General features: G+C 45.7%; 4 protein-coding genes across 17 annotated transcripts; 1 reads left to right on the top strand and 3 right to left on the bottom strand.

The window, feature by feature from the left end:
- Window positions 1-24806: 24806 nt before the first annotated feature.
- RALGDS (ral guanine nucleotide dissociation stimulator) lies at window positions 24807-128683 on the top strand. Of its 14 annotated transcripts, XM_069747593.1 has the most exons (20): window positions 101553-102664; window positions 103375-103548; window positions 103647-104174; window positions 117966-118142; window positions 119004-119197; window positions 119306-119380; window positions 119808-120001; window positions 120089-120210; window positions 121098-121313; window positions 121391-121494; window positions 121579-121663; window positions 122190-122267; window positions 122459-122545; window positions 122619-122651; window positions 122735-122856; window positions 123015-123110; window positions 123242-123503; window positions 123887-124132; window positions 124279-124393; window positions 125325-128683. In XM_069747593.1, exons 3-20 carry the CDS (start codon window positions 104043-104045, stop codon window positions 125498-125500), a joined length of 2514 nt encoding a protein of 837 aa, XP_069603694.1. In that variant the 5' UTR covers window positions 101553-102664; window positions 103375-103548; window positions 103647-104042; the 3' UTR covers window positions 125501-128683. The 14 variants fall into 14 exon arrangements, with proteins under 14 accessions (XP_069603707.1, XP_069603705.1, XP_069603704.1 ...); XM_069747606.1 differs by lacking the exons at window positions 101553-102664; window positions 103375-103548; window positions 103647-104174 and adding an exon at window positions 24807-25538 and having other exon boundaries at window positions 117966-118076; window positions 123242-123440; XM_069747604.1 differs by lacking the exons at window positions 101553-102664; window positions 103375-103548; window positions 103647-104174 and adding an exon at window positions 24807-25538 and having other exon boundaries at window positions 117966-118076.
- Window positions 128684-128725: 42 nt separating this feature from the next.
- LOC138662236 (bile salt-activated lipase-like) lies at window positions 128726-140870 on the bottom strand. Its single transcript, XM_069747609.1, has 11 exons — window positions 140636-140870; window positions 140254-140407; window positions 139733-139855; window positions 133691-133888; window positions 133242-133372; window positions 132606-132713; window positions 132415-132532; window positions 132107-132293; window positions 129615-129818; window positions 129015-129212; window positions 128726-128930 (listed from the first exon to the last, which is right to left on the bottom strand). The coding sequence occupies exons 1-11, from the start codon at window positions 140738-140740 to the stop codon at window positions 128756-128758; spliced, it is 1701 nt and encodes a 566-aa protein (XP_069603710.1). The 5' UTR covers window positions 140741-140870; the 3' UTR covers window positions 128726-128755.
- A 607-nt stretch (window positions 140871-141477) lies between these two features.
- LOC138662237 (bile salt-activated lipase-like) lies at window positions 141478-153320 on the bottom strand. Its single transcript, XM_069747610.1, has 11 exons — window positions 153046-153320; window positions 152798-152951; window positions 152413-152535; window positions 151860-152057; window positions 151446-151576; window positions 150988-151095; window positions 150768-150885; window positions 149157-149343; window positions 148843-149046; window positions 143297-143494; window positions 141478-143208 (listed from the first exon to the last, which is right to left on the bottom strand). The coding sequence occupies exons 1-11, from the start codon at window positions 153106-153108 to the stop codon at window positions 143034-143036; spliced, it is 1659 nt and encodes a 552-aa protein (XP_069603711.1). The 5' UTR covers window positions 153109-153320; the 3' UTR covers window positions 141478-143033.
- Window positions 153321-175472: 22152 nt separating this feature from the next.
- GTF3C5 (general transcription factor IIIC subunit 5) lies at window positions 175473-200255 on the bottom strand. Its single transcript, XM_069747592.1, has 11 exons — window positions 200089-200255; window positions 199678-199897; window positions 198574-198772; window positions 195698-195893; window positions 194303-194407; window positions 193925-194039; window positions 193475-193555; window positions 189098-189195; window positions 188424-188506; window positions 188070-188212; window positions 175473-176305 (listed from the first exon to the last, which is right to left on the bottom strand). The coding sequence occupies exons 1-11, from the start codon at window positions 200215-200217 to the stop codon at window positions 176157-176159; spliced, it is 1518 nt and encodes a 505-aa protein (XP_069603693.1). The 5' UTR covers window positions 200218-200255; the 3' UTR covers window positions 175473-176156.
- Window positions 200256-223240: the final 22985 nt, after the last annotated feature.

Here is a 223240-nt window from a genome sequence, read left to right as displayed (position 1 = left end):
GCAGGTCTCACAGTGGGAAATCAATCACTGCTCATATTACATTTATAGAACTCAAGCAGCGGGAGGTTTGCTGTATATATCACATAGGAGACACTGAGACTGCTGTGTATACATCACATAGAGGATACTGAGACTATTGTATATTGTATATGCATCGCATTTGAGACACCGAGACTGCTGTATACACATCACATAGGAGACATCGAGACTGCTGTGTACACATCACATAGGAGACATCGAGACTGCTGTGTACACATCACATAGGAGACAGAGACTGCTGTGTACACATCACATAGGAGACATTGAGACTGCTGTGTACACATCACATAGGAGACATCGAGACTGCTGTGTACACATCAAATAGGAGACATCGAGACTGCTGTGTACACATCACATAGAAGACACCGAGACTGCTGTATACACATCATCATTGGGGGCTCCGCTGGATCTCTTGTGCCATCCACCCTATCTTGTGTCAGTTGCTGGTAAGCTCCATTTTGTAGCTATTGGTTTAGACGACTACATGGTCGCAGTGGGTAAACATTTTATTACATAGCGCTACCTACCTCATTTGGTGCTATCTGCAGGGAAGTGCTGCCTTATAGGTATCTACTGTACTTGATAGGTTTACATTGTTGCACTATATTTGCACTTTAACTGTGGTATGCCTTATTTGACTTATGTAATACTGGCAGTGATGTGGGGTGTATGACACTCATGATCCTTCATGTCATCCTTTTGTATTTTTTACTATGTGTTACACTTTAATACACTTTATATTTTCACAATAAAATACTCTTTTAAACCTAAGTACTCCTTTTTTCTACCGATTTTTCTGTATACACATCACGTAAGAGACACTGAGACTGCTGTATACACATCACATAGGAGACACCAAGACTGCTATATATACTGTATATCATATAGGAGACACCGAGACTGCTGTATACGCATCATATAGGAGACACTAAGACTGCTGTATACATATCAGATAGATGACACCGAGACTGGTGTATGTACATCACAAAGGAGACACCGAGACTGCCATGTACACCGACAAGCAAAAGAATAACAACGTTTTGAATTTTTGACTTTCAGGCTCCATATCTCACCATCCACTATTGCTTCGAACGTGAGACTACTATCATTTTATAGACAATCATCTTGGCTATCTCATACATAAATATGACTTGCCACTATCTTGTATATGATTATGTATGTAGATTCTTGTCGTGTCAAGCATTGTTACTGTTTCTCTAGTCACCTTCCACAACAGCACAGGAGGATGTCTCCATTCTCTAATGGGGGACAGGAAGCACGAGAGATTAAAAGCCCCTCCTCCCTCCAAATCCCCAGTGTCTTTCCTGTCCCCCATGGGGCATGGAGAGGTTCTGGTATGCTGCGTGGCCGGCGACTGCGGTGTACCTGTATTTATTCTCTGCCGGGCAGTTGTGGTTGGGGCTCTGCCTTCCTCCTCATTTACTGCTCCCGTCTCCCCTGGACTCGGAACCTTCCTGGCCCACCTGCGCCTCTGCGGAGGTAAAGCGGGCCAGTGATCCCCGGCGGTGGCCTCCATGAGCTCACCGCTTCATCCTTCTCTCCTGTGCGGCGTTCGGCGTCCCGGAAGTGACGTCATTGTTGTGCGCACGCGTCACTTCCGGTCCTGCGCTCTCTGCTGGAATGCATGCTGGAGCGCATCGACTTCCTGGTTTGGCCTCCTAGCTCCCCCAGGGCTACCGACGCCGCACAGAGCATGCCTTTTCTCATGGAGGCCTGCTCCAGGACCCGGGGAGGAGGAGGGGAACATGTTTCACCTGCGCTGGGGGCTGGATTTATTTCTATATAAACCAGCCTGAAGACACCTCCAGGTAAGACTGATCCCTGTCAAAATGGAAGGTGCTTCCTGCCCTGCATCTGCAGAGCCCAGCGCTACCCCTGCTCCAGTAAGTCCGTTGCGGGGTGGGTCCAAGGCTAGGATTAGTGGGGCTCTTCTGATCCTTACACCACTCTCCCTCTCTTTGCAGGGAGACAAGTCTGCCCAGAAAATCCTGGCCAAAAAGACGCCTAAATGTGCGATCTCCAATGCAAAGCTTCACTCTCTATGGGAGAAGAAGCTGTGTCAGGGGTGCACAGATAAAGTTGTCAGAGCCGAACAGCCTTCCCTCCTTGACGAAATCCGGGCCCTAGTCAAGCATGAAGTCCAAACTTCTCTAGCTGCCTTCAATCCTCCTCCTCCTCGACAGCCGCAGGGTCCTTCTCCTTCTAAAAAAAGAAAAATACAATTTGAGGATTCGGCCTCCGAATCCGATCACTCTTTTTCATCCTCTTCTGAAAAATGGGGTGAATCTTCGTCTCGTAAATTTACGGAAGAAAGAAAATATTTTTTCTCCTCTGATTATACTGAAGAGTTGGTTATGGCTGTACGTAACACGATGAAATGTTTGGAGGATTGAGGTCAGAGAGACAAATAGGGTTTCCGGTACATAAAAATGTCTTAGATTTAATTTCTCAGGAGTGGGAGCTTCCCGAGAAACGCTTATCCACACCCTCTGAAATGAAACACAGGTTTCCCTTAGAGGCAGCTTCCCCTTCATGGGACATACTTAAAGTGGACATTCAGGTGGCGAGGGGAGCAAAGAAAACCTCTCCCCTTTGAGGACTCCTCACAATTGAGAGATCCGCTAGACAGAAAGATGGAAAGCCTGTTAAAATAGTCATGGGAAACATCTACCTCGGAGTTAAAATCTAATATTGCTGCCACCTGTGTTGCCAGAGCCCTGTCTCGTTGGATGGACGAGCTAGAAAAGCACATTGCTCAGGGTACCTCCAGAGGGGAACAATTCGACTCTCTTACCATGCTCCAAAAATCCTCAGCTTTTTTAGCAGACTCATATGGAGTCGATCAGAATTGCGGCAAGATCCTTAGTTCAGTCTCCGCCCGCAGAGCCCTCTGGCTTAAAATGTGGAGAGGTGACGTTACCTCCAAGATTAAACCCTTTAAAGGTGATTATCTTTTCGGGCCTGCCCTGGATGAAATCCTGGAAAAGGCCACAGATAGAAAAAAGGCCCTTCCAGAACAGAAGGCGGTCAGAAGACTTTTTTTTCGTGCCCCCCAGTCTAATACCCCTCAAACAAGAGGTAAAGGGAAAACTGGGCAATGGAGTTATGCTAAAGGCAAAGGGAAGAATATCCTCATTCCCCAGCAGGATAAATGACTCTGTTCCGGTGGGGGGGAGGCTAGCAAATTTCATCCATCATTGGCGGGCCATTACCAACTGTCAGTGGGTTCTCAATGTTATTCAGGAGGGCTTTCTCATAGAATTCATCTTCCCCTCCTCGGAATCTGCAGATTACTTCTCCGAACCCTGAGGGAGCACATTCAGTGATGATGACAGGCCTTGTGGATCTCCTAAAATCAAATGTGATCTCCCCAGTACCCCCCGAAGAATGGGGTTCAGGCCACTACTCTTGTCTCTTCCTGGTAAAAAAAACCATCAGGCGAGGCGCGAGTCATAATAAACCTAAAAGATCTCAACCGTCATATCCTATACCGCCGTTTCAAGATGGAATCAGTGAAGTCTGCTATTCCCCTGATAGGTGAAAATTATTTCATGGCAACCATCGACCTAAAGGATGCCTACTTTAATGTGCCGATCCATCCCCGGCACAGAAAGTACCTCAGGTTTGCAATACAGTTCAACCAACAAGTGAATCATTTTCAGTTCAACGTACTCCCTTTCGGCATTTCTTCAGCGCCGAGAGTATTCTCCAGGATAATGGCGGAGGCTGTATCTCACATCCGGAGTCAGGGAGTCCGTATTGTCCCATACCTGGACAATCTGCTGCTTATAGCCCCCTCGGCTCAGATCCTCAACAGTCATGTCTTAAAGACCCTCGACATTCTCAAAACCTTGGGGTGGCTCCCAAACCTGAGGAAGTCCCAGCTACAACCTTCCCAATCAAGGAGGTTTCTGGGGGCTCTGTTGCACTCGGTATACAGAAATCGTTTCTCCTGGAAGATCATCGTCGAGTGTTAATAGAGAAGATCGTGGATCTCAGAGAGGACAGGTCTCCGACTCTACGGAAAAGTATGTCGGTCCTAGGCTCTATGACAGCATCTATTCAGTCGGTTGCCTGGGCTCAGGCCCATTCCAGAACCCTTCAAGCTCACATCCTCAAAAACTGGGACGGAAATCCGGGTTCCCTGAACAAGAGTACATACTCCAGGGCGCGTAAAAGCATTTCTAGTGTGGTTGAACCCAAAAACATCCGCAGGGGTGTGAACTGGTCACAATCCCCCCTTGTAATGATTACAACCGACGCCAGCAAGCAGGGCTGGGGGGCAGTAATCTCACACACTCCCTTCCAGGGATGCTGGAATCAAGCAACAAGTGCCAGATCCTCCAATTTCAGGGAGTTGAAAGCAGTGGAGGAAGCCCTTCTAGCCGCAAGCGGCCTAATATCGGGGAGTCACGTAAAAATTTACTCGGACAACACGACAGCTGTTGCCCACCTCCGACATCAGGGGAGCTCAAAGTTCAACAGTTTAAAAAACATCTCCAACCGAATATTCTGTTGGGCAGAAAAACACCTCTCTCACAGCAGTCCACTTGAAGGGGTCTTCCAACCTGCAAGAGGATTTCCTGAGTCGCCAGGACATTCAGCCAGGAGAATGGAGCCTGAACAGAAGAATCTTCAGGATGTTGGTAGACAGATGGGGTCTACCAGAGGTAGATTTATTTGCCTCAGACCAAAATTCACAGGTCAGAGCCTTTTTTTCCCTAAACCCCAGGGACAATTCCATAGGAGTGGACACTCTAGTCCAGGCAAGGAACTTCCGATTGGCCTACGCCTTCCCGCCAATCACAATACTGGCAAAAACCCTATGAAAGATCCGAGAGGAACAGGTGCCAACCATCCTAGTTGCTCCGGTATGGCCAAAGAGGAGCTGGTACAATCTCATTATCGAACTGCAGATAGACGGTCCGGTTCACCTGCCGGTAGTTGCCGATCTTCTCCTCCAGGGACCCTTCCAGCACCAGAATCCCCAAAGATTGAACTTAGCGTCCTTGTTACTGAGGCCCAGGTCCTAAGTGCTAGAGGGCTGTCAGATGCTGTAATCTCTACTTTGCAAAAATCCAGGAAGCCTGTCACTAATGCAATTTATGCTAAAGTATGGAAAACTTTCTCGACTTTCTGTCTACCTAATAAACCAGATCCACTCCATCCGAACATATCTCAAATATGGGACTTCCTTCAGCGTGGGTTAGATTTGGGCCTTAGACCCAGCACTCTAAAGGTTTAAGTTTCCGCTGTTAGTGCTGTTTGTGACCAGGATCTGCCAATCACCGTTGGATCAGAAGATTTATGGTATCAGCTGTAAGATTGCAGCCTAGGAACCAACCCATGATACCCTCATGGGACTTGAATCTAGTCCTCAGGGGGCTCAAACAAGCACCGTTTGAGCCTTTAACTTCCTGTTCTCCTCAACACCTGTCATACAAGGCCGCCTTCCTGGTAGCACAGCAAGACGTGTGGGAGAGCTGCAAGCCTTATCGGTTAGAGAACCCTACTTGATAATAACAGATGACTCTATAATTCTCCAGCTTGATCCATCGTTTCTGCCGAAGGTGGTGTCTGATTTTCATCGTTCTGAGAACATTATTCTTCCTTCTGCCAGAACCCGGCAAACCCAAAGAAGACGAGTTCCATTCTCTCGATGTTAGAAGGACTATTCTATACTATCTTGAACAAACTAGTTCTTTCAGAATTGATCAAAACCTGTTTGTCCATCTGTCGGGTCAGAATAAAGGAAGGAAAGTGGCAAAAAGTACTATTTCCAGTTGGATCAAAAGAGCCATACATGAAACCTATCTGTCCCAGAACTTGACTCCTCTAATTAAGGTCAAGGCCCATTCTACAAGGTCTACTTCAGTGTCATGGGCAGAAAGATCAGGCGCTTCCATCGAGCAGATCTGCAAGGCTGCAACTTGGTCTTCACTACATACCTTTACCAACCACTACAGATTGGACTTAATGTCCAATAGGGATCTAGTCTTTGGCCGGCAAGGTCTCCAGGCTATTGTCCCCCCCCCCCCCCAGTGCAGAATTGGTTGGTACTCCTCCTGTGCTGTCGTGGAAGGTGACTAGAGCAAATAGAATTAGACTTACCGGTAATTCGGTTTCTAGGTACCTTCTACGACAGCACTAATTCCCTCCCTTTCCTTGGATTTATGCTGGCATTATTAAGGTAGCTAGTGCTATGGTATCCGTTGTAAGTCACTGGCGATTTGGAGGGAGGAGGGGCTTTTAACCTCTCGTGCTTCCTGTCCCCCTTTAGGGAATGGAGACATCCTCCTATGCTGTCGTGGAAGGTTCCTAGAAACCGAATTACCGGTAAGTCCAATTCTATTTTTGCTCCTAAAAAATGTAAATTGTATTATTTTGTAAATCCACCTTTGGGAACGCTTAGAAGAAACCAGGGGTCAGATTTCGGTTGAGACATGCTTGAATCTGATAGAGAACATGCCCAGAAGGATTCAGGCAGTGTTGAAAGCCAAAGTTGGTGCATACTGGTCGCCTCACTTGGGTATGTATACAGTTTTTTCTTCAACTCTACCCACAAGTGTTTGATTGGGTTGATGTCTGTGGGGGCCAATCCAAACACTCTACTTCATTGTCATTGAGCCATTTATTTGCCAATCTCGATGTATGCTTCTAATCGTTGTCCTGCTGGAACATATGTGGTCCATTTCATACCCATAGTACTCTAGTGTACAAAGTAACTTGTCTTGTAGGACACTCACATATAGCTCAGCATTGAGACAACAATCAATGCTGGTCAAGTATCCAACGCCTTTGCTATGAAACACCCCATATCATCTGCCTTTCTCCATCAAATTTCACAGTTCCTTTAATTTCTCAATCCGATAGCCCCTTTTTACCTTGTTTCTCTGATACTCATTTGCACCCATCAGAGCCTAGTATCTGGACTTAAGTCTCATCGCTCCCAATCACCCATTTCCATTCTTCTATTGTCCACTTTTTGTACTTTTTTGCAAGCTTGAGCCAACGTTTCTTATTATGATATTGAAGTCAAGGTTTCTTCACTTTTTTTGGGGCCACCATTCCAGACTTGGGAAATGTGCGTCGCACGGCACGCCAGAACTGATAGACCTTGGGATGAGCCGACTTGTAGACTCCGATATTTTGCCTGGATGTCCACCTCTTGGCTTCTAAATGGATGGACGGACTTCATTAAATATTCTTCCAACTGTCATGGCGCTCACATGATTCAGTTTGGCAATTTTCTTGGCCGAGAGACCCCTATCGATGTTTTTTTTTTCTTGGGAAATCATCTTCATGTCTGCTCCTCAATTCGGACCAGTGACTTTTCACTTGGGAATCAACCTAATAACGCACTGAGCAATTCGGGAATGTGAGAACAGGGTGTAACTTGAAGTATACAGGAAAAAAAATATGTTTCCACCACTAGGAGCAAAACAGTAACAATGCAGTGACATGACAAGAATCTGCATAACTAATCATATGCTAAATAGTTGCAAGTCAAATTTATGTATGAGATAGCCAAGATGATTGTCTATAAAATGAGGGTACTCTCATGTTCAAAATAGTAGTGGATGGTGAGATTTAGAGCCTGAAGGTCAAAAGTTCAAAAATATTGTTACCCTTTTGCTTTTCAGTGTACATCACATAGGAGACAACGAGACTGCTGTATATTCATCACATAGGAGACCCCAAGACTACCATATACATCAAAGAGGAGACACAGAGACTGCGGCATATACATCACAGGAGACATGGGGCTGTGGCATAGACATCACAGGAGGTACTTTGGGGCTGCTGTATATACATGACAGGAGACATGGTGCTGCGGCATAGACATCACAGAGGGCACTTTGGGGCTGTGGCATAGACCTCACAGGAGACATGGAGCAGCAGCATAGAACTAACAAGAGAAATGGGGCAGTGGTATAGACACCACAGGAGACACTTTGGAGCTGTGGTATATATATCACAGGAGACACTTTGGGGCTGCGGCATAGACCTCACGGGAGACACTTTGGGACTGTGACATATACATCACAGGAGACGTGGCTGTGGCATAGACATCACAGGAGACATGGTGCTACGGCATACGCCTCACAAGAGAGTTGGGCTGCGGTATGTATATCACAGGAGACGCTTTTGGTCTGCGGCATAGACCTTGCAGGAGATACTTTGGGGCTGCGGCATAGACCTCACAGGATGCATGGGGCTGCAGCATAGACCTCACAGGATGCATGGGGTTGCTGTATACAGGGTGGGCCATGCATATGGATACACCTAAATAAAATGGGAATGGTTGGTGATATCAACTTCCTATTTGTAGCACATTAGTATATGGGAGGGGGAAACTTCTCAAGATGGGTGGTGACCATGGTGGCCATTTTGAAGTTGTCCATTTTGGATCCAACTTTATTTTTTTCAATGGAAAGAGGGTCATGTGACATATCAAACTTATTGAGAATTTTTATTTACAAGCTTCTCTTTGTTTACAGCCATTGACATGTCGCAGAAGTTAACACGTGAGGAGCGGATAGAAATTGTGTTGATGTCTGGTGAACGCAGCACCCGCGTCCTTGCAGCAGATTTCAATGCAAGACACCCTACGCAAGAAAACTGTCACCATTCCCATGTTATTTAGGTGTATCCATATAAATGGCCCACCCTGTATACATCACAGGAGACACTGTGGTCCTTAAGAATCTATCCGAGACTGGAGAAAAGGTAACCGGCTCTTGGGTCTGAGGTTCCCCACCTATTTCTTAAAGGGAACCTGTCTGGTCTCCCATGCCCTCCAATCCAGCAACATTCAGCTGTAGGTGATTAATCTCCCTCCCTAACCAGCCCTGTATAACATAATTAAGTTAAATAAATGCTTTAAAAATGCAGTTATAACCTCCGCTTTTCTTATGCTAATGAGGGCTTTGACTGGTCGATGAGGCATTCGTTCCCCAGACTAGTCAGCTTCTTTCCACATTATCACTCCCCTGTGGGTGTGATAACATAATTCGCATGAGTGGCGTCCTTGCCAGCTCATTCAAATCTGCGCACGTGTACCGCTCATTCCGGCAGCATCACTCCGTCTCTGCGTACACCTGGCTTCAGAGGGACCTGACAGCTTCCCTTTAAAGTAATGCTGAACTGCTGTTTCTCATTACTTGGTGTTTTTTATTTTTGTGGATTTGCTGCCTTCAGTCTGAATCTACAATGTGCACATTCCAATAAGACCAAGATAAACCACTGCATGAACAGGAGTGACTAAATATTTGACAGTTAGAGTTTGTGATGTATGTACAGGGTGGATACCCTGTTTATGGTGTTAGTATATGTTTTATAGTGTGTATACACTGTGTGTAGGATGTGCATGTGGTGTGTACATTGTATGAGGTGTATATAGGGTACCTAAGTTGCATTGTAAACGCATTGATTGATGTCCCTCATCTGATGGAATTTTCCTCTTGTATTCTTCCCCCCACCTGATGGAACTCTTTGTTACATGAAATCGTATTTTTTTATTTTTTAATATGAATAAATGAAATGTTTTTATTGGAGCTGGAATTTCCTCTCTTCTATTAGCTACAGTATATATTATGTAGGTTGTATATATTGTATGGGGTGTATATAGAATGATAGAATGTATATATTTCATGGGGTATATATTGTATTGGGTGTATATAGGATATATATATATATATATATATATATATATATATACACACACACACACATATACAGTGTATATATATATATATATATATATATATATTATATGGGGTGTATATAGGATTTACATATTGTATAGGGTGTATATATTGTATATGGTGTATATTGGGTGTATATATTGTATGAGGTGTATATATTGTATGGTGTATATGTATTATATAGGGTGTATATATTGTATTGTGTGTATGTATTGTATGGGGTGTATATAGGATGTATATATTTTATATGGTGTATATTGGGTGTATATATTTTATGGGGTGTATATATTGTATGGGGTTTATGTATTGTATGGGGTGTATATAGGATGTATATATTGTATAGGGTGTATATATTGTATGGTGTGTATGTATTGTATGGGGTGCATATAGGGTGTATATATTGTATGGTGTGTATATATTGTATAGGGTGTATATATTTTATGGGTTGGGTATATTGTATGGGATGTATGTATTGTATGGGGTGCATATAGGGTGTATATATTGTATGGTGTGTATATATTGTATAGGGTGTATATATTTTATGGGTTGGGTATATTGTATGGGATGTATGTATTGTATGGGGTGTATATATTGTATGGCATGTATGTATTGTATGGGGTGTATATAGGGTGTATGTATTGTATGGGGTGTATATTGGGTGTATATATTTTATTGGGTGTATATATTGTATGGCTTGTATGGGGTGTATATAGGATGTATATATTGTATGGTGTGTATATAGGATGTATATATTTTATGGGGTTTATATATTGTATGGGGTGTATATATTGTATAGGGTGTATATATTTTATGGGTTGTACATATTGTATGGGGTGTATATATTGGATGGGGTGTATATAGTGTGTATATATATATTGTACTAGATGGTGGCCCGATTCTAACGCATCAGGTATTCTAGAATATGCATGTCCACGTAGTATATTGCCCAGCGACGTAGTATATTGCCCAGTGACGTAGTATATTGCCCAGTGACGTAGTATATTGCCCAGCCACGTAGTATATTGCCCAGTCACGTAGTGTATTGCCCTGTCACGTAGTATATTGCCCAGCCACATAGTATATAGCAGAGCCACGTAGTATATTGCCCAGCCACGTAGTATATTGCCCAGTCATGTAGTATATTGCCCAGCCACGTAGTATATTGTCCAGCCACATAGTATATAGCAGAGCCACGTAGTATATTGCCCAGTCACGCAGTATATTGCCCAGTCACGCAGTATATTGCCCAGTCACGTAGTATATTGCCCAGCCACGTAGTACATAGCAGAGCCACGTAGTATATTGCCCAGCCACATAGTATATTGCCCAGCCACATAGTATATTGCCCAGCCACATAGTATATAGCAGAGCCACGTAGTATATTGCCCAGCACAGAGCCATGTAGTATAGAGACTTAAAAAAAAAAAAAACATATACTCACCTTCCGAAGGCCCGTCGAAGTCCTGCTATACTCACCCTCCGCCGCCTTTCTCGCTCCTCGCGACGCTCCCGGGACTGCTCCATTGCAAGCGGCAGCTTCCGGTGGTCCCAGGGCTGGTGTGAGCAGGACCTATGATGACGTCGCGGTCACATGACCGTGACGTCACGGCAGGTCCTTGTCGCACACCAGCCCTGGGACTGGAAGCTGCCGCTTGCAATGGAGCAGTCCCGGGAGCGTCGCGAGGAGCGAGAAAGGCGGCGGAGGGTGAGTATAGCAGGTTTTTTTTATTATTATTATTTTTAACATGACATATTTTTACTATTGATGCTGCATAGGCAGCATCAATAGTGAATAGTTGGGGACACACAGGGTTAATAGCAGGGGTAACGGAGTGCGTTACACCGCGGGCTGTTACAGCTGCCATTAACCCTGTGTGAGTGGAGGGGATTACGGAGCGGGCTCCGGGCAGTGAGTGCAGGGGAGTAGGGGAGGGACTAATCGGACTGTGCCCGACGCTGATTGGTCGCGGCAGCCATGACAGGCAGCTGCCGAGACCAATCAGCGAACGAATAACCGTGACAGAAGGACAGACAGACAGACGGAAGTGACCCTTAGACAATTATATATATAGATGGGGTGTATATAGGGTGTATATGTTGTATGGCGTGTATGTATTGTATGGAGTGTATATTGAATATATATATTGGATGGGGTGTATATAGGGTGTATATATTGGATGGGGTGTATATATTATATGGGGTATATATTGTATGGAGTGTATATAGGGTGTATATATTGTATGGTGTGTGTATATAGGATGTACAGGTGCTTCTTAAAAAAATTAGAATATTGTCAAAAAGTTAATTTATTTCAGTTCTTCAATAGAGAAAGTATAACTCATATATTATATAGAGTCATTACAAACAGAGTGATCTATTTCAAGTGTTTCTTTAATGTTGATGATTATGGCTTACAGCAAATGAAAACCCAAACGTTATTATCTCAGTAAATTAGAATTAGCTTCCTAAGTGTTTTAAAAGGTCCTTTAGTCTGTTTCAGTAGCTCCGCGATCATGGGGAAGACTGCTGACCTGACAAATATCCAGAAGGCAGTCACTGCCACACTCCACAAGGAGGGTAAGCCACAAAAGGTCATTGCTAAAGAAGCTGGCTGCTCACAAAGTGCTGTATCCAAGCATATTAATAGGAAGGTGAGTGCAAGAAAAAAGTGTGGTAGAAAAAGGTGCACAACCAACCAGGGTAAAAAATTTGGGGGAGATTCACAAGGAGTGGACTGCTGCTGGAGTCATTGCCCCAAGAGCCGCCACACACAGACGTATCCAGGGCATGGGCTACAAGTGTCACATTCCTTGTGTCAAGCCACTCATGACCAATAGACAACGCCAGAAGCGTCTTACCTGGGCCAAGGAGAAAAAGAACTGGACTGAAGAGTGGAGAGGCCACAATCCAAGCTGCTGGAGGTCTAGTGTGAAGTTTCCACAATCAGTGATGGTTTGGGGAGCCATGTCATCTGCTGGTGTAGGTCCACTGTGTTTTAGTATTAAAACATAGAAGTACCACACGATGTCAGGAGATGTATTATATATCTAGTTAGATCCGAAATAAATTATATATCAATCCCAGGTACTCTGTGCAATTGTGTGATTACCATCACCACGTGGAGTGAAACATCCCAAACACCCTGATCATAGACACACCAGAGATTAGCACCACACCAGGAATAATATTAAAAAATCTGCTTTTATTACACAATTCAAGTAGCAACAATTAATTCATTAAAATATGTATCATATAAAATCAAATATTAGTACGCACCACAGGACATATAGGAATGGTACAATAACAGCACACCCAATATTGCATCAATAGATCCCAACCAAAGTAAAAACTGTGCAATATAACGAAAAAAATATATATTTCATAATTCACACAATATAAAGTGCAACATATTAAAAGGATTAGATTGCATATATATAAAAAGTGCATGCATGTAACCAGCAATCATAAGTCCTACTGAAAAGTGCTATGTGCCAAAAATAAAGTACATATGCTCCTAAAGGTGCTAACATGCTCCAACAGTCCTGAGCCTAAAAAGTGCTAGGTGCTATGTATATGACCAGCAATCATAAGCCCGGCTAAAAAGTGCTATGTGCAAAGAATAAATAACATATGCTCCTAAAAGTGCTTATATGCTCCAACAGTCCTGAGCCCAAAAAAAGCTAAGTGTACAAAAGTGCACGGAGGGGACCTAAAATTATATTAATGTCGGTAAATACCTTGGGTAGCTGTGTCCTGTGGTAGCGCACCCCGACGCGCGTTTCGGACAAATTCCTTTGTCAGGGTGAATTTGTCCGAAACGCGCGTCGGGGTGCGTTACCACAGGACACAGCTACCCAAGGTATTTACCGACATTAATATACGGTAATTTTAGGTCCCCTCCGTGCACTTTTGTACACTTAGCTTTTTTTGGGCTCAGGACTGTTGGAGCATATAAGCACTTTTAGGAGCATATGTTATTTATTCTTTGCACATAGCACTCTTTAGCCGGGCTTATGATTGCTGGTCATATGCATAGCACCTAGCACTTTTTAGGCTCAGGACTGTTGGAGCATGTTAGCACCTTTAGGAGCATATGTACTTTATTTTTGGCACATAGCACTTTTCAGTAGGGCTTATGATTCCTGGTTACATGCATGCACTTTTTATATATATGCAATCTAATCCTTTTAATATGTTGCACTTTATATTGTGTGAATTATGAAATATATATTTTTTCGTTATATTGCACAGTTTTTACTTTGGTTGGGATCTATTAATGCAATATTGGGTGTGCTGTTATTATACCATTCCTATATGTCCTGTGGTGCGTACTAATATTTGATTTTATATGATACATATTTTAATGAATTGTTGCTATTTGAATTGTGTAATAAAAGCAGATTTTTTAATATTCCTGGTGTGGTGCTAATCTCTGGTGTGTCTATGATCAGGGTGTTTGGGATGTTTCACTCCACTGTGTTTTATCAAGACCAAAGTCGGCACAGCCGTCTACCAGGAAATTTTAGAGCACTTCATGTTTCCCTCTGCCGACAAGATTTTTGGAGATTGAAATGTCATTCTCCAGCAGGACTTGGCACCTGTCCACACTGCCAAAAGTACCAATACCTGGTTTACAAACAACAGTATCACTGTGCTTGATTGTCCAGCAAACTCACCTGACCTTATCCCCATAGAGAATCTATAGGATATTGTCAAGAGGAAGATGAGACACCAGACCCAACAATGCAGACGAGCTGAAGGCTGCTACCAAAGCAACCTGGGCTTCCATAACCCCTCAGCAGTGCCACAGGCTGATGCAGTAATTGATGCAGAAGGAGCCCCGACCAAGTATTGAGTGCATTTACTGAACATACATTTCAGTAGGCCAACATTTCAGATTTTAAAATCATTTTTCAAGCTGGTGTTATAAAGTATTCTGATTTACTGAGATAATGACTTTTGGGTTTTCATTGGCTGTAAGCCATAATCATCAACATTAACAGAAATAAACACGTGAAATAGATCACTCTGTAATGACTCTATATAATATGAGTTTCACTTTTTGTATTGAGGAAATGAAATAAAGTAACTTTTTGATGATATTCTAATTTTGTGAGAAGCACCTGTATATGTTGCATATCGGCTGTGTGGCGGCGGCCCGTTCATGATGACGTTGTGCCGGCAGCCACTCGTCTCCTCAGATCCATCATTTCCCGGCCTCTGCCTGGACAGAAATAGATCTTCCTGCCGTCCAGTAGATCACATTACCCCAGATCGCCTGTATACACATGTGGGTATATATATATTTAGAGCCTCGCCTTCCCAATATTACACATCGATATTCTGCGACCTTCAGTGTGATTTAACTCATTCCCTTCCTGACCACTTTACTTATCCAGGGACTGTGTCACATCATCCGATGCTGTCCATACTAAATTGTAATGAAGCGCCCGGCGAGGTCATGGGGAATCTAGAGGTATTTGCGGCTGTCGTGTGAATACTAATCTTCACCCCCATCTCCTCTCCTCCAGGACTCTGCAGAGACCGCACAATAGCTGCTCGGAAAGGAACACAGACATCCATAGTTAATCCATCCGTCGCCATGGGAACGGCAGCTGAGAGCGTGTGCGAACCCGCAGCCGCGGACCCCTAGAATTTTTATTCAGCATTTTAATCAGTCCGTGCTGGTTATCAAGTGCCCGGGTCCTCCGTCCGTCTCCCATTACAGGACTCCCTGCCGGGCGATGTCACATCTGCTCAATTATACGGAAGTATGAAATCCAACCGCACGTGGACCCCCCGGGGGGTAGTATATATATATCTACATACACAGTGGTGCACAGGGAAAGGGGGTCACAGGAATGGACCCATTTCCACATCCGGGTCATATCCTTGTGCCTCCTGTTGACCAAACGATGTGTTATGTATCATATTATAGATACATGTATAATTTAGGAAAGGGCCCATTGTAAAAGCTTTGCTTGCTGCCAGCGAAATGAAACATGCTTCATTACTGCTGGAAACCCATCCAGCGGACAGAGTTTCACAGACCAGTCCCAGCGAAATCACTCCGACATACTGTAACAAGTCGTGTCTCAGGACTAGGGCAGGAAAGGTTCCTAGTCTCTTTTTGCTGTCAGTGTACGGAAACATCCAAAGACTGAAGGCTCGTCTTGACCAAGTCCGGCTAAGTTCACATTGCGTTAGTGCAGTCCGTTCAACGCATACGTTAAACGGACTGCGCTAACGCAAGTGCCGACGTTGGCACAGCGCTAGCGCAGATGGAGCATCTGCTAGCTCCATCTGCGCTAGCAGTGACGGACCCGGAAACACTGCAACCCGCGTATCGGGTCCGTCACTCAATGACGGCACGTCGTAGCGCACACCCATTGTGGGCGTGCGCTAGCGATGCATCCGCCATAGAAAGTAATGGCGGCATTAACGGACTCCTTTGTAGCTGTGAGCAGAACAGGTTTTTCATTCAATGACAGCAAACGGAGCTCTTGAAAATGGCGGTAAGAAGTTGGAACCTGAGTCACATAAAAGGGCAAAAATGTTTTCTTAGAAAATGCGTAACAATCCGTATAATGTATCCTGTATTCAGTTAGGATGTCAGCGCGCAAATGAGATGCTACATTCCCCCAAAATTTGGCTACTGGAGGGGTAATTCTGGCACCCCCCATACACAGAAGCTATAAGTAGAAAACTCCACTCAAATGTCACCATGTTGCGATGTCCTCATTTCGTGTCAATCCGATTTCTGAATCCTAAACAAATAAATGTAATTATGTAATATGCACATAAAATAGGTAAGAGGCGATACAGTGATTTAAAGAGAGGGGCCCATCGGCTCATTACTGTACCCCACCCCAATATAAGCGCATACGTACACAGATGAACTATTCGAGTGCACTACACCAACAGCAATAGTTTGACTCACTATATTTAGCCTTGTGTATTAACAGTCTGAGTTATGTAATATTCATGCTTTATTTTTCTTCATTCCAGCCTCATAGGAATAGACTCACATATCCGTGCAAGGGCAGGTTCTCGTTATCTATTCCATTTGTTACTATGGAGACCAGGAAAGTCCTTCAATGTCTCAGTTTACAACGTATCCCATGTTTGTGTCACCCGATGTACAGTGATCCTCATATAATTAAGGTACAATAATAATTAAAGGGTTAAACTGTAGAAACATTTAATAATAAGTTTGGGTTTAGGTTTAAGCTATTGGCAAGAATACAGTGGGTATGGAAAGTATTCAGACCCCTTTAAATGTTTTCGCTTTTTGTTTCATTGCAGCCATTTGGTAAATTCAAAAAAGTTCATTTTTTTCTCATTAATGTAAACTCTGCACCCCATCTTGACTGAAAAAAACAGAAATGTAGAATTTTTAGGAAATTTTCATATTTAAGTCCCATGCTGTCCATTTCCTTGTGATCCTCCTTGAGATGGTTCTACTCCTTCATTGGAGTCCAGCTGTGTTTAATTAAACTGATAGAACTTGATTTGGAAAGGCGCACACCTGTCTATATAAGACCTCACAGCTCACAGTGCATGTCAGACCAAATGAGAATCATGAGGCCAAAGGAACTGGCCAAGGAGCTCAGAGACAGAACTGTGGCAAGGCACAGATCCGGCCAAGGTTACAACAGAATTTCTGCAGTACTCAAGGTTCCTAAGAGCACAGTGGCCTCCATAATCCTTAAATGGAAGAAGTTTGGGACCACCAGAAGTCTTCCTAGACCTGGCCGTCCAGCCAAACTGAGCAATCGTGGGAGAAGAGCCTCGGTGAGAGAGGGAAAGAAGAACCCCAAGATCACTGTGGCTGAGCTCCAGAGATGCAGTAGGGAGATGGGAGAAAGTTACACAAAGTCAACTATCACTGCAGCCCTCCTCCAGTCGGGCCTTTATGGCAGAGTGGCCCAACGGAAGCCTCTCCTCAGCGCAAGACATATGAAAGCCAGCATAAAGTTTGTTAAAAAAAAAAAAAAACACGAAGGACTCCCAGACTGTTAGAAATAAGATTCTCTGGTCTGATGAGATAAAGATCTTTTTGGTGATAATTCTAAGTGGTATGTGTGGAGAAGACCAGGCACTGCTCATCACCTGCCCAATACAATCCCAACAGTGAAACATGGTGGTGGCAGTATCATGTTATGGGGGTGTTTTTCAGCTGCAGGGACAGGACGACTGGTTGCCATTTCCGGAAACATGAATGAGGCCAAGTACAGAGATATCCTGGATGAAAACCTCTTCCAGAGTGCTCTGGACCTCAGATTTGGCCGAAGGTTCACCTTACAACAAGACAATGACCCTAAGCACACAGCTAAAATAACAAAGGAGCGGCTTCAGAACAACTCTGTGACCATTCTTGACTGGCCCAGCCAGAGCCCTGACCTAAACCCAATTGAGCATCTCCGGAGAGACCTGAAAATGGCTGTCCACCAACGTTCACCATCCAACCTGACGGAACTGGAGAGGATCTGCAAGGAAGAATGGCAGAGGATCCCCAATTCCAGGTGTGAAAAACTTGTTGCATCATTCCCAAGAAGAGTCATGGCTGTACTAGCTCCAAAGGTGCTTCTCCTCAATACTGAGCAAAGGGTCTGAATACTTCAGTTTTTCTTTTTCAATAAATTTGCAAAAATTACTACATTTCTGTTTTTTTTTTCAGTCAAGATGGGGTGCAGAGTGTACATTGAGAAAAAATGAACTTTTTTTTAATTTACCTAATGGCTGCAATGATACAAAGAGTGGACAATTTAAAGGGGTCTGAATACTGTAGATCTACTATAATACTGTCCCTATGTAGAAGTATATAACTACTGTAATTTTGCCCCCTATGTTCAAGAATATAACTACTATAATACTACTGCTATATACAAGAATATAACTACTATAATACTGCCCCTATGTACAAGAATATAACTACTATAATGTATGGTATGTGCACACGTTGCGGATTCTCTGCGGATCCGCAGCATTTTTTGAGGTGTAGAAATGCTGCAGATCCACAATTGATTTACAGTACAATGTAAATCAATGAGAAAAAAAATGTTGTGCACACTTTGCGGAAAATCCGCTGCGGAAACGCTGCGGTTTAAAAGAAGTAGCATGTCACTTCTTTTTTGTGAATCTGCAGCGTTTTTGTACCCATTCCATTATAGAAAACCGCAGGGGTAAAAACCGCAGCAAATCCGCAAGAAAAACGCAGCAAAAACGCACAAAAAACGCTGCGGAACCATGGTGCGTTTTCTGCCAGGAGAGGCAGAATCCGCACCAGAAATTCCTAAGCCTAATCCGCAACGTGTGCACATAGCCTAATACTGCTCCTAGGTACAATAATATTACTAATAATAATAATTTTTATTTTTATATAGCGCTAACATATTCCGCAGCGCTTTACAGTTTGCACACATTATCATCACTGTCCCCGTTGAGACTACCAATCTAAATTCCCTATCAGAATGTCTTTGAAAATGTGGGAGGAAACCAGAGTACCCGGAGGAAACCCATGCAAACACGGAGAGAACATACAAACTCTTTGCAGATGTTGTCCTTGGTGGGGTTTGAACCCAGGACTCCACGTAGTATATAACAGAGCCACGTAGTATATTGCACAGTCGACGTAGTATATAACAGAACCGACACAGCCACATAGTATATTGCACAGCCACGTAGTATAATGGACAGTCACATTGTATATTGCAAAGTCACGTTGTATATTGCCCAGCTACATCGTATATAGCACAGAGATGTAATATATAACACAGCTCACGTAGTATATAGCAATGTGGGCACTATATGCGTGGTTAAAAAAGACTTAAAATAAAATATAAACATATACTCACCTTCCGAAGGCCCCTTGAAGTCCTTGCGCCTGTGTGCGGTGCACGCGGCAGCTTCCGGTCCCAGGGTTGGTATGAGCGCAGGACCTGTGATGACGTCGCGGTCACATGACCGTGACGTCATGGCAGGTCCTTCTCGCATAGCATCCTTGGCACCGGAACCTGCCGCTTGCACTGCCGAGGACAGCAGGCGACGGGTGAGAATAACCTTTTTTATTATTATTATTATTATTATTATTTGTAACATTAGATCGTTTTACTATTGATGCTGCATACGCAGCATCAATAGTAAAAAGTTGGTCACACAGGGTTAATTGCTGAGTTAACGGAGTGCATTACACCGCAGTCCTTTAACTCTGGCATTAACCCTGTGTGAGGGCTCAGCGCTGACTGCAGGGCAGTAAAGCAGCGGCCATTTCGCTGCCAGACTATGGCCGTCGCTGATTGGTCGTGGCAGTGGTCGTGGGCGTTTTGCCACGATCAATCAGCGACTTGGATTTCCATGACAGACAGAGGCAGCGACCAATGGATATCCGTGACAGACAGACAGACGGAAGTGACCCTTAAACAATTATATAGTAGATAATACTGCTCCTATGTACAAGAATATAACTCTTATAATACTGCCCCTATGTACAAGAATATAACTACTATAATACTGCCCCTATGTACAATAATATAACTCTTATAATACTGCCCCTATGTACAAGAATATAACTACTATAATACTGCCCCTATGTACAATAATATAACTACTATAATACTGCTCCTATGTACAAGAATGTAACAACTATAATACTGTCCCTATGTACAAGAATATAACTACTATAATACTGCCCCTACGTGCAAGAATAGATCTACTATAATACTGCTCCTATGTACAAGAATATAACTACTATAATACTGCTCCCTATGTACAATAATATAACTACTATAATACTGCTCCTATGTACAAGAATGTAACAACTATAATACTGGCCCTATGTACAAGAATATAACTACTATAATACTGCCCCTATGTGCAAGAATATAACTACTATAATACTGCTCCTATGTACAAGAATATAACTACTATAATACTGCTCCCTATGTACAAGAATATAACTACTATAATACTGCTCCCTATGTACAAGAATATAACTACTATAATACTGCTCCTATGTACAAGAATATAACTACTATAATACTGCTCCTATGTACAAGAATATAACTACTATAATACTGGCCCTATATAGAAGAATATAACTACTATAATACTGCTCCTATGTACAAGAATATAACTACTATAATACTGCTCCTATGTACAAGAATATAACTACTATAATACTGCCCCTATATACAAGAATATAACTACTATATACTGCTCCCTATGTACAAGAATATAACTACTATATACTGCTCCCTATGTACAAGAATATAACTACTATAATACTGCCTCTATGTACAAGAATATAACTACTATAATACTGCCCCTATGTACAAGAATATAACTACTATAATACTGCCCCTATGTACAAGAATATAACTACTATAATACTGCTCCTATGTACAAGAATGTAACAACTATAATACTGTCCCTATGTACAAGAATATAACTACTATAATACTGCCCCTACGTGCAAGAATATATCTACTATAATACTGCTCCTATGTACAAGAATATAACTACTATAATACTGCTCCCTATGTACAATAATATAACTATTATAATACTGCTCCTATGTACAAGAATATAACTACTATAATACTGCTCCTATGTACAAGAATATAACTACTATAATACTGCTCCTATGTACAAGAATATAACTAATATAATACTGGCCCTATATAGAAGAATATAACTACTATAATACTGCTCCTATGTACAAGAATATAACTACTATAATACTGCTCCTATGTACAAGAATATAACTACTATAATACTGCCCCCTATGTACAAGAATATATAACTACTATAATACTGCCCCTATGTAGAAGAATATAACTACTATAATACTGCTCCCTATGTACAAGAATATAACTACTATAATACTGCTCCCTATGTATAAGAATATAACTACTATAATACTGCTCCTATGTACAAGAATATAACTACTATAATACTGCTCCCTATATAGAAGAATATAACTACTATAATACTGCTCCTATGTACAAGAATATAACTACTATAATACTGCCCCTATGTACAAGAATATAACTACTATAATACTGCTCCCTATGTATAAGAATATAACTACTATAATACTGCTACCTATGTACAAGAATATAACTACTATAATACTGCTCCCTATGTATAAGAATATAACTACTATAATACTGCTCCTATGTACAAGAATATAACTACTATAATACTGCTCCCTATGTACAAGAATATAACTACTATAATACTGCTCCTATGTACAAGAATATAACTACTATAATACTGGCCCTATATAGAAGAATATAACTACTATAATACTGCTCCTATGTACAAGAATATAACTACTATAATACTGCTCCTATGTACAAGAATATAACTACTATAATACTGCCCCTATATACAAGAATATAACTACTATATACTGCTCCCTATGTACAAGAATATAACTACTATATACTGCTCCCTATGTACAAGAATATAACTACTTCAATACTGCTCCTATGTACAAGAATATAACTACTATAATACTGCCTCTATGTACAAGAATATAACTACTATAATACTGCCCCTATGTACAAGAATATAACTACTATAATACTGCCCCTATGTACAAGAATATAACTACTATAATACTGCCCCTATGTACAATAATATAACTACTATAATACTGCTCCTATGTACAAGAATGTAACAACTATAATACTGTCCCTATGTACAAGAATATAACTACTATAATACTGCCCCTACGTGCAAGAATATATCTACTATAATACTGCTCCTATGTACAAGAATATAACTACTATAATACTGCTCCCTATGTACAATAATATAACTATTATAATACTGCTCCTATGTACAAGAATATAACTACTATAATACTGCTCCTATGTACAAGAATATAACTACTATAATACTGCTCCTATGTACAAGAATATAACTAATATAATACTGGCCCTATATAGAAGAATATAACTACTATAATACTGCTCCTATGTACAAGAATATAACTACTATAATACTGCTCCTATGTACAAGAATATAACTACTATAATACTGCCCCCTATGTACAAGAATATATAACTACTATAATACTGCCCCTATGTAGAAGAATATAACTACTATAATACTGCTCCCTATGTACAAGAATATAACTACTATAATACTGCTCCCTATGTATAAGAATATAACTACTATAATACTGCTCCTATGTACAAGAATATAACTACTATAATACTGCTCCCTATGTATAAGAATATAACTACTATAATACTGCTACCTATGTACAAGAATATAACTACTATAATACTGCTCCCTATGTATAAGAATATAACTACTATAATACTGCTCCTATGTACAAGAATATAACTACTATAATACTGCTCCCTATATAGAAGAATATAACTACTATAATACTGCTCCTATGTACAAGAATATAACTACTATAATACTGCCCCTATGTACAAGAATATAACTACTATAATACTGCCTCCTATGTACAAGAATATAACTACTATAATACTGCCCCTACGTGCAAGAATATAATTACTATAATACTGCTCCTATGTACAAGAATATAACTACTATAATACTGCTCCCTATGTACAAGAATATAACTACTACAATACTGCTCCTATGTACAAGAATATAACTACTATAATACTGCTCCTATGTACAAGAATATAACTACTATAATACTGCCCCTATGTACAAGAATATAACTACTATAATACTGCCTCCTATGTACAAGAATATAACTACTATAATACTGCCCCTACGTGCAAGAATATAATTACTATAATACTGCTCCTATGTACAAGAATATAACTACTATAATACTGCTCCCTATGTACAAGAATATAACTACTACAATACTGCTCCTATGTACAAGAATATAACTACTATAATGCTGCTCCTATGTACAAGAATATAACTACTATAATACTGGCCCTATATAGAAGAATAAAACTCCTATAATACTGCTGCTATAAATCTCAACATTTGCGAGATACTTTTACTAACATGATTTGTTTTTTACAGTAATTCTTTTGCAGATAGTTATTTTTTCTGTGGTCACTTGATCTGCTGGACATTAGGTCAGTAGTACATAGCCGTGATGTGATGCCGCAGTCACATATATGGCGGGTTTAGGATTTGAGTGTTACTCAGCAGTACCAGGGGCAGCAAACGATGTAATCTGAGCCCCTGACAGACTGGCACTTTCCCCTGAGGCTGGTTAATGTCTATGGGTTGTTGCTGCTTTCCCCATGTATTTTGGGAATAGATATCCCTTTCTATAGCTTCTGTCCTAGTCCTAATTTCCTTGTGCACCTATATTATCGCTTTCACTCTTTCTACAGGCTTCAAATGCACAAATCTAAACAAAATGTAAATATGATTTTTAGGACCAGTGCTGATTGATGTATCTGTTGCTTGACACCTGTATGTAATGAGAAGGGCGAGGAGCGGAGTGTTGTTCCAGGCACAAAGGTCAGTAGCCATTTTTTAGGTCTCCACAAGGCACCCAGTATCTTATACCTCGTTGTTGTCATCAGCACATCTTATTGCTTCTTATTAATATTTTTAAAGGTGACTCAGTGGTAGATCTCAGGGGACTCGGGGCAAGATCCCCCCCTTGTATTGTACATATGGGAGGTAGGGTTAATACCTTAAATGGCTGGTTTATTGAAGAGGCAGGAGGGGGAGAAGGGACATTTAATACCGGCAGTTAAATGGGGCACTCCCTTGTGCCTGCCCTTCCCATACCGTCACACCAGCTGCCCTGCTATAAACCATTATTTCCTCTTATGAGTTCCCACTTGCTCAGGATTGATACATTGTATCCAGGGATGTAAATCTGAATTTGTGAATCGTTACATTGTATCCAGGAATGTAAATGGGAATATTTCTCCCCGAAAATCTGCTTGTGTCTCTCAGCATTTGCAGTGTGTGGTTGTTCTGCCATCATTGGTTGCTAGAAGACGCTCTCTTTCTCCCTTCCCTCCTCCCTTTTCTCTCTTTCTCTCTCTCTCTTCTCCTCTCCTCCCTGCTTCCATGGCCTTTGTAGCTGCCGAGCAATGTGCTTCTATATGACCAGGGGATCGGCATTCCTTCCCTGTCACAAGTGGAGAGCAGGTCATCTTCAGGAAGACCCTCTGTCTGGTCAGCACCTCCTTCTCTTCTGCTCCTTGAGAAGATCGCACAGGTCATTCTTCCTCAATAAGAAACATTGATTGCATGGAACTACCCCCTCTCTCTTCTGTCAAGACCCCTCCTAACTCCCTAAGGTGAGGCAAGGACAGCAATCTCAGACCACTAACCTCTTCCCTTTCTAGAAGCAAAATGGATTTCAAGACCAGAATGAAGATGCTGAGTAGCCCCTGATGTTTCACCGTACCAGCGGCGCCGGATTCAGGATGCAATCTCCTGTACCTTTACATTTCTGCTCTCTCCCACAAGAGTCTTCTTTTTCTTTTTTTGTTTTACCCCCATTGGTTGGTTGATGATATGGTTCCCGAGACCAGGAGTACTACAGACACCTGCTCCACTCCAAGACGTGGAGGCCTCCAATGCTTGCAGGATTGATTGACTCTCCAGCACAGCATGGGTCTTTGGTTGACAGGACAGTAATCCGTGCAGCCTATCTTGGGACCGTGACCTTCCTGGGGTGGGGGGCAGCTTACCCTGAGGAGCCCTCTGACCACCTCAGATCTTGTAAGGATTTCATGACCACGGAGGGAGGATGACCGACCACATGTAATGATGATGCTGGATCTTCAGGTAGGTGCATTGTATTATATGCTGTATTTTATGCATTTATTTTGCAGACATTATTTTTGTGGCTTATGTGAAAACATAGGAGTAGAGCGCTCAGCCTGGAAGTTTTCTATCGTTTGGAAATGTGAATGTTCGTTCCTAATTCTCCCGATATAGGAATAGGATTTATGGGTGGAAATTAACAACTTATTGCAATATGTGGTATGTTTTTATAAACCGTGGCTGGTGATGTCATCACTGGTGAGTAATATCTTCATCCTTAAAGGGAACCTGTCACCCCGAAAATCCCGGGTGAGGTAAGCCCACCGGCATCAGGGGCTTATCTACAGCATTCTGTAATGCTGTAGATAAGCCCCCGATGTAACCTGAAAAGGGAGAAAAAGACGTTAGATTATACTCACCAAGGGGCGGTCCCGCTGCTGGTCAGGTCGGATGGGCGTCTCCGGTCCGCTGCGGCGCCTCCTATCTTCTTTCCATGACGTCCTCTTCTGATCTTCAGCCACGGCTCCGGCGCAGGCGTACTTTGCTCTGCCCTCTTGAGGGCAGAGGCTAGTACTGCAGTGCGCAGGCGCCGGAAAGGTCAGAGGCTCGGCGCCTGCGCACTGCAGTACTTTGTCTGCCCTCAACAGGGCAGAGCAAAGTACGCCTGCGCCGGAGCCGTGGCTGAAGATCAGAAGAGTACGTCATGGAAAGAAGATGGGAGGCGCCGCAGTGGACCGGAGACGCCCATCCGACCTGACCAGCAGCGGGACCGCCCCTGGGTGAGTATAATCTAACGTCTTTTTCTCCTCTTTCAGGTTACATCGGGGGCTTATCTACAGCATTACAGAATGCTGTAGATAAGCCCCTGATGCCGGTGGGCTTACCTCACCCGGGATTTTCGGGGTGACAGGTTCCCTTTAAAGGGGAGCTCCATAGAAAACATTTCTTTTTTTTTAATAGTTCTTTTGCTTGTTTAAAAGCAGCTATTTTTTTTACTGAAGATGTGACTTATTGGTCTTGTGGGAGTTCCAGGGTGGTCATCCATTATTATTGGTGTTGACTTGCGTACCTCCGCTGCAAAAACGTCAGTCATTGCTGGATCATGGATTTCCAGAATGGACTTTTCCTTTTTAATGTGCAAACTGCATTAAATAATAAAAATGTACTTATTTAATTAGAGACTAATATTAAAGGGATTCTCCAGGATTTTTGGATTTTTTTCTAATTGGCACCACAGGTTGTGCTGCAGCTCGGCCTCAATCACTTTATTGAAGCTGGGCTGTATTACTGGATGTTTTCTAATTATGGCTTTTAACACGGGTCATATGTAGAAATGGTAAGTTTCGATGTCAGCTCTGGATGGCATCCTTATAGTCAGGGTATTGGAGGTGTCTATTATCATCTGATTGAAGCCTTGGTCTTCTCCGTCCTGATGGGGGCGCAATGCTCCAGTGCCTGGCTGTATAATTTATAAGATCTTTGTAATATATATTTGATGGGGGGAGGGGGGGGTGACACAAGGAATAATGGATGTCAAGGATAAATCAGGATTCCCTGGCAGGAGTCGGAGGTTCTTCAGATAATTTGGGCTGGGACTAGCTGCCAACCCCAGCTGTGTGCAGTGTTACCGGCAGACATGGCAAGTCTGGAGCCGCTGGCCTGGATGAAATGCCCGCTGGTCAGCCCTGGCGTTACTCTGCCAGGTTGTAGCTTTATTGGCAGAATAGAAATGAACGGTCTGTGAAGGGCTATTCCTATCTCACGCCGGGCCTGGCTCTGCTCATTAATAATAAATTACGGCCAGCTGGACAGTATGGCCGCATTGTGTGCGGAGAGCCGGAGGCCACTGCTGAGGATAAATGAAACCACACTGAAGGCCATAAGGAGATATCCAGGTAGTGATGTCACCAGACAGATACTCCATGTATGAGGCCACCATATGCAGGGAAGCCGATGATGATTGATGATGTCACTGCAATCAGTAAAGGCAATTGATTTCGCTTTCATACTTACAGTGACACCATCAATCTCCTCCGCTTTTAGTGATATCCTCAGTATGCTTCTCCACTTAGTATGACCTCCTCACACTGCCTCTAAGCTTATAATCATGTCATCACACTTCATTCCTGCTCAAAATTATACCATTAAACTGTTTACATGCTTCTGATGATGTCATCAATCCGTTCCATGCTTGGAATGATGTCACCTCACTGCTTATGTTATCAAACTGTTTTCCTGTAAGTGACATCATTGCACTGCCTAAAGTAGCATCTTCACACTCCTGCCTTGCTGGTAATGATGTCATCAGACTCCTGCCCTGCTGGTAATGATGTCATCAGACTCCTGCCCTGCTGGTAATGATGTCATCAGACTCCTGCCCTGCTGGTAATGATGTCATCAGACTCCTGCCCTGCTGGTAATGATGTCATCAGACTCCTGCCCTGCTGGTAATGATGTCATCAGACTCCTGCCCTGCTGGTAATGATGTCATCAGACTCCTGCCCTGCTGGTAATGATGTCATCAGACTCCTGCCCTGCTGGTAATGATGTCATCAGACTCCTGCCCTGCTGGTAATGATGTCATCAGACTCATGCCCCGCTGGTAATTTATATCATCAGACTCATGCCCCGCTGGTAATTTATATCATCAGACTCCTGCCCCGCTGGTAATGATATCATCAGACTCCTGCCCAGCTGGTAATTATGTCATCAGACTCCTGCCCTGCTGGTAATGATATCATCAGACTCCTGCCCAGCTGGTAATTATGTCATCAGACTCCTGCCCTGCTGGTAATGATGTCATCAGACTCCTGCCCAGCTGGTAATTTATATCATCAGACTCATGCCCCGCTGGTAATGATATCATCAGACTCCTGCCCAGCTGGTAATTATGTCATCAGACTCCTGTCCCTCTGGTAATGATGTCATCAGACTCCTGCCCTGCTGGTAATGATGTCATCAGACTCATGCCCCGCTGGTAATTTATATCATCAGAATCATGCCCCGCTGGTAATTTATATCATCAGACTCCTGCCCCGCTGGTAATGATGTCATCAGACTCCTGCCCAGCTGGTAATGATGTCATCAGACTCCTGCCCAGCTGGTAATTTATATCATCAGACTCCTGCTCGCTGGTAATTATGTCATCAGACCCCTGCCCTGCTGGTAATGATATCATCAGACTCCTGCCCAGCTGGTAATTATGTCATCAGACCCCTGTCCCTCTGGTAATGATGTCATCAGACTCCTGCCCCGCTGGTAATGATGTCATCAGACTCCTGCCCAGCTGGTAATGATGTCATCAGACTCCTGCCCAGCTGGTAATGATGTCATCAGACTCCTGCTCCGCTGGTAATTATGTCATCAGACCCCTGCCCTGCTGGTAATGATGTCATCAGACCCCTGTCCCTCTGGTAATGATGTCATCAGACTCCTGCTCCGCTGGTAATGATGTCCTCAGACTCATGCCCTGCTGGTAATGATATCATCAGACTCCTGCCCAGCTGGTAATGATGTCATCAGACCCCTGTCCCTCTGGTAATGATGTCATCAGACTCCTGCCCCGCTGGTAATGATGTCATCAGACTCCTGCTCCGCTGGTAATGATGTCATCAGACTCCTGCTCCGCTGGTAGTGATGTCATCTGACTCCTGCCTTGCATGTGATGATATAATTTTTTTTTTGCATTTGCCTGGGCCTGGGATGCAATTCTCTAGAAATGGTCAGAGAGCTGATGGGGCCTGGTGTCTACAGAGGGTTTGCTGCAGTGTGTCCTGTATTGGCAATCCTCTGTGAGCTGTATTCCTTCATTATAGCAATTAGAACAGCAGTGATTTGATGTATTCGGCCCATAGGGATCTTCCACCTAGCAACTGACCCCCATGATGTGTTTTAGGCTCTTTCAGGGATGAGAACCCTATTTTGTGTGTCCTGCTCCGGATGCGACTCCTGGTGTCCCCCACAGGGGGCGGTGGAGGCCTGCGTGCGCTGACACTGGAGTTGTATTTGGCAGCAGAGGACAATTAGTGCTGGGTTTTCTTGCTTCCGTTAATTACCGATGAGATCAGCTCCGCTCAATGCTGGAGCTGGCGTCTGGGCTTTATGTTCTGCTAGTAACAAGCTTAATGGCACCTGCCAGTGTGATAATGTGCCATGACTCAGGGGCATTATGGGAACAACATGAGGAATTCCTGAAAGTACCAAACGCATCCCATATACAGGAAGATCACGTCTGGGCACCGTCAGCGCACCCTGCCCCAGTTATACATCCGTGGAGTCCATTACTCCTCTACATGGTCATGTGGGGCTCTCCAGCACTGTGGAACTATAACTCCCAGCATGGCTGTACTGCACAAGACACATTCCACATCATGAAGTATTACTGACTTCATTATAAGATAATCCACGGGGCTGAGTCCTGCTGAGCTGTGTACCTAATCCTATCCTGTGTGATACTGCCTGCTGAGCCATGTATCTAATCATATCCTATGTAATACTGTCTGCTGAGCTGTGTACCTAATCCTATCCTGTGTGATACTGCCTGCTGAGCCATGTATCTAATCATATCCTATGTAATACTGTCTGCTGAGCTGTGTATCTAATCCTATCCTGTGTGATACTGAGCTGTGTATCTAATCATATCCTGTGTGGTACTGTCTGCTGAGCTGTGTATCTAATCCTGTCCTGTGTGATACTGTCTGCTGAGCCATGTATCTAATCATATCCTATGTAATACTGTCTGCTGAGCAGTGTATCTAATCCTGTCCTGTGTGATACTGACTGCTGAGCTGTGTATCTAATCCTGTCCTGTGTGATACTGTCTGCTGAGCCATGTATCTAATCATATCCTATGTAATACTGTCTGCTGAGCTGTGTACCTAATCCTATCCTGTGTGATACTGCCTGCTGAGCCATGTATCTAATCATATCCTATGTAATACTGTCTGCTGAGCTGTGTACCTAATCCTATCCTGTGTGATACTGCCTGCTGAGCCATGTATCTAATCATATCCTATGTAATACTGTCTGCTGAGCTGTGTATCTAATCCTATCCTGTGTGATACTGAGCTGTGTATCTAATCATATCCTGTGTGGTACTGTCTGCTGAGCTGTGTATCTAATCCTGTCCTGTGTGATACTGTCTGCTGAGCCATGTATCTAATCATATCCTATGTAATACTGTCTGCTGAGCTGTGTATCTAATCCTATCCTGTGTGATACTGAGCTGTGTATCTAATCATATCCTGTGTGGTACTGTCTGCTGAGCTGTGTATCTAATCCTGTCCTGTGTGATACTGTCTGCTGAGCCATGTATCTAATCATATCCTATGTAATACTGTCTGCTGAGCAGTGTATCTAATCCTGTCCTGTGTGATACTGACTGCTGAGCTGTGTATCTAATCCTATCCTGTGTGATACTGAGCTGTGTATCTAATCATATCCTGTGTGGTACTGTCTGCTGAGCTGTGTATCTAATCCTGTCCTGTGTGATACTGTCTGCTGAGCCATGTATCTAATCATATCCTATGTAATACTGTCTGCTGAGCTGTGTATCTAATCCTATCCTGTGTGATACTGAGCTGTGTATCTAATCATATCCTGTGTGGTACTGTCTGCTGAGCTGTGTATCTAATCCTGTCCTGTGTGATACTGTCTGCTGAGCCATGTATCTAATCATATCCTATGTAATACTGTCTGCTGAGCAGTGTATCTAATCCTGTCCTGTGTGATACTGACTGCTGAGCTGTGTATCTAATCCTATCCTGTGTGATACTGTCTGCTGAGCCTTGTATCTAATCCTATCCTGTGTGATACTGTCTGCTGAGCCGTGTATCTAATCCTATCCTGTGTGATACTGTCTGCAGAGCTGTGTATCTAATCCTATCATGTGTGATACTGCCTGCTGAGCTGTATATCTAATCCTCTCCTGTGATCATGTCTGCTAAGCCGTGTATCTAAACCTATCCTGTCTGCTGAGCCGTGTTTTTAACCTATCCTGTGTGATACTAATTGCTGAGCCATGTATCTAATCCTATCCTGTGTGATACTGCCTGCTGAGCCGTGTATCTAATCCTATCCTGTGTGATACTGTCTGCTGAGCGAACGTACCTATGTCTCCAGTGTGTGAGTTTGAATGTTTTTCCCCTTTTATACTAATGTGTCCACAAGGTGGCGCTGTGGTCTCATGAGTCCTCTAGTCAGTATCTGTATACACTGCTGGTGTTGGTCCCTGTGTGTGAGGCACAAGACCCCTCAGGACACTGATCACATACTGCACTCTGACAGTAGCACAGGTTTTATAATAATAATCTATATTCCGCAGCGCTTTACAGGTTACACACATTATCGTCTCTGTCCCCGTTGGGGCTCACAATCTAAATGCCCTATCAGTATGTCTTTGGAATGTGGGAGGAAACCGGAGTACCCGGAGGAAATCCACGCAAACTCGGAGAGAACATACAAACTCTTTGCAGATATTGTCCTTAGTGGGGCTTGAACCCAGGACTCCAGCGCTGCAAGGCTGCTGTGCTATCCACTGCGCCACCGTGCTACCCCATAATAATAGTCTTACTGGTCCACAGCACTTTGCTGTCCTTACATGTGGCCACGTTGTCTGATGACCGAGCCGCTACGTCCATAGGCGAGATGCAGAACCAGGCGACTAAGAAAAGACGGAATATAAGGCTATGTGCACACGTTGCAAATTTAATGCATTTTTGTTGCATTTTTTTCTGCACGGCTTTGTGACAAAACCTGATGCCGCAAAGTGATTTGATGCAGAAAATAATCTGCAGGATGTCAGTTCTCTGCATTTTTGCACTGAGTTTTTCACCATTCACTTCACTCAAATCAATCAAAAATGTGGCAAAAACGCACGATTTTGCAGCTGCATTTTTCCTGCCAATAGATGCTGAAATTTTACTCAGCGTGTGCACATAGCCTAATGATTAACAAGTCGACGGATGAGGGCGATGCTGACAATCTTGTGTCTTTGTGTCAGCGATGCAACATCGTTTGCATTTCTTATAAGTCCTTCTGCAGAAATTGAACTTTGCTGATTACTGTTCTGTATTGTGACTAATTTGTCAGTAAAAGTTGTGAAAGTTTCCATTGTTATACCGCTCAAGGAGCTCATGGTGCTAAATTTATACTGAGGCGCCCACTCATCCTGCCGCCTCCTGGATAATCCAATAACTATGTCCCCACGGAAGCCTCTTAGCTGAATATTGGGTCAGAACGTGCAGTGAATGTGCTTTATCACTGCAGGCTTGTGATTACATTGCACCTGTACATTAGAAGGAGAAAGATTGTGTGCTTGAGGAAGGGACTCGTGGTCCAGACTTGTTGAGGAAGGAACCTCAGCAACACAAAAGAAAATGAGACTGTAGGTCTTGCTCCAGTGATAGTTTATTTTGATCTGGCAAGGAGTCAAGAACAGACCTGGTCCAACGTTTCGATCGGGAGCGGTCTTTGTCAAGGACATCTGTTGCGGGAAATCAGGAAATGCAGCAGGAAAGTCAGGAATCAGGAAACGTGACAGGCAGGGTATTAAGCCCCCGTCACACATAGCGAGATCGCTAGCGAGATCGCTGCTGAGTCACAAGTTTTGTGACGCAACAGCGACCTCAGTAGCGATCTCGCTATGTGTGACACGTACCAGCGATCAGGCCCCTGCTGTGAGATCGCTGGTCGTGTTGGAATGGCCTGGGCCATTTTTTGATCGTTGAGGTCCCGCTGGGTAGCACACATCGCTGTGTTTGACACCTTACCAACGACCTCGTTGACAGGACGTCCCATTGAATCGTCATGAAATAGCATCGTTCTACAGGTCGCTACAGGTCGCCGCATCGCTGCTGCGTCGTTGGGGAGATCTCACTGTTTGACATCTCACCAGCGACCACATAGCGACGCAGCAACGATCCCTGACAGGTCGTATCGTTGTCAGGATCGCTTTAGCGTCGCTATGTGTGACGGGGCCTTAAGTCCTGCTTGCCCACTTTCCTGATTCCCGGCTCCAGCTCCACACAAGTCCTCCTTGACATGAAAGACCTCTTACGATTTACGTTATTGCTTTACTAGATTTCTGCCTACCTGCACCCGCAACAGATGTCCTTGACAATGACAGCTCCCAGTCAAAACATTAGACCATGTCTGTTTTTGACTCCTTGCCAGAGCAAAATAAACCATCACTTTAACAAGACCTACAGTCTAATTTTCTTTTGTGGTGCTAAGGTTCCTTCCTCTACATTGTACCTGTAGTTATGCTGAGACTTTTTTTTTGATCAGACACATTTTTTTATTAGGCAATCGAAATAATACAAATAATATTCATTACAATTTGCATACAACTCCAATAACATTTTTCTTATAACAACTTAACCCCATTCCCTCCCCCCTTCCCCCTTAGAGACCCGCCAAAAGCCGACCGATCTTCATCATCCTATAGATTGTAAACCATGCTCCCAAAACCCACCCAAGATACCCTAGAGCTCACAAGTTCGGGCCCACCCCCTTAGCTCAAGTAAAGCCAAGGTTGTCCAGTTTCTGCCTTTTAGTGTATATACTTCTCTCCAAAGAAAGAATGTGGTCCACCTGCGCCAGAAAATCTCCCCTCGTCGGAGGCTCTTTCCTAATCCAAAACTTGGCGATCAATTTCCTGGCAATAAATAACAACCTAGCAGTAACAATTTTAAGTGTATTGTCAATTGCTATCTCCTCCACATACCCCAAAATACAAACCAGGGGATGTCTGGGAACAGTGCAATTATATACCACCTCAATTCTATTTAATACTACTATCCAAAAGGAGGACAGTCTAGGGCATAACCACATCATATGAAGAATACCTGCCTCAGATTATGGGCACCTAGGACACTGCGAGTCAGGCCTCATCCCAGCCTTGAATAATAAATTGGGCGTTCTATAGGCCCTATGAATCTACTATATAATTGTCTAAGGGTCATTTCCGTCTTTCTGTCTGTCCTTCTTTCTGTCACGGACATTCATTGGTCGCGGCCTCTGTCTGTCCCGGAAATCCAAGTCGCTGATTGGTCGCGGCAAAACAGCCACGACCAATCAGCGATGGGCACAGTCCGGAAGAAAATGGCCGCTCCTAACTCCCCGCAGTCAGTGCCCGGCGCCCGCATGCTCCCCTCCACTCACCGCTAACACAGGGTTAATGCCGGCGGTAACGGACCGCGTTATGCCGTGGGTAACGCACTCCGTTACCGCCGCTATTAACCCTGTGTGTCCCCAACCTTTTACTATTGATGCTGCCTATGCGGCATCAATAGTAAAAAAAATAAAAATGTAATGTTAAAAATAATAAAAAAACAAAAAACCTGCTATACTCACCCTCCGTTGTCCGCTGAGCCGCTCGCGCCTGCCGCCATCTTCCGTTCCCAGCGATGCATTGCAAAATTACCCAGAGGACTTAGTGGTCTCGCAAGACCGCTAAGTCACCTGGGTAATTTTGCAATGCATCCTGGGAATGGAAGATGGAGGCAGCCGCGTTCCTGTCACTGGAGCTCCGCTGGATCCCAGGAGGTGAGTATATAACTATTTTTTATTTTAATTATTTTTTTAACAGGGATATGGTGCCCACATTGCTATATACTACGTGGGCTGTGTTACATACCGCGTGACTCTGTGCTGTATACTACATAGGCAGTGTTATATACTCCATGGGCTGTGCTATATACTACGTGGCTCTGTGCTGTATACTACGTGGCTCTGTGCTGTATACTACGTGACTGGGCAATATACTACGTAACTGGGCAATATACTACGTGACTGGGCAATATACTACGTGACTGGGCAATATACTATGTGGCTGGGCAATATACTACGTGGCTGGGCAATATACTACGTGACTGGGCAATATACTACGTGACTGGGCAATATACTACGTGACTGGGCAATATACTACGTGACTGGGCAATATACTACGTGGCTGAGCAATATACTACATGGCTGGGCAATATACTACGTGGCTGGGCAATATACTACATGGCTCTGTGCTGTATACTCCGTCGCTGGGCAATATACTACATGACTGGGCAATATACTACGTGGCTGGGCAATATACTACGTGACTGGGCAATATACTACGTGACTGGGCAATATACTACGTGACTGGGCAATATACTACGTGACTGGGCAATATAGTACGTGGCTGAGCAATATACTACGTGGCTGGGCAATATACTACGTGGCTGGGCAATATACTACATGGCCCTGTGCTGTATACTCCGTCGCTGGGCAATATACTACATGACTGGGCAATATACTACGTGACTGGGCAATATACTATGTAACTGAGCAATATACTATGTAACTGGGCAATATACTACGTGACTGGGCAATATACTGCGTGGCTGGGCAATATACTACGTGGCTGGGCAATATACTACGTGACTGGGCAATATACTACGTGACTGGGCAATATACTACATAACTGGGCAATATACTACGTAACTGGGCAATATACTACGTAACTGGACAATATACTACGTGGCTGGGCAATATACTACGTGGCTGGGCAATATACTACGTAGCTGGGCAATATACTACGTGTCTGTGCTGTGTACTACGTGGCTGGGCAATATACTACGTGGCTGGGCAATATACTACGTGACTAGGCAATATACTACGTGACTGGGCAATATACTACGTGACTGGGCAATATACTATGTAGCTGGGCAATATACTACGTGGCCGCGCAATATACTACGTGGCCGGGCAATATACTACGTGACTGGGCAATATACTACGTGACTGGGCAATATACTACGTGACTGGGCAATATACTATGTGGCTGGGCAATATACTACGTGGCCGGGCAATATACTACGTGACCGGGCAATATACTATGTAGCTGGGCAATATACTACGTGACTGGGCAATATACTACGTGCCTGTGCTATATACTACGTCGCTGGCCAATATACTACGTTGCTGGGCAATATACTACGTGGCCGGGCAATATACTACGTGACTGGGCACTATACTACGTGACTGGGCAATATACTATGTAGCTGGGCAATATACTACGTGACTGGGCAATATACTACGTGCCTGTGCTATATACTACGTCGCTGGCCAATATACTACGTTGCTGGGCAATATACTACGTGGCCGGGCAATATACTACGTGACTGGGCACTATACTACGTGACTGGGCAATATACTATGTAGCTGGGCACTATACTACGTGGCTGGGCAATATACTACGTGGCTGGGCAATATACTACGTGACTGGGCAATATACTATGTAGCTGGGCAATATACTACGTGACTGGGCAATATACTACGTGGCTGGGCAATATACTACGTGACCGGGCAATATACTACGTGACCGGGCAATATACTACGTCACTGGGCAATATACTACGTGACTGGGCAATATACTACGTGTCTGTGCTATATACTACGTCGCTGGCCAATATACTATGTTGCTGGGCAATATACTACGTGGCTGGGCAATATACTACGTGGCTGGGCAATATAATACGTGACTTGGCAAAATACTACGTGGGCTGTGCAATATACTATGTGGCTGGGCAATATACTACGTGGCTGGGCAATATACTACGTGACTGGGCAATATACTACGTGGCTGGGCAATATACTACGTGGCTGGGCAATATACTACGTGACCGGGCAATATACTACGTCACTGGGCAATATACTACGTGACTGGGCAATATAGTAACATAGTAACATAGTTAGTAAGGCCGAAAAAAGACATTTGTCCATCCAGTTCAGCCTATATTCCATCATAATAAATACCCAGATCTACGTCCTTCTACAGAACCTAATAATTGTATGATACAATATTGTTCTGCTCCAGGAAGACATCCAGGCCTCTCTTGAACCCCTCGACTGAGTTCGCCATCACCACCTCCTCAGGCAAGCAATTCCAGATTCTCACTGCCCTAACAGTAAAGAATCCTCTTCTATGTTGGTGGAAAAACCTTCTCTCCTCCAGACGCAAAGAATGCCCCCTTGTGCCCGTCACCTTCCTTGGTAATATACTACGTGTCTGTGCTATATACTACGTCGCTGGCTAATGTACTACGTTGCTGGGCAATATACTACGTGGCTGGGCAATATACTACGTGGCTGGGCAATATAATACGTGGCTTGGCAAAATACTACGTGGGCTGTGCAATATACTACGTGGCTGGGCAATATACTACGTGGCTGGGCAATATACTACGTGACTGGGCAATATACTACGTGGCTGGGCAATATACTATGTGGACATGCATATTCTAGAATACCCGATGCGTTAGAATTGGGCCACCATCTAGTTACAAATAATTGCGACAGCCTCCCCGGTTCACTCATAGAAATCCTAGGCACGTACTCTAAAATTGATTCCCATTTATCTTGATCAATTTCTCCCAATTCCGCTTCCCATATGCTGAGACTTTTAGTTCAACAGAATTCATTGCCCACTTCTTACAAGCTGCTTCTCCACCCTCTCCATGTATACTGAACCATTTAGCTGCTTCTTAAAGTTTATGGAGAGGGGAGTTGAGGAGGATAGAAGAGCAGATTGAGAAGCAGAAAGACTGACTATGCTGCTGCTTTCTAGTGGGTGTTTTATCTCGCCCCAATGCTGAATTCTTACATCATTGCTGTCAAAAGCTGTCCTGGCTTATTTGGCACCTAAAGGGTGCTGCTTGAATGTTCTATATATGGAATTTCTGATTCCTAAACCTGAGATTTCCTTCAGATTAGCACATTCCGTCCATTGTCTGAGACAAGGATCTCTTGGCACCCACTGCTCTCGAGGACCGGAAGAGGGGAAGAGTTTACGGCCTATAATGTCTGCTGTTATATGGTGATTGTGACATCACTCCCCTGTGATGATGAGGGCATTAGATTGTCAGCTCTGTGGGTGCAGTGGTGACTGCACAGTATAGTAGTATTCAAGAAAAAAGAGAACAAACAAACCGAACTGATGCCCAAATAATAAATTTAAATAGAATTTATTTGTGACGGAATATATATATATATATTTACACCAAATGGTAGGGGGAAAAGAAACCAAAAAAGGGGGCGCTATACCAAGGAGACAGAGCAATATTGTAAACACAGTCCTGGAGTGGTCACATAATAATGTGGTACAAAAACGGTAAATAAATAAATATATGCCACCAAACACAGAACTTAAGGCAGAAATAATGAAATATAAAATGTATATACACCCAAAAAATGGATGGATATGATGATAAACCAATAGAGTGTACAGGAATACACCCGTACAAATTGCCTGAAGTATGCTTAAAGGCTAAAGTGCATATAATAACTGCCAGATGCAGTGAAGGATATGTGTATATATGTATATACCAAGGAAAGTGCAAAAGTGCGGCCAGTATATCAACATAAGGTGCAAAAAAAGTTTTTTGGTTTCTTTTCCCCCTACCATTTGGTGTAAATATATATATATATATATATATATATATATATATATATATATATATATTCCTTCACAAATAAATTCTATTTAACTTTATTATTTGGGCATCAGTTCGGTTTGTTTCTCTTTTTTCTTGTGTATGATTTCCGATTTGTCCGTTACAACGTCCATATTGGGTTACATATGATATTTAGATTTTGAACAAAATATTTCATTTCTGTTGATAGTGTTTTACAAAGTGACTGAATTATCTATGTATACCTTGCCTTGAGTTTTTCATTTAGTATAGTAATATTGCGGCTCTGGTCAGCGGGCAGTTAAAGGGATCTAAACGAGTAAATTTCTCACTTTGCAGTTTCCGATTACCAGAGCGGCACAGAATCCTGCTCGCTCCAGAGAAACTAGGTCAGATGTTGGCATCATAGCCGGTCTGCCGCCGGATCTGTCAGCTGGGTGTCTGACATAGGGGGCTCGTTAGTGAGAGAAGGGGGTGGCAATCTGACACTTTGGAGGCAAGCTGATGTTTTACAGGATATAATGAGAAATTGCTTATAGGGAAACTCCATCCTCCCCAATTTCACTGAGAGGTGATAACATCAGATTCCGAGCCTGAGCGTCCTCAGATGTTTCCCTCTCTCATGGCACCTGCAGTGAGGACCCTTGACAGTCAATGACACTTAAGATGAGTGGGCTCAGAGGTGGGGTGTGGATGCCCGGAGTGGTAGGGATGTTTTTGACCTGTGGGAGTAGGGTTAGCCGATGTTCCTCTTATAGTGTTTGGCTTTAGTCATCAGATTCTGCATGGATTTCTGCAGATTTGATGATGACGTGTGAGCTAAGCTTCAGGCGGGATATTCAGGCCTACTGTACGTATAGTATCACAGCGGCATAGTGTAAGAATAGATGGGTGGGAGTCCTGTTGGGACTGGACTTGTCCTCTTCCCTGGTCACGGAGTCCTGTTGGGACTGGACTTGTCCTCTTCCCTGGAAACGGAGTCCTGCTGGGACTGGACTTGTCCTCTGCCCTGGTCACGGAGTCCTCCTGGGACTGGACTTGTCCTCTTCCTTGGTCACAGAGTCTTGCTGGGACTGGACTTGTCCTCTTCCCTGGTCACGAAGTCCTGTTGGGACTGGACTTGTCCTCTGCCCTGGTCACGGAGTCCTGTTGGGACTGGACTTGTCCTCTTCCCTGGTCACGGAGTCCTGCTGGGACTGGACTTAAATAAATAATATTTTTATATAGCGCTAACATATTCCGCAGCACTTTACAGTTTGCACACATTATCATCGCTGTCCCCGATGGGGCTCACAATCTAAATTCCCTATCAGTATGTCTTTGGAATGTGGGAGGAAACCGGAGTACCCGGAGGAAACCCACGCAAACACGGAGAGAACATACAAACTCCTTGCAGATGTTGTCCAGGGTGGGATTAGAACCCAGGACCCCAGCGCTGCAAGGCTGCAGTGCTAACCTTTGAGCCACCCTGCTGCCCATACTTCTCCTCTTCCCTGGTCACGGAGTCCTGCTGGGACTGGACTTGTCCTCTTCCCTGGTCACGGAGTCCTGCTGGGACTGGACTTGTCCTCTTCCCTGGTCACGGAGTCCTGCTGGGACTAGACTTGTCCTCTGCCCTGGTCACGGAGTCCTGCCGGGACTGGACTTGTCCTCTTCCCTGGTCACGGATTCCTGCTGGAACTGGACTTGTCCTCTTCCCTGGTCACAGAGTCTTGCTGGGACTGGACTTGTCATCTGCCCTGGTCACGGAGTCCTGCTGGGACTGGACTTGTCCTCTTCCGTGGTCACGGATTCCTGCTGGGACTGGACTTGTCCTCTTCCCTGGTCACGGAGTCCTGCTGGGACTGGACTTGTCCTCTTCCCTGGTCACGGAGTCCTGCTGGGACTGGACTTGTCCTCTTCCCTGGTCACGGAGTCCTGCTGGGACTGGACTTGTCCTCTTCCCTGGTCACAAGACCATGACCAGGAGGACCCTTATGCTAGAGATAAGTGAGCGTATTAAATTCGATCTGATTCTCATCCAGAAAAGTGGGATTGTTTTTTCTCACTTGCTGTACGTGTAAAATCATGTGTTTTATTCTGCAGCTATTACTCTTTTACAGTTTCCTGTGTTACAGAATTGTAATGTATCCGTAGATCTGATGCCATACTGATGGTCTGTCTAGCAACTAATTTTTTTTTCTCGCACCCATCTGATTTCGTAGTGAAATCGTAGCATGCTGTGATTTTTTTTTCTTATGCCGACTACAGCAGAGAAAATAAATGCAGATCTGCACTGCCGCACTGAGTAAGGCTACTTTCACACTTCTGTCAGTGCGGGCCCGTCACAATGCGTCGGGCCGACGTACCGACGGACGATGTGAAAATAACTGCACGACGTGGGAAGCGGATGCAGTTTTTCAACGCATCCGCTGCCCATTCTGCAGTCCGCATGCGCTGTTGAAAATGGCGGACGCGACACACAAGAAAAACGTTACATGTAACGTTTTCTTGTGCCGGCGGACCGCCAAAACACGACGGATCCGTCGCATGCGACGTGTGGCTATACGTCACAATGCGTCGCTAATGCAAGTCTGTGGAGAAAAAAAACGCATCCTGCAGGCAACTTTGCAGGATGCGTTTTTTTCTCCAAAATGACGCATTGCGACGGAGGCCAAACGATGGAAGTGTGAAAGTAGCCTATGATTGTTCAGTGCACTTGTCCGAGTTATCCACTTGTGTGAGCGAGCTCTTATAGAGCGTCTGTTTGTGCACGTGCTCTGCCGTACTAGTGAAAGTCTGTGGCCTGGGCCAGGGGAGCTGCTCCCCGCACTGCCAGAGACTAGCCGCTCATTGCTTGGACCCCTGGAGACGGGCGCCCCCTTTATTTACTGACTGCAAGACCTGGGCAGTCAGAAGTTTAATGGATGGACAGAATGCACAAGTATACGTGTGCGGCACTGAGCTGCATCCAACTCCTTGTAGCTAAGGTCTTGCAGGCATCGCGGTAAAAAGCGCAGCATGTTCATTAATTTTGCGGATTTTTTGCGGCTTTCCCACTATATTATTGCATTGGGAACCTCCGGAAAAATTCGCAAAAAAAAAGCACCAAAAACGCGAGAAAAACGCATGCGGATTTCTTGCCGAAAATGTCCGGTTTTACTCAGGAAATTTCAGCAAGAAATCCTGAATGTGTGCACATAGCCTGATGAGAGTTGTAGTTTAGCAACAGGGTGGAGCAGCTCCTCTCCACAGGGCCCCGGTCACATGACAGGTGCACTTTAATGATTGCAAAGAGGAATTACCCCTTTAAGTCATTGTCTAGTTTTCTCATTGGGGAGGAGAGAGAGAGAAGGGTTAAATTATCTGTAGCTCAGAGTAAAAATGTATGAGGTCAGACATCCATAAAGCTGCAGCTGACACAATGTATCCCAGCCCTGAGATAACTGCTTCCTCTAGTCCCTGTGGATGGCAGTAATGCACCATTCCTTCACAGTCAGTCTATCTGTTGTCCTCCTTCCCTCCATCTGTAAAGAGTAAAAAAGGGGAGAAAACAGCAGAATTCACAGTTCACACCTCTCTCCATGTTGTATGCTCAGGAACTCCCCCCTTTCTGATCCCTCTGGATGGGACCTTCCTGTTATTGTCAGGCAGGAAGTATAGCAAATAGGTCAGAGCCAAGTGTGTGGGGGGGGGGAGGAAGGGATGTGCCGTCCATTCCTTTCTGGAGACAAGATAAGGGTGGTTTATGTGTAGGAACCAGACAAAATAATCCGTGTCCTTAGTATACAGAAAGAAGGACTCTGCCAGCAGAATTTCTTTTTGGGAACTGGTTCTGACCCTGCACCAACTTCCTGCAGTGCCGACCCCAGCGGGCGGTCAACGTCTCCATAGGATGATGTGGGGGCCCCGGGCCCCAGCTAAGTACAGATCAGGAGTCATTAAGACACTTTTACAGGGGAAGTCAGACTAGAGTCTGTGATGACACCACTATGGCCCCGATCCATGTGGACTGGAGTGATGTAATAAATGTGTCACATCGCTGCCGTGAGACTGTCGCTGGGAACATTTCTGGTCTGATCTGGGCCACTATTGTGGCACAAGCTATAATGAATTTGTTGAGGAGCTTTCGTCAGGCCGGTCCTGCCCCAGCACCAATCACTTGGCAAAGCTGGAAGAGATTGCCATAATAATACAGAAGGCATTTTTCTTTTTCTTTTTAAAAAAAAAAAAACAAACATTTAAAGTAGCTTTATGCCAGAATTCTGACAAAGTTCTCCATGAATCGGGGCCAATATACCCCATTGTGTTAGGCTATGTGCACACGTTGCGGATTCGTGTGCAGATTTTTCCGCACAGTTTTTGAAAAATCCGCACTGTGTTTTACCTGCGGATTACCCGCAGATTTACCGCTGATTTTGTGCGTTTTCTGTGGGGATTTCACCTGTGGTTTTACACCTGCGGATTCCTATTGAGGAGCAGGTGTAAAACGCTACGGAATCCGCACAAAGAATTGACATGCTGCGGAAAATGCAACATAGCGTTTCCACACAGTATTTTCTGCACCATGGGCACAGCGGATTTGGTTTTCCATAGGTTTGCAGGTTAACATGATGGAAAACTGGCAGGCAAATCCGCAACGTGTGCACATAGCCTCAGGCTACGATCATACTGCAGAGCCTCTGATTAGCCTGTGGATTCTTCTGGTGCCAATTGTGTGTGGGCCTCTTCTTGCACAAGTGACATTTTTTTTCTACTCCCAGGCTGCGTGCCCACAATCAGTAATACTGGCCGTTCTGGGCGCAGTGTATTTTCGCTGCGTCCAAGATGCAGCGTTGTGCAGTACAAGCACAGTGGATGGGATTAATAGAACTCCCGTGCCCACTGTGCTTTTCTACGCTGCGTAAGATCATCTGTGGTGCGAGTTTCCGAGCTGCAGCATGTCAATGTCTCTTATGGGAACACTAAGTCTTCTGTAAATGTGCAGTTAAAAAACCAAGCTCATGCATTGTAAGTGCGTTTATGCAGGTGTTTTTAGCCTGGTTTAACCTAATAAATAAATAATAATAATTATTATTATTTATTTATATAGCACCATTAATTCCATGGTGCTGCACATGAGAAAGGGGTTACGTAATAAATAAATAATTTTAAAAGATGACCCTATTTTTGATAACCAGCCAAGGTAAAGCAGACAGCTTCAGGTTTTTATTATCAGTCTGAGATGGTCCCTGGTTATTGAGCTTTTCCCAGCCTAAAAATACAAGCCCACAGCCATCCCAGAATTGGCACATCACATTAGGTGCACCAATTCTGGCGCATCGCTTTAAGTGCACCAATTCTGGTGCTTTGCCTGGCTCCTCATGAGTGCCCTGGTGCGGTGGCAATCGGGGTAATAGTATTTGTCAGAAATCACAGCTGCCATCAAGCACTGAGGTAAGTAATGGACAGGTATCTATCAGACACCCCCATTACTAACCCGGTAATAAAAAATAAAACACACACACTGAAAAAAAAACCACTTTATTTGAGTACAGACTCCCCCACACTATCCCTCGTGCACCAATTTATTGATAAAATTAAAAAAAATTCCATGCAGGTCCACCGTAATCCGACCAATTTTTTATAGTAATCCAGGAAAGGATACCTGAAAAACAGAGAAATAAAAACAGATAGTCACTCCTTCACCAATTTATTACCCACAATGTTCCCACGTAGCTCCACCATGGTCCACGTTCCCCAAATCCTTCCCCAGCGACTGTGACTAGCAGTAAAGTGACCGCTATTCACAGGTCCCGGGTACTGGCGACAACACCCATCTGAGGCAGCGGGAGCCAGCGACGATGATGAGCGTGGTCAGTACCCGGGACCTGTGAATAGCGGTCACTTTACTGCTAGTCACAGTCGCCCGAGCAGGATTTGGGTCACGAGGACTATGGGGGAGCTTTGTGGGAACATTTTGGGTAATAAATTGGTGAACGATGGACTGTCTATTGTTGTTTTTTTCTGCTTTTCAGGTATCCTTTTTTGGGTGACTTCAGATTCGGTGGTTTACTTAAGACATGCTTGTTTTTTTTTTATCAATGAATTGGTAAACGAGGGATAATGTGGGAGAGTCTATATTCAAACAAAGTGTTTTGGTTTTTTTGTGTGGTGGTGGGTGGTGTCTGAGAGATACCTGTCCATTACTAACCTCAGGACTTGATGCCAGTTGTGATTTTTGACAAATCACCACTCTTGTCGACCCCAACTGCCATTACCCCGATTGCCACTAGGGCAATTGGGAATAGCCGAGCACAACGCCAAAATTGGCGCATCTAATACGATGCCCCAATTCTGGGGCGGCTGAGGGCTGCTATTTTTAGTATGGGAAGGACCCAATAACCAAGGACCTTCCCAGCCTGATAATATAAGCCCGCAGCGGTCTGCTTTACCTTCTCTGGTTATCGAAACTAGGGGGGAACCCAACATAATTTTTTTGGTTTATTTATTAGGATCATTCATGTATTTTAAATTACACGCACATGGCACTAATTATATATCTCACAGATATCTATTTATTTTTCTATCGAATCTATCTACCTCATATCCATCTTTTTTTGCACATCTAATCTAACATACCAGAGAGAGACAAAAAACATATACTGCAAAAATGCTAGGAAAAATGCTAGTGAGCTGAGTCGTCATGTGGAAATTCAACTGCGCCAAAGCCTGAGATAATATTGATCGTGGGAACGTACCGTTATTTTTCTTATGTTGTGTATTGAATCCTATCATGTGCAATACCATCAGATAAGCTGTGTATCTCCCCTGCTGTGTCATACTGACTGCTGAGCTGTGTATCTAATCCTATCCTGTGTGATACTGCCTGCTGAGCCGTGTATCTAATCCTATCCTGTGTGATGCTGTCTGCTGAGCCGTGTATCTAATCCTATCCTGTGTGATACTGCCTGCTGAGCCGTGTATCTAATCCTATCCTGTGTGATACTGTCTGCTGAGCCGTGTATCTAATCCTATCCTGTGTGATACTGTCTGCTGAGCCGTGTATCTAATCCTGTCCTGTGTGATACTGACTGCTGAGCTGTGTATCTAATCCTATCCTGTGTGATACTGTCTGCTGAGCTGTGTATCTAATCTTATACTGTGTGATACTGTCTGCTGAGCCGTGTATCTAATCCTATCCTGTGTGATACTGTCTGCTGAGCTGTGTATCTAATCCTATCCTGTGTGATACTGACTGCTGAGCTGTGTATCTAATCCTATCCTGTGTGATACTGTCTGCTGAGCTGTGTATCTAATCCTATCCTGTGTGATACTGTCTGCTGAGCTGTGTATCTAATCCTATCCTGTGTGATACTGGCTGCTGAGCTGTGTATCTAATCCTATACTGTGTGATACTGGCTGCTGAGCTGTGTATATAATCCTATCCTGTGTGATACTGACTGCTGAGCTGTGTATCTAATCCTATACTGTGTGATACTGGCTGCTGAGCTGTGTATATAATCCTATCCTGTGTGATACTGACTGCTGAGCTGTGTATCTAATCCTATCCTGTGTGATACTCTCTAATGCCTCTGTTACACAAAGATTTGATATTGTCACGTGCCCACCCTGGATGCCATGTTGTGGAAGTGACAGACTTGCCAGGTAATGACCCTGCAGTTGGGACTCTGACCTGTGAGTTTTTCTGCCCCCTCGCTCCATTGTTTCTAGCCCTCTGTCACTTTCACATCCTCAGAGGAACATGTCCAGGGTCTTCTTGATCCACTGATGTTGGTGATTGTTTATTTTAGTATCTGCTATGACCTCTTGCCCACACTGAGTGCGTTTTGCGTGTTTCTCTGTCTCCATGTTTTTCCGTGTGTTGAAGAACGGAAATGAGGGTTTCCTGTGAGGAGTTGAGGTAAAGATCTGCTTACAAGTTATCAGTTCACTACTCTTCCTGTATTTTTTGTACGTGAAATCATAAACTGATAAGAACCAAAATTATGACAAAATACTTCGTATTGTTGTCAGACACGATAAGATTATCAGCCTGAGAGAAAACACAATAGTAAAAAATAATTTCCTGGTTAGAGAAAATACCGTAATAATATATTGTGATACTAATGACCGCAATTCTGTATCTCCAATGCCCAGCAAATAGATTATTGGTCATAGCATGAAAAAAATGTATATATGTATGTACAAGAATATAACTTACTATAATACTGCCTCTATGTACAAAAATATAACTACTATAATACTGCCCCTATATACAAGAATGTAACTACTATAATACTGCTCCTATGTACAAGAATATAACTACTATAATAATGCCCCCTATACACAAGAATATAACTACTATAATACTGCCCCCTATGAACAAGAATATAACTACTATAATACTGCCCCTATATACAAGAATATAACTACTATAATACTGCCCCCTATGAACAAGAATATAACTACTATAATACTGCCCCTATGTACAAGAATATAACTACTATAATACTGCCTCCTATGTACAAGAATATAACTACTATAATACTGACCCTTATGTACAAGAATATAACTACTATAATACTGCCCCCTATGTACAAGAATATAACTACTATAATACTGCCTCCTATGTACAAGAATATAACTACTATAATACTGACCCTTATGTACAAGAATATAACTACTATAATACTGCCCCTATGTACAAGAATATAACTACAATAATGCTGCCTCTATGTACAAGAATATAACTACTATAATACTGCCCCTATATACAAGAATATAACTACTATAATACTGCCCCCTATGAACAAGAATACAACTACTATAATACTGCCCCTATATACAAGAATATAACTACTATAATACTGCTCCTATGTACAAGAATATAACTACTATAATAATGCCCCCTATATACAAGAATATAACTACTATAATAATGCCCCCTATATACAAGAATATAACTACTATAATACTGCCCCCTATGTACAAGAATATAACTACTATACTGCCCCCTATGTACAAGAATATAACTACTATAATACTGCCTCCTATGTACAAGAATATAACTACTATAATACTGACCCTTATGTACAAGAATATAACTACTATAATACTGCTGCTATGTACAAGAATATAATTACTATAATACTGCTCCTATGTACTAGAATATAACTACTATAATAATGCCCCCTATATACAAAAATATAACTACTATAATACTGCCCCTATGTACAAGAATATAACTACTATACTGCCCCCTATGTACAAGAATATAACTACTATAATACTGCCTCCTATGTACAAGAATATAACTACTATAATACTGACCCTTATGTACAAGAATATAACTACTATAATACTGCTCCTATGTACAAGAATATAACTACTATAATACTGCCTCCTATGTACAAGAATATAACTACTATAATACTGCCCCTATTTACAAGAATATAACTACTATAATACTGCCTCCTATGTACAAGAATATAACTACCATAATACTGACCCTTATGTACAAGAATATAACTACTATAATACTGCTCCTATGTACAAGAATATAACTACTATAATACTGCCCCTATCTGTACAAGAATATAACTACTATAATACTGACCCTTATGTACAAGAATATAACTACTATAATACTGCTCTTATGTACAAGAATATAACTACTATAATACTGCCCCTATGTACAAGAATATAACTACTATAATACTGCCTCCTATTTACAAAAATATAACTACTTTTATACTGCCTCCTATGTACAAGAATATAACTACTATAATACTGCCCCTATGTACAAGAATATAACTACTATAATACTGCTCCCTGTGTACAAGAATATAACTACTATAATACTGCCCCCTATGTACAAGTGTATAACTAATATAATACTGCCCCTATGTACAAGTGTACAACTAATATAATACTGCCCCTATGTACAAGAATATAACTACTATAATACTTCCCCCTGTGTTTTTTTTCTGATTCAATTGGATACATCCAGGACCCGAAATCTACTATATAAAGCTGAATGTGTGTATGTGTGTGTGTGTGTGTGTGTGTGTGTGTGTATGTCCGGGATTGGCATCTGCACCGTCGCAGCTACAGCCACAAAATTTTGCACAGTCACACGTCTGGACCCCGAGAGCGTCATAGGCTATGTTGTGAGGCGAAATTTTAACCCCGCGCGTTCCAATTCACCAAACAATTTTGCCCCTATCTACATAATGGGGAAAAAAGTGAAAGGAAAAGTGTTGGAAGCGTCGCAGCTACAGCAACAAAATTTTGCACAGTCACACGACTGGACCCTGAGAGCGTCATAGGCTACGTTGTGAGGTGAAATTTTAACCCCGTGCTTTCCAATTCACCAAACAATTTTGCCCCTATCTACATAATGGGGAAAAAAGTGAAAGGAAAAGTGTTGGAGGCAAATTGACAGCTGCCAGATGTGAACAAGGGGGACTTAAAGAGTGAGAGCGATGGCGCCAAAGAGTATATACCATACAGTTGCTAAGGTGGGACCCCGACATGGGATACTCACCACACACGGGGATATGAACACACACACAAAATGCGCCACACACTACCACGTGCTTGAACACATATACCACCCTCAGCACACATTTCACCACACATACACCAACCTCGCCACATAAAAGTCAAAACACAAAAGTCGCCGCTCAAAACTCACCACGCGCAAAACTCGCCACATGCAAAAAATAGGCTCACGCAAAACTCGCCACAAGTGCAAAACTCACCTCATGGAAAACTCGCCACACGCAAAACTTGCACATGCGGAAAAATTGCCACATGCACAAAATTTGCAACACATGCAAAAGTTGCCTCACACAACTTGCACATACTCAAAAGGCACCAGACATAAAACTCACCACGCGCAAAACTCGCCATGCGCAAAACTTGCTGCACACAACTTGCTACACTAACCTGTCACATGCAACTCGACACACAAAAAGTTGCTACACACATGTTGCCACACAAAACTCATCTCACAAAAGTCGCTACATGCATGTCGCCACACACAACTCAACACACACAACTTGACAAACGAAACTCGCCCTAAAACACACACAAGTCTGGTATTAGCCTTCAAAAATAAAAATCTGATTAATAAGCAGACAAACTACAAGAGCAACAAATGTACCATATAGGAAATACGGCAGCTGTCAGTCACATGACCTGTCTATTATGTGTATGTGTGAGCTAATATATACTGCCAGGGGGAGGGCTTCCTGTTGGCTGGGGATTTATCAGGCTGCCAATTTATCTTACAAATACTGAGGTAAAAATACTGAGCAAATAACGTGTTAACGAGGTCTAATACAGGAGATCACACAGGTATATACTATATACAGGGGAGATGACACAGATATATACTATATACAGGAGAGATGACACAGGTATATACTATATAAAGGAGGAGATGACATACAGGTATATACTATATACAGGAGAAGATTACCTACAGGTATATACTATATACAGGAGGAGATGACATACAGGTATATGCTATATATAGAAGATGACATACAGGTATATACTATATACAGGAGGAGATGACACACAGATATATACTATATACAGGGGAGATGACACACAGGTATATACTATATACAGGAGGAGATGACATACAGGTATATACTATATATAGGAGGAGATGACATACAGGTATATACTATATATAGGAGGAGATGACATACAGGTATATACTATATATAGGAGGAGATGACATACAGGTATATACTATATACAGGGGAGATGACACACAGCAGGTATATACTATATACAGGAGGAGATGACATACAGGTATATACTATATACAGGAGATGACACACAGGTATATACTATATACAGGAGGAGATGACATGCCAAAGACATACTGATAGGAATTCTAGATTGTGAGCCCAATCGGGGACAGTGATGATAATGTGTGCAAACTGTAAAGCGCTGCGGAATATGTTAGCGCTATATAAAAATAAAGATTATTATTATTACAGGTATATACTATATACAGGAAGAGATGACATACAGGTATATGCTATATATAGAAGATGACATACAGGTATATACTATATACAGGAGGAGATGACACACAGATATATACTATATACAGGGGAGATGACACACAGGTATATACTATATACAGGAGGAGATGACATACAGGTATATGCTATATATAGAAGGAGATGACATACAGGTATATTCTATATATAGGAGGAGATGACATACAGGTATATACTATATATAGGAGGAGATGACATACAGGTATATACTATATACAGGGGAGATGACACACAGCAGGTATATACTATATACAGGGGAGATGACATACAGGTATATACTATATACAGGGGAGATGACACACAGCAGGTATATACTATATACAGGGGAGATGACATACAGGTATATACTATATACAGGAGATGACATACAGGTGTATACTATATATAAGGGAGATGACAAACATGTATATACTGAGGTGAAAATGAGAGGTGTGAGGTGAAAATGAAAAGGTGTGAGTGCAAAATGAGAGGAGTGAGGGAAAATAGTGTAGTGATCGGAAAATGACAGATGTGAGGTCGAACTGACAAGTGTTAGGCGGGAATGAGAGGAGTGAGGGAGAAAATGAGAGGTGTGAGGAAGAAAATGAGAGATGTGAGGGGGAAAATTAAAGATGTGATTGGGAAAATGAGAGGCGTGATGGGAAAATAAGAGAAGCGACGTGCTATAACTAACCACAGATATTTACTATGCCCAGGCAACGCCGGGCTCTTAAGCTAGTTAAAAATAAAATAAAAAGTAGCATATCACTAGCCTTTGTGATACTCATCTCATGTTTAGTGCTTTCGTACACACTGGGTAGCTGGAGCATTCACAATGAGGACTGAAAGAATGAACATTTTCAAGATTCTTGTGTGTCCACGTGTCCAGATGACTCAGCCAATGTCCACAGGGTGTGAACAGACACATGGAAACACTCAGCCTGACAACAAAATAAATATCTCAGAGCCTGAAGCTCAAGAAAGTTACTGACATTGAAAATACCTATAGATCTATCACCAGGGCAACTGGGGCAACACTGGGAACAAACCAGTGATCACAGATGTTTTAATATAGAGTAATACAGATGTCTGTCTATTTATCATAGGGGGCTGTATTATAGTAGTTACAGTATGTTCTTCTACATAGGGGGAAGTATAGTAGTTAGGGGGAAGTATTATATTAGTTATATACTTGTACATAGGGGGCAGTATTATAGTAGTTATATTCTTGTACATAGGGGCAGTATTATAGTAGTTATATTCTTGTACATAGGGGGCAGTATTATAGTAGTTATATTCTTGTACATAGGGCGCAGTATTATAGTATTATTATTATTATTATTATTATTATTATTTATTGTTATAGCGCCATTTATTCCATGGCACTTTACATGTGAGGAGGGGTATACATAATAAAAACAAGTACAATAATCTTAAACAATACAAGTCATAACTGGTACAGGAGGAATGAGGACCCTGCCCGCGAAGGCTCACAATCTACAAGGGATGGGTGAGGATACAGTAGGTGAGGGTAGAGATGGTCATGCAGCGGTAGTAGTAGTTATATTCTTGTATATAGGGGCAGTATTATAGTAGTTATATTCTTGTATATAGGGGCAGTATTATAGTAGTTATATTCTTGTACATAGGAGCAGTATTATAGTAGTAATATTCTTGTACATAGAAGGCAGTATTATAGTAGTTATATTCTTGTACATAGGAGCAGTATTATAGTAGTTATATTCTTGTACATAGGTGGCAGTATTATAATAGTTATATTCTTGTACATAGGGAGCAGTATTATAGTAGTTATATACTTGTATATAGGGGGCAGTATTATAGTAGTCATATTCTTGTACATAGAAGGCAGTATTATAGTAGTCATATTCTTGTACATAGAAGGCAGTATTATATATTGTCTAAGGGTCACTTCCGTCTTTCTGTCTGTCCTTCTGTCTGTCACGGATATTCATTGGTCGCGGCCTCTGTCTGTCATGGAATCCAAGTCGCTGATTGGTCACGCCAGCTGCCTGTCATGGCTGCCGCGACCAATCAGCGACGGCCACCGTCCGATTAGTCCCTCCCTACTCCCCTGCAGTCGGCACCCGCTCCATACTCCCCGCAGTCACCGCTCACACAGGGTAAATGCCAGCGGTAACGGACCGCGTTATGCCGCGTGTAACTCACTCCATTACCGCCGCTTTTAACCGTGTGACCAAGTTTTTACTATTGATGCTGCCTATGCAGCGTCAATAGTAAAAAGATCTAATGTTAAAAATAAATTAAAAAATACAAAATCATCATATTCTCACCCTCTGGCGCCTTTCCCGCTCCTCCGGTGCTAAAGATGGTATGCGACAAGGACCTTTCATGACGTCACGGTCATGTGTCCGCGATGTCATCACAGGTCCTGCGCGAGAAGGACCTTCCATGACGTCACGGTCATGTGACCGCGACATCATCACACCCTGGGACTGGAAGCTGGCGAACAGGCGACAGAATTACAAGGGGCCCTCGGATCGGAAGGTGAGTATGTTTATTTTTTATTTTTTAACCTGTGACATACGTGGCTGGGCAATATACTACGTCGCTGTGCAATATACTACGTGGCTCTGTGCTGTATACTATGTCACTGGGCAATATACTACGTCGCTGGGCAATATACTCCGTGGCTGGCAAATATACTACGTGGCTCTGTGCTGTATACTACGTCACTGGGCAATATACTACGTGGCTGGGTAATATACTACGTGGCTCTGTGCTGTATACTACGTCGCTGGGCAATATACTACGTGGCTCTGTGCTGTATACTACGTGGCTGGGCAATATACTACGTGGCTGGTCAATATACTACGTGGCTCTGTGCTGTGTACTACGTCGCTGGGCAATATACTACATGGCTTGGCGATATACTACGTGGACATGCATATTCTAGAATACCCGATGCGTTAGAATCGGGCCACCATCTAGTAGTAGTTATATTCTTGTACATCGGGGCAGTATTATAGTAGTTATATTCTTGTACATCGTGGCAGTATTATAGTAGTTATATTCTTGTACACAGGGAGCAGTATTATAGTAGTTATATTTTTGTACATAGGGGGCAGTATTATAGTAGTTATATTCTTGTACATAGGGAGCGGTATTATAGTAGTTATATTTTTGTACATAGGGGTAGTATTGTAGTAGTTATATTCCTGTACATAGAGGCAGTATTATAGTAGTTATATTCTTGTACATAGGGGGCAGTATTATAGTAGTTATATTTTTGTACATAGGGGTAGTATTGTAGTAGTTATATTCCTGTACATAGAGGCAGTATTATAGTAGTTATATTCTTGTACATAGGGGTAGTATTATAGTAGTTATATTCTTGTACATAGGGGGCAGTATTATAGTAGTTATATTCTTGTACATAGGGAGCGGTATTATAGTAGTTATATTTTTGTACATAGGGGTAGTATTGTAGTAGTTATATTCCTGTACATAGAGGCAGTATTATAGTAGTTATATTCTTGTACATAGGGGGCAGTATTATAGTAGTTATATTTTTGTACATAGGGGTAGTATTGTAGTAGTTATATTCCTGTACATAGAGGCAGTATTATAGTAGTTATATTCTTGTACATAGGGGTAGTATTATAGTAGTTATATTCTTGTACATAGGGGTAGTATTATAGTAGTTATATTCTTGTACATAGGGGGCAGTATTATAGTAGTTATATTCTTGTACATAAGGGGCAGTATTATAGTAGTTATATTCTTGTACATAGGAGCAGTATTATAGTAGTTATATTCTTGTACATAGGGGGTAGTATTATAGTAGTTGTATTCTTGTACATAAGGGGCAGTATTATAGTAGTTATATTCTTGTACATAGGGCAGTATTACAGTAGTTATAGTTATTTTTCTTGTACATAGGGGTCAGTATTATAGTAGTTATATTCTTGGACATAGGGGGCAGTATTATAGTAGTTATATCCTTGTGCACAGGAATAGTATTATAGTATGTATATTTTCTAGTAATATTCATAGACTAGTTCTTATCCTTTATCTTCCTTGTATGATGACTTTTGTAGTGTGTCAGTCACTTGTCCTCAGTGCGTCACTGTCTTTGGCTCTGACATTTGGGGACGCCCTTAGATGGTGACAGTCGTAGTTACTGAGGACATCCTCAGATTCTCCACATACCGCATAAAACGTGAGCTGTGGCTACATACGAGCAGCTGGCGGCTTTCTATGGGAGCAGCAACCACAGGGCACATAGTGAACATTGCAGACACAGATATTTTAGGTGCTGTGCTCATACGATGTCTTCCGGTGCAGCATTATAACCCGGTGATGGCCGCTCCTGGGCCTTTCTCTAGGATTATTGATCCCTGGCTCTCTAGCACCTCTGTGCGTTTTTCTATTACACCTCTTTTTCCTGCTCTCCTCAGTGGCTTTTTATCTTTTTTCGTCTCCTGTGCTGGCCTGTTCCTGTAGCTCCTAGTGGTGACTTTTCACCATATTGGCGTTTCTTGTTATGTGCGGAGCTTTTCTCCTCTAGACGCATAACCCAATGTGGTATTATTTGCATTTGTTACTCGCAGTGATAGCTGATTTCTAATAGGTTTGCTATAGTAACACCACTGTCCCTATTTGCTCTCATTTCATAGACAATCCATTGTTGTTGTTTTTTTCATCTGAATCCACGATCAGGGATTGTGTCGCGTTTAGGTCTCACCCCGTTCACTGACGAGATGCAGGGAGTGAACAAAACTTGGCAGAAATTCTGGTTTGGGCACAAAGAAAACGCAGCAAAACACGATACCTGTGTTTTTTTTTCAGCATTTTTTCACCACCCATACATTTCAATGGGTGGAATACTTTGAAAGAAGTGACACGTGCCATTGTGCAAAAAACATGCAAAACACAAAATCCTGATGACAATAAAGCCAATGTGTGTGCATGAGATTTCTAAAATCTCATTGACATAGCTGGTACTGTAAAACACAGCTGAAAATTCATTGAACCGTGCAGAATCACTGCATCCTATTCATTGTACAGGGACATTTATCTTGCGGTGACTGAGCGTCTTTGCAAGATAAATTGACATGCTGCGGTCTGGAAAGACGAGCCACAGGTCCGTCTCCGCGGTTGATCCACAGGCGTCTGTGCACGCATAGTGGGCATGGGATTTCTTCAACTACCATCCACTATGCTGTAACATCTGGCTGCTGCGGATGTGCGCGGCGTCCAACCCTCAGCATTTACTGACCGTGGGAATGTATCCTCACAGAATCACTTTCAATTCACATAAAATGGATGTTATTTTCAATAGGTTTCTTTTCTCGGCTTCAATTCATAATTTGCAGTTTTTTTTGTCACCTTTTATTCTTTTTCGCTTTTGATATGTGTTGGTGTATTTTGTTCCAGACACTTTAAAATGGCGCATTCTGTTGATAAATTTTGCACCAAGTCAAAAATAGTCTTTGTTTGTCTTTTGAAGTGTTTTGCAACTTTTTAGCCCAAGAAGTCACCGTATTTGTTAAAAAAAAAAAAAAAAAGTGCAAATACCTCCCCCCCCCCCCAAAAAAAAAAAAATTAAAGAATAAGGTGCAAATGAAAAACAGTGAAAACACACCAAAAACTAAAACAAAAAAACAGGCACAAAGGCAACAATGAATTGAACCCGAAGAGCAGACACTTTTGGAGGAGTTTGTCTTTGAGCTGTTCTTCTCACAAAACCTCTTCTAAAACGCCAGGAAAACTCCTCTTAGAGGAAACCCTCTTTGTTTGTACAAGGATTTTTTTTGTTGTAGTTTTTTGAGTTTGGAGAAGTTTTGAAAAACGCCTTGTGAAGAAAAAAAGAAAAGACAGTGAATGTCACTTGTCCAAAATATATACACTGTCCAATCAAAAGGCTGCAGAGAGAATACATCAGGAAATAAAAAAATAACATATTTCTATAGAGTCCCTGAATAGAGGAGCGTATCCTTCAGCTGTTTCTGCTTGAAAAACTTTGAAGACCTGAAAAACCTGTGTGAACATGCGCTTAGGATGCCTGTAGGACTAAACCTATAGATTCCTCCCTGATAACCCAGGTGGTTGCAATGTGTCAGTCCCACGTGCCACTTGTCTCCAGCCTCCAATCCTTACTGCGGCTGCCCTTCTACCTGTGGGCCTTATTTTGGCACCAGACACTATCAGTTGCTGGCATCCGTGGGCAAACAGAGGTGGTAACCTGCTGCCTCAGTAGTCAGAGCTGCAGTGCAGCCAGGCAGCGGGTGAGGCGAGTGCTCCTCTGCACCGGCAATATACAGCATGGCTGAGCAGAATACAGATGAGCTGGGGGAGATGCATCCTCCTGGCTTGTTGTAGCACGTTCGCAGGGTGGGGTGAGGGAATCACAGCTTTCCATGTCTTGGAGGGAGAAGGAAACATTTACGTGAAGCCTCACACCTCTGTGCTCCCTGCAAAACAGGAGGATAACCTGTTCCCTGAGGCAGAATCTACAGGCCGAGGATGGGCGATGACTGAGGTGGGCTGCTAGGGACAGAGGACCTGAGGCTACGATGGAGCAGAAGCTGGCCTTCACCCTACAGAAAGCCTTGCTACAGCCGGTGAAGATGTGCATGTTGGATATGCCCCTGCTGGTGGACCCAGAAGTGAGTACACCCCTTGTATGTCAGGCGCCATCGGGTAAGGTGGATCAATCAGTGTGCATCCTTCTTGACATCCCTATAATAAAGGCCCCAAGGCCATTGCATGGTGGGGTGTTTGGTATTTGGGCTATGCACCCTTTTTCTCATGGCTCGTGGCTTTTAGTTCTTCGACTATGGAAAGCAAGGTCGTATATCTTGTGTATGTGCACGTAAAATGGTGTAACCTGATTATGGGTGCTAGTGACCCATGTGGCCTTGAGGTCTGCGCCGTTTTATTAATTAAAATGGTATCACGATCAATTCAACTGGCATTGATTCATGCCAGAGAAAACTAGAAAGATCCCTCAGTAGAACGTTATTAGAAAGCGGTGCATTATGTTTTTGCATGTGTGTAGATCACAGCTTGCTGTCAGTGAATGGAAACTGCAATCCCATCCTGATACAGCTCACAGGGGAGGGTTTGTTACAGTCACAGTCCAGAAAATCCACCTGTGCCGACTAGCTTGTCGCGGTGACAGGACCTTCTCCGATCACAATGGCCTATGGCAGTCGCCATCCCCGTTGCTTGGGGAAGTAAAGGGTCTTTGGCGCAGAACATAACGCGGAGAATTCAGCGCCAAGTCGTCCTGACGCCTCTCGGGGCTTTTACGCTTCGCAACTTTTCAGTTTCATTCAGTCCTGCGTCATCCCGAAACGTCTGGTGATTCACGAGAAGCGAAGGCTCCACATTCCGAGTGATCAACTTTCATTTCTGCTTTGTTTGTAAACATGAAAATTCTGGGGAAATCCACGACATGACAATTATGTGTGCTGGTCACCATCCACCTGGAGCACGGAGAGCAATACGGGTACGGTTAGACGGTATTATTCATTATAAGGTTGAATAAATGAACTGGAGTATGAGTTGGTATGCATGCAGAATAGGAGCATGTTCACATTGGCCTTTAACCAGACAAAACCCAAGACAGAAACAAAATGAACATATACCGTGCTGTAAGTAATAAAGTAATAGCAATAATGTATATAAATAAGTTAAGGTACTTGATAAACACCATTTTTGATATTTTAAAAAACCATTCTGTCAACATCAAGGTATACCACAATCGGGATGGGCCTAACCTCTAGTATTATAACTTTACCATGTTTCAATGTGATGCCTCCTTTTCTTTGAGCTTCACGTAACATATATATATATATATATATATATATATATATATATATATGTATATGTATCTCTTCCCATTTACCGGGTATCCATTCAGGACCCGTTCCTGTGCCCTTATTCATATTGATGCCACTAGTAAGGTTTTAATGCTAGAGGTTAGGACCATCCTGATTTGTGATACACCTTGACTTATCACCATGGGTATTTTTCATTACTTGTACTCGCCTCAGTATTAAGTCCAAAAATAAGTGAGCTCAGCTCTGCAGTATAATACACGGTGTGTCTCAGGATCAGTAATGTAATGTATGTACACAGTGACTGCACCAGCAGAATAGTGAGTGCAGCTCTGGAGTATAATACAGGATGTAACTCAGGATCAGTAATGTAATGTATGTACACAGTGACTGCACCAGCAGAATTGTGAGTGCAGCTCTGGGGTATAATACAGGATGTAACACAGGATAAGTAATGTATGTACACAGTGACTGCACCAGCAGAATAGTGAGTGCAACTCTGGAGTATAATACAGGATGCAACTAAGGATCAGTACAGGATAAGTAATGTAATGTATGTACACAGTGACTGCACCAGCAGAATAGTGAGTGCAACTCTGGAGTATAATACAGGATGTAACTCAGGATCAGTACAGGATCAGTAATGTATGTACACAGTGACTGCACCAGCAGAATAGTGAGTGCAACTCTGGGTTATACTACTGGATATAACATGGTATACATGCGTGAATACACAAGAATTGCATGGATTATATTACCATTTGACCCTGATATCGCACCCAGGTGGCAAGCTCTGGTCACAATACCTTGGTGGTCTGTGGAGGGTCTGGTGGTCTTCTGGCCGGGTGTGAGATACTTCTGTGTAATGTACGTGTTGGGTGGTCTTTACCCAGTGGACAGCCAGTGTCCTGTGCTCTCCAGTTACAGATCTGGAACATGAGCACATTACATCCCAGCTGGTGGATGACGCCCCTTGGCATCAGCGCTGGGCATTTAATGAAGGAGTTTCCTTCTTGGCAGAGAGCTATGGTCGTCCAGCTTCATGTGATGCAAGAATATGCTGCCGTTCAGACTTGTCTGCAGTAACGCTTCCTATCTATGTAGGTTAATGTTTCCTCCATGTCACCTAATACTTCTCACATTTGAATGCTTGTTACAGTCGTATCTGGTCTAGACTCAAGACTGATCTGTGAGAATCACTGCAATCCTACATTGTGACAAATCATCAGCAGTGAGAGGTATCAGATCTGTGCAGGTTTTCTGCCTTACACCTTACTAATAATACATCTATTCACTGGCAGCAAGCAGAGATCTTGGAAATTGATGAGGAATTGAAACACACAGTATATTGGAAAGTTGAATCTTATCCGCCCGACTCCTTCCGGTTCACTAGTGTTTGCTAACAACTTTTAATTAACCCTTTATAAAACATATTTCAAGAAATCCCCCCATCCCTTACTACTTGAGTCAGACCTTCTTTGACTCATTGGTCCTGGAGTACAGTGTGGCAGTGCCAGCAGCTAACCTGGCATTATGTAGGCGTTCCTAACAGTAAGTAAATAACCCCAAGGAAGAAGATGACGGAGGAATTCCGAGTCCTGACAATCACAGCATTTATTCTGTAGTGGAGCAGGTAGAAAGCAGCGCCCAGGTATGAACGCGCGACCTGCTCCTCCGGAGAAGCCCACGTCTCTGAGGAAAGACAACCTATACCTTAGCTACCTGGCCAAAATCTTGGAGACCTTTTGCCTTCATGTCCCGGTACCAAGCATGGTAAGTTATGGCTGATTCCCACATGTTATAGAGGATAGTGCCGACCTGCAGCATGGAGCTGTGTTACACAAAGTGGAGCAGGGGGATCCACTAAGAAGCCAATCCTCAGTGGAAGTGTCAGAGATGTGCCTCATACCCAGGGACCAAGAATGGTCGGAGATGTTTCCCCTGTGCAGCCTGAAGGGTCCGGAGACAACCAACCTGTGCGGCCTGGAGGGGGTGGAGACGTATCCCCTGTGCGGCCTGGAAGGGTTCGAGACATACCCCCTGTGCGGCCTGGAGGTGTTGGAGACATCCTGCCTGTAAGGCCAGGTGGGGGTGGAGACATCCCCCCTGTGCAGCCTGGAAGGGTAGGAGACGTACCCCCTGTGTGGCCTGGATGGGTTGGAGACATCTCCCCCTCTGCGGCCTGGAGGGGTTGGAGACGTCCCCCCCTGTGCGGCCTGGAGGGTTTGGAGACGTCCCCCCTGTGTGGCCTGGATGGGTTGGAGACTTCCCCCCCTGTGGGGCCTGCAGGGGTTGGAGACGTCCCCCCTGTGGGGCCTGCAGGGGTTGGAGACGTCCCCCCTGTGTGGCCTGGATGGGTTGGAGACATCCCCCCTGTGTGACCTGGAGGGGTTGGAGACCTCCCCTTCCCCCCGTGTGGCCTGGAGGGGTTGGAGACGTCCCCCCTGTGGGGCCTGCAGGGGTTGGAGACGTCCCTCCTGTGGGGCCTGCAGGGGTTGGAGACGTCCCCCCTGTGGGGCCTGCAGGGGTTGGAGACGTCCCCCCTGTGGGGCCTGCAGGGGTTGGAGACGTCCCCCCTGTGGGGCCTGCAGGGGTTGGAGACGTCCCCCCTGTGGGGCCTGCAGGGGTTGGAGACGTCCCCCCTGTGGGGCCTGCAGGGGTTGGAGACGTCCCCCCTGTGTGGCCTGGATGGGTTGGAGACGTCCCCCCTGTGTGGCCTGGATGGGTTGGAGACATCCCCCCTGTGTGGCCTGGAGGGGTTGGAGACTTCCCCCCCTGTGTGGCCTGGAGGGGTTGGAGACGTCCCCCCTGTGTGGCCTGGAGGGGTTGTAGACATCCCCCCTTTGCGGCCTGGAGGGTTTGGAGACGTCCCCCCTGTGTGGCCAGTTTGAGGCTTTTCATTCTGGTCAGTTGCCCATGCCATGCCTGAAGAAAGTGAGCTATCTGTGGAAACCACCCTTGCTCCCCACCAATTACAATTGTGCACTGGGCCTTGCGCAGACTTCACTGTGTCTTCACGCCGTCTCCCTGAGGTTTTAGTGGCTGCTTTAATTTCCTAATGCTCTGTGATTTTGGTTTGGATGGGACGTCTGCAAAATGATTAGCGGTTTTTACATCCATGGTTCATATGCAACAATTTCTGTGCAAAAATGTAGGTGATGTGGCGGGGGTGGTGTATATAAAAATGGTGTAATACACACATTGGATGAGGGCGTGATTACTTTTGCAATTGGCTGAATTAGCATCTGTAGGTTCAAAATGGATGACAAGTTTGTGAAAACTCTATCCGTGCCAACCTCACTCATCTCTATTCAATGGAAGCGATATTTCTTTTGAAATTGGTAATCTTTTACCCCTGACGTGTGAGGTACGTAAACTCCTGCGCCTCCTCTGGTTCCCAGAAATTACATGTTGCGTTCCCAAAGACCAGGGGAAAACAAGAGTGAATTAGCTGAGCCGGTTCATTCATGGCCGCCGGGTTCCTGGCAGTCATGTGACCTCTTCTGTCCGGACGCTTCTGATGTATCAGCACTCCCTCCGTTGTGCAATCCGGCGGTGGTTTTGTGGAGGAGACTCTGCACAACGTGATGTGATTCTATCTTTGTTTTTGGGAACTGGTGAAACCTCATTTTCTGCAAAGAACTGAGATTCCTGCTTAACCCTTTACTGACCGGGCCCAGAAGTAGATAGAAGTGGATGGCATTCCTTGATGTATATAAAGGAGCGGAGAATAATGTAACCTGTAGGGCTCCTGCTGCGCACCCCATCTCTACAGGAGAGAGGAACGTAGTGTTGGCCTTCACCTTCCATTGCCATCTGATGGTGGACAGCCATATTGGGCCAATCCATGGGGCAAGCAGCTTGGTCTGCACAACAATTCCTCCTGAGCGCCCCCTTAACTTACATTCCCACAATGAACGTTTGGTGTTTTTTTGATGTTGTAGATTTTATGCAGCATTTCTGAACCCATTAAGTATGATAGGATATCTGCAATTATTTCAAAAATATGCACCATCGCAAACTCACCAAAAACTTATTGTGGCAACGTAGCCGAACATGTGAACCAAGCAGATGTGGTGTTAATAGGCAGAAAAGAATAAGCGGCTGTCAGTCACCTTTGGTGCTAGCTTATCTCCCTTGGGGGTCGAGCAATTCTTTGGTGGCCAGTCGTCTAAGCTCAACGGTCAGTCGTCTACCCTCTGTAGTTCAGCCATTATTTGGTGGTCACTCATCTCCCCTTGACGGTTGGGCCATTCTTTGGTGGTCCGTCGACTCCTCTCAGCAGTCGGGCCATTCTTTTGTGGTCCGTCGACTCCTCTCAGCAGTCGGGCCATTCTTTGGTGGTCCGTCGACTCCTCTCAGCAGTCGGGCCATTCTTTGGTGGTCAGAGGTCTCTCCTAGAGGTGAGTGTATTCACAACAGTAAGAGAGGAATAAGTAAAACCTTGACTGCAGCTTATCTTTCTTAAGAACAGAGGATCAGGCATGTTAGTCTACTTTCACACCTGCGTCGGTATGGGGCCGTCGACATGCGTCGGTACGGGACCGTCGACATGCGTCGGCCCGACGTACTGACGCACGTTGTGAAAGAAATGAACAACAGGGGCAGCGGATGCAGTTTTTTAACACATCCGCTGCCCCATTGTAATGTCCGGGGAGGAGGAGGCGGAGTTCCGGCCGCGCATGCGCGGTCGAAAATGGCGGACTCGACGCACAAAAAAAGATACAAGTAATGTTTTTTTGTGCCGAGGGTCCGCCAAAACACGACGTATCCGTCGCAAGACGGATGCGACGTGTGGCCATGCGTCGCTAAGGCAAGTCTGTGGAGAAAAAACGCATCCTGCGGGCACATTTGCAGGATGTGTTTTTTCTCCAAAACGACGCATTGCGACGTACGTCACACAACACAAGTGTGAAAGTAGCCTAAATCTCCAGCAATGCCGCCGCTTCTTTTCCATGATGTCCTTTCTGGGTACATCTGACATCAGGGGAAACCGTTGGATTGCGCCCGTACACATTAGATTGTTGCCCCATACTGTAGTAATCGGTGAGTGATGGTGTGGTGGGGGTGTGTGACCTCCTCATGTAGTAGCTGATGGGGTGCAGACATTGCGCTCACACCTGGGTCTTTTTCCCACATAGGACCAATACATGAATGCTCAGGACCCTCGTACATATATTGCCCCAGAAGCTCCGCACTGCAGCCCTGGCCTGATGGCATTTTGGTGGGATCTCCATGACACACTTACCTACTGTAGCCCCCCATAGATGTCAGACATGAGGGAGCTGAATTTTTCATTTGAGACCAAGCTAAATTCTGATTAGAGTTCACATTTTCTCTAAATCCGCATTAGGGTACTGTCTGGGGAGCGCTCGATGAGTAAGTTTAGGTCTGGGCCCAGGGTTACGTGGGGTCGGCCTCAGTTCCTTGTTTTCCTGTGGTTTTGCTGACATGGGCTGCAGGTTTCATTCTTCTGGGCAATGTCCTAGTGATGAGTTGCTTTATTGGGAATGTTGGCTCAGCGATTTATACGGTAGCGTCACATGTCACTTCCGATTTACATGAACCCAGTGGAATAACAATGTTTCCTCTAAATACCCATATAGAAGTCAGTGTGCCTTATGTTTGGGGGATTCTGGTTGGAAAGTTTACTGTAGTTGTAGCGACTAAGAAGGTGCAGCCATTGCTCAGAGCCGCGCTGGTGGCCGGAGGAGCCGCTCCTCACTCTCCGTTTATCATCAGGTCAGGGAAGAGCCAGGAATTTCTGCTTTATAATTGTGGGTTAAAATGGATGTGGGTCCTCCACACCCTGACAAGCTAGGTATACCTTCCAACCATATTTTTTATAGCTCCAATGCATCTACAATGAAAATAGAAGCAATTATGCAACTGGTTTTCATTAAATATGTCCTACCGTTTTGTGCATGCAGTGCCCACGCAGACCTAAGCTTCTCCGTAGTAACAGTAGCCTGATCTTGCAGTCACAATTACCTCCACTTGTCCCCTGACCTACAGGTTGGGGACTGAAAGATATATAGGACTGAAAGACCAGGATTTTTTGTTGGGCCCTGTTACATAGAAATGCTTAAGTCTGCATCTCAGCTGCATACACGAAACGGAAGGACATTTTTCATAAAGGCTGTGTAATTTTTTTTTTTTTCCGATGTAGACTAGAAATAGCGTTTCATGCGTATTTAACGCCTTACCGACTAGCGATGTCTCGGTGTTCGCCCTCGGCCTTTTGGCGAGCAATTCTGATCACATGCCCTGTGGTAAAGCAATCCGCATGGTCCAGCGCTAGGTGCAGGCATCCTGGAAGGTCTGTCTGTAGGCGGCGTCTGAGATCGCGTTGCATTTATCAGGATGAACTGCAGTACCCGAATATGCCCTTAGGCAGGAGTGGCGCTGTTTATCCAGTTTGTTTTTTTTTAATGTATAAAATTTCCAAATTTTTGGCGCACCCCGTGAAAAGTAACACTTTTTTTCCATTACCTTTCCATAGACAGTGCATGTTATCTCTGGTGTCTAGGCGAGGACATTAGATCGTCAGCTCCTCTGTGGCAGGGCTTGTTCTCTGTATGTCATCGTGGCAGAGATTCACTCTTTTCAGAATGTGCAAATATTGTCTCTAATACAGGTGATGGCTCATTGTCCCGGATTCACGCATGATTTCCCTTTCCAGGAAAGACCTAGGGTCATGGTAGACGATCCTTCCTGAAGGCTTTTACTGACAGATCTGTTTTCTTCCATCGTAACTGGACTCGACTCATTCTACAGGGACCAGATAACAGCGAGAGCAGCAGCTCGCCGGTCTGTGCCCAGCCTGCCAAGAATAAAGCCATCCATTCTGGGAAGACTACCGGAAATGATTCCAGCATCAGGACGCTGGTTTGTGTTAGCAGCAGATATCTATTATGCAGGGGATATCTCGGGCCTGGATCTTTCTGAAATGGTGTCATGGGCAGAGCTGTAAATTGCAGGCAGCCGCTGTCTGGAGAGCAATCTGAGGAGTCCAGGTTCCTGGGGGGCGGAGCATAAGAGAAGGCCTGTTGTGCCCCGCCCCTGAGGTCCTGCAGTCAATATAACACACTGGAACCATCCTTCCTTACCATCATCCTATTGGGAAAAAAACATGAATGCTCTTCTGATCTGAGCAAACAATGTTGTGGTACAGACCGGAGGCATAGATTATTGCCTGCAGCCATCAGTAAATACCTAAACACTAGATGGGTGATATATGGATTGCAGGGACCCCAGTGATCACCAGAAGGGAAGACCCTGCCCCTGTTTTCACCTGGCCTGCAAGACTATAGCTCGTCAGAACAGCCAGGAGGTGATAGAATAGGGCAGCAGTTGAGCACATGCTCTGTTGTCCCCCTGAACCGCAAGATCGCAGGGAGAAAGAGCGGCAGTCAAAACGTGGTCCTCCATAACCCCCGACCACAAGATCCCAGCCAGGAGGAGTTAAGATCCCATACACATTAAACTTATGTCGGCTGATCCCGCAGAACATTTGTTTAGCCAACAATTGTGTATGGGGGCTTTATCATGGAGTAGCCGTATCCCCCTGTCCCCTCCACAGCCAGGAGCCTGTAAATGGAGCTGATTGGTTCATGCTCGACCGCCGCTGCATTGGAACTCCTGATCCCCATAGATCCATCTCGCAGACCTCGCCTGATCCCATTGTTGTGCCTGAGATGAGCGGCACGTCTTTGGGAAACTTTAGTCCAGAGATGTTTGCGGCAGTGAGTCCGGATCCGTCAGCTGGTCAATGGTGGAAATCATTATGTATTAATAGCCTGACTGGTACAACCAGGGACTATCTGCAGCCGAGGCGGCTTCTTCCCGGCAGTGAGGCACGAGCCATGAAAGTGATGGCAGATCTGTGCTCATTGGCATTCTTGTCAGGACTCATCACTATGCCATGCAGGGCTGCTAGCAGCACGGCGGGGGGCTCACTTACAGGGGGTGATGTCATCCATCCCCAATTCAGCAGTTGGCAGAACTTAGTAATGTGCCTAATAAAGAAAAAAGGGCTGTGTGCTACACTCCGAAGCAGGGCTTGTGGATCCTCGTGGAAGTGACTGGGCTTAAAGGGACAGCCCAGTTTATGTAACTTATTCCTACTGGAGTACCCTTTAAGCTTAATTCATCACCTCTCTACAGGACTTCTAAAATGGTAAGATCCCTGATGATCGCTAGAATGGTCCCCAATTGACTGGAGTGGTGGTCGAGCATGCACACCTCTGCTACTTTCCTTCTCCATTGGGAGCGCTGTACTTGACAATCTCTGGTAGTCTCATAGAGAATAAATGGGGCAAAGGTGCCCATGTTCCTGTGCCCCCCCATTCTGGTGATCAGTGGTTGGATCCCATCCCCTGGTCTACAAGTTATCTCCTATCCTGTGGTCAGGAGGTAACTTCTTACTGAAATACCCCTGTAATTACAATATAAAAAAATCGGTAGCGTTCTAATATACATCAGCCCTGATTCATCACTTACAGGTTTTTTTTTGTAAAATTCTTTGCATTATTTTTGTGTCCTATTCGTTGCCATTCCTATTGCGCCAAATTTGTCAAACACTAATTTCATAAATTTTTATGTAAAACTAAAAATGCTCTTTATTTTTTTTACTTTTAACCTTTTATTTTACGCCTCCTTTTTTTTCAAGCAGTAAAAAAAAGTCCCGTATTCCTGTTAAAACCTTCTTTGTCCCTCTAGCATTGCGGACGTAGGAAAAAAAATCACTCCTATAAAGACTAGAGGACGTTTTGGGCAAACATTTAACAAAGGTTTAGATAGTTGCTGGCAATGAATCTGCCACAAATATCCGTATTACAAAAAAAAAACAACAAAAAACAAGCTCAAAATGGTGAACAGAAAAAAAAGCCCAGATAGATAAGTAGTAAATAGACTTTAAAATAGACGCAATGTGAACAGTTTGGCGCAAAACAAAAAAACGTCATTTAAGTGAGAAAAACTAGACTAAAAATCGGCGGAGATCTCTACTTGATGTCAGTGAGATGCTAAAGAAGTCTTCTTGGCCTAAGGTTCGGTTCACATTGGCGTTATGATTTCCGTTTTCCAGGATGGATATGATGAACCCGTTATCAGTTAGGAAGTCCCTTCACTATTAGGAGGTGCAGGATGCGATTACAGTTTTTCCTTTTTTTTATTCTGCGCTCTTTCGTAGTTTCCAGTTCACACTTCTCGCCATGTTTGGGGGGTACTCTCTGCCCGAGACTTTCACCGAATAGCTGATCACAGCTCTCTGAGCTAAATATAATAGGAGTCATTCCCCAAGTTATGACCCAACGCGTTCCTGTTGTTGTTCACATTTTCTTGCAATCTCTCGTCATGGCGTCCGGCCCAGCGTGATCCTCTGCCGTCAGCGACACAGTGATCATCAGCTTATTCAGCTAAATATGAAATTCAATTAGACTGGTCAAACCCATGATATGGAGAAAATAACATGTTGACAAGGAGAAAACAAAAGATATTCACAGCCCTCTAGTATACCACAAATTAGACCGCACTCATGTCCTCCAAATGTCAGACCTGTGTGCTTGGTGCATATCGAAAAGTGCTACATATGTATACAGTACTATAGTAGTTATATTCTTGTACACAGGGGGCAGTATTAGGGTATGTGTCCACGTTCAGGATTGCATCAGGATTTGGTCAGGATTTTTCATCAGTATTTGTAAGCCAAAACCAGGAGTGGAACAATTAGAGGAAAAGTATAATAGAAACATATGCACCACTTCTGCATCTATCACCCACTCCTGGTTTTGGCTTACAAATACTGATGTAAAATACTGACCAAATCCTGATGCAATCCTGAACGTGGACACATACCCTTATAGTATATTCTTGTACATAGGGTCAGTATTATAGTAATTACTAGATGGTGGCCCGATTCTAACGCATCGGGTATTCCAGAATATGCACGTCCACGTAGTATATTGCACAGCCCACATAGTATATTGCCCAGCCACATAGTATATTGCCCAGCCACGTAGTATATTGCACAGCGACGTAGTATACAGCACAGAGCCACGTAGTATATTGCCCAGCCACGTAGTATATTGCCCAGCCACATAGTATATTGCACAGTCACATAGTATATTGCCCAGTGACATAGTATATTTCCCAGCGACGTAGTATATTGCACAGCCACGTAGTATATTGCCCAGTCACGTAGTATATTGCACAGCCACATAGTATATTGCCCAGCCACGTAGTATATTGCGCAGCGACGTAGTATACAGCACAGAGCCACGTAGTATACTGCCCAGCCACGTAGTATACTGCCCAGCCACGTAGTATATTGCCCAGCCACGTAGTATATTGCCCAGCCACGTAGTATATTGCCCAGTTAAATTCACAAATAAGTAAAAAACAGCCGCACTCGAGTTTTTTGCGAAGTTTTTTGTGATATTGCGAAGCTGGGGTCACCACAATAGTATAAAGGTACTTATATTGCCCAGCCACATAGTATATTGCCCAGCCACGTAGTATATTGTCCAGCCACGTAGTATATTGCCCAGCCACATAGTATATTGCCCAGCCACGTAGTATATTGTCCAGCCACGTAGTATATAGCAGAGCCACGTAGTACGGTATATTGCCCAGTCACGTAGTATATTGCCCAGCCACGTAGTATATTGGCCAGTGACGTAGTATATTGTCCAGCTACGTAGTATATAGCAGAGCCACGTAGTACGGTATATTGCAGAGCCACGTAGTACGGTATATTGCCCTGTCACGTAGTATATTGCCCAGCCACATAGTATATAGCAGAGCCACATAGTATATTGCCCAGTCACGTAGTATATTGCCCAGCACAGAGCCACGTACTATAGAGACTTAAAAAAAAAAAAAATAAGCATATACTCACCTTCCGAAGGCCCGTTGGAAGTCCTGCTATACTCACCACCTGCCGCCTTTGCCGCTCCTCGCGACGCTCCCAGGATCGCTCCATTGCAAGCGGCAGCTTCCGGTCCCAGGGCTGGTGTGAGCAGGACCTATGATGACGTCGTGGTCACATGACCGTGACGTCACGGCAGGTCCTTGTCGCTCACCAGCCCTGGGACCGGAAGCTGCCGCTTGCAATGGAGCGGTCCCGGGAGCGTGGTGAGGAGCGGGAAAGGCGGCAGAGGGTGAGTATAGCAGTTTTTTTTTTTTTTATTTAACATGACATTTTACTATTGATGCTGCATAGGCAGCATCAATAGTAAATAGTTGGGGACACACAGGGTTAATAGCAGTAGTAACGGAGTGCGTTACACCGCGGGCCGTTACCGCTCCCATTAACCCTGTGTGAGCGGTGAGTGGAGGGGATTACGGAGCGGGCGCCGGGTAGCGAGTGCAGGGGAGTAGGGGAGGGACTAATCGGACTGTACCCGTCGCTGATTGGTCGCGGCAGCCATATTCTTGTACATAGGAGCAGTATTATAGTAGTTATATTCTTGTACATAGGGGGCAGTATTATAGTAGTTATATTCTTGTACATAGGGGGCAGTATTATAGTAGTTATATCCTTGTACATAGGGGCAGTGTTATAGTAGTTATATTCTTGTACATAGGGGGCAGTATTATAGTATTTATATTCTTGTACATAAGGGCAGTATTATAGTAGTTATATTCTTGTACATAGGAGCAGTATTATAGTAGTTATATTCTTGTACATAGGGGGCAGTATTATAGTAGTTATATTCTTGTACATAGGGGGCAGTATTATAGTAGTTATATCCTTGTACATAGGGGCAGTGTTATAGTAGTTATATTCTAGTACATAGGGGGCAGTATTATAGTAGTTATATTCTTGTACATAGGGGACAGTATTATAGTAGTTATATTCATGTACATAGGGGGTAGTATTATAGTGGTTATATCCTTGTACATAGGAGCAGTATTATAGTAGTTATAATCTTGTACATGGGGGCAGTATTATAGTAGTTATATTCTTGTACATAGGGGGCAGTATTATAGTAGTTATATTCTTGTACATAGGGGGCAGTATTATAGTAGTTATATCCTTGTACATAGGGGCAGTGTTATAGTAGTTATATTCTTGTACATAGGGGGCAGTATTATAGTATTTATATTCTTGTACATAAGGGCAGTATTATAGTAGTTATATTCTTGTACATAGGGGGCAGTATTATAGTAGTTATATTCTTGTACATAGGGGACAGTATTATAGTAGTTATATTCTTGTACATAGGGGGTAGTATTATAGTGGTTATATCCTTGTACATAGGAGCAGTATTATAGTAGTTATAATCTTGTACATGGGGGCAGTATTATAGTAGTTATATTCTTGTACATAGGGGGCAGTATTATAGTAGTTATATTCTTGTACATAGGGGGCAGTATTATAGTAGTTATATCCTTGTACATAGGAGCAGTATTATAGTAGTTATATCCTTGTACATAGGGGCAGTGTTATAGTAGTTATATATTCTTGTACATAGGGGGCAGTATTATAGTAGTTATATTCTTGTACATAGGAGGCAGTATTATAGCAGTTATATTCTTGTACATATGAGCAGTATTATAGTAGTTTTATTCTTGCACCTAGGGGCAGTGTTATAGTAGTTGTATTTTGCACCAACCATCTTCCCCTTGACTTGGACCATTTTCCCTGTCCCTGCTGCCTGAAAAACATCCCTACAGCATGATGCTGCCACCACCATCTTTCACTGTGGGGATAGTGTCCTTGGGGTGACAAGTTGTGGTGGTTTGGTGCCAGATATAGTGTTGATGGCCAAAATGTTCAATTTTGGTTTCATCTGACCGCGGCACCTTTCTCCATACATTTGGGGAGTCTCCCACATGTCCTTTGGCAAACTCAAAATGAGCGTTACAATTTTTGTGTGTAAGTAAAGGTTTTTTTCTGCCACTCTTCCATAAAGGCCACTTCTATGTAGTGTACGACTTATCGTGGTCATATGGACAGATATTCCAGTCTCTGCTTGGGAACTCCTTCAGGGTTACCTTTGGTCTTGTGCTGCCTCGCTGATTAATAAATATTAGAAAACCCAGCACTCAACTTAAGTGTATGATGCAGGAATTTTTTTTTATTGTAGTATATACAGCAAAAGTTCCTCAGTTACGTATGGTTAAAGTGCCACAGATATGCATAAATCCGTTTATCAGCTGAAAAGTGTATATATTCGCAGTAGATATAGGCCTCGCTGCCAGTGATTATGGGATAATGCCTTGGAGCAGCCGTGCTCGCCGGCGCGGAGTCCACCGCTTGTCTCTTATTAATACCCTTCTTGCTCAGGCTGAGTTTTGGTGGGCATCCCTCTCTTGGCAGGTTTGTTGTGGTACCATGTTCTTTCCATTTGATAATGGATTTGATGGTGCTCCGGGGGATCAGAGATTGGAATATCTTTTTATAACCCAACCCTGACTAGGACACTTCTCAACAACTCTGTCCCTGACTTGCTTGGAGATCCCCTTGGTCTTCATATTGTTTGGTTAGTGAGGCCTCTTGCTTAGTAATGTTGCAGCCTCTGTGGCCTTTCAGAAATGGTAAAGTGCACATGTGACACTTAGGGGCTTCATAACAAAAAAGGGGTGAACACATATGCACATGCCAATTTCTAATTATTCGATCCCATAAATGTACTTTATGCCTGTATTTTTCTCTCTTCGCCAACTTAGACTATTTAGTGCTGATGCCTCACACACAAATCAGATTCCAAAAATATTTACACACAGGTTGTAATGTAGCAAAATGGGTAAAAGGCCAAGGGGCCGTGAATACTTTCACAAGCCACTGCATATTCCTGTACATAAGGGGCAGTATAGAAGTTATAGTCTTGTACTTTCTTGGACCCCTGTAAAGTTGTGAGAGGTATTAGCCTGCCTTTCTGTGCAGGGTCTTATGATATGATGTCTAGGCAGCACAGAAAATGTTTCCTCTATAGAATTAGTTTTATAGTTTTATACCACTGTACATTCCGTTTCTATCCTTACATAACAATGCAGAGCTCATACAATATATATATATATATATATATATATATATATATATATATATATATATATATATATATATATATATAGTATATAGGCTTTGTGGGGTAGTGCGGTCCTGGATTGGCGGACACTTGCCCTAGTACCCATGTATTCTAGTCTTGTGTGACGCTTTCTGTCCTCGGATCTGTGATGAGACACAGTTGCCCTGAGTGATCGCTGTCAGGTTATTTCTCTCTTTTTTGGATTGTTCTGGCAGCAGGGGAGGATAAAGCTTGGGATTGTCTGGTCACAGGATGACTATACTGTTCATGTGCCAGGCTGTGGCCAACACAAAACAGGGCTGTATTGTTCTGTCCTGTGCCCCCCATCCCCCGCCCTGCCAGCAAAAACCAGAATCCGCAGCACACATCCCAGCACAATGGTGGCTCCTGTGCCCACTGTCCTATGAACAATTGTGTACTCAGCGCTGCTCGGCCGAGAACTCTGTCACTTGTCATTTTCAGTTCTTGCAAAACTGCAACAATATGAAGTCTGTACGAAACCCGAGCAGGTGCCACTCAGCAGAATCCATTGCTGTAGAACACACACACTTAGTACTGTCGTGTATTGGATAGGCATGGCCGGCCTATGTACAGCTGACATTGGGGGGATTTGGCCATAGGACCCCCATAATCAGTCACTGTCCATTGGCATTGCAGGTGCTCATAGATAGGGGTCTGCGTCCTGTTATCAGCCACATTGCAGGTGCTTGTGTTCTGCCCTCTCTCTCTTGCTCTCTTTTATTTCAATCTAGCGAGACACTTATGGAGCCAATACATAGGGGAATATTGGCGGGACAGGATGATTTTGGGGGCACCAGTCAGATTTTTTTGGTGAGGAGGAGGGGGTGTTAATACTATAATCTGTTGACAGATGTTAGTAAAAAATGGATTGGGCATGTTGGATTTTAACATGCTTTCTTTGTCAACTTGCCCGCTATTTTGCTGAAGAGACTTGAGGAAAGGACAGAGGGGTCTGGAGGAGGGCACAGTGGGTTCTGAAGGAGGGCGGAGAGGCGTCTAGAGGAGGGAGGGCACAGAGGAGTCTTGAGGGGGGACAGAGGGTTCTGAAGGATATCACAGGCATCTGGAGGTGGGCACAGAGGGTTCTGGAGAAGGGGACAGAGGAGTCTGGGTCTGGAGGTGTGCACAGAGGGGTCTGGAGGTGTGCACAGAGGGGTCTGGAGGAGGGCAAAGAGGAGTCTGGAGGAGGGCACAGAGGGTTCTGGAGGAGGGCACAGAGGGTTCTGGAGGAGGGCACAGAGGGTTCTGGAGGAGGGCACAGTGGGTTCTGGAGGAGGGCACAGAGGGGTCTGGAGGAGGGCACAGAGGGGTCTGGAGGAGGGCACAGTGGGTTCTGAAGGAGGGCGGAGAGGCGTCTAGAGGAGGGAAGGCACAGAGGAGTCTTGAGGGGGGACAGAGGGTTCTGAAGGATGTCACAGGCATCTGGAGGTGGGCACAGAGGGTTCTGGAGAAGGGGACAGAGGAGTCTGGGTCTGGAGGTGTGCACAGAGGGGTCTGGAGGAGGGCAAAGAGGAGTCTGGAGGAGGGCACAGAGGGGTCTGGAGGAGGGCACAGAGGGGTCTGGAGGAGGGCACAGAGGGTTCTGAAGGAGGGCGGAGAGGCGTCTAGAGGAGGGAGGGCACAGAGGAGTCTTGAGGGGGACAGAGGGTTCTGAAGGATGTCACAGGCATCTGGAGGTGGGCACAGAGGGTTCTGGAGAAGGGGACAGAGGAGTCTGGGTCTGGAGGAGGGCACAGAGGGGTCTGGAGGTGTGCACAGAGGGGTCTGGAGGAGGGCACAGAGGGGTCTGGAGGAGGGCACAGAGGGGTCTGGAGGAGGGCACAGAGGGGTCTGGAGGAGGGCACAGAGGGGTCTGGAGGAGGGCACAGAGGGGTCTGGAGGAGGGCACAGTGGGTTCTGAAGGAGGGCGGAGAGGCGTCTAGAGGAGGGAGGGCACAGAGGAGTCTTGAGGGGGGACAGAGGGTTCTGAAGGAGGTCACAGGCATCTGGAGGAGGGCACAGAAGGGTCTGGAGGAGGGGACAGATGAGTTTGGAGGAGGGGACAGAAGAGTCTGGAGGAGGGGACAGAGGAGTCTGGAGGAGGGCACAGAGGGGTCTGGAGGAGGGCACAGAGGGGTCTGGAGGTGTGCACAGAGGGTTCTGGAGGAGGGGACAGAGGAGTCTGGAGGAGGGCACAGAGGGTTGTGAAGGAGGGGTCTGGAGGAGGGTACAGGGTTCTCGAGGGCACAGGGGGGTGTGGAGGAGGGGACAGAGGGTTCTGAAGGAGGGGTCTGGAGGAGGGAACAGAGGGATCTGGAGGAGGGAAGGCACAGAGGGTTCTGGAGGAGGGCATGGGGGGGAGGTCTGGAATATGGAGGCTGCCAGAGATCTTGGCTGTAACATCACCTTAGCTGCAGGATCCCGCAGTACGATTTACTGCTCCCTGTTATCAGCCGTATCCGACTATCCACAGAGAATTATCTGGCCCCTTCTATCGCGACCCGGACAGTCTTCCTGACGGTTACTATATGTCAGTATTCTCACACATGCGGTATATTGTATATATGGCGCTATCATCTGGTCTTGTACTGTAACACCTTTGCTATGAACAAACCATTCACATGTCCTGTGCGAGGAGAGAATGTGGCGGGAGTGATAAATGACACATTGTGACAGCTGCTCTGCGAGGACAGAAGGACAAGGGTGGAAGGACCCCAGGAGCAGGCTGCAGCTCTGGTATCTCGCCCCCGGGCACCTCTGTAGTGCCTCCCATTCCATTATATCCCCTTTCATGCAGGACACGAAGCCCGCACGTCCCTGTCCCCATAGTGCTGCAGTGTGAAGCATGGAGGCCGGACCAGCAGGAAGGTTTTATAGGCTTGTGTAGAGATGTTTGCTCAGGACATATCCAGGGTCATCACCTAATGTGCCACAATCCAGTTCTGTGGCTGCAGCCTGCAGTGTAAAGAATGGAGGTTTTCATTTTGGTTGCCATGGTTCCATCTGGGTGACATATAGATGTCTTTTGTGTTTCTCTCTTCCCAGTGTGTGCAAGTGTTGCTGTCTGGTACAGATGAGGTTATTTTTATGTAGACGTGACCTTGCATGTAACCATTATGACAATCTCTATTCTTCTGATTTCAGAGAACCCGAACGACGCTGTGTAATAGACACAAGGTTACGTGTTTCTGTGGTTGGGTGAGATTAGATCTGTTTTCAGGGAATCCGCAAATTCTCTTCTGCCTGTACTCAATCCAATCGTCTGCGATATTTGGAAGTGTATGTCCCTTTAAGACATCGCCCCCTAATGTGTACAGCCCGCTTTATTTGGCTTATGCTGGTGATACAGTTGGCGCATCTTTAGACACTTTTTGCCTTTGTAATACTTCTAATTTGGTGCCAGTGTTGGACCAACCCAATTTGTATAGTCCTGGTTTGGCTGTGGTTTGGGTTGTGATGCAAAATTAGATTCCGCAAATCTTGCCAAAATGTCCCACGTTTTTTTCACGGCACTTTGACAATATCAAATCTGACCCAATATTGGGAAAGTCTGTAAGAAAAGGCCGTGAGCTCGGTGATACAGACAGGTGTGTGTTTACTTTGCTTCCAGCAGGTGGCGCTGCAGAGCTCAGTTAGAAGCAGTGACAGGTGTGTGTTTACTTTGCTTCCAGCAGGTGGCGCTGCAGAGCTCAGGTAGACTCAGTGACAGGTGTGTGTTTACTTTGCTTCCAGCAGGTGGCGCTGCAGAGCTCAGGTAGACTCAGTGACAGGTGTGTGTTTACTTTGCTTCCAGCAGGTGGCGCTGCAGAGCTCAGGTAGACTCAGTGACAGGTGTGTGTTTACTTTGCTTCCAGCAGGTGGCGCTGCAGAGCTCAGGTAGACTCAGTGACAGGTGTGTTTACTTTGCTTCCAGCAGGTGGCGCTGCAGAGCTCAGGTAGACTCAGTGACAGGTGTGTTTACTTTGCTTCCAGCAGGTGGCGCTGCAGAGCTCAGGTAGACTCAGTGACAGGTGTGTTTACTTTGCTTCCAGCAGGTGGCGCTGCAGAGCGCAGGTAGACTCAGTGACAGGTGTGTTTACTTTGCTTCCAGCAGGTGGCGCTGCAGAGCGCAGGTAGACTCAGTGACAGGTGTGTGTTTGGCGCAGCAGCTGGGTCATTATCAGAAGATAACCCTTGTGGTGCAGAGGGATAGGGACGGCTCTGTGCAGGAAGACGAGCCCTTCTCATGGCTCATTGTAGAGTGCAGATTCTGGGGATCCCCACACATGACCCTCACCTGGTCCAACACATTGTACCTCCCAAGATTTGCTTCATGGCACCATGACACAACAGTCTGATGTGTATGGAGGTGTCCTGACTTTCGTGAGAGCAAATGTGGGTGAGGAAAACTAGTAATGGGCAGGCATATCGGATTCCAATATGCCCACCCCTGGCAGCGGCTTTTCCCCACTGAGCCACATGCACACCCGGCCAGGTCCAGTCTGCATGTATATAGGATAGTCAGAGGAACACTCCAGCAGTCGATAAGTTAAAGGAAAGTTACAGAGAATACCAAAGAGCGGGTTAAGTTTTTCTCTGGTTCTCCTTGCTCTGGCGTGGGTGTAGACCTCTCTCTGCCAAGGGGGACCTCCTCTCCTCACAGGCAGCTGTGGAGGATCTGAGGGGGATTTGGGGATGATCTCGCTGCAGAAAGGAGCAAAATCCTGGGGTCCGCTGGTGAAGATCAGCTTCTCATGAAGGCAAGGCCTGTGTGTCTCTGCGTCTTCTCCATCACTATCTGTCAATGCAGGGAAGGGGGACTGGGCCTGAGTTAGGAGTTCTGCTCCGCAGCTGCCGGAAGAATACTTGCATCTGCCGCTGTCACTCTGCAGAAGTTGGGGGGGGGCACTTACTTTTTCCAACAGTGCATGTACTTCGGTGGGGGATACAAAAAAACAAAATAGGGCTAGGATGTTTCCATAAATCAGGGGCCAAAATTAAAAAGCGATGTCGCCAATGCTGCCATGGGTGGTCTCTTCCCTCTTCTTCCCGGTCCCCGAACTGGAGGCAATCCAGAATGGTGTAAAGGGCTTCTGTGGATTGATGAAGGTGAGTGACACTTGCATCTAATCTGCTTCAGTGTCCCCATGACAGCTCTGCCTGTCCAGTACTGTGAAAATAATACTGAATTGCAAAAGCACATGACAGGAAGGGTTGTCATGGGGTCGCTGGAGCCAGAATTGGATATGTGACTTGAATTGGATCGTTTAGTACATAAGTCATCTGTCTTGGCGTGTTAGGGGGGGTGTTGGGGTCATTTTTATTCTGCACCCTTTTGTCTAGGCCAATCTTCGAGGGAGGAGCTGTTGGAGCCAGGGCCAGTTAAAGGTCCACACCACATGGGAAGCCCCCTTATGACTTTCCTCTGGGTCCTCCTTTTGTAGGGTACCCCCAGATTTAGTGTCTGTAGCTATTTATGCGCCCCAGACAAGAGTCCACATGTAATGGGTTTACCAGGATCTCCTTCCTGGAAGCACCGACAGGTGACATCCACCGCCCAGAAAACACTGCTAAGGCCTCTTTCACACTTCAGTCTTTTGGCGTCAGTCACTACCGACATAGTTACGGATTGACGGATCCGTCACAATTGTTGCGAAAACGGTTCTAACGGATCCGTTTTTTTGACGGATCCGTTACTTGGGAGTTGTCTGGGAGAAGTATCTACTTTTTGGAGCATGCGCAATTGAAAAAACGGATTGGGGCGACGGATCCGCCGAAAAAACGGTTGCGGCGGATCCGTCGCCCATAGGCGCCCATTCTATGGAATGGCGGACGCGACGGATCCGTCGCGATCCGCCATTTCGGCGTTGACAAAAAAACGTTCCAATGTCCGTCTATTTTCAGAAAACGTCCGCCAAATGTCGACGGATCCGTCGCATGGCGGATGGAACGGACGACCATCCGTCACAATCCGTCACTAATGCAAGTCTATGGGAAAATAACGGATCCGTCAAAAAAAATGACGGATCCGTTATTTGAGGAAAATGGCGGTTTTAGACTGACGCCAAATAACTGAAGTGTGAAAGAGGCCTTACTGGTGTATAGTGGTCTGCTGCAGGCTGGTAAAACATAGGTATCCTCTTCTCTGTATATAATTATACATGTACAGATGGTATAACCTGGGCACCTTCTGTAGATAATTATATATGTACAGCTGGTATAACCTGGGCACCTTCTGTAGATAATTATATATGTACAGCTGGTATAACCTGGGCACCTTCTGTAGATAATTATATATGTACAGCTGGTATAACCTGGGCACCTTCTGTAGATAATTATATATGTACAACTGGTATAACCTGGGCATCTTCTGTATATAATTTTATATGTACAGCTGGTATAACCTGGGTATCTTCTAAATATAATTATACATGTACAGCTGGTATAACCTGGACATCTCCTGTATATAATTTTATATGTACAGCTGGTATAACCTGGGTATCTTCTAAATATAATTATACATGTACAGCTGGTATAACCTGGCCATCTCCTGTATATACGGTAATTATACATGTACAGCTGGTATAACCTGGCCATCTCCTGTATATAATTATATATGTACAGCTGGTATAACCTGGCCATCTCCTGTATATAATAATATATGTACAGTTGGTAGAACCTGGGTATCTTCTGTATATAATTCTATATGTACAGCTGGTATAACCTGGGTATCTTCTAAATATTATTATACATGTACAGCTGGTAGAACCTGGGTATCTCCTGTATATAATTATACATGTACAGCTGGTATAACCTTGGCATCTCCTGTCTATAATAATATATGTACAGTTCGTAGAACCTGGGTATCTTCTGTATATAATTCTATATGTACAGCTGGTATAACCTGGGTATCTTCTAAATATTATTATACATGTACAGCTTGTAGAACCTGGGTATCTCCTGTATATAATTATACATGTACAGCTGGAATAACCTGGGCATCTCAGGTATATAGTTATATCCCAAAAATGAAGGCAGCACAGCAAATAATTGAAAATCCTGTGTAATTTAATTGCCCATATGTGGACCTTTCTCGATATCTGTATATATTTATACATATACAGCTGGTATAACCTGGGTATCCCCTGTATGTAGTTATACATATACAGCTGGTATAACCTGGGTAACCCCTGTATGTAGTTATACAAATACAGCTGGTATAACCTGGGTATCTGCTGTATGTAGTTATACATGTACAGCTGGTATAACCTGGTATCCGCTGTATGTAGTTATACATATACAGCTGGTATAACCTTGGCATCCCCTGTATGTAGTTATACATCTACAGCTGGTATAACCTGGGTATCCGCTGTATGTAGTTATACATGTACAGCTGGTATAACCTGGGTATCCGCTGTATGTAGTTATACATATACAGCTGGTATAACCTTGGCATCCCCTGTATGTAGTTATACATCTACAGCTAGTATAACCTGGGTATCCGCTGTATGTAGTTATACATGTACAGCTGGTATAACCTGGTATCCCCTGTATGTAGTTATACATATACAGCTGGTATAACCTTGGCATCCCCTGTATGTAGTTATACATATACAGCTGGTATAACCTTGGCATCCGCTGTATGTAGTTATACATATACAGCTGGTATAACCTGGGTATCCCCTGTATGTAGTTATACATATACAGCTGGTATAACCTTGGCATCCCCTGTATGTAGTTATACATATACAGCTGGTATAACCTGGGTATCCCCTGTATGTAGTTATACATATACAGCTGGTATAACCTGGGTATCCCCTGTATGTAGTTAACATGTACAGCTGGTATAACCTGGGTATCCGCTGTATGTAGTTATACATGTACAGCTGGTATAACCTGGGTATCCGCTGTATGTAGTTATACATGTACAGCTGGTATAACCTTGGCATCCCCTGTATATAGTTATACATATACAGCTGGTATAACCTGGGTATCCGCTGTATGTAGTTATACATGTACAGCTGGTATAACCTTGGCATCCCCTGTATATAGTTATACATATACAGCTGGTATAACCTGGGTATCCGCTGTATGTAGTTATACATGTACAGGTCCTTCTCAAAAAATTAGCATATAGTGTTAAATTTCATTATTTACCATAATGTAATGATTACAATTAAACTTTCATATATTATAGATTCATTATCCACCAACTGAAATTTGTCAGGTCTTTTATTGTTTTAATACTGATGATTTTGGCATACAACTCCTGATAACCCAAAAAACCTGTCTCAATAAATTAGCATATTTCACCCATCCAATCAAATAAAAGTGTTTTTTAATAACAAACAAAAAAACCAACAAATAATAATGTTCAGTTATGCACTCAATACTTGGTCGGGAATCCTTTGGCAGAAATGACTGCTTCAATGCGGCGTGGCATGGAGGCAATCAGCCTGTGACACTGCTGAGATGTTATGGAGGCCCAGGATGCTTCAATAGCGGCCTTAAGCTCATCCAGAGTGTTGGGTCTTGTGTCTCTCAACTTTCTCTTCACAATATCCCACAGATTCTCTATGGGGTTCAGGTCAGGAGAGTTGGCAGGCCAATTGAGCACAGTAATACCATGGTCAGTAAACCATTTTCCAGTGGTTTTGGCACTGTGAGCAGGTGCCAGGTCGTGCTGAAAAATGAAATCTTCATCTCCATAAAGCATTTCAGCCGATGGAAGCATGAAGTGCTCCAAAATCTCCTGATAGCTAGCTGCATTGACCCTGCCCTTGATGAAACACAGTGGACCAACACCAGCAGCTGACATGGCACCCCACACCATCACTGACTGTGGGTACTTGACACTGGACTTCAGGCATTTTGGCATTTCCTTCTCCCCAGTCTTCCTCCAGACTCTGGCACCTTGATTTCCGAATGACATGCAAAATTTGCTTTCATCAGAAAAAAGTACTTGGGACCACTTAGCAACAGTCCAGTGCTGCTTCTCTGTAGCTCAAAAGTGGCTTTACCTGGGGAATGCGGCACCTGTAGCCCATTTCCTGCACACGCCTGTGCACGGTGGCTCTGGATGTTTCCACACCAGACTCAGTCCACTGCTTCCTCAGGTTCCCCAAGGTCTGGAATCGGTCCTTCTCCACAATCTTCCTCAGGGTCCGGTCTCCTCTTCTCGTTGTACAGCGTTTTCTGCCACATTGTTTCCTTCCAACAGACTTACCATTGAGGTGCCTTGATACAGCACTCTGGGAACAGCCTATTTGTTGAGAAATTTCTTTCTGGGTCTTACCCTCTTGCTTGAGGGTGTCAATGATGGCCTTCTTGACATCTGTCAGGTCGCTAGTCTTACCCATGATGGGGGTTTTGAGTAATGAACCAGGCAGGGAGTTTATAAAAGCCTCAGGTATCTTTTGCATGTGTTTAGAGTTAATTAGTTGATTCAGAAGATTAGGGTAATAGGTCGTTTAGAGAACCTTTTCTTGATATGCTAATTTATTGAGACAGGTTTTTTGGGTTATCAGGAGTTGTATGCCAAAATCATCAATATTAAAACAATAAAAGACCTGACAAATTTCAGTTGGTGGATAATGAATCTATAATATATGAAAGTTTAATTGTAATCATTACATTATGGTAAATATTGAAATTTAACACTATATGCTAATTTTTTGAGAAGGACCTGTACAGCTGGTATAACCTTGGCATCCCCTGTATATAGTTATACATATACAGCTGGTATAACCTGGGTATCCGCTGTATGTAGTTATACATGTACAGCTGGTATAACCTGGGTATCCCCTGTATGTAGTTATACATGTACAGCTGGTATAACCTGGGTATCCGCTGTATGTAGTTATACATGTACGGATCCTGTGCCGCCTCTTCCATCACGTGTAGCCTGTCTCTCTCTTCTGGAAGGAGTACACCGCACAGCGCTGCATGCACAGAACAGCCGCGGATCTCCTGTCCGTTTCTCCTTTTATCTTTGGCCGGGATGAATCAGATCGCTGTGTTCTTGTGCAATAAGTGAATGGAAGCAGTAAAGTGAGATGTTTGCTCCGTGAGCGGTTGCCATAGGTTACATATTATACGTCACCGCCACCTGCAGCTTTCCTTTACTGCTCTCCAGATGCTGTGTGATGGACCTGCAGAAAATTTAAAGGATCCCAACAAAAAACAAAAAAGACCACAAACCCCTACTGTGTTGTCTAGCAATGACGACTACTCCTATAAACATGAGGGTTGTTGTATCCTCGCCTTCATTCCCAGCAGCGCTGAGTCCAGTGTGCGGACCCATCTTATCAGGATTCTGATCTACGTCTTGGGCCTCGCTCACACCAGTGTATACATAGGACGTGTGCGAGCTGATGCTTAGGCCCTGTGTTAGTCTATGGGGCCGTGCTAAAGACTGATTTTTCTTTCACTGACAGAATCTGTCTTTGAAAAATATTGCAGCACTCTGAAATAGGATTGGTGCGAGAAAAAATGGGATCCAACATGGAGCCACAGAACGGCATCCGATTATTGCGAATATATTACAGTTCTGTAGCCTAACAGCACAGCGCTGTACACCCTGCAGTAGTCGTTCCCTGACTCTGCTCACATTCACTTCCATAGGTGCTGAGCTGCAGTACCCAGCAATGACCACTGCACAGTGTTTGGCGCTGTGCTCCTCTGCCCACCATGTATCCGCGGCCCTGCTGCATATTGGTGGCAGACCCCCTCTGATCTTATATTGCTAATCTCCGCTAAGGACACGCCATCGATCTTGGAGAACCCCTTTTAAGTGAATGGAACTGAGTTGCAATACCAAGTGCAGTCACTACAAAATATGGCACTGTGCAGGGCCCACTGGGTCACCGCCACCCCTCTCATAAGCTCATCAGTTAAACCCCCCACTGATGTAATATTGACGGCCTATAGGTGGTCCCCAGTTACATATCCCTTAGGGAACAGCCCAACTTTGGGCAATTGTGGGCACTGCTACCCTCTTGTTCTGCAATGAGGGCCCAGCGTGGGAGTGCTAGGATGGCATCTTACAAGGCATGGACTGATCCCGTCCACTACAATCGGGGAGACACATGTGAATTCCTAAGTGGATGTGTGTGTGTGATCAGCATCCGTGTGCGAGTCACCGCGCGGCTATGTGCGAGGCAGAGGCCTCATTCATGTGCTATGTCGGTGTTGCCAGCGGTGTATACAAGGTGTATAGTATCTGTGGAATTTCTCCCGAGTGTTGTTCCTATTAATTAACACCTCGCACTGATTCACGTTTATGTTACCAACGTGTCTGCGCACGTGAAGAGCCGGCGCCGCCTGTTTGTGGCAAGGACACAATGCACAAACAATGCAATGGAATGACCCTGGGACGAGATCAGGCCGTCCGAATTTGCGCTGCGGGAAGTTTCTCGAATTATATAATCTGCAGTGAATCTGCCCATAACACTTGGAGTCACTGCTGATGTGCAGCATGAGCCGCGGAGAAAAACTTGTGGCATGCGTGAACTGAGCCTTCTAGGAGTTATAAGACTATGTTCACATCCCCATTATGCATACTGCTCCGTTATCAGACCTAGGTTGGGATCCATTGTGCGAGAGATCTGGCAGTATTCCCATCTTTTATATATATATATATATATATATATATATATATATATATATATATATATATATATATATATATATATATATATATATATTGACAGAAGACTTGTAAAAATTAGCACTTTTTAAATTTTCTTTTTAATATTGTTTGCCGCCAATCTTGAGATGTTAACACTTTTATTTTGTTGATAGCTGATTGCCTAGGCAACCGACCATCTCTGCTGTGTACCTTGTAGGCACCGTGATAAAGGTGGCCTGGATTAGAAGGTAACAGCATGTTGCTGAGATCCCAGCCAGCAATAAGACAGCACTTACAAGCTCAATACAAAGGCTTGTAAGCACTGCACTTGTTCTGCTGTCTAGCAGCGGTGGTCGGTCTCCAAGGCAGCAAGTTGTAAACAAAAGTGTTAATATCTCAAGAAAAGCTGAAAATTTTAATAAGTCATAAATTGCAAATGTGCTTGTATTTACAAGCTCTATCCGATAATACCCATTCATGACAATGGGAATAAACCTTTAAAAAGCCTGAAATATTGAAAAGCATGATGATGACAACGACGATAACCAAGATGGCTGCCTTTGCAAGTATTGGCAACCAAAGACCTAAGCAGCCTGTCCCTAATATATAAGCAGCACTGCAATATGGGAAAAAGGGGCAATTAGTGCCTTTACCCCGTGCCCTGGCATACCATATGCTAGGGCTACTTGTCACGCCACCAAAAACATGTGGTGACTTGCCTGTGACTTTCGGCCTTGTATTGTATCTGCTGCCATTGGGGCTTATTTCCATTTTTGGGCAATGAACCAGCATCGTTATATAAACCTTGGAGGGTCTACAACAGACATCAGAGGACTTCAGCGGACCTCCCTTTACAAGGGGCCACAGTTTGTGTATTTGTAATGTACATCACCGCACATAATAAGGGTCCGCAAAACCATTACATAACAGACCACATTCACTAAACTTCTACAAATACAGTGGGGGGGGGGGGGGCGAAAATAAAAGTGAGTTTATTATTTTAAGGTTGATTATTTTAGTATATTATAGTTTTATTCCATTTTTTTATTGTAAATAATAAAAAACTAAATGTACATACAAATATATAAATAATCTAAAACCTAAAAAATATATAGCACATATATGTAATCTAAAAATGCTGTCAATACTTTTTGCCCTACAGAAAAAATTTTTCTTACTGGAAGGGGGAATATCTATTTTATATATATATATATATATATATATATATACGGTATATATATATATATATATATATATATATATATATATATATATATATATATATATATATACATATATACATACGGTATATATACATATGATGGCCAGCCTCATTTTAGGAGAATACAACTGCCAGAACAGAACGTGTAATAAATAAGCACAGATTTATTTGTAATCAAAATATTACTCAATATTATTCAAGTTTATTAGACATTTTTTGTTTGTTATTATTTAGATTTGTTTTGTTTTGTATTATAAAGCCTATATATATCTACTATATAATTGTCTAAGGGTCACTTCCGTCTTTCTGTCTGTCTGTCACGGATATTCATTGGTCGCGGCCTCTGTCTGTCATGGAAGTCCAAGTCGCTGATTGGTCGTGGCAAAACGCCCACGACCATTGCCACGACCAATCAGCGACGGGCACAGTCCGGCGAAAAAATGGCAGCTCCTTCCTCCCCGCAGTCAGTACCCGCTCCATACTCCGCTCCAGTCAGCGCTCACATAGGGTTAATGCCAGCGTTACCGGAGCGCGGTGTAACGCACTCCATTAACGCAGCTATTAACCCTGTGTGACCAACTTTTTACTATTGATGCTGCATATGCAGCATCAATAGTAAAACGATCTAATGTTAAAAATAATAATAATAAAAAAAAGGTTATTCTCACCCTCCAACGTCGCCTGCTGTCCTCGGCAGTGCAAGCGGCAGGTTCCGGTGCTAAGGATGCTATGCGAGAAGGACCTGCCATGACGTCACGGTCATGTGACCGCGACGTCATCACAGGTCCTGCGCTCATACCAACCCTGGGACCGGAAGCTGCCACGTGCAACGCACACAAGCGACAAGACTACAAGGGGCCCTCGGAAGGTGAGTATATGTTTATTTTTTATTTTAAGTCTTTTTTAACCACGCATATAGTGCCCACATTGCTATATACTACGCGGACTGTGTTACATACTGCGTGGGCTGCGTTATATACTACATGGCTGCTATATACTACGTGGGCAGTGTTATATACTGCGTGGACTGCATTATATACTACATGGCTGCTATATACTATGTGACCAGTGTTCTATACTATGTGGGCAATGTTATATACTGCGTGGGCTGCGTTATATACTATGTGGGCAGTGTTATATACTGTGTGGGCTGCGTTATATATTACATGGCTGCTATATACTACGTGGGCAGTGTTATATAGTCTGTGGGCAGTGTTATATACTGTGTGGGCTGCATTATATACTGCATGGCTGCTATATACTACGTGGCCAGTGTTATATACTTTGCGGGCAATGTTATATACTGCGTGGGCTGTGTTATATACTACGTTGCCACTGTTATATACTGCGTGGCCTGTATTAACGCATCGGGTATTCAATAATATGTTGTGACCTGTGCTATATACTATGTGGCTGCAATATACATAGATATTCTAGAATACCCGATGCGTTAGAATCGGGCCACCAAAAGTTTGGATACACCTTCTCATTTAAAGATGTTTCTGTGTTTTCATGACTATGAAAATTGTACATTTACACTGAAGGCATCAAAACAATGAATTAACACATGTGGAATTATATACTTAACAAAAAAGTGTGAAACAACTGAAATTACCGTATTTTTCGGACTACAAGACGCACTTTTTCCCCCCCAAAAAAGGGGGGAAAATGGGGGGTGCGTCTAATAGTCGCAATGCAGGCTTACCGTGGCGGCAGAGGTGCAGCGGCAGAGGTGCGGCGGCAGAGGAGGCGCAGTAAGCGGGGTCCCTTTCTCCGGTGAGGTGATGCAGCAGCCCGGTATGCAGCAGAGCCGGGTGAATCCTGTTGTTATCGGTAGGCGCGGCCATTTTCCTGAGGCCGCGCGTGCGCGGATGAAGCGCTCTGCTTCCCGGGGCTTCAGGAAAATGGCCGCGGGAGGCCGCGCATGCGCAGATGGAGATCGCGGCGGCCATTTTCCTGAAGCCCCGGGAAGCAGAGCGCCCACCGATAACAACAGGATTCACCCGGCTCTGCTGCATACCGGGCTGCTGCATCACCATACCGGGGAAAGGGACCCCGCTTACTGCGCCTCCTCTGCCGCTGCACCTCTGCCACCGCACCTCTGCCGCTGCACCTCTGCCACCGGACCTCTGCCGCCACGGTAAGCCTGCATTGCCTGCACGGTAAGCCTGGGACCCCTTTCACGCCATACCTCTCACTGCACCTCCTGATCCCAGCACCTCCTGATCCCAGCACCTCCTGATCCCAGCACCTCCTGATCCCAGCACCTTCTCATCCCAGCACCTCCTGATCCCAGCACCTTCTCATCCCAGCACCTTCTCATCCCAGCACCTCCTGATCCCAGCACCTCCTGATCCCAGCACCTCCTGATCCCAGCACCTCCTGATCCCAGCACCTTCTCATCCCAGCACCTCCTGATCCCAGCACCTTCTCATCCCAGCACCTTCTCATCCCAGCACCTTCTCATCCCAGCACCTCCTGATCCCAGCACCTCCTGATCCCAGCACCTCCTGATCCCAGCACCTTCTCATCCCAGCACCTCCTGATCCCAGCACCTTCTCATCCCAGCACCTTCTCATCCCAGCACCTCCTGATCCCAGCACCTCCTGATCCCAGCACCTTCTCATCCCAGCACCTCCTCATCCCAGCATCACCCCACCTCTGCCGACACCTTGCCTCCTGTGACCCTGCTCTGCCACCGCCAGCCCTCAGGTAAGATACTGTAAATTCGGACAATAAGACGGACCCCCATCTTATAAAAAATCTTTTTTTCTGCAATTTTCACCCCAAATTTGGGGTGCGTCTTATGGTCCGGTGCGTCTTATAGTCCGAAAAATACGGTATGCCTTATATTCTAGGTCAGGGGTCCCCAACTCCAGGTCTCGAGGTCCGCCAACAGTGCAGGTTTTCAGGATTTATTTCGTATTGCATCGGTGGTAATGTGATCATCTGCACAGGTGATGATTCCAACCCCTGTGCAATACTAAGGAAATCCTGAAAACCTGCACTGTTGGCGGCCCTCGAGGCCTGGAGTTGGGGACCACTGTTCTAGGTTCTTCAAAGTAGCCACCTTTTGCTTTGATGACTGCTTTGCACACTCTTGGCATTCTCTTGATGAGCTTCACGAGGTAGTCACCGGGAATGGTCTTCCAACAATCTTGAAGGAGTTCCCAGAGATGCTTAGCACTTGTTGGCCCCTTTGCCTTCACTCTGTGGTCCAGCTCACCCCAAACCATCTCGATTGGGTTCAGGTCTGGTGACTGTGGAGGCCAGGTCATCTGGCGTAGCTCCCCATCACTCTCCTTCTTGGTCAAATAGCCTTTACACAGCCTGGAGGCGTGTTTGGGGTCATTGTTCTGTTGAAAACTAAATGATGATCCAACTAAATGCAACCGGATGGAATAGCATGCCGCTGCAAGATGCTGTGGTAGCCATGCTGGTTCAGTATGCCTTCAATTTTGAATAAATCCCCATCAGTGTCACCAGCAAAGCACCCCCACACCATCACACCTCCTCCTCCATGCTTCACGGTGGGAACCAGGCATGTAGAGTCCATCCGTTCACCTTTTCTGCATCGCACAAAGACACGGTGATTGGAACCAAAGATCTCAAATTTGGACTCGTCAGACCAAAGCACAGATTTCCACTGGTCTAATGTCCATTCCTTGTGTTCTTTAGCCCAAACAAGTCTCTTCTGTTTGTTGCCTGTCCTTAGCAGTGGTTTCCTAGCAGCTATTTTACCATGAAGGCCTGCTGCACAAAGTCTCCTCTTAACAGTTGTTGTAGAGATGTGTCTGCTGCTAGAACTCTGTGTGGCATTGACCTGGTCTCTAATCTGAGCTGCTGTTAACCTGCGATTTCTGAGGCTGGTGACTCGGATAAACTTAACCTCAGAAGTAGAGGTGACTCTTGGTCTTCCTTTCCTGGGGCGGTCCTCATGTGAGCCAGTTTCTTTGTAGCACTTGATAGTTTTTGCAACTGCACTTGGGGACACTTTAAAAGTTTTCCTAATTTTTCAGACTGACTGACCTTCATTTCTTAAAGTAATGATGGCCACTTGTTTTTCTTTACTTACCATATATACTCGAGTATAAATTGAGATTTTCAGCCCATTTTTTGGGGGCTGAAAGTCCCCCTCTCGACTTATACTCGAGTCATACCCAGAGGTCGGCAGGGGAGGGGGAGCGGGGGCTATCTAATTATACTCACTTACTCTTGGCGCAGTCCCTGCAGGTCCCCGGCTCCCCAGCTTCTTCCTGTACTGAGCGGTCACATGGTACCGCTCATTACAGTAATGAATATGCGGCTCCACCTCCCATAGAGGTGGAGTCGCATATTCATCACTGTAATGAGCGGTAACGGTGGGGAAGCAGGGACTGCACAGCGCCAGGAGCAGGTGAGTATAACGGGGAGGGGAGCGCTGCGCGATATTCACCTGCTCCCCATTCCGGCGCCGCTCCGTCTTCAGCGTGTTCTGCAGGGACGCTCAGGTCAGAGGGCGCGGTGACGTGGTTAGTGCGCACCCTCTGCCTGAACGTCAGTGCAGCAGACGCTGAAGACGGAGCGGCACCGGAACGAGGAGCAGGTGAATATTGAAAGTGCCGGGGGCCTGAGCGACGGAGAGGTGAGTATGAGATTTTTTTTTTTTTTAAATCGCAGCAACAGCAAATGGGGCAAGTGTTTGTATGGCACATCTATGGGGCCATAACGTTTGTGCGGCACTGTATGGGGCAAGTGTCTGTATGGGGCCATAACGTTTGTGCAGCACTATATGGGGCCATAATTAACGTTTGTGGAGCATTACGGTATATGGGGCAAGTGTCTGTATGGAGCATCTTATGGGGCTATAATCAAGGTTTGTGCAGCACTATATGGGGCAAATATCTTTATGGAGCATCTTATGGGGTCATAATCAGCATTTGTGCAGCATTATATTGGGAAAATGTGTCTATGGAGCATCTTATGGGGCCATTATTAACCTTTATGCAGGATTATATGGGGCATATTTTAATATGGAGCATCTTATGGGGCCCATCATAAACTTTATGGAGCATTATATGGGGCTCCTGATTCAATATGAATATTCCAAAACACTTACCCTACTGATGTATCAATTAATTTTGCTTTTATTGGTATCCATTTTTATTTTTGACATTTACCGGTAGCTGCCGCATTTCCCACCCTAGGCTTTTACTCGAGTCCCAGTTTTTTGTGGCAAAATTAGGGGGGTCGGCTTATACTCGAGGATATACGGTAGCTGCTTTTTTCTTGCCATAATACAAATTCTAACAGTCTATTCAGTAGGACTATCAGCTGTGTATCTACCAGACTTCTGCTCAACACAATGATGGTCCCAACCCCATTTATAAGGCAAGAAATCCCACTTATTAAACCTGACAGGGAATACCTGTGAAGTGAAAACCATTCCCGGTGACTACCTCTTGAAGCTCATCAAGAGAATGCCAAGAGTGTGCAAAGTAGTCATCAAAGCAAAAGGTGGCTACTTTGAAGAACCTAGAATATAAGACATAATATCAGTTGTTTCACACTTTTTTTTGTTAAGTATATAATTCCACATGTGTTAATTCATAGTTTTGATGCCTTTAGTGTGAGAGGTGGTGTGTCCAAACTTTTGGTCTGTACTGTATATATATATATATATATATATATATATATATATATATATATATATATATATATATATATACTGTATATATCTACTATATAATTGTCTAAGGGTCACTTCCGTCTGTCTGTCTGTCCCGGATATTCATTGGTCGCGGCCTCTGTCTGTGATGGAAATCCAAGTCGCTGATTGGTCTCGCCAGCTGCCTGTCATGGCTGCCGCGACCAATCAGCGATGGCCACAGTCCAATTAGTCCCTCCCTACTCCCCTGCAGTCAGTGCCCGGCGCCGGCTCCATACTCCCCGCAGTCAGTGTCCACTCCATACTCCCCTCCAGTCACCGCTCACACAGGGTTAATGCCAGTGGTAACGGACCGCGTTATGCCGCGGGTAACTCACTTCGTTACCGCCGCTACTACTGTGTGACCAAGTTTTTACTATTGATGCTGCCTATGCAGCATCAATAGTAAAAAGATCTAATGTTAAAAATAATTTAAAAAAAGCAAAAAAAACTGCTATTCTCACCTTCCGTAGTCCGACGATGCGCTCTCGCCTGCCGACAGCTTCCGGTCCCAGAGATGCATTGCGAAATTACCCAGAAGACTTGGCTAAGTGATCTGGGTAATTTCGCAATGCATCCTGGGAACGCAAGATGGCAGCAACCGCGCGCATCGCCAGAGGTTCGCTGGATCCCACCGGGTGAGTATATAACTATTTTTTATTTTAATTATTTTTTTTAACAGGGATATGGTGCCCACACTGCTAAATACTACGTGGGCTGTGTTCTATACTGCGTGGGCTGCGTCGTTATTTACTACATGGCTGCTATATACTATGTGGCTGTGTTCTATACTGTGTGCTATATACTACGTGGCCACTGTTAGATAGTACCCGATGCGTTAGAATCTTACGTGGGCTGTGTTATATATTACGTGGCCAGTGTTACATACTACGTGGGCTGTGTTATATACGTGGCTGCTATACAGGTCCTTCTCAAAAAATTAGCATATAGTGTTAAATTTCATTATTTACCATAATGTAATGATTACAATTAAACTTTCATATATTATAGATTCATTATCCACCAACTGAAATTTGTCAGGTCTTTTATTGTTTTAATACTGATGATTTTGGCATACAACTCCTGATAACCCAAAAAACCTGTCTCAATAAATTAGCATATCAAGAAAAGGTTCTCTAAACGACCTATTACCCTAATCTTCTGAATCAACTAATTAACTCTAAACACATGCAAAAGATACCTGAGGCTTTTATAAACTCCCTGCCTGGTTCATTACTCAAAACCCCCATCATGGGTAAGACTAGCGACCTGACAGATGTCAAGAAGGCCATCATTGACACCCTCAAGCAAGAGGGTAAGACCCAGAAAGAAATTTCTCAACAAATAGGCTGTTCCCAGAGTGCTGTATCAAGGCACCTCAATGGTAAGTCTGTTGGAAAAAAACAATGTGGCAGAAAACGCTGTACAACGAGAAGAGGAGACCGGACCCTGAGGAAGATTGTGGAGAAGGACCGATTCCAGACCTTGGGGAACCTGAGGAAGCAGTGGACTGAGTCTGGTGTGGAAACATCCAGAGCCACCGTGCACAGGCGTGTGCAGGAAATGGGCTACAGGTGCCGCATTCCCCAGGTAAAGCCACTTTTGAACCATAAACAGCGGCAGAGGCGCCTGACCTGGGCTACAGAGAAGCAGCACTGGACTGTTGCTAAGTGGTCCCAAGTACTTTTTTCTGATGAAAGCAAATTTTGCATGTCATTCGGAAATCAAGGTGCCAGAGTCTGGAGGAAGACTGGGGAGAAGGAAATGCCAAAATGCCTGAAGTCCAGTGTCAAGTACCCACAGTCAGTGATGGTGTGGGGTGCCATGTCAGCTGCTGGTGTTGGTCCACTGTGTTTCATCAAGGGCAGGGTCAATGCAGCTAGCTACCAGGAGATTTTGGAGCACTTCATGCTTCCATCGGCTGAAATGCTTTATGGAGATGAAGATTTCATTTTTCAGCACGACCTGGCACCTGCTCACAGTGCCAAAACCACTGGTAAATGGTTTACTGACCATGGTATTACTGTGCTCAATTGGCCTGCCAACTCTCCTGACCTGAACCCCATAGAGAATCTGTGGGATATTGTGAAGAGAAAGTTGAGAGACGCAAGACCCAACACTCTGGATGAGCTTAAGGCCGCTATTGAAGCATCCTGGGCCTCCATAACATCTCAGCAGTGTCACAGGCTGATTGCCTCCATGCCACGCCGCATTGAAGCAGTCATTTCTGCCAAAGGATTCCCGACCAAGTATTGAGTGCATAACTGAACATTATTATTTGATGGTTTTTTTTGTTTGTTATTAAAAAACACTTTTATTTGATTGGATGGGTGAAATATGCTAATTTATTGAGACAGGTTTTTTGGGTTATCAGGAGTTGTATGCCAAGATCATCAGTATTAAAACAATAAAAGACCTGACAAATTTCAGTTGGTGGATAATGAATCTATAATATATGAAAGTTTAATTGTAATCGTTACATTATGGTAAATAATGAAATTTAACACTATATGCTAATTTTTTGAGAAGGACCTGTATACTGCGTGGCTGCTATGTACTGTGCGGGCTGTGTTATATACTACGTGGGCTGTGTTATTTACTGCGTGTTCTGTATTAACGCATCGGATATTCTACAATTATGTATGTATGTATGTATGTATGTATATAGCAGCCACATGGTATATACCACAGGCCACGTAGTACTCCTATATACTACACGGCCTGTGCTATATTCTATGTGGCTGCTATATACTACCTACATATTCTAGAATACCCTATGCGTTAGAATCGGGCCACCATCTAGTATATATATAAATATAATTTTGTATTTATTAATTTTTTTATTCCAGTCTATCATTTATTATTCATTTGTGTTTTCATTTATTATATGTTCCAGGTCTTTTTTAATCTTTTTTTTTTTAATTTTCTTTTATATACCGTACTATACTTTTTTTTTAACTTTTTTATGATTGTTTTCTTCTGTGTATTACATATTTTGACTCTATATGTTTTTTTAATTATTATACTTTTTTTCCATTCAATGAAGAGAAACTTGAAAAATAAAGACATGTATATATAACATAGCCCCCAATAAATACCTATCAGGAGTGATAAGTAATGAATGGGCAGAACTAACACACTAGACGATATCGCTAGCGATCCGTGACGTTGCAGCGTCCTCGCTAGCGATATCGTCCAGTGTGACAGGCAGCAGCGATCAGGCCCCTGCTGGGAGATCGCTGGTCGGGGAAGAAAGTCCAGAACTTTATTTCGTCGCTGGACTCCCCGTAGACATCGCTGAATCGGCGTGTGTGACACCGATTCAGCGATGTCTTCACTGGTAACCAGGGTAAACATCGGGTAACTAAGCGCAGGGCCGCGCTTAGTAACCCGATGTTTACCCTGGTTACCAGCGTAAAAAAACAAACAGTACATACTTACATTCAGCTGTCTGTCCCTTGCCGTCTGGTTCCTGCACTGACTGCTGGCCGTAAAGTGAAAGCAGAGCACAGCCACAGCGGTGAGTCACCGCTCTGTGACTCACCGCTGTGCTGTGCTTTCACTTTCACTTTACGGCCAGCAGTCAGTGCAGGAACCAGACGGCAAGGGACAGACAGCTGAATGTAAGTATGTACTGTTTGTTTTTTTACGCTGGTAACCAGGGTAAACATCGGGTTACTAAGCGCGGCCCTGCGCTTAGTTACCCAATGTTTACCCTGGTTACCGGGGACCTCGGGATCGTTGGTCGCTGGAGAGCTGTCTGTGTGACAGCTCTCCAGCGACCAAACAGCGACGCTGCAGCGATCCGGATCGTTGTCGGTATCGCTGCAGCGTCGCTAAGTGTGACGGTACCTTAATGTTTCCAGCAGTGACCATGAATGATGGGTGTCCTGGTGGACCTCCCTGGGATGTGGACAATGCAGGTGTGGTGTGTTTCCAGGTAATGAAGGGACATTGTGATCCTGATTAGCTTTGAGTGCTGTTGTGTGATGAGAGGCAGCACCGAGGTGGGACCATTGTGCAAGATGTAGAAAGGTTTGGGGTAATCCTGTTTTCAGCTCCTGCCTAAAGGTACCGTCACATTATGCGATGCTGCAGCGATATAGACAACGAGCCGATCGCTGCAGCGTCGCTGTTTAGGTCGCTGTAGAGACGTCAAACACAGCAACTCCAGAACGATGCAGGAGCGATCCAGTGACGTAACGGCGACTCACTTATCGTTCTTGCTGGTTGTTAGCTCCATGTAAAACATTGCTGGCATCGTTGCTTTTGCTGTCAAACATGACGATACACGCCGACCTGACGACCAAATAAAGTTCTGGATTTCTAGCTCCGACCAGCGATATAACAGCGGGATCCTGATCGCTGCTGCGTGTCAAACACAACGAGATCGCTATCCAGGACGCTGCAACGTCATGGATTGTTGACGTTCTCGTTGTAAAGTTGCTGAGTGTGACAGTACCTTCAGTTTCTTCCATGCTTTAATATGGGGGCCACATAGTGTTTCCCACTAATAAAAAAAAACAAAAACAAATTGTGAAATCACAGATGGGCCCACATGGCATGGTGCTTGGCTGACTATTCAGAAGAGGTGCTGAGCATGCAGACAGGTAGGAGCAGATTCCGAGAGCTCTGGATCAGCGTCATGGACCAGGGACCTGCAAATTGTTTTCCTCAACTCTGAAATTAGATACCGCACATTTAAATTAGCTCGCGGTTTTCCCTGCTAAAATAAGGGGAATATGCCAACATGGCAAATCCCTTTAAGTTACTGTTTTTTCTGTATCATGAAATAATTGCAGTTAGAGTTTCATTTGCATCCCAGCCACTGCATATATCTGCATGACCGTCCACTTGGTAGCAGCTGTGCAGAGTATTTCAGCATTGCCTTATTGAAGTGAATGAGACGTGGTGCACCACAGATGCCACAAAGTGGAGGGAGGTATACAGAGTGGAGCAACCATTGAGACCGCACAATAAGGGACGCCTTGTCCTTCCGCTCCATGCACAATGGTGGTATACTGGACAGGTCACTTCCAGCTGCACCTCACAATAATGCTGTCCTAATGTGAGAGGAGGCCACTATTAATATGTAAATCCGCCATTGGGTGTATTCTCTGCATGTGCCACAGAGCGTGTAGGCAGGGCCTTGGCCTCGTCTGTCATTAGACCAGCCGGACGTACATGCGGTTCATTACTACCTGCCTTGCAGCAACGCTTTCATCATGGTGACGACCACAACAACTAATATTGGAGGCCTATATCTGCACACCGTCCACTTTGCCATTTACCTCTTATTGTATTGTTGCAAAGTATGATTAATTATATGTCCTTGTGTGTCCTTAGATATATACTGCCACAATACAAGGCCATATACTGTGTATGGTGGTACTATATGGCCTTGTATTCTATCAGTATATGATTTTGCATGGTGGTAATATATATAGCCTTGTATTGTGATAGCATACAGCCTTATAGCGGTATTATATAGCCTTTAAGACCATATTATATAGCTGTTATGGTGGTAGTAGTATATGGCGGTACTATATAGCTTTCTATGGCAGTACTACGTGGTCTTGTGACGTTTGTCGCTGTATATGACCTTATTTGGTGGTGTTATATAGCTGTATATGGTGGTGGTAATATGACGGTATTATATAGCTGTATATGGTGGTACTATATAGCTATATATGGCGGTAGTATGTGGCCTTTTATGGTAATATATAGCTGTATATGACCTTAATATAGCTGTATATGGCTGTGATAGTATATGACGGTATTATATAGCTGTATATGGTGGTACTATATAGCTATATTTGGCAGTAGTATGTGGTCTTGTGTGACGTTTGTAGCTGTATATGACCTTCTTTGGTGGTGTTGTATAGCTGTATATGACGGTGGTAGTATATGACTGTATTATATAGCTGTATATGGTGGTACTATATAGCTATATATGGCAGTAGTATGTGGCCTTTTATGGTGGTATATAACTGTATTTGACCTTAATTTGCAGTATTATATAGCTGTATATGGCTGTGATAGTATATGACGGTATTATGTAGCTGTATGTGGCAGTAGAATATTCCTTTGTATTGCAGTATATAGCTGTATATATCCTTTTACCGCAGTACGATGAATCTTTGTGTGGCCGTATTATGTGGCAGTATATTATTAATGAAGAGGGGCAGATAGAAGGTCTTCTCTGGGTCACATGGTTGTGCATTTCCCAGTGTTACTGATATTCTGTGATAGAAAATGACAATCTGGGCGACATTAGGGTTGTGATGATTTTCCGCTCGCTGTAATAACGTTCTGCGTTCCCGGCCGTGCACCAGAGAGATGGAAAGCTGCAGTGTGAGCAGATCGCTGCCGGCAGTGCGATCCCCATCTTTGGCGCGGATGTCAGGGCTCCTTTCCCGTGAACTTCCTGTTTTGTCCACATTCCTCAGCAGAACACCGCAGAGCGACAGCTCAGCACTGCTCGGAAATATCAGGGAAAGGACTGAAACCCCAAATCTCCAGCCATATTATTATTATTATTGTTATTGGCTGCCACTTGCAACGCTCTGGTCTGTGCTGTAAATATTGTACATTAGGAAGGTGACTTTTTTTTTACTCTTAAAAAATGTCTCATCCGCCCCTCAGATCCTATAACATCTGGTGCAAGCAGAATCCTGTAATGAGCACCAGGTGTCGGACGGTTTTGATTGGTGTTTTCCATAGTGAACTGGAATGATGGTCATGGGTTCTGGATCCAAATCCCACCAGAGCTGCATCCGAGTGACAAAATCATTCCCCTGCTGGGACCCCAAAAACTTGTCTCCTAGTGTATCCTCACCCACCCCCTGCAGACTGTGAGCCCTCGCGGGCAGGGTCCTCCCTCCTTATGTACTCGTGTGCCTTGTTATCTGCTCATGTTTAATGTATTTGTCTATATTTGCCCCGTATTCACATGTAAAGCGCCATGGAATAAATGGCGCTATAAAAATGTATAATAATAATAATAATAATAATAAATTAGCATCTTATAAAATAGGCCCCATCTGCCCTAGATAGGCTTACACCATTTTACCCCCTTTTCTTACAAGACAGGGCTTCATAATCAATGCAATCACATAGAGGGGATGCTGTCCTTTTCTCATAAAATACAAGGGGCAAGGAGGCAACAAGCCCCAGGCCCGACTGTCATAGGCTATTGGGGTGTGATGGTGCAATGCTCTAAATACGTAACTGCCAACTAGTAAACAGCTGTAAGTCCTGATGGGCCCAGGGAAAGTCCTGCAGCCCCCGCTGGGCCCGGGGGAAGTCCTGCAGGCCCCGGTGGGCCCAGGAGTAGGCTTGTGGGTCCAGGAGATGTCCTGCAGGCCCCAGAGGGCATTGAAGTAGCCCTGCAGTCCCTGATGGGCTCAGGAGTAGGTCTGCAGACCATAGTGGGTTCCAGGTCGAAGCTAAAAGTGATGGAGTTCCAAACAACAATCAAAATAGGGCCTCCTCCTGGTGGTTAATCACACTATATCCTCCTTTACTGATTGTTCGGTCCCATTCTCTTTTCTTTCCAGAAGAGAAGCTGCCGTTTTTCCCTTATTTTAACTCTGTAGAGAAGGTAGCACCCTGAGATACCCCACATCTCTCATCTACTGGACACCATACAATGGGGTTTTTAGAATTTTCCCTCTTCCTTCCTTCCAGCACTAATGACTTGCTTGTTGGGCTTGCTTGAACACAGAAGTGGAGGAGATTGAGCGACTGCCTGGCTTCTCTTGTGCCGCTTATCTCTGAAGAGTAACAAATAAATATCAGAGTCTGAGGTCCCCAGACATCGGATCGTTGGGGTCTCCTCCTTGCGAATGTCTTTCTCTGCAAAAGCTGAGACTGAAACGACCCGATTTTCAGAACGTCTCATTCCTCCCAATGGATCTGTCTTGTGCAGTCATTCTGCAGGGAAATTGAATGCTCAGCAATTAGTGGATTAGAAACTAAATGACGGGTGTTTTATATTTCCTGTCTTTGTGTATGGAGAAGGCGCCTGCGGCGGAGGGCTGTTATGTCATGAGTTTACTAAGCCCTCTCCCCAAAAGGAAATCCATAAAGAAAACTTCCATTGAGGCCTTCTTCACATGGACGTGTTGTATCCATTTTTGATCTGACACTCTGATGGTAAACACGGACACACGGATGACACTCTGATGGTAAACACGGACACACGGATGACACTCTGGTAAACACAGACACACTGATGGTAAACACGGACACACGGATGACACACTGATGGTAAACACGGACACACTCATGGTAAATACGGGCACGCAGATGACACACTGATGGTAAACACGGACACACTGATGGTAAACACGGACACAATGATGGTAAACACGGACACACTGATGGTAAATATGGGCACACTGATGGTAAACACGGACACACTGATGGTAAACACGGACACACTGATGGTAAACACGGACACACTGATGGTAAATACGGGCACGCAGATGACAATGATGGTAAACACGGACACACTGATGGTAAATACGGGCACACTGATGGTAAACACGGACACACTGATGGTAAACACGGACACACTGATGGTAAATACGGGCACACTGATGGTAAACACGGACACACTGATGGTAAATACGGACACACTGATGGTAAATACGGGCACGCAGATGCCACTGATGGTAAACACGGACACACTGATGGTAAACACGGACACACTGATGGTAAACACGGACACTGATGGTAATCACGGACACACTGATGGTAAACACGGACACACTGATGGTAAACACGGGCACACTGATGGTAAACACGGACACACTGATGGTAAACACGGACACACTGATGGTAAATACGGGCACGCAGATGACACTGATGGTAAACACGGACACACTGATGGTAAACACGGACACACTGATGGTAAACACGGACACACTGATGGTAATCACGGACACACTGATGGTAATCACGGACACATTGATGGTAAACACGGACACACTGATGGTAAACACGGACACACTGATGGTAAACATGGGCACGCAGATGACACTGATGGTAAACACGGACACACTGATGGTAAACACGGACACACTGATGGTAAACACGGACACGCAGATGACACTGATGGTAAACACAGACACACTGATGGTAAACACGGATACACTGATGGTAAACACGGACACACTGATGGTAAACACGGACACACTGATGGTAAACACGGACACACTGATGGTAAACACGGACACACTGATGGTAAATACGGGCACGCAGATGACACTGATGGTAAACACGGACACACTGATGGTAAACACGGACACACTGATGGTAAACACGGACACACTGATGGTAAACACGGACACACTGATGGTAAACACGGACACACTGATGGTAAACACGGGCACGCAGATGACACTGATGGTAAACACGGACACACTGATGGTAAATACGGGCACGCAGATGACACTGATGGTAAACACGGACACACTGATGGTAAATACAGGCACGCAGATGACACAGTGAAGTAAACATGGACATGCGGATGACATACTGACAGTAAACACGGACACACGTATGGCACCAGTACCGGGTTTTCGGGTACGTGTCTAAACACGGACATGTGAAGGAGGCCTAAGATGTGATCCCAATCTCTGGATCACTGATGGACCCAGGGATCAGACCCCGAGAGATCTGCAAGTTATCCCATCGATAAGTCATAACTTTTTTTTTTTTTTTTTTTTTTGGGGGGGGGGGGGATTCTATAACCGTTTAAGTGAGTCTAAGCCCCACTGATATGTCACTGCTTTATAAGCTAGAATACCCCTTTAACACGTCATCAGTGCACTTTTTTTCTGGTTTTATGGTTTGCAACATATTGCAAGCAAAATGTATCTGGAGTCAAGGACGTAGGTTTTAAACTGTTGCAAAAGTGCAGTTTTCTATACATCTGCTTGCTGTCAGTAGTGAAATACAGAAAAAAACTTGACAATAATCAGTAGCATCCATATCATGTGGTCCTTTCTGTGGGCAGAGGGTGATGCCAGTCCAGTGCCAGGGAGATCCAGGGCAGCTTTTCTCTTGAGCTCAGCCAGATCCCTTGTTTGCATGTGAGAGGGTGATGACATGTTTCTACCTCACACTGTGGGAGTGTTCAGAGAGTGAATGGCAAAACCCACAGCCCTGGAAATCCCTCAGTACAGGCAGATAGAGAGAGCAGAGCTGGAGGACAGAGGCAGAGGATCACTGGGCTGAGCACAGAGACTACAGGCCCCTGGATACATTGTATCAAGAGCTGAACTCCATACAGAACCGTGGGTACATTGTATCAAGAGCTGAACTCCATACAGAACCGTGGATACATTGTATCAAGAGCTGAACTCCATACAGAACCGTGGGTACATTGTATCAAGAGCTGAACTCCATACAGAACCGTGGGTACGTTGTATCAAGAGCTGAACTCCATACAGAACCGTGGGTACATTGTATCAAGAGCTGAACTCCATACAGAACCGTGGGTACATTGTATCAAGAGCTGAACTCCATACAGAACTGTGGGTACATTGTATCAATATTGTATCAAGAGCTGAACTCCATAGACCGCAGTGGATATATTATATCAAAAGAATAACCCTGCCCAGAAAAGTGGATAGATTGACTCAAGAGCAGAACTCGGTACAGAGCAGAGGATACTTTGTATGAACAGAAGATCCAGAGAAGTTGGATACATTGTATGAATATCACGACAATAAAGCAAGAAAATCCATAGAGGATCCTACACCTCCCATCAGAGCTGTGGCTACATTGTATCTGAAGAGGATCCGAATCCAGCAGTCAGATCCCTGCACCCCCAGGCCCAGGGATACATTGTATCCGCACAGAGGATATTACAGTCCTTGTAAACCCCAGGGGGATATAAAGCCTCAGCACAGAGGATCTGGTTACAGAGGATCACAGGGAGAATCACAGGGATAGCTGTCATAGTAACTTGCAGAGAGGCTTCTGCAGCCAGAATAGGGGCTCACAGCCCTGATAATCCCCCCCTTCATCCTTGGAGGGAGGGTCCTGGATCAGTCCTGGGCTGAGCGCTACCCCATAGAGATGCTGAACTGACAAGTAGTCCCTATGATATTCCTAATGTTGCTGGAGCCCCATCATGACAAAACCAGCACCCCAGAAAAGATGTTCGATGGCACCAGGAAGATGAGAAGTCTGTGGGATGGGGTGAAGCTTGAGGTGGCCGGGGACAGCAGTCCTGTGGTCCTCAGCAGTTTCACCCAGCTGGACCCTGACCTGCCCCCCCTAGAGGTGAGGTTTTCTGTTTTTTGCCCCTTTCCCTTGTTGTGTAACTTCGTGTCTGCACCCTTTTCGTGTCCATATAATGTAACGTCCTGCAACTTTCTAATGTACTTTGTTCTATGATTTCTGACCACTTCAGGATCTCCGCTTGCTGTCCGTCAATGTTCTATCTGAAGGCTTATCCTATAATGAAACACTTCTGCTGTGAGAGCAGGGCTGGGGTCCGGCCTTCACTGTCAACAGGTTGTCATTCACTGAACGCTAGCAGAAATCTTGAAAATTGTAAAGAATTGATACACAAAGTCTATTAGAAAGTTACTCAGCTTCTTATTATACAACGATTATTCTGCAGACTTGCTAATGAATCGCATTGATTAACTATGTAGTAGCCAAAACCTGCACAGAAAAAAAAAAGCAGCGTTTACTATGGAAGTGTGGGTTCCTTGCGTGCACGGTTGGTTTATGGTCGGTGCTGTTGGCTTTTGGATCACTCTGCGATATTTCTTTCTGTATTTTTATGGTTAGTGTAGGTGAGGGGTTAATGCTGTGCCCCTGCCTGTATGGTTTGTCTTGGCACCGGTGCCCAGGGGTGAGTGGGGTACTATGTGGCAACAGCTGGAATTTTAATCATGGGTGGATTACTGTAGATGGAAAAACCACATCAAGTTCACATGGATCAGTTTATTGGGGAAAGTGTTTTTTTTTTTTCTCTTACAAAGGATCCGGACTGTGAAAAGGATTAGACGATCAAAGAGAGGAGGGAACGGCGCGGGCACGGTGCCAGGAGGAGGGTGCACTGCTGTATACATTTTCATGATAATGCCAGGCCGCGGGCTGCAGAATACACTCATGGCTGCCATCCTGTTAACGCCCAGGTGTCACTACAGCCCCAGGTATCATGGAAATCACCGACTGTATGGCTGTAGATAGGGTGGATGATTATCCCCCAGAACCCCTCAGTTAACCTAACCCCTCCGTTCAATTATTTTAGGTGGTGTCTGCCTCTACTAAAGCCAGGTGACCACCAATACGGCCGCCATCAGTCATGAAGAACCTGGAAAGCTGGGTCCCAGTCTGATCATCAATCTGCGTCACTCCAACTGTAGTGAACAATAACTCCCAGCATGCGCTGACAGCCTGTATAGCTTATCCGTTCAGGAGTCTGAAAAGCTGTGTGCCGATTTAATTTACCCTTCGGTACTCTAACTATACCTCCTTTTACAAGCCTTCATGGCAGCCATATTTGTTGTCACCCAACCTCACAATATCATCCGAGACACCTTTCTCCTGGTCTATGGGAATCGATTCGATCTTGATTCGCCAAACACAATAGTGGTGCCCTCTGTGCCATTTTACAGTCGGCCATACACACGGAGGATCAGCGCTGATGAGCGAAGCCGTCCTCCAAATTCTCTCCCCAAGGCAACAAGTTTCCATCTTATTCAGTATAGCTCCTGGACACGGAGATCCTGGCAGAGATGAAAGCGGCAGAGCCCTCCACTACCTCTCCTACAGTCAGGTGAGGGCTCCCTGAAGGGGTTTTGCTCCATCTCTGTCATTTCCACCATTTAATTACAGCAAATTTGTTATTTTGCGGACGGAGAAATGACGGCAACAAAGTCTCCTCCAACTGTGTGAGCAATGCCGCTCCGCACGTAACGAGCCGGGTGGAGAATGCCAGCAATGAGGATGTAGGAAGGTAAAAATCCTCTAATCCGGCATCAATGGGACCTGAGGGCTGCCAGATAGGCTCACGCAAAAGAATTTTCAGGACTGTGTGACAAAAATTGTATAAGGAAATGGCGAGAGCGAGGTCTTCTTGACATTTCTCAGCTGTGATTGTTTTTTCTCTCTTTATGGGACTCTCATCACAAGGATCAAGTAAACCGGGCGTCACACTAATAGAGGCAACATGGTGGCCTTGTGCACACTGGACATCATGGGGGTTACATTTTATTGTTTTTTGAGTAAGCAGAAAGGTCTCTTGTTTATACTCAGCAGAGTTCAAAGGGAGGGGATAGAGTTTGTGGTCGCCCCTCATCCTTCTTACCCACCCCCTACAAATCACAAGGCCCTCTAATACTTAGCAGATGCTGCTGCAGGACATTCCTCCGCATCCTTTCCCTCTCCGGGATACAGGAATTGGAGCGGAGGCCGCACTGCTGACTCTGGGCTTTGTGGGGGAGCCACTGCCAGGAGCTAAGGTGGGGGGAATGTAGGCGAGCATGATCGGAAAATCGCATATATGGCGGCCGGAGAGGAGTAACCAGCCGCTTCCTTCATAAAGGGCTATGTTCACACAGAGGTTTCGTTTTCCAGTTGAAAAATCCAAATCATTAAAAAAAAAAAAAAAGTTGCATGGCTATCAGTGCGGTTTTGTAAGGGTGAAGCAGATGCTTGTGTATTCGGGTTATTTTGCTGGAAAAGAAGGTGGAAAACACAGCAAAGAATCGACATGGCGCGTGTTATAGGCATTTTTTCCACTGATCCGTATTCGCACCAAACCCATGTCAGAAAACTGTATCCGGCTCTCCATACAGCAGCTTTTATGCCATGGGGAATTGCACGTTAAGCAATTGCCCAATATTTTGGTCTCTGCCCGTGTGAGAGTTACGGTGGCAGAGCCTTACAATTGTGCTGCAGACCACTGCGCCCGGGGCTGAAATGAATTAATCACGGCGTGGTAAGAACACCTTTTAATTTTTCGCGTTCTTCTTCTATTTTTAACCCACACAACACTGCATTAAGCTGCTCGTCAGCCGCTGGGGCCGCTCATACCTGCACATTGTGTGGTGGCGGGCCAGTGCTGGGTGTGACTTCTCCTGGTGTTTTGTCTTCTAGCCGTAGCACGTCACCTGTGCGGCCGGCTGATGTCATGGTGAATGCCTTCCGTGATATGACCCCGCCACTCACAATGCACGGATACATTACCCCGGTGGGAAAGGCTGCTGCGCATCCTCAGTTTACATCTTTTCTCTAATCATCCTCTGACCCCATGCTGCCTTCCTACTGAATTTTTCTCATTTTCTGCCATAGAACGACCTTTTTCCTGCTTCTTCCATAGCTCCATGGGATATTTTTACAGGGGTACAATCAGTGACCACATCATCATCTAAATATTATGTGATTTGATTATGTTATTAGCTCCAGTGATGTCCCGACCTTGATTTTTCACACTTTTTGTCATGGCCATTGTGCTGCAGATTTGTTTGTTGGCTCATTATGGCTCCAGGATCTGAAACCCCCTGTCCTTATATATGACAATGCATTAGGAGGGGGTCCATTGCTGCTTTGTGTCCCTTTTGATAGCGTTGTTTGTGTTAGATAGTGACGGGAAGTTTTGATGATGTGTAATGCGCATCTGCTATTCTGTGCTAATGGCGTCCATTCTGCTGTCCTGTGAGGAGTTGAATATTTTACCTTTGATCTTGCTGAGCCCTGTGGAAAATCTGTGGGCTTCATTCATGGGTACTAGGAAATGCCCCTACACTTTACACTATGAGCGCTGCCATAATGTGACCCCAGAACTGTAACACGGCACACACACACATCTATGGGGTCCATATAGCCTTTGTAAATGGGAGAGTATGGGGTTTGTGTCATAATCGCCGTATAGTGGCACATCGAGAGGAAAGACAGACAAACTCAATATTTTCAGCACACCAACTTATGTATAACTGAGTGTCTCAACCCTTTCCTGACAGATGATGCTGGGGGACATGAGGGTCTGGTATGCTTAATTATAACCAGGGTTCTTTAGGGGGCTGATGGAGTACAGAGGGGTCTGAAGGTGGAGGATGTAGTACAGAGAGGTCTGCAGGTGGAGGCTGTAGTAGAGAAGGGTCTGAAGGTGGAGGACGTAGTACAGAGGGGTCTGCAGGAGGATGAGACAGATTACAGAGGGGTCTGAAGGTGGAGGACATAGTACAGAGAGGTCTGCAGGAGGATGGGATAGATTAGAGGTGTCGGGAGGTGAAAAACGTAGTACAGAGAGGTGTGGAGGATGGGGAACAGAGGGGTGTGCAGGAGCAAGAGGACAGAGTACCGAGGTGTCTGGAGGTGGAGGACGTAGTAGAGAGGGAGATGGAGGCTGTAGTACAGAGGGGTCTGAAGGTGGAGGACGTAGTACAGAGGGGTCTGCAGGAGGATGGGTCAGATTACAGAGGGGTCTGGAGGTGGAGGACATAGTACAGAGGGGTCTGAAGGTGGAGGACGTAGTACAGAGGGGTCTGCAGGAAGATGGGTCAGATTACAGAGGGGTCTGGAGGTGGAGGACATAGTACAGAGGGGTCTGGAGGTGGAGGACAGATTACAGAGGTGTCTGGAGGTGAAGGATGTAGTACAGAAGGGTCTGGAGGTGGAGGACAGACTACAGAGGGGTCTGCAGGAGGAAGGGGACAGAGTACCGAGGGTTCTGGAGATGGAGGACGTGGTACAGAGGGGTCTGAAGGTGGAGGACTTAGTATAGAGGGGTCTGGAGGTGTAGGACTTAGTACAGAGGGGTCTGGAAGTGGAGGACGTAGTACAGAGGAGTCTGCAGGAGGATGGGACAGATTACAGAGAGGTCTGGAGATGAAAGACAGATTACAGAGGTCTCTGAAGGTGAAGGACATAGTACAGAGGGGTCCGGAGGTGGAGGACAGAGGGGTCTGCAGGAGGAAGGGGACAGAGTACTGAGGGGTCTGGAGGTGGAGGACGTACTACAGAGGGGTCTGGAGGTGGAGGATATAGTACAGAGGGGTCTGGAGGTGGAGGACTTAGTACAGAGGGGTCTGGAGGTGGAGGATGTATTACAGAGGGGTCTGGAGGTGGAGGATGTATTACAGAGGGGTCTGGAGGTGGAGGACGTAGTACAGAGGGGTCTGGAGGTGGAGGACGTAGTACAGAGGGATCTGGAGGTGGAGGACATAGTGCAGAGGGGTCTGGAGGTGGAGGACGTAGTACAGAGGGGTCTGGAGGTGGAGGACGTAGTACAGAGGGGTCTGGAGGTGGAGGACGTAGTACAGAGGGGTCTGGAGGTGGAGGACGTAGTACAGAGGGGTCTGGAGGTGGAGGACGTAGTACAGAGGGATCTGGAGGTGGAGGACGTAGTACAGAGGGGTCTGGAGGTGGAGGACGTAGTACAGAGGGGTCTGGAGGTGGAGGACGTAGTACAGAGGGGTCTGGAGGTGGAGGACGTAGTACAGAGGGGTCTGGAGGTGGAGGACGTAGTACAGAGGGGTCTGGAGGTGGAGGACGTAGTACAGAGGGATCTGGAGGTGGAGGATGTAGTACAGAGGGATCTGGAGGTGGAGGATGTATTACAGAGGGGTCTGGAGGTGGAGGATGTAGTACAGAGGGATCTGGAGGTGGAGGATGTATTACAGAGGGGTCTGGAGGTGGAGGATGTATTACAGAGGGGTCTGGAGGTGGAGGATGTAGTACAGAGGGGTCTGGAGGAAGAAGACTGGTCAAGGAGAAGGGACAGAGGAGTCTGGAGAAGAGGGGCAGAAGTGGCCAAATCAAGCATGGGAGGGCTAGCTGTCTGCCGAACAAGCATTTATCTGATAGATATTGGATACTTAATTACCTGTATTTCAGATCTTTTATCCTATGTTATTACATATTTGAATTAGGCCATTGAGCCATATGCTTGTTACTGCCCTTACATAACATATTCCATTATTTTATTCTATTAAATAAAATGTGCTTTGTTCTTGGGACAACCCTTTTAAGTTTGTTTTTATGTGAAAAGATTCATCGTTATATTTGATGGTAAGGAAAAACGTTCTCAGTTGTAGACATGTTTTAATAAATATGAAGATTGGCCCGCGATTTTGCCCAATCCTTTAATTTTGGCCCCCTGTGTATGTGAGTTTGAGATTCATGCTCTACTCGTACACAGAGACCACCTTCCTGCACCCTCACCTAGTGGGTCCTTCAGGAAGCTGGAGAGAACACCACCCGCTTTGGTAAGAGAGGTCACATGATACTTCTATAACCCTATTTCTAAGGCTGCCGTCACACTAGCAGTATGTGGTCAGTATTTTACATCAGTATTTGTTAGCAAAACCAGGAGTGGGTGATAAATGCAGAAGTGGTGCATATGTTTCTATTATACTTTTCCTCTAATTGTTCCACTCCTGGTTTTGGCTTACAAATACTGATATAAAATACTGACCGAATACTGCTAGTGTGACGGCAGCCTAAAGAGTCAGGAGGGCGGAGCTTACTGCACCTTATCCCCTGACTGACACTTTGGAGACTGTGCACTCCGCTCTTGGTCAAAAATGAAAACCAGCGAATGAAAATGGCCACCACCAAAACAAAGTAACAAACAAAATTGTATTTAGTTTCACAAAATTATTTATAGTTATCTTAGAATGCGTTAAAAAAAAAGACTGCGCTGATAACTAAGAAAAAGATGCTACATGGCTGTGCAGATAAAAATGGGCAAATCTTTTTTTCACATGATTAATAAAATATTATCCAGACAGTTTAGAAAATGGTGCCCATCTGACGCGTTTCTGGCTGAAGCCCTTAGTCATAGACTTATGAATTTTTTTTACCAGTGGTCATCAGTCTTGGATCCACGCTGTACTATTTAGGAGCAACATCGACCTATCGCACTTGTTTCCACCTTTTTGTGTTTTTTTCTCTTCATGTGCTGATAAGTAGCGCCCGGGCCTGGCGGAGGTCCTCGGAATGTGCGCGGCCCAGTGTAAGCGCGGCCCAGTGTAAGCCCGGCACAATGTAAGCGCGGCCCAGTGTAAGCGCGGCCCAGTGTAAGCCCGGCACAATGTAAGCGCGGCCCAGTGTAAGCGCGGCCCAGTGTAAGCCCGGCCCAGTGTAAGCGCGGCGCAGTGTAAGCGCGGCCCAGTGTAAGCCCGGCCCAATGTAAGCGCGGCCCAGTGTAAGCCCTCTGCTGTTATCTGCTGTATAGTTTAATATTTACCTGCAGCGACCTCTCACCCGCAGGTTTATCTTTATCTCCCCATCCTGTGTTTGCTTTACTACATGCTTTATTGTATTCAGGAAGGGGGAAAAACAGCAAAAACGTTCTAAAAATGTGACCGACCTAGTTGCACTGCCCAGGGCTAGACCTCTCAGAGGCATGTATATGGCCCCTAGACTGGCACTTCTTGCTTCTTTTTTTTTTTTTTCAGTTGGGAGTCGAGGTTTTTTTCCTGGCATAGTTTCTTGCCATCTGCAGATTCTCAGATTCTCCCACCACGCTCGGCCATTCAGTTATGAAAAAGCATCAACCATAAGTCATTAAGGTTAATTAGTCACAGAGCAATCGCTGTAAAGTATTAATTAACGTCTAAATAGGGGGCAACATTCTTAACGAAGTATGAGATTTTAAAGGGGACTCATTGCCAGATTAAGGTAAGGTATATAGACGATGGGTTGTCCGAGATTAACCAGGCAGAAGAACTTCTCCATCAAAAATGGCCTCCAGGTGGGACCATCCAGGAGCCAGAAAACAGGAGCCTTGACCTGGTGACTACTCAGGAGCAGCACATGACTGGAAAAAGTGTCATGTGACTTCTTCTTGGCTCTGATTGGCTGAGAAAGATCACTTAGAGGAGGAGCAGACTTGAGAATGTATTTTTCATTGACCCTTCAGCAGGAAGTCAGGTCCTCTAGGTCCTTACCAAAGTAGGTTACGGTATATCGATGATGTCTTTAAAAAAAAAAAAGGGAGCCTATCCTGGTAAGTACTCAGAAACTGTACAGGGATGAAGGAAGGTTCGATCCTCAGGCTTGGTAACAACTGCTAGATGGTAGGGGCATGGGGGCAGAGGACTGATGGGGTGTGACTAGCTGTACGTTCCTCCATACAGTCAGGGACACAAGTCCCCCTCTGCGACCGTCAGGGGGTGTCTCCACAGTTATCATCATCTCTCCTGGCCATAGGTTATTGCTGGAATACCCCTTTAAGTTTTTCTCGCCTTTGGCAGTTTTTCATATTTTTCTTAATTACTAATTATCATCACGTGTATTTTTGGATATTGATGGAATGAATTGCACATGTTGGTTTTTCTTTTTTTTTTAATGTTCACATGAAAAACGTAGGTGTGAATTAATCCCAGATGTTTGTGAATTCTCTGACATTTGTAATGTGCACGCTCAGGGGGTTAGCGGGAAGTGCGGCATTTCTGCAGTCTGATGGCGGGGTTTCATTTTTATTTCTTTTACCCAAAATTGCAAATTATACAAATTCTGAAAAGTCTTTCATCGTAGCGGAAAAACCCCACAGACGATTGCCTGGAAAATGTTGATTTTTTTTTTCCTGGGCTGCAAGTGCACTTGCAGGAAGTAAAGCAAGATTTTTTCCTGCTTTCTTCCTTTTGCTCTACATTTCCTATAATCCTTAAAGGGATCGTAGAGGTAAAGCATCATGTTATACCTACTTGTGCAGGGCCCTACGGGTCAGGACGTCTCAGAGGGGTTCATAATCACCTAAAAAATAAAGCCATGGACCTCCTGCTCTGATCTGTAGTTTCTGGCGTTGTTACCTACACTAGACATGACCCAATATACCCCAAGTTGCTGCAGATTTACCCTTTAAGGGGCGGTGACACCTGAGTGCTTACCCCAATGGCAGCCATTGTTCCTGGGGTGTATACATTGGCAGGACACCCCAACCGCCCCCTAGAGGGGGGCACCATAGTGGCTGCAACTCTGTACATTTGAGTATCACACAAGGCCACGTAGGTAACTGGGTCACCGCCACGATCGGGTCGTTTTGCCCTCAAATTCCCCAGAAGTCATCATTCTGGTATTTCCCAAACTGCATGGATTTTCTAACCACTTCCTTAAATACTGAGTTTTGTTCTTTCTTTTTTTTTCTTAAAAAAAAAAATCTAGTAGAGACTTTTATGCTCAGGGCGAGAATTTAGGGTGAGAGAGGGTGCATCAATATGGCCGCCCATCGCCAGGCCTCTTCTTGGCTCGGTAGCTGCTGCGGACAGGTGATGGAACGGAAATATCTCTTTATACTTTCCACAGCAAACAGCGCGACCTTCCCAGGGGACTGATGACTTCTCGAGAAAAAAAGAAAGAGCAATTCACAGGAGAATTGATCTGTCTCATAATTTGCTTCCCATTGTATTGGCTCCATGGGGGAGGGGGTCACAACGAAATCGAGGTCGTGCTCAGAGAAAGTTTACCAAATGTCAGCTTGCTTAACTGAGTGAAAAAAAGGTGCATGTCTCCTTTAAAAAAATACTTAAAATAGAAAATTATTATTTAAATTAGTTGTAAGAAAAAGTGTACTTCCTCTTTAAATATTAAAATGCAAAATTGCAAAAAAATATATATGTGGGCGTGTGTGTGTGTGTGTGTGTGTGTATATATATATATATATATATATATATATTTATATACATAAGCACATACGCACATACATACATACATACATAATTTTTTATTTTTTTTTGAGAATAGATGAAGCAAAGATGAAAGACAAGACAACCAATATGGCCGCTGTTACAGGTCCTGATAGTCAAAACCGCAGCCCTGTGACAGTCGGTAGTGATGGCGGCCATATGGTTTGTCAGCCCAGATTGTACAGAAACCTGAATAAATGGGAACAACAACAAACACCAAAACCCCCCAGAGACTTATTTTGTAGCAGGTTTGTTTATTTTTGGGGCGTATATTTTTAAAAAAAACAGACTACCCCTTTAAATACTTAACCCTTTAAATAACCGACCTACAACTAACGTAAAATAAAAAAGTAGATGTCCTACAATTTTCCTCATTTCCTCCCACTAAAAACAGATGGCAGAGTGGGTTTCACACTTGTGTACAAGTCCTGTGTGACCACCCTGATTTTTATTTTTGTGAAAAATGTAACTGTTCTGATGCTGCTCCCAAATTAGCTACAATTTAAGTTGTTTTTGTTTGTTTTTTTTTACTTTTTTTCTATATTGTAAATTTTGTTGTTTTTTTTCCCCTTTTTGATTTTTAAGGTTTCAATTTGTTTTTGTCCCTAATTTTTTAAGGTAATATTTTTTTTGCTACTGATTTTGATTGAAATTAAAAGATTAAACTGTCCCGATGCTCCCAATTAGGTAACGTAATATTGCAGTTTTTCTCCAATCCTTCATTTTTTTTTTTTTGTTCTTCTTAAAGCAATACATTGTGTTTCTTTTTCTTTTCTTCTCTATTGCAAGTTTTCTTTTTCTTGTGCTTTGTATTATTATTTTGATACTACTATCGGTTTTCATTTGCTGTTCTGTCCCTTTTTCTGTCTGTAAATTAGGACATCTCCATGTTTATGTTGCCGCCCCAGGGGTGTGTCTGTGGGGTGTTTGTTGCTATGGTAACAAGATTTTATGGGCCATTGTCAAGTGACCTGGATACAGTCCGGCTGGGCATTGTGTTTGGTCCATAGGGAAGCAGTACATTCCTGCACACGCATCTCCCCCTTCCCCCTCAGCCATATATATCTGGATCTATAGATACAATGTCGGGTTTGTGATTACGGATGCAGCCGGGAATCTGATTCCATCAAGGAAACGGAATCTTAATTTCAGGAAGCGATTACCTGGGAATGCCATAATCTGCAAGTAAATTAATATTGTAAATTGAGGTCCTCATTTACATATGCAAATTAGGTTGTGTAATGTTCCCTATTTTCCTATTATATACAGTCGTCTGAGCGTCCAGGAATCCCCCACACAGACATCGAGAACCTCTCCAGTCAGCCGTCCGTCCGTCCGTCCATCCATCCGTGTCATTCCGATCCCTTCTTTTCGGTCACTTTGCCCATTGTCTCCAGCACTGACTCCGCTCCGACAGCCTTTGTCGCTGGCAAATGGAGGGAAGCGGCCAAGAGACGCCCCCATCTCATCTGCCGACTCGAAAAAACCAAATCCCTTTCTTTTCTACTTCCAATTGTGACCAAATTACATTTGCTTCATGTATTTAGTGGGTCAGTTTAACTCCGCGCGGGACAGACTGCATGCTATTGGGAAAAGATGGCTGACAACAAATATGGCTGCCATCGCAGTTTTTTTTTTTTTAATGGGGTTATCACCCAGTCTTTCCAGTTTCCGGAGTCACAAAATCTTTCCCAACCAGCAGTAAATATGGCAGCGGAAATGAAGAGAGTTGTCATTTCGGTTTTGACATCGCCTATTTATTTGCTGGTGGCCATATTGGATTTGATAGACGTAAACAACGTCCTGACTCCACTGCATGTGGCCCACCGCAATGGCATTTGCCACACGATTTTGTTTCGCAACGTCTGACCGTACCCTCAATATTCACTACATTTTCTATAGACTAGCGTGTGATGCTTACCTAAAAAATGAGCAATTTATTTCTTATTTTTTATAATTGTGTTTTTTTGCTTTTTTCCCCTTTATTTCTCTTAATTACTTCTTTGTAGATCTTGTGTGCTGGGTTATGATTTTGGACATTTACACCTCGCGCTCACAATCCTGACGTCACCTGGCCGCCATGTTCGTGGAGAGCAGCGCCATCGGTGACCTCAGCAGTTTCTGCGATCCTGGGCGTGAGGCGCGTCCAAAGGTTACTGTCTGTAGCCCCAGACTGCGCTCTTATCTGCAGGCCGTCCTATCGCTGCACGGTAGTCTGTGATTTCCTCGTGTTCCGATGTCGAGGCGCACGGCGGTGCCAGACTTTTTTTATTGCCTTTCTGATCAATCTGAACAAATACTGAATTCACAAGTTGTCTTATACTCCAGAGCGGCATTCACAATTCTGCTGGTTACCCATAAACACAGACTGGAATTGTGAATGCAGCTTTGGATGTGACTAGAGTCCCGCAATCCTAAATGTATTCCAAAATGATGTTATGAAACCAAAAAAGCTCCCTTGGATTATTGTTATCCGGGGGCTGACATGATGGAGCATTGTGCTCGGCGGGAGGCACTAAGATGTTTTTCCTGTAGTAGAATTTCCAAGAAACAATGCCTCTCCTCTTCTGCGGCCCAAATCAGAACAGTCTGTCTCCTGCCGGAGCTAAGAGGTTTATGGGCTTAATCCGCCGCTGAGCTCCCGGCCGGTGTCACAAGACCCCATGGCGGATAACGATCGCTGCCGTGTTTACCGCCTGCACCAAAGCCCAAGAAGTGCGCGGGGTCCTCATAGTCCAGTCTTGGATGGGATCTGACCTGTCCGGGATTATCAGAGGAAAGTGGCACAATCCAGATGAAAAAAAACATAGTTACATCTTGTTCCACTTCTTTACTACTTTTTATTTTTGTACCTTTTATTTTTTGGTTTGTTGTTAATTATTAACAGATTTTAAAATGTTTATTTTTTCCCTTTTTCTCTCTTTTTTTTACCTGTTCAGCCAAATTTGTTTTTTGATAACTTTTTAAATTGTGTGTTTATTTAAAAAAAAAAAGTGAAAACATTTCCCCCCCCCTCCTGCCAAAAAAGGAAATAAAACAAATAAATGTATAAATATAAGATGTTTTCTTTTTGAGGGTATTTGAGGTGTTTAGTTTTTGTTTCTCCCTGTATCTCCATGATGACGGCCCTGTCATGTCCTGGTAGAATGTGGCGGGGCCGGTTCCCCTCCGGGTGGGCCAGCGGGCGACAGGACTTGGCTGTTGTGTTCCTGGCTGTCACCATGTGTCCGGGGAGTGTTACTCTGTGACTGACACTTGGTACCTTTAACCACAGTAGTTGGGGGGGGGGGGGGTCATGTCATCTTTTCGGCCTTCACTTTTGTGTCTCTGTGATTATTGGTATTTTGTTTGTTACTTTTATAAGAAGAGAAACGAGGTGGGAGTGAAATCCCTAATCCTGCAGGAAGTAATGGCGCCCCCACTAGGAGGTAATAGAGCGGAGGGGGCTGCATCTAGGGCCCTCATATAGAATCCAGGGGAGAGCGCATCTCGGCGAGTCTGTACATTATATGGGCCACATGTTATTTCCATGTAATTCTTCATTTCCCCAATGGTGGCGCTGTAGGAAAAATACCTGCTCCACAGATTACAGCCGATCTCCCGCAGATCACTAATTTACTGGTCGCTCAAAAGTGATAAACCCCAAAGGTGAAAATTTAAAGGGATGGTTCAGAATTTGCCAAATAAGACTGCTGTAGAAACGGCGCCATTCATGTGTGCAGGTTGTGTGCGGTATTGCAGCGAGCTACCAGAAGCCGCCTGTGGACAAAGATGGCGCTGTTTTTTTAAAGAAGGCAGTTTCTAATTCTGTGCAACCCCTTTTAAGGCGAAAGTAACTTTCACCTTAAAATTAAATGCACCCCAAGTCTGTGAGCCACCCTATACATAACGGTATCTGTGAGATGTCCCGGCTCCTGACCTTCCCACCAACACCCTGGACGTGAATCCTGCGGTCTGTCCATCCTGCGGTCTGTCCGGCTCCTGTGACCTCTGGTGACCCCCGGTCCTCGCTGTGATTGTGCTCCTCTTCCTATGTAGATCCGCTCCTGGGCTTATTATGAGCAGCGTAAGATAATAATAGGGAAAGAGGAACCAAAAATTGCAAAATAAGGGTTAAATATAAACCGTGGCCGCCCCAAAAATCCGCTAGAAGCGGAGCTGCCCGTCTCCGGGAGAGCTGGGTGGTGGGCGCATCTGCCTGGGACACCAGGGTGACCCCAATGTTACCGCTGCCGCCTTTACTGTAGGTAGCAGGCACTTTAACCCTCGCTGTGCCGCCCCCTGATATCTGGCTGTGTCGCGCTGTTTGCACATCCGCCTGCGCTGACGGGAATATATTTGCATGTTGGAGCTGTCCGGTCGCCAACCTCCTGTGAACTCACTGTGCGTCCACCTGCTGAGGACTACAGATTTACTGTACTGTAGGCTCAGCCTTGTGGTCTGCGGGTCACAGTGGCTCAGTGGGTACGAGCACTGCCTCTTCTGTAAGGTGTGATCACAGCTATCGCCCCCTGCTTCTCAGTATTAGTCACAGCTGGGCTCAGAGTGCAAGAGACTGTGTACACAGGACGGGGGTACTGACTGGGGGTACACAGTGAGGAGCACTGCACCCACTGTATCTAAGCCAATGTATCTAATCCTGTGATGTATGGTAATTCAGTATGCTGAGCTGTGTATTTAATCCCATACTGTGTGACACTGTCTGCTGAGCTGTGTATCTAATCCTATCCTGTGTGACACTGTCTGCTGAGCTGTGTATCTAATCCTATCCTGTGTGATACTGTCTGCTGAGCTGTGCATCTAATCCTATCCTGTGTGATACTGTCTGCTGAGCTGTGTATCTAATCCTATCCTGTGTGATACTGTCTGCTGAGCTGTGTATCTAATCCTATCCTGTGTGATACTGTCTGCTGAGCCGTGTATCTAATCCTATCCTGTGTGATACTGTCTGCTGAGCTGTGCATCTAATCCTATCCTGTGTGATACTGTGGTCCATAAGAGAACCCTGCTCTGCGTCCTCATGTGACAGCCAATCAGATTGCAGTTTTCCTGATTCTGCAATGGTTAGATGATGTAAGGAGGGCTGTGATTGGCTGCTGTGTGTACATCGGGGGAGAGTGATCTGGTGGATCCGGCTCCTGGTTGCTCAGTTTCCGGAGATGGTGTTTGTCCTTCGGTAATGACAGGAAGTGTGATCCTAGTAGCCACCATGTAACACAGCAGCCGTGTGTCTGTGCCCGGTCCCGCTGTGGTGCTGGATGGGCACTGTGGGCAGAAGTCCTGCTCACGGCCTCCCCCTCTGTGGGTTGCGGTGCCAGATTTTCCTTTTGTCGTCTTCTCCCCCATCTGTGACCTGGCACGGTCCCCCGGTGTAGGGGGCACTTCACGAGTGGCGAAGCGCGAACACGGTGATTACTTTACAAATCTCTTGACATTCGGAAACACTTGATGCTGAGGGTGCGGCATCCTGGGGAAGGTGCCGCCACTGCTCGCCCTGGTGTGACGATATGTAATCCCATCAGGGCTTACTGGTAATGGCATCCAGGCTATTATGTGATTGGCCTTCTCCTCGCCATCTGCGGGCTGGTAGCTGCCACGGACGCTGTGGTGGGCGCCGCTATCAGAGAGGCCCTGGATCCGATTACCATGGAGGATTATCTTGGAATCCGCTGAAGTCGCTCCCCCGGCGGGCACCGTAGTGCCAGCGTCTGCAGTGCCAGGAGAAGGGGCCAATGACTGCCAGCCTGTGCACACTGCTGCAGAACTATTAGTCCCAGCATGCCCTGACCGCTGCACAGACCTAGTAGAATGGTGTCGGGCAGTGATCCTCAGTCAGTGCCTGCTGGGTGTTGTAGTGTTCTTTACAGACCATGAGTGTGATAGTTGGTAATGACTGTGTCTAATTAACCCCTCCCTCCCCTGTCTCGTCCTCACAGAGCTCCACGCAGGAGATCGGAGAAGAGGTGGATGATGGCGTTATCTACAGCATCTCCCTGCGGAAAGTGCAGCTCCACCACGCGGCCACTAAGGGGCAGCGATGGCTGGGGGTAAGCAGGGTACCATCCCCCATGGGCACGGCTGAAGGCGGGCTTGCTGGACCCCGGGACACCACGGTGAGGAAGATAGTGGGGGGAATCCAGGGAAAGGGTCTGTGCGCTATGTTTGTGTGTTACATGTAGGTAGGATGGACAGATGCCAGGAAGGATCAGGGCTGCGCTCACTGGCCCATGGCATGACGGGCGGACGGCCAGCTCATGCATGTGACCTACAGGAGAACGGGCAGACTGGGCCTGTTCATGTAATTCAAAGGGCTCTCACACAACAAATATGGCCGACTGGCCTCCAGCAGGGAAAGTTCCCCACTAGCAATATGGCTGCCCCTGCTCCGAGACTGATGGAGTTAAACCATAAGTTTCTCCCAGACCGGACACCTTCCTGGCAAGGACAGGGCACTGACCAAGCTGAGGTCGGCCAAAATCATAAGATAACATGCAGCCCGGTGATCCCCGCCGGCCCCCGGAGCAGAGAGTGTAGGGGCGGAAGGGTGGGCCTCTTCCTCCTTGTCCCCGGGGGCTGCAGGTATAGCTGATAATAGCCAAGAATATCCTATGAGGAGAACTCCCTACCTGTGTGCATACATAAACGTGTGCTTGTTGGGATCCCAAACTGTGACCCCTCCAGGTTCAGACTTCTTAAAGGGATATAACACACTTACACGTTGCCATCACGTGTTTTTCCTTCTACCTTGATGCGTGAATGCACCATATACCGACCAGAGCTACAGTAGAGATGTAACACCCGGTGACGGCCCTCCGGTGGCGCTATGTGCACACGCCTCCATTAAAGGGTTCATGTTGTACAATCCCTGCTCCCAGGACTGATAATCTGACGCATCCTCGCTTTATCCCCGTCTGAGCCAGGCTTGTATTTCCATCCTGGTAATTGTGATTTTATTTTGTAATTTCTTCTTGCAGTTGGAGAGCGAGACCGCGCTGAGTCTGTACGAGACATGCAAGGTGCGGACCATCAAGGCGGGGACCCTGGAGAAGCTGGTGGAATACCTGGTCTCCGCGTTCAAGGGCAACGACTCCACCTACGTCACCATCTTCCTGTGCACCTACCGGGCGTTCGCAACCACTAAGCAGGTGCTGGACCTGCTGCTGAACAAGTGAGTGTGTGCGAGGGGGCATGAGAGCTGTGTACTGGCTCTTTAAGAGACTCTCTGGATCCCGCCAGGGTCGGTACAAATCAGGTAATCCGCTTCTTTCTCTTAAAGGTTTGGGCGTCTTCACCCGCAGCTGAATGGCGAGCACTCCCACAACAGCATCGACGATCGGCTGGAGCTGAAGAAGTAAGTGAGCGGCTGATAACAGCGGGCGAGATCTGGCCGCACCCCATAACCACAAGAGCCGTGGCCGGGGAGACAGTGTATCGCTCACACCGTACTGCCAGCCAGAATGTATTATGGTCCTGTCCATAGACCTTGCCTTTAATATCCTAGGGTTGCTCATGTCGGCATTACAGTGAGCGGCTTCTGCAGCAGCATATTTCGGTATTTCCCGTTGTGCGGGACGCGGGGAATTTCCAGGCTGAGAACTAAATCTCTTTCCTCCTCCAAATACCGTCCCGTAAGCTCAAAGAGTAGACGGAGGCCGAGACCCCTCCTCCGTCTCATACAGGCTTACTGCCTAAGCCCGTCTGCATCCTCCGCATGTATATATAGTGAGCAGTCTGGACCGCAGAGCTGACGCTCTAATCCATGTCTCCTCTCTCCACAGCACCATCTCCTCTATCCTGGGAGCCTGGCTGGATCAGTACTCTGAAGATTTTCGGCAAGCCCCAGATTACGTGTGTCTCAAGCAGCTGATCGCATACGTACGGCACAACATCCCCGGCTCAGACCTGGAGCGCAGAGCTCACAATCTACTGTCACAGTTCCAGCGGCAGCAGATCAGCGAGCTGGAGCAGGACGGTGAGTGGTAACGTGATCGTCCATGTGACAGCGCAGATGTGGCTGCCACTGCTCATAGTTGACTTTTCATGACATTGGGTTTTGCAGTCGTGGACCACACAAGCTGCACGTTCCGCCTCGTGGAAGAGAGCGCCTTCCTGGAGGGGAAGCCGGACTTCCTGTCCTTCCAACAGGACATGGTGGCCGAACAGTTTACAGTCATGGACGCTGTGAGTTCTCTTATTATTTCCTCTGCATGTTCACTACTGAAGGGAAATAATGACCACACAGGAATCTCCCAATGTATTAACTTAACAATGCCCACACTCTGCAGCCACCACTTGAGGGAGCTCCCAGTATACAGAGATACAGGATAAGATTCTGTCTGTAGCCACCACTAGGGGGAGCTCCCTGTATACAGAGATACATGATAAGATCATGTCTGCAGCCACCACTAGGGGGAGCTCCCTGTATACAGAGATATATGATAAGATTGTGTCTACAGCCACCACTAGAAGGAGCTCCCTGTATACAGAGATACATGATAAGATCCTGTCTGCAGCCACCACTAGGGGGAGCTCCCTGTATACAGAGATACATGATAAGATCCTGTCTGCAGCCACCATTAGGGGGAGCTCCCTGTATACAGAGATACGTGATAAGATCCTGTCTGCAGCCACCACTAGGGGGAGCTCCCTGTATACAGAGATACGTGATAAGATCCTGTCTGCAGCCACCACTAGGAGGAGCTCCCTGTATACAGATACATGATAACATCCTGTCTGCAGTCACCACTAGAGGGAGCTCCCTGTATACAGAGATACATAAGATTCTGCCTGCAGCCACCACTAGGGGGAGCTCCTTGTATGCAGAGATACATAAGATTCTGTCTGCAGCCACCACTAGGGGGAGCTATTATACCCTGAATAATGATAAATAGGCAGTGAGCTCCCCCTGGTGGTGGCTGCAGGAAGCCAGAAGTTTAGGATTTAACTCTTCATGCAGTGGATTTGGTGAAATGTATCAGAACAGCGGAGCTCAGACTTGATTTATAGGGCAGTGCTGGATTGCATTTGGCGGCGTGCACAGCTGAATCCTCTCTCTTTATTCGTTGTAGGACCTCTTTAAGAAGGTGGTGCCATATCACTGCCTTGGTTGTATCTGGTCCCAGAGGGATAAGAAAGGCAAAGAGCACCTGGCGCCCACCATCCGTGCCACTGTCTCGCAGTTCAATAGCGTCACTAACTGCGTCATCTCCACGTGCCTGAGTGACCGCTCACTGAAGCCACAGCAGAGGGCGAAGGTGGTGGAGCGCTGGGTGGAGGTGGCCCGGGTACGTCTCCTCTGGTCGGGGTGATGGCGAGAAAATGCGCGGGGCCGTATAAATCACAGTCTATTCTCTGTCTACAGGAATGTCGCATCCTGAAGAACTTCTCGTCTCTCCGCGCCATTCTGTCTGCGCTCCAGTGTAACGCCATCCACAGGCTTAAGAAGACGTGGGACGAGGTGTCGCGGTGAGTGTCCGATATACAGGCAGGCGGATAAATGCTGGGGGTTGTTGTTCTGCAGTGGCACACTTACACTGGGGTCTGTTACAGGGAGAGCTTCAGGACGTTCATGGAACTTTCCGAAATCTTCTCTGACGAAAACAACCACTCGTTAAGCCGCGAGCTGCTGATTAAGGTGAGCGGGTGGGGGCGTCATCACAGCTCACATGCTCTGTTAAAGGGATGGGGCCATTAGATGTTTTTGCTTTAAAAAGCTGCTAGTTTGGCGGTATCTCTGCACACGTCACATGCGTGGGGTGCCCCTGATACCGTCCGTGAATACCTGCTGACGTGTCGCTCCCCTTATCTGCAAGGAAACCCTGGCACACACCCTCCCGCATCGGTTGCTACAGGGATTCCCCCCTTATCTCCAGCTGCGTCATCGCCAGCTGACCTGAAGTGGGCGCCAAACCTGCCACTCTCATTCCTGCGGCTGCATTCCCAGAATTCCCACAGGCAGCTGCGCCTTTTATATGTCTGTGCGAGGGATGACGCCCGCTATTCCTGGCCCCATCACAAGCATTCCCCATTTATTGCCGAGAGGCGTCCGACCACAAAACAATGGCAGCCGAGCCGCATAGTACAGACCACATCAAGCGACTGACGTGTGCCACCTGTTATATCCCACCGCCATAATTATTCATTTATTTATTTTTTTGCAGGAGGGAACTTCTAAATTTGCAACCCTGGATATTAATCCAAAGAGGGCACAGAAGAGACACCAACAGCAAAGAGAGATGGTAAGTGAGTCGCCGGCCTTCAGAATATTCTACGTGTGCGTTCACATGTCGCTGCCATTATGGTGCAGGAGGTGTTAGATATAGATTGGATGTTCGCCCCCTGGTGTTCTCTTGCAGTAGTGCTGTTTTATTTTACATTTGCACCCTCTGGTGTTCATTTGCAGTAATGCATACGTTTTTTTCTTGCATAGGGAGTCATGCAAGGAACCATTCCTTACCTCGGCACTTTCCTTACTGACCTGGTGATGCTGGACACGGCCATGAAGGACTACTTAGAGGTCAGTGAGAGACTTAGTGGAAAATGCTGCAGAATTTGGTTTCCCATTTAATAATGCATTTATTTGCCCACAGGGAGGCCTGATAAACTTTGAGAAGAGACGGAAGGTGCGTTCGCAGTATATTTTATTGCATGGGTGCGGTTTGGGGAAAGGTTTGGCCAACTTTTTATGTTTCTGTGCTTTTCTCAGGAGTTCGAGGTGATCGCTCAGATAAAGCTGCTGCAGTCGGCCTGTAACAACTACAGTTTTATCCCAGAGGAGGCGTTTGCGGACTGGTTTCACAGCGTGGAGCGGCTGACCGAAGCAGAGAGGTAAGAAGATGGCGGGTGGAAATGGCGCTGTCTCATTATCAGGTCGCTTTCAGCATAAAGTAGTCGCCATTTTTCGAACAAAAAGAGTAAATAATGTGCTTGATAATCTGGCACCTGCTGACGCCAGATTATGACTGGTTTTGTTTCTTGTGCCGCAGCTACAGCCTGTCCTGTGAGATTGAACCTTTATCTGAATCCGCGAGCAACACTCTAAAGGCCAAGAAAAACACGGGGATCATCAAACGATGGAGCGAGTAAGTGTCCCCGTACACCCAATGTATCTGCAGTCACCAGAGGGGATTAGCGACTGCCAGACCCTGGCGCTGCGTCTCAGATGTGGAAATCAAGCTTTTAAATGCCCTCCTTAACCATTTGTGTCCTGCAGCCGTCAGCCTCCCAGCTCCGAGCCCTGCACCAGCGTCAGTTCTCACTCTAAGTCATTCGACCAGCTGAAATGCAGCCCGCACCTCTGCGGAAACGACACCACCGACTCTGTCAGTGTAACATCCGCTGGGTCAAGCAGCTCCGACGTGGAGGAAATAAACATCAGCTTCGTGCCCGAGTCCCCGGATTGCCAGAAGAAGGTACGAGAGGAACAGCCCAAAGATCCACCGGCACAGGCCACAGAACGCTGTGCTCCCCTGGGGGTCAGTCCCTGCTCTCTTGTGTTTTGCTGCATTTGGAAAAAGGATTATAGTAAATTCTGTGTATTAGTCAGTATTAACAGAAATTACACCCCTGAAAAAAAAAAAAGCCCCAAACTGGGCAAGAGTGTCCATATGTGTGACACTGCCATGTTGCCTGTCACCTATGAGTACATATAACTGGCACAGACGCTGAACAGGTTTTTAGGGGTTTAGTTTCCCATATTTGTGCTTCGTGTCTATATCCCGGATAACGAGACGTCAGCCGTACATTATAGGACTGATTTATATCTCCTGCGTCATCTGCTGAGAATATACAGGGTCACTGACTACTATAAATGTCTGCACACCGCCAGCTTCTGACGCTCCGATTTCTCATTTTACAGTTCTGGGAATCAACGTCGCTCTCATCTCTGGACACGTCAGGCATCGGCTCCGGGTCCAGCAGCGCTTCCTCGTCGTCCGTCTCCTCTACGCCCGTCTCGGCCTCTCGGACACACAAGCGCTCGGTCTCCGGGATCTCCAGTTACTCGTCACTTTCTCTTCCCCTCTACAACCAGCAGATCGATGATTGCTGCATCATCCGGGTCAGCCTGGACGTGGACAACGGCAACATGTACAAGAGCATCCTGGTGAGTCACATACTTCATGGAGGTGCAGTACTGCATCCGGCCACGTCCTGGAGTGGCACTATTCCTGGTGTCATCTGCACAATAGACACTATATACAGAGTCAGGATTGATCTCTACAAACCATGTGATGCCTTCTTCATCCGCAGGTAACAAGTCAGGACAAAACCCCTGTGGTGATCCGCAAAGCAATGGCCAAACACAACTTGGACGGGGAGCGGGCGGAGGACTACGAGTTGGTCCAGATCATTTCTGAGGAGAGAGGTAAAGGAATCTGTGCAATGCTGGCCGCTATGGAAGGGTTAACAGGTAGAGACCGGTCTGTTTGCTTTCTATGAAACGCAGGGGAATGACGACACTAGTTTCAGGTTATTAAAGGTACAGCACCAGAATGCCTCTATATAGATATGAAGCTGCAGACGCATCCTTTATATATAATGATGTACATCTTACACCAGCATTAAAGTGCAACGCATGATATTTAAGGGTATGTGCACACGTCCGGATTTTTAGGGGGTTTTTTTTGCGGAATTTCGCTATAAAAACGCTATAAATCCGGTAAAAAAAAACGCTAACATTATGCATCATATCTTTTAGAATGCATTCCGCATTTTTTGTGCATATGTTAGCGTTTTTTTTCCGCAAAAAAAACGCATTCCGCAAAAAAAACCGACATGCTCATTCTTTTTGCGGATTTTTTGCGGTTTTTCTATCAAAAAGGACATTCCGGAAAAAAAAAAAATCCGCGCAAATTCCGCGAGAAATCCGCGCGAAAAAAGACGCGGATTTCTGGCAGAATTCTCAGGATTTTGTTAGGAAAAAATCCTGACGTGTGCACATACCCTAAAGGGTCATGTAGGGCAATGAGAGACGCTGCTGTTTCTTGCGAGATGATAGCGGGAGCTGGTATCGTGCATTCTGGTTAGTAGGACTGTGAGCACAATGGCTGCCCGGCATTGTCCCATTGCCTTGGTAGTGATCCCGTCCAGGGTGCAGCAGGGTCTCTCACCACCCCTTTAATGAAGCAGTAAAAATTCTAGAGGACAAACAATATGGCTACCAGAAGGGCTGATCCAGTTTTTCCAGAGCCATGGGCAGTAGTGCAGTATTCTGGTGCCCATGGGTCTTCACCCAGCTTTCCTAGGAGCAGATTAGGTGCTTCTCAGACAGTGATGCGATTTCCTTCTTTCCTCAGAGCTGAAGATTCCAGATAACGCCAACGTCTTCTACGCAATGAACTCAGGAGCCAACTACGACTTTATACTGAAAAGACGCGGCTTCTCCAAAGGGGTAAAAATCAAGCACGGCTCCAGCTCTACACTGCCCCGAATGAAGCAGAAAGGACTCAAGATAGCCAAGGGCATCTTCTGATCCCCCACTGTGCCCATTGTACCCCAGCCAGAGGATGGCACCATTACCATGTCCCATGGGAGGCTCGGCCCCGCTCCCAGCGATACCAAACTGTGACCAATGGCAGAACCCAAGAGCAGATTCACCACTGGAGCTTACTGGTCTCAGCCGAACTAGCGCCAAATGGCCAACACGAGACAGGGGCAGCCCCCTCTGCCATCAGGATCCGCCTCCATGCCACAGGTGCCTTTAAGGGAAGGGGATCGAGTAGATAAGAAGACCATGAAATGTGACAGTGCACGGCCAAGATGCCAGTATTAATGCAGGACGGGGACAGAACTCTCTCAGTTGTGCGGTTCAGAGGCTGCCGCCGCTAGCCATCTATCCCCTTAAAGGGACCTTAATGTAAATATGCTCCCGTCCTGTGGATTCCAGGAGTCCGTGCGTTTTCTAAAAAAAAAAAAAAAACACTTTTTCTTTTTTTACAAACTTTTTTTTAACCCATAAAGATCCAGAGGCGCCTGTGATGGCCCCTCATTACCACTGCAGGGTCCATTACTAAAGCCGGAGAGATAGCGACGCGTTCTCCTCCCCTTCCCCACCGGTCCAGCATTGCAAACCGCACCAAAGATCCCAGCCCCACGGGGCGGCAGCCGCTACATTCATTGGTTCTTTCGTCCTGTGGGGATCACAGGGTTACTGACGCTCTGAACGTGTAAATATTCTCCTGATATTTTCTTATTTTTCTGTCTTTGGGGCCAAATTTCCAGTTTTCACCTGGTTCAGCTTCCCGGCGGTGGCCTCGGTGGTCCGGCCTTTGGAGGGTTGTTGGTTTTTTTTTTAGTGTAAAAATATTTTTTTTCCCTGAATATTTATTGGTTGTAAATAGATGTGAGATTTCAGTTTGCTTTCCACCATCTGTCCTTGTACATATCCCGTGAGGCTGCGCCGGACTCCGCTTCTGCAGTGAAGGGGTTACACGTTATTTTTATGGAATGTTAATGATGTGTTAGCGGGTGGTGGCTGATGCTGATTGGGTCGTGTCAGCAGTGATGCCATCAGTCCGTTGTTTTTCCCCAATATAATCGCCCCCCGGCGATACGGCAGTGTTTACAGGGGTCGCTTCCTGCGCTCGTTTACGGCCCGGAGACAATAGGATTTGCTGTTTGCACAGAGAAGAGCCCACTGGTAAGAAATGTTCCCGTCTGACCGATTCTTGTGCACACATCCCCTGCGCCCTTTCATTTTTCCCCCAAGATGGCGGCCCCCTTGGTAGTTGTGCTATTGCCGTGTTTGCTGCCTGTGGAAAATAACCAAAGGATGAGGTGAGGAGCTCACCGGATTTGCCGCACTTGGCCTCTATAACCTTCCTGAACTATAACGCCATCATAGAGTCGCAGGCGGCGAGCAAGTGCCTGGTAGCGGCGGAGCAATGACTCCCTCGTCAGCCCTTCCCCCACAGAGGTTTGCAGCCTCATATTAATGGCCTGTTGGGTTTTGTAAATCCTCCTTTCGGCCGGCAGCGAGGAGTCATGGACAGTGTCATTCCTACAGGGCAGCGGCTGATGTAGCAGAGCTGAATGTGTCATTATACTGTCAGGCCAGAGCTACAGGGCGCACCACAACAGTTGTCACACTAGTCGTGCCACCAGAAACATCGCTGCGGATCTTTTAATGCTCACAAGTCTCAGGTAGCAAAACCCAGCACATCTAGAAATGTTTGTGACTCCGTGGTCTCGACACGACACAAGAAATAGTGGAGGCAACGTAACATTGGGCCACAGCCAGCACGTTTCATGCGGAGAATCCCATCCGCATGAATTTTGTGGTGGATGTGGCCTTGGTGCCATGTGTGAATTCAGCCCTAATGTCCTGGGATTCCCTGGTCGCAGAGAACCTACCTGCCGCCGTCCCCAGCACCTCCTCCGATTTGTAGACACGACTCGCGCACTGCATCGCACCGAGCAAGAGACGTTGGGGATGGCGGCAGGCAAGAGGTTCTCAGGAATCCTGTCCTCCGTACCAAGACACTGATCACCGTACAGATGATGCCTCCTGACCTGCAGTCCCAAGTAAAACCACACATGACCAGCCCAGCTCTGCTGCATAAAGCCACACCAGAAAGAGGACCACCGTAAATCAGGAATAGTTACATGATGAACCTTCCTGACACTTTGTGATCAAATACTTGTCACAGCTGCAGAGACTTTGAAAATGTCCATGAACTGAAACAGTCTATTAGGAGCTACACAGGCTTTCTGATCAGAAATGGAGGGTGTGTAAACTTATACAACTCTTCTTTTTATCGCTGCATTGCATCTAAAACACAAAAGCAACTTTCCAATTCTTCTTGAGTAAAACCCCTCTCATTTCATGTATACAGCTCCTGTATAGAGGTGTTTCCATGGTAACAGACTACAAGCAAACCCTGTGTAGTCTGATCCTGCAGTCACTTTCGCATCTGTCACCCGGTGTTTTCTGGTGCTGAAGGGAGTGTAATAGCAGAGTCAGACTATGTAGTCATGGAGACGCATCACTCTGCATGGGAGTTGTGAACACAAAAAGGGACAAGTTATTTTACTTTAGATGCATTGGAGCAATAAAAAAATAAAATTATAATCGCATCATCCATATTATAGCTTCACATTATCTATGTCCACTACAACTCCCAGAATGCACTGCTCTCACTGCGCCTTAACACTCGATCTTTGCGTCAGACTCTGGTTTGGCGTTTTTTTTTCTTTGCTTTTTTTTTTGAGGGGGGGTTTCTTATTTTCTCTACCAGATTTTTGAGGATTCTCACAAGTGCCAATCAATACAACAGATGGCTCGGTAGCCTAAAACTAAAGCCGACTCTGCCCACGTGCATTTTGGGACTTGTAGTTCAAAGCTCCACAATAAAACCCTGAAGGGATGACATTTCTGCCACCTTGTGGTGAAATGTGGTAATACACAACTAAGATGAAATCCACACGACTACAGCGACCCTCGCCCCCTTCCTCCAGGATTTGTTTTCTTGTTGAAGTGCAATCTTCCTTTTGTCTCGTGTGTCTGTGCACCCGTGCCGGCGAGGTGCAGATGTTTACACTTGTAACCCTGCGTCTAACTGTGCGTCATGTGTTTTGTAACCCGGATTAATGAAGGCGACTGTTCTGAACAATGTATATTAGTCTTTGCAATAAACTCTGACACTCCAGAACCCGACAGTGGCGTATTGTGAAATAAAATGGTGACACTGGTCAGGTCTTAGCTCAGTGGTTTTAATATTTACACTTCTTACAGATTGGGCAGATTGCGGTAAGTGTAGGACCAGAAGCGGACGAAGGGCGAGCGTAGCCCCTGCTTAATGGACTTGTAAGTAATGTCCTTATCAATCTCCAGGTACTGGCCGGAGCGAGTGTCGTAGGGAAGCCATGAGGTGGGCACTTTGGATGGTCCCTGGTTGGGGTCCCTGTGTGACCAAATACAGCGGGAGGAGATTAATGCAGACACTGAGATGAGAACACAGGCAATAATGGAAGGGGACACTGCTTACCCTGTGGCTGCAAAGTTGGTCCAATAAGCAATCATTGCGGCCGACACGTCCCGGTCCTGAGGTCTATAAGCTGCGACATTTTTGAATGGGTTACCGAAGACGTACTGGAGGTCATCGGCGTGGTCAGCGCCTACCCAGCTCGGATAGATGGGCATACGGCTCGGGTGGGAGAACAGATAGCTGTACGTCTTGCCAGTTCTACAAAGGAAGAAATGGACACAAGTGACAACTGTGCACGTCTACACCCCCATATTACATGGTACATATATAATACATTATCATCCCCCCAGGAAGGTATACAATATGTGATGAGGCGCCACGGTACACAGGTACTCCCCCATATAAAGTGAGACAGCAGCAATGCACAAGCCTCCCAGAACTGGAGAAATCAGATCTTTGCCAAATATCAGTGAAACTACAACTCCCAAAGTCACAGTTAGGAAATGGTGGGTATTGTCCAGTCACACGGACTGCACTACATACTCCATATACTCGAGATTTAACATGATATTTCCTAAATAAATTATCTTTATTAATTAGAAATAATCACACAAAACGTCACCAAAAAATAGCACAAAATTACGTGACAAGGAAACATACCGGGCATTCATAGAATGACGAGCAATGGCCTCCTGAGTGGGGACCAGGAAGATGTAATCAGTTTCTGCATCAATCACTGTCTTCTTCATGAGCTCTTGGCTGGGATTGGAGCCCCAGTTTGATGTGTAAAGATCAAAGGCCAAATCACTTCCCAATGTGCCCTTAGGGAGGGTGAGATCCTGCACCAACTTCTGAACCTCCTCCCTACAGAGTGGAGAAATCATTAAAAGTATTTCCGCCTATATACAATAAAAATTACTATAATACTGCCCCCTATGTACAAAAATATAACTACTATAATACTGCCCCCTATGTACAAGAACATAACTACTATCATACTGCCTCCACGTTTGGTGGAGCAGCTTAGTATACATTTTTTGCAAAAAACGAATCAACCAATTACCCTTTTTTACTAGCACTTGTGGATTACTGTGATTTTTTGAAACTGAGTGTTTTTGATTTTACTATGCTCTTCAGGTTTCTTGGTGGTGTGTGAGCATGTTCCTACAGACTTGTTCACTGTGCGAGTAGCCCATGTGTTCCTGTTTCCATAATTGTTCTCTTGTGTCTACAAGACTAGGGAGTTACCCACTACTCCTTGTGGGCTATCTGCACAAGAGCTGTTCCACTCAGCTTGTCCACATGGACATTTCCTCTCTGAACCCTGTTCACACAGGTAATATACAGATGATCAGGTTTTTAAATACATCAGATAGGGATTACATACATCAGTTAGGACTGCTCTGATATGGGTGTCCGTTTGGTGGATCAGCTTAGTATACATTTTTTGCAAAAAAAAACGTATCAACCAAATACCCTGTGTTTTACATCTTTTTACTAGCATTTGCGGATTACTGTGATTTTTTGAAACTGAGTGTTTTTGGTTTTACTATGCTCTTTTGCGTCTTCATACTGCCTCCTATGTACAAAAATATAACTACTATAATACTGCCTCCTATGTACAAGAATATAACTACTATAATACTGCCCCTATGTACAAGAATATAACTACTATAATACTGCCCCTATTGTTGTGAATTCCGCTCTTGGGCTCCCTCCGGTGGTTGTAAGTGGCACTTTTGTGAGTTCTGCTCTTGGGTTCCCTCCGGTGGTTTTAAGTGGAATGGCTGCTCCTTGGATTTAGCTGTCAGCAGCTGCTTCCACTGATTGTCTATTCTGCTCGGCTATTTAGCCTGGCTCTTTCCTTCAGCTTGTGCCACTTGGCAATGGTTCCTGGTTGGGTTCACATCTCTTTGGATTTCCCTGTTATCCTGACCAGTTCAGCAAAGCTAAGTCCTTGCTTGCTCTTTTCTGTCCATAGGTTGTGGACTTATCCGTTCTGTGCTTTCTATGTTTGTCCAGCTTGTCAGTATGAATTAATTCAGTGATGCTGGAAGCTCTGGGAAGCAGATTTACCCTCCACACCTTTAGTCAGGTGTGGAGATTTTTGTAAACTCTGTGTGGATTTTTTGTAGTGTATTATACTGACCGCACAGTATTCCATCCTGTCCTATCTAGCTAGACTGGCCTCCTGTGCTCATCCTGGTTTCATTCTGTGTATGTCTTTTCCCTCTCCACTCACAGTCATTACTTGTGGGGGGCTATCTATCCTTTGGGGATTTTCTCTGAGGCAAGATAGTTTTCCTGTTTCTATCTTTAGGGGTAGTTAGTTCTCAGGCTGTGACGAGGTGCCTAGGGAGTGTTAGGAGCATCCTACGGCTACTTCTAGTGTTGTGTTGAGCTTAGGGACTGCGGTTAGTACAGGTACCACTTCCTTCAGAGCTCGTCCCATGTTGCTCCTAAACCACCAGATCATAACACCCTATGTACAAGAATACAACTACTATAATACTGCCCCCTATGTACAAGAATATAACTACTATAATACTGCTCCTATGTACAACAATATAACTACCGGTACTATAATACTGCTCCTATGTACAAGAATATAACTACTATAATACCACCCCCTATGTACAAGAACATAACTACTATCATACTGCACAAGTACAAGAATGTACTATATGTACAAGAATATACTATAATACTGCCCCTATGTATAAGAACATAACCAGAGGTGTAACTACAACATGTGCAGGGGTTGCAATCACACCCGGGCCCTGGAGCCTAGGGGCCCTAAAGTCCCTTTGGCCTATAGAAAAAGACTATTGCTATTAAAGATTTTAAATATTTGGGGGCCCGTTGGAGCTTTTGCATCGGGGCCCATGAGTTTCAAGTTACGCCACTGAATATAACTACTATAATACTGCTCCTATGTACAAGCACATAACTACTATAAGACTGCTCCTATGTACAAGACTATATAACTACTATAATACTGCTCCTATGTACAAGAATATAACTACTATAATACTGCCTCCTATGTACAAGAATATATAACTACTATAATACTGCCCCCTATGTACAAGAATATAACTACTATGATAACGCCAGTGCAGTATGTTATGGTTCTGCTTAACTTGGAAACCTACGCGCTGATTTGTTTCAGAGGTTCGTTGATGACGGCGAGATCCACTCCCGCAAACATGTGTGCGTCCATGTTGTTGACCCCCGCTAGATAATCCACATCAGCCGCATTGGAGAAGAGATTGAGGGGATCATCAGGGATGAAATCTCCGTCGATCACCGGGGAGAAGCCCAGGTAGTGCACCACAGGATCTATGGTACAGGAGAGGGAGGAAGTGATTAGGGACGATGCCGCTAGGTGCTGGGTCTTTGATCTGTTCACCCCTCGGTAAATAATTATGAAATATTGATGTTTTTTGCAGTGAAATCTCACATTGAAGGTTTCCTATGTCCAGCTTGTAGGCCAGGGTGACGTCGACGGGGTCTGTCGCCCTCAAGCAGTTGGCAAGAGCAGCGGTGTCGTCCACAGGACAGCCCAACTTTGAAGCCACCTGTAATACATAGAGAGTAGGCACAGAAGTATTCCCGCAGCTGGCTATGGCCAAGAAATTCCTGGCATCTTACCTGCTTTGCCCACACTAGAGGGTCCGGCTGAATAGCCCATGGGCACAGGCCAACACCACTCTGGCTGATCGCCCGCTTCACAAGACCAACGTTGTAAGGACTCAGAGTCTGGAACACAGAATGTAGGGGATCACAAGGTCATCTACTAATAATGCACAGTGATTGCTGTACCTGCTCTCTGCAGTACCACTTCTCACCACACACTTTTCCATAGGCACGAATGCAACAGCGCCTCCAGCTCTAGTACAACTAGCGTCACATTTGGGATACGGTTCCACAGACCAAGTATTGGAAACACTCTCATCCCACTAATCATCCTGTCTATTGAAACAAGCTGCTAGCAGCAAAACACTCATTCATTGGGGAGACGATCATTCAGCTTGTTATCGGGAGCACATGGTCTTGTGTAAACGTGCTGCCGAGGACCATGGTGTCTTATGCGCACAGAACGATTGTACTGTGCACGCTGGAGTGCGCTCAGCAGGTTTAGAGAGGCTATTAAACGACTGTCTTCATGTAGCCGATTGGGTGGGCTACAGCATACATCGAGTGGGCTACAGATCCTATAGCTTCAGAAAAGGACGGGTGGGGGCAGTATATACGTGCCACACTCTGCCTCACAAATACTCCGGTTACCTGCAGGGAGACACTGGCACCCCCTGCTGACTCCCCGAAGATGGTGATGTTATCGGGGTTTCCTCCAAAGGCAGCGATGTTCCTCTTCACCCACGCGATGGCCATATGCTGATCCCACAGACCATAGTTTCCTGACAGAGAGGAGAATGATCTATTATCACCACCAGACAGATGGGGGCGCCACAAACCGTGGAACTGATGCACTACTATGGACATATGGCAGGGTGGTCCCTGGGGCTGCTGCGGTCCGGCACAGTGTGGTCCCATAAGTACTGAGGACCTGGCAGGAATTCGCTCTATAGTTGTCACCACCGGTCACAAAAGGGGCAAATCTCAGAATCTGGCAGGGCCATGACCGTCTGGATGGAGGGTGTTTTGGGCAGTGGGGGGCGCTGGTTGTGTGCTAAGGCTGTACATTACTTATGCCGCTGACACCGGACACATCTTACCGGGGATATTGGCATCTCCGGTGCTGAGGAATCCCAGGGGTCCCAGGCGGTAGTTGAATGTGACCACGATGGTGTTTCCACGGAGGGCCAGCTCCTCTCCGTCATACAGGTAATTGTTCAGGACGTTGGCGCCATCTGCGGAGCCCATCAGGAAGGCGCCACCATAGATCCACACCATGACCGGCAGGATGGTGGAAACTAAACAAGAGAATGAAGAGAAAAACAGGATTTTTGGTTGCTTACCGTAAAATCTGTTTCTTGAAGCCTCCATTGGGGGACACAGGAACCATGGGTGTATGCTGCTGACACTATGCAAATAAAAAAGTTAGCTCCTCCTCTGCAGTGTACACCCCACCGACTGGCATTATACTCTTCAGTTAGTGAGAAAGCAGTAGGAGAAAAGAACAAGGTTGAAAAACCATAACCACAAACTTGAGAACTGTAAACGTGAGAACAGTCATAAAACAGATAACCACAGAAACATTGGGAGGGAGCTGTGTTCCCCAATGGAGGCTTCAAGAAACAGATTTTACGGTAAGCAACCAAAAATCCTGTTTTCTTTATCGCCTCTTATTGGGGGACACAGGAACCATGGGACGTCCCAAAGCAGTCCCATGGGTGGGAAAAACAGACTTCCATCAGGTCAGAGGACTCACCACTGCCGCCTGCAAGATCCTTCTGCCTAGGCTGGCGTCCGCCGAAGCGTAGGTATGGACCTTGTAAAATTTGGCGAACGTGTGGATGGAAGACCAAGTTGCCGCTTTGCAAAGCTGTAGGGCGGAAGCCCTGTGGTGCACCGCCCAGGAGGCGCTGACTGCCCGGGTAGAGTGAGCCTTAATCCCAGGAGGGGGCACTCTGTTCTTGACCCGGTAAGCCTCCAAAATTGCCATTCTGATCCAGTGAGCAATAGTCGCTTTAGAAGCCGGTTGGCCTCTGCGCGTGCCATCAGGAATGACGAAAAAAGAATCCGTCTTCCGGAAAGAGGACGTTCTGTCCAGATAGATCCTCACTGCCCTGACAGGTCCAGATTGTTCAACGATCGCTCCAGAGGATGAGTCGGAGCTGGACAAAAGGAAGGTAGAACGATGTCCTCGTTGAGGTGGAAGGTGGAAACCACCTTAGGAAGAAAAGAAGGTGGAGGCCGGAAGACCACCTTGTCCTGGTGAATGACCAAAAACGGAGGACGGCAAGACAGGGCCGCCAGCTCGGAAACGTGGCGAATGGACGTGATGGCCACAAGAAAGGCCACCTTCCAAGATAAAACTGATAGAGGAATCTCCCTAAGAGGTTCAAAGGGAGAAACCTTCAGAACGTCCAGTACCAGGTTTAAGTCCCATGCCTCCACAGGGGCCCTGTACGGCGGGACAGCGTGGGCTACCCCTTGAAAGAAGGTTTTAACCTGTGGCCCGAGAGGCCAAGGTCTTCTGAAAGAGGATGGAAAGCGCAGAGACCTGACCCTTCAGGGAGCTAAGAGCCAGGCCCGAATCCAGTCCTGCCTGAAGGAAGGCCAAAAGAGAAGGCAGGGAAAAAACCATAGGCGGAACGCGGTTGGACTCGCACCAACGGAAGTAAGCCTTCCAGGTGCGGTAGTAGATCCTGGAAGACGAAGGCTTCCGAGCTTGAATCATGGTGTGAATCACCCGGTCCGAAAGGCCGGACGCTCTTAGAACCGCGGTCTCAACAGCCACGCCGTTAAACTGAGCGACCGAGAATTCGCGTGGCAGATCGGACCCTGGGACAGCAGATCGGGCCTGTCTGGAAGGCGCCAGGGAGCGTCCGCGAGAAGGTTGACGAGCTCCGCGAACCAAGCTCTCCTGGACCAATCCGGGGCGATCAGGATGACCGGCACCCCTTCCGCTTTGATCTTCTTTAACAGTTTGGGAAGTAATGGAAGGGGTGGGAACAGGTAGGGCAGCTCGAACTGTGACCAAGGAATGGCCAGAGCATCGACGCCCACTGCGAGAGAATCGCGGGACCTGAAGACGAACTGTGGAACCTTCCTGTTGATTCGAGACGCCGTGAGATCCACATCCGGAGTCCCCCATTGAAGACAAATCTGATGGAAGACCTCCGGATGCAAGGACCATTCCCCTGCCGCGAGGCCCTCGCGGCTGAGGAAGTCGGCGGCCCAGTTGTCCACGCCGGGGATATGCACCGCGGATATCACCGGAACCGTTGCCTCTGCCCAAAGGAGGATCTTGGATACCTCGGCAAGAGCTAAGGAGCTCCGGGTCCCCCCCTGATGGTTGACATATGCCACAGCCGTGGCGTTGTCCATCTGGATCCGGACTGGAAGGCCCCTGAGGATCCTTTCCCAGTGGCGGAGGGACAGAAAGATGGCCCGAATTTCGAGGACGTTGATTGGCAGAGATGACTCCTGCGACGACCAACGGCCCTGAACCGTTAGGTGGCGAAAAACCGCACCCCAGCCGATCAGGCTGGCGTCCGTTGTCACCACCTGCCAGTGAACTGGAAGGAAGGACCTGCCCTGGGAGATGAGAGGTGACGTCAGCCACCAGTTGAGGGACCGCTTGACCCGAGAAGAGAGTCTGATCGGCCGATCCAGGGAGAAGACAGACCTGTCCCACTGAGACAGAATGGCTTGCTGAAGGGGTCGCGAATGAAATTGAGCGAAGGGAATCGCTTCCAATGTAGCTACCATCCTCCCCAGAACCTTCATGGCCGAACGGAGGGAGGCCGAGGACCCTGGAGCAAGCGTATGTCCCGACAAAGAGTGGATCTCTTGTCCTTGGGAAGGAAGACTCTGGTCTGACGAGTGTCGAAAAGCATGCCCAGAAAGATGATGCGCTGAGAAGGAATAAGGCAGGACTTCTTCCGGTTGACCAGCCACCCGAAACGGGCTAAGGTGTCGAGAACAATGGACAGGCTTTCGTGGGCCTGAGCAAAGGACGGAGCCTTGATGAGGATGTCGTCGAGGTATGGAATTGGACCAAGCCTCTGACTCTCAAGATGGCCATCAGCGCCGCCATGATCTTCGTGAACACCCTTGGCGCGGTTGCGAGACCGAACGGCAGGTCGACGAACTGAAAATGATCTCGTTGCACTGCGAAGCGCAGGAAACGGTGATGTCCGGGAAATATCGGAACATATAGGTAGGCGTCCTGGATATCTATAGAGCATAGAAATTCCTGAGCCTCCATGGAAGCAATTACTGAACGAAGGGATTCCATCCTGAAGTGTCTCAGGCGAACCCTCCTGTTCAGCAATTTGAGGTCCAGAATGGGACGAACCTTGCCGTCTTTTTTCGGTACCACAAAAAGGTTTGAGTAGAAACCCGTGTACCGTTCCTTTTCTGGGACGGGAACGATTACCCCGGATTTGAGCAGAGAAGCGATGGCTGCGAAGAAGCCCGGAACTAGAGCGGGATCTCTTGGAGGACGGGATTGGAAGAAACGATCCCGGGGTCTGGAAGCGAACTCTATCTTGTATCCCGAGGATACAACTTCCCTGACCCAAGCATCCTCTACTGCGGAAAACCAGACGTCCCTGAAAAGGAGAAGACGGCCGCCCAATCTGGGAGTTGGGCTGGAGTCTTGCCAAGAGTCATGCGGAGGTGGATCTTCCAGTCCTGGGCCTGGAGGATCTACCCTGGGAGTAGCGAGGACGCCAGGACGGAGTGGGCCTGAAGGACACCGCCTTCTCTTGACGTGCCTGTGGCCTCTGTTGCTGCTGGGAAAAGGAGTTTGACGCAGCGAAGCGACGAAAAGGCCGAAAAGAGCGAAACTGCCGTCTAGGAGGAGGGCGACGAGGCTTAGCCTGGGGGAGAAGAGAACTTGTACCCCCGGTGGCGTCCTTAATGATTTGGTCCAGCTGGGAACCAAAGAGACGAGAGCCCTGGAAGGGCAGACTAGTGAGGGACTTTTTGGAGGACAAGTCCGCCTGCCAGGCCTTGAGCCAAACGGTCCAGCGGATGGCAACGGCATTGCTGGAAGCCTGAGCCGCACAAGACGCGACATCCAGGGAGGCGGAAACCAGGTATTCACCAGCGTGGGAAATCTGGTTGGCAAGTTCCGCTAATTGCGCGGGAGGCGCCCCGTCCAGGATACCTCGCCGTAGATCCTTGGCCCATTTTGAGATGGATTTTGAAGCCCAAGTGGAAGCAAAAGCTGGACATAGAGCCGCTGAAGCCGCTTCAAAAGCAGATTTCGCGAAGGATTCTATAACTCTATCGTTAGAATCCTTCAGAGATGCTCCGCCGGACAGTGGAAACACCGTGTTGGTGGACAGCCTGGAAACAGGGGGATCCACCGAGGGGAAGACCGTCCAATTGGCGGTAAGTTCTGGTGAAAAAGGATATAACACCCCCAGGCGTTTTCCCCTCTGAAAACGTCTGGTCGGATTCTCTCTCTCTCTGGACAAGATTTCCTCGAATTCAGGATGAGGAGCGAAAAATTTAGAAGGTGGTTTGGCCCGTCTAAACGAAACCGCCTGATCTGCGGGTTCCATAGAGGGATCCTTGATGCAACAGGTTTGGTTTATTGCCCCAATGAGGTTCTGGACCGTCTCACTTATGGTGGCGATTTGGTTAGGATCCAGCTCCGAAATATCCTCTGAGGGCGCATCAGATAATGCCTCGCCTGACTCAGGGGAGGAGGATCGGTGGGACACCAACTGCGGGGGAGGGCCTTGCGGCGAGATGGAACGAGAAGAGGACTCAGACCGACGTTCCTGTCTGGACCTTTTGTAGCTAATCAAGGAGGGCTCGGGCGGCGGTTCCTGCGACCCGCTGGCCACTGCAAGGGTCTGCAGAGGTAACCGATCCAGCACGGACACCAGGGTTTGAGATATCCGTGTTAAATCGGCCACCAATTGTGACAGAGAGGCGGCCCAGCCTGGGATGGGGGGATCACTCTCGGGCGGAACAGCCGGGGGATCCTGGGCGGTGGGAACAATCGGGTTGCTGCAGGACTGACACAGCGGGGAGGACTGACCTGAGGGAAGTTTGCTGTTACAGGACGAACATGCAAAGTACGTGACTAAAGCAGAAGAAGAAGAGGTGGGGGGACGAGAGCGGCCCCCTTTTGAGGTAGACATTTTGAGAGGTCCCTGAAGAAAATGCCAGTGAGTTAGGGGACAGAGGGCAGAGGAGGGTGTCAGTCTGCAGTGCAGCTACTCACGGACCTGGTCCTGGAAGATGTCCCACTTGTCCTCGGTGGAGAAATCCCCTGTGGTGCTGTATTCCGCAACGCTGAGCCCACAGAAGATGCGGGAGAAGGAGCGTGGCGCGCTGCGTGAGGCACTGCGAGGGCTGCTGCTGCTGAGGGTGTGAAGCGATGCGCACACCAGACAAGTGTCCCACGATGAAGGGGGCGGAGCCAGACGCAGAGGCGCCGGTGTCGGGCGGGAAAAAGCCCGCCCGCAGAAGCGGAAGTGAGGGATCCGAAAAGCGGAAGTAGGCCCCGGACTTCTGAGCACGCTTGTGTGCTAGGATCTTGGTCATGGAGAGGGATCTATGAGGATACGGGGTGGCAGTACACGCCGTACTCATAGTCCGCTTGTGGGAATACAGGTGTGACTGCTCACCCTGTATCCCTCCAGGAAACCTGAAAAGGAACGACGCACATTGAGGTAGATAAGGGTCTAATGAAAGACCCATGTCCACCTCCTACTGACACTAAGCTAAACTGAAGAGTATAATGCCAGTCGGTGGGGTGTACACTGCAGAGGAGGAGCTAACTTTTTTATTTGCATAGTGTCAGCCTCCTAGCGGCAGCAGCATACACCCATGGTTCCTGTGTCCCCCAATGAGAGGCGATAAAGAAAGTCAGATGGCGCCTCCCATTGGGCACTGAACCATCGCCCTGTGCTAGACTAACGGCCCACAGCGAAATGGGGAGGGGGAATAGTTCTGCAATCCATGCAGGTTACCAGCTCCAATGCTGATCTCTGTGCTCAGGAGCGGAGCGTGGCCCTTCTGTACATTACCTGTGGCCCCAACATAGATGTAGTGACGGTGCATTAATATTCACACCCCAGCTGTCGTGCAGCAGCACAATCACATCAATTCTCCGTAACACCGACCTGATTTGCCGGGCTGAGGGACCCAGATGTTCAGGTACAGGCAGTCCGTGTCACCGCGGGTGTCCTTCTGGGATAGGGTGGTCTGCAGACAGCGAGACTTCAGGCTGGTGGCCTTCAGGGTACCTAGGGGAAAAGCCATACACAACCAGGATTAGATACACCGTACCACACAGAATAGGAAAAGATACACAGCTCAGATATACACAAGACAGTATCACACAGGATAGGATTAGATACATGGCTCAGCACAGTATCACACAGGATAGGATTAGATACGCAGCTCAGCAGACAGTATCACACAGGACAGGATTAGATAAACGGCTCAGCAGACAGTATCACACAGGACAGGATGAGATACACGGCTCAGCAGACAGTATCAAATATGATAAGATACGCAGCTCAGCAGACAGTATCACACAGGATAGGATTAGATACACGGCTCAGCAGATAGTAATAGCACTACATATGCCTGTATCCCCATGATGCTGGGTGATGTATCCCCTTCTCCCCGGAGGACGTACCCGACCATCCTGGATGCTTTTCTGCTTTCTGAAGGATTTGGGGAGGAGCAGCAAAGGGAATTCCCTTGAAAATATCAAGAAAACTTGGAGAAATGATCCCGATCCTCTTATTGGTTCCTTCTACAAATCCTCCTTCAGTGTAGACCACCCCGAGCTGTAAGACAAGGTACAGAGACCTCCGTATTGTGGAGTACACAGCGCCCCGCTGCCATCCCCCAGTGCAGGTACCGGGGGCATTACTGGAGCCTATGGGCAGCGCCGGACAGGATGGGGGATATTGGCTGAAATATAGCAAATGATTAAGGGCTCCAGAAGCAGGAACACATCCCCTTTAACAGTCAGCAGTTGGGGGACACTAATAACTCTCAGGTCTTTATCTTACCGATGCCGCATGAGCAGCCGCCAGGAATCCAGCCAACGCCAAGGTGAGCAGTATCCAGGGCGCCATGTCTGGATTGTGTCCCATCGGGGGGCTGCTCCGACCCATATATACCCAGATCAGTGTGAGATTCAGCAGCTGCCGGCACGCCGCTTATCTCCGCTCAGGGTCAGTCCTGCTTGTAAACACTGTTAACTCCAAACGTACTTTGTGCCTGCGGTTGCAGCAGGCGGGAAACACCTATTGTTTAAAACGTATGTCCCCCAATGGAGGAGGTATAACATTATTGTACAGGCGATTTGGGTTGCTGTAAAAGAAATGATTGCTGCAGAGGGTCCTTATCGTCCTGCTGGCAGCCAATGACAGAATCAGCACCACACCTGCCCATAGGTGGTGCCCAGTATTGCAGGTCTCCTCTATTGAAGTGAATGAGACAGACCTGCAATACTGCACACAACCTGTGGAGAAGGGTGGCGCCGTGATTAGAAGGCAGCCATGTTTGTCTAATTCTGACTACGCCTTTAAATCCAGTAATGCTGTAATATCTTCTCCACATAATATATGAGGAGTGGAATTTTCTATATATACACACATTGGCCAGCGAGAGCCGCGGGAGAGATACGTTATCACAGGATCAAGGTTATTTGCTATATACACAGCTGAGCATCCTGCGTTCTGCACCTCATGGGATATAACACATGGCGCTGCCCAAACATAGCCCCCGCCGCTCCGATTTATCACTATAGCACATCTATATACAGGTGCGTCTCACTAAATTAGAAGATCATCAAAAGTTAATTTATTTCAGTTCTTCAATACAAAAAGTGAAACTCATATATAGAGTCATTAATAATAATCTTTATTTTTATAATTTTTACAGGTTGCACACATTATCATCACTGTCCCCGATGGGGCTCACAATCTAAATTCCCTATCAGTATGTCCTTGAAATATGGGAAGAAGCGGAGAACCCGGAGGAAACCCACGCAAAAATGGGGAGAACATACAAACTCTTTGCAGATGGTGTCCAAGGTGGGATTTGAACCCAGGACTCCAGCGCTGCAAGGCTGCTGTGCTAACCACTACGCCACCGTGCTGCCCATTACAGACTGATCTATTTCAAGTGTTTATTTCTGTTAATGTCGATGATTATTGGCTTAGGGCCAATGAAAACCCAAAAGTCATTATCTCAGTAAATTAGAATAATTAACAGAAAATATCTGCAAAGGCTTCCTAAGCGTTTAGAAAAGTCCCTTAGTCTGTTTCAGTAGCTCCACAAACATGGGGAAGACTGCTGACTTGACAAATATCCAGAAGGCAGTCACTGACACACTCCACAAGGAGGGTAAGCCACAAATGGTCATTGCTAAAGAAGCTGGCTGTTCAGAGTGCTGTATCCAAGCATGTCAATGGAAAGGTGAGTGGAAGGAAAAATTGTGGTAGAGAAAGGTGCACAAGCAACCGGGATAACCGCAGCCTTGAAAGGATTGTTCAGGATTGCTAATTTACTGAGATAATGACTTTTGGGTTTTCATTGGCTGTAAGCCATAATCATCAACATTAACAGAAATAAACACGTGAAATAGATCACTCTGTAATGACTCTATACAATATATGAGTTTCACTTTTTGTATTGAAGAACTATAGTAAATTAACTTTTTGATGATATTCTAATTTTGTGAGCAGCACCTGTATATAGGCACCCGATGATCTGTGGAGAACACTGGCAGTAAAGTGTTAATTCTCCCTGCAGCGCCTCCGCAGGGGAAACAAATCATTTAACGGTGTACGCTGACATAAGTGGGTAATGCAGGCGTGCACCCGGTCCTCCAGAGACAAAGAGGAGAATCTTTCCTTTTATATGGCTTCACACTGGCACAGATAGTAAAGGGATGGCCGCAATTTATAAGGGAAAAAAAAGGGGTTAACTAGAGGAGTATTAAGCTTTTATTTCTCGTATCGGCCTTAAATGCATCAACTTCTAAAAGAAACAGGTTATAAGGCCCTCACCTAATAGTGATAAGACGGGGATGCATCTAATGTGCACTCACAGCACTGCTGAAAAGTGAGGGAAGGGTTATATCATGGTGTTCTGACATCTAGTGGCCAATATAGAAACTGCATTACAAAATACTTTTTTTTGCAGTCAAAATTCTATTAAAATAATTCTTTGCCATGGTTACAAATTACTTTTTTTCTGTCTCCTCAAATAGAATTCATGAAAAAAAAAACAAGACCAAAAGTATTGATATCTGCATTTTAATTCAGGACGGCAGTCACATACAGCTCATAACAGGGGCAGGTGAGTGATTGCACCCCCAAACTGTAATACAGGGGTGCCCATGTACATAGCCTGGTGCCACCCCCATCTCTGCCCGTGCCCAGGATTATCGGCCTCTGGTTACTGACTGGGAAGACTGCGGTAGGTGGCGACCCAGAACTTGACATAAGAGGAGCGCAGGTCCTGCTTCATGGACTTGTGTGTGATCTTGTTGTTGATTTCCAGGTACTGTCCATACTGGGTGGAGTAGACTAACCAAGGGGTGGGCACCTTAGAGTTTCCTTTACTTGGATCTCTGGGAGTATAAGAAAATACATCATCCATGGTAGGACCGGTGAATACGGGCAGCTCATACACAGGTTATTGCTGAGCGTTTGTCTTACCCGGTTGCAGCAAAGTTGCTCCAGTACGCGATCATGGCCTCAGAGACGTCCCGGTCCTGGGGTCTATAGGCCATGGTGTTTCTGAATGGCTTACCGAACATGTACTGGAGGTCTTCAGCGTGATCAGCGCCCGCCCAGCTCGGGTAGATGGGCATACGGGTGGCATGAGAGAACATGTAGCTATAGGTCTTGGCTGTCCTATAATAAGAAACAAAAATCAGGCACCAAACTAATATCATACTGTATAGAACAGTATATAGTGACCTGCAGCATGACGGTATAACCTGGGTATCACTTGTATATAATTATATGTGTGCAGCTGGAATATCCTGGGCATTTCCTGTATATAATTATATATGTACAGCTGGTATAACCTGGGCATTTCCTGTGGCGGCACGGTGGCTCAGTGGTTAGCACAGCAGCCTTGCAGCGCTGGAGTCCTGGGTTCAAGCCCCACTAAGGACAACATCTGCAAAGAGTTTGTATGTTCTCTCCGTATTTGCATGGGTTTCCTCCGGGTACTCCGGTTTCCTCCCACATTCCAAAGACATACTGATAGGGAATTTAGATTGTGAGCCCCATCGGGGACAGCGATGATAATGTGTGCAAACTGTAAAGCGCTGCGGAATATGTTAGCGCTATATAAAAATAAAGATTATTATATTATTATTATATAATTATATATGTACAGCAGGTATAACCTGGGTATCACTTGTATATAATTATACATGTACAGCTGGCATAACCTAGGTATCCCCTGTATATAATTACAGGTCCTTCTCAAAAAATTAGCATATAGTGTTAAATTTCATTATTTACCATAATGTAATGATTACAATTAAACTTTCATATATTATAGATTCATTATCCACCAACTGAAATTTGTCAGGTCTTTTATTGTTTTAATACTGATGATTTTGGCATACAACTCCTGATAACCCAAAAAACCTGTCTCAATAAATTAGCATATCAAGAAAAGGTTCTCTAAACGACCTATTACCCTAATCTTCTGAATCAACTAATTAACTCTAAACACATGCAAAAGATACCTGAGGCTTTTATAAACTCCCTGCCTGGTTCATTACTCAAAACCCCCATCATGGGTAAGACTAGCGACCTGACAGATGTCAAGAAGGCCATCATTGACACCCTCAAGCAAGAGGGTAAGACCCAGAAAGAAATTTCTCAACAAATAGGCTGTTCCCAGAGTGCTGTATCAAGGCACCTCAATGGTAAGTCTGTTGGAAGGAAACAATGTGGCAGAAAACGCTGTACAACGAGAAGAGGAGACCGGACCCTGAGGAAGATTGTGGAGAAGGACCGATTCCAGACCTTGGGGAACCTGAGGAAGCAGTGGACTGAGTCTGGTGTGGAAACATCCAGAGCCACCGTGCACAGGCGTGTGCAGGAAATGGGCTACAGGTGCCGCATTCCCCAGGTAAAGCCACTTTTGAGCTACAGAGAAGCAGCACTGGACTGTTGCTAAGTGGTCCCAAGTACTTTTTTCTGATGAAAGCAAATTTTGCATGTCATTCGGAAATCAAGGTGCCAGAGTCTGGAGGAAGACTGGGGAGAAGGAAATGCCAAAATGCCTGAAGTCCAGTGTCAAGTACCCACAGTCAGTGATGGTGTGGGGTGCCATGTCAGCTGCTGGTGTTGGTCCACTGTGTTTCATCAAGGGCAGGATCAATGCAGCTAGCTATCAGGAGATTTTGGAGCACTTCATGCTTCCATCGGCTGAAATGCTTTATGGAGATGAAGATTTCATTTTTCAGCACGACCTGGCACCTGCTCACAGTGCCAAAACCACTGGTAAATGGTTTACTGACCATGGTATTACTGTGCTCAATTGGCCTGCCAACTCTCCTGACCTGAACCCCATAGAGAATCTGTGGGATATTGTGAAGAGAAAGTTGAGAGACGCAAGACCCAACACTCTGGATGAGCTTAAGGCCGCTATTGAAGCATCCTGGGCCTCCATAACATCTCAGCAGTGTCACAGGCTGATTGCCTCCATGCCACGCCGCATTGAAGCAGTCATTTCTGCCAAAGGATTCCCGACCAAGTATTGAGTGCATAACTGAACATTATTATTTGATGGTTTTTTTGTTTGTTATTAAAAAACACTTTTATTTGATTGGATGGGTGAAATATGCTAATTTATTGAGACAGGTTTTTTGGGTTATCAGGAGTTGTATGCCAAAATCATCAGTATTAAAACAATAAAAGACCTGACAAATTTCAGTTGGTGGATAATGAATCTATAATATATGAAAGTTTAATTGTAATCATTACATTATGGTAAATAATTAAATTTAACACTATATGCTAATTTTTTGAGAAGGACCTGTATATATGTGCAGCTGGTATAGCCTGGGTATCACTTGTATATAATTATATATGTGCAGCTGGAATATCCTGGGCATTTCCTGTATATAATTATATATGTACAGCTGGTATAACCTGGGCATCTCCTGTATATAATTATATATGTACAGAAGGTATAACCTGGGTATCACTTGTATATAATTATATATGTACAGCTGGTATAACCTGGGTATCCCCTGTATATAATTATATATGCACAACTGGTATAACCTGGGTATCTCCTGTATATAATTATATATGCACAGCTGGTATAACCTGGACTTCTCCTGTATATAATTATATATGTACAGCTGGTATAACCTGGACATCTCCTGTATATAATTATATATGTACAGCTGGTATAACCTGGGCATCGTCTGTATATAATTATATATGTACAGCTGGTATAACCTGGACATCTCCTGTATATAATTATATATGTACAGCTGGTATAACCTGGGCATCGTCTGTATATAATTATATATGTACAGCTGGTATAACCTGGGCATCTTCTGTATATAATTATATATGTACAGCCGGTATAACCTGGGTATCGTCTGTATATAATTATATATGTACAGCCGGTATAACCTGGACTTCTCCTGGATATAATTATATACAGTGGGGCAAAAAAGTATTTAGTCAGTCAGCAATAGTGCAAGTTCCACCACTTAAAAAGATGAGAGGCTTCTGTAATTTACATCATAGGTAGACCTCAACTATGGGAGACAAACTGAGAAAAAAAAATCCAGAAAATCACATTGTCTGTTTTTTTTTAACATTTTATTTGCATATTATGGTGGAAAATAAGTATTTTGTCAGAAACAAAATTTCATCTCAATACTTTGTAATATATCCTTTGTTGGCAATGACAGAGGTCAAACGTTTTCTGTAAGTCTTCACAAGGTTGCCACACACTGTTGTTGGTATGTTGGTCCATTCCTCCATGCAGATCTCCTCTAGAGCAGTGATGTTTTTGGCTTTTCGCTTGGCAACACGGACTTTCAACTCCCTCCAAAGGTTTTCAATAGGGTTGAGATCTGGAAACTGGCTAGGCCACTCCAGGACCTTGAAATGCTTCTTACGAAGCCACTCCTTCGTTGCCCTGGCGGTGTGCTTTGGATCATTGTCATGTTGAAAGACCCAGCCACGTTTCATCTTCAATGCCCTTGCTGATGGAAGGAGGTTTGCACTCAAAATCTCACGATACATGGCCCCATTCATTCTTTCATGTACCCGGATCAGTTGTCCTGGCCCCTTTGCAGAGAAACAGCCCCAAAGCATGATGTTTCCACCACCATGCTTTACAGTAGGTATGGTGTTTGATGGATGCAACTCAGTATTCTTTTTCCTCCAAACACGACAAGTTGTGTTTCTACCAAACAGTTCCAGTTTGGTTTCATCAGACTATAGGACATTCTCCCAAAACTCCTCTGGATCATCTAAATGCTCTCTAGCAAACTTCAGACGGGCCCGGACATGTACTGGCTTAAGCAGTGGGACACGTCTGGCACTGCAGGATCTGAGTCCATGGTGGCATAGTGTGTTACTTATGGTAGGCCTTGTTACATTGGTCCCAGCTCTCTGCAGTTCATTCACTAGGTCCCCCCGCGTGGTTCTGGGATTTTTGCTCACCGTTCTTGTGATCATTCTGACCCCACGGGGTGGGATTTTGCGTGGAGCCCCAGATCGAGGGAGATTATCAGTGGTCTTGTATGTCTTCCATTTTCTAATTATTGCTCCCACTGTTGATTTTTTCACTCCAAGCTGGTTGGCTATTGCAGATTCAGTCTTCCCAGCCTGGTGCAGGGCTACAATTTTGTTTCTGGTGTCCTTTGACAGCTCTTTGGTCTTCACCATAGTGGAGTTTGGAGTCAGACTGTTTGAGGGTGTGCACAGGTGTCTTTTTATACTGATAACAAGTTTAAACAGGTGCCATTACTACAGGTAATGAGTGGAGGAAAGAGGAGACTCTTAAAGAAGAAGTTACAGGTCTGTGAGAGCCAGAAATCTTGATTGTTTGTTTCTGACCAAATACTTATTTTCCACCATAATATGCAAAAGAAATGTTAAAAAAACAGACAATGTGATTTTCTGGATTTTTTTTTCTCAGTTTGTCTCCCATAGTTGAGGTCTACCTATGATGTAAATTACAGACGCCTCTCATCTTTTTAAGTGGTGGAACTTGCACTATTGCTGACTGACTAAATACTTTTTTGCCCCACTGTATGTACAGCTTGTATAACCAGGGTATCCCCTGTATATAATTATATATGTACAGCTGGTATAACCTGGGTATCGCCTGTATATAATTATATATGCACAGCTGGTATAACCTGGACTTCTCCTGTATATAATTATATATGCACAGCTGGTATAACCTGGGTATCGCCTGTATATAATTATGTATGTACAGCTGGTATAACCCGGACATCTCCTGTATATATATATATGTACAGCTGGTATAACCAGGGTATCCCCTGTATATAATTATATATGTACAGCTGGTATAACCTGGGTGTCACAAGTATATATTTCTATATGTACAGCTGGTATAACCTTGGGCATCTCCTGTGTATAATTATATATGTACAGCCGGTATAACCTGGGTATCGCCTGCATATAATTACAAATGCACAGCTGGTATAACCTGTGCATCGCCTCTATATAATTATATATGTACAGCTGGTATAACCTGGGTATCGCCTGTATATAATTATATATGCACAGCTGGTATAACTTGGGTATCGCCTGTATATAATTATATATGCACAGCTGGTATTACCTGTGCATTGCCTGTATATAATTATATATGCACAGCTGGTATAACTTGGGTATCGCCTGTATATAATTATATATGCACAGCTGGTATTACCTGTGCATTGCCTGTATATAATTATATATGTACAGCTGGTATAACCTGGGTATCTCCTGTATATAATTATATATGTACAGCTGGTATAACCTGTGCATCGCCTGTATATAATTATATATGTACAGCTGGTATAACCTGGGCATCTCCTTTATATAATATGTACAGCCGGTATAACCTGGACATCTCCTGTATATAATTATATATGTACAGCTGGTATAACCTGGGCGTCTCCAGTATATATTTCTATATGTACAGCTGGTTTAACCTGGGTACTTGCTGCTAGTTTACATGGACTGGTACGTACTTGGCGTGCTGGTAGTGAAGTCCTAAAGCTTCTTGTGTGGGGACCAGAAAGATGTAGTCGGTCTCAATGTCGACCACGGTCTTCTTGACGAGCTCGTGATCGGGGTTCTCTCCCCAGCTGTCTGTGTACAGGTTGTAGGCGATGTCCAGGGCTGCGGTGCCTTTAGGAAGGGTCAGTCCTTGCACCAAATTGTGCACGTCCTCCCTGTCAGACAGAGTCTGCTAGATACCAGGCAGCTGAGAGACAGATATACAAGCAGTGGACACAGAATGGCGACGTGCATATATATACACTAATGTAAGTGTCAGACTCACGGGGTCACCCTCTGTAGGGGTCTGTTAATGTTCGGCACATCAATGCCGGCAAAAAGATGTCCATCCATGTTATTGACTCCGGCGAGATAGTCCACGTCTGCAGCATTTTCGAACAGATTGCGCGGCTCATCAGGAATAAAATCTCCATCGATGACCGGAGAGAAGGCCAAATAGTGCACCAGGGGATCTGCACAGAAAAAGAGGGTCCTTACAAGTCCCCTCAGTGTCATTATCCAGTGCCCTGAGTGTCAGTGTCATTATCTTGTAACCCCAGTGTCAGTGTCATTACCCAGTACCTGGACTGGATCACGTACTCTGAGTATTGACGTCATCATGCTGTACCCAACTGTCAGCGTCATTATCCTGTACCCCGAGTGCCAGCGTCATTATTCTGTACCCCGAGCGTCAGCGTCATTATCCTGTGCCCCGGGTGTCAGCATCATTATCCTGTACCCCGAGCGTCAGCGTCATTATCCTGTGCCCCGGGTGTCAGCATCATTATCCTGTATCCCAAGTGTCAGCATTATTATCCTGTACCCCAAGTGTCAGCGTCATTATCCTGTACCCCGAGTGTGAGCATCATTATTCTGTATCCCAAGAGTCAGCGTCACTATCCTGTACCCCAAGTGTCAGCGTTACTATCCTGTACCCTGAGTGTCAGCATCATTATCCCGAACCTCGAGTGTCAGTCATTAACCCATACCCCGAGTGCCAGTGTCATGATCCAGTACCCTGAGCATCAGCATCATTATCCTGTACCCTAAGTGTCAGCGTTATTATCCTGCACCCCGAGTGTCAGGGTCATTATCCTGTACCCCAAGTATCAGCCGTATTATCCTGTACCCCGATTGTCAGCATCACTATCCTGTACTCCGGGTGTCAGTGTCATTATCCTGTACCCTGAGTGTCATTGTCATTACCCTGTACCCAGAGTATCAGCGTCATTATCCTGTACCCCAAGTATCAACGTCATTATCCTGCACCCCAAGTGTCAGCGTTATCCTGTACCCAAAGTGTCAGCATCATTATCCTGTACCCCGAGTGTCAGCATCATTATCCTGTACCCCGAGTGTCAGCGTCATTATCCCGTACCCCAAGCGTCATCGTTATTATCCTGTACCCTGAGTGTCAGCGTCATTATCCTGTACCCCGAGTGTCAGCATCATTACACTGTACCCCGAGTGTCAGCGTCAATATCCTGTACCCCGAGTTTCAGCGTCATTATCCTGTACTCCGAGTTTCAGCGTCATTATCCTGTACCCCAAGTTTCAGCGTCATTATCCTGTACCCCGAGTGTCATCACTATTATCCTGTACCCTGAGTGTCAGTGTCATTATCCTGTACCCCGAGTGTCATCGCTATTATCCTGTACCCCGACTGTCAGCGTCATTATACTGTACCCCGAGTGTCAGAGTCATCATCCTGTACCCTGAGCGTCAGCGTCATTATCCTGTACCTCGAGTGTCAGCGTCATCATGCTGTACCAAGAGTGTCAGTGTCATTATCCTTTTTGCTGTGGGCTGGGAGGACATGAGATATGAGCATACCCCATGGGCTCGCGCTGTGTACAGTCAGAGTGGCGCTTTTATCTATCAGTCTCTTATGTCTCACACTCGAGATTGGTCAGTTGCAGCTGATATGCCAGGGTGATGGCCTTCGGGTCAGTCTGTTTCAGGCAGTTCACCAGGGTGGCAGTGTCATCTACGGGGCATCCCACATTTGTTGCCAGCTGTAATGGAGAGAATGATTTTCAGTAAATCTTCCTATCGGAGCATCAACATCATCCATCCAGAAGGAGAATGTGCAGATGAGTAACAGAGCATGCAGTCACCTGTTTGGCCCACATGAGAGGTTCTCGCTGGATCGCCCACGGGCACAGTCCTACCCCACTCTGGGTGATGGCCCTCCTGATCAGTCCCACATTGTAAGGAGTCAGAGTCTGGATCGCAGAAAGGAAAAGCAGAGGTTAAACACGCCGCTTCAGCATCAACTTGTGCACGAATATTCCAGCAATGTTAAGCAGTTGCAGCTTTTCCTAATATTCCACTTCATTATTCAGCAGTGATGAAAACCTCGACTATCTAGTGCCACCACTAGAGGGCGATCTTTATTCATTAACCTATAGTCAATTGTGTACAGATCTCCCCCTAGTGGTCGCAACCTGCAACTGAGGTTTTATGTCTGTGGAGGGAGCGCTGATCAGGAGGCAAACAAATCCACCAATTCCCCATACAGGTACGTTATTGTAAGTTGGGAAATACTTCACTTAATATTAAAATTGGTCATTACCTGCAGAGAGACACTGGCGCCCCCTGCCGACTCCCCAAAGATGGTGATATTACTGGGATCTCCACCAAAGGCAGCGATGTTCCTCTTCACCCAGGCGATTGCCATATGCTGATCCCACAGACCGTAGTTACCTAAATAAGACCCCAAAAGTATGAAAAAAGCTGAACTTTTATCAAAAGACAAAATATGAAGAGAATGAAGAAAAGTGAAACATGAATCCCCTCAGTATCTGGAGACCGCCCGTGGGCTCCATCATTTCTTCACAGGGAAATAATACCCCGAGCGGTCTCCTTCGGACAATACATTGAGCAGTGGAGACCCCCTCATTCCTGCCCAAGGAAAGGAAACTCCCCAGAATAAATCCACTGCGAGGATCAGTCCGCCAATGATGACCTAGTAATGAATGGGTCTTACCGGGGGCACTGGCGTCTCCAGTGCTGAGGAATCCCAGAGGTCCCACACGGTAGTTGAGGGTCACCACGATGACTTTGCCGCGCAGGGCCAGCTCCTCTCCGTCATACAGGTAATTGTCCAGGAAGCTGGCTCCTTGTGCACCGCCAAGCAGAAAACCTCCACCATAAATCCAGACCATAACGGGCAATTGTGTAGAAACTAAATGTAACAGGAATCCATAACAGGAGAGGAAACAATGGCTTCTCCAGAGCTTAAAGGGGATGTACAGGATTAGAAAAACATGGCTGCAGGTTGTGTGTGATATTACAGCACCATTCGATTCAATAGTCGAACTGCAATACCAGATACCACCTTTAATAGAGAGGTAGCGCTGTTTCTGGTAGAAAAACGCCATGATTTACTAATCCTCATTGTTATTGTGAGTGACTGCAAAAGACATGCTCTGCTAATATGAGATGCAGCCTGTACATCAGACCCTGCGCAGAATATGGACATCCCCTTTAAGATAGGATCTGCTCCTTTAAGGATGACCAGTGTATGCAGTGGTGCTAACCTGAGGAGCGGGTCTGGGGGACCCAGATATTCAGGTACAGACAGTCCATGCTCCCAATGACGTCAGTCTGGAGCAGGGTCGCCTGCACGCAGCGGGGCTTGTACTCCGTGGTTTTCAGGGTTCCTAGGACAAGAAGCAAAATGCAATTAGCGCCACTGACCCCGACATGGCAATACGCTTAGTTATTAAGGCGCACACTTCCGTCCTCCATTCACACCCGGAGCTGCATTCACTGCTCCGCTGCTTTCCGTACATTGCAGGACCTCACGTCTGCAGACCACCCCGATGCCTTTAGGTTAGAAGCCAGAATTGTGACTGCAGCTCTGGAGGTGACTGGAGTATAAGACATGAAGCCGACAGGTAAAAGCACACACATCATTCTTACCTGACCAGCCCGGATGCTTTTCGGGTTTCTCCAGAACCTTAGTCGGAGCGCCAAATGGGATCCCCTTAAAGATATCGATATAATCTGGGGAGACCACACCGATCTTCTTACTGATTCCTTCGACAAATCCCCCCTCTGTGTGCACCACGCCGAGCTGAGAAAGAAACAGAGAACACCAGAATGTAGAGCAATAGCGTCTCTGCCTCCTGTAATGGCAGAAAACGGAGGCAGGGAAGGCTCGGACTCACCGTCGCTGCGCGGGCAGCCACCAGAAGGCTGGAACAAGCCAAGAAGTGCAGCAAGCGTGCCATCCTGTGTGCGGGATGAGTTCTCCCCTCCAGCGGTCCTCAGTGCGCCCGAGCCGGCTTATATAAGTCACTCACCATCACATGTATCGACAGCGGTACGGTGCCAAGGAGAAACAATGCCAACAAGTGTGGGACACTGGGCAGCTGCGTCCGGGTATCAGGATGGGCACCGCGCTCACTGCTGTGATGGCGGCCGCGGCCCCACAGCTTCTCACACATTAAATTTTCCATTGATAATCATTAAGGTTATTAGAGATATCAAGAAACGACATCGACCCTGCAGAGATAATACACAGAACATAGCAATACCGACTGCTGAGCCATGCATCTAATCCAGTGTGATACTGCTGAGCCACGTAGCTAATCCTGTGTGATACTAACTGCTGAGCCATGCATCTAATCCTGTGTGATACTAACTGCTGAGCCACGTAACTAATCCTGTGTGATACTGACTGTTGAGCTGTATCTAATCCTGTACGATACTGACTGCTGAGCCACGTAGCTAATCCTGTGCGATACTGACTGTTGAGCCATGTATCTAATCCTGTGCGATACTGACTGTTGAGCCATGCATCTAATCCTGTGTGATACTAACGGCTGAGCCACGTAGCTAATCCTGTGTGATACTGACTGTTGAGCTGTGTCTAATCCTGTGCGATACAGACTGCTGAGCCACATATCTAATCCTGTGCGATACTGACTGCTGAACCATGTATCTAATCCTGTGCGATAGTGACTGCTGAGCCACGTAGCTAATCCTGTGCGATACTGACTGTTGAGCCATGCATCTAATCCTGTGTGATACTAACTGCTGAGCCACGTAGCTAATCCTGTGTGATACTGACTGTTGAGCTGTGTCTAATCCTGTGCGATACAGACTGCTGAGCCACATATCTAATCCTGTGCGATACTGACTGCTGAGCCATGTATCTAATCCTGTGTGATACTGACTGCTGAGCCATGTATCTAATCCTGTGCGATAGTGACTGCTGAGCCACGTAGCTAATCCTGTGCGATACTGACTGTTGAGCCATGCATCTAATCCTGTGTGATACTAACTGCTGAGCCACGTAGCTAATCCTGTGTGATACTGACTGTTGAGCTGTGTCTAATCCTGTGCGATACAGACTGCTAAGCCACATATCTAATCCTGTGTGATACTGACTGCTGAGCCATGTATCTAATCTTGTGTGATACTGACTGCTGAGCCATGTATCTAATCCTGTGCGATAGTGACTGCTGAGCCACGTAGCTAATCCTGTGCGATACTGACTGTTCAGCCATGCATCTAATCCTGTGTGATACTAACTGCTGAGCCACGTAGCTAATCCTGTGTGATACTGACTGTTGAGCTGTGTCTAATCCTGTGCGATACAGACTGCTGAGCCACATATCTAATCCTGTGCGATACTGACTGCTGAGCCATGTATCTAATCCTGTGTGATACTGACTGCTGAGCCATGTATCTAATCCTGTGTGATACTGACTGTTGAGCCACATACTCAATCCTGTGTGATACTGACGACTGAGCCATGTATCTAATCTTATCCTTGTTAAAGAATTAAATATACCGCGATACTGTCTGCTGGGCTGTGTATCTAATCCTATCCTGTGATAGGGTCTGTTGAGCTGTATATCTAATCCTAACCTGTGTGATAGGGTCTGCTGAGCTGTGTATCTAATCCTATCCTGTGTGATACTGTCTGCTGACCGGTGTATCTAATCCTATCATGTGTGATACTGCCTGCTGAGCTGTGTATCTAATCCTATCCTGTGTGTTACTGTCTGCTGATCGGTGTATGTAACCCTATCCTGTGTGATACTGTCTGCTGAGCTGTGTATCTAATCCCGTCCTGTGTGATACTATGTGCTGAGCTGTGTGTCTAATCCCATCCTGTGTGATGCTGTGTGCTGTGTATCTAATCCCGTCCTGTGATACTGTCTGCTGTGTATCTAATCCCGTCCTGTGTGATACTGTCTGCTGTGTATCTAATCCCGTCCTGTGTGATACTGTCTGCTGTGTATCTAATCCCATCCTAATCCCGTCCGGTGTGATACTGTCTGCAGTGTATCTAATCCTGTCCTGTGTGATACTGTCTGCTGTGTGTCAAATCCCGTCCTGTGTGATACGGTCTGCTGTATATCTAATCCCGTCCTGTGATACGGTCTTCTGTATATCTAATCCCGTCCTGTGTGATACGGTCTGCTGTGTATCTAATCCCGTCCTGTGTGATACGGTCTGCTGTGTATCTAATCCCGTTCTGTGTGATACTGTCTGCTGTGTATCTAATCCCGTCCTGTGTGATACTGTCTGCTGTGTATCTAATCCCATCCTGTGTGATACTGTCTGCTGTGTATCTAATCCCGTCCTGTGGGATACTGTCTGCTGTGTATCTAATGCCGTCCTGTGTGATACTGTCTGCTGTGTATCTAATCCTGTCCTGTGTGATACTGTCTGCTGTGTATCTAATCCCGTCCTGTGATACTGTCTTCTGTGTATCTAATCCCGTCCTGTGTGATACTGTCTGCTGTGTATCTAATCCCGTCTTGTGTGATACTGTCTGCTGTGTATCTAATCCCGTCCTGTGTGATACTGTCTGCTGTGTATCTAATCCCGTCCTGTGTGATACGGTCTTCTGTGTATCTAATCCCGTCCTGTGTGATACTGTCTGCTGTGTATCTAATCCCGTCCTGTGTGATACTGTCTGCTGTGTATCTAATCCCGTCCTGTGTGATACTGTCTGCTGTGTATCTAATCCCGTCCTGTGTGATACTGTCTGCTGCGTATCTAATCCCGTCCTGTGTGATCCTGTCTGCTGTATCTAATCCCGTCCTGTGTAATCCGGTCTGCTGTATCTAATCCCGTCCTGTGTGATACTGCCTGCTGTATCTAATCCCGTCCTGTGTGATACTGTCTGCTGTGTATCTAATCCCGTCCTGTGTGATCCTGTCTGCTGTATCTAATCCCGTCCTGTGTGATACTGTCTGCTGTGTATCTAATCCCGTCCTGTGTGATAATGTCTGCTGTATATCTAATCCCGTCCTGTGATACTGTCTTCTGTGTATCTAATCCCGTCCTGTGTGATACTGTCTGCTGTGTATCTAATCCCGTCCTGTGTGATACTGTCTGCTGTGTATCTAATCCCGTCCTGTGTGATACTGTCTGCTGTGTATCTAATCCCGTCCTGTGTGATACTGTCTGCTGTGTATCTAATCCCATACTGTGTGATACTGTCTGCTGTGTACCTAATCCCGTCCTGTGTGATACGGTCTTCTGTGTATCTAATCTCATCCTGTGTGATACTGTCTGCAGTGTATCTAATCCCGTCCTGTGTGATACTGTCTGCTGTGTGTCTAATCCCGTCCTGTGTGATACGGTCTTCTGTGTATCTAATTTCGTCCTGTGTGATACTGTCTGCTGTGTATCTAATCCCGTCCTGTGGGATACTGTCTGCTGTGTATCTAATCCCATCCTGTGATACTGTCTGCTGTGTATCTACTCCCGTCCTGTGTGATACTGTCTACTGTGTGTCTAATCCCGTCCTGTGTGATACGGTCTTTTGTGTATCTAATCCCGTCCTGTGTGATGTCTGCTGTGTATCTAATCCCGTCCTGTGTGATACTGTCTGCTGTGTATCTAATCCCGTCCTGTGATACTGTCTGCTGTGTATCTAATCCCATCCTGTGTGATACTGTCTGCTGTGTGTCTACTCCCGTCCTGTGTGATACTGTCTGCTGTGTATCTAATCCCGTCCTGTGTGATACTGTCTGCTGTGTATCTAATCCCGTCCTGTGTGATACTGTCTGCTGTGTATCTAATCCTGTCCTGTGTGATACTGTCTGCAGTGTATCTAATCCCGTCCTGTGTGATACTGTCTGCTGTGTGTCTAATCCCGTCCTGTGTGATACGGTCTTCTGTGTATCTAATTCCGTCCTGTGTGATACTGTCTGCTGTGTATCTAATCCCATCCTGTGATACTGTCTGCTGTGTATCTAATCCCGTCCTGTGTGATACTGTCTGCTGTGTATCTAATCCCGTCCTGTGTGATACTGTCTGCTGCGTATCTAATCCCGTCCTGTGTGATCCTGTCTGCTGTATCTAATCCCGTCCTGTGTAATCCGGTCTGCTGTATCTAATCCCGTTCTGTGTGATACTGTCTGCTGTATCTAATCCCGTCCTGTGTGATACTGTCTGCTGTGTATCTAATCCCGTCCTGTGTGATCCTGTCTGCTGTATCTAATCCCGTCCTGTGTGATACTGTCTGCTGTATCTAATCCCGTCCTGTGTGATACTGTCTGCTGTGTACCTAATCCCATCCTGTGTGATACTGTCTGCTGTGTACCTAATCCCGTCCTGTGTGATACGATCTTCTGTGTATCTAATCTCGTCCTGTGTGATACTGTCTGCAGTGTATCTAATCTCGTCCTGTGTGATACTGTCTGCAGTGTATCTAATCCCGTCCTGTGTGATACTGTCTGCTGTGTGTCTAATCCCGTCCTGTGTGATACGGTCTTCTGTGTATCTAATTTCGTCCTGTGTGATACTGTCTTCTGTGTATCTAATCCCGTCCTGTGGGATACTGTCTGCTGTGTATCTAATCTCATCCTGTGATACTGTCTGCTGTGTATCTACTCCCGTCCTGTGTGATACTGTCTACTGTGTGTCTAATCCCGTCCTGTGTGATACGGTCTTTTGTGTATCTAATCCCGTCCTGTGTGATAATGTCTGCTGTGTATCTAATCCCGTCCTGTGTGATACTGTCTGCTGTGTATCTAATCCCATCCTGTGATACTGTCTGCTGTGTATCTAATCCCATCCTGTGTGATACTGTCTGCTGTGTGTCTACTCCCGTCCTGTGTGATACTGTCTGCTGTGTATCTAATCCCGTCCTGTGTGATACTGTCTGCTGTGTGTCTAATCCCGTCCTGTGTGATACGGTCTTCTGTGTATCTAATTTCGTCCTGTGTGATACTGTCTGCTGTGTATCTAATCGCGTCCTGTGGGACACTGTCTGCTGTGTATCTAATCCCGTCCTGTGGGATACTGTCTGCTGTGTATCTAATCCCATCCTGTGATACTGTCTGCTGTGTATCTACTCCCGTCCTGTGTGATACTGTCTACTGTGTGTCTAATCCCGTCCTGTGTGATAATGTCTGCTGTGTATCTAATCCCGTCCTGTGTGATACTGTCTGCTGTGTATCTAATCCCATCCTGTGATACTGTCTGCTGTGTATCTAATCCCATCCTGTGTGATACTGTCTGCTGTATATCTAATCCCGTCCTGTGATACGGTCTTTTGTGTATCTAATCCCGTCCTGTGTGATAATGTCTGCTGTGTATCTAATCCCGTCCTGTGTGATACTGTCTGCTGTGTATCTAATCCCGTCCTGTGTGATACTGTCTGCAGTGTATCTAATCCCGTCCTGTGTGATACTGTCTGCTGTGTGTCTAATCCCGTCCTGTGTGATACGGTCTTCTGTGTATCTAATTCCGTCCTGTGTGATACTGTCTGCTGTGTATCTAATCCCGTCCTGTGTGATACTGTCTGCTGTGTATCTAATCCCATCCTGTGATACTGTCTGCTGTGTATCTAATCCCATCCTGTGTGATACTGTCTGCTGTGTGTCTACTCCCGTCCTGTGTGATACTGTCTGCTGTGTATCTAATCCCGTCCTGTGTGATACTGTCTGCTGTGTGTCTAATCCCGTCCTGTGTGATACGGTCTTCTGTGTATCTAATTTCGTCCTGTGTGATACTGTCTGCTGTGTATCTAATCGCGTCCTGTGGGACACTGTCTGCTGTGTATCTAATCCCGTCCTGTGGGATACTGTCTGCTGTGTATCTAATCCCATCCTGTGATACTGTCTGCTGTGTATCTACTCCCGTCCTGTGTGATACTGTCTACTGTGTGTCTAATCCCGTCCTGTGTGATAATGTCTGCTGTGTATCTAATCCCGTCCTGTGTGATACTGTCTGCTGTGTATCTAATCCCATCCTGTGATACTGTCTGCTGTGTATCTAATCCCATCCTGTGTGATACTGTCTGCTGTATATCTAATCCCGTCCTGTGATACGGTCTTTTGTGTATCTAATCCCGTCCTGTGTGATAATGTCTGCTGTGTATCTAATCCCGTCCTGTGTGATACTGTCTGCTGTGTATCTAATCCCGTCCTGTGTGATACTGTCTGCAGTGTATCTAATCCCGTCCTGTGTGATACTGTCTGCTGTGTGTCTAATCCCGTCCTGTGTGATACGGTCTTCTGTGTATCTAATTCCGTGCTGTGTGATACTGTCTGCTGTGTATCTAATCCCATCCTGTGATACTGTCTGCTGTGTATCTAATCCCGTCCTGTGTGATACTGTCTGCTGTGTATCTAATCCCGTCCTGTGTGATACTGTCTGCTGCGTATCTAATCCCGTCCTGTGGGATACTGTCTGCTGCGTATCTAATCCCGTCCTGTGTGATCCTGTCTGCTGTATCTAATCCCGTCCTGTGTAATCCGGTCTGCTGTATCTAATCCCGTCCTGTGTGATACTGTCTGCTGTATCTAATCCCGTCCTGTGTGATACTGTCTGCTGTGTATCTAATCCCGTCCTGTGTGATCCTGTCTGCTGTATCTAATCCCGTCCTGTGTGATCCTGTCTGCTGTATCTAATCCCGTCCTGTGTGATACTGTCTGCTGTATCTAATCCCGTCCTGTGTGATACTGTCTGCTGTGTATCTAATCCCGTCCTGTGTGATACTGTCTGCTGTGTGTCTAATCCCATCCTGTGTGATACTGTCTGCTGTGTGTCTAATCCCGTCCTGTGTGATACTGTCTTCTGTGTATCTAATCCCGTCCTGTGTGATGTCTGCTGTGTATCTAATCCCGTCCTGTGATACTGTCTTCTGTGTATCTAATCCCGTCCTGTGTGATACTGTCTGCTGTGTATCTACTCCCGTCCTGTGTGATACTGTCTACTGTGTGTCTAATCCCGTCCTGTGTGATACGGTCTTTTGTGTATCTAATCCCGTCCTGTGTGATGTCTGCTGTGTATCTAATCCCGTCCTGTGTGATACTGTCTGCTGTGTATCTAATCCCATCCTGTGATACTGTCTGCTGTGTATCTAATCCCATCCTGTGTGATACTGTCTGCTGTGTGTCTAATCCCGTCCTGTGTGATACTGTCTTCTGTGTATCTAATCCCGTCCTGTGTGATGTCTGCTGTGTGTCTAATCCCGTCCTGTGTGATACTGTCTTCTGTGTATCTAATCCCGTCCTGTGTGATGTCTGCTGTGTATCTAATCCCGTCCTGTGATACTGTCTTCTGTGTATCTAATCCCATCCTGTGTGATACTGTGTCTCTAATCCCGTCCTGTGTGATACTGTCTTCTGTGTATCTAATCCCGTCCTGTGTGATGTCTGCTGTGTATCTAATCCCGTCCTGTGATACTGTCTGCTGTGTATCTAATCCCGTCCTGTGTGATACTGTCTGCTGTGTATCTAATCCCATCCTGTGATACTGTCTGCTGTGTATCTAATTCCATCCTGTGTGATACTGTCTGCTGTGTATCTAATCCCATCCTGTGATACTGTCTGCTGTGTATCTAATCCCGTCCTGTGTGATACTGTCTGCTGTGTATCTAATCCCGTCCTGTGTGATACTGTCTGCTGCGTATCTAATCCCGTCCTGTGGGATACTGTCTGCTGCGTATCTAATCCCGTCCTGTGTGATCCTGTCTGCTGTATCTAATCCCGTCCTGTGTAATCCGGTCTGCTGTATCTAATCCCGTCCTGTGTGATACTGTCTGCTGTATCTAATCCCGTCCTGTGTGATACTGTCTGCTGTGTATCTAATCCCGTCCTGTGTGATCCTGTCTGCTGTATCTAATCCCGTCCTGTGTGATACTGTCTGCTGTATCTAATCCCGTCCTGTGTGATACTGTCTGCTGTGTATCTAATCCCGTCCTGTGTGATACTGTCTGCTGTGTATCTAATCCCGTCCTGTGTGATACTGTCCACCTCCCCTATGCCATGGACTATAGCCCCCAACCTGAACCTGCCCCATCCACCTCCCCTATGCCATGGACTATAGCCCCCAACCTGGATCTGCCCCATCCACCTCCCCTATGCCATGGACTATAGCCCCCAACCTGGATCTGCCCCATCCACCTCCCCCCACAGCTCCTACCCAACATCCCCTCAGTCCCTATCCCTATTGCCTCTATACACTTGCTTTGGCAAAACTGATGTGTATTTGGTCCTGCCAATAAAGCTTCTTTGAATCTTGAATCTGTGTCTAATCCCATCCTGTGTGATACTGTCTGCTGTGTGTCTAATCCCGTCCTGTGTGATACTGTCTTCTGTGTATCTAATCCCGTCCTGTGTGATGTCTGCTGTGTATCTAATCCCGTCCTGTGATACTATCTTCTGTGTATCTAATCCCGTCCTGTGTGATACTGTCTGCTGTGTATCTACTCCCGTCCTGTGTGATACTGTCTACTGTGTGTCTAATCCCGTCCTGTGTGATACGGTCTTTTGTGTATCTAATCCCGTCCTGTGTGATAATGTCTGCTGTGTATCTAATCCCGTCCTGTGTGATACTGTCTGCTGTGTATCTAATCCCATCCTGTGATACTGTCTGCTGTGTATCTAATCCCATCCTGTGTGATACTGTCTGCTGTGTGTCTAATCCCGTCCTGTGTGATACTGTCTTCTGTGTATCTAATCCCGTCCTGTGTGATAATGTCTGCTGTGTATCTAATCCCGTCCTGTGATACTGTCTTCTGTGTATCTAATCCCGTCCTGTGTGATACTGTGTCTCTAATCCCGTCCTGTGTGATACTGTCTTCTGTGTATCTAATCCCGTCCTGTGTGATGTCTGCTGTGTATCTAATCCCGTCCTGTGATACTGTCTGCTGTGTATCTAATCCCGTCCTGTGTGATACTGTCTGCTGTGTATCTAATCCCGTCCTGTGTGATACTGTCTGCTGTGTATCTAATCCCGTCCTGTGTGATACTGTCTGCTGTGTATCTAATCCCGTCCTGTGTGATACTGTCTGCGGTGTATCTAATCCCATCCTGTGTGATACTGTCTGCTGTGTACCTAATCCCATCCTGTGTGATACGGTCTTCTGTGTATCTAATCTCGTCCTGTGTGATACTGTCTGCAGTGTATCTAATCCCGTCCTGTGTGATACTGTCTGCTGTGTGTCTAATCCCGTCCTGTGTGATACGGTCTTCTGTGTATCTAATTCCGTCCTGTGTGATACTGTCTGCTGTGTATCTAATCCGGTCCTGTGTGATACTGTCTGCTGTGTATCTAATCCCGTCCTGTGGGATACTGTCTGCTGTGTATCTAATCCCATCCTGTGATACTGTCTGCTGTGTATCTACTCCCGTCCTGTGTGATACTGTCTGTGTGTCTAATCCCGTCCTGTGTGATACGGTCTTTTGTGTATCTAATCCCGTCCTGTGTGATACTGTCTGCTGTGTATCTAATCCCATCCTGTGATACTGTCTGCTGTGTATCTAATCCCGTCCTGTGTGATACTGTCTGCTGTGTATCTAATCCCGTCCTGTGTGATACTGTCTGCTGTGTATCTAATCCCATCCTGTGGGATACTGTCTGCTGTGTATCTAATCCCATCCTGTGGGATACTGTCTGCTGTGTATCTAATCCCGTCCTGTGGGATACTGTCTGCTGTGTATCTAATCCCATCCTGTGATACTGTCTGCTGTGTATCTACTCCCGTCCTGTGTGATACGGTCTTTTGTGTATCTAATCCCGTCCTGTGTGATAATGTCTGCTGTGTATCTAATCCCATCCTGTGATACTGTCTGCTGTGTATCTAATCCCATCCTGTGTGATACGGTCTTTTGTGTATCTAATCCGGTCCTGTGTGATACTGTCTGCTGTGTATCTAATCCCGTCCTGTGGGATACTGTCTGCTGTGTATCTAATCCCATCCTGTGATACTGTCTGCTGTGTATCTACTCCCGTCCTGTGTGATACTGTCTACTGTGTGTCTAATCCCGTCCTGTGTGATACGGTCTTTTGTGTATCTAATCCCGTCCTGTGTGATACTGTCTGCTGTGTATCTAATCCCATCCTGTGATACTGTCTGCTGTGTATCTAATCCCATCCTGTGTGATACTGTCTGCTGTGTGTCTACTCCCGTCCTGTGTGATACTGTCTGCTGTGTATCTAATCCCGTCCTGTGTGATACTGTCTGCTGTGTATCTAATCCCGTCCTGTGTGATACTGTCTGCTGTGTATCTAATCCCATCCTGTGGGATACTGTCTGCTGTGTATCTAATCCCATCCTGTGGGATACTGTCTGCTGTGTATCTAATCCCGTCCTGTGGGATACTGTCTGCTGTGTATCTAATCCCATCCTGTGATACTGTCTGCTGTGTATCTACTCCTGTCCTGTGTGATACGGTCTTTTGTGTATCTAATCCCGTCCTGTGTGATGTCTGCTGTGTATCTAATCCCGTCCTGTGTGATACTGTCTGCTGTGTATCTAATCCCATCCTGTGATACTGTCTGCTGTGTATCTAATCCCATCCTGTGTGATACTGTCTGCTGTATATCTAATCCCGTCCTGTGATACGGTCTTTTGTGTATCTAATCCCGTCCTGTGTGATACTGTCTGCTGTGTATCTAATCCCGTCCTGTGTGATACTGTCTGCTGTGTATCTAATCCCGTCCTGTGGGATACTGTCTGCTGTATCTAATCCCGTCCTGTGTGATACTGTCTGCTGTGTATCTAATCCCATCCTGTGTGATACGGTCTTTTGTGTATCTAATCCGGTCCTGTGTGATACTGTCTGCTGTGTATCTAATCCCGTCCTGTGGGATACTGTCTGCTGTGTATCTAATCCCATCCTGTGATACTGTCTGCTGTGTATCTACTCCCGTCCTGTGTGATACTGTCTACTGTGTGTCTAATCCCGTCCTGTGTGATACGGTCTTTTGTGTATCTAATCCCGTCCTGTGTGATACTGTCTGCTGTGTATCTAATCCCATCCTGTGATACTGTCTGCTGTGTATCTAATCCCATCCTGTGTGATACTGTCTGCTGTGTGTCTACTCCCGTCCTGTGTGATACTGTCTGCTGTGTATCTAATCCCGTCCTGTGTGATACTGTCTGCTGTGTATCTAATCCCGTCCTGTGTGATACTGTCTGCTGTGTATCTAATCCCATCCTGTGGGATACTGTCTGCTGTGTATCTAATCCCATCCTGTGGGATACTGTCTGCTGTGTATCTAATCCCGTCCTGTGGGATACTGTCTGCTGTGTATCTAATCCCATCCTGTGATACTGTCTGCTGTGTATCTACTCCTGTCCTGTGTGATACGGTCTTTTGTGTATCTAATCCCGTCCTGTGTGATGTCTGCTGTGTATCTAATCCCGTCCTGTGTGATACTGTCTGCTGTGTATCTAATCCCATCCTGTGATACTGTCTGCTGTGTATCTAATCCCATCCTGTGTGATACTGTCTGCTGTATATCTAATCCCGTCCTGTGATACGGTCTTTTGTGTATCTAATCCCGTCCTGTGTGATACTGTCTGCTGTGTATCTAATCCCGTCCTGTGTGATACTGTCTGCTGTGTATCTAATCCCGTCCTGTGGGATACTGTCTGCTGTATCTAATCCCGTCCTGTGTGATACTGTCTGCTGTATCTAATCCCGTCCTGTGTGATACTGTCTGCTGTATCTAATCCCGTCCTTTATGATACTGTCTGCTGTGTATCTAATCCCGTCCTGTGGGATACTGTCTGCTGTGTATCTAATCCCATCCTGTGTGATACTGTCTGCTGTGTATCTAATCCCGTCCTGTGTGATACTGTCTGCTGTGTATCTAATCCCATCCTGTGTGATACTGTCTGCTGTGTATCTAATCCCGTCCTGTGTGATCCTGTCTGCTGTGTATCTAATCCCATCCTGTGTGATACGGTCTGCTGTGTATCTAATCCCGTCCTGTGTGATACTGTCTGCTGCGTATCTAATCCCGTCCTGTGTGATACTGTCTGCTGCGTATCTAATCCCATCCTGTGTGATACTGTCTGCTGTGTATCTAATCCCGTCCTGTGTGATACTGTCTGCTGTGTATCTAATCCCGTCCTGTGTGATACTGTCTGCTGTGTATCTAATCCCGTCCTGTGTGATACTGTCTGCTGTATCTAATCCCGTCCTGTGTGATACTGTCTGCTGTGTATCTAATCCCGTCCGGTGTGATCCTGTCTGCTGTATCTAATCCCGCCCTGTGTGATACTGTCTGCTGTATCTAATCCCGTCCTGTGTGATACTGTCTGCTGTGTATCTAATCCCGTCCTGTGTGATACTGTCTGCTGTGTATCTAATCCCGTCCTGTGTGATACTGTCTGCTGTGTGTCTAATCCCATCCTGTGTGATACTGTCTGCTGTGTGTCTAATCCCGTCCTGTGTGATACTGTCTTCTGTGTATCTAATCCCGTCCTGTGTGATGTCTGCTGTGTATCTAATCCCGTCCTGTGATACTGTCTTCTGTGTATCTAATCCCGTCCTGTGTGATACTGTCTGCTGTGTATCTACTCCCGTCCTGTGTGATACTGTCTACTGTGTGTCTAATCCCGTCCTGTGTGATACGGTCTTTTGTGTATCTAATCCCGTCCTGTGTGATGTCTGCTGTGTATCTAATCCCGTCCTGTGTGATACTGTCTGCTGTGTATCTAATCCCATCCTGAGATACTGTCTGCTGTGTATCTAATCCCATCCTGTGTGATACTGTCTTCTGTGTATCTAATCCCGTCCTGTGTGATAATGTCTGCTGTGTATCTAATCCCGTCCTGTGATACTGTCTTCTGTGTATCTAATCCCGTCCTGTGTGATACTGTGTCTCTAATCCCGTCCTGTGTGATACTGTCTTCTGTGTATCTAATCCCGTCCTGTGTGATGTCTGCTGTGTATCTAATCCCGTCCTGTGATACTGTCTGCTGTGTATCTAATCCCGTCCTGTGTGATACTGTCTGCTGTGTATCTAATCCCATCCTGTGATACTGTCTGCTGTGTATCTAATTCCGTCCTGTGTGATACTGTCTGCTGTGTATCTAATCCCATCCTGTGATACTGTCTGCTGTGTATCTAATCCCGTCCTGTGTGATACTGTCTGCTGTGTATCTAATCCCGTCCTGTGTGATACTGTCTGCTGCGTATCTAATCCCGTCCTGTGGGATACTGTCTGCTGCGTATCTAATCCCGTCCTGTGTGATCCTGTCTGCTGTATCTAATCCCGTCCTGTGTAATCCGGTCTGCTGTATCTAATCCCGTCCTGTGTGATACTGTCTGCTGTATCTAATCCCGTCCTGTGTGATACTGTCTGCTGTGTATCTAATCCCGTCCTGTGTGATCCTGTCTGCTGTATCTAATCCCGTCCTGTGTGATACTGTCTGCTGTATCTAATCCCGTCCTGTGTGATACTGTCTGCTGTGTATCTAATCCCGTCCTGTGTGATACTGTCTGCTGTGTGTCTAATCCCATCCTGTGTGATACTGTCTGCTGTGTGTCTAATCCCGTCCTGTGTGATACTGTCTTCTGTGTATCTAATCCCGTCCTGTGTGATGTCTGCTGTGTATCTAATCCCGTCCTGTGTGATACTGTCTGCTGTGTATCTAATCCCATCCTGTGATACTGTCTGCTGTGTATCTAATCCCATCCTGTGTGATACTGTCTGCTGTGTGTCTAATCCCGTCCTGTGTGATACTGTCTTCTGTGTATCTAATCCCGTCCTGTGTGATAATGTCTGCTGTGTATCTAATCCCGTCCTGTGATACTGTCTTCTGTGTATCTAATCCCGTCCTGTGTGATACTGTGTCTCTAATCCCGTCCTGTGTGATACTGTCTTCTGTGTATCTAATCCCGTCCTGTGTGATGTCTGCTGTGTATCTAATCCCGTCCTGTGATACTGTCTGCTGTGTATCTAATCCCGTCCTGTGTGATACTGTCTGCTGTGTATCTAATCCCATCCTGTGATACTGTCTGCTGTGTATCTAATTCCGTCCTGTGTGATACTGTCTGCTGTGTATCTAATCCCATCCTGTGATACTGTCTGCTGTGTATCTAATCCCGTCCTGTGTGATACTGTCTGCTGTGTATCTAATCCCGTCCTGTGTGATACTGTCTGCTGCGTATCTAATCCCGTCCTGTGGGATACTGTCTGCTGCATATCTAATCCCGTCCTGTGTGATCCTGTCTGCTGTATCTAATCCCGTCCTGTGTAATCCGGTCTGCTGTATCTAATCCCGTCCTGTGTGATACTGTCTGCTGTATCTAATCCCGTCCTGTGTGATACTGTCTGCTGTGTATCTAATCCCGTCCTGTGTGATCCTGTCTGCTGTATCTAATCCCGTCCTGTGTGATACTGTCTGCTGTATCTAATCCCGTCCTGTGTGATACTGTCTGCTGTATCTAATCCCGTCCTGTGTGATACTGTCTGCTGTGTATCTAATCCCGTCCTGTGTGATACTGTCTGCTGTGTGTCTAATCCCATCCTGTGTGATACTGTCTGCTGTGTGTCTAATCCCGTCCTGTGTGATGTCTGCTGTGTATCTAATCCCGTCCTGTGTGATACTGTCTGCTGTGTATCTAATCCCATCCTGTGATACTGTCTGCTGTATATCTAATCCCATCCTGTGTGATACTGTCTGCTGTGTGTCTAATCCCGTCCTGTGTGATACTGTCTTCTGTGTATCTAATCCCGTCCTGTGTGATAATGTCTGCTGTGTATCTAATCCCGTCCTGTGATACTGTCTTCTGTGTATCTAATCCCGTCCTGTGTGATACTGTGTCTCTAATCCCGTCCTGTGTGATACTGTCTTCTGTGTATCTAATCCCGTCCTGTGTGATGTCTGCTGTGTATCTAATCCCGTCCTGTGATACTGTCTGCTGTGTATCTAATCCCGTCCTGTGTGATACTGTCTGCTGTGTATCTAATCCCATCCTGTGATACTGTCTGCTGTGTATCTAATTCCGTCCTGTGTGATACTGTCTGCTGTGTATCTAATCCCATCCTGTGATACTGTCTGCTGTGTATCTAATCCCGTCCTGTGTGATACTGTCTGCTGTGTATCTAATCCCGTCCTGTGTGATACTGTCTGCTGCGTATCTAATCCCGTCCTGTGGGATACTGTCTGCTGCGTATCTAATCCCGTCCTGTGTGATCCTGTCTGCTGTATCTAATCCCGTCCTGTGTAATCCGGTCTGCTGTATCTAATCCCGTCCTGTGTGATACTGTCTGCTGTATCTAATCCCGTCCTGTGTGATACTGTCTGCTGTGTATCTAATCCCGTCCTGTGTGATCCTGTCTGCTGTATCTAATCCCGTCCTGTGTGATACTGTCTGCTGTATCTAATCCCGTCCTGTGTGATACTGTCTGCTGTGTATCTAATCCCGTCCTGTGTGATACTGTCTGCTGTGTATCTAATCCCGTCCTGTGTGATACTGTCTGCTGTGTGTCTAATCCCATCCTGTGTGATACTGTCTGCTGTGTGTCTAATCCCGTCCTGTGTGATACTGTCTTCTGTGTATCTAATCCCGTCCTGTGTGATGTCTGCTGTGTATCTAATCCCGTCCTGTGATACTGTCTTCTGTGTATCTAATCCCGTCCTGTGTGATACTGTCTGCTGTGTATCTACTCCCGTCCTGTGTGATACTGTCTACTGTGTGTCTAATCCCGTCCTGTGTGATACGGTCTTTTGTGTATCTAATCCCGTCCTGTGTGATAATGTCTGCTGTGTATCTAATCCCGTCCTGTGTGATACTGTCTGCTGTGTATCTAATCCCATCCTGTGATACTGTCTGCTGTGTATCTAATCCCATCCTGTGTGATACTGTCTGCTGTGTGTCTAATCCCGTCCTGTGTGATACTGTCTTCTGTGTATCTAATCCCGTCCTGTGTGATAACGTCTGCTGTGTATCTAATCCCGTCCTGTGATACTGTCTTCTGTGTATCTAATCCCGTCCTGTGTGATACTGTGTCTCTAATCCCGTCCTGTGTGATACTGTCTTCTGTGTATCTAATCCCGTCCTGTGTGATGTCTGCTGTGTATCTAATCCCGTCCTGTGATATTGTCTGCTGTGTATCTAATCCCGTCCTGTGTGATACTGTCTGCTGTGTCTCTAATCCCGTCCTGTGTGATACTGTCTGCTGTGTATCTAATCCCGTCCTGTGTGATACTGTCTGCTGTGTATCTAATCCCATCCTGTGTGATACTGTCTGCTGTGTACCTAATCCCATCCTGTGTGATACGGTCTTCTGTGTATCTAATCTCGTCCTGTGTGATACTGTCTGCAGTGTATCTAATCCCGTCCTGTGTGATACTGTCTGCTGTGTGTCTAATCCCGTCCTGTGTGATACGGTCTTCTGTGTATCTAATTCCGTCCTGTGTGATACTGTCTGCTGTGTATCTAATCCGGTCCTGTGTGATACTGTCTGCTGTGTATCTAATCCCGTCCTGTGGGATACTGTCTGCTGTGTATCTAATCCCATCCTGTGATACTGTCTGCTGTGTATCTACTCCCGTCCTGTGTGATACTGTCTACTGTGTGTCTAATCCCGTCCTGTGTGATACGGTCTTTTGTGTATCTAATCCCGTCCTGTGTGATACTGTCTGCTGTGTATCTAATCCCATCCTGTGATACTGTCTGCTGTGTGTCTAATCCCATCCTGTGTGATACTGTCTGCTGTGTGTCTACTCCCGTCCTGTGTGATACTGTCTGCTGTGTATCTAATCCCGTCCTGTGTGATACTGTCTGCTGTGTATCTAATCCCGTCCTGTGTGATACTGTCTGCTGTGTATCTAATCCCATCCTGTGGGATACTGTCTGCTGTGTATCTAATCCCATCCTGTGGGATACTGTCTGCTGTGTATCTAATCCCATCCTGTGATACTGTCTGCTGTGTATCTACTCCCGTCCTGTGTGATACGGTCTTTTGTGTATCTAATCCCGTCCTGTGTGATAATGTCTGCTGTGTATCTAATCCCATCCTGTGATACTGTCTGCTGTGTATCTAATCCCATCCTGTGTGATACGGTCTTTTGTGTATCTAATCCGGTCCTGTGTGATACTGTCTGCTGTGTATCTAATCCCGTCCTGTGGGATACTGTCTGCTGTGTATCTAATCCCATCCTGTGATACTGTCTGCTGTGTATCTACTCCCGTCCTGTGTGATACTGTCTACTGTGTGTCTAATCCCGTCCTGTGTGATACGGTCTTTTGTGTATCTAATCCCGTCCTGTGTGATACTGTCTGCTGTGTATCTAATCCCATCCTGTGATACTGTCTGCTGTGTATCTAATCCCATCCTGTGTGATACTGTCTGCTGTGTGTCTACTCCCGTCCTGTGATACTGTCTGCTGTGTATCTAATCCCGTCCTGTGTGATACTGTCTGCTGTGTATCTAATCCCGTCCTGTGTGATACTGTCTGCTGTGTATCTAATCCCATCCTGTGGGATACTGTCTGCTGTGTATCTAATCCCATCCTGTGGGATACTGTCTGCTGTGTATCTAATCCCGTCCTGTGGGATACTGTCTGCTGTGTATCTAATCCCATCCTGTGATACTGTCTGCTGTGTATCTACTCCCGTCCTGTGTGATACGGTCTTTTGTGTATCTAATCCCGTCCTGTGTGATGTCTGCTGTGTATCTAATCCCGTCCTGTGTGATACTGTCTGCTGTGTATCTAATCCCATCCTGTGATACTGTCTGCTGTGTATCTAATCCCATCCTGTGTGATACTGTCTGCTGTGTATCTAATCCCGTCCTGTGATACGGTCTTTTGTGTATCTAATCCCGTCCTGTGTGATACTGTCTGCTGTGTATCTAATCCCGTCCTGTGTGATACTGTCTGCTGTGTATCTAATCCCGTCCTGTGTGATACTGTCTGCTGTATCTAATCCCGTCCTGTGTGATACTGTCTGCTGTATCTAATCCCGTCCTGTGTGATACTGTCTGCTGTATCTAATCCCGTCCTTTGTGATACTGTCTGCTGTGTATCTAATCCCGTCCTGTGGGATACTGTCTGCTGTGTATCTAATCCGAACCTGTGTGATACTGTCTGCTGTGTATCTAATCCCGTCCTGTGTCATACTGTCTGCTGCGTATCTAATCCCGTCCTGTGTGATACTGTCTGCTGCGTATCTAATCCCGTCCTGTGTGATCCTGTCTGCTGCGTATCTAATCCCGTCCTGTGTGATACGGTCTGCTGCGTATCTAATCCCGTCCTGTGTGATACTGTCTGCTGCGTATCTAATCCCGTCCTGTGTGATACTGTCTGCTGCGTATCTAATCCCATCCTGTGTGATACTGTCTGCTGTGTATCTAATCCCGTCCTGTGTGATACTGTCTGCTGTGTATCTAATCCCGTCCTGTGTGATACTGTCTGCTGTATCTAATCCCGTCCTGTGTGATACTGTCTGCTGTGTATCTAATCCCGTCCTGTGTGATTCTGTCTGCTGTGTATCTAATCCCGTCCTGTGTGATACTGTCTACTGTATCTAATCCCGTCCTGTGTGATACTGTCTGCTGTATCTAATCCCGTCCTTTGTGATACTGTCTTCTGTGTATCTAATCCCGTCCTGTGTGTTACTGTCTTCTGTGTATCTAATCCCGTCCTGTGTGTTACTGTCTTCTGTGTATCTAATCCCATCCTGTGGGATACTGTCTGCTGTGTATCTAATCCCGTCCTGTGGGATACTGTCTGCTGTGTATCTAATCCCATCCTGTGATACTGTCTGCTGTGTATCTACTCCCGTCCTGTGTGATACGGTCTTTTGTGTATCTAATCCCGTCCTGTGTGATAATGTCTGCTGTGTATCTAATCCCGTCCTGTGTGATACTGTCTGCTGTGTATCTAATCCCATCCTGTGATACTGTCTGCTGTGTATCTAATCCCATCCTGTGTGATACTGTCTGCTGTATATCTAATCCCGTCCTGTGATACGGTCTTTTGTGTATCTAATCCCGTCCTGTGTGATACTGTCTGCTGTGTATCTAATCCCGTCCTGTGTGATACTGTCTGCTGTGTATCTAATCCCGTCCTGTGTGATACTGTCTGCTGTGTATCTAATCCCGTCCTGTGTGATACTGTCTGCTGTATCTAATCCCGTCCTGTGTGATACTGTCTGCTGTATCTAATCCCGTCCTGTGTGATACTGTCTGCTGTATCTAATCCCGTCCTTTGTGATACTGTCTGCTGTGTATCTAATCCCGTCCTGTGGGATACTGTCTGCTGTGTATCTAATCCCATCCTGTGTGATACTGTCTGCTGTGTATCTAATCCCGTCCTGTGTGATACTGTCTGCTGTGTATCTAATCCCATCCTGTGTGATACTGTCTGCTGTGTATCTAATCCCGTCCTGTGTGATCCTGTCTGCTGTGTATCTAATCCCGTCCTGTGTGATACGGTCTGCTGTGTATCTAATCCCGTCCTGTGTGATACTGTCTGCTGCGTATCTAATCCCGTCCTGTGTGATACTGTCTGCTGCGTATCTAATCCCGTCCTGTGTGATACTGTCTGCTGCGTATCTAATCCCGTCCTGTGTGATACTGTCTGCTGCGTATCTAATCCCGTCCTGTGTGATACTGTCTGCTGTGTATCTAATCCCGTCCTGTGTGATACTGTCTGCTGTGTATCTAATCCCGTCCTGTGTGATTCTGTCTGCTGTGTATCTAATCCCGTCCTGTGTGATACTGTCTACTGTATCTAATCCCGTCCTGTGTGATACTGTCTGCTGTATCTAATCCCGTCCTGTGTGTTACTGTCTTCTGTGTATCTAATCCCGTCCTGTGTGATAATGTCTGCTGTATCTAATCCTGTCCTGTGTGATCCTGTCTGCTGTATCTAATCCCGTCCTGTGTGATACTGCCTGCTGTATCTAATCCCGTCCTGTGATACTGCCTGCTGTATCTAATCCCGTCCTGTATGATACTGTCTGCTGTATCTAATCCCGTCCTGTGTGATACTGTCTGCTGTATCTAATCCCGTCCTGTGTGATACTGTCTGCTGTATCTAATCCCGTCCTGTGTGATCCTGTCTGCTGTATCTAATCCCGTCCTGTGTGATACTGTCTGCAGTGATGAGGACAGGTCCATGTCGCTCCCATCAGCCGCTCGTGATCTCGTGTTCGTGGCGTGTGTGATAAATGATTGACGATTTCTCTTCTATTTTGGGTTCACGTTTCTTTTTCTGGATATCAGGGAACAATTTGCGAGCTGGAAATGTGTTATAATTAGCGGCCGCCCCCCGGGACGTTTCCAGTATGAGTGACACGGGGTACAATGGAGGCTGAATGGAGCAAAAATAGGGAAGTATTTATAGACGCAGCCCCGGGCCATCATGATCGATAGGAAAACTGCAAATCACTGCCCTCTGCTGCTCACAGGAGGGACTGCACGGCTGACACTATGAGAAGCGATATCACAGGTGTGTTCCTGGGCAGATCCGATGAATGTGTGATCATTGATGGCACCAATATCCAGGCCTGGACCTAACGAGGTGAGATGTTAGGATGGCAGTGTGCCCCTCCACCCTGTCCCCGGGCATCATGGGTGGCCATGTCCTATAATGGGCCATGAGCCACAGAAATATGAGCAGAACTGACAGCAGGACGAGCGGCACAGGGCTTTCCTGACATTTTGTTCTAGTGATGATAAATCCCTGCGATGTCAGCGACCCAGTATCGCCTTTCCCAAATGATCACTTTTTTTCGTTTTCATTTTTACCTCTCCTTCTTCCAGGAGCCATACCTTTTTCCATCACCATATGACTTCTTGTTTTAAAAGATACCCTTCATTTTACCATACAATATACAAAAAAAAAAGGTAAAACATTTCTTTAATGGCTTTCCTAATAGCATAAAAAGGGCCTAAAAGTATGATTCGCCAGGTCAGTACGATTATGACGATAAGACTTAGACATCTTCAGCTCCTGAAGAAGCTGCAGCGGGACCCCGGATGCCTGGGGCGCTCCGATAATCAGGTGTCCGGCTCCGCAGCTCCATGTGTCGCCGCTGTGTGACACTCACAGTACATGCATGGAGAGCCTGTGTGTTATGACTGTCCAACATGCAGCTGCGGAGCCGGACAGCTGATTATCGGAGCGCTCCAGGTATCCGGGTTCCCGCTGCAGCTATTCGGGAAGCGCTATAGTTATTCGGATAAGGAGGAAGCTGAAGATATTCGCTCATCTCTAGTTGCAGCTTGTATCTGTTCACACTATATGGAGGTGTATGTATATATGTATAGTGACAGGGTCACTGGCATGGTATATGAGGGAAGATACGTGTCACTGCGCATAATGGCGTCACTGATGTGAAACCAGAATATTCTCCCCCAACACACTGTGGTGAGGGTTAAATTAAAGCTGCAGTCATGGCTGGTTTTAGGTGGACATCTATAGAGTGGGTGGGAGGGTGTCCACCATATCTCCACCTGCAGAGTCAGCACAGCCCTGTGCCAACAGGACCTGTGTGACATCACAGTCATGTGATCAGTCACATGGTCTGGGATTAAATGGCTGGCCTTGAGAGGCAGTCAGGGTGTTGTTTTTTGGAGAGGAAAGACTCCAACATGGTGGCTCCAGGTGGAGCTGAAGGCACATAGTGCTCTGAGCGAATCCCTCAGACTATTGGACTTTGTTATACGTCATCTTTTTATTTTGCCGCGATGCCAGAAGGCCATGTTTACTTTGCTGAACCCTGCTATGGTTTATGCTGTACCCCAATAATCCAGCAGGTGATTCACCACAAGAAGCGTTCCCGTGTCTACCTTGGGAAGCAGCTGAGTGAGTCAACCCCTCACAATATAATATACATACACAAACATAGATACACACACAGATAGAGAGAGCACAAGAGAAGTTCAATATTTTATATATATTTTCATATTTAACCTTTTTTAAAAATTTGGCTTGATTGTTTTAGTCCTTTTCCGGGTGGGACGTGAACCTCTTGCATTTGAATAAACAGCAGAGATCGGAGCAAGCTCTGATGGCTGCTGTTTGGGGGCAGGTGGCAGCTGTATAACGCAGCCGGCATCTGCAGTGAATGCAGAAGGCTCAGCTCATGACCCCACTGCATTATAGGATTAAATTCCATATTGGGAATGGATTAATATATACATATTATAAAAAAAAGCAGGCAGCACTCGAATAATGCCTACTCTTTTCCTTTGATATTACTTCTACAAATGGATATTTGTTTGGCGGACCTTGCACCCTAAATTCCTTTTTATGGTGCAGCTCCATTTTTTCTATATTATATATATATATATATACACTTATATTTTCATTCCCTGGGAATAACACCACCTTCTTGGTTTTAATAATTAAATTCAGACATTGCCGAACACGATTTATTTAGTTAACCTGCAACAAACAAAGTACAAAAAAAAAAAAACAGGTAACAAAAAACAAAAACAAAATAAATCCCTGGAAATAATAAAGGAATCTTAAGGTCACCAAGGTCTAATCCGATATAGGCTGCATTAGGACTCCGGAGCTGCAGTCCTGATTCTGCAGAAGTCATAGCTGAAATCTCCCAGTATTCATTACATAAACAAAGCTGCTCCAGTAATGTAAAATTAGGGTAGTTTCCGGAATATGAATCATCAGAATAAGGAAGGAATCATGGGAGATTTCAGCTCTGAAGGCTGAAAAGCAGCTCTGTGGTATAAAACACATAACATATTTACATAGGAGTTTGGAGTGGTCAGCACAATGATGTAAGATGATAAAAGATGCAAAGAACTTTGATTCTCCAAAACAACTCGCTACAATAGAAATGATGGCTACAAATGAACAGAACATGGGCAGTTCATGGTACCACATAGCTCATTGCAGCAAACATTACGTATCTGATGGCTGCACATCATTAGTGCATCATCTCGCTATATAGCCTTCAGTCCCTTCCTGCAGCCGGCGTCGGTCCACACCGCAGGGAGTCCGTTCATACCTGGAAAGCTCTGCCGCTTGCCCCTACCTGATCATCCATACCGCTGCAGGGGCGCAGAGCTACAAGGCGGCTCACACGTAGTCCAGGAGTTCTGTTTCCATCTCATTCTCGCTTCCTTCTGAAGGATGAAATTCCTCCTCTTCGTCTTCCTCCTCTTCTCCAGACTCATACATGAGAGTCTCCTTGGTGTCACTAGGGGCGGAAGGGCTGGTGAACAGCGCTAAGGAGAAGAATATAAGGAGCATGGTCGGGGAAGTCAGCAAGAAACGTGCACTGACCACCAGAGGCTATGGGGGGCACACTCACAATGCAGAATGGAGCGGGGTAAAGTATATCACCACTGATAGCAATATCACAGCTTCATTACCCACTGACATGGGTTGTGCAGCCGTTCTCCCCCAGTTGAAGGCAATTATTGAGAAGGGAGCGTCAGCCGACACTCCCACTCCCATCATTCCCCCTCTGCATCTGAAGTCACAGTGTAGCGGGCGTGATAACATCATTACAACACGTCCTATACCGAGATGTGCAGAGGATCTGAAGATACCATGAAGAGACCGGAGCAGTGGGGGAATGGGCAAAGGTGAGTGTTTTTTATTTTAATGTGCGGTCTGTTGTATGGTATGCACCACTAGGTGGTGCCCATTATACTGTATGAAGCAATATATGGGGCCCATTATACTGGGTGGAGTATTATATGAGGTACATTATTCTGTATGGAGCATTATATGGTGCTCATTATACTCTATGGAGCACTATATGGGACCCATTATACTGGAGTATTATATGGGGTACAGTATTCTGTATGGAGTATTACATGGTACTCATTATACTGTATGGAGCAATATATGGGGCCATTATACTGTATGGAGCAATCAATATATGGGACCCATTAAACTGGAGTATTATATGGGGCTCATTCTGTACGGAGCATTATATGATGCTCATTATACTGAATGTAGCAATATATGGGGCTGTTATACTGTATGGCGCATTATGTGGTGCCTATTATACTGTATGGTGCACTGTGTGAAGCTATTATACTGTATGGAGCACTATGTGGGGCACGTTATACTGTATGGAGCACTATGTGGGGCACGTTATACTGTATGGAGCACTATGTGGGGTACATTATACTGTACGGAGCACTAGGTGGTGCCCATTATACTATATGGAGCAATATATGGGGCCCATTATACTTGATGGAGTATTACATGGGGCTCATTATTCTGTATGAAGCATTATATGGTGCTCATTATACTGAATGGAGCAATATATGGGCCATTATACTGTATGGCGCATTATGTGATGCCCATTATACTGTATGGAGCAATACATGAGGCACATTATACTGTATGGAGCATGTTACACTGTATGGAGCACCAAGTTTGACCATTATTCTGTATGGAACATTATGTGGGGAACACTATAATGTATGGAGGACTATGTAGGGCACATTATACTGTTTGGATCACTATGTGGAGTACATTATACTGTATGGAGCACTATGTGGGGCCATTATACCGTATGGAGCACTATGTGCGGCACATTATACTGTATGAAGCACTATCTGGCGCATTTTATACTGTATGGAGCACCAAGTGGGACCCTTATACTGAATGGAGCATTATGTGGGGAACATTATACTGTATACACTGTGTGCAGAATTATTAGGTACCGTAAGTTGTAATTTGATCACATGATACTTTTTATACATGTTGTCCTACTCCAAGCTGTTCAGGCTTGAGAGCCAACTACCAATCAAGTAAATCAGGTGACGTGCATCTCTGTAATGAGGAGGGGTGTTGTCTAATGACATCAAAACCCTATATAAGGTGTGCTTAATTATTAGGCAACTTCCTTTCCTTTGACAAAATGGGTCAGAAGAGAGATTTGACTGGCTCTGAAAAGTCCAAAATTGTGAGATGTCTTGCAGAGGGAGGCAGCAGTCTTGAAATTGCCAAACGTTTGAAGAGTGATCACCGAACAATCAAGCTTTTCATGGCAAATAGCCAACAGGGTCGCAAGAAGCGTGTTGTGCAAAAAAGGCACAAAATAACTGCCCATGAATTGAGGAAAATCAAGCGTGAAGCTGCTAAGATGCCATTTGCCACCAGTTTTGCCATATTTCAGAGCTGCAACGTTACTGGAGTAACAAAAAGCACAAGGTGTGCGATACTAGGGGACATGGCCAAGGTAAGGAAGGCTGAAACACGACCACCTTTGAACAAGAAACATAAGATAAGACGTCAAGACTGACTTTTCAAAGGTTTTATGGACTGATGAAATGAGAGTGACTCTTGATGGGCCAGAGGCTGGATCAGTAAAGGGCAGAGAGCTCCACTCCGACTCAGACGCCAGCAAGGTGGAGGAGGGGTACTGGTATGGGCTGGTATCAAAGATGAACTTGTGGGACCTTTTTGGGTTGAGAATAGAATGAAGCTCAACTCCCAGACCTACTGCCAGTTTCTGGAAGACAACTTCTTCAAGCAGTGGTACAACAGGAAGAAGTCGGTATCGTTCAAGGAAAACATGATTTTCATGCAGGACAATGCTCCATCACATGCCTCCAACTACTCCACAGCGTGGCTGGCCAGTAAAGGTCTCAAAGAAGAAAAAATAATGACATGGCCCCCTTGTTCTCCTGATCTGAAGCCCATAGAGAACCTGTGGTCCCTCATAAAATGTGAGATCTACAGGGAGGGAAAACAGTCCACCTCTGGGAACTGTCTGGAGGCTGTGGTGGCTGCTGCACGCAATGTTCATCGTAATCAGATCAAGCAACTGACAGAATCTATGGATGGAAGGCTGTTGTGTCATCATAAAGAAAGGTGGCTATATTGGTCACTAATTTTTGGGGTTTTGTTTTTGCATGTCAGAAATGTTTATTTATAAATATAGTGCAATTATATTGGTTTACCTGGTAAAAATAAACAAGTGAGATGGGAACATATTTGGTTTTTATTAAGTTGCCTAATAATTCTGCACAGTAATAGTTACCGGCACAAACAGATATCCACCTAAGATAGCCAAATCTAAAAAAAAAAAAACACTCCAACGTCCCAAAAATATTAACCCCTTACCGGCATCGGACATACTATACCGTCCGATGCCGGCTCCCCTGCTTTGATGCAGGGCTCCGCGGTGAGCCCGCACCAAAGCCGGGACATGTCAGCTGTTTTGAACAGCTGACATGTGCCCGTAATAGGCGCGGGCAGAATCGCGATCTGCCCGCACCTATTAACTAGTTAAATGCCGCTGTCAAACGCAGACAGCGGCATTTAACCACCGCTTCCGGCCGGGCGGCCGGAAATGACGTCATCGCCGACCCCCGTCACATGATCGGGGATCGGCGATGCTTGTATATTGTAACCATAGAGGTCCTAGAGACCTCTATGGTTACTGATTGCCCGTCGCTGTGAGCGCCACCCTGTGGTCGGCGCTCACAGCACACGTGCAATTCTGCTACATAGCAGCGATCAGCAGATCGCTGCTATGTAGCAGAGCCGATCGGGTTGTGCCTGCTTCTAGCCTCTCATGGAGGCTATTGAAGTATGGCAAAAGTTAAAAAAAAAAGTTTAAAAAAATGTGAAAAAAATAAAAAAAACATAAAAGTTTAAATCACCCCCCTTTCGCCCCAATCAAAATAAATCAATAAAAAAAATATCAAATCTACGCATATTTGGTATCGCCGCGCTCAGAATCGCCCGATCTATCGAATAAAAAAAAGTATTAACCTGATCGCTAAACAGCGTAGCGGGAAAAAAACTCGAAACGCCAGAATTACGTTTTTTTGGTCGCCGCGACATTGCATTAAAATGCAATAACGGGCGATCAAAAGAACGTATCTGCACCGAAATGTTATCATTAAAAAGTCATCTCGGCACGCAAAAAATAAGCCCTCAACCGACCCCAGATGATGAAAAATGGAGACGCTACGAGTATCGGAAAATGGCGCAATTTTTTTTTTTTTTTTTTTTTTTTTTTAGCAAAGTTTGGAATTTTTTTTCATTACTTAGATAAAAAATAACCTAGTCATGTTTGGTGTCTATGAACTCGTAATGACCTGGAGAATCATAGTGGCAGGTCATTTTTAGCATTTATTGAACCTAGCAAAAAAGCCAAACAAAAAACCAATGTGGGATTGCACTTTTTTTGCAATTTCACCGCACTTGGAATTTTTTTCCCGTTTTCTAGTACACGACATGCTAAAACCAATGATGTCGTTCAAAAGTACAACTCGTCCCGCAAAAAATAAGCCCTCACATGGCCAAATTGACGGAAAAATAAAAAAGTTATGGCTCTGGGAAGGAGGGGAGCGAAAAACGAACACGGAAAAACGAAAAATCCCCCGGTCATGAAGGGGTTAAGCTTTGATATTTATGAGTCTTTTGGGTTGATTGAGAACATAGTTGTTGATCAATAAAAAAAAAAAATCCTTTAAAATACAACTTGGAGCACTATGTGGGGCACATTATACTGTGTGGAGCACTATGTAGAGTCCATTGTACTGTATGGAGCACTATCTGGCCATTATACTGCATGGAGCACTGTGTGGGGCCATTATACTGTATGGAGTACTAAGTGGGGGGTCATTATATGTGGGGGGCCATTATACTGTATGGAACACTTTTGTGGCTACTATACTGTGTACAGCACTATGTAGGATCTTTATACTGTAAGGAAGGCAATGCACGACTTTATACTGTATCGAAAACTATATGGAGCCATTATACTGTATGGAGCACTATGTGAGGCACATTATACTGTATGGAGCCCTATGTGAGGCCATTATACTGTATGAAGAACTATGTGGGGCACATTATACTGTATGGAGCACTATCTGGAGCACGTTATACTGTATGGAGCACCAAGTGGAACCATTATACTGTATGGAGCATTATGTGTGGAACATTATACTGTATGGAGCACTATGTAGAGTTCATTATACTGCATGGAGTACTATGTGGGGTCATTATACTGTATGGAACACTTTTGTGGCCATTATACTGTGTACAGCACTATGTAGGGCCATTATACTGTATGGAAGGCAATGCAGGACTGTATGCAATGCAGGACTTTATACTGTATGGAAATAGGGATTTTTGTGTACTCACCGTAAAATCCTTTTCTCCGAGCCAATCATTGGGGGACACAGGGCCATGGGTGTTATGCTACTGCCACTAGGAGGACACTAAGTAATACAGAAAGAAAAGCTCCTCCCCTGCAGTATACACCCTCCTGCTGGCTCCAAGTGAACCAGTTCGGTAACAAAGCGGTAGAAGCTTAACATTTAACCAGGATGAACTATGTCAAAACCAAGGCAACACAGAAAACCAAAGCCGTTAGGCTAACAGGGTGGGTGCTGTGTCCCCCAATGATTGGCTCGGAGAAAAGGATTTTACGGTGAGTACACAAAAATCCCTATTTCTCCTACGCTTCATTGGGGGACACAGGACCATGGGACGTCCTAAAGCAGTCCCTGGGTGGGGAACAATCAACTGTAATTGCTCCTTGTACCCACAGGTTACAGGTGCGGCACAGCCGCCTGCAAAATTTGTCTGCCAACGGTCACATCTGCCGAGGCCTGAGAATGCAGACTGGACCAGGTCGCAGCTCTGCAAACTTGTGCTCCCGAAGCTTGGTGCCGGAGCCTTAATCCCTGCTGGGACAGAATGACCTCTGACTCGGTAGGACTCCTGAATAGCTGAACGAATCCATTTTGCTATTGTCGCCTTGGAAGCGGGAAACCCCTTCCTTGGCTCTTCCTGGAGCACAAACAGGGCATCCGACGTGCGGAAGGACGCCGTCCGCGAGACATATCGCCTAAGGCTAGGGTCACATTGCGTTCAGGGGCAACGTTAAACGGAGTATGTTACACCGCAGCATAACGCGGTGTAACGTACTCCGTTAACGCCGCCATTGAATGCAATGTCGGACGCATCGCCTAGCGCACGCTCAGAATGGGCGTGCGCTAGTGATGCGCCGTCATTGAGTGACGGAACCGAGATACTGGCTGCAGCGTTTCCGGGTCCGTCACTGATAGCGCAGATGGAGCTAGCAAAAGCTCCATCTGTGCTAGCGTGATGTAGCGCAGGCACTTGCGCTAGCAGCAGCCCGTTAGCGTATGTGCTGAACGGGCTGCTGCTAACGCAATGTGACCCTAGCCTAAGAGCTCTCACTAAATCTAGTGTGTGGAGGGCCTTCTCGATGCGATGTACTGGTGCCGGACAGAGACGGTAAGACAATCTCCTGATTAAGATGAAAGGATGAGATAACCTTTGGCAAAAAGGACGGGGATGTTCTCAAAACCACCCTATCCGGATGAAAATTCAGGAACGGAAACTTGACAAGACAGAGCCGCCAGCTCTGAGACTCATCTAATGGATGTGAGCAAGACCATGGGACGCCGCAACCAGGAAGGCAACCTTCCTTGAAAGAAAAGACAGGGAAACCTCCTGCAGAGGTTCAAAAGGGGCCTCCTGCAAGACTCCAAGGACCAGATTAAGGTCCCATGGTTCCAACGGCATCTTATAGGGCGGCACCCTAAGGGAGACTCCCTGAATGAACGTCTTCACTTGTAATCTGTTAGCAATCCTGCGTTGGAACAGAACGGACAGGGCTGAAAACTGCCCCATGAGAGAACAAGGGCGAGACCCAAGTCCAAACCCGTTTGTAAAAATTTGAGGAAGGAAGGAATGGAAAATTCAAGAGGAGAACGTCCCCGGTCGTTGCAACAGGAAAAGAAGGTTTTCCAAGTGCGATGATAAATGCGCATAGACATAGGTTTTCTAGCGCTGATAATGGTAGAGATAACTTCCGGAGAGAAACCTGCCTGGGTTGGAACCGAGGACTCAACGGCCATGCCGTCAAACACAGGGCCTCAGAGTTCTGTGGTAAATGGGGCCCTCTTAAAGGAAGGTCTGGACGATTCAGTAATTGCCAGGGAACATCAGCGACTAGTTGAACTAGTTCTGCGTACCACGCCCGGTGCACCAGTCTGGCCCAATTAGGATTACCGATACTCCCTCCGCTCTGATCTTCCTGATGACTCTCGGCAGTAAGGGGAGCGGGAAAAATATGTACGGAAGCCAAAAATGACGCCACGGGAGAACGAGTGCATCTGCCCCGATTGCTGCTGGATCGTGGGACCGAGCTATGAAGTCGGGAACCTTTGGAATTTAGCCGTGAGGCCATCAGATCCAAGTCAGGGGAGCCCCAACGACAGCAGATCTGGTGGAAAATCCCCGGATGGAGAGACCACTCCCCGGAGTCGAGGCCTTGACGACTGAGGAAATCTGCCTCCCAATTGTCCACTCCCGGGATGTGAACCGCAGAAATCATTGAGCGGTTTTCCTCGGCCCAACGGAGAATGTAGCCTACCTTGTTCATGGCTTCCATGCTGAAGGTTCCCCCTTGTCGGTTGATGTATGCCACTGCAGTGGCATTGTCTGACTGCATCCTGATGCGACGACCCGCCAGGAAGGGAGAGAATTGGAGAAGAGCTAACCTGATTGCCCGAATTTCTAAGATGTTGGTCAGAAGGCGGGATTCGTGAAGTGACCGGCGGCCCTGAGCAGTGTGATGTAAGAACACCACTCCCCAGCCTAGAAGACTGGCATCTGTTGTCACAACTAGCCAATGTACTGGAAGAAAAGACTTCCCTTGATTCAGGGAGGACTTTAATGTCCACCATCTGAGAAACTGACACGCTGGGGAAAGAAGAACCGACGGTCGAGGGAGAACGGGTTCCTGTCCCAAACTGTAAGGGACGGAAGTGTATTTGGGCAAATGAACCGCCTCCAAGGCTGCTACCATCCTGCCAAGGACTCTCATACTGAAACGCAGAGAATGAGTATGCGATTGGGAGAGCTTCCGAGCTTCTCGCTGTAAGGCTGAGATCTTTTCCAGGGGAAGAAGCACCAACCCCTGGGACGAGTCCAGTATCATTCCTAGAGAGGAAATTCGCTGAGCTGGTACTGGGGAAGATTTTTGAAGTTTATCTTCCAAGCCAGGCGAGAAAGAGAATCTATTGTGATGTTCACGGCCTCCTTGCAGGTGCGGAAAGAGGGGCCTTTGATGAGGATATCGTCAAGATGCGGTAGCATCACCACTCCTCGGGAGTGGAGTATGGCCACTGCAGCAGCCATGACCTTTGTGAGTACCCTGGGGGCGATGGCGAGGCCGAAGGGCGGAGCTGTTGTTCCTGAACTTCGAAGCGAATAAACCTTTAGTGGGAAGGTAAAATAGGAATGTGGAAGTACGCCTATAGACGCCAGGAACTCGCCTTTTCCCATGGAGGCAATGACAGAACGAAGCGATTCTATCCGAAACCGTCGCACCCTGACGAACGTGTTCAGCAGTTTTAGGTCCAGTATGGGCCGTACTGTAGCATCCTTCTATGGAACCATGAAGAGGTTTGAATAAAAACCTTGAAACCGTTCGCTTTGAGGGACCGGAATAATAATTCTGTCTTTACTCAGAGAGCATATAGCTTGGAAGAATTCTGAAGCTTTTGCCCTGGGAGGATGAGATAAGAAGTCTATCTTGTATCCAGAGAACACTAAGTCGCGGATCCACTCGTCGTGAACGACCGAGAGCACGCGGCACTGAAAGAAAGCAGGCGGCCGCCTACTTTGAGGGTGTCCCCCGGATACCACAGGGAGTCATTGTGTGGAAGATCTGCCCGTTCTGGAGCCTCTGGATCCCGACTGCCTAGGTCTGCCACTCCATCAAGGGAAAGGTGTACAAGAGGCCTGGAAACCACTGTCTGCACGTTGTGCCCGGCCAGAACCGGGAGATGTGGAAGTAGAGGACCAGTTTGAGTTGAAACGAGAAAATCGGGACTGAGCCTGTGGTTGTGGAAGAAATCTACTCTTCCCTCCAGTGGCGTCGGAAATCATTTGGTCGAGCTTTTCGCCAAAAAAGGCGACCGCTCTTATATGGTAGAGAAGTCAATGACTTTTTGGAAGCAGAATCCACACGCCAGTCCCTGAGCCACAAGGACCTCCGGATGGTGATGGCGTTTGCTGCTGCTTGAGAAGCGCAGTGAGCGGCATCCAGGGACGCGGTTACTACGAAATCTCCAACTCTGGCTATTTGAGTAGCGAGGTCCGCTATCCCAGGGGAGAGATTGGAATCCAGCACTGCTGAAGACAAGACTTCAGCCCAGTGGGTCATAGACTTAGCCACCCACGTAGCGGCAAAAGATTGGAAGAGTGCAGCTACTGAGGCTTCAAAGGCTGAACACGCTATAGTGTCGATCTGACGATCGTTTGGTCTTTTAATATAGGCGCCCTCCCTCCGAGAAGGATAAAACAGATTTAGTAGCCAGGCGCGATCGGGGGAGACTGCGACCAATCTTTTCTTGGATTCTGGGCAAAGGAATATTTTGACTCCATGGGTTTCTGCCCTGTGAATCGTTTATCTGGACGGATCTTGCGAGAATCAACGATTTCCTTAAATTCGGGAGAGTGGCGAACACTCTGTGAGCTCGCTTGGTCCTCTTAAAGGACACGGCATGATCCGTTTTAGATAAAGGTTCCTCCTCAAGCTTCAAAGCCTTATTAACTGACTCAATGAGAGTCGAAAGTCTCCTGATCGTGATGAAATTCCTGATCTAGGGATGTATCAGAATCGTCCTCTGAAGTAAGTTCTCTACTAGCCCCAATGGAAGGGGAGCGAGAAATGGAGCTCTCAGAACCCGAAGCCCGGTGATGGTCTGGGGATATGGCATGAGTTCTTTTTCTGGAAGGGCCAGAGCCCCTTGGCAAGGTACGACCGCTAGAGTACAAGGGGTTCTGATCATCAGAAGCGTCCTCCGAAATAGTGCCCTGGTTAGAGGAGGGGTTTCGGAACGATTCTAACGCTTTTGCCAGGGATGCCATAGACCGGGTAAGGGAGGTAGCCCACTCAGGGGGACAAGGCTCACTGGGTTCGGTATCAGTAACAGGTGGTTCCTGAGCCATCACCGATAAACAAGCTGTGTATAATGCAGTATTGTGACCCCGGGGTAGTGACAACTTAGGAGCGGGACTTGCCGCAAAAAAACATAGTGTGGGTTTTCCCAGACTTTTTGAGGCTTTGATTGAGACGTAGCATAGCCTAGAGGAGAGCGCTTACTAACAGGGGAAGGGTTAAGCTATGTTTCTGGAGCTTACCCATGGTCCTGTGTCTTGAGTCCCCAGGGGAGGTCCGCAGTGTGATGCCACGGGAGTTATGCACAGGAATTGCTAGTCCTGAAGGCTGTGATTGAAAAGGCTGGAGCAGCGCTGCAGCATCAGCCCTGTGGGTGTACCAAGATGGCCGCTGAGATCAGGAAGTAAGAGTGTCTCTCAGGGAACGAGAAGCGCCAGAAAGAGTGGGCGGCGGTAAATTCCAGTGGGCGTGGCCAAAACTCTGGCCTGTATGAAGGGGAAAAGCCAGGGGCTAAATTTTAAACCTGCGGTTGCGGCCTGCAGCGCCGCGACCACTATTAGCGCCATTCTTAAGCCACACTCCCTGAGTGAATTGCCACTCTGTAGACCACCCACGGACCCGGGCTTTAAGGTGCGGACCTCCCATACCCTGGGGACCAGGACCCCCCAGCGCCTTGGCCCCCGCAGTGTATTCACGGTAGATGTGGTGGGCCGGTGCCCAATCCACCGTCGCCATAGTCAAGGAGGGGGTGGAGGACTTCTGCCGCCTTGCGTCATCCGCTATATCAGTGGTGATGCAGAGGGGGGCTACACGAACGCCATACATATTCATGTCCGGCTATGCACCTGGCTCCAGGAGAGGTAGATGGAGGGCTACTCCATGTGGTCGCCTGCTATGGAGGGGGGGAGATCGGAACGCGAAGGAACCGTCGCCCGCAAGGTGAGCTCAGGGCTGGCATCCAACATTGCAGGAAAGGATACGGGAGGAACGCTCCACGTACTTGCCTTTTGATGATTCAGGGGAGATCGGAACATAGAAAGGAACCATCGCCCCCATTCACTCCGTTAAGGAAAAAATAGAATAAAAAGTTAAAAATTAAAATAAAAACGGTGGGGTCTGAAACAGACCAAAATGCCTCCTACAGACATTAAGCAAGAACTGGTTCACTTGGAGCCAGCAGGAGGGTGTATACTGCAGGGCAGGAGCTATTCTTTCTGTATTAGTTAGTGTCCTCCTAGTGGCAGCAGCATAACATCCATGGTCCTGTGTCCCCCAATGACGCGTAGGAGAAAACTATATGGAGCATTATGAGAGGCACATTATACTGTATGGAGCACTATGTGAGGCCATTATACTGTATGGAGCGCTAAATGGCACCATTATACTATATAGAGCACTATATAGTGCCCATTATACTGTATGGAGCACTATGTGGGTCCACTATACTGTATGAAGCAGTATGTGAGGCCCATTATACTGTATGGAGCAATATGTGGAACACATATTGTATGGAGCACTATGTGGGGCACATTATACTGTATGGAGCACTATGTGGGGCACATTATACTGTATGGAGCACTATGTGGGGCCATTATACTGTATGGAGCACTATGTGAAGCATATTATATTGTATGGAGCACTATGTGGGGCCATTATACTGTATGGACAGCTAAATGGCGCCATTATACTATATAGAGCACTATATTGGGCCCATTATACTGTATGGAGCACTATGTGGAATCTATTATACTGTATGGAGCACTATACTGCACGGAGCACTATGTGGGGCCATTATACTGTATGGAGCACTATGTGGGGGTGTCATTATATGTGGGGGCCATTATACTGTATGGAACACTTTTGTGGCCATTATAATGTGTATAATGAACTGCACTTACTATTCTGCTGGTGCAGTCACTGTGTACATACATTACATTACTGATCCTGTACTGATTCTGAGTTACATCCTGTATTATACCCCAGAGCTGCACTCACTATTCTGCTGGTGCAGTCAGTGTATACATACATTTCTTATAGCCTTCTAAGCAGATGAATTTCCATCTCACCTGGTCTCTTGGAGCGGATGATTTGCTTGATCATGAGGGACATTGAGTCCCGGAGTTGGTCGCTGGTCTTCGGCAGACACCAGCCATCCCGTTCTGTACATTCACTCTCGGCACCATGATTACGACTAATGATTTCCTGCAGACTACAGCAGAACATTCGTCACATTGTATGACAGGCCCTCCTGTGATAATGTGCTTGTACAAGCAGGCTAAGCAGGTTGCTTGTGATACTGAACCTCAGCTCCATTCCCCCAAACAGAGCTGAGCTACAATACAGGACACGAGCAAAGAAAGCTGCCATTTTTTTTCTAATCTTGGACAATATCTCTAAATACATTCATTGGTACCACACACCTGTCCACATTCAGATCACACAACTGATAAAACATCTGGCGGTACGGAGGTAAATTCCCTTCCCGGAAAATGTAAACCGACTCCTGGGATAAGAGAGAAGGTGAAAAATTAGATATTTCATTCTGATAATGATGAATGTACGGCTTCAGACAGATAGACTATATATTACAGGAATCTGGCACTAAACCATACAAGGATACTCCCCTCAATGTAAATAATGGAATATTGCTAATGATTGATGGGGTGTTCATCCCAGTCTAAGGAATTAAGGGGCTGCAACACTGATGTGAGTCGATCCACACCACAGCTCTGTTGACACTGATTCTCAAGATTGGCGGATATCCCAGAGGATTGACTCCTTGCGACACGCCACCACTTAATAGGAGAATACCTCATTAAGGTCAGCCATTGCTCTTCACAAAACAAGTTTCCATGCACAAACTTGCCCCACAAGTTTAGCTAACAGAAGTCCCTTAAAGGGATTATCCGATGCCTCTCACTTCCAAGTCAGGTCTCGTGCACCTGTCTCCTCAGTGGCTAACTGATGCCATGTGAGGAGCACCTCTCACCTCCTGATTTAGAATGGAGATTACTCTTTAAGTACTTGGTAAGTCACATATGGGAACCCTTACATCTACAGTAGCGGTATGTTACCCTGGATGTACAGCGCTCACCTTCAGCCGGTATTTATTAGGTGGAAGCTTTTTAGTCTCTTTAGAGCCCAGTGATCCCAATCCGTGGGTCAGGTCCTGCATACTGACTGCTTGTGGCACTGACGGGGGGGACAAAAGGAGTGAATACTCAGTTCATGAAGATTAAGCAAAACAAAGCAAAGAGTGACACTACTGTATGTATGTGTTCACACAAAGTATCTGTGCTCCATGAGTTCTGCAGCAGAGGAGAGTAGGCTGCCCTCACCCTATAGGACTGTGTAAATCTGGCACCAGGGCTGCAGCTCCACATCCCATCTACTGTTACGTCCCACTAAAGGATTTGAGGTCACAATGGCTGCAGGGCAGCACAACAGAAGATGGTTTTCTCCCCAATTGCAAAAAATGATGAACGTGATGGCACAGAAATCCAGCAGGAGAGGATGATCCCTATCATTACCTACAGTATGACATCTTATGACTCGCAGACCCAGGTTACTGGAAGCCATGAGATAATGCACAGTGGTGCGCCCCTCAGCTACATTTTGACCAAAATGTAACAGGGCTTAGAAAACAATGGGTTTCCCATAATTGCCAAAATTGGAAGAAAATGGGAGGCAGCACGGCACTCTCTGTTATAGCCTATGGGGTACCACTAATGGAAAAGAGGGATTAGTGATTTGGGATTAGTGCAAAGCCTCCTAATGGGAGTTGTAGTTTTGTAACCATTTGAGAGCCACAGATTGGGGAGCTCTGGGATAAGGCTTTAAGATGTCATTTGCATTGCTGGCAGTTTCCCAATTTCAAGAACTGCCATGATTGCAGCACCTTAACCCCTTTCTGACATCGGACGTACTATCCCGTCGAGGTGGGGTGGGCCCCTATGACCATGGACGGGATAGTACGTCCAGCGCGATCGGCGGCGCTCACGGGGGGAGCGCGGCCGATCGCGGCTGGGTGTCAGCTGCCTATCGCAGCTGACATCCGGCACTATGGTTACCTCCCTCCCTGCCTCCCTCCCTGCCTGCTCCAGGTCCAAGATGGCCGCGGATCCGGGTCCTGCAGGGAGGGAGGTGGCTTCACAGAGCCTGCTCAGAGCAGGCACTGTGAAGCAGCCTGCACTGCTATCAGATCGGTGATCTGACAGAGTGCTATGCAAACTGTCAGATCATCGATCTGTGATGTCCCCCCCGGGACAAAGTAAAAAAGTAAAAAAAAATTTTTCCAAATGTGTAAAAAAAAAAATAAAAAAAAATATTCCTAAATAATGAAAAAAAATTATATATTATTCCCATAAATACATTTCTTTATCTAAATAAATTTAAAAAAAAACAATAAAAGTGCATATATTTAGTATCGCCGCATCCGTAACGGCCCGACCTATAAAACTGGCCCACTAGTTAACCCCTTCAGTAAACACCGTAAGAAAAAAAAAAAAAAACGAGGCAAAAAACGACGCTTTATTATCATACCGCCGAACAAAAAGTGAAATAACACGCGATCAAAAAGACAGATATAAATAACCATGGTACCGCTGAAAGCGTCATCTTGTCCCGCAAAAAACGAGCCGCCATACAGCATCATCAGCAAAAAAATTAAAAAGTTATAGTCCTGAGAATAAAGCGATGCCAAAATAATTATTTTTTCTAAAAAATAGTTTTTATCGTATAAAAGCGCCAAAACATAAAAAAATGATATGAGGTGTCGCTGTAATTGTACTGACCCGAAGAATAAAACTGCTTTATCAATTTTACCAAACGCGGAACGGTATAAACACCTCCCCCAAAAGAAATTCATGAATAGCTGGTTTTTGGTCATTCTGCCTCACAAAAATCGGAATAAAAAGCGATCAAAAAATGTCACGTGCCCGAAAATGTTACCAATAAAAACGTCAACTTGTCCCACAAAAAACAAGACCTCACATGACTCTGTGGACCAAAATATGGAAAAATTATAGCTCTCAAAATGTGGTAACGCAAAAAATATTTTTTGCAATAAAAAGCGTCTTTCAGTGTGTGACGGCTGCCAATCATAAAAATCCGCTAAAAAACCCACTATAAAAGTAAATCAAACCCCCCTTCATCACCCCCTTAGTTAGGGAAAAATTTAAAAAATGTATTTATTTCCATTTTCCCGTTAGGGCTAGGGTTAGGGCTAGGGTTAGGGCTAGGGTTAGGGCTACAGTTTGGGTTGGGGCTAAAGTTACAGTTAGGGTTTAGATTACATTTACAGTTGGGAATAGGGTTGGGATTAGGGTTAGGGGTGTGTCAGGGTTAGAGGTGTGGTTAGGGTTACCGTTGAAATTAGGCTTAGGGGAGTGTTTGGATTAGGGTTTCAGTTATAATTGGGGGGTTTCCACTGCTTAGGCACATCAGGGGCTCTCCAAAAGCGACATGGCGTCCGATCTCAATTCCAGCCAATTCTGCGTTGAAAAAGTAAAATAGTGCTTCTTCCCTTCCGAGCTCGCCCGTGTGCCCAAACAGGGGTTTACCCCAACATATGGGGTATCAGCGTACTCAGGACAAATAGGACAACAACTGTTGGGGTCCAATTTCTCCTGTTAACCTTGGCAAAATACAAAACTGGGGGCTAAAAAATAATTTTTGTGGGAAAAAAAAGATTTTTTATTTTTACGGCTCTGCGTTATAAACTGTAGTGAAACACTTGGGGGTTCAAAGCTCTCACAACACATCTAGATGAGTTCCTTAGGGGGTCTAGTTTCCAAAATGGTGTCACTTGTGGGGGGTTTCTACTGTTTAGGTACATTAGGGGCTCTGCAAACGCAATGTGACACCTGCAGACCATTCCATCTAAGTCTGCATTCAAATGGCACTCCTTCCCTTCCGAGCCCTCCCATGCGCCCAAACAGTGGTTTCCCCCCACATATGGGGTATCAGCGCACTCAGGACAAATTGGACAACAAATTTTGGGGTCCAATTTCTCCTGTTACCCTCGGGAAAATACAAAACTGGGGGCTAAAAAATAATTTTTGTGGGAAAAAATTTTTGTTTTATTTTTACGGCTCTCCATTATAAACTTCTGTGAAGCCCTTGGTGGGTCAAAGCGCTCACCACACATCTAGATAAGTTCCTTAGGGGGTCTACTTTCCAAAATGGTGTCACTTGTGGGGGGTTTCAATGTTTAGGCACATCAGTGGCTCTCCAAACGCAACATGGCATCCCATCTCAATTCCTGTCAATTTTGCATTGAAAAGTCAAACGGCGCTCCTTCCCTTCCGAGGTCTCCCATCCGCCCAAACAGTGGTTTACCCCCACATATGGGGTATCAGCGTACTCAGGACAAATTGTACAACAACTTTTGGGGTCCAATTTCTTCTCTTACCCTTGGAAAAATAAAAAATTGGGGGCGAAAAGATAATTTTTGTGAAAAAATATGATTTTTTATTTTTACGGTTCTACATTATAAACTTCTGTGAAGCACTTGGTGGGTCAAAGAGCTCACCACACCTCTAGATAAGTTCCTTAGGGGGTCTACTTTCCAAAATGGTGTCACTTATGGGGGGTTTCAATGTTTAGGCACATCAGGGGCTCTCCAAATGAAACATGGCGTCCCATCTCAATTCCAGTCAATTTTGCATTGAAAAGTCAAATGGCGCTCTGCTTCCGAGCTGTGCCATGCGCCCAAATAGTGGTTTACCCCCACATGTTGGGTATTGACGTACTCCGGACAAATTGTACAACAATGTTTGGGGTCCATTTTCTCCTGTTACCCTTGGTAAAATAAAACAAATTGGAGCCGAATTAAATTTTTTGTGAAAAAAGTTAAATGTTCATTTTTATTTAAACATTCAAAAAATTCCTGTGAAGCACCAGAAGGGTTAATAAACTTCTTGAATGTGGTTTTGAGCACCTTCAGGGGTGTAGTTTTTAGAATGGTGTCACACTTGGGTATTTTCTATCATATAGACCCCTCAAAATGACTTCAAATGAGATGTGGTCCCTAAAAAAAAATGGTGTTGTAGAAATGAGAAATTGCTGGTCAACTTTTCACCCTTATAACTCCCTAACAAAAAAAAAATGTTGGTTCCAAAATTGTGCTGATGTAAAGTAGACATGTGGGAAATGTTACTTATTAAGTATGTTGTGTGACATATCTCTGTGATTTAATTGCATAAAAATTCAAAGTTGGAAAATTGCGAAATTTTCATAATTTTCGCTAAATTTCCGTTTTTTTCACAAATAAACGCAGGTACTATCAAAGAATTTTTACCATTGTCATGAAGTACAATATGTCACGAGAAAACAATGTCAGATTCACTGAGATCCGTTGAAGCGTTCCAGAGTTATAACCTCATAAAGGGACAGTGGTCAGAATTGTAAAAATTGGCCCGGTCATTAACGTGCAAACCACCCTTGGGGGTAAAGGGGTTAAACAACTCACCTGGCTTCTTCAGAGTGATGGGCAAGCTGTAGTTGTAAGTGCTCCGTTTGGCTTTGACCGGCATATCGTTTGGTGTGTACCCTGTTTCAGACAGAAGAGGTGGTTAGGAATATCACCATATTACTGCAAAAGAAATACCTAAGTTATTCTGTTGTAAATGGGGTTGTGCAGCACCGCTTATTTCTGCATTAGTCATAGGGAGGCAGCTGTATGGCGGATGGACCAGAGGCCGTAGTAACCGACCGATGCCCGACAACTATTACGCAGACGTCAGGTAGAAGAGAACACAAGAGGTGTCAGATGGCTGCACTGGCAACAGTTCTTCCCGGCATACAGCAGTAATGACAGGCAATGCATAACCACTAGAAGAAAGCTAGTGTAAATTATTGCCAATATTAATAATTTTCAATGGAGAGTATACGAAAATGTCCCCCACGCCCCGCTGCTTACCGGACTTCATCCCACAGCGGATCCGGAAATCAAGAACCTGGTACATTTTAGCTTCTGGATTTTTCCTGGGGTCATAGCCAAACCGCACCCAAAGACTTCTCCAGGGCCCAGTCAGCTACAATAAGGAGCAAACAAATAGTGCAGCCCAGAAGAAACAAGGACATGAGAAATGGTATTTGCATCAAAGAAAACAGGCAAGACGAAAAACCAAACCCTGGGTTATAAAGGCCAAATAGAACTTAGCTTTATACAAATTATACTTATGTAGCACTACCTCATTAACTTATGCTCCAGTTACAACCAGAGCAGCAGCCAACATTCTAAGCTTTACAACATATAAACCTTATCAGACAACCCATATGTCTTGCCAATACTGACCATGTAATAGGCAAAATATGGCAGCAATAACTTCAGCTTGTCAGGGTGGATGCTGACGTTGGCTTTAATTGCGTTTCGGGACCAAATGGGTCGGCAACTAAAGAGCTGAAAAAAGAACAGAATAATATAGTAAATCTCTGTGATAAACAAATATGTCCCTGGTGTGTGATAAATACACAACATGGAGGAAAGTAATGGCTCATATGTCTTAATCATTGAATTCTGGTTACGTCTTGAGCCCCATTGCAGCGGTGTTTAACATCCGGCCCCTCGCCCCAACATATAACATCCGGCCCCCAGTATATAACATCCAGCTCCTTGCCCCCAGTATATAACATCCAGCTCCTCGCCCACAGTATGTAACTTTCGGCCCCTTGCCCCCGGTGTATAACATCCAGCCCCCAGTATATAACATCCGGCCTCTCACCCCCTGTATACAACATCTAGCCCCTAGCTCCCAGTGTATAACATCCGGCCCCTCGCCCCCTGTATATAACATCCGGCCCCTTGCCCCCCATATATAACATCTGGCCCTTAGCACTCAGTGTATAACATGCGGCCCCTAGCTCCCATTGTATAACATCCGACCCCTCACCCCCTGTATATAACATCCAGCCCCTAGGACCCAGTGTATAACATTCGGCCCCTTGCCCCCGGTATATAACATCCGACCCCTTGTCTCCCGTATATAACATGCGGCCCCTAGCTCCTAATGTATAACATCCGGCCCCTCACCCCCTGTATATAACATCCAGCCCCTAGGTCCCAGTGTATAACATGCGGCCCCTAGCTCCCAGTGTATAACATCCGGCCCCTCGCCCCCTGTATATAACATCCGGACCCTTGCCCCCTGTATATAACATCCGGACCCTTGCCCCCCATATATAACATCCGGCCCTTAGCTCCCAGTGTATAACATGCGGCCCCTAGCTCCCAGTGTATAACATCCGACCCCTCGCCCCCTGTATATAACATCCAGCCCCTAGGTCCCAGTGTATAACATCCGGCTCCTTGCCCCCAGTATATAACATCCGACCCATTGCCCCCCGTATATAACATCCAGCCCCTAGCTCCCAGTGTAGAACATGTGGCCCCTAGCTCCCAGTGTATAACATCCAGCCCCTCACCCCCTGTATATAACATCCAGCCCCTCACTTCCATTGTTCATCATACGGCCCCTCAATCCCGGTAAACAACCTCCATCCCTTTTTCATGTCGTCTGCTTTATAAACATGTGCATAAAAGTTACTAATGGTCTGCTGGCTCCATATTAACGTCTATGGATGTAGGGTGGGAAATGAGAAAAGTTCCAAGAGATGGAAGGTGCACATACTTTTGTCCATTTACTGTACATATGGTGCACATCTGATGATATGTTACCACTGTAGAACGTACCCTCCTCATCTCCTGCTCTACTTTCTTGTCCACAGAATTGGTACACAGCTTCTTCCAGTTCTTGACAGCTGCTGGGTGAGGATCAGTGGGCACCTCTCCATCTTCAAAGTTAACAAATATGGCATTGTGGGGCCTGCGGGCCCTGCTTAACCCAATCAGATTCTCACTGGACAGATGTGGAGGCTGATAACCATCCCTGAAAAAACAGGAGAAAAAAAAAGTGCAGTACCAGACAAAGATGGTGCTGTGCAGCCGCAAGCGCTCATAAGGGAAATGCACTTGGTTTCTAAAACTGTCCCATATACAGCAAGTGCCCTGGGGGTCAGCGGAGGTATTGCAGGAGCTGGCTCTGATGCATTCCTTGTTCTGCAGGTGACGGAGCGTCACTGAGGAGGGGGAAAAAAAAAGTAAAAAATATCCCTCTCAGGATCAGTGGGAGACTCAGAGGCCAAACCGCCATCAGTCAGAATAATGGCAAATCGTAGTGATATACACCATCACTTTATAAAGATAGGAAAACCCGTTAACCCCTTCACGACATGCACAGTAAATGTATGGCAAAAGTCAGAAGCAGGTGAATGGAGTGGGCCCACAGGTAGACCCCCCAAACTCGGAGGGTTATGGCTGTGTGTTACAGTCAGGACTCGCGCCACCTGCAATTGTTAACATGTTAAATGCCACTCTGACAGCGGCATTCACCATGTGCCGGCATGGGATCACAGGTCACCACCGATGGATTGCTATGACAGCCGGGGGTCCATTGAAGACATGTTATTATGAGCTTCAAATGAGACCGTTATTTCTGCTATATACAGTGATGCTGTGGCTTTACGGTATATAAAACAAGTGATTAGACGATCACAGCTTCAAGACCCTCAAGGAGACTAACAAGAACTTTAGAAAAAAAAGCCATGTAGTGGCTAACAAAGGCAACTACCTGCAGGTTGTACCCGACACAGGTCACTGACCGCTCCTGCCAGACATTCAGCTACTCCCTGTCAACAGATCTGCAGTTTCTCTTCCTGATGCCAGGTCGAGACTACTGGGGTCATGATGACTGACAGCCGGCTTCCGCTGCCTTATCGGAAGAAGACGGCTGTCAATCAGAATGACACCAGTAGTCCTGTCAACAGGAAGAGAAACGGCAGCTCTGTTGACAGGGAATAGCTGCATCTCTGGCAGGAGCGGTCAGTGACCGGGTACAACAGGCGGGTAGTTACCTTTGTTAGCAACTACATGGCTTTTTTCTGAAGTCCCGGATATCCACTTTAATGTAGAATTAGTCATAGATTAGGAATTAATATAAACTGTTAGGGCTAGCCGTTGGTGAGCGTGGTCGCCAATTTGTGTCCAAGATAGCGTGCCAACCTCCGCAGTTAGGAAGGGACATCCTAGCGGGAACTTTTAGGGTGAGGTAGGAAACAAATAATTCCATATTTCTCTCGTTAAGCATAAAGCTCTGCATTATCTCTAAATATTATTGTTTTGACCTCTATAGTCTCATGCTTCAATTGGTTTTTGACTATTTTAGTGTTATGATTTAATAAATGTTTATGTTTTAGTGGGATTTTCAATCTGATAAGCTGTGTTTGTTAACCCGTCACTCATTAAGCCTAGTTTTTCCTCAAAAAAATAAAAAAATACATATATGTGGCATCGCTGCATTCAGAAAAGTCCGATGTAACAAAATATAAAAATAATTAACCCTTATCGGTAAATACTAAGTGACAAAAAATTTCAAGAACCCCAAAATAACTATTTTTAGCATAGTTTCCACTGTCCCCCGATGAAGAGATATAGAGAAAATGCTACAACAAGTGATTAAAACATCACATCTATCCCAAAATGGCATCAATAAAAACGTTGCATCCCCCTGAAAACAATCAGGCTATGTTCACACTTTGCGGATTTTGCTGCGGATCCGCAGCGGATTTGACCGCTGCGGATCTGCAGCAGTTTCCCATGAGTTTACAGTACAATGTAAACCTATGGGAAACAAAAAACGCTGTGCACATGCTGCGGAAAAAAACGCGCGGAAACGCAGCGGATTACATTCAGCAGCATGTCACTTCTTTTCTGCGGATTTTCACCTGCTCCAATAGGAAACTGCAGATGAAAATCCGCAGAAGAAACCGCAGTAAGAACCGCGATAAATCCGCAGTAAAAACCGCAACGGGTTTTCACTGCGGATTTTGAAATTCTGCTGCGGAAAAATCCGCAGTGGAATCCGCAAAGTGTGAACTTAGCCTAAGCCATCGACAGAAAAATGAACCTGTTATGCATCTCGGAAAATGGCAACTCAAACCAAAAAAAAAAACTTATGATTTTTTTCACGACTAAAATAATTTTAAAAAAACTGCACGTTTGGTATCGACATAATCGTACTGATGAGCAGAATCACATTGCGAGGTCATTTTTGCCATAAAACGTACACCGTAAAAACAAATTCCCAAAAAATACAATGTCAAAATCACAGGGTTTTGGGTTTTTTTTACAATTCCCCTCACTTGGAAATTTTTCCTCTTTTCCAGTACCCAATGTGGTAAACTGAATGGAGTCATTGAAAAGTACAACTCGTCGAGGAAAAAACAAGCCCATGTAAGTCTATGTGGGTAGAAAAATTAAAAAAAGTTATGGCTCTGGGAAGAAGAGGAAAACAAAAACGTAAAAAAATAACAGAAATTGGCTGTGTCATAAAGGGGTTAAAAAGTGAATAATAAGCAGATTGTAGCATTGAGCTGTCCGAGATTCACATTTAAGGTATCCAGTCACGAAGCCTCTCGCTCCATCAACCTACTGAAATGACGCTAAGGACACCGGCAACTACAGGTTTATACAGCTGGGATCAAGCTGGGGTCAACTACTACAATCCAAACCTGTGATTGATGTTAGGACGATAATAATAATCCACCGGGTTGTCCAGGCGCGAGAATATAGGAGGAGGGATATGGAGGGGGATGTCCTGATGGAAATATTCTTCTTTCTCCGGCTTCTTCAGTAAAACTCTGTCATAGAGAGAAGTCTGAGACCCTCCCATCTCACCAGTGAACGCCAAATACTGGAAATCTGACATTCCTGAAAGCCAGAAAAAAGACAGTTTAGTCAGTCTTCCTGTTTGCCTATTATGCATTCACAATTCTACAGGCTGCAGAGCTCAAATATCCCAGCATTCCCTGTATGATCAGAATCTGCACTGCAAACTGGAATTCTAGGGATCTAATGAGGAATTACTCTCCAAGCAGAATAGTGAGTGCAGCTCTGGAGTATAATACAGGATGTAACTCAGGATCAGTGCAGAATAAGAAATGTAATGTATGTACACAGTGACTACACCAGCAGAATAGTGAGTGCAGCTCTGGAGTATAATACAAGATGTAACTCAGGATCAGTGCAGGATAAGTAATGTAATGTATGTACACAGTGACTACACCAGCAGAATAGTGAGTGCAGCTCTACAGTATAATACAGGATGTAACTCAGGATCAGTGCAGGATAAGTAATGTAATGTATGTACACAGTGACTGCACCAGCAGAATAATGAGTGCAGCTCTGGGGTATAATACAGGATGTAACTCAGGATCAGTACAGGATCAGTAATGTAATGTATGTACACAGTGACAGCAACAGCAGAATAGTGAGTGCAGCTCTGGAGTATAATATAGGATGTAACTCAGGATCAGTAATGTAATGTATGTACACAGTGACTGCACCAGCAGAATAGTGAGTGCAGCTCTGGGGTATAATACAGAATGTAACTCAGGATCAGTAATGTAATGTATGTACACAGTGACTGCACCAGCAGAATAGTGAGTGCAGCTCTGGAGTATAATACAGGATGTAACTCAGGATCAGTAATGTATGTACACAGGGACTGCACCAGCAGAATAGTTAGTGCAGCTCTGGAATATAATACAGGATCAGATGATGGACTGGGATATCAGACACCAGTAATAACACTACCATGAAAAAAATCCACAAACCTTGAAACTTATAGACGGTGCCCACGACCCCCAGAATCTCCATGCTGATGGTTCCCTCTGGTTCTCCAATATCAGGGTGGGATGACTTTTTCTTACGAGTTTTCTTCCTCACCCGCAGGATCATGGTGGTGGTTGGGAAGCGGTTGGCACAAAGAGGGTGGCAGTATGGGTCTTTAGGTCTGAAGTAGAGCTCAAGCCTCTTTGCGGGGTCGGCGTATACCTGTCAGAACATCGTAGAAACATCAGAACTACAAGTGACAGCATGCACTGTTCACTGCCCACAAAGAATTCTGCGAAGTGTAAATATATAACCAAAGATCAGATGGAATGATAGAACACAGTATTATCCTGCATGGGGGACCAGTAATAGTGCAACACCACCTGTAAGATGGAATGAGTGGCAGCACTCACCCGGGACACTCCTTCCTCTCCTCCCAGGGTCAGCAGCATCCTGCCCACGTCCTGCACCAGCCCCGGATACTCTACGCATACCATGGGCTTCTGCTGCCGTGCGAGCGACACTACACCGGAGCCCTCCATGTTTGCGAGGACGAGTCCGTCACTCTCTACCCGCCGTCCTGCTCGTGAGCCTGCACACAAGGTTCCGCAGAACAAAGCGTTACTCATAGCGACCAATCACATGCCGTGATTCATTTTCTAATCCGCGCTGAAACAATGTAAACTCGGATCTTATTGGTTGCTATGGACCACGGAAAAAATGTCCCTTCAGTGTTGTGTTTATCCATGAGGCCTGGTGTAAAATTCCTTTAATCAGGATTTACTGTTACCTGGTCATATACACGAGTATAAAATAGAGTTCCAAGAAAAATGCAATTTTTCTATTAAATACAAAGAAGGCGATGTAAAACATTAAACGAAATGTCATAGGACAGGAATCACGGCAAGTGCCTTAAAAGTAGATATATTACCGCCACACAAACAATAAGTGCCGGATATAGAAATGGCGCCTGTAAGGCTACTTTTACACTTGCGTTGTTAGGCGTACATCGCAATGCTTCGTTTTGAAAGAAAAACCGCATCCTGCAAAGTTGCCCGCAGGATGCGTTTTTTCTCCATTGACTTGCATTAGCGACGCATTGCGACATATGGCCACACGTCGCATCCATCGTGCGACGTATGCGTCGTGTTTTTGGCGGACGCGACGCACAAAAAAAGTTCAATGTAAAGTTTTTTTTGTGTGTCGTGACTGCCATTTTTGACCGCGCATGCGCGGCCAAAACTCCGCCCCTCCTCCCCGCTCATCGCAATGGGCAGCGGATGCGTTGTAAAACTGCATCCACTGCCCACGTTGTGCTACATTTAACACACTGTCCATCGGGCCGACGGTCCCGTGCCGACGCAAATCTGAAAGTAGCCTAAATCAATACAGTTAAATCAATTAACCATGCACATAGCGAGGAACAGGAGTCCAGGAACAAAGATGGAGGTGGTGGTACAATCAGAATAGTATGGCCTAAGCTGTGCACTTGGTATCTACTGCATGGCTGGAATAGTGGGCACCGCGCCCTAACACCCCTACTCGTGTTTCACTTTGCTTCTGTCCGGCCCCTGTTCTCTAAGGCCACGTTCAGACGAGGAGTATTTTACCTCAGTATTTGTAAGCCAGGAGTGGGTGATAATACAGAAGTGGTGACGTGTTTCTATTATACTTTCTCTAGTCACCTTCCACAACGGCATGCGGAGGTTACCTCTTTGCCCTAATGGGGAACAGGAAATACGGAGAGGTTAAAAGCCCCCCCCCCCCCACACTTGCCAGTGTCTTTCCTGCTCCCCATGGGACAGAGAGAGGTTCTGTGTGCTGTGGTGACCGACGACTACAGGACCTGACTGGGCTTTGCCTCTGCTAAAAGCGGGCGGCATGGGTCGTGTCTCACCTCCCCATTCTTGCTGCTCCCGTCGCGCTGCTCTGCGGTGTCCTCAGGACCTCCTCCTGGCCTTCCCGCACCCCCTTGAGGGTAAAGCAGGCCAGTGATCCCGACCGGAGTCCTCTCTGAGCTCTCCGGTCTCCTCTCCCTCTGCCGGTGTCCAGGAAGTGATCGTGCGCGTCACTTCCGGTTTATTCTGCTGCTGAACGCAGCACTTCCGCCGGCGGCGCCTCGTGCAGGACGCCGTTCCCATACCTCCCAACTTTTGAGGAAGGGAAAGAGGGACAAAGTTAGTGGCGCGCACAGCGCGCCGCGGCAAATTTTAGCCACACCTCTGACCACACCCATTTCACAACTAGTCACGCCCCAACCACACCCATTTAGCACTTCTGATCACAATGTTTCGTAAACAATAATTATAAAGAAAAAAAATATGGCCACACAGTGCTCCATACTGTATAATGGCCACACATGATGCTCCATACTGTATAATGGCTCCACATGATGCTCCATACTGTATAATGGCCCCACATGTTGCTCCATACTGTATAATGGCCCCAAATGATTCTGCGTACAGTGTACTGGCCCCACGTGATGCTACATACTGTATAATGGCCACACATGACGCTCTATACTGTATAATGGCCCCAAATGATGCTGCGTACAGTGCACTGGCCCCACGTGATGCTCCATAAAATATAATGGGCCTACATGATGCTGCATACTGTATAATGGCCACACATGATGCTCCATACTGTATAATTGCCCTAAATGATGCTGCGTACAGTGTACTAGGCCTCACGTGATGCTCCATTCAGTATAATGGGCCCACATGATGCTGCATACTGTATAATGGCCACACATGATGCTCCATACTGTATAATGGCCCCAAATGATGCTGCGTACAGTGTACTGGCCCCACGTGATGCTCCATACAGTATAATGGGCCCACATGATGCTGCATACTGTATAATGGCCACACATGATGTTCCAGACTGTATATTGGCCACACAGTGCTCCATACTGTATAATGGCCACACATGATGCTCCATACTGTATAATGGCTACACATGATGCTCCATACTGTATAATGACCACACATGATGCTCCATACTGTATAATGGCCACATTATGCTCCATACTGTATAATAGCCCCACATGATGCTTCGTACTGTATAATGGCCACACATGATGCTGCATACTGTATAATGGCCACACATGATGCTCCATACTGTATAATGGCCACATATGATGCTCCTTACTGTATAATGGCTCCACATGATGCTCCATACTGTATAATGGCCACACAATGCCCCATACTGTATAATGGCCACACATAATGCTCCATAATGTATTAATGGCCACATTATGCTCCATAATTTATAATGGCCCCATATGATGCTGCGTACAGTATACTTGCCCCATGTGATGGTCCATACAGTATAATGGCCCCACACGATGCTCCATACAGTATAATGGCCCCACACAATGCTGGGCACAGTATAATGGCCACACATGGTTACCCCACCCCTATCATTGCCTTCTCCATCACTACACACACACACACCTTTCACCGCGCACCCTCGCAGTAGCCGGCAGCTTCCACTCCCACGGCGCTGAATGGTGTCATCCAGCTGCGCCGCTGACTGCTCACGTCGCTGCAGCTGTGATACGCCACTGATAAAGACCTCTCCATGTCTCCTGTGCCAGTCAGTGTCAGAGCGAGGAGCAATATCTGCTGATCCGACACAGCCAGCGTCCGCTCCATACACCTCCTACACACACGACTCTGCTCCATACAACTTGCACATGCGGCTCCGCTCCGTACACTTCTTACACATGCGACTCCGCTCCATACACCTCGTACACACACGGCTCCGCTCCGTACACCTCATACACACACGGCTCCTCCCCATACACCTCATACACACACGGCTCCTCCCCATGCACCTCGTACACACACGGCTCCTCCCCATACACCTCGTACACACACGGCTCTGCTCCGTACACCTCGTACACACATGCTCCGTACACCTCGTACACACACGGCTCCGCTCCGTACACCTCATACACACATGGCTCCTCTCCATACATCTCGTACACACACGGCTCCACTCCGTACACCTCGTACACACACGGCTCCGCTCCATACACCTCATACACGCACGGCTCCACTCCGTACACCTCGTACACACACGACTGCGCTCCATACACCTTGCACATGCGGCTCTGCTCCGTACACCTCGTACACACACGGCTCCGCTCCGTACACTTCATACACACAGCTCCGCTCCGTATACCTCGTACACACACGGCTCCGCTCCGTACACCTCGTACACACACGGCTCCGCTCCATACACATTGCACACGCTGCTCCGCTCCGTATACCTTGTACACACATGGCTCTGCTTCGCACACCTCGTACACATGTGGCTCCGCTCTGTACACCTCATACACACACGACTCTGCTCCATACACCTTTCACACTCTGCTCCGACCCGCACACCTCTTACACACATGGCTCCGCTCCGTACACGTCTTACACACACGACTCTGCTCCATACACCTTTCACACGCTGCTCCGCTCGTCACCCGGTCCGTGACCCTGCTAGGGGGCGCCCAATGGAAGGGTAGTGAAAGTTGTTAGGTGTTTGTGACGCCACCTGTGGTGTTCGGTCAGGGCGACCGACGCTGCTTGGGGTCCGCTGGGGTGATGTGATGGCAGCTAGATGGTATACCTTCCCACAGGTGAAGTGAATCCCCAGGGCTTCCCAGTGGTGTAGGTGGCGATGGTGTGAGGCGCAGTTAATAACGAGGACAAAGGGTTGCAGTCTCTTTACCTCTTTACTGGTGACTTCAGGATCCTCAATCCGGAGCACTGTTAACAGGGCTGTCTGAGACCGGCCGGTCCGAAGGCACATCCAGAGTTCCCTTTGCAGGTGGAAATCAGTGCCTACCACTAGCGCCTGTTTGTTGTAGTCCTTCCCTGCTGAGCATTCGGGATAGTCCTCACAACTGTCGTTTCTGTTCTGATGTTCTGCTTCGTCCCCCAGTTATGGCTAGGATGCACCCTCATGACGGGAAGGCTCGGAGCTATTCTGGGACCCTAGAGATGTCCCTCTCCACGCTTGCCCCCTATGTCTGCTTAGGTGATGTATGTTAGACAGCCAACCTATAATCAACTGTCCTGCCTCTGTTTGAAGTAATGCTTGGAGTCATTTAATTCCTTGGCGTTCTGGCCACCGGCTACGCGCCTCAGTAGGATGTTGCCGATCTCGGGGCACGACTCCTACTGGTTCTCCTTTGTGCTTTGATCTCGTTTCTCACTTCTCCACAATATACTTCGCTTCGTGTCCTTTCTTTAAATGCCGCCGCAAGGTAGTGCAGGCGCGGCTCTGTAACGATCTGTCCTTGTCGCTAAGTCACTGCCAGGTTCCCACGCCTGACAGGGACCCCTCTGACTCTTCCCCGCAACACCCTCTGCCACGGGATGTTGCCTGGACCAAACCCAGTCAGCTTCTGACTAACTTCCTATCCAACCCCTATTTTTACCAAAGTGTGAGGAGTGGCCTAATAAATAGAACCTTTTGCTCCCCCTGGTGGCCGGAGTGTGAAATGTAGTGTGTGACTGTGATACCTGGTCAGGTGAACTCCTTTAGTGCCATCAGACGTACCATCACTCCCCTTAGTGGCAGAGCGACATTACTGCACCGACCAGGTCTCTGGGGCGCTGCATACACACGCGGCTGTGCTCTGTACACCTCGTATACACGGCTCCGCTCCATACACCTTTCACACGCTGCTCCGCTCCGTACACCTTGTACACACGCGGCTCTGCTACATCCACACTGTAAACACCTCCTGACCTCACACTTACGCTTACCCTCGTCCGACGCCATGACAACCAGCAGAGTCCTGTACACGGAGGTCCTCCCGATCATGTGACCCCCTGACTCCTCCCATCCTGTGACCTCATCACAGGTCCTGTGCGCACAGAGCAGCCAATATGTGGTGTGCTGCTCAGCGGGTGCAGGGACTCAGGGAGCTGACCGGGTGATATTACACACCTCCCAACCAGTGCGGGACAACTAATGTCCTGCCTGGGATCGCTGGGCTGACTGTCAAAATCGGGACAGTCCCGCTGGATCCGGGATGGTTGGGAGGTATGCGTTCCTCTACCCCAGGACCAGGAGGGGAGGAGGGAAGTAACCTTCGCTGGGGGCAGGGACCTTCTGTCCGATATAAAACCTGCCTGAAAATGTTGCAAGTAAGACTGTCCTGATGGAAGGCAACACCTGCCCTGCGCCTGCAGAGCCCAGCGCTGCCCCTGCCACAGTAAGTGTTGCAGGCACGGGGGTCCTTAGATAGATAATCTAGGGGTTTTTTGTTTATCTGGCTACTCTCCCTATCGTTCCAGGGAGACAAGTCTACCCCTACGACTTCTATGAAGAAAAAATGTGCCATCTGCAATATTAAAATTGCCCTCGTTATGGGATAAAAAAACTCTGCCAATCATGTCCTGACAAAATAGTCAGAGCAGAGCAGCCTTCCCTCTTGGAAGAATTCTGCTCACTAGTTAAGCAAGAGGTGCAGTCTTCCCTGGCGGCCTTTACCCCTCCACCCCCACCACCACTTTCTCCAGCAAAGAAAAGAAAGATTCAGGTTGAGGATTCTGAGTCTGAATCAGACCTCTCCTATGCCTCATCCTCAGGTAGACGGGAGGAACCCATGTCTCCCATAACCTCTGAAACCAGAAAATATCTTTTTTCCTCTAATTGGATTGAGGATCTAGTATCTGCCATATGCAGCACTATGGGGCTGGAGGAGGAGTCAGAACCACAGCCCATTCAGGACCAGATGTTTGGTGGAATAACCAAGGGGAAACGTGTAGGATTCCCGGTACACTCTAATATAACTGACATGATTAATCAAGAGTGGGAACTGCCAGAAAAATGCCTCAGCATTCCCTCTGAGAAGAAGTACAGATTCCGCTTAGAAGGGGATTCAGTCAAATGGGACATTCCCAAGGTCGACACACAAGTGGCAAGAGTTGCAAAAAGAACAGCCCTTCCATTTGAAGATTCCTCACAGCTGAAGGATCAAATGGACAGGAAAATCGAAAGTCTATTGAAAAAATCCTGGGAGACTTCTACGGTAGCCTTAAAAGCCAATATCGCTTCGATCTGTGTAGCTAGAGCCCTCTTCCGCTGGTTAGGGGAGCTAGAGTTCCATATATCTCAAGGTACTTCTAGGGGTGAACTGCTGGACTCTCTACCCAGCCTTCTTAGAGCTACTGTTTTTTGGCAGATGCCTCCATAGAGACCGTCAGAATTGCCGCTAGCTCTCTAGTACAAACTAATTTAGCTAGAAGAGCTCTTTGGCTCAAGATGTGGTCTGGGGATATCACCTCCAAAGCCAAATTATGTGCTATACCATTTAAAGGTGACTATGTCTTTGGGCCTTCTCTAGACAAGATCTTGGAAAAGGCAACACAAGAAAAACGCTCTTTCAGAACAAAAAAAAACCCTAAGAAAAGTTTTTTTCGTCCCTCACAGCCCCAAACCTCTCAAAGAGGAAAAGGCAAGTCTGGGAGGTGGAGCTATCCGAAGGGCGGAGGGAAAAATATCCTTATCCCCCAACAACAGCAGTCCCAACAGGAAAAGCGGTGACTTCGACCCAGTGGGGGGGGGACTCTCAAATTTTTTCCATCAGTGGCAAAATGTCACCAGTTGCCCCTGGGTCCTCAATGTTATCAAAGAGGGCCTGTTGATAGAGTTCATTTCCTCCCCTCCACGGGGTCTAAAGGTCACCTCCCTTCCCTCCCTAAGAGACCAAACAATATTGCTAGCAGGTCTTAGAGATTTAACAAAATCAAATGTGATATCTCGAGTTCCGGAATCAGAAAGAGGTCTGGGACATTACTCCCGACTATTTCTGGTACCCAAGCCTTCAGGCGAGTCTCGTATCATCATAGATCTGAAAGGACTCAACCAGCATGTGAAATACCGAAGGTTCAAAATGGAATCGGTAAAAACTGCAATTTCTTTGATAAGTCCTCACTCCTTCATGTCAACTATCGACCGAAAGGATGCATACTTTCATATTTCGAGTCACCCAAAACACCGAAAATATCTCAAGTTTGCGGTACAAGGGAAACATCTGATAGAACATTATCAATTCAACTTCCTTCCGTTTGGAATCTCCTCTGCACCAAGAGTTTTTTTCCAAGATATTGGCGGAGGTAGCATCCTTTATCCGGAATCAAGGCATCTGTATAGTGCCTTATCTGGACGACCTGCTAATAGTAGCCTCCACCAAAGCGATACTAGAGTCTCATGTATCGAAGACTCTCAATGCTCTAACATCCCTAGGGTGGGTCCCGAATCTGAAGAAATCCCAGCTACGGCCCTCCAAATCCAGGAAGTTCCTGGGAGTCCTCCTAAACTCCGCAAAGCAAATGTCTTTTCTTCCAGAGGACCACCTTCTAACCTTGGTAACAAAGGTCAAAACATTCAGAGACATAAGATCTCTCATGCTCAGGGAAGGCATGTCACTTCTAGGTTCCATGACAGCCTGTATCCAATCAGTACCCTGGGCTCAGGCCCACTCCAGAATCCTTCAGGCGCATATTCTGCAGAATTAGAACAGCCATCCCAACTTATTAAACAAAAGACTATACACGCCGGGTCAAGTTAAAGCCTCCCTAGCATGGTGGATAAACCTGAAAAATCTTCAAAAAGCGGTCAGTTGGACTCAGGTCCCGTTGACTACAATTACAACAGATGCCAGCAAGAGAGGCTGGGGAACCATGATAAACAATACCCCCTCCCAAGGACTCTGGGACCTGGCAACGAGGAGGAAGTCATCCAACTACAGAGAACTAAAAACTGTAGAGGAGGCCTTTCTAGCAGGGGGTCAACTTATCAGGGGACATCACGTTCGAATATATTCGGACAATATGACTGCAGTTGCTCACATCAGACACCAGGGCAGTACGAAAAACAACAATTTAAGGAACATATCTACCCGAATATGCTCCTGGGCAGAGAGATACCTACTGTCTTTGACGGCAGTTCACCAGAAAGGCTCTTCCAACACCCAGGCAGACTATCTGAGTCGCAAGGATATACAGCCGGGAGAATGGAACCTGAGCAACCGGAGCTTCAAGATGCTCGTAGACAGGTGGAGTCTACCAGAAATCGACCTTGTCGCATCTCGCCAAAACACGCAGGTCAAAGCCTTCTTCTCCCTAAACCCCAGGGACGGCTCCAGAGGGGTAGATACTCTAGCCCAGAGGTGGAATTTTCGCCTGGCCTATGCGTTCCCACCGATCCCAATTTTAGCAAAGGGCTTACGGAAAATCTGAGAAGAACAAACACCAATTATATTGGTAGCCCCGTTGTGGCCAAAAAGGAGGTGGTGCAACCTGATTATCGACCTACGAGTAGACGGCCCGGTCCAGTTACCATTAGGAAACGACCTTCTCTCGCAGGGACCCATTCATCACCTGGATCCCCACAAATGGAATCTGGCGGCATGGTTACTGAAGCCCAGGTGCTGAGAGCTAAAGGGCTATCAGACTCAATGGTTGCTACACTTCAAAAAAAAATTCATCTTTCTGTCTTCCTGAACTACCAGATCCCCTCAATCTGAATTTGTTGCAAATTCTTGATTTTCTACAAAAATGCTTAGAAATAGGCCTCAGGCCTAGCACTTTAAAAGTCCAGGTCCCCGCCCTCAGTTCTATTTTTGACCAGGATCTGGCAGGTCATCGCTGGATTAAGAGGTTCATGACGTCAGCCTCCAGAATGAACCCTAAAACACAATCGTTGGTGCCCCTATGGGACCTTAATTTAGTATTGCAGGGGCTTACAGGTCCACCCTTTGAACCTTTATCCTCCTGTTCTCCACAAAATCTCATTTACAAGACAATTTTTCTGGTGGCTATAATCTCGGCAAGAAGAGTAGGAGAACTCCAGGCCCTGTCAATGAGAGAGCCCTACTTGTCTATTAGGGATGACTCCATAGTACTACGTCTCGACCCCTCCATTCTTCCAAAAGTAGTCTCAGAATTCCATCACTCACAGGAAATTGTCCTACCTTCCTTCTGCCAAAATCCAGCAAATCCAAAAGAAGAAAGTTTTCATACTCTTGACGTCAGACGTGTTGTAAAATACTACTTAGAGCAAACCTGCTCTTATAGAATTGATCAAAATCTATTTGTCCATCCCTCCGGACAAAATAAAGGGAAAAAGTAGCAAAAAGCACTATTGCTAGCTGGATCAAGAAAGCTCTAGCAGAAGCATATCTTGCTCAAAAAAAAAAAAAACCCCAGTGGGGAATAAGACCCACTCGACCAGATCCACTTCAGTCTCCTGGGCAGAAAGAGCAGGCGCCTCCGCGGAACAGATCTGCAGGGCAGCTACGTGGGCTTCTTTGCATACTTTCTCCAAACATTATAGATTGAACATATTGCCCAACAAACATTTAGTCATCGGCTGGAAAGTTCTCCAGGCTGTTGTCCCTCCCTAGTGCCAAATTAGTTGGTATTCCTCCGTATGTCGTCATGGAAGGTGACTAGAGAAAATAGAATTAGACTTACCGGTAATTCGTTTTCTAGGAACCTTTCACGACGGCGATAATTCCCTCCCTATACTCCTGGATAAAAATCTGTGATTCAAGGTAAACCGGTGCTATGGTTTTCAATTATAAGTCCCTGGCAAGTGGGAGGTGGGAGGGCCTTTTAACCTCTCCGTATTTCCTGTTCCCCATTAGGGCAAAGAGGCAACCTTCGTATGCCGTCGTGGAAGGTTCCTAGAAACCGAATTACCGGTAAGTCTAATTCTATTTTTCCACTGATTGTTCCTCTCCTGGTTTTACTGAGGTAAAAAAAAAACCTCACCTAATACTGACGTGTGAATGTGGCCTCAGGTATATTTGTTTTAATGTTTTATATGAATTTAATTTAAAAAAAAAAAACCTTTTTTTTTTTAATCTCTATTTACTTCTCTTTTTTTCTGGGACTTCTTCTCCTTTCCCGGGTTATGGTGATATTTGTTTGTGATTTACGTGTACCTTTTTCTGAATTTCAGTTCGTTGTGGCATGCATTAAGCAGTGAGGTCTTCACCGCGGTAACAAAATCTTTATACAACCAAGGACGAGATCTTCGATAACCGATATTGCTCATTTTCGTAAAGAGCCAGCGGGGGGCATCATATCCTAAGAAAACAAATAGTCTGCACTCCACAGAAACGTCTACAGAAGCTTCAATTTTATAACCTCAATTTCAATTACAGATTTTTGCTGGGATTAATAAAATTACAAGTGAGGAACCATTGGCTTGCAGAACACAGAGGTGCCAGTTACGACAGTCTGTATTCTGCTGGATGTGATAAGATGTTTATGGGATTTTTATTGACGTACTACAGAATTCTATCACTGGCCACCGTGCCTGCTCCGTAGGGGCTGCGGGAGTTAGGACGTCACTGCATCAGTACTTCAGTGGTAGTTGAAGAGGCTGCTATGAGGTCTCTGGAGAAACCACAGCCTCTTTGCAGACTGATAGGCCTCTGTTTTAATAGATAGGAGGTACGTGATCTCCACGGGTGCTGCAGTGTCAGTCATCAGGCACCAGGACAACCTATTGCATCTGCATACGAGTGTGGTGCTGATAATCATCGCGGGGCCAGCACAAGGATTTTGCGGGCCCTTGACTGCTAGAGTCCCACGGGGCCCTTTTTTGCTTTTGATTTTTTTCCTGCCCGACTTCCAATAGCTATAACTTTTTCGCCCAATAAAGTTCTATTAGGTCTTGTTTGTTTTTTTTGTTCCTTTATAGTCCCATCTATTTATTCATCTATTTTTAGTAAGGCAAAGTGACCAATAAACAGCAATTCTGCCATTTCGATTTATGTTATTTATATTTTTTCATTTTAGCATATGAGATAAATATCATAGTTTATTGGTTCCTACAGTTAGACACGTGGATTTTACAAAATATATATAGATTTTTTTCCTTTCTTAGATTTAATAACATTCTAGTAAAAAGTAAAACACTAGAATATTGTTTTTAAATTTAGCGCTCTCCTATGAAACTGGGCCATAGCTGTGTAAATACATGGCAGACACGGGGGTCCTCAGTCGGCCCTTGGCTGCCATGATAGGCCAACTTGTGATTCTACTGATAAAGAAATCAGCTGGACTTCGAAATGTGTAGAGATTAAACTGCAATACTTATAATGATTCATTTTCTGGACATTCCCATTCATTGAGATGCCAGCAGTGCAGCATAACCGTCTCTCCACACTATTTGATGACAAAGTCATCAGCACTTTGTTTCCAACTTCTTAACCCTGCTGTTGTCTTCGGTCAAAAAAGACCGACCTTGAACTTCAATATTCTTTAAAATATTCAAGATGCGGCTCTGAAACCTATGGCCGACCGACCCATCTTCATTTAAGTCAATCAACCACAAGTTTCAGAACCGCATCTTGAACACCCCAAAAAATACCAAAGTTCAAAATCGGTCTCCCCAGACTGAAGACAGCAGCAGGGTTAAATGAAGCTGCCACAAATCAGCATCTACGGTGTTAAACTGCTGCAATCAGAGCTAGCTGCGATCATAGACGGGTACTGGCTGTACAACACTGCCGGCTCCAGTGCTGTCAGTTTTTGACATGTAGTGCACTCAGGAATGAGTGAGCACTTGCCAGGTGCAAAAACTAGCCCTTATTCAGCAAGTGAAAGAAGCCTATTTTTTCTTTTTTTACACTTCTTTTTCTCTAAATGCAGAAAGCTGAAAGTCCCCCCTCAAAAAAAGGAAAAAATTAACAGTAATGTCCTTGGAGATGGAGAGCCATAGATATAGAATGTAACACCCTGTGCTACGAGACTGGCATTAATAAGGAAATTTTGACGCTCAATGTCAGTAGGAGGCAAGAAAGCCTTCATGATTTTCCAGCACATTTCTCACGTGGGATTGGAAATACAGTGACTGCTGAGATGTTATCCTGTTAAGAAGCAGAAGAACCATTTTAGAAGTGACGAGAAGTGTCAATTTTGAAAAGGAAGGAGAGCTCAGTGTGGTTGATAGTGGATGGCGGCTTTCGTTATCAGTGCCTCCCAGTATCCCATGAGGAGACTACACCCCATCCTCACCCAATTACTCAGCAAGTTTTGCCTGCTGCAAAACACAAGGGTGAACAAATCTCACAGTCTGAAACGACCGCTGCAAAATCTACAGACGTTAAGAAATTAGTATGTGAACCCCCAAAAATCTATATCCTATGCAAAGGGAAATTGGGGATAACTTCCAAATAACTACAACCAGGTTTTTGCACAGTGATTGAAGTTTAATGGTTTGCCCATGTGTATGGGGGCCACCCGACTCTCTCCCTAGATCATCTGCCCGGGGAGAGACCGAAATCCCCCTTCCCTTATAGACGGTCAGCCAATGCCACCTGTTTGGATGACTTTTAGCCCCTTAAGCATCTGGCAAGTTTTCATCATTTTTTTTTTTTTTTGCACTATTGTTGTTTATTCCCCTTTTTTGCCTCGATAGCCATTGTGAGGCTTGTTTTTGCAGGACAAGTTGTAGTTTTGATTTACAGGATTCATTTAACCATATAATGTACTGAAAAAATGGAGAAAAAAATTCAAGATAGGTGAAATGGTGAAAAAAAAAATCCATCTTTTTTTTTTTATTATGTTTATTGGGCAGTAAAAATGACCCGATAATATGATTCCCCACCTTGGTACGATTATGGCAATAACAAATTTGTATAGTCTTCTTTTAATTATTATTTATTTAGTAGATACAAAAAAATCAGATTGTAATAAAAACTATTTTTGGTTTGTGTCACCATTTCTTAGACTTTTTTTATTTTTCCGTCCTTGGAGCTGTGTCAGAGCTTGTTTTTGCACCCTGAGCTGACGTTTTTATGAAGACCATTTTGGTATAGATACGACGTTGTAACCACTTTTTATTCAATCCTTTTTTTTTTAGAGATCTGGAATGGGATTTCTGCTGCTTGGACTTTCTTTCTTACGGTGTTCACGTCCTGTGTTATATTTCAATAGATCAGACTTTTACGGTCAGCAGCAATAGCAAATGTGTAAATTTCTTTTCTTCCCTTTTTTTAATTTACAGTGAGCTTTGGGAGATATGGGGTGATTCAGACTTTTACTTTTTTTATATATATTTTTAAAAGAAGCTATTTTTTCCTTATCCATGGATTATAAAGAGCTTACAAAATTGTAAAATCCAGAGATTCGTTTAATCTGACATTTGATAATCCGGAAAATCTGATCCAATATTGATTGAAGAAAGTGAAGTCTTTGCTAAAATTAACCCTTTACAGCCATATCATAACGTGTCCTAACAATCTTCCCCCCCCCCCCCCTTCACCCTCTTCCACCCACTTCTGCCTTGTGATTGACTGCTCATTACCCAATGTCTTTGTGGCTTTATATTTTAAGCTTTCTTATTTTTGCTGCCAGGAAATGGTTAATATCTCCAGCACCCAGCGATCCTTTATTTCCCCTGGCCTGGATCATTTGCGCCCAACTTCTCTTGGAGTCCTCGTGTTCCTAAAAGATAAACTCTGAGAAGCACCAGCCGACCACAGCCTAAAATCCCGGGGAGATAACCGAGATATTTTTACATTTCCCTTTAGTTGTTTTATTGGGATTTTGTCATTCAGCTGTGTGTTTGTATATATAGGCAGGAGATGCCCAGGTTATACCAGCTGTAGATATATACAGGTGCATCTCGCAGAATTAGAATATCATCAAAAAGTTAATTTATTTCAGTTCTTCAATACAAAAAGTGAAACTCGTGTATTATATAGAGTCATTACAGACAGAGTGATCTATTTCACGTGTTTATTTCTGTTAATGTTGATGATTATGGCTTACAGCCAATGAAAACCCAAAAGTCATTATCTCAGTAAATTAGAATAGTTTATAACACCAGCTTAAAAAAATGATTTTAACATCAGAAATGTTGGCCTACTGAAATGTATGTTCAGTAAATGCACTCAGTACTTGGTCGGGGCTCCTTTTGCATCAATTACTGCATCAATGCGGCGTGGCATGGAGGCTCAGCCTGTGGCACTGCTGAGGGGTTATGGAAGCCCAGGTTGCTTTGATAGCAGCCTTCAGCTCATCTGCATTGTTGGGTCTGGGGTGTCTCACCTTCCTCTTGACAATACCCCATAGATTAAGGTCAGACGAGTTTGCTGCCAATCAAGCACAGTGATACTGTTGGTTGTAAACCAGGTATTGGTACTTTTGGCAGCGTGGACAGGTGCCAAGTCCTGCTGGAGAATGAAATTTCCATCTCCAAAAAGCTTCTCGGCAGAGGGAAGCATGAAGTGCTCTAAAATTACCTAGTAGACGGCTGCGCTGAATTTGGTCTTGATAAAACACAGTGGACCTACACCAGCAGATGACATGGCTCCCAAACCATCACTGATTGTGTAAACTTCACACTAGACCTCAAGCAGCTTGGATTGTGGCCTCTCCACTCTTCCTCCAGACTCTGGAACCTTGATTTCCAAGGTCTAGTGTGAAGTTTCCACAATCAGTGGTGGTTTGGGGAGCCATGTCATCTGCTGGTGTAGGTCCACTGTGTTTCATCAAGACCAAAGTCAGCGCAGCCATCTACCAGGAAATTTTAGAGCACTTCATGCTTCCCTCTGCCGACAAGCTTTTCGGAGACGGAAATGTCATTCTCCAGCAGGACTTGGCACCTGTCCACACTGCCAAAAGTACCAATACCTGGTTTACAAACAACAGTATCACTGTGCTTGATTGGCAGCAAACTCGCCTGACCTTAGCCCCATAGAGAATCTATGGCGTATTGTCAAAAGGAAGATGAGACCCCAGACCCAACAATGCAGATGAGCTGAAGGCTGCTATCAAAGCAACCTGGGCTTCCATAACACCTCAGCAGTGCCACAGGCTGATCGCCTCCATGCCACGCCGCATTGATGCAGTAATTGATGCAAATGGAGCTCCAACCAAGTATTGAGTGCATTTACTGAACATACATTTCAGTAGGCCAACATTTCAGATTTTAAAATCATTTTTCAAGCTGGTGTTAGAAAGTATTCTAATTTTCTGAGATAATGACTTTTGGGTTTTCATTGGCTGCAAGCCATAATCATCAACATTAACAGATATCAACACGTGAAATAGATCACTCTGTCTGTAATGACTTTATATAATATATGGGATTCACTTTTTGTATTGAAGAACTGAAATAAATTAACTTTTTGATGATATTCTAATTTTGTGAGATGCACCTGTACTTATATTCAGGAGATGCTCAGGTTATACCAGCTGTACATATATAATTATATGCAGGAAATGCCCAAGTTTTACCAACTGTACAGTATATACAGGAGATGTCCAGGTTATACCAGCTGTACATATATAATTTTTATACACGAGATGGCCGCAAGGTTATACCAGCTGTTCATATATAATTATATACAAGAGATGCTCAGGTTATACCAGCTGTACATATATAATTATATGTAGGAGATGCTCAGGTTATACCAGCTGTACATATATAATTATATGTAGGAGATGTCCAGGTTATACTGGCTGTATATACAGTGGGTACGGAAAGTATTCATACCCTTTTAATTTTTTTCACTCTTTCACTGCAGCCATTTGGTAAATTCAAAGAAAGTTCATTTTTTTCTCATTAATGTACACTCTGCACCCCATGTTGACTGAAAAAAACAGAAATGTAGAAATTTTTGCAAATGTATTAAAAAAGAAAAACTGATATATCTCATGGTCATAAGTATTCAGACCCTTTGCTCAGCATGGAGTAGAAGCACCTTTTGAGCTAGTACAGCCACCAGTCTTCTTGGAATGATGCAACAAGTTTTTCACACCTGGATTTGGGGATCTTCTGCCATTCTTCCTTGCAGATCCTCTCCAGTTCTGTCAGGTTGGATGGTGAACGTTGGTGGACAGCCATTTTCAGGTCTCTCCAGAGATGCTTAATTGGGTTTAGGTCAGGGCTCTGGCTGGGCCAGTCAAGAGTGGTCAAAGAGTTGTTCTGAAGCCACTACTTTGTTATTTTAGCTGTGTGCTTAAAGTCATTGTCTTGCTGGAAGGTGAACCTTTAGCCAAGTCTCCAGAGCATTCTAGAATAGGTTTTCATCCAGGATATCTTATCTCTGTACTTGGCTGCATTCATGTTTTCTTCAATGGCAACCAGTCGTCCTGTCCCTACAGCTGAAAAACACCCCCATAGCATGATGCTGCCACCACCATGCTTCACTGTTGGGATTGTATTGGGCAGGTGATGAGCAGTGCCTGGTTTACTCTACACATACCACTTAGAATTATCACCAAAAAGGTCTATCTTCGTCTCATTAGACTAGAGAATTTTATTTCTCATAGTCTGTAAGTCCTTCATGTGTTTTTTAGCAAACTCTATGCAGGCTTTCCTATGTCTTGCACTGAGGAGAGGCTTCCGTCAGTCCACTCTGCTATTGTCGGGGTCGTCACGACAATATCCTTCCTTCACCAGTCATTCCAAATTAGATTATGTGAGCATTGGTACCGCATAAGAATGAGTCAGACAAAGGCTGGTTCAAACTCAGTGCATGCTCGTGTGTCTACAAGGTGTAGCAACGTCACAGCAACTGAACTCTTTATTTCCTATACACAACATTATATGGTCCATTGGGGGAAGGTGTGCAGAGGGCGGGGTTAGGCAGGGTTTAAGCAATATGTCTAGTATTCAGTCTTTCTGGTTGGTCCTGACGTCATCTGATGGATCCTCCTTTCTCCACGTCACTTTAAGTTTCGACTTCAACAGAAATGATACTTTAGCTTCTGGAATGCGAAACTTGCTTCTCATCAGAAGCAGAACTAGGGCAAAGGTGAATACTGGCAGCCATGTTAAATACAGTTACATTTGCATTAGCAAGCAAAGGGAAAAAAACTTATTGTTTCACAGCATAAGAAAATATAAAAGTACAAAAGTGTATAAAGATATATATTTTCACCTTGACAATCCCCCCTAAACACTAAGTTTTTTCCTAAAAAGAAAGATCCTTCGAGACTGTCCATGTGATGGGGAAAGGGGAGGTGGATTTCTTCATCCAGCCACCTCAGAAGCTCTCCCCTTTTGGGAGGCCTCCAGGCAGCTGAACCCTTCACTAGCTTCACATGGAGTTCTCCCGCTGTCCCTAAACTAAATCTCTTAGCAAGATCTGAGAATAAGGGGTTTTGTCTAATTTCTTAAGGGGGACATACTTAGGGATCTCCCCTGGATCAGTGCCATCGTACTCTGGTGGGTCTACTTCTTGGTTGAGGAAGGTGCCAGTCGGAGTTGCCTCAGTGATAACCTTTTTATACAGGGGAATAACACAACAGAGGATTATCGATCCAACTACAAGAAGGGCAATCAGTACCAGACAAGCTTGTTGAAGAAATCCTTTGAGCCCACCCAACCAGCCGGAAAAGAAATATGTGTCTACTCCAGCATTAGTTTTTAATTCTGCTGCTAACCCATTTATCTTTTTAAGGGCTATCATGGTCTTTCCATTTACCCCAGAGTTCTGACGGATATAGGTACAACATTCCTCTCCCACCATCCCACAGACTCCTCCTTTCTCAGCTAAGATCATATCAAGGGCTAATCGATTTTGGAGGGTCATTCTAGTGTTAGGGCCCAATTCCTCAACTATACCCTGGAAAGCATCACAGATAAAATTGACAAACCTTTATTCACTGTAATATATGTCACCTGTGGGATTATGGAAGCAAAGCCAGCATAGATCTGGTTCTGGGCTTTAAATTGGTCAGGCACCCCCTCGGCACTCCAATAGCATCAACATATACTAATGGATCTTCTTCATAAATCATGTGGAGCTGATCGAGACTTCTCCTCTTTCTGGTATATTCATCAGGTGTCTCTGGATCCCAAGGTAAAATCTTGAACTGCATAGCTAGTTTAACAAGGGTGCATTGACCTGTCCAGGCATTAGGCAACCTAGAAGGGAGCTTACCATCTCCACATAACCAATAAATATCGTACACATACTGTGTATGATTAGCTAGCAAGTCAGTATCTAGGGAACTGTTCTCTTTGCAGAAACCTGTCTCGAAGACCCCTACTGGTGTACCTGTAGTGTCGTGGGAATTATAGCAGGTATAATTATCAGCTAATACGGTTATTCCTCCTGGGACCTTTAGTTTGGGTGCTTCATGAATTAGTGGGACATAATCTGAGCAATCAGTGGACTTTAGACCCTTCAACAGATTCATAACACAGGCAGTGGTATTGTCATCAGGGAAAAAAACAATGCATGTGTGTATAGATGTGTATTCGCTGCAGCACAAGCAACACATCCTACAGAGATATTCTGGACTCTTACCCATTCTAACCATAAATTTTTCCTTGGGGCTGTTTGTATTTCTATGGAGAAGACTTCTAACACATATATAATACTGGATGATTCCCTCTACCACCCGTTGAGTCTCGGGGCACTTGACTACATCGCAGAAATCAAATCGCCAGATATTTACCGGGGCCGTTAGGTTTACCCAGAGAATGGTGGCATCGGGATTCTTATTTACAATAGGGGCCGAAAAGGGTAGGGGCGAGGATAGCCCCTGGCCCTAGGACCAAAAACAACAACAACATTTTTCTTTAATCACTGCTGCGACTAAGCGCTGGTCCGGTCTCTTTTACAGTGTGAAGCGTCGATCCAGGTGCTCTTTGCTTCAAGTTTTACTGACATAGGAGTGATGAGGAAGACTTGGTAGGGACCGTTGTACAAGGGTTCTAGTCCATGCTTTCTGACATGGCTTTTCACGACCATAAGACCACCAGGCTTCAAACTGTGACAAGTGTCGGTTTCTGCTGAATTTGGAAGGGAAGAAGAAACTAAAACATGGGTGTTAGCAACATTTTTACTAAGCTGAATAACATATTGAACAGCACGATCAGTTTCTTCTGACAACTACTGAGACTGAAATTTGCAACTGAGGGCCTAGCACCAAACAATATTTCATTAGGGGACAGGCCATGTTTTGCAATAGGGGTAGTACGAATATATAAGAGCCCTGGCCATGGAGCCGTAGTCTCCTGCATCATTTTGGTCAATTGTCCCTTCAGTGTGCCGTTCAGCCTCTCAACTTTCCTACTAGATTGCGGATGGTACGAAATATGGAGGGCTACAGCGGATCCAAGCATTGTCAGAACCCCCTGATACACATGAGAAGGAAAGGCCGGGCCTTGGTCACTTTCGACAACTTCTGGAACACCATATCTGCATTTGACTTCCATCACCAGTTTCTTTGCTGTGGTCTTTGCAGTCACGTTGGTAACGGGGAATGCTTCCGGCCAATTAGAGAACATGTCGACAACCACCAGACAATATTCATACCTTCCAGACTTGGGCAACGTGATGAGGTCCACCTGGAGCCTTTGGAAAGGATAGTCAGGCTTAGCAAGATACTTTGGGGGTACACGTTGAAGTTGACCGGGATTGCAGGTCTGACAGATATTACATACACGGTTGAGTGCTGTCAGGACTGTAGAAATACCTGGAGCCCAGTAGAATTTTTGTACCAGGTCAAGGGCCTGTTTTCTTTTTTTTTTTTTTCCTCGATGTGTGGGCCCATGTGCCCACGTGGCAATAGCAGGGTACATCCGCTTAGGGAAACACACAAGTTGGTCCTTTTTCCAGAGACCATTGTCCATACATGCTCCATCAGCTTCCACTGTTTCACTTCTTCCTTTGGAGACATTCTCTGCATCGTCATTAAGCGGTCTCGTGGGGTCCGACAGAAAACCTCAGTCTGTCGTGGATCATCAGGTTCCTGTAGAGTCAGTGTTTCTTGTAACTGTTTACGCTGAGAGCGTGTGGTCACCATAGCTGGTATGGTCAGTTCAACGGGTAGGAGAGCAGCAGCTTTTGCTTGCATATCCGCAAAGGTGTTACCAACAGTCTGTGGACTGTTCCTAGGACCGTGCTCCTTAACTTTGGTAATGGCCACCTGAGTAGGTAATTTGATTGAGTCCATGAGGGTTTTAACAGCTTCAGCATTCTTCACTGGAGTCCCGGCGGTAGTAATAAACCCTAGATTGGCCCATAGGGCTCCGAAACCATGAGCAATACCAAATGCATACTGTGAGTCCGTGTATATATTAGCCCGCCTGTCTTAGGCCAGAACACATGCAGTAGACAGAGCCTGAAATTCTGCTTCTTGTCCTGACAGGGAGGGAGGGAGTGCAGCTCCGTGCAATACAGTATATTCCGTAGTAACAGCGTATCCGGTGTGAAATCTGCCAAACTCATCATATCTTGAACCGTCTTTCAGGGCTTTGTAGAAAAATAGCATTATGCGGGATGCGTCCGGTATCCACTGACAACAATAAATACATAGTCCAAGGAAACGCTGGAGTTCAGTCTCATCTTTTGGGAATGGAGGGGAGCTGACGGCTATTTTTCTTTCTTCTGTGAGGTGTCTGGCACCCTGAAGGAGACAGTGACCCAAAAATATCACTTGACCAAGGCAGAACCGACGTTTCGAGGCCGAAACCCGACAGTTCAGATCTGCCAGATACTTGAGAAGGCTAACAGTGGCAACAATGGCTTCCTGCTCTGTCTCTGCACACAACAAAAGATTACCCACATACTGAAGCAACGTGACATAGGGATATTCTAACTGCCAGGGTTAAAGACACTCGCCCATATTTTTTTTTGCAAACTGATCGGGAAAGGGCGTGTAAGATACACATCTCATTAGATTCATCTGAATAGGGGTTATATAACATAAATACTACTCGACCATCATCTTGGAATTATACTCTGGAGCGGAACTGTGATAATAAATCTGCCCTCAGTAAATTTACCGGACATGTAGGAGAGATTACGAACTGAGCAGTAACTTCAGGGAAGGGTCCCACAGGGATGGGTTTTGTGAGAGTATATTTATTGGGTCTGCCATCTACTCTAATTAAAACAAGCTCTTGATCTGAGAATTGACATAGTGAGGGAGATTCCCAGACATAGGGTTAAAAAGGGATATTGGAGTATGAGACTGGATTTGTGTAAGGGAGGGGGGCTGGAGCTGGAGCCTGGGTCACTGATAAGGAAGGGAGCTGTGTCCTTGAAGCTGCGGGGGCTAGAGAGCGAGTAAAAAATGGGTTAAGTTCTTCTGGAAACTTTGTACTACTTTTTTTTTTTTTCAATGCATCGTCCAGAATGGAAGTCTCAGTATCGGGTCTCATTGACATTATTGCCTCTTTCAATTCAGATTTAAGGCCGGACATCAAAGCTACTGCAAAAAGGTGTGAATGGGCTTTATTATACAGTGAAAACCCCAAATCTTGAAACACTACCATAAGACGCCCATAGAACTTCTCGGCAGTCTAGGATATATTGGTGCCTTGGGGTTAAGGGGCATAGGGCTTACAGTCGGGAGAATATTTACTGGGGAGGGACCATATTACCTAACAGGGAGCCCCCCTGTACCAAATTTCTTATTGTTTGCTTTCCCAACACATTAATCTCAGTCACTTTCTCAGTTCCTTCCTGCACCACAAACATCCAGTTTTTTGTCATAGTAATAGACAACTTTCCTTTTTTCAACGTAACAAAAACAGATCCGAATTCACGTCCTCTGTTAATCCTTAATTTGCTATATATATCAACCACTCAACTTGAAGCAGATGAATCTTTTAACAATCTTTCAATTACACTGATAACCAAACAATCTCTTACAAGTTTCCTTCTAAAACAAGACACCATATTTCACTTTAAACTTACAATAATTCTTTCTACTTCAATACAATATTGTACTATTGCACATACTACACAAGGATAGAAAATTCCGAGAGGACGCAGCGACTCGCCCCCTCCATACCAGAAACACAGAACAGATAAGAACATCACAGCATTCCTCAACACAAAAGAAAGCAATAGCGCAGCTGTTTGACTCCCTCCTCCCATCGGGTGTCCTACACACAGTAACAGAATACAGCAGTTCTCAGACTCAATTAATTTCTACGAAACCTTCACACAATTCATATGCCAGAACTCCTTAGAAAAACCAATGATTGAGGTATTTTATAACCAAACACAGGCTCTGCATCCTCTGATCCTCCCTCTCCATCAACCTCTTTCCATCCCTCGTTCTTTAAACCTCGCGCAACTCGCAGATGAGCTTGCGCTTGTTCTAACAATCCTTTATCTTTCAACATGCCCTTTTTGTTCTCTATGAGATGGTACCATGTAGACGGCTGCAATCTCCCTGACGAGGGCAATCCTACATGCTTGTACAACCTCTCAACATTCTTGACTGCCTTCTTCCCCTCCCGTGACTCTACTATTGTCTTGACTTCCACAGCATCCTCATCTAACTTATGGGGCACGGACTTCTTCTGCTTTAAGAGACGCAACATGACTCACATAATACTACGCCCTTCTGCAGCAGGCCGCTGACAGCGACAACAACACCGGGTCCTAAACACGGAGCTTCTCGTTCAATGTGCAATGAATAAAGAGCCTCGCGCTCGATATCCTGTCCCTAACCTGAACACCAGTGATTACAGTCTGTCCTGTCACAATATTCTAAACGTTGGGAGGCGGTCTCCTAGTGAGACCCCTCCACTGAGATTCTGGTGGTCCCCCTC

Source organism: Ranitomeya imitator, chromosome 2 (assembly GCF_032444005.1).
Source record: "Ranitomeya imitator isolate aRanImi1 chromosome 2, aRanImi1.pri, whole genome shotgun sequence".
NCBI lineage: Eukaryota > Metazoa > Chordata > Amphibia > Anura > Dendrobatidae > Ranitomeya > Ranitomeya imitator.
This window is presented reverse-complemented; position numbering and strand designations above follow the sequence as displayed.

Bases quoted from the DNA above. Each gene is read 5' to 3' on its own strand.
- RALGDS (XM_069747594.1), top strand. From the start codon at position 102,482: ATGATATTCCTAATGTTGCTGGAGCCCCATCATGACAAAACCAGCACC. The intron at 119,198-119,305 runs GTGAGTGTGTGC...TTTCTCTTAAAG, and splicing joins CTGGACCTGCTGCTGAACAA to GTTTGGGCGTCTTCACCCGC. The intron at 122,652-122,734 runs GTGCGTTCGCAG...TGCTTTTCTCAG, and splicing joins ACTTTGAGAAGAGACGGAAG to GAGTTCGAGGTGATCGCTCA.
- LOC138662236 (XM_069747609.1), bottom strand. From the start codon at position 140,740: ATGGGTCGGAGCAGCCCCCCGATGGGACACAATCCAGACATGGCGCCC. The intron at 133,373-133,690 runs GTAAGATGTGTC...CCTCTCTGTCAG, and splicing joins CGGAGATGCCAATATCCCCG to GAAACTATGGTCTGTGGGAT. The intron at 128,931-129,014 runs GTAAGCAGTGTC...TTGGTCACACAG, and splicing joins ACCAACTTTGCAGCCACAGG to GGACCCCAACCAGGGACCAT.
- LOC138662237 (XM_069747610.1), bottom strand. From the start codon at position 153,108: ATGGCACGCTTGCTGCACTTCTTGGCTTGTTCCAGCCTTCTGGTGGCT. The intron at 152,952-153,045 runs GTGAGTCCGAGC...TTTCTTTCTCAG, and splicing joins TGGCTGCCCGCGCAGCGACG to CTCGGCGTGGTGCACACAGA. The intron at 151,577-151,859 runs GTAAGACCCATT...GGTCTTATTTAG, and splicing joins TGGAGACGCCAGTGCCCCCG to GTAACTACGGTCTGTGGGAT.
- GTF3C5 (XM_069747592.1), bottom strand. From the start codon at position 200,217: ATGGAGGGCTCCGGTGTAGTGTCGCTCGCACGGCAGCAGAAGCCCATG. The intron at 195,894-198,573 runs GTTTGGATTGTA...CTGTTTTTTCAG, and splicing joins CGTCCTAACATCAATCACAG to GGATGGTTATCAGCCTCCAC. The intron at 194,040-194,302 runs GTCAGTATTGGC...TCCTTATTGTAG, and splicing joins CATATTTTGCCTATTACATG to CTGACTGGGCCCTGGAGAAG.